Source organism: Gopherus evgoodei, unplaced genomic scaffold (assembly GCF_007399415.2).
Source record: "Gopherus evgoodei ecotype Sinaloan lineage unplaced genomic scaffold, rGopEvg1_v1.p scaffold_66_arrow_ctg1, whole genome shotgun sequence".
Taxonomy (NCBI): domain Eukaryota; kingdom Metazoa; phylum Chordata; order Testudines; family Testudinidae; genus Gopherus; species Gopherus evgoodei.
In genome coordinates this window covers 252,202-534,672 of record NW_022060087.1, presented here as the reverse complement: position 1 = coordinate 534,672, position 282,471 = coordinate 252,202, and the positions used below count along the sequence as shown (strand labels likewise).

At 49.4% G+C, this 282,471-nt stretch overlaps 9 protein-coding genes across 21 annotated transcripts; 3 read left to right on the top strand and 6 right to left on the bottom strand.

Moving 5' to 3' along the window:
• Positions 1-47,849: 47,849 nt before the first annotated feature.
• PIN1 (peptidylprolyl cis/trans isomerase, NIMA-interacting 1) lies at positions 47,850-70,033 on the bottom strand. The gene is made up of 4 exons (XM_030547669.1): positions 69,924-70,033; positions 66,798-66,998; positions 57,148-57,258; positions 47,850-49,091 (listed from the first exon to the last, which is right to left on the bottom strand). The coding sequence occupies exons 1-4, from the start codon at positions 69,979-69,981 to the stop codon at positions 48,982-48,984; spliced, it is 480 nt and encodes a 159-aa protein (XP_030403529.1). The 5' UTR covers positions 69,982-70,033; the 3' UTR covers positions 47,850-48,981.
• Positions 70,034-74,990: 4,957 nt separating this feature from the next.
• Positions 74,991-78,782, bottom strand: UBL5 (ubiquitin like 5). Of its 2 annotated transcripts, none has more exons than XM_030547666.1 (5): positions 78,701-78,782; positions 78,201-78,261; positions 77,297-77,380; positions 75,803-75,840; positions 74,991-75,214 (listed from the first exon to the last, which is right to left on the bottom strand). In XM_030547666.1, exons 2-5 carry the CDS (start codon positions 78,254-78,256, stop codon positions 75,171-75,173), a joined length of 222 nt encoding a protein of 73 aa, XP_030403526.1. In that variant the 5' UTR covers positions 78,257-78,261; positions 78,701-78,782; the 3' UTR covers positions 74,991-75,170. The 2 variants fall into 2 exon arrangements, with proteins under 2 accessions (XP_030403526.1, XP_030403525.1); XM_030547665.1 differs by having other exon boundaries at positions 78,201-78,265; positions 78,701-78,775.
• A 17-nt stretch (positions 78,783-78,799) lies between these two features.
• Positions 78,800-99,478, top strand: FBXL12 (F-box and leucine rich repeat protein 12). 6 transcript variants are annotated; one of them, XM_030547661.1, is made up of 9 exons: positions 79,733-79,797; positions 87,793-87,933; positions 90,045-90,152; positions 92,060-92,184; positions 94,115-94,222; positions 95,633-95,707; positions 98,036-98,187; positions 98,699-98,811; positions 99,184-99,478. In XM_030547661.1, the coding sequence occupies exons 4-9, from the start codon at positions 92,142-92,144 to the stop codon at positions 99,320-99,322; spliced, it is 630 nt and encodes a 209-aa protein (XP_030403521.1). In that variant the 5' UTR covers positions 79,733-79,797; positions 87,793-87,933; positions 90,045-90,152; positions 92,060-92,141; the 3' UTR covers positions 99,323-99,478. The 6 variants fall into 6 exon arrangements, 5 of the variants coding, with proteins under 5 accessions (XP_030403524.1, XP_030403519.1, XP_030403521.1 ...); XM_030547660.1 differs by lacking the exon at positions 79,733-79,797 and adding an exon at positions 85,210-85,761; XM_030547664.1 differs by lacking the exons at positions 90,045-90,152; positions 92,060-92,184 and adding an exon at positions 78,800-78,933 and having other exon boundaries at positions 79,720-79,797.
• Positions 99,479-108,103: 8,625 nt separating this feature from the next.
• LOC115643676 (LIM homeobox transcription factor 1-alpha-like) lies at positions 108,104-165,730 on the top strand. The gene is made up of 8 exons (XM_030547690.1): positions 108,104-108,161; positions 117,389-117,575; positions 158,159-158,391; positions 158,981-159,138; positions 160,149-160,226; positions 160,622-160,751; positions 161,948-162,106; positions 165,521-165,730. The coding sequence occupies exons 1-8, from the start codon at positions 108,104-108,106 to the stop codon at positions 165,673-165,675; spliced, it is 1,158 nt and encodes a 385-aa protein (XP_030403550.1). The 3' UTR covers positions 165,676-165,730.
• Positions 165,731-175,285: 9,555 nt separating this feature from the next.
• On the bottom strand, positions 175,286-177,323 carry CHCHD5 (coiled-coil-helix-coiled-coil-helix domain containing 5). 2 transcript variants are annotated; one of them, XM_030547667.1, is made up of 4 exons: positions 177,220-177,323; positions 176,810-176,946; positions 176,363-176,514; positions 175,286-175,706 (listed from the first exon to the last, which is right to left on the bottom strand). In XM_030547667.1, exons 1-3 carry the CDS (start codon positions 177,301-177,303, stop codon positions 176,364-176,366), a joined length of 372 nt encoding a protein of 123 aa, XP_030403527.1. In that variant the 5' UTR covers positions 177,304-177,323; the 3' UTR covers positions 175,286-175,706; position 176,363. The 2 variants fall into 2 exon arrangements, with proteins under 2 accessions (XP_030403527.1, XP_030403528.1); XM_030547668.1 differs by having other exon boundaries at positions 176,810-176,950; positions 177,220-177,318.
• Positions 177,324-177,427: 104 nt separating this feature from the next.
• On the top strand, positions 177,428-202,585 carry ATP13A1 (ATPase 13A1). 5 transcript variants are annotated; one of them, XM_030547694.1, is made up of 26 exons: positions 177,428-177,710; positions 183,805-183,894; positions 184,242-184,432; positions 184,832-184,904; positions 185,512-185,667; positions 186,483-186,552; positions 187,247-187,353; positions 188,013-188,142; positions 188,432-188,487; positions 189,086-189,212; positions 189,468-189,605; positions 190,213-190,333; positions 191,788-191,945; positions 192,696-192,871; positions 193,355-193,465; positions 194,124-194,249; positions 194,737-194,845; positions 195,489-195,685; positions 196,184-196,280; positions 197,440-197,621; positions 198,263-198,377; positions 198,826-199,022; positions 199,526-199,668; positions 200,451-200,562; positions 200,991-201,134; positions 202,161-202,585. In XM_030547694.1, the coding sequence occupies exons 1-26, from the start codon at positions 177,429-177,431 to the stop codon at positions 202,269-202,271; spliced, it is 3,519 nt and encodes a 1,172-aa protein (XP_030403554.1). In that variant the 5' UTR covers position 177,428; the 3' UTR covers positions 202,272-202,585. The 5 variants fall into 5 exon arrangements, with proteins under 5 accessions (XP_030403554.1, XP_030403553.1, XP_030403552.1 ...); XM_030547693.1 differs by having other exon boundaries at positions 197,440-197,633; XM_030547692.1 differs by having other exon boundaries at positions 194,737-194,896.
• A 307-nt stretch (positions 202,586-202,892) lies between these two features.
• MVB12A (multivesicular body subunit 12A) lies at positions 202,893-208,911 on the bottom strand. 2 transcript variants are annotated; one of them, XM_030547697.1, is made up of 9 exons: positions 208,559-208,911; positions 207,640-207,738; positions 207,222-207,318; positions 206,543-206,669; positions 206,313-206,444; positions 204,737-204,843; positions 204,165-204,229; positions 203,867-203,923; positions 202,893-203,712 (listed from the first exon to the last, which is right to left on the bottom strand). In XM_030547697.1, the coding sequence occupies exons 1-9, from the start codon at positions 208,640-208,642 to the stop codon at positions 203,650-203,652; spliced, it is 831 nt and encodes a 276-aa protein (XP_030403557.1). In that variant the 5' UTR covers positions 208,643-208,911; the 3' UTR covers positions 202,893-203,649. The 2 variants fall into 2 exon arrangements, with proteins under 2 accessions (XP_030403557.1, XP_030403558.1); XM_030547698.1 differs by lacking the exon at positions 207,640-207,738.
• Positions 208,912-208,998: 87 nt separating this feature from the next.
• DSN1 (DSN1 component of MIS12 kinetochore complex) lies at positions 208,999-225,156 on the bottom strand. The gene is made up of 12 exons (XM_030547696.1): positions 225,017-225,156; positions 218,122-218,158; positions 217,478-217,538; positions 216,599-216,961; positions 215,261-215,334; positions 214,263-214,335; positions 213,691-213,778; positions 213,029-213,088; positions 212,314-212,385; positions 211,536-211,683; positions 210,990-211,077; positions 208,999-209,357 (listed from the first exon to the last, which is right to left on the bottom strand). Exons 1-12 carry the CDS (start codon positions 225,049-225,051, stop codon positions 209,251-209,253), a joined length of 1,206 nt encoding a protein of 401 aa, XP_030403556.1. The 5' UTR covers positions 225,052-225,156; the 3' UTR covers positions 208,999-209,250.
• A 3,112-nt stretch (positions 225,157-228,268) lies between these two features.
• On the bottom strand, positions 228,269-256,191 carry PBX4 (PBX homeobox 4). The gene is made up of 9 exons (XM_030547670.1): positions 255,950-256,191; positions 249,177-249,250; positions 238,810-239,051; positions 238,249-238,439; positions 237,781-237,916; positions 237,320-237,476; positions 233,469-233,575; positions 231,413-231,499; positions 228,269-229,092 (listed from the first exon to the last, which is right to left on the bottom strand). Exons 1-9 carry the CDS (start codon positions 256,174-256,176, stop codon positions 229,000-229,002), a joined length of 1,314 nt encoding a protein of 437 aa, XP_030403530.1. The 5' UTR covers positions 256,177-256,191; the 3' UTR covers positions 228,269-228,999.
• Between the last annotated feature and the right edge of the window lie 26,280 nt (positions 256,192-282,471).

Genomic DNA, 282,471 nt, shown 5'->3' with positions numbered 1-282,471 from the left:
ATATAGGCTCCTATTACCCCGCCCCACCCCCCGTCCCGATTTTTCACATTCACTGTCTGGTCAGCCCAGCAGGAAACACGCTTCCAAGCAGGAACCTACACACTTTGCACTGTGTAAATAGCTGCAGGGTGGAGGAGCAGAGGGAATCAGGGCTCTTGAGCAGCAGGTTCAAAGTTGGCCTTGGCTTGTGATGTGTCGTGGTGCCAGTGCCCTAGCGTCCCTTTTCTGTTCCAGCAGGCGCTGCGGTTTCTAAATGTTGCCACGTGGCTGCAGAGTTGCCTGGGAAGCAGGAAGTGCCGGAATCACCAGCCTTTGGTAACCCACCATGCAGAGTCGTTTAGCACCTGGTTTGCAGGTTGTAGCCACAGGAATGTCACGTCTACACTCAGGAACTCACCTGGACTGGTTCTGTGGCACCAGGGCAGCTCCCCAGCACACTGCCCAGAGGACAGCACATGGCAAGGCGCCATCGTCCACTATCACACAGAGGCATAATCGCCTCTGTCAATATTTGCCGCGCTCAGCCAGGAAGTGGAGTAGCGTCTGTATTCTCTTACTTATGGCAAACCACCAATTTATACGAAGTGCTGGCAGGTCAGTCCTTCCTGGGAACATGTCCAGGGTCTCGTGTTGGCTGGATTTCATTTCCTTCTTGCAAAGTGCACTAGTCTCCCCAGGGAGCACCTGAGGCCACCAGCACCAAACACTTCCTGTCACCATTCCAGAAGATTGTCAATCCCAGTAGATGAGAGTCAATGTGGTTAGAACAGATGGACAAGAAGCAGCTCTGGTAGGGCAGAGCAGGCTACTGGGTTAGAGGTGGGGGCTGGGAACCAGGATTCCTGGGTTCTTGCCCCAGCTCTGGGAGAGGAGAGTGCCTGGAGCCAGGGCTCCTGGATTCTGCTCCATGTTCTCTCACTGACTTTTTGCATGACCTTGGGCAAGGCGCGTCACTTCTCGGCACCTCAGTTTACCCACTCATGTTATCTTTAATTGATGACAGTTTATTATGTGTTTTGAAGTATTTATTATTATTATTATATTATGGTAGCACCTAGAGGCCCCTGTTGGATCAGGGGCCTGTTGTGCTGAGTGACAGACAGTCCCTGCCAGAAAAAGCTTTCAGGGCGTGTCACTAGTTAAGCACCGAAGACCTTTGCTAATCCCGCTGGAATTCCTGCCCAGGGCAGGTGTGCAGTGGCCTTAGGAACCTGTGATGCCTCAGAGGGGAAGGGACCCGTGTGCCCTCAGGTACTGATTATACAGGCAGCCAGAACGGGCCTTGACAGCTCATGATTGTTTGGAGTCGTGCCGCCCTTCCAGAGGGGGAGGGAATGGAGTAAAGTGCTGGTACACAGGCTGCATGACAAGAGAGTGACTGACTACACGTATAATGGCCCCACTTCATTAGGGGAAGCACCAGGCTCCTGGAAATGTCACCTCATAAAATGCAGCTGTTTGTGGAAACATAGTTAATTGTGGGGGGTTTTATATGCCCCCTCCCCACGAAAAATGATGCTCTAAGACCGCCACCCCCTCCTCGGAGCACCCGCAGCCCCCCACCCAAGTTTTAGTCACGGTGGGTATTTTTACAAGTACAGAGGCAAGTGAACTTTTCTAACCATGACTTACTAAAAATACCCATGACTAAAACATAGCCTTAGCCAGAGCCCCATCGGCGTCATGGGGCCAGATCCCCGGTTGGTGTCAGTGGGGCCGGATCCCCAGCTGGTGTCAATGGACGTCGCTCTGTCAGAGCCATGGGGCCAGATCCCTGGCTGGTGTCAATGGGTGTCACTCTGTCAGAGCCATGGGGCCAGATCCCTGGCTGATGTCAATGGGGCCAGATCCCTGACTGGTGTCAACGGGGCCAGATCCCCAGCTGGTGTGAATGGGGCCAGATCCACGGCTGGTGTCAACAGGGCCAGATCCCCGGTTGGTGTCAGTGGGGCCGGATCCCCAGCTGGTGTCAATGGATGTCGCTCTGTCAGAGCCATGGGGCCAGATCCCTGGCTGGTGTCAATGGGTGTCACTCTGTCAGAGCCATGGGGCCAGATCCCTGACTGGTGTCAATGGGGCCAGATCCCCAGCTGGTGTCAATGGATGTCGCTCTGTCAGAGCCATGGGGCCAGATCCCTGGCTGGTGTCAATGGGTGTCACTCTGTCAGAGCCATGGGGCCAGATCCCTGGCTGGTGTCAATGGGGCCAGATCCCTGACTGGTGTCAACGGGGCCAGATCCCCAGCTGGTGTGAATGGGGCCAGATCCACGGCTGGTGTCAACAGGGCCAGATCCCCGGCTGGTGTCAATGGGCATCACTCCATGGAGTCATGGGGCCAGATTCCCGGCTGGTGTCAATGGGGCCAGATCCCTGGCTGGTGTCAATAGGGCCAGATCCCCAGCTGGTGTCAACGGGGCCAGATCCCTGGCTGGTGTCAATAGGGCCAGATCCCCAGCTGGTGTCAACGGGGCCAGATCCCTGGCTGATGTCAATGGGGCCAGATCCCTGACTGGTGTCAACGGGGCCAGATCCCCAGCTGGTGTGAATGGGGCCAGATCCACGGCTGGTGTCAACAGGGCCAGATCCCCGGCTGGTGTCAATGGGCATCACTCCATGGAGTCATGGGGCCAGATTCCCGGCTGGTGTCAATGGGGCCAGATCCCTGGCTGGTGTCAATAGGGCCAGATCCCCAGCTGGTGTCAACGGGGCCAGATCCCTGGCTGGTGTCAATAGGGCCAGATCCCCAGCTGGTGTCAACGGGGCCAGATCCCTGGCTGATGTCAATGGGGCCAGATCCCTGACTGGTGTCAACGGGGCCAGATCCCCAGCTGGTGTGAATGGGGCCAGATCCACGGCTGGTGTCAACAGGGCCAGATCCCCGGCTGGTGTCAATGGGCATCACTCCATGGAGTCATGGGGCCAGATTCCCGGCTGGTGTCAATGGGGCCAGATCCCTGGCTGGTGTCAATAGGGCCAGATCCCCAGCTAGTGTCAACGGGGCCAGATCCCTGGCTGGTGTCAATAGGGCCAGATCCCCAGCTGGTGTCAACGGGGCCAGATCCCTGGCTGATGTCAATGGGGCCAGATCCCTGACTGGTGTCAACGGGGCCAGATCCCCAGCTGGTGTGAATGGGGCCAGATCCACGGCTGGTGTCAACAGGGCCAGATCCCCGGCTGGTGTCAATGGGGCCAGATCCCTGGCTGGTGTCAATAGGGCCAGATCCCCAGCTGGTGTCAACGGGGCCAGATCCCCAGCTGGTGTGAATGGGGCCAGATCCCTGGCTGGTGTCAACGGGTGTTGCTCTGTCAGAGTCACAGGGCCAGATCCTCAGCTGGTGTGAATGAGCACTGAAGTCAATGGAGCAGCAACAATTTACACCACTTGGCTCCATTGACTCCAGTGTCATTCTGGCCAGTTGACACCAACTGGGGATTCAGCCCACCAAATCCAACAGAGCTACGGTGGATTCCCAGCAGGCAGGGATCTGGACCCCCTAGCTCCAACACACCAACACTGTGTCAGACCATCTGGGGATCCTGGCTTTTCATTGTGGATTACAGGTCTCACAGCACCATCAACCCCACACGTTCCAGGCTGGGTCCCCTCCTGCCACAGTGCAGCCTAGTGTCCCAGCTTTGATTCAGGAGGGAGGGATGGGGCTGGATGGGAGCAGCATGAATGTGCTTAGCTTGCAAAGAGAAGCTCGTTAACCGGAGTTTATGGCCCCATTAGGCCTGCTGTCCTTGGTTCTGGAAACAGATGGACAGTTTGGATGGAACCAGATGGGAGAGACGTTTCATCTCTAAATGAAAGGACATTTTAACAATGGAAACCGCCTGAAATCACAGCTCCCTTCCCTAGACTAATCCCAGACTCCGTGCCTTCCACCAGCCCCATCTTCATTCTCCTGTGTGCCCAGGATCCAGCCTGTAAGGCCTCCGGATTCGTTATTCCATTTGTGTTCCTGACCTCGACCTGTGCTGACATCTCTGTTATAAACTTGCTGATGGTTTAATTCTCTGCACAGCCTCCAGTGGCCTCATGCAATTCAGTGCAGCTCCCTGCTCGGGTGGGAAGGAGGTTCCAGCTTCGGGTGAGGGGAGAGGATGGTCCCCCTGCCCTGCCTGCCTCACTCTTTCTGATCCACAGCAAGCTCAGCGTGAAATGCAGGGCAGGAGGCAGCTTGCTGCAGGCAGCTAACATTGTCCGGGCTGCCTGCTTTCCTGTCGAGAGGGATAGTCGGATGCAAAGCAGAGGATGCTGATGGAACTGAGAGAATCCAGGAAGCTGGATTTAAAGGGTCCCCACCGGCGCATCACCCTTTCAGCAGGAGGGTGCATTGGAGATGCCACAAGTGTTTCCAGATGCTACATGGACCCAAGCAGCAGTGCAGATACTGAGCCAAACCACCCCAGGGTTCGGGGCTTGGCTACCTGCCGGTTCCCTTTCCCTATGCAGAGAGCTCTGCCTGGAATCAGGCCTGGGATGGGGAGGCATCTTCTCTGGGGCCCAATCACCGTTCCAGTACTTCAGAGGCTGACTGACGTCAGGCCCATCCGGTACAGTCAAGTCATCGGAAGAACCAAGAGGATGAGGAGAAGCCGGCAGGGGAGGAGGAAGCAGGGGGGCCGGAGAGCACAGCCCTGCATGATTAGAAAGACAGATCAGACCTTGGTCAAATCAGGGTCATTAATGCTCCCAGATGAAGTTCAGGGACATAAGAGGATGTTATGAAAGTGGACATGCATTGTTATTAATTACATTAATGGTCCCTCCAAACCGAGATCAGGATCCTGTTGTGTCAGGTGCTACACACACAGAAACACCCCAAAGACCTCACCATGTAAACAGACGAGAGAGACACGGGAAGGCTGGTTAGTCCCATTTTACAGACAGGGACCTGAGGCCCAGAGGAATTAAGGCACGATGGACAGTCATATGCCCAATTCCCATCTCAGAAAATTCTCCTCTAAATGACTTGCCTACCGCCACTCAGACATAGCAAATGAGGTTATGTCTGCTGAGTCCCAGCCTGCTGCCTGAGCCATTGGGCCATCCCACCTCACCCACCTGGGATCTTTCACTGTTTATAAAATATCTCTTAAAAAGCAAAAGTGTTCTGATTTTCCTCTCAATCTAAATAGGAGAGGAAGTTCACAAAGTACCAGCTACTTCTCAGGAGTTACTTCTCACAGCATCATCAAAGCAGGATTAAGGAAAGGTTATTGTTTATCATGTAGATATATGCAAGATCCCAAGGAGGGATAGAACAAGCTTAGGGAATATGAAAAACAAACACCGGCACTTATTAAAAATACAAATCCTTGTGGGAAGATGGCTGGGGAGATTCTCCCTCCCACAAAGCAAAGTTTTCCAGGGGGAGGGTTTGATTTGGTCCTTAATCACTAGACGTGCTAGATTCCGATGCAGCATGTTTGCAGAGGAGAAGGGAGGCTGATTGATGGATTTTCTGCTGCCCGCAATGGGTGTTGTCGATGCCTGGGCGTGCACCCAGTCTGGTTTAGGAGCGTTTGGCACACACTTTCCACTGATACAAGTGGCTGCAAGAGGTGTCAGGTGATGAAGACCGGAGGACCTAGGCAGAACTGAGCTGCTGCAAGCCACAGAGAGAAATGATGTGGAACCGGAATTCTTCTGCAGACATACTTGGAGGGTGTTTTCCCAGGTGTGGGTGACCTCTACTGGTCAAAAACATTTTTCCAAGTGAATCGAGATGGGTTGATGCAGATTCCCTGACACCCTCTGTGATCTCGTTCTTTAACGCAGAGAGGCAGCTAGGTGGGACTGCTCCTGTGAGTGTTTCCACAACTGAGGCCGTACATTGCACACGGACAAGGGCCGGGCCTCATCCTTCCCAGTGCTGGCTCTAAAGCTGACCTTTGGTTGGGGGACAAAATAATAACACGTGATACTACTCCTGTAGCCACCAGCCTGAGAGGCAGGCTGGGCATGTGGGCAAGGCCCTGCCTGGGGAAAATTCTCAGTTCAGTTCCTGGCTGTGCCACATACTCCCTCTGTGACCTTGGGTAAGTCACTGCCTCTTCCTGGGCCTCAGCTCATGCATCTGTAAAATGGGAATAGCAGTTCTGCCCTGGTTTAGGCAGTAAGCTCTTTGAGGCACTGTTGTGCTGGGAGTGGTAACACCCACATAGTGAGAGGCAGGCTGCCTTAATCCTAACCCTAATGAACCACAGGAATCGGCTTTGTGTGAGTTCATTCTGAGCTGTTACTTGAACCCAGGAACAATCCTACTGCGAGCATTGACTTGCTGCACCAGTGTCCCCCACCTGGATTTAGACGGTATCTTGTCATGTGCTGGAAACATACAACGCGTTGAAAAACTCTGCACAGCCCACTCACAATCTCCCTAGATGCAGCGCCACGGAGGCTTGAAGAATGTATCCACATGTTTTATTTAATCTGGTAAATTAATACAAACTGTCAGCGGACAGGAAGCGGGGCTGTTTATGGACTTTTTGCTGCTTCATTTATTTTGCTAAATGGCATTTGTAGATGCGAACCACCTGTATTAGTGCAAATATAATTACAAATTTATTGCCAATATAATTCTGAGTTAATTATAAGGCAACTCATTTTCTCAGCGGGGGCCCACAATATTTTCATTAGTGCCAGCTCTAATTTCGGGCTCTCTTTTATCCCATTAATTTAATGTATCGAATTGTCCTATTACTTTATTTCCTAAAACTGCGTGAGATGAAACATGGGCTCACCCCCACTCTGGTGCAGAGGAGGCAGCACAAATCTTTGGCATTCTGGTCTTAAGTGGGGTCAAGATCTCACGCCGTATCCCATCTCTTACAGCCAGCCCAGGGAAGGGTCTCACAGCGTATGAGAATTTGTAACGTATGGGGGGGGTGTAAAATTAAAAAATAACCCCACATATTTTTCTACATTTTCTGTGACATTTTCTGTTTTTTTTTCAACAAAAAAACTAAACCAGAAGTTGAATTTTTTATCCCAGTGCAGCAAACGTCCCCGAAGGGTTAGCAAGGAAGTCTCAGCCTAGATAAGAGTCAGACCCTGGTCTCTGGGGAGATGCGAACCTCGTTCTTTGTAATGCTGCTGCTGACATTTTGCTGTATGTTTCCCCACTTATTTACTGTTGGCTCAGTGGCAAGTCTGCCTTTCCCTTACTGGGAAGGGGAGAAGGAATCCGTGACTGATCCAGGGCAGCTGGGAGGCAGAGTCGTAGCACAGGCAGCAAGTCTTGGAAATCAAAGGGCGACAACTGACTCCAAAGTGAAGGGAAAGATGAGATATTTCATGCTCAGGCTCTTCGCCAAGGGAAGTTGGCTGCATGTGGCAGGAATGTTGTGACGAACTGGGAAAGTTCTTAATGTTTTCTCTGAATACGGTCTTGGTGCCTCAGTGTCCCCATGGCAGTTCTTAAGTATCTGGCAGAGCAAAGGGCCAGTGCACCTGGGTGCCTGACACTCTATCTCCTAGCAACTGATGGCCTGGGCCCCTCCTCTGCAAAGGTGCCAGCTGAAGGTGTTGGAGACAAAGGGATCAGGTGACCTCCTGGCCCGGGAAAGGAACTGAGCAGAGAGGAGGGGCTGGGAGGGGTTGTTAGTCTGGAGCTGGCTGGGGTCAAGGGTGGAGGGCAGACCTGGGGGTCTGGCTCACTGCCCCCCAGAATGGACCTGGCCGAGGGGTCCGGTTCTCTGTACCTACAAGCTCTGTTTTAGACCCTGTTCCTATCATCGAATAAACCTCTGTTTTACTGGCTGGCTAAGAGTCACGTCTGACTGCAAAGTGGGGGTGCAGGACCCGGTGGCCCCCCCAGGACCCCGCTGGGGCAGGCTCACTGTGGGAAGCACACGGAGGGGCAGAGGATGCTGAATGCTCCAAGGAGAGACCCAGGAGGTGAAGCCGTGTGAGCTTCTTGCCCTGAACAAGTCTGCTCCAAGGGAGAGGAGGCTCCCCAGAGTCCTGCCTGGCTTGGTGGGGAGCAGTTCCGGAGCATCGCCCGGTGACTCCGTGACAAATGTAAAGCTGTAAAGTGGGATTGATCGTGGGTCTGAGCCACGGCCTTTGGCACATGAGTGCTGAGAGAGGGGCTCTGTCTGGGACATGCTAGGATTCTGGGAAGAGCATGCAGGAGAGCAGGCAAGGAGAGAGAGGGAAGTTAGCCTTGTGGCTAGCAGCTGGGCGGGGACACAGCAGAGTAGGGGTCTGTTCCCACCTCTGCCAGAAACTCCCTGTGTGACCTTGGGTGAGACACTTTGGATCCCCGTCTGTTAAGGAGGCTACGTCCTGTGTTTCTCTGCTTAGACTGTAAACTCTGCTGTGGCCGGAGTCAGGACTGTGTCTGTGAGGCACCCTGCTCACAAGAGAGGCCCTGGCCCTGGTCTTACCCTCCAGTTAATGACTCTTCCTGCACCTTATTTCCAATCTGAACTCGTCTCACGTTAGCTGCCGGCCCCTGGATCTCAGTCTGCCTGTGTCAGCTGGTTCCAGTGCTCTCCCTGCTCCCCCACAGATACTCATTGACCATCTCACTTCTGTAGCCCCCAACACTTCGGGTGTGAGCACCCGTTACCCTGTTCCAGCTCCGGTCCCGGTCCCGGCTGCCTCTGAGTGCCCTCGCCAGCTCGGAGGATGTTGTGCAGCCAGGAGGGAAAGGGGCAGCAGGGGACTGCAAGGGCAGGAGCTGCCAGGAGCCCAAGGTCAGCTGGACCCAGGTAGCACAGCTCCTGTACAGTGGTGCCCCCAGTATGGAGCAGGAAGGAACAGCTGATGCCAGCTGGCCAAGTGGAAGGCCCTTGCTGGTAACTTTGGCTCCTGTGTTCCCTTGCCAAGCAGCCCCTTTCCCTTCTCTGCAGAGCATCCTCCAACCTGGCAGGTCTCTGTGCTGGGCCTAGGCAGGGGATGCTGCAGCCTGGGACGGGACAGGGGAGTGAAGGAGCTGGAGCAGCAGGGAGCCTAGGGCAGACCCAGAGCTAAATAGAAAGGCCACTCGGACAGCAGAACCCCTAGCCGGGAGCAGGAACCAGGTACGGGCAGAGGGAACACAGGCTCTGGGGGGAGTCACTTTCTGCTTCCCTGGGCCTGTCCCTGCTTCCCCATTGCCCCGACTTCCAGTCCCAGGTAGGGGCCCCAGAATTGAGCAAACACCCCCACTGTTTCAGTCACTGCATGTGGGGTCAGTGTTGACTATGGTTAAGCCAGAAAGGGAACGTGTCACAGAACTGCCAACCCTCAATGCTCAAAACGCTAGACTCAGACCTCCCCAAAATCGTGAGTTTTTAAAAAACTGTATGACACTGAGCTGTTCTGGTCTAGTTTTTGGTTTCTGACGTCCCCCTGCCAGCAGCTCCCGCCCAGCGTGTGCGTGATCCTTTCCCACAGTTATTGAGCGAGGTGGCTTTGACCCCAGAGTTCAGCCAAAATCCCCAGCCCTGACATTCGTGCTGCCTCCCGCTCCAGCAGACAACGCTCACTAGATGTTTTTCAGTCTATGGACAAGCACAAATGGGTCCATCCCGTCCTGGATTGTGAACAGAGGTACAAAGGTGTCAGCTCCCTTCAGTGGCCGTCGCTGGCTGCGTTCGGCACCATGAGCTGGTGGCTGGATTTCACTTTTCCTCCTCATTCCGATGCGCGTCGCAGCTGTTTTGTGTCTCCATTAGAGGGTAAAGAGCTGTCGTTTGGGCTCTTACGGGAGGGAAGAATGGACGTATCTGTGTTTTGTAAATTGTTCTTTCATCTTGGAAGAGGTTGTTTGGATCTGAATACTGCACAGCACACTGGCTCCTGATTCTATTCAGTTCTTTTTGTCTAGCCCTTGAATAGCTGCTTTCTGTGAGAGCCACAATAATGAATCCTTCTCCAGATTGAGGTGATTAATCCCCTCACTTAATCTCCCTCCCCTGGCTGCTTTCCCCCCATTGAATAGCCTGAGGCTTGTCATGTGAAGTGTCCTTCTTTGATTTTATTTCCTTTTGCTCCTGCCACAAGAATGCTGCACCTGGAGACTTTATAATTATCACTTGAATCTTACGTGATTAAGCAGGTAGCTAAACGGTTTCCATTCTCTGCTCCACTGTGTCAGGTCCTGCATGAAAGGCTCTTAAACTGACAGCTTCCTGGTAAACCTTCCTCTGCAAAGTTGTCTATTTTTCTGCATCTGGTTCTTATCACGGAGCTAGGATAGGATGGTTCTGTCTGAGGTACCCAAGGGTTCCCAAGGGACCAATTCAAGGCAGCTATTGACCATGCTTCTGGAAAGGTGCTGGCCAGACAACAGAGCTTCCTTCGTTACTGTTCTTGTTCAGTGGCACCTGCCGGTCCTCACTGCACCGGGTGCTGCCTGCTGAGCTCAACAGTCCAAAGAGACAAGGGCACAGAGGGAGGAAGTGACTTGCTGCAGGTCACAAAGCTGCTCAGTGACCACACTGCGCTCAGGACTCTGGAGGCCCGAGGGCCAGGCCGATGCCCAGCAGAGGGCCACGCCGCCTTCGTAAACCTGGGGAGGTTCAGACCACTGCCGTGTGACGAGTCCGAGACCTGACTACAAAGTGACCCAGCTTTCAGATACAGGCCCAACTGCAGCTTCACCTCTCTGCTTTTCCCTCGTAACTTTGCTCCATCTCCACTGCACCTATTACCGGGGCGGCTCTAGGCATTTTGCTGCCCCAAGCACGGTAGGCAGGCTGCCTTCGGCGGCTTGCCCGCAGAGGGTCCGCTGGCCCTGCAGATTTGGCGGACCTCCCGCAGGTGTGCCTGCAGGAGGTCCTCCGAAGCCGCGGGACCAGCAGATCCTCCGCAGGCAAGCCTGCTGGAGGTCCACCAAAGCTACAGGACCAGCGGACCCTCTGCATGCAAGCTGCCAAAGGCAGCCTGCCTGCCGCCCTCGCAGCATCGGTACAGCACCCCCCCTGGCTTGCCGCCCCAAGCACGCACTTGGCGTGCTGGGCCCTGGAGCCACCTCTGCCTATTATCCATAGAAGCTACTGCCCTGATGTAGGTGCAACCCCCTAGTGCAGAAGCGCTGCTCCGGCCAGACCCCCAAGCCTAGAAGCGCTGCTCCAGCCCGACCCCCTAGCGCGGATGCACTGTTCCAGCCCGACCCCCAAGGACAGATGCGCTGCTCCGGCCCAACCCCTTAGCATAGATGCGTTGCTCCGGCACAATGCCCTAGCACAGACCCGGTGCTCCAGCCCAACCCCCTACGGCGGACACGCTGCTCCAGCCCGACCCCCAAGGACAGACGCGCTGCTCCGGCACAACGCCCTACAGCGGACGCGCTGCTCCAGCCCGACCCCCAAGGACAGACGTGCTGCTCCGGCACAACGCCCTAGCACAGACGCGGTGCTCTGGCCCAATCCCCTACAGCGGACGCGCTGCTCCGGCCCAACCCCCTACGGCGGACGCGCTGCTCCGGCCCAACCCCCTAGCATGGACACGCTGCTCCGGCCAAACCCTAGTGCACCAGCGTAAACCTCTCCTGCAGAGATGCTGCACCAGTACAAACTACGACTTGCACCAGTGATGCTACCCCAGCAGCTAGAAACACAACAGTGTTGCCCACCTCTCCACTTCAGTTACGAGTCTGTTCCCTCTATTCCTTCCCCCTCCCAACGAGGTTCATGATCAAAGCACACGCTCCTTATCCCCACACCTTCACTCGTGTCTCTGCTCCCCTGTATCCCCGTCTCACTGCTCAGGCATGTGCGCGTCACTGGCCGCATGCCCTTAGCCAGCCCTTTGTGACCCTCACTTCCATCCTGCCAGCATGCTCGGCGCTCCCGTGACCTGCCTCTTAGGTTAGTGACCACCTTGTTTTCAAGGTCAGTTCGGAGGCAGGGCTCTCAGCTGGGACCTGCTCAAGGGCCTTGGTTTTACTGATAGACAGACAGACCGACCTGGACTGGCGCTAGGGTGCTGAGCCCACAGCTAACCTGGACCTTGGTCTGTGGGGCCTCTATTCACTTCCTTTTAGACTGGAATTCCCCAGGGCTATTTCATTTCAGAGCTGAAACCCAGTGGATCCAGCAGTGCTAGCTCTTGGCTTCCATTCCTCCTCTTCTCACTGTTCTATATTACAAGTGATGGCACTCCGCTCACTTCTCGCACTATTTATAACCCACAAAAGGGTTATTTTATGGAACAGCAGGTGCCTTGGCAGGGCTCAGAGCCTGTTATACTGCATTTGGCCATCCCTCTCCCAAAGTGACAGTATTTAGTGGAGCAGCTAGCTCTGGCTGACAGATCCAGAGCATGTGCCGGAGCCATTACAGAGCAGATCTGGAGAAACTTGCTGGCTGGTATCAACAGGGAATGTCCCAGCTGCCACAGCAGGAATGGGATCCAATCTGAGGTAAGCATCATGCGAAAGTGGCATGATGGGGGACTCCCGGGGCACCCAGGTCCCTGACGTCTGTGTTTAGTTAACTACGGCAGAAGCTCATTCAGTGAAAAGTTGGGAAATTCAAAACCGATAAAAGGAAACACTTCCTACAAGCCATGATTGGACTATGGAACTCGGCCACAGGAAGTGACTGAGGCCAAGAAATTAACAAGGTTCTAAAAGGGACTAGGCATTTACATGGCCTTCCAGAATAGCCAGAACTAGAATATTCAATGACAACAAACAGGATTGGAAGGAATATTAGCACTCATATTTCAGAGCTCAAGCCATTCTCTAGCTATTAGAGACCAGGATGTGACCTATGTGGGGGGCAGATTATTTCACCTCTGCTACTGCAGGGTTCTGACACCTTTCTCTGAAGCACCTGGTGCCAGCCACCTCTGCAGACAGGTCTGACTCAGTCTAGCAATCCTTGTGTTCCTCACCGAAGAGACAGTTTTATTGATTGACCAAACTCTGCAAGGTCCAGGCCTGGATGTTACCATAATTAATGAGAACATAAGAGCTGCCAGATCAGATCCAGACCTGTGAGCCAACGTCTCTGCTAGCACATGTGTGTATACACGTACACACCAATGCCCTCTACTGGGTGGAATCAGACTTGCTCATCTGTGTGTCATATGCCCTGCACTTCTGACTACTAATGGAAATTCTCCTCTTGCTCAGGGGGTAAGGGCCTGAACTTTTGGAGCAGGCAGGTCTGAGCTGCATCCTCACCTTTGCTATGAGTGGCCATGGAGCCCGCAGCAGAGGTGTCTGAAGCAGCCACAGAGCTTACAATCATTCGATGTATAAAGTCTGCATCTCCGCCCTGACTCCCTGGGCTGTGGCACATCTCCAGCATAACAACACACACAGTTCAGACCAGAAACCCAGGGGCAAGTGACCCGGCTGGAGCAGACGACGGCTCCTGCTCAGCCCCTGGAGAGAGCATCAGGGAAGAAAGACATTCTGGCTGGGCTTCTGAAATCCTATTAAAATCCAGCAGGTGTCGAGTACCTCACGCCCAGGGCCGGCTCTAGCCATTTCGCCGCCCCAAGCACGGCAGCACACCGCGGGGGGGCACTCTGCCGCTCGCCGGTCCCGCGGCTCTGGTGGACCTCCCGCAGGCTTGCCTGTGGTTGCTCCACCAGAGCAGCGAGACGAGCAGACCCTCCGCAGGGACGCCTGCGGGAGGTCCACCGGAGCTGCCTGCCGCCCTCCCAGCAACCGGTAGAACGCCCCCTGCGGCATGCTGCCCCAAGTACGCGCTTGGCGCACTGGGGTCTGGAGCCGGCCCTGCTCACTCCCTTAGTGTGTGTGTGTGTGTGTGTGTGTGTGTGTGTGTGTGTGTGTGTGTGTGTGTGTGTGTGTGTGTGTGTGTGTGTGTGTGTGTGTGAGAGAGAGAGAGAGAATTTGGTGTGGGAACACGAGTGTGCATTCGCACATGCACATACACACACACTATGCAGTCATTTACCGCCTTGACCGCCAATACACTAATTCCTCCTTATCTCCTGGGCCTGTGCCCCCGTAAATCCACCCTGATCCCTGAAAGCACAGACATCTCATCCTTGCTCAGAACCTGTTTCCCTGGTCGAATGAGTAATAAACAGCCTGGAATGACTCATCTTCCTTCCCATCAGGCAATTAATGCTGGATCTGCAGATAATGAGCTACTGGGGTTGTCACTCTTTCAGGAGCAGCAGAGGCAAGATGCAAATGAAGAATGCTCCATACCTTCACCTTAAAACTCAGACACTCCCCAAGTCCCAGAGGATTTATTAAAATGGGGTTTAATTAAATGATGGCGGGGGAACAGGAGGAACGAATGGACAGATGCAGGCAGAGAGACTGTAGGGGTGAACACTGCTTGTCAGCATGGAGCTTGCCTTCCCTATGCAACTGGATATTTCACTGCTCCCATCACACTCCTGTCTCAGCACCTTGGAAACAGTCACGTATTTATCCTGGCAACACCCTGGCCAGCAGACCCACAGCACAGAAGTTTTCTTAAAAGTCATATGTGAGGATGACTAGAGCTCTGTAGGAATTCTGGGGAAGGGAGTGGTGTCTAGTGGCTAGAGCAAGGAGGCTGGGAGTCAGGACTTCTGAGTTCTATCCCAAGCTGTGAGAGGGGTCTAGTAAGGGCAGGCTCCTGGGTTCTATTGCCAGGTAGGGAAAGATTCATCTAGGGGTGAAGACCCCACAGAGACCAGAACCTTGAAAAAGGTGACAGCATTGTCCAGTCCCGTGGAGATGGTCCTGAGCTTGATTCCACAATCCTCTTGTCCCCCTCCTGCCCAGCCTGGGTGTTTTCTCATCTCTTTATTTCTGCAGGAGGCTCTGCTGGTGTCCCAATGACAGCAACTACACCAGTTTGAGACCTGCCTTTCCAGCAAGCTGAGCCCCTTGTCTGAAGGGAGTCCAAGAACTGCTTGTGCAATGTGTTAGGCTTTCATCAAAGGTAACATGGTGAACTATTCTAATAGATGCTCATTATTAATAGAAGCCTTCTAGGAACGTGAGATCATCTCTGACTGATGAATTATTATGAATGATTAATGATAGGCTGTCTTTCAGCATAAAGGCTTTGGATGAGAGAGAGAAAGAGAGAGAGAGAGACGTATTTTATTCATTGTATTTTGCGGCTGCTGTTAGTATTGACTGAGGAATAAGATGACTGACATGGGAAAAAGTCACTAGGGAAAGAAAAGAGACAGACAGACAGACAGGGCGGGAAGGCTGCAACGCAGACAAGAGCTATACGTCAGAAGAGTTCTCTCTCTCTCTCTCTCTCCCACACTCCAGCCCCTCTGCTAATGATGCTGCTAATTCTAGTTTTGCAGGTTTTCAGGTGTTAGCAGACGGCTTTTGCAGTTTATACCTCCAGGAGACTCTGGGAGCTTAGATGCAATCCCCACATGTGAGAAAACCCACTGTCCAAAACACCTGCCCTGACCGAACAGGCAACTTGCTCACCACAGATGTAACAGCTGTAAATATTTAAGATGAAATGATTAGCACTGGCCCTGGCGGGTGTGACGAACTGAGAATGTTCTTAATGTTTGCTCTGAATAGTGTGTTGGTACTTCAGTGTCCCCTATGTAGTCCTTAAGGGATCAGGGTGTGTGGTTGCTGCAGAGCAAAGGGCCAGTGCACCTAAATGCCTGGCACTCTGTCTCCTAGCAACTGATGGTCTGGGCCCCGCCCCTGCAAAGGTGCCAACTGAAGGTGTTGGAGACAAAGGGATCAGGTGACCTCCTGGCCCGGGAAAGGAGCTGAGCAGAGCGGAGGGGCTGGAGGGGGTTGTTAGTCTGGAGCTGGCTGGGGACGAGGAGTGAAGTGCAGACGTGGGGGTCTGGCTCACTGCCCCCAGAATGGACCTGGCCGAGGGGTCCGGTTTGCTGTATCTACAAGTTCTGTTTTAGACCCTGTTCCTGTCATCGAATAAACCTCTGTTTTACTGGCTGGCTGAGAGTCATGTCTGACTGCACAGTGGGGGTGCAGGACCCTGTGGCCCCCTCAGGACCCCGCTGGGGCAGGCTCACTGTGGGAAGTGCACGGAGGGGCAGAGGATGCTGAATGCTCCAAGGAGAGACCCAGGAGGTGAAGCCGTGTGAGCTTCTTGCCCTGAACAAGTCTGCTCCAACGGAGAGAAGGCTCCCCAAAGTCCTGCCTGGCTTTGTGGGGAGCATTCCAGAGCATCGCCCGGTGACTCCGTAACAGCGGGGCCCTGCACCTGACGGGGGGACTCATCTCAGTACCAATTATCTCCGGATTATTGCCTTCCTATGTCCACCCTTCACATCAGGAGGGAGGCAAGTATTAGAGCTCAGGAACAGGTGTGCCAGCTCCTGAACGTGAAGCTGAGAGAAATCCCAGATGAGAGATGACTGATTGCAACAGGGACTGCAATCTGCCAACATGCACAGCCTCACCTTACAACCTGAACCCTGGCCAGGATACCTGGGGCACCGAAATTTTCTTTTAACATCACACGTACAGATGACTAGTGGAGGGTACTGGGGTCTGGTGGGCTAGAGCAGGAAGGGCTGGGAGTCAGGACTCCTGGGTTCTATCCCCAGCTAGGGGGAGGGGTTAATGGGAAATTCCCAGCTCTTGAAGGAGAGTGGAGTCTCATGGTTAGCGCAGGAGGGGGCTAAGAGTCAGGATCCTGGATTCTATTTCCAGCTCTACTAGCGATTCACTGTGTGACTTTCGGTGAATTTCTCTGCTCTAGTTTTCCTGTCTGTAAAATGGAGACAACATTGGCCTCGTTCACAGTAGTGAAATGCTAATACTCATGCACCAGTGCAGGGCTTTGAGGCTTGCAGGGCTCGCCCATTGCTTGGTTTATTCCACAGCCTGGGGTCACTCTGAGGCCTATGGAAATCTGACCCAAAATATTTATGTTGGGGAGGGTTGCTTGAACATTCTCAGTGGAGGTGGGTTTGGGTTGGTTTTTTTTTTTTTTTTTTTTTGCTTCTCCAAATTGGCTGCTGGAATCAGAGCAGAGTTTACAATTTCTGTTACAACTCATTTAGAAGCAACAACAGTCAAAAATAACATTCTATTTCACTCCCGAGTCCTAGGCAATGAACCAGGGTGGATGAATGAGGAGTCAGAGAGTGCCAAAGATCAAGTCATCATAATAACATCAAATCTGGGCTACTCCAGAGGGATCCACATCCAAAGACAGAGGCACAGAGCAAACGTGACGAAGGCCGGCTCAGAAGGGATAAGAAGCAAGCCGCAGAAAATGGACTGGAATCAACGATTGTCAAGCACAATTACCCTGGAGAAGGGCAGATGGGACTGCACAGACCAGTAAGAGCTAGATATGAATGACGAGGGACTACAGTGGGTCACTGAGGATTAGAAGACAAAAGATGGTAATAAAACCTAGAAAGGGAAGGAAGAAAGAAAATGTATTAAAGGGAGAAGGAGGAGGAATTAGAAATATGTCTGGCTGGTGAGTCTTGCTTGGGGTCTCCAGATCTGGGGTCTGTAAGGAATTCTGTGCCAGGTCAGACTGGCAGGAACCTTGGCAGGGAGGTGCCTTCCTCTGCAGCATGGGGTTTGCCGAACTACTGCTCTCATCTGGGCGTTTCTCACCTGACCTAATCAATTCCTTGCCAGTGGAAGAGGCTCGGGCACTGGGGTCACCTTGGTCCCTCCTGTTCTCTACCTGTGGCTCACAACTGTTTAGTCTCCTGAGGACTGAAATATTGTGATTTAACTCCAGTCAGTGGGCTGAATCTAGGGCCTGTGTCAAAGCCTGTGATATGCAGGAGGTCAGGCGATAGAACAGTCTTAAACTCTGCAAAACCTACAAAACTTGGAAGGAAGAAGCTGAGCTAAAGCCCAGAGAAAGAGGCACTGTGAGACACAAGTCTGCCTGTCCAGCCATGCCACGGTAGCTGAGAGATCATCGGAGGTATCCCTTACAGACGCTGCCTTCACTCCTCTGGGACTTCGGGGGCTGCCTCACTGCACCACATGGGTGAGTTTCACCCACTGGGAGAGAGCACAGTTCCCTGCTTGTAACAGTCTCTCTTCTGCTCTCTGCAACTCAGTTCTCCATTGGTGAATTGGGGACAATAATCCTTTCTGTGTCTGTCTTGTTGATTTATACTGTAAGCAGGGACCCTCCTACTCTCTGTCCCTGCAGTGCCCAGCACAACTGGGTCCTGATCTCAGTCAGCAACCGTGCAGCACCTGGACCAAGGCAGGTCCAAGCCTGGTGCTTCTGGGGGCTACTGTGATGCAGATGATAATGCTCGGAATGGAGACTAGCATCCAGCCAGGCCAGGATGCTGCAAAGAAGAAAAATCCGAGAGAGGCCAGTGTAATGGGGCTGGTTTCAGCACTTCAGCCTGCTAGGAGAGAGAGAGCAAGTGCTGCTCTTATCTCTCAGTTCCCCAAAAGGATGTAAATTGGAGGCCATTGTGCTCCTTTCAGCCACAACTGAGGGTAAAAGAATGTTCTAAAAGGGACACAAAAGGAAAGAGACTGCATTGAAGTGACTCCTGCGCCTCGATTAAGATTTTGAAGCAGGCTCTGGAGCTGACAAGGATCTTTGCAGAGGCCAAATGGGATCATTTGAAGAAGTGAGAAATTGGAAATAAGCTGATGATTCTGTTATATGACATTAGCGCAGATGCAACTGTACAGACAGCAAAGCAACTAGAGACCTTATCAATCCCCCACAACTCCCTCCGTGCCTGGCAAAGTAAACCACTTGCTGTATTCCAAAGGGAAAACATCCAAAACAGACCTTGCAGCCTCCAGATGCTGGAAAATAATTTGGGGGGAAAGTGTTGTACAGACTCCTTGAGACGGAGCTGTATAAAGAATGAATGACACAGACAGCACCATGTATACTGCATGAGAGATGAGACTGCAGAGTTGTTTGGGTGAAGAATAAATGCGTAGGAGGGCAGGAGTGTGTGATACTGAGGATGTGCTGCCAGAGAGTGAGATTTCACATGCTGGCTGATCAAACCCTGCCAGCAGAGATGCAGGGGTCTGGAGTAATACAGATCAGGGCTCTCCTTTCAGATCTGTTCGGAAAACTCTAAGGCAGAGTGATAACTAGCCAAAGCTTGGGAGAATCCCTGTGGAGCTTGCTCACAGCTGGATTTGTCTCTGTCTCCAAGCTCTGGTCTTTCTTTAAGTTCAGCAATTCCATGGCTAGTGTTAGGTTGAGCGCATGGCTCTGTAAGGCTGGGTGATGGTGCAGCACAGTCCTCGGAAATATGTCACAGTAGCACATCCGGGCCCCAGCTGAGAGAAAGGCCCCTGGGTGCTGCACAGACAGGGAGAGCATCCTGGCTCCAAAGAGCTGAGAGTCGACATAGCCAACGGAAGGATCATTACCCCCATTTTACAGATGGGGAAGTGAAGGCTGGTGAGAGGAAGTGACTCCCCCAAGGCTACACATGAAGTTGGAGTCAGGGACTGAACACAGAGTCTTCTCCCCCTGCTTTAGCCACAAGGCCACCCTTCCTCTCCATGCCGCTAACTAGCTAGCGCAGGCTGGCGCAGCTCTTCAGTGATGCCCGTTAAAGAGTTCATTGGTCTCAGTTCCACTGCGAGGGAAGGGGCATCCCAGCACAAACCAGCCCCTGCTATGCAGCCCCAGCAGAGAGGCCCAGGGCTGCCTGGGCAGTCCAGACTGACTCCCCTGTCACTCCAAGTGGGGTGGGATGCTGTGCGTGTCTGCTGCTCTCTATGCTGACAGAGCCGGCTCCAGGCACCAGCGAAGGAAACAGGTACTGGAGCGGCCCATAGAAAAGAGCGGCACGTCCATCTGTGATTGGGGCGGCACATCCAGATCTTCAGCGGCAATTCGGCGGCGGGTCCTTCACTCCCCTTCTTCTTCGGCAGCACTTCGGTGGCAGCTCAATTGGGTTTTTCTTTTTCTTTTCTTTTTTTTTCTTCGCTGCTTGGGGTGGCAAAAAAGCTGGAGCCAGCCCTGATGCTGAGACTAACTCCAGGCTTGTGTTTTCTAGTGCTGCTGGCATGGGACCTTTCACCAATATTAAAACCCATCCTGAATTACTGGGAGCCTCTCCTTCCACTTTAATAGCCTCTTCCTCAGTCAGGCCCTGATCTCCACAAGGGAGTGGGTGGGAGAAAGGGGGAAACATGCATCTACTGTATTTTGCTGAAAGAGATTCCTGGTCTCTTGCAAGGTTTGCAAAAGGGCTCGCAAATGAGACCAGATGGTTTTGTAAGCATGAAAGGGAATGAGAGCAGGCAGCAGGAGTCCCAGAAAACACCTTTCAGTGCCAGGAAGATGCTCAAGAGCTGGGGAGGAGAGGAATAAAAGGAAACTCATTAATTCTATGCAGCTAAATTATAGCAAACCTGATCTGCTCCGCTACATTGTCTGTCATTATCCCTTGTTTAATATGTTCTATGGAGGAGGTGAACATTGCCTGGCCCTAGAGTTCAGGTAATTCATAAATTTCCCCCCAAAATACCTGAGCTGTTTTCTTCAAATTAAGGTTTCCCCTAAGGAGCACAACATGGCTCTAGCTTTGCTGATTTACAGCTGCTGGAGATGGATAAAAATGCTTCTTTGATGCCAAGTACTCCCGCTAGGAATCCTTGTAATTGGGGTAATTTTGTTCTCTGTGCACCAAGGGCTCTCTCTCTTGGCTGGGAGCTTGCTTATTTCCTGACTGCTGTATTTCGCCCCTTCGCTCTGAATGGATGCTCGCAACGCACTGGAATGGTGCAAAGGCAACAGGCAATGCCCCATTCTTCTCACTGGTACAGTGGCACCAAACCGAGAGAGAGTCTCTCAGTGCTGCTCAGACCTGTCCCTGCTCAAAGAGTTCACAAGCTAGACAGACACAGGGTGGGGGAAAGGGATCTTTATTCTCTAATTAGGGGTGTTCCGGTAGCGACTGGGAGCCACACCCATGGACCAGGAATTCGCTGGGCCAGGCACTGTACAGATCAAAGTGACAGCCCCTGCCCTGAAGAGCTCACATTTAGGGAGGTGAAGTGCCCACGGTCACCTGCAGCAAAGGCTGGACTAGAGCGTGGGTCTTCTGCCATGCAGCCCGTTGCCCTATTCACTGGGCCACATTTCCTCTGCTAATGGTAGGATGGCCTCTGAAGGTGAGCTATTCAGCAGGCCTCTTTGCACATTCGTATTTGCACACCTGCTACACTGCACATCCGAAAGGCTGTCACATGCCTGAGCACTCAGAGGTGTGTGGTAGGCACACAAGCAGCTGCCAAGAGCCCACCACCCCCAGTGCTCGGCTCTCTAAATGCACAGTTTAGCTCCTCACCCTCAAAGCTTTCCATGCATTTCTCTCTAGCAGCAGCCAGAGGAACTGGCTTACTCTGCACAACCAGCGGCTACGTCCCACCAGGGCAACGGAACCATCAGCCACCAGAGCGAGACTCCTGTGAGCAGCACTTTTGCCCAGCTGGAATGCACTCCCAGGTGAAACAAGACTGGCCCCGAAGCTCAGGGACTTTTCACATCAAAATGTGAAACCTCTTTTTGTGGGCCAGGTTTCCTGCCATTCAAATATATAGGTAAGAAAAACCCACCTGGACCATGGTGAGTGGAGGGTAAGACAGAGCATGTCAGTGAGTTTGTCTTACCACGTATATGGAGCTGAACACGCAATATAAATGGTAGCTAGACAGTCACAAACCACCCCAATTCTTGCTCCAAGTGGCAGGCACAAGACTTCTTCACACTTGCCTTCTCCAGCATAAACACAGAGCAGTGTGGACTTATCTAAAAAAAAATCCCCCAGCACAAAACCCTTCCAAAACAAAGGCTCCACTAAACATCTTAGGGGGAGGATAAGAGATAGAACAAACCTCATGTGACAGATGTTACGATGCTGAATGCACAACTGGAAGGCACTCAGAGTCATTACAGTGATTAGGATAACGTAAGAATCTATACACAATAGAATAGTACTGGGCAGACTCAGTTCAGCAGGTAGATAAATAGATTGATTAGATGATGAATGCGTATGGAGTCAGTAGATCGACAGTGACAGTACTGTAGAAGCTGGATTCTGTAGATAGACGTGTGACAGATATTGCAACCCCATGCAGTACCTCTGGGGGCCATTGTAGTCAATTTACGAATGGTTGATGCATGATTATGTTCTACTCCTTGGGGGAGGTTTATCACAGCTCATATAAGACCTAAAAACAGTAAGGGGCGATTAAGGTGAATCACGGAGACTGCGAGCTCGGGAGTGGTACCAGGGCCTGGAGTGGTTTGCGTAAACTGGTTTAAGTGGGTTTTCCAGGGACAAAGAAAGGGCTTGTGGTATCAAAGAATGAGCTGGAATTGATGCAGAGGCTTCTTTCTGATCCAGCAAACAGACAGGCCCTTCTGTCCAAGGGGGCCCCCCATACTTGCAGAAGGGTTGAAAAGGCTTTGGTCTACCTGGGCCCCGTAAGACAGATGGGCGACTGCTGGTGTGTTTAGTGTGTGTTTGAATCTGTTTATTGTTTTTATATGTTTCCTCTGTGATGCTTTTGCCTTAAGAATAAAGGTGCTTGTTTAGAAGGAGCAGGGTGGATACTGGTAACTGCTGACAATGCATTGTTCATAGTCCTGCGAGAGAAGGCAAAGCACTGGCCTGCAAGCAGACTGGCTTGCTGGGGATATCACAGTGTAAGGCAGGGAGCTGTGCAGACTTTAAAACCCCCAAGTCAGAAGGGAGTGAGACAAGGGTCCCTGCCCAGAGACAGGTGACAGCTGGAGACCTGATTGGGATCTCCAGAGGGGACTACGAAGGGATGGTGGATACAGGTGCATTTATCCTGAAGCCGTGACGAGATAGGTATGACTTTTTGCACATGCGAAGTGTCTGTGCCTCTGTGTTTGCTGACACAATTAGATTGTTCAATAATCCCATTCCTGAGGCTGAAAATTTGCCCCGTGACTTTGCCTAAAAGGCACAAAATCACAGCCTTTCCCTTTGAGAAGTGAGAGGGGCCAAGTGGAGTAACAAAAGAAAACACAATCCCGAGTTCACAGGGATGCTGCTTTGGCCTGCACAGCCCTGAATCCAGAGCCCACATCCTGCCTTTATCTAGAACTCTCATTCTGCATGGACAGCACACTCCCTGGAAGGGATAATAGCCCCACCGGTCATTAATATGGAAATGTATTTCTGCTCCATGGCAGCGAGATGCTCGTGCAGATTGGAAGCAGCTTGCTGAGATTTGCCTCTGAATGTGTGGACATTAAAGGCTCCCATTACAATGTGGATGATTTCTTCCCTTTTGATGAATAGCCTGCCATAAATAGACTCTGATTAATTACGGCTGCACGTGTTGGGCTGGAAATGCATCACATCATTTGCAGCTCAGATTGGGATAATGGTCGTCATTTGCCTTTGAGTGCCGCTCAGCAGGAAGGGGGCTCAGACTCTGCACCGGAAGCCAGGTGGCTGCTTCAAAGTTTTTGCTGCCAACTCCTCATTCCCTCACAGCTTCGTGACAAAGGACATGGCCTCCTTGTTGCAGACTCTCTCTCTCTGAGCTAATTGCCTGCTATTTCCTCTGGCTGGTCGTTCCAGATCATCTATCGTCTGGAACAGCCAGTGTGAACCAGAGAGGGACCATGCATCCTAATGGGAATAGAGAGGATTCTGAGAATGAAACTTGGAGAGGTTTGGGGAGTGGGGAAAATCTGGAATTATCACCTCCTACAATACACATCCCTGGGGCAGATCCTTGCCTGGTGTAAATGGGACCAGCTCCTCTACCCTCACTGGGGCTCAAAGTTGGTCTAGTGGTTAGGGCCCTAACCAAAGATGCAAGAAACCAATGTTCTGTTCCCTGCTCTACCATAAATTCCTAGGCCAAGTCATTTGGCCTCTCTATGCCTCACTTCCCCATCTGGGGGTCAATACTCCAACCCTGCCTTGCAGGGAAGTTATGAGGCTAACTCCATTAAAGACTGTGATGTGCTTAGATACTGCAGTGAGAAAAGCTGTGTAGGTACAACAGACAGACACTGCAGTGGACTTAATTCATCAAGAGAGCTGAACCGTGGCTAGAGCAGGTTGGGAAATGACTTTTTCCCCCCTTCTATAAAATTTCAATAAAAACATTTTGTTTTATTGTAATTTTCCTTTGAACATTTTTGGGTTTTTATAAAAAAACCAAAAAGTTTCCATTTTTGGGTAGCATTCAACAATCATCTACAAAAGTGGACATTTTTCAAAACATGTTGTTATGTCAAAATAAAGAAAAATCATTTGCATGGAAATTTTCTGAGCAGGTCTCATTATAAGCCCTCCTGGGAAGTCTCCCATCCAAGTATGCACCAAAGTGACTGCGCTTAGTTTGGGAGAACTAGCCAGAGCACAGCATTAGGTTACACCTGTAGACTACCCCCAAGACTCCTCATCCCTGGGGACGCAGGAAATGTCGATGTTCGCTGCAGGCCAGGGCAGTGTCTGGACCGAGGGTGAACCCTTGTCCCCGCTGCCATCTCTGCTCCCCCACCCCCATCCTTGTCGCAGAGAATGGCGGCCAAATGCGGTGGTGAGGCACAATACCGCATCTGCCCTTTGGTTGACAAGCTTCATCTGCAGCCACTCAAGATCCCTCATGCTCTTCCTCAAAATTAGGAGCCTCCCACCTTGGAGGGATAAAAGGTGCCACGGATGGTGCAAGCGACTAGAGCAAATTGGTGACTTGCAGTGAAAAGACTCCTTGCCAATTCCTCCCCTGCTCTCCACTTCCCCCTTGAACTCGAGGGCAGGGTCTGGGTGTGAGGGGGGAGCCTTTTGTGCAGAACCCCCCCCGCCCCCCCGCTTTTCTAACAGCAGGAAGGAGTCAGGGCCATTGACACCATGGAAGTTCCTATAGAAACCACTGGGCCTGTCAGGACTTTGGGGAAGGATGAAGCCTTGGGCTGGGCAGAGTAATATCAGTCTATGTAGCAGCTGGAGGTGTCTCCCAGGCAGCACAGATAGACAGACACCCACTAGCTCTGCTCCAGCTGGCGTGTTAAAAACAGCCGTGTGGCCAGCTAGCCAAGCACGAACTCGCCCGGGTGCATCCCTGCGTGGCCAGCCCGAGCGGCTGCCCGTACTGCTGTGGGCCACACAGCTGTTTTTCACACGCTAACTCGAGCGGCGCTAGTTCATGTCCATCTACCCACCCTGGGAAGCCCTTCCAAGCGTCTGCGTAGGCATAGCCTGAGCGTGGCTGGAACTGGGTTATGTGGCTCTTGTGACAAAGTTCCTCCTCTACCGTGGTGGGTCCTGCGCTTACTGGCGGATTTGCTCACCTCACACATTCACTCTGCGGGTCGGGAAACAGCCCAGAGACCTTCCTCTCTGGTAGAAGCCACAGTCCAGGTCAATTCCTCCTGTGTCTGACCAGGAGTTGGGAGGTTTGGGGGGAACCCGGGCCCACCCTCTACTCCGGGTTCCAGCCCAGGGCCCTGTGGACTGCAGCTGTCTAGAGTGCCTCCGGGAAAATTACGCAACAGCTACAACTCCCTGGGCTACTTCCCCGTGGCCTCCTCCCAACACCTTCTTTGTCCTCACCACAGGACCTTCCTCCTGATGTCTGATAATGCTCGTACTCCGTAGTCCTCCAGCCATACGCCTACTCACTCTCAGCTTCTTGCACGCCTCTTGGTCCCAGTTCCTCGCTCGCTCGCTTGCTCGCTCGCACCCACGCACGTCCTCTCCTCTGGCTCCCCCTGGCCTGACTGGAGTGAGCCCTTTTATAGCATCAGAGGGGCCTTAATTAGAGTCAGGTGCTTAACAGCCTCACCTGACTCTTAGCAGGTTAACTGGAGACAGGTGTTCTCATTAGCCTGGAGCAGCCCTTGCTCTGGTCACTCAGGGAACAGACATCTGCTTATCCAGTGACCAGTATATCTTCCTTCTACTATTCTGCTGTTCCCAACTGGCCTGGGTCTATCACACTCTCCATGAGGGTTTACACTGGCGCGTAACCGAATCAATTCAGTTTCGCACATGCGCTGGCCAGCCCCAGTGCTAGCCCCCAGCTCTCTGCTGCCCTGACCCACACGCAAGCTGCCAGAAGGGGAGAGCTGGGCCCCTTTCCTGCTGATCAGATCGTTCGAAGGTGCTTGCCATCTGTGTAGCCTCTGCCTTGTGCTCAGGCTGGGATGGCAGCTTCCTCACCTGCTGGGTTTATTTATTCATTGTTTCTTTCCTCAGCTGAAATGCTCATTGGCTGATTCCACAGGGTTTGCATTTAGTGTATTAATAGCCGCCTGTGCTCCTGGGTGACTGCTGAGATGCTAGTACAGGAAACTGCTGATGGTACCAGACCAGGTTCACTTCCCAGCAGGTCAGCTGTGGGCAGGGCACCTGTCCCTGGGTGTTTGGGGAGGAGAGGGAATATATGCAGGGATATGATAGGTATAAAACCCTTTAATGACTTGGTGGGGGAATGCAGTGTTTCGATGATTAATCTACGAGGCGAGGCTAAGGCAGGAAGGTGATGCGGGTTGGGGCTGAGAGGCGTCAGCTGAACTGGCAGGGAAGTTCTAGCATTGGGTTAGTAGAGGGGCTGCAGGTCGGGACTGAGGGGCACTGGGGCAGGGAGCCCAGGCTGTGAGCCAGACCGAGGGAAATCAGCTGGGAGGGGACACCAAGGCTGGACCAGCAAGATGTATTGAATGGCAGACCACATGGTGCGTGTAAAGTGTATCCAGTACCGGCCTTCGGTATACCAGGCTCAAGCTGGTGTTGCTAACTGAGTTCCACACTTTCACAAGCACTAAAATTCACTTTGACTTTTTTTCAAGAATGTAAGAACAGCGATACTGGAGCAGACCAATGGTCCATCTAGCCCAGCATCCTGTCTTCTGACAATGGCCAGTGCCAGGGGCTTCAGAGGGAATGAACAGAACAGGGCAATTACTGAGTGACCCATCCCCTGTCACCCATCCCCAGCTTCTGGCAAACAGAGGCTAGGGACACTCTATCTGCCCATCCTCGCTAATAGCCACTGATGGACCATGGACTTACCTAGTTCTGTTTTGAACCCTGTTATAGTCTTGGCCTTCACAACATCCTCGGGCAACGAGTTCCACAGGCTGACTGTACATTGGGTGAAAAAACACTTCCTTTTGTTTGTTTTAAAACCTGCTGCCCATTAATTTCATTGGGTGACCCCAAGTTCTTGTGTTGTATGAAGGAGTAAATAACATTTCCTCATTCGCTTTCTCCACAACAGTCAAGATTTTATATACTTCTATCATATCCCCTCTTAATCATCTCTTTTCCAAGCTGAAAAGTCCCAGTCTTTTTAATCTCTCCTAATATGGAAGCTGTTCCAGACCCTAATAATTTTTCTTGCCCTTCTCTGTACCTTTTGCAATTCTATTATCTCTTTTTTTGAGATGGGGCGACCAGATGTACGCAGTATTCAAGATGTGGGCATCCCATGGATTTATATAGAGGCAATATGATATTTTCTGTCTTATTATCTATCCTTTTGCTAATGGTTCCCAACATCCTGTTACCTTTTTTTGACTGCTGCTGCATTTTTAAAGGGGACTGAGGAAGTGAAAAGGCGAATGAACAGGACAAAGGCATGTATCAGAGACACCAGGAGGGCACGTGAGCAGAGGGCCTTGTACAGAAGCAGGCTCATTTATCTTCCAGGAATTGCTGACCTGAGAGAATGCAACGTCGTGTTGTTTTCTGGGGCCTCACATTTCTATAAAGCATCTCACAGAAACTTCCTGCTCTTTGTCTCATGCACACATAGGGTAGCCACTGACATCCCCAAAATCCTGGATGAGAACGGTGTGGGCCCGCCCCATCTGCATGACTCACTCACATAGTCACGCTGGCAAGGGCAGAGTGGCATGCTCTTCAAAATGGCATCCTCCCTCCCAGGTGTTGTGATACCGGACATACCACATCCTGTTTTATCATCTGCACCGGACAGGGGATGAACCTGGAAGAAACAGACCAGACAAATGGCCTGCCTATGCACAGAACCTGCAGCCCACAGTATACATATGCAGAGGGACCAGTGCAAAGGCCAGGGCTGTTGCAGAACTTCATTATGTCTAGGCCTCGGGCTGGGACTCTGTACAGGGTCACAGCCTCCAAACCCTAGCACGCAACTCAACAAGCCGTGGATGTCTCGCAGAACCACAGACTTTAAGGCCAGAAGGGACGCTTCACCCAATGATTTCTGCATCAGGACCTGACTTTCTGGCTTAGCTAGAGCATACCTCTCAGAAAGAGACAACCACTCTCCATCCACAGGCACCAAGTGATGGAGAATCCACCACTACCCTTGGTAAGTTGCGCCCATGGGTAGTGACCCTCCTGTAACAAAAATGCCCCTTATTTACAGTCTAGATTCAGCTTCTAACCATTGAATCTTGTTCTGCCTTTGTCTTCTAGAGCAGTGTTTCCCACGGGGGTCATGGAAGGCAAACAGGGGTGTCACGGGGGTGCTATACGCACCGCTTGTGAGCCTCCTTGGAGCCCCCTCGGGGATTAGTTCTGCCAATCTGATGTCCCTTCCTGCGGGTACTTACTCCATCACTCTCTTGGGACTCAGCGGCTCCCTCTTCGTGGCTTGGCCCCTCGCCTAGGTCACTGTAGTTTTCCCCTTCTGGGATGGGGGTGAGGGGCTATGTACCAAAGTCTCACTGCACCAACAGTATCAGGCAGTCTTCCAATTCACTGCCCCTTAATGATGCCATTTCCCCAGGGGCTGGTAGGGGAACCCAGACCCACCCTTTCCTCCAGGTTCCAGTCCAGGGACCCTACAACTAGCAGCTAAGATCTGCACAGTCCTACACCTTGCTGCTGGTTTCCCTGGTCTGCTTCCTACCTTGCTTCTGTCTGGCTCCTTCTCCACCCTTCTCTGGGTATGCCGTGCCCTGCCCTCCGGGCCAAGCTGCCTTCTCTCTCTAGCCTCAGGGAGAAAGACTGTGGCCTCCTCCCTGCAGCTCCTTTCTGCCTTCAGCTGCCTGGCTCTGTACAAGCCCCACATGTTCCTGTCCAGGTGAACATCATCTTTTAATTAGTCCTCATTGCTCCTCCTCTAGCTGCAGCCTCGGGGGCTAACTGGCCCATCTGTCCACCTTTACTCGTTTAGAGGCCGGTGTGGGGTGAACGCCCAACGCAGAGGTTGCAAGGCATTGAACATGTATTACAGTCTAAAGCAAAGATCCCTTGCCCTCCACACACCTTCCCCTTCAAGTACCCTCTGTCAGCCACTCACAACACACACACAAATAAATGATATTGGCTTATCATTGCTATCAGCATCACATTTCTTACTCTGACTTTTATAGCCAATCTAAGGGGATCCTGATCCGAAAAAGTAGAGAAACGCTGAGCTGGAGCATATCTTTTAGAAAGAGACAGGACGTGATTTGGAATCCACCAAATCCCTTGGTAAATTGTTCCAGTGAATAACAGCCTCACTGGGTAAAAAACCCTGCTTCTTATTTGCTGTTTATCTTGCTTCTGTCTCCAGCCATTGGCTCCCGTTCCACCTGTGCCAGATTCAAAGATCTCATAGGAGAATGGCCAGGCTTGGAGCTTATACACAACTGCCAGAACAGATCTGTGTCTAAAATCCTGTTTCCCTTTACATTCATTACCCAGCAGAACTCTTCATTAGCTACAAGGCAGGCAAGGCCTCTCATGCCAGCCTAGAGTGCTTCCCCCATTCCTGAGTTCTGCCAGGTCTCCATGAGGATGCAGCGGTACAAAGCACAGATTCCCGTCTCCCACAGGCAAGCAAAGCTGCAATCCATTCTGAAGGGAAGGATCCTTCTGTCACGGAGTGTGCGGGAGTCCGGCCCTGCACCCCTCTTCCTGGGACCCACAGTGACTCTCAGCCAGCCAGTAAAACAGAAGGTTTATTGGACAACAGGAACACCGGTTATAGCAGAGCTTGCAGGCACAGTCAGGACCCCTCCACCGAGTCCTTCTGGGCTTTCAGGGTGCTTGGATCCTAGCTAGGATCCCCTGAATTCCGCCCACACAGCCCCAAGCCCAAACTCAAACTGCTTCCCTCCTGCCGCTCCCTTCCTTTGTCCCCTTCCCGGGCAAAGGTGTTGACCTTTCCCCTCCCTTACCTAGCTCAGGTTACAGGCCCTGGCATCGTCCATCCCCTAAAGTCCTCTCCTGCTCTCCCACTCCCCACGCAGACAGTCCCTACTGCATCACATCTCTCCCCCCTTCGAGACTGAACTGAGCAGGGTCACTCTGCCCAGTGACCTGGGGAAGTTCAGGGTCCCCTCTCCGGGACAACGCGTCCGCTGTCAGGTTGGCACTTCCCTTCACATGGACCACGTCCATGTCATAGTCCTGCAGGAGCAGGCTCCACCTCAGGAGCTTGGCGTTGGCTCCTTTCATCTGGTGCAGCCAGGTCAGGGGAGAGTGGTCGGTGTACACGGTGAAGTGTCGCCCAAAGAGATATGGCTCTAGCTTCTTAAGGGCCCACACCATGGCCAGGCATTCCTTCTCGATGGCCGCGTAGCTTTGTTCCCGGGGTAGCAGCTTCTTACTCAGGTACACGATGGGGTGTCTCTCCCCCTTTTCATCCTCCTGCATTAACACTGCCCCCAGTCCCGTGTCTGAGGCATCAGTGAACACCATAAAGGGTTTGTCAAAATCTGGATTTGCCAGAACTGGGCCACTAACCAGAGCCTACTTCAGCGCCCGGAAAGCCTCCTGGCACTGCTCAGTCCAGATCACCTTGTCTGGCTTCCCCTTCTTGCACAGTTCAGTGATGGGGCCGGCTATGGCACTAAAGTGGGGCACGAACCTTCGATAGTACCCCGCCATCCCAATAAAGGCCTGGACCTGCTTTTTGGTTTGGGGAGCAGGCCAGTCTCTGATCACCTCCACCTTGGCTGGTTCCGGCTTCAGGCAGCCGCTCCCCACCCGATGGCCCAGGTAAGATACTTCAGCCATCCCCACCTTGCACTTCTCAGCCTTTACTGTTAACCCAGCCTTTCGGAGTCGGTCTAGGACTTGTTTAACCTGGGACATGTGGTCCTCCCAGGTATGGCTGAAGACGCAGATGTCGTCAATATACGCCACGGCAAAACTCTCCATCCCCCTCAGTAGCTGATCCACCAGGCGCTGGAAGGTGGCCGGCGCTCCCTTGAGGCCGAAGGGCAGGGTCAGAAACTCATAGAGCCCCAGAGGGGTGATAAAGGCCGATTTCAGCCTGGCATCTGCATCCAGCGGCACCTGCCAGTAGCCTTTGGTAAGATCCATAGTGGTAAGGAACCGAGCACCTCCCAGCTTGTCTAGGAGCTCGTCAGGCCTGGGCATAGGGTTGGCATCAGATACGGTGATGGCATTGAGCTTTCGATAGTCCACACAGAACCGGATTGACCCATCCTTCTTGGGGACTAGCACCACTGGTGAGGCCCAAGGGCTGGAAGACGGCTGGATCACCCCCAAAGCCAGCATGTCCCTGACCTCTCTTTCAAGATCCTGGGCAGTTTTACCAGTGACCCGAAAAGGGGAGCATCTTATAGGGGGATGTGACCCGGTCTCCACCCGGTGGACAGTCAAATTAGTGCGTCCAGGCTGGTTGGAAAACAGCTGTCGGTATAGATGCAGCACCCCTCTGACCTCAGCGTGCTGGCCTGGGGTCAGTTGCTCAGAGAGGGGAATCGCCTCCAGGGGGGAACCAGCTTTTGTCCCAGGGAATAGATCCACTAAGGGGTCATCTCCCTGCCCCTCCCAGTGTCCACACACGGCCAACACCACATTCCCCCTGTCATAGTATGGTTTCATCATGTTCACATGGTACACCCGACGGTGATGTGCCCGGTTTGACAGCTCCACCACATAGTTTACCTCATTCAGTTGCTTGATAACCTTGAAGGGCCCTTCCCAGGCGGCCTGGAGTTTGTTTCTCCTCACGGGGATGAGAACCATCACCTGATCCCCGGTGGCGAAGGCACGGGCCCGTGCCATGCGGTCATACCAGACCTTCTGCCTCCTCTGGGCTCGGGCCAGATTCTCCCTGGCCAGGCCCATGAGCTCGGCCAGTCTTTCCCGGAAGGTCAGGACATACTCCACCACTGACTCTCCCTCAGGAGCGGCCTTCCCCTCCCATTCGTCCCTCATCGGGTCTAGGGGCCCCCTCACCCGCCTTCCATATAACAGTTCGAAAGGTGAAAACCCGGTAGACTCCTGGGGTACCTCCCTGTACGCAAACAGCAGGTGAGGTAAGTACTTATCCCAATCTTGCGGGTGCTGGTTCATAAATGTTTTTAGCATCATCTTCAGCGTCCCGTTGAACCTTTCTACCAGCCCGTTGGACTGGGGGTGATACGCTGAGGCCCAGTTGTGCTGGACCCCACATTTCTGCCATAAGGACCGGAGCAGAGCCGACATAAAGTTGGACCCCTGGTCCGTTAAGACCTCATTGGGGAACCCCACCCGGCTGAAAATTGTCAGCAGCGCATCTGCCACTGTGTCTGCTTCAATAGAGGACAAGGCCACCGCCTCGGGGTAGCGAGTGGCAAAATCCACCACCACCAGGATGTATTTCTTCCCTGACCGGGTCGTCTTGCTGAGGGGTCCCACTATGTCCATGGCCACCTTCTGGAAAGGTTCTTCTATGATGGGTAAAGGCCTCAAAGCTGCTTTCCCCTTGTCCCGGGCCTTCCCCACCCTCTGGCAGGGGTCACAGGATTGGCAGTACTGTCGGACATGGGTAAAGACCCCAGGCCAGTAAAAGTTCTGTAGCAGCCTCTGCCTGGTGCGCCGGATTCCCTGGTGCCCTGCGAGAGGGATGTCATGGGCCAGGTACAGCAGCTTGTGACGGAACTTCTGGGGAACCACCAGCTGCCTCCTGATCCCCCATGACTCTACTTCCCCTGGGGGAGCCCATTCTCGGTACAGGAACCCCTTCTCCCACAGGAACCTCTCCTTGCAACCTCTCCTCATGGTCTGTACCGCACTAAGGTCAGCCCGGTCCCTGGGCTTCCGCAAGGAGGGATCTTTCTGCGACTCGGCCTGGAACTCAGCAGCTGGGACAGGGATGGGGACCGGCTCTCTCTTGCTGGCTGGGTCTGAGGCCGCAGCCTCTTTGAACCGTGCCCCTGGGCGTTCCCCGCTCCCTGGGTTAGGGCCCTGCAGCTCGGGTCGAGTACCTTCCCCGTTGTCGGGGAGCAGTGCCCTTTGCCGACTCTGACTACGAGTCACGACCAGGGCACTCTGGGTGTTACTAGGCCAGTCCTCAAGGTCCCCTCCCATTAACACGTCAGTGGGCAAATATTGGTGTACCCCCACATCCTTGGGGCCCTCCTTGGCCCCCCATTTCAGGTGTACCCTTGCCACGGGTACCTTGAATGGGGTCCCACCCACGCCCATCAGGGTCAGGTAGGTGTCGGGCACCATCCGATCTGAGGCCACCACCTCGGGCCGGGCCAGCGTCACCTCTGCGCCCGTGTCCCAGTACCCAGTGACCTTCCTCCCATCCACTTCCAGGGAAACAATGCACTCTTTCCGGAGGGGCAGCCCCGCGCCCACCCGGTAAACCAAAAACCCGGAACCTGGAGCATCCACCGGTGGTATGTTGCCAGCCCCCCTTTCCTGGGAATGTAGCCCCTCCTCCGATTGGGTTTTTACCCAGTCCACCCTCTGCGGGTTGGGTCTGCTTGGTCTGTCCCTGAGCTTGGGGCACTGGGCCCTTATGTGACCTCGTTGGCCACAGCGATAACAGCCCATATCTCGTGGGTCCCCTTGAGGGGGTCGGAGGGACCTGCCACTGGATGTTCCCCTTTTGGGGGGGTTCTCTATAGGCCCCCTTTGGGAGGTCCCATGATGACTCTCTCTCTGCGTTGAGGCAGGCCTGCTCCTTCGAGACTCCTCCCGGCCATCCCCTGCCCGACTGTCCACAAATTGGTCGGCCAGCTGGCCTGCCTGCTGCGGGTTCTCCGGCTTCTGGTCCATCAACCACAGCCTCAGGTCGGACGGGCACTGCTCGTACAGGTGCTCCAGTATGAATAGGTCAAGCAGGTCCTCTTTAGTTTGGGCCCCAGCCGTCCTCTTGCGGGCATACCCCTGCGCCCGGTTGACCAGTTGTAGGTATGTGACCTCACGGGTTTTACGCTGGCTCCGGAACTTTTTCCGGTACATCTCAGGAGTCAGCCCAAACTCGCGGAGCAGGGCCTGTTTGAACAGTTCGTAGTCCCCTGCCTCCGCCCCTTTCAGTCGGCTGTACACCTCCACGGCTGTGGAGTCCAGTAAGGGGGTGAGAACTGCGATCCTGTCTGCAGGGTCAACCCTGTGCAGCTCGCAGGCATTCTCAAAGGCCGTCAGGAAGGTATCTATGTCCTCCCCCTCCTTACGCCGGGGCAGCAAGTGCTTGTCAAAGCTCTTTGTAGGCTTGGGTCCCTCCTCACTCACCACAGCCGGGGCCCCACTGTTTGCCAGCCGGGCCAGCTCCAGCTCATGTTTACGCTGTTTCTCCTTCTCCTCCAGCTCATGTTCACGCTGTTTCGCCTTCTCCTTCAGCTTTTGCCTCTTTAACTCGAGCTTCTCCCTTTCATATTCCAGCCGCGTCCGCTCCACGGATGCCGAGTGTTGCCGGGAGGATCCCCTGCTGGGGGGTGAGCTTCGCTGGGCAGATCCCCTGCTGGCCGGGGGTGTCACGGTGCCCTCGGTATACACTGGGCTCCTCCCCGCCCTTCCCCTACGCCTGGGGGGGGGGTCTCGGGAAGCCCTCGTCCGCTGGCTGACCACTCCCAGCGGGGACAGACACTGGTGCCTGCGCTGCATCTGCTCGGCTGCTTCCCTCAGAGACAGGGCTCCGTTCATTCATGCGGTCTCCCTGCTCCAGCTGGGCAATCAGCTGGTCCTTGGTGCATCTCCCCGGGCGCAACCCCCTCTGCTTGCATAGCTCCAGCAGGTCGCACTTGCGCCGCTTGGCATACATCTTCCTGCTGGCCACTCACAGGCCGGGGTGCTCGCCGCTCCCCAAGGTTTCCAGGGGGACCCCTAGTGCACCAGCCCTTCGTGAGGTCACCACCTCTCTGCCAGGGTCGAGCTGCAGACTCCTCGCCCCTGGGACCGCTCACTGCAATCCCCCGGGGGACCCTGTTACTGCAAAGTCCTTCTCACTGGGCACACACTCCCAGGGGTTAGTCACCCCTTCGTTTTACTGCTCCCCAGTCACTTACTGCAGGAAGCGCCGTCCACGGGGTGCAGTACGTCCCGCCGCTGCCACCAGTTGTCACGGAGTGTGGGGGAGTCCGGCCCTGCACCCCTCTTCCTGGGACCCACAGTGACTCTTAGCCAGCCAGTAAAACAGAAGGTTTATTGGACAACAGGAACACAGGTTACAGCAGAGCTTGCAGGCACAGTCAGGACCCCTCCCCCGAGTCCTTCTGGGCTTTCAGGGTGCTTGGATCCTAGCTAGGATACCCTGAATTCCGCCCACACAGCCCCAAGCCCAAACTCAAACTGCTTCCCTCCTGCCACTCCCTTCCTTTGTCCCCTTCCCGGGCAAAGGTGTTGACCTTTCCCCTCCCTTACCTAGCTCAGGTTACAGGCCCTGGCATCGTCCATCCCCTAAAGTCCTCCCCTGCTCTCCCACTCCCCACACAGACAGTCCCTACTGCATCACACCTTCCCAGTACGCTTTCATCGCCAGAGACTTTGAATTATTTGTTTGAAGGCAGCAGGTTTAATGGGCCAATTGAAAACCATAAAAACAGGCACTAATTGGCGGAGTGAAAGGTAAAACAGCCAGAGTTCTGATGATGGAGGTTCCACATCACCCATCACTCTTATCAATTGACAGGGGCTGACAGTCAGGTATAATATGCAGAGTGAGCGGTGATTAACTACTAGAATCAGTACTTTGGAAATGATAAATAAATAAAAAACAGCTCGCCAGGCAAATCTGCTGGAAGCTGAAAAACTTTATGACTTATTTATCTGCAATGAACCAGGCACGACTCGTTCTCTGCCTCCTGGCATGTGGGGAGGAAGGGAACTCACACAGCGCTCTGCCTGGCTGCCATTATGAATCGGCTGCTGCTGGGTAACCCGCATAGATCAAAGCTTGGGAGTCCCAGGCATTATACCACAGCATCTCAGCCAGTCAGCAGCAGAGCCAGGAGGAGAGCCCAGGAAGCCTGACTCTTAGGCCAGTGTCTTAAGCACAAAAATCCCCCACTTCGTCACAAGCACAAGACAACCCTCCTTGCAAGGAGCATGTCGTGTTTTAACAGCAAGGCAATGGTTTTAATATTAGTTTCTAATCCAGTGCTTTGTTCTGTCACGAAAAGAACGTTGCTCCTGGAGCCTGGCCTGGATCTCAGCCACTTACGGAACTGGCACAGCAGCCAAGCAGCACTAATCTAAAGTAACTTTTCTATAATTAGCCAACACAAGTTGCAATCCAGACCTCAGTCCTTCTCAGCACCTGCCTTGCTCCATGCTGCTGAGAGCCCGGAGAAATCCTTCTTGGCAGAATGCCGTTTGGATGCGGGGCTGCATTTGTAAACGTGCTTTGGGCAATGTCATGGCAAGAGTCTGCATCTGCCCACTCACTGGTGGGGATCACAGCTCCAGCTTCAGGGGCAGGAGGGAATTGCCCAACTGGCCAGGTGCATTATGGGGTTTTTTTGGCTTTCCTCTGCAGCATCAGGTGGGATACTGGGCTGGACTAACGCATAACTGCCAGCTCCCTTCTTTCTAACCCACATGGGGCAACGCTCCAGCCCCTAAAATCTCCTCCTCTGTAAGTTACACAGGGAGGGCTCTGTAAGAAACCTGGGTCACACTGAGCACTTTTTGGCTCTCTCTTTGCTGCAAACAGGGTCTATTCAGACCTTCACAGCAACAGAAGGGCCAAAGCCCAGATACTTCTGCTCCAATAGCACTATCCCCACCACATGCACTAAAGCAGAATCTCCACTGGCTATCAGCACTACAGAGCCTATGTCACACAGCAAAGAAGTTCCTATCCCATCCAGCAGAGGACACTGGTGACACACATAAATCAGCGAGCTCCTTACTGTGTTAAGGAAATTAAATGGAACAGAACTGCAGTTAAATGCCAACTCTATCACCTTCCATCCTCTCACTTTTCCTGTGGCCTGGAGACACCTGGCCAGTGGGCCAGGCACTGGAGACAGCACGAGCATTAAAGATGTGAGTATCCGGCTGTTCTGCTTCCTTGCCTGCATCCCTGGAGCATGGACGGGGAAGCGGACACAAGACAAATCCTCGTGCCTGGAAGCAGAAATACACGAGGGGCAAATGGCTGAGACTCAAACTCCTGTGTCAGGGAGCGAAAAGCTGCTACTCAAAATCCATCTAAAAGCTAAATTGGCAGGTCCAATGGCCTCGTCTACCTAAAGCAACGGTCCCCAAGTGCAGGCTCTTGAAGCTGCCCCAGAGCTCTTTATTAGGCCTGACAACCGGCTCTGCCTGCCCCCCATCTCTGGATGATGACAATGGGACAGAGACCCTGGTGGAGCGGAGAGGGCCCATACTCAGGTGGAGAGAAATTCAGCAGAATCCCTGGCACCGCATCTTGTTTAAACATTCTCCAAGCCTGAGACCTTTCACAGCAATGGTGACCTAAATACCAGCCTGCCCCGGCAACATGAATAAAGCATGTTCACCCATCTATTATAGAGGAACCGACAGGCATGGATGGCTGAGCCTCCCCTGCTCAGGTGGTCTCCCCTAGCGCTGCCGCACAGCCCGTTCCGGACCACTGGCTGGGCTCGGAACCAGGGGACATCCGTGGGAATGATCCTTCAACAGCGTTTTTAGACCAAGTCTATTTCCCTGCTCAGGCATCCTGACATGTGAGAGCTCGCCCTGCAGTTCCCTCCAACGTACCTGTGCACTAATACTTTGCTACTGCAGCCATGAGGCTAGAGACTGCAGAAGGAGGGCAGCCCATGCGGGGGCCTGGGGAAGTCATAATCACTTAGCATTTACTGTGACACGGAAACCTGCCTCTCCACCTTTACATCAAGCAGAGGAAAAGCTTAACTCCCTTGGTACCGGGCTTCCAGCACACTTGCTGACTGCCAGAGCCCCAGCAATGTCTCAGGGAACGACAATGGGACACTGGGCACCAGAACCGCAGGTGCTACCTATCTGGGCATCCCTGGGACACGGGGCAGCACAATGGGCATGTTTTACACAGAGGCAGCAGGGAACCTCAGGCTGCTGTTTGTATACATGGACGACACTGTCAGGCTGAGAACAAGAGGGGGTTCACTTATGGGTGGGGCAGGCTCGAGGGGCAACGACTCCTGAGCCCTACTCCTGGCTCTGACACTGCTTTGCAGCGTGTGACCTTGGGTGAGTCACTTCAACATTCCTTATCTTTGCTTCTCCATCTGTAAAATGAGAATAATAAATGTTGCCTGTTTCCTGGGAGGGAGGGGGGATCTGTAAGGCTCGGTGAAGTCTGAGACACTCAGACGTAAGAGTCTCCAAAAGGACAATGATGATGATTACAGGTGTCTCCGTAAATGAGCAGATCAAATCATCTCCCACTTGACATTACCTGCCCTGGAGCAGCCAGTGAACGTTGCTGGTTAGGAGCTTCCTCTGAGGGTTAGTCCTTTTAAAATACTGGACATTTGCATTTCCCCAGGTAATTCTGTGATCACAACCATTGCAACATCCAGACAGCACAGTCCTGTGGTATTAACAGGAGGGTAATTTGTGTTCTGGTTCTTGTTCCATACCTGGCCATCTCCAGACGTTGTCTTTATTATTATTATGAATGTCACGGTCGAGATCAGGGCCCCATTGTGATGGTGCTGCACAGACACATGGTGAGAGACTGTCCCTGCCCCAGATTAGACAGGACAGACAAAGAGTGGGAGGGGAAACAGAGGCATAGAGAGAGAAAGTTGTGGTGTGTTAAAACTATGTTAAAATTGTAAGCTGTCACTTTAAATTTCAGGGGGTTTCCTGCTTGCAGGCTAGTGGCTCTGCAGAGACGCATGCGAGCTGGGCCTAGCAGCAGCGAGTTTGCAGGCAGCCCACCTAAAGTAAGGCAGGTGAATTATGCCTCGTTGTTGTAGGGAGCAACCTGTTTTGTGTCTGTTTTTTTTTTTATTTTGTGTCATTGTTCTGCATTCTAAGCTATAGTGTTAGGTTGCAACCTTCCGGCAAGAGTATTTATGTTTTTACCCAACTTTTCTGTGTGTACACCATGACCATAAGGGAGATGACTTTACAGCGGGACACAGGCAGAGCTGGGAATAGCACCACAATCTCCTGAGTCCCGGCTCACTGCCCTACCCACTGGACCATGCTGTCTTGAAGAGCGATAAGAGTGAAGTGCATAGGGACAGCAAATGATGGAGCTAATTACTTCCAGACTCAGCCCTGTAGAGGGGAAATGGTGCCAGAAATGACGCACTGCCTTGTACAAAAAATAAACTCTGTGTCTAGAGTAGCCTGACAGCAAAGACCTTTCAGAAACAGCACAGTAGCAGCTCATTTATCCCCATTACTGCTTGCCGGACAGGGCCTCTGCCAGGATCGATAGGACAGACACTGGGAGCTGCCACTCTCCTTCATTCTTCATACTGAGTGAAAAGGAGCCCAGAGTGGAGCGGCATGTTGGGAGTTCGTTTGCCACAGTGACCTTGACTTAGGGTTTGTCTATGCTGAAGGCCTGATTCTCCGTCCCCGGGCACCGTGCACAGTTCTTGATGTCAGTGCCGAGTGGGTGTAAATGCTGCTGTTCTGATTTTCACCTGCTTTGCTTTGGTGCAACAACTGCACGAGGACTACAAGGCTACACCTTGCAGTGTCCAAGGAGAATCAAACCACTCGTCTAGACACGCTGCACTGGGGTAAGAAGGGAATTGCACCAGTGCAGTTTCCCCAGTTTCTAACAGTGTCAATGCAAGAAGTTCGCACTGATGCAGTGATACCTCTGCAGCAGGCAGGGCTGTAGATTCCCCAGCTGAGGCCTGCCAAAGAAATTTGCATATCCAGTTTCCATTAGTTTTATCCCCATTTCCCTATGAAAACCTCAGCCTCCAGCATTTCCACACTCCGGTGACTGGGTGCTACGGAAACCCTGGCCTAAGGCAAAGAGAGCACCAGGCAGCCTGGGAATAATTCTGTGATTTTCTTACATTTCTGTCCCTGCAGAGGAAGGCTGAGTTCCCCATTTCCTACCACCACCGGCAGCAGAAACACCCCTGCTGCTCCGCCTGCCTGGATGTGGTGGCCATCTATACGGCAGAGAAACCAGGCTCAGAGGAATGAGGCATGAACCTTCTTAATGGGTCCTTTTGTACACCATCTTCCCGTCCCCTAAACCCTCTTTCTGATCCAAAGGGGCCAGGACTGGGCACAAAGGGGCAATTTCATCCAGGGTCCAGCACCAGTCCTAGGCCTCATCCAACCTCGTACCCCTGGGCAGGGCCCAGCAGGAGGCCTAGCCCCGACCCAGCCCCTCACGCAGGACCCCAGCACAGAATGCAGCTCCGTGGCATCTCCCAGCCAGACTGACTGACAGTGCGAGATGGCTCTCATTAAACCCATCCGTGCACACGAACAATTAGCGGCAAAGTTCAGTATGGCAGAGTCCTCCAAAGCAGCTAGCCGCTCTTTCATAGCTGGCAGTGCCATGCCTGGTGCATAGCTGCCCAAACCATAATGAGGCATGGAGGGAGACACACGCTTGGTGAATTAGATCCAGTTGATGATCCAATTAAGGCTATGTTTGCAGAACTATTGGAAGCAATAGGTAGTCCCTGGGCAGGGGCAGCTATTCACCAAATGGCCCTGCAGTGAACAAGTGGCAAGATACTTATTATTATTGATCATTTGCATGGCGGCAGCGCCTAGAGGCCAGGGCCCCACTGAGCTAAGCTTTGTACAAATGTGTCACAGAGACTGTCCCTTTCCCAGAGGTTTTACGAACGAAGAGCCATGCTCAGCCATCCCACACAGCTATGCCTCCCACACCCCCAACACTACAGGGCTCCGATCCTGGCACGGTGTGTCTGGGCAGCACCTGCCACAGAGGAGCTCCCATCTCATGGGGAACCGCTGAGGTGCTGCCATAACACAAATAAGAATAACAACTGACTCTGGGAGCAGATGGGAAAGGGTTTGCTGGGCGCATGGGTGGGCATGTGGAACCCCAGTGAAAGGGCTTTTTGTACCATGTCTCTAGAACATCCCCTCTTCCTCCAGTGTACATCACCCAGGTAGTGACAGAGTACTAGAGGTGCAAGGAGAGAACAACCCATCAACTATTACATACAAGAGAGCAGTCCAGCCAAGTCAGCTCAGGGTAAGTGCCATTTGAATTCCCATAGCTATTAGGCAGTGAGATAAAGTGAAGGGAGCAGGGCTTCTGCAGATGTGGAGTGAGTGCCATTGTGAACGGACTTGCTGGGACCATGTTATTTTATGACACATCCTGAGTTTAAACGTGATCTAAACGTACAAGAGGTTGTAGAGGCCGCATGCTCTGAAACACGAGTGCAACAAGAATGAGAGAAAACTATATTCACCCTTCCCCTCCCATAATAAAACCTTGAAGTCCATGTTCCGCACCATGGCAGTTTCCAGCAGCATTCCCCCCCCCCCCCCGATTCCAATTCAGGTAATTCCACTTGCCCTCCCCAGAATGCCCCCCATTAGCAATAGGCTGAAAAGCTTTTCCCTTCACTTCCTTCCCTGGACTGTTTTATAGCTTTGCTGCGCCCTGTTAAACACCTGCCACCTTCACCGGAGACACAGCTGCCTTGCTGGGTGAAGTATTAGTTGTTATAATTATTGCAATGCAGGACCAGGGCTGGGCTGAGACATGGACCCTGACCCGGAGAGAGGTTACATTGATATTGTGCCAAAACCTCCTTGCTTTGCCAGTGGGACGGCTCACTCTGCCCAGCATCTTGACTGAAGGACAGCCAGCCAGGCCTGTTATGTTTGCACATCCAGGGGCTGGATTGTGCCTCACAAATAGGACCCACAAGCCCCTGCCCCAATCATCAAATGTCTCTGCAAATAGCAGTGTGTTGCTTGAGAACACCTCACTGGATATCTGCCCCCTCCCCGCAAACAGCTCTGAAACCCCAACAATGCTTTTGTGGGTGGAGAAGATGCAGGGCAAGCGTGTCCCCAGCCTGGCAACTGAGGCAGAAGTCAGATGCTCAGGGGCTGCTGGCAGGGCTATCAAAGACGCTTGCCGCGTTACTGGGTGCGGCCTATGGAGCCCACAAAGGTAGCAGGGCTGCATTTGCAACCTAATGGCTTATTTGCGTTTACCACTCAGCTTATCCCAGAGAAAGGAACCCACCAGCACTCTGGGGTTATAGGTGTCTATGGGGTCCTCACTACAGGATCTAGAACACATAAGCACTAGTGAATTTACAACACCCCCTGGGGGAGAGAAGTATCAATATTCCCATTTGTACTGAGAGGGGAGAGGAAGGGATGTTTCACAAGGCCGTGGCAGAGAGGGAACAAAACCCAAGAGTCCTGACTTCCCAACCCCGTTCTAATCCACTAGGCCCCAATTCCCTCCCAGAGCTGGCTCCATCTCCCGGTGTGAGCATGATAGAACTGGATTTTAGTGGGAATTGACAAGAATGTATTTCCCCACCTCCCTGTGCGGGCTGTGGGCTGGGCAGCTGCAGTGTTGCAGACCTGAGCCTCACAGCCCCAGCTTAATAACGGCACTGACAGAGATGGATGTGATCGCATGTAGCACAGCAGCATCCAGTCAGAGCATGCTGCACCCTCAGTGGGTTTGCATAATGCAGAGCAGATTCACTAGGCATATAAAACGGAAAGGGCCAAACCCAGCCCTGGGGTAGCTCCACGTCCTGGGAAGAGCTTGGCCCAGCGAGCATGAGTGGTGTATGTAGGGAAACGTGTGTGTACATCCATAATGTGCATGCACATTTGTCTATAGCAAGCAGGGGATGCAGCATGACTCTGGGGATAAGGGTGCTAAGCGGCTTCACTCCTCCACCTCGTAAATCTTGCTCAGACAACGGGGGCTGAGATTTGTCCAGGTGTGGCCATTTAATCAGAAGCACCTATCCCCAGTGACCAGGGATACTTCAGTGCTTCAGGTGATAAAGAAGAGAACAGAATTATTGCCATGAAACCTAAAGGGGAGGAAGCAAAGAGGGATTCATGGGATTAACCCTTCCTGTTCAGAGCCCCTGTTGCACCAGGGACCTCCAGAGCAAAAAAAGCACAAGCAGTTATAGCTTGAACTAAAGGGCTGGAACTTCGTTTGGGGGGACTAGAACCAATTGGCACAGAGGGAGCCTGTCATGCACCTTCATCTGTGGTTTACATATGCAAAGTGGCCCTCTTTACACAGCTAAGCAGCTCACAGGCAAGGGAGGATGGTCTTGTGGTTAAAGAACTGGGCTACAGGAAACACCTAGATTCTAGTCCTAGCTCTAGAAGAGGAAACAGACACAGAGAGGGTAAAGTCACTGGGACAGCCTGAGAGTGGAGCGCAGGTGTCCTCCGGTGCAGTCCAGCGACCCATCCACGGGCCAATACTGCCTCTCAGCGAACTGCTGTTAACAGAGCTTTTCTGGCCACACACAAGCTTCAGGATTCCAAAGTCTGTGTTATTTGTGTGTGTTTCTCCCCCTAAAAGAGAGTCTCCCTTAGAGGCCTGTGTGTTCCTGCCCTGAGCCCTATTCCCCTTTCCCTGGAGAGTGCCCATTTCATAGGTCTACGGCTGGGCATGTGAGCCCAAGCACCTCCTGCAGCTGTGAGGGCTGGGCCCATCCTTACTCCCAGGAGGAGGCAGTTTGCTTTCTTGATAGCCTGGGATCAGCCCTGACACTGGCCTTTGATCAGACACCTGAGCTTCCCTGATGTGACAGCCACCTCCTCCAGCCCGGAGAGAAACCAGAAGAAATCCCTCAAATGATTGGTCTGTAGAATTGAAGGCTGCAGACATGATATGGTCAGAAGTAGTTACTGTCACAGTCATCACTTCAGCCACACAGAATCCAGGGCCTTATACAGCCCTTGAATAAAAACCCAGGGTGCCCTGCAGGTCCAGCGCTGTGCTACAAACCCACACTCACCTAGGGATGGCACCTGGAAAGACAAAAGGCGCAGCTAGCAGGATGCACCAAATCCCGATACCATGCCTCAGATGCTCCCTGCTCAGAGGGTGTTTTGCAGCAGTGAGCATGTTTACCAGGTGCTAGGACAGGATACCTAACCCGGTTCTGAGCAAGGGGGGGGGGAGATTAAGAGAGATGGGGCTGGGATCCGCACCCACTCAGAAGCACCGAGTGGCACATGGTGCCAGGTGCATCACAGAAGAGAGCCCATCGCTAGAGAGGAAGGGTGGTGGTCTGGTGCGGCTAAGGCCCTAGGCGAAGCCTCAGATCTAGATTCAATGTCAGGCTGTCTGTGACACTAGACAAGTCATTAGCCCTCCCTGGGCGTCACTTCCCTGTACGATATAACCCTTCGAGCAGACTGGTCAATGCAGCTCTCAGAGGACTGTCATTCAGTGCAACATGCAGTGCCCTGTGCGCAGAGAGGTGCTATTACTGTCACTCCTACTCACGTGAGGGGGGCTCTCTGGCTTCCCTCGTTGTGCTCAGCTCTTTTCACAGGAGAGGAGAGCTCCCAAACATACCAAGAGCCAGCTGCTCTGGCTCTAGATTTCACTCTCAGGAGCCCAACGCTCCACCTGGGAACAGGAGTGTAGCGGTGTGGCTGCGGAGGACAGCCGAGCCATGCTGAGGGCAGACCCACTGTTGTCGTCAGGCAGGTTTGTACTGGGCCACTTGAGCTACCATGAGCGGATACAAATAGGCTATTTACAGTATGAAGCAGGGGTATGATTCACCTAAGTGAGCACCAGCTCCAGCGTTGCCCCTGGCACAGCTCAACCTGAGCTAATGCTCCATGTGCATCACCGTGCAAGGGCAGGGTTATGGTGAGGGGCTCTGGCTCTGGCAAATGCTCCGCCCTGGAGAGGGAGGAAAGGGCAGGGAGGGGAGCGCTGATCAAACCCCTGGATCCTGCTCGCATGACACTAGCTGAAGATCACTCCTTGAGCACGTGAGCTGCTGTGGTGTGTAGGCCTTGCCCCAGTAGGTGCTGTTCCCCTCTGTAAAATCCTTATGAAAATGGAGCTGTTTGAATTCGGTGCAGCAGCTCTCAGACTCCTAAATGGCATGGAAAGGAACAGTGATTCTGGATTGACAGCGGAGAGGGGCCTGGTTTTGAGACAGCAGGCAGCCCGGCATGTTTTAAAAACCTGGTCCTACATGAGGCTTCCACTGGGACTAGACACTGTACAAATTTAGGCCCATACTCCTCAGCCAGCCCCCGACCAGTAGCTAGCCAGGGCACCGAGGGTATGGTTTCCAGTCCCAGGGAGCCCAGAGCCATGCTGCCCATTGGGAGGCAGATGCAGAGAACTGAGGAGACTCCAGTGGAATAGGTACACTATGCTAGGCTATGGCAAAGGACAGGAGCAACATCAAATCTCTTTCCCTGCCAACAGAGATAGCAGATCCTTCAGCAGAGGGGCACTGCCCTTGCTCAATGAGCATCTCCAAGCCAGCTGTGCATCCTACACACACACTACCAAGTAAAAGCTAGTGCGAGCAGGAACTGAGGAGACATGAAAATTTACTACAGCTGAAGGACCAGCGAGCTGAAATGCTGTGCCTGTATGCAGAGGACTCCGGATTGCAGCCCAGCACCAGGGCAGCAATTCGGCGAGCACTGGCTATTTGAGATGGAGATTGTACTTTGTGTTTTCAGAGCCAAGATTTTCAGAGCACACTGCCATGAGAATGAGCAGGGAAGGGATGTTACCAATGGCGTACCTACCTCACCTGCACTAAAACCGCTTCAGCATGTAACTGCAAAGCAGGGCATATTTACCCCAAAATAAAATCCTTTCAGCAGAGCTCCACTGCATGTTAATGGAGGAGTCCCAGGTCCTTAAGTCATTGCTGCAGCTAGGGTAATGTCAGCGTGCACGCTAACAGGGCTCCCTGTGGTTGAGCACAGGCTTGAGTCCCCTCAGCTCTGTCCACAAAAACAAACCAGGCAAGGAGACTTTCACATTCGCTCTGGCCATCACCACATACTACAGCAAGGTTTCTAAGGACAGACAGACTCAAAGTCCGAGATAACAGGCAGAACAGGCCCCCAGGCAGAATCCCACCACCACTGCCAGGGAAGAAAGTTCTGTTTTCAGACACTTCAGAGCACTTGTTTTTGCTGCTAATGCCACAGCAGGGTCCCAGTGGCAGGAAAGGGGAAGGGCTGGGTCAGATGGTATTTCTGGCTATAGCACCAGGCAATTCAATGCTTCTCCTCTCAGAATGCCCTTCTCCACATACAGCTGAGATCCAGATCAGCAAGACATGAGGGTCCAGCCGGATGAACTCAGAGGAACAGCCAGAGCAGTTCAGACCAGCACATCATTTAGCCCCGTCTCCAACATGGCCATTACCAACTGCACGAAACTCTATAATGGACAAGTAGGGAATAATGTGCCCGGGGGGAGGCTTCCCCCCCAACACCCACGCAGTTAGTAGCTGGTTTGGATAGCTGCCCTGAAGCACCCACGTTCCTTATCCCTTCCCCTGTATGGCCGGGAAGCTCTTTGTGGCAGGCCCTATGCATACAGTATTCCGAGCACTAGGGGGGCAGATACCCAATCAAAACAAACAACATCCCACCTACTTTACCTGTGGGTGTTCTCATTATCTATATAAACCTCAAACGCTTTTTGGAACCCCACTAAACTCAGTATCTTGTGGCAGAGTTCCACAGGTCAATACTATGTCTCAAATTCTTTTCAGCTTGCAATCCAGCACCTGTGTTTCATTAACTGTCCCCTCACTCCAATATTACCAAAAAGGGTGGTGGTTTTTTTTAAACAAAGAGCACCTGATTTGGCCTGCCCTCCTGCCCCTTCTTTTTGGGGCATTTTCTAAAACTGTCCTGATCTTTTCAGCCTCTCCCACCTCCAGAGTGCTTCTTTTGCTGCTCTGTCTTTTGAAAGGGAGAGGACAGACTTGAACTGAGTATTGAGACCATGTAATTCAGGCTTAAACCTATTACAATTTGGAAACAAAGTCATGATCAAGTACAGCTTGCAAAAGCATTCAGCTGCCAATACTTCGCTAGTTCACCACATTTTAACCACTTCTCATTTATGTTTAATCCAGTTTTCATGATACTGCAGAGTGATTTGGGGTAATTTTCCTTTTCTAAGTTCTCACCTGATTGTCACCCCACAACAGGGAGGGTATTTTTTTAAATATGTTGCTATGGAGACTGTCATTGATACACAAGAGCCTTCTGCTTCCCCAGAATGACTAGCAAGGGACAGAGCAGAGGCTGAAATGCAAGAAATATTCATTTTCAAATGCCTCTTGGTTTAGGTGATCATCTTAACTGGCTGGAGCTTTTGGGAGATGTCGCCTTTCGTCATTTTAAAACAAGATCGGAATCTTTAAATCGCACCAAGGAGTCACTGTCTGTAATGGCTGGTTTGATATAAAGGAAACCTCTGTAGATTTGCAGAACTGAGAGAATTTGGGAAACAGTTACTGAATTAGACACTACAGAGCCTGACGTAGCACTCTTACTCACACGGAGTCACACATGACTCCATGATTCCAACAGAACTATGCCCTGGGCAAAGCCCTACTCAACACAGCCACAAGTGGCAGAATCGGGCCCCCTGTTATTTGGCAGCTGTTTGAGTCTTTCAAAGCCTAGAAAGAACAGGTAAGAACAGCTTTGTTTAATATCACTGGAGTTATATTTCCATTTTAAGATCAAACTGGCCAAAGCTGCCTTTACACACACTGCACAGGGATTTAAAAAAAAAAAATGACCAAAGAGATCTGTACAATCCAGGGAGGAAGGGGAGAAATAATCAATGCCAGAGCTTTGGAAATGTTCAACTGGAGAGGGCTTTATTTTCTGCTTGAGAGAACTGGAACTATACAGCATCTTTGCACTGGACCGAAGCTGGGAACTTTATCTGGTTTAGTTTTGTCTAAACATAAGCAACGCAGTGTAACTGGAAACAGTGACATACAATGATTAAACCACAAGTGGATAAACACATGCTCTGAGAAAACAGCACTCTCTCCACACTGCAGTCCTTCCTACCGAATGGCACTGGCATTTCTTAATGGAGCGACCTCATGCTGGAATGGTTAACACACAGTATTCTACAGACCTCGACACAGCTTAATTGGCTACTGATCTTTCTGTACTGGGAACTACTGCCCATTAACGCCCCCTTGTTTATACTCATCACAAACCAAAAGGCACCTTCAAGTTTTCAGTCCATGCAAGGGCAGAGGTGGAAGCTCCAGTTACCATTGTCTGGCAGGACCAAGAACCTGCATTGAGCCAGCTAACATGAAGGACACTAGTATCAGAGGGGTAGCTGCTCTTATGAAGGACACTTGCACACAGGCACCACTGACAGGCCTTATCAGCATGGCTCGTTGTGCCGTATCTTATCAATCTAGAAATGGCTGTGACAGATCGGTTCTAAAAACAAAAAATGGGGTGCAGACCGAATGCTGCTTAGTCTAGAGAAAACCTTTTCTTTTTTTAAAGCAGTGCAGGATGGGACAGAGATTCATTCCATCTTAAACACCAGAGCTCACGAGTCATTTTCACCACCATCAGTGCAGTTCTGTAATAAATACTCTATCATTAATAAGGTGGATGTGGGAAGCATTGAAGTGTGACCTTTAGCATCGACACGTCTCCTAAACGGAGGAATTGTCAACATAAAACTCAAGCGGCTGTGGCATGCCTGAGAATTTTAACATTCTCTCTGCTTATGAAAGACGCTACCGTCTGTTTGTTTGATCCTTGGCTAACCATGCATCTCTACAGGTGGAAAACGTGTCAGGTGCCACGGAAGGTAGTGAAACATGAAATGAGGTTTTTTTTAAACTAGATCTATGAAGTTCATTTGGGAGAGTGCAGGGCTGGAGTAGGGTTTTTTTTTTTCTCCTCCTTTCTTCCCCTCGCCCTTTCCTTTCTACAGATCACCAGGCACTTCACTCTGTACGTAGAATGATGTGGATCCCTGACTCTGTGAAAACGGGTCCGCTCATCTCACCAGCCCGCAGCGCAAATGAGGCATCTTCAAAAGGTTTCTGCATCTGACCTGCAGGAAGCAGCAAGGAGAAAAAGTTCAATTAAGTCAGCAGAGAGTGGAAGACCTTTCTGAGCATGCCAGCCTCAAAGGACGGCAGCCTCCAGGCAACCAACCAAGTCACCAATTAACAGCTTGCAGGGGGTGTTTGTTTTCATCTGTTCCCAGCAGACACTCCACCAACACAGGACTCAGATTCAGAGCTTTCACTCAGACCCCATAAACATCACTGCTGTCAGGAACAGTGTTCCAGCGAGCTGGGGATTCAAAGGGCAGAGGATCTCCTCAGCAGACTCACTGGCACAGGAGGGTGTTAGTCTTTCTGTCTCAGATGCCCGTAAGGCACAGAGAAGGGAGAGATGCGGTGTGCATTACAAGCTGCACTAAATAATTTACAGGACGCATCTGGGTAATGTCATGACCTAGACAGACAGCATGCTTAATGCTCTGGTCTCCATGTTACCAAGATCCTAACGGTTTATCAATGGAGAGCCAGGAAAGTCAGAGGTGAGCTGGGATGGCCCCTGCCTAAGAGAGAATTAGTGGGCGGCCTAGGGCAGTTCAGCAGTGGCCTACAAAGGTTCAGTTAGAAGGATTTCAACCATGAGGGGAGTTACCGGTTCAAGAGGGAACAGGATTTTTGCCCAATTTCCTGTGACAGTTTGGAAGTTATAGCAGAGAAACTGCATCTCCCAGCTGAAATAACGAGGCTTCACTCTGCCAGCACTGTGGCACTTGCACACCAGATGCCTGCAAAAGGGCAGAGAGCCTCCTGGCATGTAAGGAAGCTTCACTCTCTGCACTTAGCACTTTGCAGTGTTTGCTTTGAGATGCCCGAAGAGGGATAGATCATCTGCTTGCCAGGAACACAACATAAATCTCCTGTAAGTTTATGACCCTTGTCTCAGAGTTTCAAGACAGTGCAGTAGCTTTGGACTCCTCAGCACATTAGGAGATGGCTGCAGAAAGCATTAGACAGCATGACAGATGGATCATCAGCAGGCTCTTTTTTCCCCTAAAGAGACATTTCAGTGATATACTAATCTCTTTGGGAGCTAAAGCTTTCCAGCCCCACACAGGCCATACATTCTAGATGCATCACATGTAGCTGAGGAGCTGCTACAGAATTCATATATTTCACTTTCGGGTCTAAATCCATCCATAGTCATTCCTCTAGCGAGGCAGCAAGATGCCATGAAGGCTAGATTCCTCCTTTCTGGATTAGTCATAATAGCTTCAGCCTGATGTCTTACCCTTCAAAAGAACACTGGTTTTATTACTGAAGTAACTTGATACATAGGACTTCTCAGAGTTCTGCTTCTCTCCTCCAGTTAGTGTTTAGAATTTAGATTAATTGGTAGGAGAGGCAAACTGTTTGCCCTTCTCACTAATTCTTATTCTAACGACACATTCACACATGATTCAAACAGCATTATCTCGCCTAGAACTGCGTACTGAAAACCCTTCATCTCAGAATTTAGTTAATTGTGCTACTAGCACAGGATCTTTAGTTCAGACAAAAGAGAACCCTTGTGTGTCACACTAGAATCATTTTCCTAAAGCAAAAAGCATCAATTATTTGAAGTTTTTCAAGAAGATAAATTGGAATGTTTTAGCAGTTTCACCTCTGAAGTAACCAGTATTCACAGTTCTAATAAATTATGTTTGCAGCCCAAATGACAGCTGGAGGCAAAGATGGAAACTAAGTGTGACATCGAGAGTGCAGTTCTAGTGTCATCTAGAGGAGACAGAGTCTTGCAACATTTCTTTACTTTGATTAAACCAGGAGAAACCTTTTCCTGTAAGTCACCAAGAACAACAGTGAACTGACGGCCTGAGCCAGAACTATCAGTCACAGCATCCCAAGATTCATGGGTATTTCACTGAATCCATAAAATGCCAGTGTTATGCACTGGCAAAAAGGAAATATTTGTCTGAGGAAGGAGGGAAAAAGTTTCCCACCATGTGCAGTATCTGGAATTCTTTGAGATGCGTGCCCTTGTGGGTGCTCCACTTTAGTGGTGCATGAGCCCTGCCCCTTTGATCAGAGATTTTTGGTAACAGGACCTGTTCTGCCTGCGCCCTACACACTTCCTGCCCTGTACCAAGGCTATATAAGTAGGGGCCTACCAAATTCACAGCCATGAAAAACGCATCGGACCATGAAATCTGGTCTCCCCCTGTGAAATCAGGTCTTCCGTGTGCTTTTACCCTATACTATAGGGACTTCATGGGGAAAATGAATATTTCTCAAATTGGGGGTCTTGACTCAAGAGGGAATTGCGGGTGGGGGGTCACAAGATTATTTTGGGCAGGGTGGCCGTATTGCCACCCTTACTTCTGCGCTGCCTTCAGAGCTGGGTGGTTGGAGAACAGTGGCTGCTGACCTGGCAGCCAGCTCTGAAGGCAGCACCCCGCCAACGCAGGGCAGAAGTAAGGGTAGCAGCACGGTATGATGCTATCCTTATTTCCGGACGGCTGATTTCAGAGCTGGGCGGCCGGACAGCGGCGGCTGCTGAGCCCAGCTGTACAAGCAGCACCACAGAAGTAGGGGTGGCAATACCATACCCTGCCATCCTGACTTCTGCACTGCTGCTCGTGGTGGCTCTGCCTTCAGAGCTGGGCTCCCGGCCTGCAGCCGCAGCTCTCAGGCCACCCAGCTCCAGCCACTGCCAGCCGCAGCCCAGAAGGGTGACAGTCCCACCCCTGCCATCCTTCCTTCTGCGCTGCTGCTGGCGGTGGCTCTGTGCTGGGATCCTGGTCAGCAGCTGCCGCTCTCCGGCCACCCAGCTCCAGCCACTGCCAGCCGCAGCCCAGAAGGGCGACAGTCCCATCCCTGCCATCCTTACTTCTGTGCTGCTGCTCGTGGCGGCTCTGCCTTCAGAGCTGGGCTCCCGGCCTGCAGCCGCAGCTCTCCAGCCACCCAGCGCTGCCGCCAGCGCCAGCAGCGCAAAAGTAAAGGTAGCAGCACCCCCCCCACACACACACAATAACCTTGCAACTCCCACACAACTCTTTTTAGGGTCATGACCCCTACAATTACAACAGCATGAAATTTCAGATCTAAGCTGAAGTCATGCAATTTACGTTTTAAAATCCTGTGACTGTAAAATTGACTAAAATGGACCATGAATTTGGTAGGGTCCTATATATAAGGCTGTGTGGGTGAACTATCCTCGGTTCCTTCTCTACTGGAAAGACCACAGAGGTAGCTCCGATGCAGAGGGGAGAAGGGAGGGTAGCGATGCACCCACAGGGCACACATCTCAAAGAACTCCAGTTACTGCTCAAGGTGAGTAACTTCTTCTTCGAGTGGCATCCCTGTGGGTGGCTCCACTTCAGGTGAGCCCCTAGCAGTAACACTTCAAGGAGATGGGAGTTTTGGAAAAGAGTCCATCACTAAAGAAAACTGCACTGCCTCCTGTGGCATCAATTAGGGAAAGGTGGTTGGAAAATGTGTGCACTGAGGACCATATTGCCACCCCGCAGATTTCAGCAACCGGAATGTCTTTGAGTAGAGCTACGGATGTAGAATATAGTACAGTAAGCAGTCACTCTTAGAAGAGGTATAACCTCAGCAAAACCATAACAGGCAATAATACATCCAGAGATTCATTTAGAAAGTCAGATACTCCCTTAGACCTGGCTGCAATAGAAATGAAGAGTCTAGGGAATCTTCCTGAATAGTTTCCTCTTAATACTTAACGTATGAAAAGCCGACTCCTCTGTAGACTGATGCAGCTTAGAAAACAAATGAAAAGTGAGTAGTCTGGTTGATATAAAATTCAGGAAACCTTAAAAACTTTGGATGAGGTCCTAAAGATACCTTGTTTTCCAAGGAGAAGGTAAAGCCCGTCTCCCCAACCCTTCAAGCAGAAGTGTTGACCACTAAGGGAGCCATCTTCAGACAGATGTCGCAACAAGCACATAGCTAATGGCACAAAGGATTGTTTCATGAGACAGTTAAGAATCAATCAGGCTGAGATCCCAAAGCAGTGTAGGGCCTCTAATCTGCAGAAAAAGATCGATAAATCCTTTCAGGAATCTCACTGCGCTCAGATGTGCAAATACCAAGAAACTACCTATTTGCACACAGAAAGCTGTTACTGCCGCTAAATGAACCTTGATGGAACTCATAGAAAGGCCAGAATTTTTCAATTTCAGCAAGTAACCCAAGATTGAGGAAAGAGGCGACTGGATGGAGAAAGATGGCACTGGTTACATCAAAGGTTGTAATCTTCTGGGAATGGGCAATCATCACTTGACAGTTTCTGAAGGGAAGTATGTTGAGTAGATTCCTTTTGGCTATTTAAGGGATCTTTTGTACTTCCAATGAACATGGGGTCTCTTGTCCAGAGAATCACTGAGGAGCCAGCCTTGTCGTTGCGGAATGTTCCGATTGGGGTGAAGCATCTGACCTGCATCCTGACACAATGGTCGAGGTTTGATTGGGAGCCGCCGCCGCGGAGGATAAGAGAGGAGTTTGATGAGGTAAGGAAACCAAACTTGTCTGGCCAAGTTGGTGCAAAACAACTTCGGCTTGGTCCTTTCTGGTCTTGATAAGGACCTTTAACAGCAATGAAGTTGAAAGATGTACATAAAAAAGACCCCCAAGCTAGGAATATTTTGTTGAGGATTTGAGAGTCCAGCTCCCATTCATAATTTATGGAGAAATATCTACTCAGGTCATCCACCACAGTGTTCTGTATACACGGGAGGTAAGCCACCAAGATGACTATCCGATCGGGAACACATGAGTTCGCAAGCTTTATCACTGCTACAGACTGAGGGGGAAAGCACTCCACCCTGACAATTGATAGAATATATGCGTGCTACGCTGTCCATCATGATCTTGATAGGAGTTGTTTTTGAGTAGGGGAAGAAAGTGAAAGCAAGCGTTTCTGACCCCTTTAATGCCAACACATTGACGCGCAAATGCTGTTCCTGTTGTGACCATTTTCCTTGGACTATGTGAGGACCCAAATATGCTCGCCATCCCAAGAGGGAAGCATCCAATGTTAACATGACTGTAGGGAGACCAGGTAAGTGACTGTAGGACCTGACTGAATACAGATACCTGCTTATTGAGACTGCATTTATGGGATACCTAAACAGTCCTGAGCCATCCCTAGAGACACTGAAGATGCAACCTGACATTGTGTGTCACAAACACACAAACTGCCATGTGCTCCAGCAGTTGTAGACATGGCTGTGCTACAGCTTGCGGGCTGAGGTGCACTCTTTGCATAAGGTTTTGGGGTTTTTTTGAACACAGCAAGGAACCTGTTGAGAGAGAGAGAGATCCTCTGCCTGTTATCGAATCCAGACGCGCTCCTATAAAAATCAATTTACTGAGATGTGTCAGTGACCCAACCGACCGCAGTACCAAGTGACATCCAGAGGCTGCAAGGAGCAGAGACCTTGGCTCATTCAGTCCCAGAATTCCTGCAGTACAGGAAGCCCAGCAGAACTCAGTAACATCACCAATGATGTTGAAGAGGCTGTTGTGCAAGGCACTGTTGATACCGAGTGGTCTCTCAGTGGTAGCAGTCTTTGTTACCAAGCCCTGTATCCCTGAGGTATTGGACTTTAGTTTGGAAAAGAGAAGACAGAGGGGACCTGATAGCAGTTTTCAGGTATCTAAAAGGGTGTCCTCAGGAGGAGGGAGAAAACTTGTTCACCTTAGCCTCCAATGACAGAACAAGAAGCAATGGGCTTAAACTGCAGCAAGGGAGATTTAGGTTGGACATTAGGAAAAAGTTCCTAACTGTCAGGGTAGTTAAACACTGGAATAGATAGCCTAGGGAAGTTGTGGAATCTCCATCTCTGGAGATATTTAAGAGTAGGTTAGATAAATGTCTATCAGGGATGGTCTAGACAGTATTTGGTCCTGCCATGAGGGCAGGGGACTGGACTCTATGACCTCTCGAGGTCCCTTCCAGTCCTAGAGTCTATGAGACTTAGTTGAAGCCTTCATGTGCTTCATGGTATCTGAAGTACTTGGAGCCTCACTAGCTCTCTTCCTTGGGCCTGACGTTTCCAGTGACTGGGTCTTCTTTGATGAGGAACTCTGTTGGTCTACTCCTCTTATCTCCTCCCTTATACTTTGAACAGGAAGCTCTTGGTACCAGCAGTGCAGTTATAGGTACCTCAGCCAACGAGAATGCCAGAAACTGGCGTTTTGGTGCCATCTTCCTTTGGAAAATGCTCTGTGACACTGCTCTCGATGATGAGGAGGCACTGACAGATGCGGAGGGTACCTGTACAGCAGAGTTCTCTGTACCCAGTTCTCTGAAGCCAGTCATAAGGCTTTCTCCATCATTAACTGTCTATGCTTAACTTCCCTGTTCTCACAGGAATTTCCCTTAAAAGAAGAACATATTTCACAGGTGCTGGAAACAGGAGAGTCTCCGAGGCAACGAATACAATGGGAGTGCCCAACAGGTCTCAACAAGAGGATCACCTTTTAAATCTTAGGAAGACTGGCATCCCCGACAAAAGGAAAAGTTGTTTAGACCCCTCACTGGGGGGAAAAGATTTCTCTTAAATAAAAAAAAGGAGGGGTGGGGGGAGACAGAAGTTCCAACTATAAGGTGCTAAACCTACTACTACAAAGCACTAATTATGTAGCTAAAAGACTAACAAGGGGGGTAAACGGACAGTGAACAGGCACATGCTAGACTCCATCTCTGGCCGAAGGCAGTGGAGAAGAAACTGAGGGCGGTTCACCCATACAGCCCTTTATAGCCTTGGTACAAGGATGCGTATGACCCATGCACAGACAGAATAGGCACTGCTACCAAAATCTCCACTCAAGGGCGCAGTGACATGTGTGCCTGGAGTGGAGCACTCACAGGGACAATACTTGAAGAATCTCCTATTTAACTGCAATATAAATTAGCTCCATACGTGGATATAAAACAGTACTTTTTGATATAGCTATGCAGACCACCCTGCGCACTGTCTGCTCACCAATATACCCTTGCAGCACCGTGCATCAGCATAGATTTCTGCTGCAAAATTTGTATATTTGCAGCAGGGCAAAAATTCAAAATGTTCAGGAATTTGCCTTAAGAACACTCACTCCTCATCCTGCTAGCCTCAACAATGAGCTTAGGAAAAATGTGGGGTTTCCCCTGATGGTGACACATGATTCCACCTCACTGTTTCAGCTGTGGACAGTTCTCAGTAGACCTCTTCCTTTTGGGTTTGTTCAAGTTTCTGTGACTTTGGAAAACGTGTTTTAAAGACAAAGACAGAAAATTGCTGCATTTGCCAGCACTAGTTTCCTGATTTACTCCAGCTACAATATGCAACATGGGCACAAATTTTATGTGCTCCTAGCATTCAGGTGATGTTTTGTTTTTTAAATACATCTTTTATAGGATCTCATTGTTTTGTACTTTGTTCTACTCAGTGGAAACTGGATACATGAGGAACTCCAAAGAATTAAAACTTAAGTGATCATAGATAGGACAGTGAATCTCAGATGGTTCAGTTTCACTTCTAAATTTCAAAAGGAACTTCCTTATTAATGGGATTTATTGGGACACTTGAAGTGATCGGAGAGCAGCTTCCTGTATTTACTCCCTCACCACACAGATCAATATTTCTGAAATGAATTCCCTCACCAGCAGCATTATTTTTAGTTGGCTGAAAATCGCACCCATTTGGCCAATTTGCTATTACCCCCCCACACACACACACCCTGAGATTAGTGCTTAATTACCTGCCTGGCTTGTCACTTGTTCCATGTGCTCATTTCCTCCTTGTTCACAGTTTGTTACGCTAAACAACTGTATTCCCATTCAGTGTGGCTGAAAAAACTCTCTCTAGGCAAAAGCCAATTTCAGAAGGAGCGTTTGTGTAACATCCTCTCCTCCTAGAATAATGTCATAGCTTATTCCTAACTGGTTTAACATCTAAGCAGCAAACTACAGTTCATGTGCTGCAAGGTCTCCTAGCACACCAATCCTCTGGGCAGTGGGAGGGATTATTAATTCTCACCCCCTGCTGAGGAATTTCAACGTCAATTATGTAATCTCCGTATTGAATTCATGTCACCTACCTCTCCCAAAAGCACCCAGGTCTCCTCCCGCCTTGGCCGAGCTGCAGTCACTAAACTGGGAAGCGAGGGATTCGAAATCTTCTTCTCCAGATTTAATCTTCTGGATGTATCCTGTTGACACACATGATAATTCATAGTCAGAGGCAAGAGCCAAGTCAGAGAGCATGCTGGGGAGTGGGGGGAGGGAAATATTCATAATGAAAAACGGTAGATAAATCTGAGCTTTTGTTAGTTACTGGGAGCATTTCAAGGAACCTGTTTTTCCCCTGTGCCATTTCAAAAAGGTGCTTAAGTTTTAGCATCCCCTAATGGTAAGTGTGAGCCATTGCAGAAGGTCCGTAACTCCCAAGAAACTAGCGCAGCACCTCAGGACTTGGCTTTGTGTTCTTTGTGCCAAACATCAACGGCCTTTTGCTGCACTGAATCCCAGAAGTTCAGGTTGCACTTGCAAGCATGACTGCCACTTTGGCCATGTCTACACTACTGGCATTTACTGAGGCACTCCTATGTCACAATAGCACCATAGGGTCAAAGTTTCCTACAATGACAGGAGGCCTTTTCCATCACTGTAGAAATTCTGCCTTCCTGAGCAACAGTGGCATTCTGCCATTCACCTTCATGTGTTTGTATTACAATGTATTTGATCACATAAATAACATTTCATGCTTTTCTACAACCTCAGATGCTCCCGTAGGATCTTTTACTACTGTGTGCTGTTCTGTGTATACTAGAAAAGAATCCATGACAATGACTTACACAAGATGTGCAACAAATGGGGAAGCAGCTCCTGTGAAGCCCTAACCTCACTCACTATTCAATCAATCAATCAGTCTATAAAACTAAAAGTACTAGGTTCCTGCAGAACCTGTCTCAGCAATTCACACCTCAGATGCCTTTTCACCACCCAGCTAAGACAGACAGCGTATTTTCCAAAGTGCTCTGCATGCAAGAAGTGAGGTTTGCAAACCCTCTTAAATGTAAAATCAAGTTAAAACTATAAACTTTCCCCACAATACTCAGAAGCACTTTTTACTGAAGGCTATTTCCAAGCACCTTTCAATCTTCCTTGTGCATCGTAAGCCTTTTCATCTCTAGTTGCTAAAAAGGGTGATGGGGAGAGGGGTTGAAATGCAGAGACTCACCACCAACCAATCAAGACAAGAACTTTGTACTTAAATCTGCAAAAGTGTACCTTTGGTAAAAAGGCCAAACATGGAAAATTTCAGCCAAATAGGTGGATGATTTGGAAAGTTATGGGTGTCCGAAAATGGAGTTATAATGGAAATACTCAGAGCCTTAACTGGTAGCTGTGTCTTACAACTCCAGCACATGTACTACCCTGCCCTCATATCTGTGTAACAAGAAATAACAGAATGTAACTTACCTTTTAGACTGTTCCTTCACATCAGCAACTCAACATTTGACTTGTATTTTGGAGAGTGGAAGGGGGTATCTAACTACTCAGGCATTGAAAACATTTAATCAGAGACAAGCAAAACCATGTCACACGCAGGTATCTGAATTATGCCACGACAGACAATTCTTGATGGTTCATTGAGATCCATTAGTCTCTTGAGCAAAGGGCTATGCAGGATTTTGGGTTCAAAATAGAGAAGTTCATAAAGAATACATCCATCAACTACTATTAGCCAAGATGGGCAGAGATGCAACCCTCATGTTCCAGGTGTCCCTAGCCTGTGACAGCCAAAAGTTGGGAGTGGACAACATGGGACAGACCACTCGATAACTGCCTGTTCTGTTCATTCCCTTTAAGCACTTACCGTTGGCCACTGTCAGAAAACAGGATTCTGGGCTTGATGGACCATTGGCTATACTGGGTCAAACCACTCTATCTTAATGCAACTGAATGGGTCATTTTGAAGAGCATCTCTGGCATACAGAGTACTACATCACTGCTAAATCAATCAGCACCGACTTTACTTTTTAATTAGAAGCCAATAGCATTAAGATTGACAAAGGCATCCATTGCCCACCAGCAATTTTGGGAGAGGCACTCCACAAAAACCATGAATGGTATAGAAATTTGTTTCACTGTTTATTTCATTTCACTAAATGAAGGAGAAATTCCCTCCCAGGCCCAGTCAAGAATTTCCCCCCACACAGAGCAGAGACCATTCCCTGCACTGCATTCTCCCAGGCTCTGCACAAGTTCCAGTGGCTCAAGGAAACGGGCTGCCACCATTTCCACTACTGCACAAGCTGACAGAAGGTCTGGGGTTAGGGTGCTAGCCCAGAAGACCTAGGTTCAACTGTCTGTTCCACCCCAGGCTCCTTGCATGACCCTGGATAAGTCACTCAGGCCCAATCTTCAAAGGTATTTAGATATGCAACTACCACTAAAGTCAATGGCTGTTAGGTGCCTAACTACTAGTCTATGCCTCAGTTTCCATCTGTGAAATGGGACAACAGCACTGCCCTGCCTCTCAGAGGGCTTGCAAGGATAAGTACTGTAAAGCTTGTCAGGTGCTCGAACACAATGGGACTGCGAGTCCATACCAGTACCACAGAATAGGTACATCTCAGCAATTAGGAAATGTCACCTCTCTTCCTCCTTTGTCTCCTAGTTAGCTTTTATACCCTGGGTTTCATCCTCACGCTCCTGCACCTCCCTAGTCAGTTTCGGTCTCCCCTTGACAGTTATACCCTTCACAGAAATGTTGCAGCCACCCCATTTGTGACTTGGTGACTGATGATGAAATAAGCATGTTTTTTTGTTTTTTTTTTAAAACAATAATGGCCTAAGCTTAATAGCAATACTATTAACAGTCAAGGAGTACTGGGTTATTAATGTTACAACAGCATCTAGAACCCAAAATTAGCACACCCACCCACCCCCCGAGCTACAAACTGTGCCATGTAGTGAGAGGGGCCCTGCTGCAAAACACTTACAGCTTAAATAGACAAAAGAGTGGGAGGGGAAGTCACAGAGGGTAAGTAACTTCCCCAAGGTCTCACAGGTCAGCGGCAGAGCTCGGAGTAGAGGACCAATCTCCAAAGTCCCAATCCAGTGCTTTTCCCTCTGGACCACAGGATGTTAAGTCACGTTAACAGCATCATACCTGTGTGTGCTTTAAAGAAAGAGAAACCATGGCACACCCCTAAAGAGGGGGAAGTTGAAGGAGGATTAATCAACAGAAGCGTGCCCACTTCACAGGTCTCCTGGGATGAGATCATGGCAGGAAGACAAGCACTACCAGCAGGGGACTGGAACAAGTCACTCTTCAGATTATTTATAATTAGGGAAGGCAAGGTCCTAATGCTCTTTCAGATAATACAGGAGAACATAGATGTTAAAGGGAGAGATTCAGATCTCATGTGCATGTTTCTCCACTTTTGTTTTCTCCGCATGCCTCTCCTGAGGCACCCTGCAGGTGCACATGCCTCAAAGGTGGTGTCGCTACCTACTTAACTTCAAGGGTTCATGTCTGGGGAGAACGTCAGCACCCCAAACAAAGATGAGGGAGAGCTTCTTACTTCTTTCAAAGTAAGTCAAGCTTTGCTGCCTTCTGGACACCCAGTCTTCCATCTCCAATGAGAAATGCTGGACATAGCAATTGCTATGAAAGGGGAAAGACTGTGCTTGGTCCAGTCATTATCAGCATGAGCATCCTACCAGTGAAACCCTGCAAGATCTTGGGACCATAAGGTAGGGTAGGTGTGGTACAGCAATGAGTGCTGGATCTCCTGAAGCATTCAAGGAGAAGCACACAAGAAAAGGAAGTTGTTTAGCCTGAAGTCAATAAATCTCCTGGTTTCAGAAGATGAAGCGCTTAATTGAAGTAACTTACCATTTGGGCACTGTAAGCCAGGTGAGAGCACTCGTGCTCTAAAAAATGGGCATCTGGACACTAGATTTCAAGCCGTAGTTCACTGCTGTAGGAGGGTCAGTGGAAGAGCCTTCCTTCAGAGTGTGTGTATATGAATGAGAGCGCTAAATTCATTTTAATAGTTTGGGGGAATGCTCAGGGACAGAAGAGGGCAACATCAGATGCAAAAGTTTGAGGGGATAAAAAGTTTTGCTACCACAGCAAATACAGCTCCAGAAATGCTCCCTCATTAGCAAATATTTTATAGATGAACTGCATCTGCACAGGAAGCAAATGCCACTCTAGCATTATACAGGTGCAAATGGTGCTTTAAACCCTTTTTCTCTCTGTGTGCACTATAAAGAGCAACTCAGTCAAGCCACAGGTACAGCAATTCAGGTGCAAGAAGCCATGGAGACTCTCAGAGATCAGCACAGGTAGCTCATGGAAGAAGTGGGCCCTGAAGTTAGGAAAGTAAAGCCACTTAGCAGAGAGCCATGTGTGGCAAGAAAACGAGCAAGAGTGGGAGAGGGCAAAGCAACTACAGGGGAAATAGAGACGCGAACAGCAGCAGCTCCTGCAGCACCAAGAGCTAAGAAGTTAGCAGCAATGGAGACCTGTAGAGCCATGTTGACAGCACCACACATGAAGAAAGACCATGAAGCGAAATGCAGAACGCCAAGTGTCATCAGAAGGAGTGAGCTTGTGGAAAGAGACACCACATTCCTATTGGAGTCGTGGTGATTCCCGCCTTACACTGATGGTCCAGTGGAGTTTAGCAAGGTCTCAGTGCTTGCTGGAATTTTAAGGGTTAGCCATTACATGCAACATTCACATCTCATAGCAAGGAGACAGGAGCCTGTCAATAGTCAGAGAGGGGAAGGAAATGAGCTTCCTCCTCAAGACCCCAGAACTACCCACAAAAGCTTGTGGGAGCCCTTGCCTTGGATGAGACACTGCAGTAAGCTGCCAGGTCATGAAGACACTAGAGGAAAAAACCTCACTGACAGCAAGCTAACCAGCCACTGCCAAACAGCTACACCTCAGTGATTCTCCAAAAGACTGTTTGGTTTTGGTGAGCCAACCGTGACAAAGATATATGGTTGATTTTTGTCTTAAGCCAGTATGACTCAGTCTTCTGCTTGGCTAAGTTTTGTCTATTTTTAGGGACTGAAAGAGGATAGCTTGGTTTTTAAGGAAAAGAAATCTGTCAAACTACATCAGATTTCATGTAAGCAGTTCCCAGTACAATAGTCTTCCACTGACTGAAACCGAGCATAAAACACTATTCCTTATTGCGTCAAGTCCTGTGATTTCCCCAACAATGGCGCATCCCCCCCCCACCCCAAAGTTCAATCAGTTGGATCCCTTCGGCTGAAGTAATTGCCAGTACCCTACACATCTGTATAATTATGCAAGGAATTTAACTGAGTAGAGAATTGTTTCTGTATCTTTAGCTGGACTAGTGCTAACCTCAGAACCAGGCCTGTAGGAAAGCTGCCAGAGAGTGGCAGAGAGGAAGAATGGGGGACTGACTTCGGACTATAGCCCTGTGACTATATTTTGAGAGCCAGGGTAGTTTATATTCCTTCTGAGTAATTAATGTGATGATGTGCTTTAACGCAAAGATGCTAGCAGTAATGGGAGTGGTATTGCTAAATTAAAGGGGTATGCATATTTATCCGACCTTCTACTTTAATATGTATTCCTTAGAGGTGGAGTGGGAGAAGCAAAAGAGAGCACACAAAGGGAGCTGAGTATCAGTTCAGAATCAGTTCTGTATTTTATTTAAGGAAGATTAATGCAAGATTAGGAGTAAGCCATTTACCCCAAAGAGGCTTGTTGTGTTTCTTGTGCCTCTGGGCAGAAGACCATTTGTTTTCATAGCATTTATGTATGCACACTGCAGTGGGAAAAGTGAATATTGTTTATCTAATTAAACTAAGCTGCTCCAGCCTATTATAAACAGTATATTTGCACAATACATTTGCTATCAAAATACAGCATTCTTCCAAAATACATATTTGCATCACCCCGAGTGCATGTTTACTTCCAAGCAGCATACTAATTATGCTGGTAAAAGTGTCATATTACCTCCCGTTGCACCAACACACACAAGAAGGTTCAGCCCTAATTTGCACACTCATGCTAAAAAAAAAGTAAAGGCACTTGAGTTAAGAAAGGATCATAAGCTTTAACATTGAAGTCCCTGAGTAGTCAGTTTGCACCACGACCTTCATGCTGTAAAAAGCTTCTGGAGAATGAAATTGTTACAGTGAATTTCACAAGCCTGCAAAGTGAAACTAAATAATTTGGTTATCACAGCTCTGCTAAATGTATGACAGTTTATTAGTCCAAACACAAAACGTTCTTGCCAACTGGTTAGATGATCTTGTGGTTAAAGCACTAAACTGGGGGTCAACCTGTCCTGCCATGGACACCCTGTGCAGCTCTGGTGAAGACACTCCTGGTGCCTCAGCTCCCATCTCCAATGGGATTAATAGTCCTTCCTCTCACCAACTCTGCCTTGTCTATTTCAACCAGAAGCTCTTCAAGACAGATACTGTCTCTCACTATGTATTTGTGCTGAGCCTGGCACAAAGGGGCCCTCTAAGCATTACTATAATACAAATCAAATTAGGATTACAGTGAAAACTAATTTAACCTACACATTTTATTCACCCATTTTAACTTTCGTAATGGTATAAGATTTTGCAATGCTGGTTTATTCACAAATAATGCATCACCTCTAGCTGTCTTCAATCTACTCTCCTTATTACTCGAAAGAGAATCACAAGCAAGTAAAACATCCAAAACTAACTAAAGTTCATCTATCTAAAACGCTAACTTTTAGCAGGTTCCTTGAGGGCAGGAGACTATAACGAAGCATTTTCTTTAAACAAATTCCAATCACAGGTTTATATTGCATAAAACTAATTCCAGAGTTAAAGATTGTAAAGGAAAGAGAGACTTAACTGCTCTCTAAACAAAACTTAAGACTGTGGTGTGCTATGTCTGTCGAACAAATGCCTCCCAGGAGATCTACTTAAACAATTCTGTGCTATAATTACGTTCATCAGGTACAGTACATCTGCACAAAGAAATTCAATGATGCCTGACTATTTGTCAGAAATTGTAGTGGAGTTAAGCTGTGCATTCATGCAATACATTCTCTAGTGGGTTTTTTTGGTTTGTTTTTTTTTAAACTTTATAATTTTCTGTCATTTTCAGGGGGATAATACCAGATTGGCTCTTTCCAGGTCAACAGTATCAATGTGTCATCTCACCTTCCTGGAGCAAGGAAAATGCAGAAACGAACCTACATAAAATAATTATGAGTGGATGTTCCCTATGACCTTTGCAGGGAATAGCGTTTATCAAGCACAGATGGGAGTGTCAACAGAAATAGATGTTTTGATAATTCCATTTCATTCTCAGGAGGCAAAAATACAATGATAATAAACATGATGAATGAAAGAATCCCTAATGGCCTTTATCAAGAACACAGCAGGACATTTACATCAAATAAGTTTTAATCACATCTCTCTCGTCCTCAGGCGTCACACAGGGATAAAGATTGCTAAACATAAAAATTATCTGATAGTGAGGGGACTTCAGTCTCCAGGGCTGTCAATCCTGCACTTTAATCTAGCACTAAAAATCACTTTAAAATAAAAATTACATCTGGATCTCATACAGAACAAGATTAAAAAAAAGTCTCTCTCCATAACCTTATCAGATGTTGAAGACCTGCTGTGTCTGAGATAAAGGAGGGCACCCAGACAAAGTTATAAAGAGGACTGATTCATTTATTCAGAATAATGTTATCTGGGCTTCTAAGGGGGCAATAACTTGTGTGCAGATCTTCTAACAGCAGAAAGTCTAACTGGCTATAAGGTTCTGAAATACCACTTAGTTAACATAGCTCAAGAGAACTTTTCGCTCTAAAATTCACTCTCTCTCACTGGGCCCTAAATTTATGAACACTTGCTCTGTACCATGACAAAAGCACTCTTGCTTCTAGTACAATAAAACCCCATTTATCTGACCCTCCATTATCCAGCTCTCCACATGAGCCAGCGCACACGTCCAGAAACGGGCACTCTCTCCTGTGGCCACTAGATGGTGCTGCAGGCCCGCATTTTCCCATTCTCCGGATTATCTCAATTTTTGATTATCCAATCAGGTCCCAATCCCAGTTAGATCAAATAAATGGGGCACCGCTGTATCAGTACAGAACAGCAAACTGCTGTACTACAAAGTGTTAATTGCCAGTTATTTGGTGTGGTGTGAAATTCCCCCCATGCAAAGAGCAAACAAAACCTAGGCCCCACCTAAAACCTCACCTCTATCTTGGGGGGGGGAGGGGGGGAAAGGAGAGAGAGCAGGGGGGCAGCATGAGGCCTAGGTACTACTGCAGTCTTGTGCTTGCTCTTTGCACAGAGGAGAGAGTTTCACCCTAAGATATAAGGGAATATATCCAGGATTAATTACTGTTTATGGCAGCCAGGCTGCAAATATTTCAAATTATTTTTATTTATAAAATTCTCAACTCCATACACACAGTGCTAATAAACTTTGCTGTAGCACTCCTCACACCCTGCAGTACACAACAACTTGTTTATTATGCCAGTTATAACTAATTAACTAACTTAACTCACAAAGGAGATTTTCCTAAAAAGCTGCTAGCATTCTTGGCAGTTACTTCCGCATCTCTTTCAAAACACACTGGGCAATGGGTTAGGCTTCAGGGCTACACAGGGTTTGCTGGGGGCGATTTTCTTCTCCCCCAGATGCTGTCAAATTGTTGGTTTTTTTAATTGAAGCAGGATCAAGGCTGTTGCGAGTAAAACATCGTTGCTGAGTCTTCCAAAAGCAACAAGAAACTTTACAGTAACGTAACAGCATGCAGCAATAACCGTGCTTTACAGGTTCAAAGCACTTTACAAAAGGTCAGTCCTCACAACACCCCTGTGAGGTAGGTAGGTCAGACTATTTCGCAAATGGAAAACAGGTTAAGGAGCTGATCCAAAGTCAGTAGAAAGATTCCCACTGGCTTCACCCCAGACCCTGACTAACTTAGCTCCAAAGCAATAGGAGAGTCAATGCAGAAGCTGGGATGAGAATCCAGTCTCTAAATGCCAATCCCATGCTCAGTTCGCAAGTCCAAACCTCACCGCCTAAGCAGCATCCCAATTAAAAGCTACTGCCAGCATTGTAAGGGATGTGACTTGTCACAACACGCATTAGGAAAGACACAGGATTCCATCCCTCCTGGACCAGTTTAAGGCTACTGCACACTGGGAAACGTACTGTGTACATTTTGTGGATCATCTAAGCAGGATATTTGACTATCCCTGTGCAAATGTTTATGCACATCTCAGGCACAGATTCATCAGAATGTATAGAAACTGCATTAGGGCAAATGAAATCTTAAATATAGAAAAAGGAAGATGTTAAAGGAACATTTGTTTTAGCTTCAAATAATTATTTTATTTTTAATATAAAAATATACACATTTACAAAGAAAATACAAACACCTGTCTGACATCACATTACAAAAACATAAAGAGGGGACAGGGAAGGGATGAATCCTGTTTTTAGGTCATTTAATCAGGGTCAGTGAATCACACAGCAAAATTGATTCCCCAAGTGGCTGTGCTACACGAAAGTCCATGTTCAAGCCACTTGGCTCAAAAACTTTGCCTTAGAGGGTTCATGCCCCTAATAAGCCATTTCTCTGTGTGTGTGTGTGTGTATATGTTTTAGGCCCTAACAGGACTTTCCCCTTTTCTACCATCAACCTCTCCTGCTTTTACTTGCCATTTATAAGCTCCAGTGCCTCATCTTTGCTCCGCGTGATCTTTTCCTGCCTCCATGATGAGGGCCTTCTGGATTGGTTGTGCTTCACCAAGAGGTGTGAACAGCGCACTTTGGCGGGCTCTCCTTGGCCGTTCTTCCCACCACCGCTGGGGCGCTCCCACTGGCTAGCATTTGTAATGTGGTTGAAGTAGTACACACGGCCTACAAATACAAGGGAGTAGAGGATTAGATTTTAGAAGTTCCTTTCAGACTCATGGCACTAGCTTCTTGCTTATCTCATCAGAAATACAAGACTGAATTTCTGCAAGTGGGTGAGAATGTGTGGACATTGGCTCAAATAAGGAACTGGAAACACTCAATATCCCATAATAATGGAATGCTGCAGCATTGCAGATGGCAATCCCATCTGTTAAGATTCTAGTCTCTAACAAAACACTTCTAATAAGAAATAAAGGAAGAGGGTGAGAGCACAACAGCTCATCCAGCCTCTTTCCAGCTCTGGCAAATCACTTCAGTCCTGATCCAGTTCTCATTGAAGTCCATGTCAAAACTCCCACTGATTTCTATACAAGAAGGTCCTTAAACCTTCCCAGGATAACCTTCACCACATGTAAACTGGATAGTTCATATTTGTAAAGTACTAATTATTCTTATGAAATCAGAAAGCGTGTCTGCAGCCTTCAGGCATCACACAACAGCAACACACCTTCTGAAGAAGTGCACTCACACAGCAGAACTCTGCCTGTATTATCCCTGAAGAGAAAATGAAAGGTTCTGGGTTTCTGGCAAAGAACAAGGAGATTATGTTTCGCTTTACCCAAGCATATATGTGAAGACAAAGCATGGTGAAATCTCTACATAGGAAGGATGAAAGGCCTAGATATCAGTGACTCATACCTTACAAACACATCATAATTTACAGATTTCAGGAAAGATGTGGACAAACTGGAGAAAGTCTAGAAAAGCACAACAAAAATGATCAACGGTCTAAAAACTATGACCTATGACGGAAGATTGAGTTTGGGTTTGTCTGGGGACATAACAGTTTTCGAGTATATAAAAGGTTGTTACAAGATGGAAGGAGAAAAACTGTTCTCCTTAACTTCTGAGGATAAGACAAGAACCAATGGGTGGTTTAGGTTGGACATGAGGAAAAACTTCCTGTCAGAGTGATTAAGCACTGGAACAAATTGCCTAGAGAATCTCCATCATTGGATTTTTAAGAGCAGGTTAGACTGTCAGGGATGGTCTAGATAATACTTGGTCCTGCCAGGAGTGCAGGGAACTGAAATAGAGAATCTTGCAGGGTCCCTTCCAGTCCTGTGATCTTGCAGTTAGAAGACTAAGCAAGAAATCATGTCTGTGTGTGCTGGGCACTGCACAAACAATGAGGCCTTGATCCTGGATGTGTCTTTGGGTGCTACCACTAACAAAAAACACTCCCCAACCAAAATCAACTGCTCTTTAGAATAAGCAGCAAAATTCTCCAGAAGCAAGACATCAAGAGGATAGGGGACACTCGGCTGTGAAGCCAAGCCAACCAATATTGTAACTTGGAGATGCTGCAAGCTCCTGCCCTCCAAGCTGGCAGCAGCTCATTCCTGCACGAGCAGGAATTCACATGGGCCAGGCTGATTTTCTCCACCATTAACATCCCTCTCTATAACCCCTTTCAGCCCAAAGGATTTTGAACCAGCAAACCAAGCACTCAAAGCTCTTAAGGAGTGTGACAGTCCCGCACAGAGCACTGCATATAAGGCAACAAAGGGGAGAGGGAAAGGGAAATTCCAGCCCAAAGATACAGGGACCAAACCTCCAATTATAAAACTACCACCGTGGGCTTGTCAGCATCCTAGCAAAACTGTAACACATGATTCATGTCATGACCCTGTGCAGGTGCTTTGCCTCTAACTTGCACATGGAACATGTCATGGCATTGCTCCAGACTTGACCCTACCCCATAGCAGAACAAGCCCCAATATCCACTCCATCCACACTAGGACCAGAATCCAAGAAAGGCACTTTTCCAGCTTTCACTTCCTCCCCTCACATAGGGACACTCCACAGCTTCATTCCAGACTTGCCCATCCATCCCAAGGAGAAAAACATGAGACCTCCAGAGCTTGCTCTCTGGTCTCACATCATGGGGAAAACTTATCCCCAAGCAAAGACATGGTGAGATTCCCAGCCTGCCACAATAGAGCCTCCCCCACCACAGAGAATCACTGAAAGTCACTTCAACTGCTGTACTCAGTGTATGCAGCAGGGCACCCACTAAATAAAACCCATCCCCCATCCCTAACCTTTCCCCAGCAACGCCCTCCCCATGGGAACCAATCACCCTCCCCAAAGACACACCCCATAAGGAACCACCAACCCCCCCCGGACATCTCCATGCAACAAAACAACCCCCTCACAGACCAGCCCATGGGGACCAAGCAACTGCCCCCCACATACCTGTGGGACCAGCCCTTCACAGCTCTCACCTCCAGGCCCAAACCCTCTGCACCCCAACCCCTGTGGAGCCAGTTCACCTCCCTCCCCACCCACCCAGGCCCGGCCAAGCCCCCCCACTCCCCATACCCAGGCTTGGCCAGGCTCAGCCACCCCTCCCAGGCCAGTCCCCACCCAGCCAGGCTCCCCTACCCCCCAGGCCCGGCCAAGCCAGACCAGACCCCCCTCATTCCCCAGCTAGCTAGCCCCGGCCACCCCAGGCCCAGGCCCAGGCCCAGACCTCCCAACCCCCCCCAGAGCCAGTCGGCTCAGCCTCCCCCACCCCCCAGGCCCAGGCCCAGGCCCAGACCTCCCAACCCCCCCCAGAGCCAGTCGGCTCAGCCTCCCCACCCCCCAGGCCTCCCAACCCCCCCCAGAGCCAGTCAGCTCAGCCTCCCCCACCCCCCAGGCCCAGGCCCAGGCCCAGGCCTCCCAACGGCCCCCCAGAGCCAGTCGGCTCAGCCTCCCCCAGGCCCAGGCCTCCCAACCCCCCCCAGAGCCAGTCGGCTCAGCCTCCCCCACCCCCCAGGCCCAGGCCCAGGCCCAGGCCCAGGCCCAGGCCTCCCAACCCCCCCCAGAGCCAGTCGGCCCCACCCCGCAGCCCAGGCCCGACTCCCGCCCGGCCCGCGGTACCTGAGCTGCGGCTCATGCGCTTCTCCCAGCCCGAGGGCAGCTTCTCCTCCTCCGCCATCTTCCCTCCGCCGCGCCGGCCACGCCCCGCCCGCCTGGCGCCACTGCCTCCCGTTGGCGCAGCGGAGACCGGGGCCCCGCCCCCGCACGCGCCCATTGGTTCAAAGAGCTGAGGTCCCGCCCCCTCGCTAGACACTGTCTCATTGGCGCAGAAGATCAGTGATTGGCTACGGGCGAAAGGCCGCAATGATTCCGGAAGCGATTCCGGAGTCTCCGGACCACGTGACGGGGATGGAAGCCGGGGAGGGACAAGGAGGAGTGCCACGGCCAGCTGCACTCCGGCGTTCCTATACCGAGCCACGTGGGGAGGTAGCATTAGAAGGGGTATCAAGTTACTGTTAGCAAGCACGTGTTTCCCCGGCTGTACACCAGAAAACCTTTGACAAGGTCCCTCACCAAAGGCTGTTACCTAAATTAAGCTGTCATGGGATAAAAGGGAAGGTCCTTTCATGGATTGAGACCTGGTTAAAAGACAGGGAGCAAAGGGCAGGAATTAATGGTAAATTCTCAGAATGGAGAGGGGTAACTAGTGGTGTTCCCCAGGGGTCAGTCCTAGCACCAATCCTATTCAATTTATTCATAAATGATCTGGAGAAAGGGGTCAACAGTGAGCTGGCAAAGTTTGCTGATGATACTAAACTACTCAAAGATAGTTAAGACCAAAGCAGATTGTGAAGAACTTCAAAAAGATCTCACAAAACTAAGTGATTGGGCAACAAATTCAGAGATGGTCAAAAAAGTGAACAGGATGTTAGGAATCATTAAAAAGGGGATAGAGAATAAGACTGAGAATATATTATTGCCCTTATATAAATCCATGGTACGCCCACATCTCGAATACCGTGTACAGATGTGGTCTCCTCACCTCAAGAAAGATACTACACTTGAAAGGTTCAGAAAAGGGCAACTAAAATGATTAGGGGTTTGGAGAGGGTCCCATACGAGGAAAGATTAAAGAGGCTAGGACTCTTCAGCTTGTAAAAGAGGAGACTAAGGGGGGATATGATAGAGGTATACAAAATCATGAGTGATGTGGAGAAAGTGGATAAGGAAAAGTTATTTACTTATTCCCATAATACAAGAACTAGGGGTCACCAAATGAAATTAATAGGTAGCAGGTTTAAAACAAATAAAAGGAAGTTCTTCTTCACACAGCGCACAGTCAACTTGTGGAACTCCTTGCCTGAGGAGGTTGTGAAGGCTGGGACTATAACAATGTTTAAAAGGGAACTGGGTAAATTCATCGTGGCTAAGTCTAAGAATGGCTATTAGCCAGGAAGGGTAAAGAATGGTGTCCCTAGCCTCTGTTCATCAGAGGATGGAGATGGATGGCAGGACAGCGATCACTTGATCATTGCCTGTTAGCTTCACTCCCTCTGGAGCACCTGGTATTGGCCACTGTCGGTAGACAGATACTGGGCTAGATGGACCTTTGGTCTGACCTGGTACCCCAGAGGGAGTGAAGCTAACAGGCAATGATCAAGTGATCGCTCTCCTGCCCATCCATCTCTATCCCCTTTTTAATGATTCCTAACATCCTGTTTGCTTTTTTGACCGCCTCTGCGCACTGCGTGGACATCTTCAGAGAACTGTCCACAATGACGCCAAGATCTTTTTCCTGACTCGTTGTAGCTAAATTAGCCCCCATCATATTGTATGTATAGTTGGGGTTATTTTTTCCAATGCGCATTACTTTACATTTATCCACATTAAATTTCATTTGCCATTTTGTTGCCCAATCACTTAAGTTTTGTGAGATCTTTTTGAAGTTCTTCAAAATCTGCTTTGGTCTTAACTATCTTGAGTAGTTTAGTATCATCAGCAAACTTTGCCACCTCACTGTTTATCCCTTTCTCCAGATCATTTATGAATAAATTGAATAGGATTGGTGCTAGGACTGACCCCTGGGGAACACCACTAGTTACCCCTCTCCATTCTGAGAATTTACCATTAATTCCTACCCTTTGTTCCCTGTCTTTTAACCAGGTCTCAATCCATGAAAGGACCTTCCCTTTTATCCCACGACAGCTTAATTTAAGTAACAGCCTTTGGTGAGGGACCTTGTCAAAGGCTTTCTGGAAATCTAAACACACTATGTCCACTGGATCCCCCTTGTCCACATGTTTGTTGACCCCCTCAAAGAACTCTAATAGATTAGTAAGACACAATTTCCCTTTACAGAAACCATGTTGACTATTGCTCAACAGTTTATGTTTTTCTCTGTGTCTGACAATTTTATTCTTAACTATTGTTTCGACTAATTTGCCCGGTACTGACGTTAGACTTACTGGTCTGTAATTGCCAGGATCACCTCTAGAGCCCTTTTTAAATATTGGTGTTACATTAGCTAACTTCCAGTCATTGGGTACCGAAGCCGATTTAAAGGACAGGTTACAAACCTTAGTTAACAGTTCCACAACTTCACATTTGAGTTCTTTTAGAACTCTTGGGTGAATGCCGTCTGGTCCCGGTGACTTGTTCATGTTGAGTTTACCAATTAATTCCAAAACCTCCTCTAGTGACACTTCAATCTGTGACAATTCCTCAGATTTGTCACCTACAAAAGCCAGCTCAGGTTTGGGAATCTCCCTAACATCCTCAGCTGTGAAGACTGAAGCAAAAAATCCATTTAGTTTCTCCACAGTGACTTTATCGTCTTTAAGCGCTCCTTTTGTATTTCGATCGTCAGGGGGCCCCACTGGTTGTTTAGCCGGCTTCCTGCTTCTGATGTACTTAAAACACATTTTATTACCACCTTTGGAGTTTTTGGCTAGCCGTTCTTCAAACTCCTCTCTGGCTTTTCTTATTACACTCTGGCACTTAAGCTGGCAGTGTTTGTGCTCCTTTCTATTTGCCTCACTAGGATTTGACTTCTACTTTTTAAAGGAAGTCTTTTTATCTCTCACTGCTTCTTTTACATGGTTGTTAAGCCACGGTGGTTCTTTTTTGGTTCTTTTACTGTGTTTCTTAATTTGGGGTATACATTGAAGTTGGGCCTCTATTATGGTGTCTTTAAAAAGGGCCCAGGCAACTTGCAGGGATTTCACTTTAGTCACTATATCTTTTAACTTTTGTTTAACTAACCCCTTCATTTTTGTATAGTTCCCTCTTTTGAAATTAAATGTCACAGTGTTGGGCTGTTGAGGTGTTCTTCCCCACACAGGGATGTTGAATGCTATTGTATTATGGTCACTATTTCCAAGCGGTCCTGCTATAGTTACCTCTTGGACCAGCTCCTGCGCTCCACTCAGGATTAAATCTAGAGTTGCCTCTCCCCTTGTGGGTTCCCGTACCAGCTGCTCCATGAAACAGTCATTTAAAGTATCGAGAAATTTTATCTCTGCATTTTGTCCTGAAGTGAAATGTTCCCAGTCAATATGGGGATAACTGAAATCCCCCGTTATTATTGGGTTCTTAATTTTGACAGCATTTCTAATTTCCCTTAGCATTTCATCATCACTATTACTGTCCTGGTCAGGTGGTCGATAATAGATCCCTAATGTTATATTTTTATTAGAGCATGAAATTTCTATCCATAGCAATTCTATGAAACATGTGGATACGCTTAAGATTTTTACTTCATTTGAATCTACATTTTCTTCCACGTATAGTGCCACTCCTCCCCCTGCACGACCTGTTCTGTCCTTCTGATATCTTTTGTACCCCGGAATGATTGTGTCCCATTGATTGCTCTCAGTCCACCAGGTTTCTGTGATGCCTATTATATCAATATCCTCCTCTAACACGAGGCACTCTAGTTCACCCATCTTATTATTTAGACTTCTAGCATTTGTGTACAAGCACTTTAAAAACTTGTCCCTGTTTTAAAACATCTTGAAGTCTTAAAAACATTTTGGATTCAGGATGAAAAGCAACATGGGACAAGGGTTACATGTTTGTTTGGTCATTAACTTGGTTTCTGTTTTTATTTTGTGAACTGCTGGGTGATCTTTGATTGTTTCATATTTTCAGGGTTTCTCACACAGAGCAGCAGGAAGGAACTCCATTGATGCATGATTAAAAATAGCTCAAAGGGATGAATAACCAACATTTAGAAGACAAGGGGAGAAGTCACTACAGGTAAAATAGAGGAAAGTGAAGCACAGGTGTCTGAGAAAGTAAGTCACCAAAAGTCCAGCAGCTGGAGCAGCTACAAGCAAAGAGATAGGAATTCAAGAAGATATTTCAGTTTGTTCGGCTGAGAATGAAACTGGTTCCTTATTCCAGTAGAGGTACAAGGATGCACAGGGTAGGTCTAGTTAAAAATTATGTTAAAGGAGCCAGGAAAAGGGTTTCAAGGGGATAAATATAACAGCTGAGAGAGAAGTCTTACCAGACTTTACCATGGAAACCAGGAGACGGCCTGGGTTAAGAATGAAGGTATTCAGAAGTCTATTATTACTATTGCTGTTATTTGTTAAAGTGCTTTTTAATCAATTGCTCTCCTCTCAGTCTTGCTGCCAATTATGTCTCATTGATCTAAATTCTCAGGATCCTAGCCAATCATTTACGTTTATAGAGCTGACTGAACAGTTCAGAGAGATTTTTTGGGGGTGAGGAGAAGTTGTTTGAACGTTCAGTGAGAATGACAGGGCAGAGCATGTACAAGGTTATAGTACCTACCAACACAGGATGCCTGTAGCTTGGGCAGAGGCTGTTACAGAAAGAAACATGATGGGAGTTGCTGTTCACATGTTCCTGCCTGGATCATAGCTTAACCACAGAACTTTTGCAAAGTTTCTTTTAAAAATGAGAAAAATCTAAATTTAAAAGGACAGATACATTTGCTTGGGTTTGGGCTGCTTAAGCTAACTAGAACAGAGTCCCTCTCAGCAGATGGATTCATCTTATTCCAGAAAGTTAAATGGCCTAGAACACCACTGCTTCAAACAGCTTTATTAATTAGGGCTCCAGTGGCAGTTACTGAGGAAGACAGATTTCTTCTGACTTAAGAAGCCAGGAGCAGGACACTGAAGTTGTCAGGAGACTTTTAAAAGAAAATCAACCTTCTTACAAGTTTGCAGCTAGTTTTATTGCCATCAAAGCTAAAGACATCTGATAAAACTACATGCACAACTTGAGCTTTTAATTTCTACCTTACATGAAATAAAGTTTATAGACAAGTTTTATATTAGGAAAAAAAAATAGAAAAGTGATGCCCGCCATGTGCAACTGCAGCGAGAGTCAAGGCTACTGATAATATAACTCCAAGTTCATGCCATCGTGGATTTCATCTGGAAGGAATGAGTTAAGGGGAATTCCACAGGAAATGCTCAAACTCAAATGGAAGAAGGCATTAAGTTTCTACCAGCTCAATAATTCAAAATAAACTACCGCAGCAAATGTATCCTTTGATACATTGTACAAATTCTCAACAACAGAATTCTCCTTCACTCTTTACTACTGGTGTGTGTTTCTGTCCCAAATGGACAAACAAAACTGCTAAGTGTTATGGAAGGGAACATGGGTCATATGAGCTGCAAGCATCAACGTTAGAAGCAGCAGCATCTTAACTTAGCAAATTAGTCCCCGTCATATGCCACCCCACTCAATTTAGTAAGGGACTTTTCCCTAAAGATTCACCAGTTATCTTATGATGGCCTACCAATACCATCAGTCACCAGTACCCAAGAAGATAAGCAAGACCCCTCTTTTGTGACAAGCAACTATGTCAGATTAGAAAAGGTCTCTGTCTAGCTATGTATTTATAGTGTGCCTGTCACTCCACTACTTAGGTTGTGGATCTTGTAAGAGACAGTTATTTTAACTAGACAAAGGGTTTCCCCAGAAGCTGTAGTTTACTCAGACTATTTCAAAGATACAGTCTCCCAGTGATACATGGTCCTTGAAGATTGTGTACCTGCACAAACGTTTTAAAAAGGAAGTTAGTCAAGAACAGAAGTGTAATACAAGAATTAACAAAAGGAAGTATAGTCAATAAGAACTGAACAATTGTGATAGTGCCCAGAGGTTTGCTGGTATCAGTTACTACATTAGAAAATCACTGAAATGTTAAAACAGGTTTCTGAAACAGTGTTTTTTAACAAATGCCAATCATGAATTCTGTGGGGAACTGGAAGAGACTGCCTATGTGCAGTTACAGAATTAAATATATAACTTCAGATTTAGACGTTAGAATGGCTATACAGGGTCAGACCAAAGGTCCATCTAGCCCAGTATACTGTCTTCTGACAGTGACCAATGCCATGTGCCCCAGGGGGAATGAACAGAACAGGGAATCATCAAGTTAGCCATCCCCTATTAAGGGAACAGCAGGAAATTCTGAAAAAAAGATAGAGAACCAAGTAAAAATCTTGAGTTGAACGTCACTGCAGGTGAGAATATGAAGGAAAACTCACTCAGTAGCATTCATCCACAATAATTTAGTTATTTACACTTTTGTTTTACGAAGTTTAGAGCCATTGGCCTGCCTCTGAGACTTTGTTAAGTGAGAGGTTGGTCAGTGGAGCCCCCAGGAACATTGAACAATGGCGAAGGTACAGAACGTGAACATCTGAGAATTAACAAATTCAGAACCTAAAAAGAAATCTTAAATGAACACTCACTGGAAGTCTACACCTCATGCCTCCTCCCCCTAGGATCACCCTTTTCATTGCATTCATATACAGCTTTCCATCCCAGAGTGCATCACAAACTATTGAGACACACTACCTCAAATACAGCCATCTCTGGGTATGTGTGGTGGGAGGGGTGTGGATTGTAGCTGAAGACTGCACCACACACACACACATACAGGGAAGTGCACAGAATTCAGTCTACTTGTCTTGGGAGGACGAAGAGCTAAAATGACCCTGTTTGGGATTGAAATCTGTAGCTCCAGGGAGTTCCAGTGCATCAAGCCTGCTAAGGTGGGGGTGGCCAACATGGGTCTCTTCAGAAGTTAATACGTGGCTCCTTGTATAGGCACCAACTCCAGGGCTGGAGCTACAGGTGCCAACTTTCCAATGTGCCCAGGGGTTCTCACTGCTCAACCCCTGGCTCTGCCACAGGCCCTGCCCCCACTGCATGCCTTCCTGGGCCTGTTGTACTCTCACTCCTCCCCCTGTAGAGCATCCTGCACACCACGAAACAGTTGATTGGGAGGTGCGGGGAGGGAGGAGGAGGCGCTGATCAGTGGGGCTGCCAGTGGGTGGGAGGTGCTAGGAGTGGGGTGGGGGAGCTGATGGAGGGCTGCTGACATGTTACTGTGTTTCTTTAGCAACGTACATTGGTGAATTCTGGCTCCTTCTCAGGCTGGCCACTCCTGTGCTAAGGTGTTTCCTTCCCTTGCCCCTGCGTTTAATTCACTCACTTACCATTTCTTCAGCACAATTTTGTCCCAGCGGGTCCCAGTCTGAGCCGCAATGAGTTTCTTCAGGTCACCGATCGTGTCCTCAGTGCTGAGCAACAGGGTTAAGGAAACTACATTCGCACCCATGAATCGAGCACCTGGACAACGCAACATTGACCAAGGCCAGAATCCCCCTCCCCTGCAAGGGGCTACACATTTATAGTTGCCTTCCTCATGTCATGTTACAGACACCCACCACTGCGGCGTTGTGACGAAGGGGGACTGTGGGACTGTTCTTAATGTTTCCTTTGAATAATGGGGGAATCCTCAGTTTCCCCTATGCCTTTCTCAAATCTCTAGGTGGTGGGATAAGGGGGTGTAATTGCTGCAGAGCAAAGGGCCGACACTCTATATCCTGGCAACTAATGGCAGGAGCCTTTCCCCTCTGCAAGGTGATAGCTAAAGGTGCTGGAGAACAAAGGAATCAGGCAATCTCCTGGCCTGGGAAAGGAACAAAGCCCACATGAGGAGGGGCTGGAGGGGGTTGTTAGTCTGGAGCACGTCTGACTGCGAAGTGGGGGTGCAAGACCCTCTGGCTTCCCCAGGATCCTGCCAGGGCGGACTCGCTGTGGGAAGCGCACGGAGGGGCAGAGGATGCTAAATGCTCCAAGGTCAGACCCAGGAAGGTGAAGCCGTGTGAGCTTCTTGCCCTGGAGCGAGTCTGCTCTGAGGGAGAGGAGGCTCCCCAAAGTCCTGCCTAGCTTTGTGGGGAGCAGTTCCAAAGCATTGCCCGGGGACTCCGTGACAGGCGTCTCCCACGGGCTAGGGTGCTCTCGCTAGGAGAGGAAAGGGCACTGATGGAAGCTCCCCTTCCCAAACGCCCCAAGGCTCCCGCAGGCTGTACCCCCAGCATCCCCTCCAGAGGATACTTGCATTTGACTCGCACTTTCTTGCCCAGCCGGTCGTTGCAGACAACTTCGATCATCCTGCCTGCCTGGGGGGAAGCGAGAGGCATTAGGGGTGGGGAAAGGGGTGACCCCCAGAGCTGGGGAGAATTGGGGCTGAGAGCGGGGCCGGTGACCCCCAGGCGGCCGGGGGGCGGGCCTGGCTGGGAGGCAGAGCAGGGGGGGCCTCGGGCCCTCTCTGGGGGGAGGCGGTAGGAGTGGGGGGGAGGGAGAGGTTGGGGGGGTGGGGTGAGCCCCGGAGTTGGGGAGAATTGGGGCTGAGAGCGGGGACGGTGACCCCCAGGCGGCCGGGGGGCGGGCCTGGCTAGAGGGCAGAGGGGGGGGCCTCGGGCCCTGGCTGGGGGGGTGGGGTGAGCCCCGGAGTTGGGGGGAATGGGGGCTGAGAGCGGGGACGGTGACCCCCAGGCGGCCGGGGGGCCCCCACCGACCCCGCTCCCGGGCACGGAGCCGCCCCCGACACCCACCGCCGCTGCCCCGCCCGCGCCTCGCAGCTCCCGAAAGGGCCGAGGAGATGCTGGGGCTGACCCGGAAGCGGAAGTGCGCTGCTAGCGGCAGGAAGTCGGTGTGGCCGGGGCCGGGCTGAACCGGAAGCGGAAGTGTGTGGCGATGTCGGCGGCAGCGGGTCTTGGTGCGCTGCCCGACTCCCTCCTGCTGGAGATTCTGGGGCTGCTGCCGCTGCACGAGCGGCTGCGCGGGGCCAGGTGCGGGCGCGGCCCCCCCGCGGCTCGGAGCAGGCCGCCCTCCCCCCCCGCCCAGCAGCTCAGTCTAGCCCCGCCCCAGGGTGGCTCGGTCCAGGCCCCTGGCAAGGCGGCTCCTCCCCCCCCCCCGCCGCCCATCTCCTCCTCCTCAGGGTGGCTCGGTCCGGGCCCCTGGCAAGGCGGCTCCTCCTCCCCCCCCGCCCATCTCCTCCTCCTCAGGGTGGTTCGGTCCAGGCCCCTGGCAAGGGGGCTCCTCCCCCCCCCGCCCATCTCCTCCTCCCCAGGGTGGCTCGGTCCGGGCCCCTGGCAAGGGGGCTCTTCCCCCCCCGCCCATCTCCTCAGCGTGGTTCAGTCCAGGCCCCTGGCAAGGGGGCTCCTCCCCCCCCCCGCCGCCCATCTCCTCCTCCTCAGGGTGGCTCGGTCCGGGCCCCTGGCAAGGCGGCTCCTCCTCCCCCCCCGCCCATCTCCTCCCCAGGGTGGTTCGGTCCAGGCCCCTGGCAAGGGGGCTCCTCCCCCCCCGCCCATCTCCTCCTCCCCAGGGTGGCTCGGTCCGGGCCCCTGGCAAGGGGGCTCTTCCCCCCCCGCCCATCTCCTCCTCAGCGTGGTTCAGTCCAGGCCCCTGGCAAGGCGGCTCCTCCCCCCCCCCGCCCATCTCCTCCCCAGGGTGGCTCGGTCCAGGCCCCTGGCAAGGGGGCTCCTCCTTCCCCCCCGGTGGACGCGCTCGTTCCCTGCCCCCCGAGCATGGCTGCTGCTGCTGGGATTGTAACTTGCCCCGCTGCTGTTCCCACAGGGTCTGCCGACGCTGGTGCAGGCTGGTACAGGACAAGATGCTCTGGAGATTTGTGGATTTAATACCCTACAAGGTACCAGCCCAGCTGTGTCCCTGCAGCATGTCTCCCACTCGAGACCGCTCCAAGGGGCTGATAAATGCTGTCCCAGGGGAAGGGACACGGGGCCTACATCTGTTATTCAACATGAGATGGCGAATGAGAGAAGAGAAGGAAGAGGAGAGGAACAGTGAGGATATCCCAGGGGCAGATCTTGCAGATATGGGGCACTGTGGGAGGGGGCTGTGTATAGGAGGCTAATGTTAGATGGGCAGAGGGGCCATGAGATCAGCTGGACCAGTTTCTGAAGATCATTTAAAACCAGGAGGGTTGTTTTAAGCAGCTCCCTGGAGTCAGGGATGGTGTCTGAGGACAGAGACTGTGTATGTGGAGGAGAAGACAGCCACACCTGGAGTGTGGAGAGTAGGGACTGAGGTTGCAGCAGTCAGGGTAAGAGGAGCTACACTGCAGGGTCGTGCCTGTGGCTTACCCTACGGGGGTGGAGTATCTTCCTTTAAGATGAATGGGAAAGAGGTATACGAAGAAGAGCAGGGATGGGCCTTTCCTTGCTCATTTACTGCTTCTGTTGAGTTTGTTACGTGTCTTGTCAAGGTGCTAAGTGCTGTGTTGCTTGCTCTCTTGTGCTCAGCTCAGCTCCAGGATCCTGTGGCACCTGCTAAGGCAGTACCTGCGCAATAGCCTGAGGGTACTGAAAGTGAGAGGAGCTCTCTACTCAATGAGAAAGCATGAGTTCCTTTCCCCAGCATTGCTGCAGGCACTCGGAAAACAGTGTCCCAGCCTCTATCACCTTTGCTTGACCCAGGCTGACCTCCGTCGGCTCCCATATGACTGTATACCATCTTCTCTAAAGAGCATGAAGCTGAGCCAGTGTGAGATCCCTGCTGTGTGGTTCCAAAGATCTGCATCTCCAGAGACTCCCAGAGTCCTGCCACAACTGCAGCATCTCATGATCCATAACGTGTCTGCCTTTTCTGATCAGCATCTGCTTAACGTATCATCTCAGACCAGCCTAAGGACGCTGACCCTCTCTGGAACCTACCGGCTGACGGATGCTGGAATTCAGAGAGCAGCCCCATATCTGGAGGACCTGGAATGCCTGGTCCTGCGCAATTGTGTCATTACAGATGCTGCTGTTCACTTCATCGGGCGTCACATGAAACAGCTCCGCTCTTTGGAATTCAGCAATACTTGTTCCTTAACAGATGCAGGCCTGGCTTGTTTAGCAGCCTTGAAGTGCTTGGAAACCCTCCATCTCGAGTCCAGGGTTAAGCTTTCCCCTGATGCCATTGTTGCTGTGTGCCAGGCACTCCCCCAGTTAAGGAATCTCAATTTAGATGGGATTGACTTTGAAGACCAGACAGTACATAAAATTCAGGCAAGTTTGCCCAACTGCCGTTTCTAATGTGCTTCCTGACACACTTTCTGAGACGAAATGTTAACAATGGGGGGAATTGTATGGAACACATGAGGGTGAGATGTGGGGTGTTCACCCCCCTGAAATAACTCCCAGAATTGCTTCTTCTGGGCAGGGTTGTACTCCTAGTGGCAGTTGCATTTATCTGTCTGGAGGCAGAATTTTCTCTGGCTAAAACAATGAGGTGAGCAGTGTAGGACGAGGACCATCCTGACAGCTTGTATCACCTGAACACAGGCCAGCAGAAATTCAGTTCTGCAATTTGCTTGGCTGGGCTCCTGAAGTGATCTCTCACCATCTCCTACTAAGAAAATAACAAGGCCCGATGGAAAGATGACATATGAGGACCAGTGGCCCTATGAGCTTATTTAAATTAGATGCAGTTTGGCAGCTGGGGGTTCTCTCACGTTTAACCTCGTCTCACATTAAACATCAGGCAACAGGTGAATTATCCCCAAGCACAAGGGAGCAGGTCAGCTGTCATCTTGATGCACAGAAGTGTTTGGCTGCCCAGATCTTGGACTCTAGATAAAATTTAACTCAGGTCAAAAGGCATTAACCACATTGCTGTGCTGTGAGCATACTCCAAAACATCCATAGTAGGAAGTGGACAAAGGATTGTGCAAACACACATTTTAAATGCAGGGAACAGAACCTTTAAGGGGAAAGAACCCATCATGTCCATTTCACAAACACAGACACCAACCATGTGCCACACAGGTCAGTGAATATGCGACTGTGATTGTGTCCTGTCCTGCAGGATGGAGTGGTGGGGGTTCTGCTGCAACCCAAGGATACGTGGAATGTGGGGGGAGGGGGAAGTATAAGGAAGTCCTGGAATGCATTTGTCTGTGTGCTGCACGGGGAGGCAAACACACATCTGTTCAGCCTGAAGTTCAGTCAGAGATCGCAGCATGTGTGTTTGCTCCTTGAGCAGCACCATCATCTCTACCTGTCCGTTTTTCCTGTCCTTGCTATCGCTCTGCATTCTGTCCCTGAACGTTACCCTCCAAGCCTGGAATCTGACACAGCAGAACCTTACAGGACCTCCTGCAACATGTCTTCCCTTGTCCTCTTCTTTCTCCTGCTTATCTGGGCCAGCCGCTCTTTCAGGGTGGATGGAGAGACCGTCAAGGCCACGTTTGCAGTTGCAAAAGAAACAGTGGATGGAGGTACTATTGTGATTGCATTCACGGCCCCACAAGTTGCAAGTACAACATTCTCCCATCTTCTTGGGATCCATAGAGCTGGGCAGCAGTCCCAGGTGTGATGAGTACGTCCGGGGGTCGGAGTGAGTTGGGACAATAACTTGGGGTAGCTCACGGGCTCCAGTATAAGCAGATGGGGCAGTTGAGCTGAATACTGTCACCGTTTCCCACAGGCAGTTGAGACTTTAGCATATATCTTGCTCCTGAGGGTAACGGAGGCAGAAAGGAAACGGCTCCTGCACGCATCCGGCTGCTGTTAATCCGTGTGCTGCAATGATGCCTGCCAAATCAATTGCTGAGTGTTGTAGGAAAGTGTCCTAGTAAGGCAGCCCTTCCCAGAAACCTTCAGCAGAGGATTGCAACCTACCTCCAGAAAAGTTTCCTTGAGATCTCTGGAAAATGCACGGGACATCCCGGTGCACATAAACAAACTGTTCCGCAGGGTCCCCTCTGTCTAACTGTATAGGGGAATGAGAAGCAGATAGCAACTCTACCTCTATTGGTTATTTCATTATCTCTTCTAACCTGATTAAAAACTTGAACAGATGTGCGCCTGCAATACTGAAGCAAATGTCCTACTTACCAGAGGTTCCTTTCCCTGAATCAGGCTTGCCAGTGCTGGATGATAGGGACTGGCTCAACTGCTTCTGTATCAGGAAGACACCACTGGATCCCCCAATCACCTGTCCCCCAAACCCCTCCTCCTGTTCCTCGTCCAACACTTTGTATTCAGGGTTCATGCCAGTGGTGCATGACTCTCACTCCTCCGAAGTATCCACAGGGCCCTTGGGGGGGTGGTGGGGTTGCCACCAAGGATGCCATGCAGCTCCTTTAGAAGCAGCATATCTGCGGCTCTGCACCAGAGCAACTGTTTGCGTAACTTGCCTTCTGGTGTGCTGCCGCAGCTCCTTGATTTTCATGTGGCCCTGCTGCGGTTCCCTCTTGTAGCCTTTCTCCACCTTGTCCCAAGCCATCTGTCTGTAGATATCTACATTTCTATGGCTGGATTGGAGCTGTGCCAGCACAGCTGCTTCTCCCCAGAGACCCAGGAGATCCACCACCTCCTGTGTACTCAAGGCAGGAATGTGTTTGCTGTGTGGAACCAGCATGGTCAATTGGGCAGACACTAAGTGAGCTCTCCAAACAGGAAATGAATTGAAAAGGTATGTGACGAGTACCTGGCCACCGGACAGTGGAGTTCAAAACAGTGACTAGAGTGGTAGTATTGTGGGACACCTCCTGGAGGCCATTAAAGTTGATGTAATTAACACAGTACACTGACACTGTATTGGTAACTATGTCGACTTATGTGCTACGTCTCTTGTGGAGGTGGCATTATTAAGTTGACGTAGCGGGTGATTTACTTTGTCAGGAACATCATCATGGGGTAGATGCTGACCGAATAAGATCGACGTAAGGCACCTTGCATTGAGCTAACTGTAGCATAGACCAGACCCAAATGTATGCTAATAACTAGAGCGTAGATCTCAGGTATTATAATTGAGTAATATTAGCAGACCACCAGCAGCCAGATCCTGCACCTGGTTTGTTGGGTTACATTGCTGTGCATGGCTGCTTGTGTCTTCCATTGTTTAAATACTCCGTCATCTTCACCCGCTGTTACAAAGCCCTGAGTTTGTGTTAGCAAGTTTTCGCTGACATTAAAACGGTGGCTGTTATGAAGTTTCCATTCTGGGACACGCTGAGGTTTTGAATCTGCTGAGTTGTTTTCTGTAATCAAATGTAAAATTTATTTATAAAATAAAAATGCCTTTAGATCTATAAAGTCATCTCATGCTGTCAGGTTTTGACTGAAATGTGGCAATAGTAGACTTGTGGTTTTTAACAGATTAGTGATACTGCTTGTGTTGTATGGAGAGACCCACCTCTTCCTCCTTTGCCTGGGGTCCCACTCCTGTTCTACCTAGTGTTCCCCCATTCCACTCTCCCCCCCCAGTGCAGCCCCACAACCCGTTTGCTACTTTCTGCATGCCCCCCCATGGCCCCAAGACCAGAAAAGCTCTGTCTCTTGTCATCCCCCCCGCCACCAGGACCCCAGGCCACAGCAGGGAATGAGAGCTCCCTGAGGCTGCAGCAGGTGGCAAGAGCTCCTCCCTCTCTGGGGCCACAGCGGGGGTCTCAGTGCAAGGGGTTCCCCTGCCCCCCCTCCCTCCAGCTTCCCCTGCCGTGTCCACCCTGCCCACCCAGTGCTGCTGCCAGGGAGCGGGGTTGAGGCGTAGGGTCTCTAGGGACCCCCAGTTGGCCAGGGCCCCATAGGCCCAGTGGCTAATCCGCCACTGCCCCATTTCTAGACTGAAAGCATCTTGTCTATTGGGCATTATCCAGGTGTAACTACATTTGAAATACAGCTACATAGTCAATATTCATAATTTCAGATACAAAATCACATCTCATCAACACCCACCACAGGCCTTCCCGATGCTTTGTTTTAATTAAACTGTCGGATTCTTCTGGTCCGCACCAGTTCTAAGTCAGCTGCTAGGCGCTGGCCAAGGCAGAATGCCTCCCCCCCATCTCCACGGAGGGGGAGAGGCAAGTGACGTCCACTGCAGCTGGGACAATTCACAGGAAGGGCCCAGCTTGCATCCAGAGTCGCACCCAGCCCCACTTTGTGCCCCAGCCCTTATGGCCAATCCGTATCCCGAAGTTACGGATCCAGCTTGCTGACTTCCCTTACCTACATTGTTCTAACATGCCAGAGGCTATTCATCTTGAGTCCTGCTGCAGATACGGGTACGGCCAGAGTGAGATTTACACCATCTCCCCTGGATTTTCAAGGGCCAGTGAGAGCTGACCGTACACCGCTGGAACCGTGATGCTTTCCAAGGCTCGGGCCCCTCTCTCATGGTGAAACCATTCTGGGGTACCCTGCCCTTCACAAAGAAAAAAGAACTCTCCCTGGGGCTCCCGCTGGCTTATCCGGGATTGATTGCATTACCACACTGGACACCTTGTGGCACCAATCTCCGCCACTCCGGATTCAGGGATCTGAACCCGACTCCCTTTTGATCGGCTGAGGGCAACAGAGGCCAATGCCCGTCCCTTCGGAACGGCGCTCATCTATCTCTTAGGACCGACTGACCCATGTTCAACCGCTGTTCACATGGAACCCTGCTCCACTTTGGCCTTCAAATTTCTTGTCTGAATATTTGCTACTACCACCAAGATCTGCACCTGCGGCTGCTCCACCCAGGCCCGCGCCCTAGGCTTCAAGGCGCACCACAGCGTCCCTCCTTCTTGTCGCAGCATAGCCCCTGCGGCTCTCATTGCCGGCGACGGCTGGTTATGGGCCCGACGATCCAGCACCATAAGATCCAGGGCTGGTTGATTTGGCAGGTGAGTTGTTACACACTCCTTAGCGGATTCTAACTTCCATGGCACCATCCTGCTGTCTATATCAACCAACACCTTTTCTGGGGTCTGAGAGCACTAAGTTGTCATGGGATAAGAGGAAAGAGCCTTTCATGGATTGAGAACTGGTTAAAAGACAGAGAACAAAGGGTAGGAATAAATGGTAAATTTTCAGAATGGAGAGGAATGACTAATGGTGTTCCCCAAGGGTCAGTCGTAGGACCAATCCTATTTAACTTATTCATAAATGCTCTGGAGAAAGGGGTAAAAAGTGTGGCAAAGTTTGCAGATGATACAAACTGCTCAAGATAGTAAGACTGGAACAGACTGTGAAGAACTTCAGAAAGATCTCACAAAACTAAGTGATTGGGCAACAAAATGGCAAATGAAATTTTATGTGGATAAATGTAAAGTATGCACATTGGAAAAAATAACCCCAGCTATACATACAATATGATGGGGGCTAATTTAGCTACAACTAATCAGGAAAGAGATCTTGGAGTCATCGTGGATAGTTCTCTGAAGACATCCACACAGTGTGCAGCGGCAGTCAAGCAAACAGGATGTTAGGAATCATTCAAAAAGGATAACGAATAAGACGGAGAATATCTTATTGCCCTTATATAAATCCATGGTATGCCCACATCTTGAATACTGTTTACATATGTGGTCTCCTCATCTCAAAAAAGATATATTGGCATTAGAAAAGGTTCAGAGAAGGGCAACTAAAATGATTAGGGGTTTGGAGAGGGTCCCATATGAGGAGAGATTAAAGAGGCTAGGACTCTTCAGCTTGGAAAAGAGACCAAGGAGGGATATGATAGAGGTATATAAAATCATGAGTGGTGTTGAGAAAGAGACTAAGGAAAAGTTATTTACTTGTTCCCATAATATAAGAACTAGGGGCCCCCAAATGAAATTAATAGGCAGCAGGTTTAAAACAAATAAAAGGAAGTTCTGCTTCACGCAGCGCACAGTCAACTTGTGGAACTCCTTACCTGAGGAGGTTGTGAAGGCTCGGACTATAACAGGGTTTAAAAGAGAACTAGATAAATTCATGGAGGTTAAGTCTTTTAATGGCTATTAGCCAGGCTGGGTAAGGAATAGTGTCCTTAGCCTCTGTTTGTCAGAAGGTGGAGATGGATGGCAGGAGAGAGATCACTTGATCATTACCTGCTAGGTTCACCCTCTCTGGGGTACCTGGCTTTGGTCACTATCAGTAGACAGGATACTGGGCTGGAAGGACCTTTGGTCTGACCCAGTATGGCCATTCTTATGTTCTCTTAAAAATGATACATGCACACAAATCATCACTTTTCAAATGACCCCTCGCATGACTTGCACAAGCACATCATAATTATGTCATAATCATGTCATCATATCACTGTGAAGAATATGGGGTGCAGTGGCACACCCAGGAAGCGTCCTAAATGTATTTTAAAAATGGACTCCAGAGGAGAGGATTGTGACAAATGTGAGCTCCGTAGTGAGACGTCTCTTAACAACAACTAGTTTTTGGATTTATAGATAGGGGCTGTACATACCTATACAATATCTTCCTGGGTCAATTAATCTTTAACAGCTGGGCAGCCTCTTCCACTGGACGGAAGAGCCAGCCGGGCCTGCTTAGAATACAGAAGTGCATGTGATGAGTTTATGACTAACATGTTAAATCACAGTGAATAGATGCCATGATGTAGGCCCAGTGAAAGGTCTCGCATTCGCAGTATCACCAGATCCAGCTTGCTCCCTCTCAATGCCCCTCCAACTCACTGGCCTGTGATTTTGATTCAAATTGCCATTTCTTTCCTGACAAGACTGTCTGCTTGTCAGGCAGGTGCATGAGAAGAGGGTGATACACAGTTGCTGAATTGGTGAATTCCCTAGCGTATTCATTGACTTGTGGTCTGGAAAATACATCAGATGGGCTAACTTCTCAGTTAAGCCTCCAAATGCAGGCCTGTGTTTTTATATAAACAACAAACTTGTCTAATCGGCCGTTTTCCTCCTTTCCAGGTATAGGTTGTGCAAGAAGCTTTCAGATCAAACAACAGACCTGGAAGGCACTGAACCCGTGTGGTGAAATCTACTGTGCATCTTGGCAACAACGGCCCTGTGTGCCTTGGGCTGACATCATGTCTTTGTGGTCATACAAAAGTAAGACCAGTGCAAAATTTAGGGAAATAAACAGTGGCGAGGGCCCCAGCCTTGCATTAGGAATGGTTCCAGCCTGTTTGTTTAATACCTACTGTGACCCGATGGTGCCAACTGGCAGAGGGCACAATGGGGGTGCACAGGGTTTCAAGGATTCCCTGGATCAGGCATATGCATAGTTATTCACCAAAGGGTGGCATGTGAGGTTTCCCCTGAAAGCTCACTGGTAATAATGATGGTGAAATGTATGTAAGCATATTATATACCAAGTTATATATTTATACTGAAATGTGTTCTTCAGGTGTGTAAGATAAGACAGATCACTAGAAGGTGATAAGTTCTGCTCAGGCAGGGGATAGTAGATATTTATGTCCCTAAGTGGTCATTGAATATTGCATATCTTACAATATAAGTCCGTTTGTATACGGAGCTACCAGCTAATCAAGATTTCAGAGTCTACAGGAAATCACAAAATCTACAAGAGGGAACACAGCAAAATGTGTCCTGTTTATGACTAAAATAAAAGAATTAGTCTGGTATATCAGGAGAATGCAAGGAAACACAAGATATTATTCACAGAGTAGACAAGCTGAGTGTGTGGCTTATTTAATTGAAAAGTGATTACAGCCTACAGGCTGAAAAATGCTGGTAAGCAATACTAGAAGACATGAAAGTAACTAGCTAAGTAAGTCATCTAGGTTCTAGAATGTGTGTTATAATATTATTTTACTTGTCACCATTTCTTTCTTATATCTCTGCTTGTGATCATTGAAATCTCTGCTCTTTATTTCATAAACTTTTACCTATTGTCACTATTAACATACTTCTGTGCTGAATGTTAAGCAGAGTGTGATCTGAAGGGAAATGGGTAAGCTGGTGTTGGTAGCATCGGATCTGTGAATTCTGCAGGTGTCCAGTGGACCAGGGGCTGGTCACTCCAGAGTGACACACAGTGTTAAAGTGTCTCTATCACTAAACTGGAGAAAGAGCAGGGCCTGCGTAGGCCTACAGGGGAGTGCCTCCGTTGCCCATGGCCGGGGACTTTGTGGAGCTCGTTCTGAGCTGGCACAGACAAGGCTTCCTCATGCTAAGCAGAGGTGGGAGCAAGGGACCTCACAACCTGGGCACCCTGGGAAGTGTCACGCCTACTGATACCTGTTTATTGCAAACATAAAGGTTTAAGATAGAGTAAAGGCTGCAAGGAACTATGTTACCTTCCGTAGCATCTGCCACTGAGGCATCTGGTCCCTTTTTAACTACAGATGTGAAAACAAATTGGCAAAAATGAAAATCAAAAGCACAGCAAAATCAGTCAGTCCAGCTCTGACCACAGTTCGATGAGGCCAGGCTGGGATTCTGGAATCTGTAAGTGCTGTAACTACAGGTGCTGCCACTCCCCTGTCTTGGAGTGGTTTCCATTATACTCAGGGTTTATAGTTTGGTTCAAGCCTCTCAGTACCCCCACTATAAACATTGTTCCAGCCCCCCTGCCGGAATTAAAATGTTCTCTACAGTTGTTAGCGCTGGGACGTTTGCAGTCTGCCAGCACCGTGTGCTGAACAGTGTCATTTAATATTTATAAGTCCCAACTTGCCAGTTTCAGAACTGAGATTTTCTATCCCAGGGCACCTGCGGAACATGCACGTACTAAGCATGGAGTGGCAAGGGAACAGCAATTCTACCTTTCATGTACTATCAGACCGTTCAGCTGCATTAATGTATGGAGTCTGGGTATCACAGGCATCCTAGGGCTGTGCTGGCAACTTGCTGAGACTAGATACCACTGTTTAGTCTATGTGAACTTCCTATGACTTCGGGCAAGTCAGTTCTCCTTCTCTCTGTCTCTGTTTCCCTCCCACCCATTGTGTGCCTTGTCTGTTTAGAACGAAAGCTATGAGGGCAAGGACTGTCTGTTACTGTGCGTGTCTGTACGTCGCCTGGCATAGAAAGGTTCCTGTTTCAGACTGGATCGTTGGGTGCTATCACAGTACAAATAATGGCTAATATACACAGCACAAATATAGCCATATGTTAATGAGCATTACATCAATAATTGCATTTGGACAGTGACATTCAATGAATATAAAACATTCACTAGATGAATTGTGTCTTAGCTGGAAGCAGTTAAATTTTACTGTGAGATACAGCACAGAAAAAAATGGAAGAATTCAAACAAACCTCCCAAGATTTTTCCAGGGGCGAGATTATTAAAGGCACAAATGGTGAGTAGACAAATAACTCCTCCTGTTGCAGGGGTTCTCAAACTAGGGGTCGGAACCCCTCAGGAGGTCACAAGGTTATTACATGGGGGGTCGTGAGCTGTCAGCCTCCATCCCAAGCTCCACTTTGCCTCCAGCATTTATAATGGTGTTAAATATATTTTAAAGTGTTTTTAATTTATATGAGGGGTCACACTCGGAGGCTTGCTATGTGAAAGGGGTCACCAGTACAGAAGTTTGAGAACCACTGTCCTATTGCCTGTGCAAGGCATTTTGGCACCTAAATGCCATTTGTGCCTTAGTTATATCAGTAAAGATGTTTTCAAAAATTACTCCTGGAAGATGACCTGAGGCCCATGTGTGTTTGTACTGGACACTGAGGGGTGAAATAAACCCAACGTCCTTGCAGCAAGATGTCTTGGAGTTAGGAGGCAAGTGACAGTTGAGACCTCGCAGTGAAAAGCTACAGTGAAACCCTGCTATAACATGATGTTTGGGTCCAAAAAATTCCATTGCGATAAAAGCAGGGTCACGGAAAAAAAGCCAATCAGTTTAAGTCAGTGGTCCCCAACGCAGTGCATTGATGTGCCCCTAGTGCTTAGTGCCCAGCAGGGGAGAGAAGCCGTGGCCCTGCGGCTGCTGAGGATAGAACTCTGAGGCTGTGGGCGCCAGTGCTCTCTGTCCCCGGCAGGCGCAGGGCTGCGGCTTCTCTCCGGCTTCAAGAGGAGCCACGGCCCTGCACCTGCCTGGTACAGAGAGCACCCGTGCCCGCAGCCCTGGAGTTCTCTGTCCCCGGCAGGCTCGGGGCCGCAGCTTCTTTCCAAGCCAGAGAGAAGCCGCAGCCCCGCGCCTGCCGGGGACAGTGAGCACCAGTGCCCGCAGCCTCAGAGTTCTCTGTCCCTGGCAAGCGCGGGGCCGCAGCTTCTCTCCCCTGCTGGGCACTAGGCGGGGGCACATCAATGTCCTGGTGGGCGCCATGGCGTTGGGGACCACTGGTAATAGGCCTTAAAAGGGAGCCAACTTATGATCATGTTTATATGCGATTTCACGTTATGGCGGGGCGCGTTATTGCGAGGTTTGACTGTACAAGTTCCATCATTCAAAAACATTGCATGACCTCAAACATTACAAATTACCATGAGAATCTTACTAAGCACGTGAGATTTTGGGCTCAAACAAAGCTTTTTTGAGAGTTGGAAAAGGAGTTGAAAGAGCACTTAGGATTTGATCCTCCTTTATCCTCCCCCTTTGTGCAGACATTTATACCAGTGCAAAGGGAGTGCAAAACACTACCGTTCTGATCTGATTGCATCTTGCACCAAATTAAATGACTGCACAAGGGGCAAGGGAATTGGGTACCTAGAACTGAAAACGCTTTAATTACAAAGTAAGGACTATAGCTCCATAATACATATATTTGTAGGACAATGATCAGCCTGGGATCCATTTTATCTTCTTGTGTAAGCATGTCCACTGGGACGCTGCCGGTTCTGTGTGGAACAACTCTGCGAGTGCTTAGCAACTGCTGTCCAAAGTCGAGTGCTGTGATTTTCTTCCAGAAACAAGGTTCTGAGCTGTTGCTTTCCAAACCCTGCTTTTGTGACCAAGCTCGATTTTTTTCTTACCTGCATGAGGGAAGCAGGTTCAGGAACCAGACATCTTGTATTATTGCTCTTGCACAACTTAAAATTGACCAAGAGAGTATTGAATAGAAAGAATGAGCTGATTGGCCAGCCGAAACCTTTTAATCTGTTTGAGCAGAGGAGTTATCAGGACCCCGTTTGAAATGGAAGCAGTCCAAATGGCCAGGGCTAGAGGGCAAGTTGCTGGGACGTGGTGTGGGCACTGCAGGTTATACATTAACCTCTGGATTTAACATTCCTAATAGAATTGTGAATTCTCTATTCTAGATACTCCCGTGGGCAGGCTTCCACTTTGCCATGTTCTAATGCCATTTAAAGTCACCTCTGCCTCCCAGGAATCATTTACAGCATGGACAAGGAAAGGCTTCAAGATGAGCTGCGCATTTTTAGAGGTAAGCCCTCTTCTTTCCCTTCCATCCAATAGCTCAGGAACGGGAGGAAAGAGAGAAATGGGTCTCTAGACTAGATGAATGGCCAGTCATGGGATAAGAGGGAAGGTCGTCTCACGGATCAGTAGCCAGTTAAAAGATAGGAAACAAAGAGAGGAATAAATGGTCAATTTTCAAAGTGAAAAGCAGTAAATAACAGGGTCCCCCAGGGATCTGTACTGGGCCCAGTGCTGTGCAACATATCCATAAATGCTCTGGAAAAGGAGGTAAACAGTGAGGTGGCAAAGTTTGCAGAAGATACAGAATTACTCAAGATAGGGCAAAAATTGGGAAGAGAGACAAAGGGATCTCACAAAACTGGCTGACTGGGCAGGAAAATGGCAGATGAAATTGAATGTTGATAAGTACAAAGTCAGGGGCCGCTCCAGGCACCAGCACACCAAGTGCGTGCTTGGGGTGGCAAGCCACTGGGGGCGCTCTGCCGGTCACCGAGAACGGCAGGCAGGCTGCCTTCGGTGGTTCCTGCAGACCCTCTGCAGGCAAACCACCGAAGGCAGCCTGCCTGCCGTGCTTGGGGCAGCAAAATGCCTAGAGCTGCCCCTGTACAAAGTAATGCATGTTGCAGAACAGAATCCCAACTATCCATACAAAATGATGAGGTCTAAATTAGCTCTCACTATTCAGGAATGAGATCTTGGAGTCACTGTGGGGAGTTCTCTGAAAACATCTGCTCAGTGTACAGCAGCAGTCAAAAAAGAGAACAGGATGTTAGGAACCATTAGCAAAGGGATAGATAATAAGGCAGAAAATATCATAATGCTACTCTATAAATCCATAGTATGTCCAGACCTTGAATACTGCAGGCGGTTCTGGTTGCCCCATCTCAAAAAGGATATATTAGAGTTCTTAAAAGTACAGAGAAGAGCAACAAAAATGATTAGGAGTATGGAATAGCTTTCATAGGCAGGACACTAAGCTAGGTGGACCATTGGTCTGACTCAGTGTGGCCGTTCTTTGGAGTCTGCTCTCTCTGCTGAACAGATGCAGCAGAGAAGTCTTTCCTTACCCTCACCTGCGAGAAGGCTAATTAGTGCTAATCGTGCAGGACTGTTTGGGACAAGGATCCTGGCCCTGCTGGGAGCTGTATTTTATGCTTTTCAATGAAAGGGAAATAGTTTGTTGGCAGGTGAGAGAAGGAAGTGGCCTTTCTCCCACTGTAGATATGTTACTGCTTTGAATTAAGACTCGTGGGCCCTGGTATTCTGAAAGGATTGCGAGTGTCTGACTGGAGACACCTCAGAGGAGCTGGGTTGTTTAGGCACTCAGCATTGTCTGAAAACCGGAGTCCTCCTTAAGTTGTCTTAAACCGGACACAACATCCAGAATGTGCAGCCACTCTCCAAAGGCTGAGTCACAGGCCTAATTTCTCTGGGATGAATTTGGAATGTTTGTTAAACATCAATTAATGATAGGGAAAAGATAATCCTCTGGAGGGCACGTGCTAAACAAAACTGTAACCTTAGATACTTGGTCACAGTCTGAATGGAAGCTTAAACCCTTCCATTGCTCGTGATTATTACCAGCCATTATAAGCATGTTACAGTCATGAGAGGAGTGTCTCGTGGATGGTGAGAAGCTTGTAAGCTCTTTGGGGCAGGGCCCATCTCTGTTCTGGGTTTGTTCAGTGCCCAGCACACTGGGGTCCTGATCCAGGATCGGGGCTCCCAGACACTACTGCAGTGTGGCTAAGAAGAAAAACCTGATAGATAGCTATAAGCTGCAGTTATAAACGCCCTATTGACCTCTATACCAAGCAATTAACCATCTAATTTAAGGTTAATACGATAAATGGGACCTTCCTGCAAAGCGGCACCAAAGCCGCTGCCAAACCTATCAATCTGTGACCCTTCGCAATCTTTATTCTGTTCTAAAGACAGGAACTTCCTCCGGCAGAAGCTGAGATCCTCCCTCACAGTCTACGTGCTGCTGGCGCTTTCTTACCTGCTGATCCTCATCCTGTTTGCGGTGTCACTCTCCAGAGGTACCGTGCATGGGGCCCTCGGGAGATGAAACGTTTCACGTCATTAATGAGGAAGGAAGTTGGGGCGACTCAGAGAGATGTGGAGTCTGTGTGCTCAGAAGCCCTGGGGTCAAACCCTGATACTGACTCCTCCTGGGTCCTTGTTCTTCTTTGTCTTGCTAGCAGCAAAGAGCTCATCCAAGATTCCCACTGCGCTGAGTGCTGCATGGATGCACAGGGAGCCAGCCCCTGCCATTCAGAGCTCACAGTCTAGACCGACACAGGATGGGAGGGGAAGCAGCTGCCCAGGCTCCCCCAGCAGGCCAGTGGTAGAGCCGGGAATAGAATCCAGTCTCCTGAGGACCAACCCTGTCCCCTGCCTGGCCACCTCGGTAGCAGGGCCCTCACCCTCTCTGTGTGTCCCTTTCTCTCCAGCTGCAAAGTGGGGGTGGTATTGCATGTTGTTCTCTACTTGGCGAGGGGAGGCAGGGGAAGTGACTCTGAAGGTGTGATGCTCTAGCATTGTTATCTTCATCAATAAGGTACATTAAAGCCTTGCTCAAAGGGAGCCTGCTGGGCTGAGAGGGGGCGGAGGGTGATCAATTAGGTCAAACTTGTTTAACCCTTCCACCGTCTCACACTGAGGTCTTGTCGCGGATGCTGGGGATGTTCTGCTGGACATAGCCGGCATGTTGAGCACTAGCAAGGGGGTTACTCCATCAGCACTCTCTAGCCAAAGGGAGCCACATCCTAGCCTCCTTGGTCATACGGAACGTGGCCATAACCCCAGGGCCAGGCGGTTTCTCAGAGCTTCATGTTAGGACTTTTCTGTGATTGGATTTTTGCACTGATGTTGTGCAAATCTCTAGTCACCTTTCACGCCAGCACCGCTATGACAGCATAGCTACCCTAGTGCACCAACGCTTACTCAGGGGGACAAACCCTTGGAAACACCCCCCACAGCCTTTGCAAAGCCGCCTGCCCCTTTCTCCCCTGGTGCCTTTGGTTCAGGTCACAGTTGCTTGGAATTTCTTGTGCCCAGTGGGGATTGTCTAATGGCAGTTTTTCCCTTTGTATATCCCAAGGTGTTTTTGTTTCCCACCAAACCTGTTAAATCCTGCTTCCTATTCCAGGCTGAACTAGGTTGTAAACCTGGGAGAATTAGTGCATTAAGGTGCCCAGATCACCTTGCCCTGCGATTGGCTGTAAGAGCATGGTTCTGGCTTTCCCCATGGATTAAATAAGCCTCTTTGGAAGGCGTTTCTAGCACACGCAAGTGCTGGTGAGCTTACTGGGTAAAGGGTGTTGAAACCCAAAGATGACTCAATGCCACTCAGACATACCAGGGTGACAGCAGGGTCAGATAACCTGGTATGTGTTCTCTCTCTCCCCCTCCCCCTCCCTCTCTTTCCTTCCACCCCCCGATTTTAGTTTCAGTGCTCTCTTCACAACTTACTAAAATGCACAATGAGCTGAAACGGAATCATTCAAGCAACGATTTCAAACGTAAGTACAGGGCACTGCCCTATGCCCCCCTCCCCCCTGGCTCCCCCTCAGCTCCTGGCTCCTGCTGCCTCTGCTGTGCCCTCCCCATTATACACTGCCCCTGCCGAAGCCTCTTCCTTCCCAGTTCCTCTTCCCTCCTCTGTCCTCTGCTCTGCCCACCTCCCTGGGTTGCCCTCGCTCCTTCTGGCCACAGCTGCTGCTCCCTGCTGTGATCGTTACATTGCAGGGTGTCTGTTCAGTCTCTAGCACCAGGGATCCTAGCAGCAGTTTTGGGGCATTACCTCTTCTGATTATCCTTGGCTCACTTCACACTGCACGCAGGGGATCCCGGCTTCTGAACTATTTATTTGCTTTGGAGCCTGGGCCCCAGCTTTCTTCTGTTTGTTAGCCAGAAGCAAACCCCTGTAGTATTGTGACTGGACAGTTCCAGCAATAACCGCTGCCTTGGAAGTCAGGTCCTTGCAGAGCTGGGGTTGTGTTGTCATTTCCACATGGGACAGGGTAGACCTGCCTCAGTTGGTGTCTGTGGCCATGTCTACATCTAAAATTTTGCAGCGCTGGTTGTTACAGCTGTATTAGTACAGCTGTATAGGGCCAGCGCTGCAGAGTGGCCACACTTACAGCAACCAGCGCTGCAAGTGGTGTTAGATGTGGCCACACTGCAGCGCTGTTGGGCGGCTTCAAGGGGGGTTCCGGGACGAGAGAGCAAACCGGGAAAGGAAACCAGCTTCCCCGCGGTTTGCTCTCTCGGTCCCGGAGCCACCCAGCAAACCGCAGGGAAGGAGACCTGCTTGCTCGGGGTTCCGGGACCGAGAGAGCAAACCGGGAACGCCGCGGTTTGCTCTCTCGGTCCCGGAGCCAGCCAGCAAACCGCAGGGAAGGAGACCTGCTTGCTCGGGGTTCCGGGACCGAGAGAGCAAACCGGGAACGCCGCGGTTTGCTCTCTCGGTCCCGGAGCCAGCCAGCAAACCGCAGGGAAGGAGACCTGCTTGCTCGGGGTTCCGGGACCGAGAGAGCAAACCGGGAACGCCGCGGTTTGCTCTCTCGGTCCCGGAGCCAGCCAGCAAACCGCAGGGAAGGAGACCTGCTTGCTCGGGATTCCGGGACCGAGAGAGCAAACCGGGAACGCCGCGGTTTGCTCTCGCGTTCCCGGAGCCACCCCGCAAACCGCAGGGAAGGAGACCTGCTTGCTCGGGGTTCCGGGACCGAGAGAGCAAACCGGGAACGCCGCGGTTTGCTCTCTCGGTCCCGGAGCCAGCCAGCAAACCGCAGGGAAGGAGACCTGCTTGCTCGGGGTTCCGGGACCGAGAGAGCAAACCGGGAACGCCGCGGTTTGCTCTCTCGGTCCCGGAGCCAGCCAGCAAACCGCAGGGAAGGAGACCTGCTTGCTCGGGGTTCCGGGACCGAGAGAGCAAACCGGGAACGCCGCGGTTTGCTCTCTCGGTCCCGGAGCCAGCCAGCAAACCGCAGGGAAGGAGACCTGCTTGCTCAGGGTTCCGGGACCGAGAGAGCAAACCGGGAACGCCGCGGTTTGCTCTCGCGTTCCCGGAGCCAGCCAGCAAACCGCAGGGAAGGAGACCTGCTTGCTCGGGGTTCCGGGACCGAGAGAGCAAACCGCGGCGAAGCTGGTTTCCTTCCCCGGTTTGCTCTCTCGTTACCGGAACCCCGAGCAAGCAGGTCTCCTTCCCTGCGGTTTGCTGGGTGGCTCCGGGACCGAGAGAGCAAACCGCGGCGTTCCCGGTTTGCTCTCTCGGTCCCGGAACCCCGAGCAAGCAGGTCTCCTTCCCTGCGGTTTGCTGGGTGGCTCCGGGACCGAGAGAGCAAACAGCGCCGTTCCCGGTTTGCTCTCTCGGTCCCGGAACCCCGAGCAAGCAGGTCTCCTTCCCTGCGGTTTGCTGGGTGGCTCCGGGAACGCGAGAGCAAACCGCGGCGAAGCTGGTCTCCTTTCCCGGTTTGCTCTCTCGGTCCCGGAACCCCGAGCAAGCAGGTCTCCTTCCCTGCGGTTTGCTGGGTGGCTCCGGGACCGAGAGAGCAAACCGGGAAAGGAAACCAGCTTGATTACCAGAGGCTTCCTCCTTCCACGGAGGTCAAGAAAAGCGCTGGTAACTGTCTACATTGGATTACCAGCGCTGGATCACCAGCGCTGGATCCTCTACACCCGAGACAAAACGGGAGTACGGCCAGCGCTGCAAACAGGGAGTTGCAGCGCTGGTGATGCCCTGCAGATGTGTACACCTTCAAAGTTGCAGCGCTGTAACTCCCTCACCAGCGCTGCAACTTTCTGATGTAGACAAGCCCTGTGACTCAGCTGGTCTCTCCCTTTTCCAGTGTTCCCGTGCGGACCTGAGGCCCGGGAATGGGAATACTTCAGCGGGAAATGTTACTACTTCTCCTTGCGTGAGACATCTTGGCAGAGGGCGAAGGTGCTGTGCGAGGAGGTGCATTCGCGCCTGGCCATCATTAACAGCCACGCCCAGCAGGTAAAGACTAGAGAGTCTGGATGGAAAACCCCTGAACTCCTTTCTCATGGCTTGCTTTCTCTCAAGGCCTCTGTCATTCCCGCATTGTTAGCACCCACAGTAACTAGCCGCTTCCCCCGGTTAACTCTGCATCACCCTTCTGTGGGTTCCCAACGTGTAACACCTCTCTGTTGTGGGTGGCCAGTGGGAATTGAACATGGCATCACCTCTGACAGGACAGGCTTCTACCACTTGAGCTGAAGGAGCAACTCCATTACCAGTCCTAGGCTTTTATGCTCTTTGTGCCAGCCACACAAAGGGGTCATGAGACCCTGGCCCTGTGTGGTACGTGGTCTGTTATGGGTCCCTGGATGTATGTAGTGGCAGAGCCCTGTGGGATGTGTTACACATCGAATGGACACGGCTCCATCAGACCCGCTTCTGCTGTGATGGAAATGAAGAGTAAAATTGTGCTGATCCTGGTAAAGGAGATGACTCTGTGCTTCCTCTCCTACCCCACTTCCGGCTGCAGAATTTTATCATGTACAGGACACGCAACCAGCGCTTCTGGATTGGTCTCTCAGACGAGAACTCAGAAGGGGAGTGGAAATGGATCGATGGGAGTGACTCCACAACCGGTTTCACGTGAGTGCGGGCCCAACCCTTGCTGGCTGTCACTCTCCCTCTTCCTTAATGCCTCAGGCTTCCTTCTGCAGAAACAGCCTCTGTGTCTGTTAGAGAGCCCGAAGGCATGGGGCCGGGCCACATCAGGGTAAGATCAGCTCATGGGAAACCACATGGGACATTGATGTCCAACTTTCCATGGTGTGTAAGGCTGATGGTTTTCACCAGCAATGGGCCTACACTTCAGTCTCTGAGCCAAGCGTCCCCCTAACTCCAGGACACGCCGGCTTCAAATCCCCGTTGTGTATGGCTCTGATCCACCTCCAGCTTTGACCCCGCTCTGTCCCCTGCACCCCATTCCTGCCACTCCAACTGTAGTCCCGCTGTGTTTAGGTACTGGAAGGAGGGGGAGCCCAACAACAGTGGCCAGAATGAGGACTGTGCGCACGTCTGGACCTATGGGGAGTGGAACGACGTGCGTTGCACATACGAGTGCTACTACATCTGTGAAAAGCCTGCACCTCCTCTGTGAACAGAGACCGGACCAAAGCCATCTCCCAGCCACACTGCCTGGACCTGCAGGTCAATGCAGAGAGCCAGCGCTGCCTCCTGGTGGTGACAGAGATATAAGCCAAGGTCCGGTACTTTGAGGCTGTAAAAATCATACTAATCTTTTTATACCTCACCACTTCTGTTCTTAATTTATATTCCCTTTATCTGTGTGTCCATCTCCTGTCAGCTCCTCCATGGGTCTCTCTCAGCCGTTGGGTCAGTGTCCTGGCGAGGACCCAGAATGAACTTCCCATGCTAAAAGTCTGCATCTCCACAGCCTGAGCCTAGGGCCGATTCAAAAAATGTTTTCAGACAAAGACATTGTTGAAAAGTTGCCTTCTTGAAACCAAATTTTAAAAATTAGTTTTCAAAATGGTCTGGGGTTTTCACTCCCCATCTCCATGCCACTAAATGAAAAAGGGAGGGGGAAAGAGTGAAAATAGAAAAAATTTGAAACCAAAAAATTGGGGTAAAAAATTATTTTTTTTGGAAAAAAATGAAAACAAGTTGTGAAGTTTTCAAAAATAACCAAATTTTCAAAATCCATCCCACCCCCCCACCCCCAAATTGCATCTGTTTTCATTTTTCAATCCACTCTGGCTGTAACAGACTCGCGTCCTCGATGGGTTGGGCACCTCGGTGACATCCGCAGACTTGTGGGTCGTGTGTGGATGCACTTGGAAAGTTACAGGAAAACAATCTGCAGAGTCTGCGGAAAACCACAAGAGGCCGCAGTGGGATCTGTGCCCTCCCTCTTTTTAGCAGGTGGCGTAATGAGAGCACAGGGCAAAGTTTGATGCAATCGGGGAAAGTAGCCAGTTTAGGATCGATAAGGGCAAACACAGATTTATCCAGTGTGCAATTCCCTGCCCTCAGGCACAGTCCCTAGGTACAGGGTGTGCCCGTTACTAGCATTTATAGCCATCCCTGCAAGCTCTGATCGTGAGGTTAGAGGAATCCTCGTGGGGATTAGGAAGAAATTCTTTCCCTCTGTAGCGCTAGTTATATTGGCGGAGGGGAGGGTCTGTTTTTCCTCTGAAGCAATGAGCAGCGGCCGCTAATGGAATAGATGGACCCTTGGTATGAGATGGGGGTGATCCCAGACTAGCTCAGGCAGTGGCCCTCTCGGATGTGAATCCTCTAATGCTCCTTTGTAAATTCCGAGTTAACGGCCGCATCTGCAGCTCTGTTAGCTTCTGTGGATTTGTTTACTCCACAACTCCATAGGTGCTGGGATTAGGGGTGCTCCCACACCCCCTGGCTTGCAGCGGTTTCCATTATATGCAGGGTTTGCAGTTTGGTTCAATGGCTCTAAACACCCCACCATACACATTGTTCCAGCCCCTTTGCACAACTCTGAGGTCTCTTCCCCCACCCTACAGACCCTGGTGCTGTTTCCTCCAGGAATTCTCTCTCTGTGGCATGCGACTCTCATATTCCCTACAAAGGGAAAGCTCTGGGGTCAGATAATTCTGGTGGCTGGAAAAGTCTCCAGCGAGGGATAGTGACAGATGATACATCTCTCTGCATCAGACATGGTTTGGTTCAGCTGCAGCTGGTCTGGAAAATAGTTCCCTGTGAAAAACTTCATTTTTGTCAACATGTGACTTTGAAAAATATGGGGGAAATTATTGAAACCACTCCCCCACCCCAGTAATTGTTTTTCAGCCAACAAAAAACAAACATTTTCCATTTATAACCAAACAATTTCACCTGCACATCCCTCCCCCCAAAAAATATTGAAAAAGATATCTTGAAAGATAATGTCCATTTTGTCAACTCTTGATGGAAAATTTACAACTAGCTGTAGTTATAATCTGTGTGCAGCAGATGGTGCCCTTCAGCCCACAGCAGAGCGCTCTACATGGAAAGTTGTACTCAGCATAAAGAACAGCTTCCTTTGCTGTTTCCTGCGCTTTCTCTTCTTTCTTCATTGTATACTAGAAAAAGAAATTGAACAGGCTGCAAATTGCAGGCCTAACAGTAAAACTATTTGGCTGGGGGGCTGTTGCTGCCCTGCCACCCCGAGCACTGTGGTGATAATAAATAATTAATACTGCCTAGCTGTTCTCATCAATCAGTCTACAAAGGAGGTGACTTATTATTCCCATTTTACAGACCTGCATTGTACATCCCCTTAGTTCTCAGCACTCACAGCAGCTTACATGGGGTTATTACGTTCCTAATAAAAAAAGCCAAGTTGGAAGTGAAATGGGTGATGTTGAATTCGGAGCCCCTGGCGCTCTGAGCACCCACCAGACCCATTGACCTTGCACATCAGACATCCCCTGTCTGGATTAGGAGGACGCACATGAGGTAGGAGTGACGCTAACACGGTTTATGAGGTGTGTTACGGGAGCGCCTTGGAACGCCATGCATGGAGCAGGACACCCGTGTGCTGGGGGCTATACAAAAGATTCTTGTATACAAAACACATTAATAACCTCTGATGTACAGACACCTAGGGCCCAAGCCTGTATTCCTGGTGAAGGCCTGGGGCTGGATTCTCCAGTCATGTGCCCTGGCATAAATCTGAGCTGCTAAGGCAGGGCCTGCCCCTTGCAGCAGCCCCTAGAGATCCATTGTGCTAGGCACGGGACAAGCACAGAGCGAGAGAGAGCTCCAGAGGCAGGCTGGGGTGATGTCCCGCTCTTCTGTGTACCATGGTAGCAGGGCCCCATCGCACTGCGCCTGACGCAGTCCCTACTCTGCAGAGCTTGACGTATAAAGAGGCAAGACAGAAACCAAGGCCCAGAGAGAGGCTGCAACGTCACGCAGGAGGTCAGAGGCAGAGCTGGGAATTGAACCCAGGTGTCCTGGCTCTGCCCAGCGCTACAGCCATTAAACACAGCCTCCCTCTGAGGCCCCTGGAGTGGAGCTAGGTTCTAATCCTGGCTGGGGCACGGGCAGCAGTTCTCAAGGCTCCAGTGCCAGCATGAAGGATTTGAGTCGGATCCTTCTCCTGGAGCAAGAATATCTTGCAGACAAGTCTGTTACCTTTGTTCCCGTTGGAGTTTGAGGATAAAAGCGACCAGTGGGGCTGTGCCTTGCCATGCCCTGACTTGAGAGCATAGAGAACCACCCCATCAAAGGGACATTTAGCATATGCAATAGCTGGGATGGATATGAAGGTGACAGCCACTTTCTACATCCCTTAGCTTGGTTAGGGGTGGAGAGGATGCACACTTGGGGGGCTCTGTGCGCACGTTAAATAGCCAGGCAGCTGCTCTAGCCTAGGGGGCCGACATGCTCTTCCTCTGCGTTTCATTAGTGGACAGCATTTGCCAGAGAGTTTGTACGGGTGTGTCCCCAGAAGGCTGGGGATTGGGAGTGGTTGGCAGGTGCCATTGTCGGAGTCACCAAGCAGCATAGTCCATTGCCCTGCCTGTACACAGGTGGGACCTTGCTGTGGGGTCTCCAACCCCTAATGTGCTGCAGCCTTCAGAGGTTCAATCTGCCTCTGTCTCTTCAAGGTAGAGTGAGGCCGTCTGGGAAGCCGGGGCCTGTTGTTACTCTGGCAGGGGCTAGCATGAGTAGGTGGGACTGGATGGTGAATGCTGAGATTTCCCCACACACTTCATCACTCACAGGGCAGAGAGGGTCCTGCTCAGGAAGGGGAAGTGTGCTGCGCTTCCCTAGAATCTCCTCCGGCAGCACGGCCTTCCACGGTGCCACCATTACATGAGATTGATCACATGTTAGAAACCTCAGCTCCATCTGTAGCGGCTGCCTGGGGAGAGATTTTGCCAAGAAGCTGCTGCACTCCAAGGCCTGGCACCAGCATGCATTGCAACTGCCAGGGGATGCGTACTAGAAAAGGCCATGGCTGGAACGGAGAGCTCTAGCCAGGGGGACTAGAAAAGTACCTGGGGGGGCTAGAGTGGGTCAGAGAATGGGCAGGATCAGCTGTGGCAAGTTAGAAAAGAAACTGCAAATTTCATCCAAACCTTTTGGGAAAATTTTCAACAGAGCAAAACTCCAAACAATTCTGGTTTGATGATTTTGGTCCTCCTCCACCCTGCCTCCCTTCTTCCCCCTTCAAAACAGGAGGGAGAGAATGAAAACAAACACACACACACGTTTGCTGCCAAAACATCAAAACTTTTAGTTAAATCAAACACATTTGTTTTTAGATTTAATTTAAAAATGGGGTGAAAATGGCTGATGAGGGCAGCAGAGGCCTCCCAGCACTAGCTTTGGCTGAGCACAGGTGTGGGGGGGCCGGAAATGGTGGGCCGGGGTCGCTGCTGCACCCTGGACAATGCTGCCCAGGCTGCGCAGCCTAAGGGATATTTCAGCGCCTTGGTCCTAGCGAGAGTCACACACCTGCAGCATGTGGGCAGGTCAGGCCCCCCAGTGCCCCCTGCTGGCCAGGTGCAGGCCTTCGCCCAGCCCACAGGCTGGGGCAGGGACCCAGGGCTGCTGGTTACTTCTCTACCAGAAATAAGGGCTCCAGTAAGGGGGCCTTGTGCACCCTGGGGCATCTGACACCGCCCAGGCCAGCTTCAGCCCCTGCCCCAACCTGTCTGCTCCCCTGAGAGGGTCCCAGGGCCCCCAATTATATCCCAGGTAAAACCCCAATCCATGAAACAGGGCAAAGGGTCTCTGGGGAGTGTGTGTATGCGGGGGAGGGGAATCTGAGGGGCCACGATGAGGCAAGGTCCAGGGGGCATAACGAGGGTTCCAAGGGAGCTGGGGGGGGGGGGGTGTGTGTGGCGGTTCTGGGCTTTCTTGCTGTTGAGAATTTTCTTCAGTTTTTTTTGTGCGTGAAAATGTTGGCAAGAAAAACCCTGGAGCCACCAGCCACTTCTTGGCACCTCCCTTCTTCCCCCTGAACTCCCCACCCCCCTTCATGCCCCTGCAGCCCCCCACGCCCAGCCCCACCACCCCAACCCGCTTTTATTCCCTGCAGCCCCCATGCCCAGCCCCACACCCGCCTCCATCCCACTACTCACCTTTCATCCCCCCGAACTCCCCACCCCCCTTCATGCCCCTGCAGCCCCTACACCCAGCCCCACACCCTCCTTCACCCCCCACCTCACCCCCTTCATCCCCCTGCAGCCCCTATGCCCAGCCCCGCACCCGCCTCCATCCCACTACTCACCTCTTTCATCCCCCGAACTCCCCACCCCCCTTCATGCCCCTGCAGCCCCTACACCCAGCCCCACACCCTCCTTCACCCCCCACCTCACCCCCTTCATCCCCCTGCAGCTCCTATGTCCAGCCCCTGCCTCACTTCACCCCCCCACTGCTTTTATGCCCTGGCACCCTCCACCCCTCTTCATCACCCTGCAGCCCCCATACCCAGCCCCACCCCTCCACGCCTTTCATCCCCTCACCCCCTGTGCCCAGCCCTCACCCCGTTCATCCCCTACACCCCATCGCCCCCGCCTTCATTGCTCAGCCCCCCAGCCCAGGCACCAGGGAGGGGCGGTGCCCCCTGCAGCCCCAAGGGGTCCGCAGCCCCCCACCCTCCTCCAGTTCGGGCCTGCGGCTGCTAATTGCGGTGAACGGACCGTGGGGATTAATGTGGCTGCGCCTTAAACACCCCGAAGCCAAGACGAGGGAACGCGTCCCCGGGCGCCCCTGACTCCCCTTGCGGGGCTGCCCCGGTCCCTTCACCCTGACCCTCCCCCACGGGAGAGGGGACCCTGGACCCGCTGCGGGGTCGGTTCGGGTCTCTGCCCTGTGAAGAATAGATCCGGTTTGGGGCAGTTAATGGAGGGGGAGGGGTGAGTTTAGATCCCGTGTAGGGCAGTTAATGCGGGGAGAGGGGGGTGTAGATTCGGTTTGGGGCACTCCTCACACGCTTTACCCAGCTTCGGTTTGTTACACAAATCGGATTAACCCGGGCCCAGCCGATCCCGCCTGTAACAACCATCGCAAATGCTGTGCTCTGGCCTATCCATTCATGTGGGGATCCTGCCCTTTGCCCCGCCAGCAGGTGCGGTGAGAGCCAGCCACGGAGCAGGGCTGTCTGTGGCCTGAGCAGCCCCCGGGGCGCGGTCACGCGTGGGGTCTGTCACAGCCACTCAGACCCCTCGCCCAGGCTGGCCTGTCTCTCCACAGGTGCCAGTGGGCTCAGCCCCAGGCCCTGGCCCGCTCCACTGCCTGCTCGCTGCGGGTGACTCCCCAGGCCAGGATTTGGCCCTGTCGCATTATAACGCCTGGGAGGAACTGGTGCATTGGCATCGCAGCCGTGACCCCACAATCCGACGGAGACGGCAGCGCGGCGCCTGGCCCGGGACTCCCCGCACCTTCCCCCCGGGACTCACAACCAAACGCCTGGTCTGGGCCTGCCCCGGTCTCTATAGACTGACTACCGGTCGATATAACCCGACCCCAGGCTTCTCCCGCCGGGCCTGGCCAGAGCCCCACTTCCACTGCGGACCCTTCACGCTCTTGCCCGCCCCTGAGCGGATCTGCGCTCAGGTCTCCAGCCGAGAACTCTGCTGGCTCCGGCTTGGAGACACCGGAGCTGGCTTCACTTCGAATTGATGCGTGTGATCGACCCCCTCGGGCCGATAGGAAACGCCCCGCCCCGGAACAGCCCTTTAAAAACTCCTCGAATTCGGGTCTCCCTATTGCCCCCTGCGGAGCCCGGGCCCCGGGGGCTGCAGAGGCGAGTGGGCGAGGCTCGCCGGGGACCCAGGCGCTGGCCTCTGCAGCTCGCTCGCTCCGGGGGTGGGGGCGAGGTGGACGGGGGACTGGGGACGCCCCGCTAGCCGGGCACGGACTCGTTGTGTCTGGGAGCAGCAGCGCTACTTTCTCCCCTGGATCCTCCCGGCCTCAGACAATAGGACCCCCCGACCCCCGTTAGCAGCGGGAGCGGCCGGGGAAGTCTCCGGCTCTGGCATCGCAACCGGCGCTGCCCAGCCTCCAAGCCTGGTAGGTGCAGAGATTTTTGTCTGTTCTCCTCCCCGCGTCGCTGCGCCGGGGGGTGGGTGCATGGGCCGGGGGGGGGCACCCATGGGGTGGGGGTCTCAGCTTAGAGGTACCAATTTATCCCTGGTGTATGGAGACCCTGGGACTCAGCTGCCCTCCTGGCCGGGCTCATCCCCCCAATTTCCCGGGCGCTGCGTGGGCGTCCCTGGCACTTCATGGGGATTGAAAATCCCCCAAGGCTGCAGCCCCCGCCCCGCCCCAGCGGTGTGGGGCGCGCCAGCTCCGTGCTCTGGCCGTCCAGCCCAGGCAAGTTCGGGGTTCTCTGCGGAGTCGGGGGAGGCATCTCTGCTGGGGGGCGGGGGTGCTGCCCTGCGGGAGAACCGCGTGTAAATCTGCACGCGCGGGCGGAGCAGCCCCGAACTCCCAGTTCGGGATCCGGACCCGCCGCGCAGCCACAGCCACAGCCACAGCCCCCGCCAGCAGGCAGCGACCCGCCCTAGTCTGCGGGCAAGTCCCAGAGAAACGAACGCAGCCGAGCCGGGACCGAACCAGGGGGTTCGGCGGCTGAAACCGGGCAGGCTTGTTAGCGCGGGGAGCCCGGCGCTCGCCCCGAAATTACTGCGGCGAAACGCAAACCCTGCGGGCCCGGGAAAGCTCCGCACGAAAGACACCAAAGCGCCGGGGACTGGGGCAACGAACCCGAGGAACGAACGAAATTTCGTTGGTTCCGATTCCGCGGCGCCGGCCCGGCCCCGTTGTCAGGCGAGCGGCTGCTGCAAGACCGAAGGGAAGGACGCGCTGCAGGTGAATGCGGGTCGCGGGAGCGGGGCTGGGGGTCGGGAGGCGGCCGGGGGGCTGCGGGGACTTTACCCGGCCGGGGCCGGCCGGGGTGAGCGGGCTCCGGGGGGCAGGGGCGGAGAATTCGTTGTGGTTCCATCAAAGCGGCTCCGCGGGGCTCGCCGGACCCAGCGGCGCCGGGCGGGTCGCGAACCAGAACCTGGAGCATCGAGCGGAACCCAGCGAGACCCGGCCCGGGAAGGAGGCGCCTGCGGGGCGCTACCCGCCCAGGAGCGGGGTGGGTAAAAACCCACCTCGGCTCCGGGGATTAAAGCAACAGGAGGAAACGGGGGGTGAGATTCTCCCCGCCCCGGGGCTGGGGGCCGAGAACCCCACGTTCGAGCCTGTTATCCGCCCCACGTCCGACCCGGTATCCGCCCCATTACCCACCCCACGTTTATCCCATCTTCTCCCCCATCCTGCCCCATAACTTGCCCCTGTAACCTACCCCACCAGCCACCCCAGTCTGCCCCATCCCTGCCCCATAACCCACTCCAGTTAGGAGCCATAGCTCATGGGGGGAAGGAGGGCTGAGCCCCCACACGGCTCAGGAAGCTTGGAGGTCGATAATGGTGGCGAGGGAGGTTCCTTATTGCCCCGACTAGACTAACGTAAAGAGACCAGTGGATTAATTTGCGCAGCGGAGACGGGGCGGAGGGACAGGGGGACATGCTGAGCTGTGGGGGACAGACAAGAAGATTAGTGGCCAGACAGATGGGGGACAGGAGGAGCTGTGGGGATGGGGGCCATGGGGGGCGGGGACAGACCTGCACAGGCTGGAGTGGGAAGAGTTGCTCTGTTGCAAAGGTTGGGGTGGCCCAGGACTCCGGGGCTAAGCTCCGCGGTCTCCTCTCCTGGGGTGTCTCCCCCTCCAGCTCAGCTCCTACCCGGGGAGGTTCAGCTGAGAAACCTCCTCCCCTACAGCTCAGAGGATCTTTCTTCCCCACCCCAGGCCCAGGGCAACTCCTCTGGGTCCCCATCCCCTGCCCGTGCTAACCCATTCCCTCCCCCACCAGGTTTCCCCCAGCCCGGCTGGAGCATGAAGACAGAGGAGGCGCCATCCTGCCTGCAGCAGGCCACCCCAGTGCTGGGCTTCGGTGAGTGTCTGTCTGTCCTGGGGCAGCAGAGAGACAGACCCTCCTCCCCCGGTAGGGAGTGGGCTGGCTGGGTCACACCCCATCTCTGCTGACTGTCCAGAGCCCCCCTCTCAACCAGAGCTGGAAAACAGAGCTGGAGCTTGTCTACATGGGGACTGCTGATGGATTCGGTGTTTGCTACTGCTCCAAGCCTGGGGATGCAGCAGCCCTCTAGTTCCAGTGCCGCTGCTTGTCTACACACAGATTGGGGCTGAGAGAACAATGTGGCTGTGAGTTCACACAGCCGGGTAGTTTGGTGTGAGCCTGGGTGTGGGGCCTGAGCATGAATTGATGGATGCTGCTAAATGGGAGAGGGCCCGCAGGAGAATGAGTTAAGGGTTAGAAAATCTGCCGGTGACAGATCTGTGATGGCAGCAGCGTGGGGCTGACTAACCTAAGAGGTGTCTGGCCCCGGACTGAGTATTACCCCCAAATACAGCTCGTTATTTATGTGGAGTGTTTTACAAATGTCCATGTCTTGTGCTGGTGGATTTTGTGGTTTGTGGAAATAATGCAATTCATATTTGTTATGGTGTGGGGGAAGGGCAAGGGGCACCCCAAAATATTCCTGAAGTGGGCCCCAAAGGAGCTAATTCTGCCTCTGGATAGACTCCTCTGTGTAGCTAACAAAGAGAAGGTTAAGGGGTGACTTGATCCAAGTCCACAAGTGTGTATTGAAGGGCAGAAATTGGCTAATAGGAAGCTCTTCATTCTGGTCCTAACCAGATCTAATGGCTGAAAGTTGGGGCTAGACAAATTCAGGTGGAACCAGGTGCATAGTGAGGGTAATTAACCATTGGAGCAACTTGCCAAGGATTGTGGGGGACTTCCCGTCACTGGCCATCTCTAAATTGAGATGGGATTTTTCTAAAAGATGTACTCTGTCAAGCCCAGTTACTGGACCTTAAGCGGGAAATAATGCAGGAAACTCCTGTGGCCTGTTACACAGAGAGTGACACCAGATGACCACATCCCTTCTGGCCTTAGAATCTATGAATGCAATGTAAGTGTGTTGATTTCTTACCAAATTCAGTGGGACTCTTGAAAGCAGTTTGCCCTTTAAATGAATGCTGCACATTTTTCTGATTGGGACTCAGTAGCCATTTCGCCAGTGCCCCCCTCGGAACAGGAACATGGTTTTTAAACTCACGTTTTTAAATTCAAACTGTTGCATTTTCTACCCATTAATTTTTAAGCCTTGCAGTCCGTAGGATCCAAAATGTCAGAGGCTTGTTTACTTCCCGTTTCAAGTCCAGCCCCTTCTGAGGAGGTTGTGACTCTACCAGGGATTAGATATTATACAGACAAGCAGCATTCCCACTTATACCCTTCGTATCGTTGGATTGTTCTCTTTATGTTTTCTTAAGTTATTGCTGGATGCTTGGCCTTGCGCCTAACAAAACTCCAGGTGTGAATTACTGACCGTGCCTTCAGCCCTCCTGCTCACACGGCCGGTGTTGGTGAATCACAATACAGGCTGGCCCTGGGCAGGGCTCTATGGCATTCCACATGGCGTAATCCTTGGCAACAGGCTCACTTGGTCATTTAATAATATAACATAAAGTGTGTTTTGAACAAGGAGGGGGAACCTCGCAGCATCTGAAGTTTTGTGCCTCTAGTTCTCAGAGCTAGCTCAAGTTCACATACCTTTGTTCTCCATTTTAATTTGTTCCTACTTCCTCCCCCCAAAAGCTACTTAAGTATTAAAGAATCCCCCCAAACCCCTAATGGGGAAGCTTATGCTTTTTGTAAGGGGTTGCAGTCACCGCAAAACCCAGCCACAGAAAGTTGCACACCAGTGGTTCTCGAACTTCTGTACTGGGGACCCCTTTCACATAGCAAGCCTCTGACTGCGACCCCCTCCCTTATACATTAAAAACATTATAAATGCTGGATGCAAAGTGGGGTTTGGGGTGGAAGCTGATATCTTGTGACCCCCTGAGAGGTACTGACCCCCAGGCTGAGAACCTCTGTTACACACTGTACAGTCAATGGGATGAAAACAGAGCTGGTTTGAAATCTTTCATTGAAACCATTATTGGACAGAAAACTGGGTTTTTTACTAAATGAAAACGTATGGGGACAGCATCTCCTTTCCACAGAAAACTTTTGGTCAAACAAAAACACCAACAGTTTTTGGAGTTTTTGATGAAAAGTCAAATATTTGCATGGAAACAAAAAAATCAGTTCTAGATAAAGACCTTGGGCCACATTTTCTGAGGAACCCAGCCTGAGGACTTCAGGAGCTGGGCACTGTAGAAAATCTGATCTTTATTTAGGTGCCTTGGTGGGAAATGAGCTCTCTTGAAAATTTGTCCCCAGCTGTGGGTACTGAGCCCTTGGGAATCTAACCCTGGCAGTTTTTTTTTTATGAAAACTTTTCTTTCTCCCACCCCCTCCTAAGTGGGGCATGAACCCTTGGATACATCTTCACTTTAGATTTCTCTAAACCTGAGTTAATTCTGCTCCTAGCGTAGCATGAGTGAGAGCAGTCACACAGCAACCTGACACTGGAACAGTGTGATTGTTAGCAGGTGAGGAGCTGACAGGCCAGCCAATTTGAATTGCAAGTCCTGCCACCCACGAGTTAGGGGGGTTTTGTGTGTGGACAGGACTCAAGCAAGGGGCAACTCTTGAGCTAATTCTGCAGTGAAGACAAGCCCCTACTGTCCCCTGTGTCTGAGTCAAGCTTTCAAATCCACACTGTTTGTCAGTTCCAAGTTAGGCAAAACAAGTTCCCCCAGCCCTAGTGACAGGTGATTGTCGCCAACGGGCTGACACATGCCTCTCCACAAAACAAGAGGAATCTCCCCTGACACCCCATCCTGACTCCGGCTGCGCAACCACCAAAACTAGCACCACAGCCTCACCTTTTCTGCTTTAAATGGACCTTCCTTGTTTGTGTGGGTTTAGACCTGAGCCTGACCCGCTCCTGCAGTGTTGTCTATGCTATTCCCATTCCCTTAGGTGTCTCTTTTGAATATTTAGGGATAAGCAGCATTGGGCCCTGATTCAACAAAGCATGTAAGCATGAACTTACTTTTAGGCACCTGCATAAATCCATCCCTATTCAGCCATATAGTTATGCACATGCTCAGGTCTCACAGAAGTCAAATGGAACTTGAGCATATGCCTATGTTAAGCAGGTGCTTTAGAGCTCTGCTGAATTAAAGCCTTAATGCTTCTCGTTGTGCATGGTGCAGTTTCTCTGCGCTCTTGCAGTTGGTCTGGTACTGAAGTGCTGCAGCTCCATCCTACATGACTAGCAGTAGCAGATCCAGCAGCTCACAGGAAAGGGTAACTGAACAGAGAGCTTTGTGGCTGCATTTCATGTGTTTTTCTTCTAAAGGGGCATCAGGTCCTCTCTTCTGAGCTGGTGGAGTGTTTTGAATAAGAAAATGGTGTCTTCAAGTTAGACAAACACAAAACAAACAATTTTAAAGATTTAAAAAAAAAAAACTTATTTGATCATTTAAAAAAAATGAGCTCCTCTCCCCAGATCATAGCTTCCCCCCGCCACACACACATTCTTTCCAGCTGCTTGGGCTCAGCCAATGCAACCCGGAGTGAATGTGTCCTGACTGAACTTACTCACATGTGATGACGGTGCTGGCAGGCCCCATGCAGTTCAGGGGAGTGCTAGCAACAATGAACTGGAGGGGGAGGGACCATTATTAATTAACTGGATTACAGCAGCAGCCCCCACTGTGTTCTAGACTCCTTCCATGGGCCCTGGCTCTGAAAGTTTATACTCTCAAGTCCCAGTCATGTAATGCCAGGATGCCAGTGCTTAATCTGTGCCAGGGCTGAGCCCCGGCACCTCTAGGCTTGGCAGTTCATAGCCCCGGCAGTTCTGGGTTTGCTGTGTCCGTGATGAATGTAAAAAGCTGTTTGAGCCCCAGCACATCTTTCATTACAAATTAAGCATTGCAGGGGTCTGCTTGCTTAGTGCAGCATCAGAGACCGGGAGTTCAGGCAACAAAGGTCATGGGACAAACCATGCAATCATTCTGCACTGCCGTGCACTAGAGCCATTATTAAGTGGCTAAGTTCTTACAGGCTTTACTGTAGAACTGGATGACCTTTATAGAGAATCATTTTCACGATGGGTATTACGGTAATGCTGAAAGGTCCCAGCTGAGATTGGGACTCCACGTGCTGGGGGTGGCACAGGCAGGTAAGCCCCATCTATACACAAAAGTGCTGCTTTATCTATCCTGGATTAGCTGAAGCAGCACAACCCCCCTACTGGATGCACTTATAACAATATAAATGTGCATACACAGGTGTAGCCAGGTATCGGTTCTTACACCTGTCTCATCACTGTGATATCTGATCGCTTTCCCATAGTGGGTTAAGCAATGCGACTAACAACTGTCACTTCTTTGGACTTTTATCCTCTTCCCTGGCAAAATGAGCACACTGACACATATTATTTTGGGAGCATAGGTGCTGGAACTAGGGGTGTGGGGGGGTCCTGTAGTACCTCCTCACATGAAAAGGTTTCCTTTATATACAAGGTTTACAGTTTGGTTCAATGGCTCTCAGCACCCCCACTATAAAATTGTTTCAGCCCCCGTGTTCGGGAGGGTGTGTTTACACCCCACATGCACCTGTATTGCTATGTTTTTATTAGACAACCGCCTTGCACTGTTCCTCTAAGGGGAGGGGAGGAAGCTATCTTGGTACAATTGTGTTCAGACAAGGAGTTGCATTGGTATAACTCTATCAGTAAGAAGTCACACCCCTAACGGGCACAAATAGTGTGTGTGGAGCAGACCTTGGTAAGAAAGTCCTATCTTCAAAGCGCCTACGGGCTGAATAGACAAAACCAAAACCAGGTGAGAGGGGAAATAGCTTGCCACTGATCACTGCAGGGAATAGAACCTAGCTCGCACAAGTCCTAGTCTAGTGCTCACCTTACTAAGCCACACTGGCTCATTACTCCATGGGCAAGATGTTTCCCTTTAGATGCTGAAGGGGTAGGGGGAGGGTTAATAGGTTCTGTTCCCTCCAGCTGGCCCCATTCTCTGACTTGAAAGCCCCCGCCCCCTCAGTGCTTAGTTCAGAATATGTTTGAATCTGAAAGCTGTCTATGGCTTGGCGTGGTTCTGAATGTCCATAGCTGCTGGCAGAGCAGCACTCGTGCAGCCCTGTTCAGGAATGGATCATACAGGCAGCTTGTTTGCAGGAGCAGAGGCAGCAGTTCAGCTAGGGGAGCTGGCTCAGGTCCTAGTGAGTCTGAATGGAAAATCTAGCAAGGGCTGGAAAGTGAGGGGAGTAGCCACCTTCACTCATGATGCTCAGTCTCCCAAGGTGCCAACTATGGTAACAAGCCCCGATGAACCCAATTAATGTTACTTACTGCAAATGATTTGTCCTGCTTTTATGCACCAATGATAAGGTGCCCTTACAGACTAGTGATGGGCCAGTAGCTTAGCACTAAAGAGGATCCTAGCAGCTGCCTTTTCTGAGCTTGCTCAGAACAGGGCTGGGCTGAGCTCAGGCAAGTGCCTCTGACTATTTTGCTGTTGTATGTGGGTTTGGGACTCATGAAAGACTAGCTCCTGCTACAACTAGACATAGAGAAGGCAGGCACTTCGCAAATTACCCCTCCACAGATTCCAAATGGCTCCACTTTGCTCCACTATTCCAGTCCTGTGCTTTCCACACACAGATGTTCCACTGCCCCTGAAGCGTGACCTACAGTCCCTGTTATTCCAGCCTTGGGCTCCTCCCTCAGCTCTTCAGATGCCCCTCACTCCTGACCCACAGCTCTCCTGCTATTCCAGCCCTGGACTCTCCACAGGTGCACAGAGCTCTGTAGGGTTGTGCTGCTGAAATGCAATGAACGCTTATCTGTAATCAGTTCTAGGCTCCCCTCATGGGGAGTTTGGTGAAAGGAAAGGGAGGAAGGATGAAGGAAAAAGCAGAGGCAGTGGGAGGGGCAAGACATTGGGGTAAGAAGAGCTGGAGGCAGAAGAGAGGGAAATGTAAGAGAAAACATAAAGATTAAAGCGAGCGAGAGAACAGAGACCAAACCTAAGCAGAGCAAGCCTGAGTGAGTAACACTTCAGGAGAAACCTGAGGCTGGAGGTATCGCTTCCTAGAACCCTGATTCATGTTGCCTGCAGCGGCAGCAGCATTGGGGCAGTGTTTAAAGTGTATGTGGGAGGAATTCTCCAGGGGGCACAGACTTGGCAAAAATAAATACATACAAATAAATCAAGCCAGGTCACTTAGTGGGAAATTGTTGCAAATTAACTAAAAGTGTTAAACTGAAGTGGATTAGCAAAAAAAAATGATGAGTCCTTGTGGCACTTTAGAGACTAACAAATGTATTTGGGCATAAGCTTTCATGGGCTAGAACCCACTTCATCAGATGTTTGAAGTAAAAAATACAATTAAATCCCTGTGTGGATGCTGGTATTCAGAGTTAAAGTGATCTAAACTCAATTCACTTCACTAACCCAAATTAAGGCCAGTTTAATTCTGAATAACAGCATCCACGCAGGGATTCACTGTGGTTTAACTAAGCCACTTCAAATTCACACCATTAGTTAATTTAGATTAATTCCCTGGATGTCTGTGTAGACAAGCCCTCATCAAAGCTGCTGCTCCCAGGCTATGGTTAGACTTCCCACGCACCCTTTTCCCACACTACGTTAGGCACTGATCACGGCAGATCCCAAACTGCTGGACTCCAACATACTGGCAGTAAAAGAGCTCAGGAGGCCAGGGAGAGGAACAGGGCTGCGTTTCTGTGAGCTGCCACTTTCCCAAACCATCCCAGCACTAATATTCTTCCATCAAATTCAGCGGCTTCCTCTGCTCTCGCTTCCCTCTCCCAGGCCACAAGAATATCTGCTGATCTTCTTCCATATTGGCAAGTACGTGGTTTGGTGAGAGCCTGGTGAGGAGGCAGCTCCTGCTGGCAGAGGTTGTTGCTGCTGAATCCTGCTTAAGTAGGGAGATGCAGCAGGAAGTGATTGTCTAATGGCAGAGGCTGGGACAGAGCCAAGGCAGGCCATGAAGGGTTAGGGCTCTCCTGGTACCTGCATTTGAATCACAACTACGGTTTGCAGTAACACCTAAGGGCCCCATTGTACAAACAAATAACACAGACCAGGCTGGGCTCCAGAGACTTCGCAGTCTAAGATATGATGTAAAATCTGAAAAGCACAGAGCCTGATTCTCCTTTATCCTGTGCTGGATACTGTGATTTACCCCTGTGCAAGGACATGAATGTAGACAGCTACCATGCTGGGAGAGTAACTTTTTACACTCACTCTACACTGCGGAAAGTGAATGCATGAGGTGCGAGGGGCCAAGGAATCAGGCCTCTGGATTCTAGTCTGGCTCATACGTCAACAGAATTGTTGGTTAGTCTGTTGCTTGGGCAGGCTCTGTCCTCTAGCACACCTGTTGCAGATAACTGAACTGTGACACTCTGCTCTGTGCGAGGCACCTGCATAGGTGTTGCTGACGGGCTCACAGAACCTTTATTATTGGAGGGTGCGTGACCAGGGCTGCCTACTGCCCCCGCTTGCCTCTCAGATCTCCTAGGTAGTGAGTTTTGCAAGGCTGGAAAATCAGCGCTTCCCTTCTGTCTTTGCAGACTGTCTAGAAATCACACAGCCCACTTCCCACCACGCTGTGCCCACAGCGCCCCTTTCCAAAGCAGGGCTGCTTTGTGTCCCCAGGTGAGAGGGGCACAGAGCATCTCTGAGGAGGGAATTTTATGGCCTTTCTTTGTTGGAGACTCCAGTTCTCTCATGACTGCAACATCCCTAGTGCTCACATGGAGTAAAACTCATCCTGACCAGGCTCAGCGGGAGGCCTAGAGACCTGCATTCCCCACCCCCCCACGCCACACAGGCCCCAACAGACCCCTTGCCTTTGGACAGGGCCCACCACCAGGCCTGTCTCACCCCGGCAGGCCCCAGCACAAGGCCCTAACCCCACCCCTTCCCCTGGGCAGGGCTCAGCATGAGGCCTAGGCCCCACTTAAGCCCTTACAAAAGGGGTAAATGTCACCTCTGTGACTAGCTGGCACCTCTCGCACCCCCGCAACAGGCTCTGGGTGAGCTCTGCCCAAAGGAAGATAAAAGAACAAGGGGCTGGTGAAGGGAGAGGACAAATGAAGAGTTTAAGAAACCTGAGCAGCTCAGCATGATGGGTGCAGAGACAGTGCATTCGGCTAAGGTACCTAGTACCCGCCTGGCTCGGCCTAGTGCCCAGATCCAATACTCCAGATAGCGTATTTATTACCCACGTGCACTCCTGTACCTTGGAGTTACTGCGGTGAAGCCTTTGAAGGGCAGCCATAGATTTATGTGATGATAACGTCCAGGGAAAAAATCCCAAGTCTCTGGAGCTCTTGCTATTTTGACTGGTTTAGCACCAGGATCTGGCATACACCCGGGAGGCACAGGCTGGCCATTCAGACCCAAATCTGACCTCCTTCCAAACTCTTATTGTAGATTGTCAAAAGTACTCAGCATCGAACAGCTCCTCTTGAGAGCAGCAGAGCACATCCACACACACATCCCTGAGAACAACAGAGAGTGCATGTCCTGCACCATTGAGAACTGTGAAGAACAGAGATATATACACACACACACATCCATCGCTATTGAAAACAGTGGGAGCTGCTGGGAGCAGATCACTTTGGAAAACCTTGCTGATGGTGCAAGTGACACCCGGGGCATGTTTTCAGCCCCCAGTGTGCTGATATCATGTGAATACCAAGTCCTGAGTGTAGGTGCTGGGCACTCTTCAAGATCTAGCTATAAGAGTCCAGAGGGGATGGTCTCCTGCATTCTGTAGTTTTCTTTAGTGATGGATTTGGAGGGAGTGGGGGGAGAGGATTTTTTAAAATGTGCTACCTGAAAATTAGAAACCAATCCTGAAGATGTCATATATTTTTGTGGGACAAACATTTTTATTTATTTATAAGATTGTAAAAATATGTGGCCAATACAATGTTTCTCTCTCTCTCTCTGGGTGCATGTACAGCAATTAACATTAGTAACACATGGCTTTACAAACCGATTTAGCACAAACATGAGGCCTAGCCCTTGTGCCGGGTCTCCTCCCCGGGCTGAATTCCACCTTAGCAGCGCACATCCCCATTTGGAAACCAGCCCTCGTTCGTGAGGCTCATTTGCCTTTTTCTCTGTTGGCAGGGTCGGACTCCAAAATGCGGGAGATTTGTGCTGGCTGCGACATGCCCATCTCTGACCGGTTCCTCCTGCAAGTCAATGAGCGCTCTTGGCACGAAGGCTGCGTGAAGTGTGCCGCCTGCCTGCAGCCGCTGTCGGGAACCTGCTACTGTCGCAACCGGCAGCTATACTGCAAGCACGACTACGAGAAGTAAGTGCCTCTGGCTTTGAGTTTTGGTTCCCTCCACGTCGCAAGCGCTGGCTATTGTGATTGAAGCTGCCATTAAGGGGGAAGCCAAGCAGAGAGAACAGGTGTGAGATGGATTCCTGGAGATGGACTGTGAAGAAGAGATGACTGGAATGATATGCACCAGGGGATAGAAAGTATAGGGTCAGGTTATGTCTGTTGCAGTCATATCTAGAGGCCCATTGTTCGGGTGCTGCACGGATCCAAACAACAGAACCCCTGTTTATTATCTCCAAGTAACTGGAGATAATAAAATCGAATGTATCATTACAGCAGGTTCAGTGCATGAGCTGCAGTATGGAGCACTGCATCACTTTCTGCTTCCCATCAAACCACTGCAAAGCATTTTCCAATGCACTGAAGGTGTCAGACTGTGAGGGATGTCGACTTTTCACCATGACTTTCACTATGTCATTTATTTGTTTTCCACAAGGGAAGAATGGTTGGTGTAACTTACTGTTCGTAAGATTGGGGGGCATAAAATCGAGGTTCTGTTGTAATGAGAGACCGTCCCTTCCCTAAATAGAGTAGAGCTTGTCAAAAAAATTTCCAGTGGGACAATTTTCCATTGGAAAATGCATATTCAACAAAATTGAAACACTCCAAGGCAACATACAGTATCAACTTTGTCAAAATGTTTACAGAAAAACCATCAGAGCACTTCATTTTGATTTGATTGTTTCTAAAATAGAATGGCTGAAATGAAGCATTTTGATAAGGTCATTTGGATCTTTCTAAAATGTTTCCAAAATGGAAATTTTTCTCCAGTAAATTTTGAAATCTTGATGTTTTGTTCCAATTTAGGATGAAAGGCAATTTTAAAATGTCAGAATTTCCTGAGGAATGGAACTTCTGAGTTTTGACCAGCCCTAAGATAGACAAGGTAGGAGGGGAAGAGAGACAGGTAGTGATTTGACCAAGATCGTGGAGCTGGGACTAGATCCCAGGAGTCCCATCTCCCTACGAACTGGACTGATATGCATGGGTTTACACTGGTGCAATGCCCTGCAATCAGTGGCCATGCACCAATGCAAATGATGGCAGAACTTGGTCAGTGCAGCTATGCTGTAGGCCCGTTGCTGAGTTGAAATGCAGAGAGAGAGATGCGACTGCGTACTAGAGCATATCCTGCACGGTGAGCGGCTGGCTCCCCATGGCTCTCTGTCTGGTTCCAGACTGGAAGAGGAGCAGTTTGCATAGAAGTGATAGCATGAAGTGTCCCTGCCTGCAAGTATATGGGATCTTGGGGAGCAATTACCACACAGGTGGGGGGCCAATTAATTTCTTTATTAAAGGAAAAAGGAAGTGGTGGGAATTTAACAATGAAATACGATGGGATGGGGTGTATAGGGTGTTTACAATAGACAATGATGGGGGGTTCTTCTTATTGAACAGTGCAGGGAGTTCTAACCGTAGGGTACAGTAAGTGGGGTTCAGCACAATGGGATACAGTACAGTCAATAAGCGTATCAAAAGAAATGCAAAATAAAATGGTAGCTTCTATATAAAATGGTCAACAATCTTAGATAGAATGTATTAAGTGGTTAGTGGCCTTATACACAATGTAACACAATGGTATCAATGCAAATACAAAGTATATCAGAAAAGTGGAAGCAACCAATGGAGTGTTATAATTACAAGTAAAATGTGAATCACAGTGCAATAATACAATATGGGTGATAGGTGAAATTATGCAATGTAACGGTATAAAAGAAAAGTAATGACTTAATTTGTGAGGCTAGGATAGCAGCTAATCTGTCAAGGAACAGGAGGGGGAGGGGAGTGAATGATTAGTGGCAACTGATGAGAGGAGAGTGCGGCTGGAAGCAGCAGAGAGACTCTGCAGCCCTGCAGGGTAAGGACAATGGAGCAGTGTGATGGTGATCTTCGGTAGGGGAGGGGCAGCGGAGAAGGGCTGGAGAGAGGTTTAAGCAAGAAGCAGACACCAAAAACAAAGGAAAAAAGCGGCAAAGGGTTTGGGAAGTTTCACAGGGGCAGAAGCAGCAAGGGGTTTGGGAAGTTCGGAGGGTGATGCAGATGCGGGGGGGAGAAGCAGCAAGGGGTTTGGGAAGTTCGGAGAGAGTGCAGATGCGGGGGAAAAAGCAGCAAAGGGTTATAACAGGGAGATGGAGAAGCACACAGAGGGGGAGATTGGAGCGGGGGAAAAACAGACACGGGAAAGTTCAGGGAGAGATCGGGACAGCGGGAAGACGAATTTAAGCAGCAAAAACCTTATCTATAGACACGAAGAAGTACACAGAGGGGGAGATTGGAGCGGGGGAAAAACAGCAAAACCCTTATCTATAGACACGGGAAAGTTCAGGGAGAGATCGGGACAGCGGGAAGACGAATTTAAGCAGCAAAAACCTTATCTATCTTAACCAACGACTAGGCAAAACAACAAATATCACAATTCTATATGATATAGAATATAGAATCAAAAGTATAACAAGCAACTATACGGAGCAACAAAACAATAAACTATAACAAGGCAGGTGAACTTACAAGCTCTACAATCTTAACAAACTATGACTTATTAAACTAAAAAAACAAAACCTGTGGTGCACCTTATGCTATGGGGAAGTCACAGAGGGCAGAGTGGTATGTGCCCAGGATACAGCTCCCAAGGCAGCCCCCAAGGAAGCCAAGGGATGGTGGCTGCAGCAATGGATACAGCTGAAAGCAGGGAGCCCCGAGGCAAAGCCCACAGGAGCAGAGCTTAGCAGCGGCACAAACTTATTTTTAGTGGCAAAGTGCCGCGGAGTTTGAGAGGTTTTAAGACACAGACCAAGGTTTAGCTTGAGTCTGTGTGCTGGGGAAACAGAGCCAGCAGCTAAAGTAATAAAATAAAAGTAGGGAAAGTTTTACAGAGGGATTCTTACCAATCCCCAAGGCAGCAGCAAAGGCAGAAGCAGCAGCAACATCAGAAGAAGCAAGGAGGGCTCGGTACAGTCTCAAAAATCAGGAGATCTCTCAGGTAGCAATTCGTTCTTCGTGGGGGAAGGGGTTAAAAACTGGGGGTATGCTCAAAAATAAAATGAGAGCAGAGAAAGGACCCCCCAAAACCCCTGGCTGATCAGACCAGGCAGCAATGCAGGAACCTTTCTGATGTTTATTTCAAAAATGTCTGTTTTTAAAGGCAAACTCAGGCAGTTTCCCGCCAGTAATCCTGATAGGCTCCCTCTGTCACAGGGGAGGAGGCACAGGGAAAAACTGCAGGTGAGCAGAGAAACATGTCTGGGCAGAGTCCTGTGCAATAGGTGACTCAAAAGCACATGAGGCCTATGACTCATGCCCAGGATCTTAAAAACACAATAGGTCTTGCAGCTCTGGACATTGCCTGCCCTACACCGAGCCCAGGTTCAACGAGGTGATAACAGGACTAACCCTTTGAACAGGGCAGTGGTCCCATTTAGCACGCAGCACAAGTGGCCATCCCTTTGAGAAGGGCAATGGCTCTTGATAAACAACTTAAGGGGCCCTCCCTTTGAGAAGGGCAATGGCTCTTGTTAAACAACTTAAGGGGCCCTCCCTTTGAGAAGGGCAGTGGCCCTGGTAAACAACTTAACAGCGAGGGAAGGGCGGCCACAGGAGGAGAACAAAAACAAAATGGAGTATGGGGACAGCTGTAAGAAACAAAATGGAATAGGGGGATAGCTGTAACAGACATGAGGCTCCAGGGCAACAGAGATCCAGGCCCTGCCTAGCTGAGCAGAGACAGCTACTAACAAAGACCTGGAACGTTCTGCAGCTAAGGGGAAAGTTAGGCCTTCCAAAGCGCCAGGAGGGACCTGGGTGCGTGCAGCTGTGCCATCCTGCTGGAGCTGAAGTGTATGGAGTTCCCTCGGTTTAGAAGGGAGGGAGCTGCCACGGGGGAGAGCATGTTCTGGTTTGGAATTTACCCCCCCCCCGCCCCCTTTGTGGTGCAAAATGGCACAGTTCTATTGACATTTCAGGTGGGCTACTAGATCTCTGTCTGCACAGGCTCCTGGTGAGTGCAGTGGAGCTTGGAGAGATCACCGAGCTGTGTCTGTGCTTGGCTTGGCTGGTGGTAGTTGGTTTGTCTCCCCCACTATGGGGGTGAGGGGGTAGAGTCAGCTGGACGGTTACTCATAGACTCTATTTTGAGTGGCTGGCAAGGGCTCCGGGAGCACAGAATGGGGCTTCTCTGCTAGGCTGGTTATGTTTTTTTTAAATTTTGTGGATTAAAGTACCAGAGCAGGAACCAATTCGGGCAGGAGCTGTATTGTGTGTAGCTGGAAGCAAAGATGGTGTTTCTGCCAAACAAAAGCGCATTTGTTGTTGTCACAAATGTGGAGTTAAAATGTTACAGGTTCCCTCAAGGAAACACAGGTAGCTGGTGGAACAGCCTTCCCGTCTGTCTGCGGGGTACTGCTCATGCTGTGTGTTGCGGTCCCAAACTGCCACTTCTGCATGTTACATCCCCAAACAAATCTGGGGTGAGAGAGAGGGTGTGTGTTTGATTGAATTTGTACATTTGTAATGGAGGCAGAAACCCAAACATGGCAATAAGAGATTTGCACTTTGGCCTATCTGTGAACTCCCATATTTTTTGTAGCTCCTTCCCCCAGAGCTCCTGCTCCCACCATTCAGCCCAGAGACACTAGGGGTAGAAGCTGAGCTCCATTTAATAGAGACGTTGAAATATTTTACTCTCCTAATATTAACTAAACCTGGAAACTGAAAAGAGGAAAATGGAGACAAAAAAGTGAATACATTTGGCAATTGGCACCAAGAGGAATCCAGCTATTAGATGGCTCAGAAATGTCTGTAGGAGAGTATTTACCTCTGATCGACCTTTGTCAGCAAGACCCAAACTCTAGAGTTGTTGACAGCCTCTAGAGCAGTGATTCCTAACCTTTACTGCAGCCTGCACCCCTTTGGTTCTCAAAATATGTTCTCGCACCCTGTATCAAAAATCAAAATATGTTTTCACATCCTGTATCAAAAATCGTTGAAGGAGGTCAGTTCTTTAACCTAGATATCTATTTTGTGTACTACAGTAATCGTTTAAAAATGTATAATGTTAATAAATACAGAGGTTTGATGAAACAAAGTACTGATACTTATGGGCCTGTGCTTAATTTGTGGTTTTCGATGATTTACCTTCTAAAAAAATCTATCATGTCTTGCACCCCCAGACAGGGCATCTTGCACCCCCAGGGGATACGTGCACCCCAGGTTAAAAACCACTGCTCTAGAGATACAGTTGTCCTGTATTTGTACAGTGCCTACCACAGTGATGTCATGGTCCATGGCTGGAGCTCCTAGGCACTACTGTAATGCACCTAATAAATAATGTACAGCCCCTAGCACATTGGGGTCATGGTCCGTGGCTGGAGTGCCTGGGCACTACCGTAATACACCTAATAAATAATGTACACCCTTAGCATTGTGGGGTCACGGTCCATGGCTGGGGCTACTAGAAGCTACTGCTGTATAAATGAACATTACCAATACCTGAATGGCAAAGCTCTTCTTCCTTGTCTTTTAAAAATAGTAACTCAATAATACATTGAAGCCATCCAGAGGCTTCTGGTGACTTTCCTAACAGAGAAGAAAGATAGTGTTGTGTGTAAGCACAGGACTGGGAGTCAGGACTCTGGGTCCAGTTCTCAGCTCTGCCACTGACTTGCTGTGTGACCCCCACCCTGTGCCTCAGTTTACCCATTTGTAAAATGGAAAGGAGGATCCTGATGTCTTGCCTGGCTCCATTCAGATGGACTGAATTCCTCTATAGCAGGGGTGGTTGGAAAGCAAGGTGGCACCTGCTCTCTCTTCCCTCAAGGAGACCCCTGGATCCCTGATGGTCTCTGATGTGAGGGTTTCAGGCTGAGCTCCAGATTATTAGCAATTTGTGCATTTAAATTTCTTGAAGTCTGGAAGAACTTTGGGGCTGGGCAGGCTGAGGTGTTGGGAGCTGGCTGGAAAGGAATAGGGTGTGTGAGCATGTGGGGGCACAGCGCGGGGTTATTCCTGAATTGCCAACCAAGAGCAGCACAGAGGTAGGAAGGGAATGCAAGGGACTCTGCTCTTTGCCCTTACACACCGGTCCAGCTGGGACGCAGCCTCTGTAGCCATGTCCACTCTGCAGAAAGACAAGTCCTGAGGTTTTGGGCCCTGTGGACATTGGTAGGGCCCCCACCTTCCTCAGACTAGGGCTCCGCTCCAGGGGCTGCCAGCCCTGCACGGTACAAATAGTGTGCTGAGCTCCTGCGCAGGGAGTGCCCCCCCATACATACCAACCCCACCCCAGAATGCCCCTCTCTCCCCATCCCCACATGGGCCCCCAAATGGCTCTCCACCCTCACATATACCCCAACAACCCTCCACCAGCCCCTACCTATCCTGGCAGCCTCCCACACACCAACCCCGCGGTGCTGACGTACATCCCACTCACCTCATCCCCTGATGTCTCATTCCCCGATCCCAACATCCCCCTCTTGCTCCCAATCCCTCAACCCCACAGCCCCCCAACACTCGTCACTCATCTCATAACCCCCCTACAACTCCCTCCCCCAACCCATCACTTCTGGGACATTCCTGGCCACTCATTAGCACGCTTCTCTCCTGTCCAAGCCTAGGGCAGCTCCCCCGAAACCAGGCTGCCCAGCACAGTGCGGTCCCATTGCCTGCCCCTGCAGTTGCATAGCTCCACGCCACTCAGGCCAGGCTGCTCTCTCTCGTGATGGGGGGCAGGGGAGGCAGCCAGCCCAAATCTGAGTGAGTGGCTGTTGCGACCTGGTGCATGGGGTTGCACTGCTGCGTGGCTGATTTTTTCCCTTAGAGGTCGCCCCCCCCCAAGATGGGGTCCCTGTGAAAGTGCACTAAGGGCACAGGGGTTACTCTGGGCCTACAATGAGGCGTGCTGTTGCATTACTTTAGCAAGCTCCATGTTAAATCCTAGAGGAGACGGGGCACAGGCAGTTCTAATCCTGATGCTGCTAGTCGAGGCCAGTCCATTACCCACCACCTGGCAGACACCGTACATGCAGCTTGCAAAATGTATTCTTCTTTTGGGGAAGGGGGAGTGAAAGGCCATTGGTTCTGTTAGGTCCTGGCTCTGGCTCTTGAAGGAGGATGACTTTGGGGAGCTGGTGCATGGGATGATCCCAGTCTGGCTGCCCCTGAAGTCCTCTTTCAACACGTCTGAAACAGCGATAAGCTGGAAGAGCCTGATGGGAGGAGAGGGGCTGCTCATCCCGAACGGGGCTTTGAATGATTAACCAAAGCTGCAGCCTTATGACTCCCCATGCTGGCCAAGTGGCAAAGCTCCATGGAGCGGGTCAGGGGAGATCCTGCAGGAGGTTATCTCCCTGCGCGGAGCACTTTGATCACGGCCATAAGCATCACAGCTGCTTTGGGCAGACATTTGGCTCTCCCCTCCCTTGCAGCATGGGGGATAATTCAGAGCTTACGTAGGGTCCTTATTTCCTGAGGCCAGAGTTAAAATAACCATGGTGCCATTCGGGCAAACTTTAAGAACCCAACCAGTGACCAAAATGCCTTTGAACTCTCCCTTTCCTCGGCCACACTGTCAAGACTTGGGGTATCTGTGTAAACCGCAGCGTCTCCTTTGGAATTAGCCTGAACGTACCAGCTGAACCAGGCACCTGTGACATCAGCTACCTCGCAGCTCAGCCTGGAATTTGTGACATAAAATATCAGGGTTGGAAGGGACCTCAGGAGGTATCTAGTCCAACCCCCTGCTCAAAGCAGGGCCAATCCCCAGACAGATTTTCACCCCAGATCTCTCAATGGCCCCCTCAAGGCTTGAACTCACAACCCTGGGGTTAGCAAGCTAATGCTCAAACCACTGAGCTATCCATCAGCAAGGGTCACCATGGCAGCTAGTGATATCATGAAGACCGGCCTGCAACACCACTGAATGAATCAGCAGGAGAAACAGGCCAAATGCAAGGTGGAGAAGTAGTGGGGTCTGGTGATTAGAGCAGGGACACAGCTGGGAGTCAGGACTCCTGGGTTCTCTTCCTGGCTCTCGTTAGGTTCTAGTGGTTAGAGTAGAGGGTGGGATGGGAGTCAGGACTCCTGGGTTTCTCTTTCCAAACAGAGGCCTCCTGTGTGGCTTTGTGCAAATCACATCCCCTCTCTCTGACTGGTTTCCTGGCTGTGCTCTGGGGATAAGAAGAGTCACCTCCTGCACAATGGCAGGGTGTGCTTAGTCTTGGGGCATTTGCGATCCACAGCCAGGGGGAGCATGGTGCTGTTGTGAAAGATGAGAGCCTCTATCTCTGCACAGATAGGTCTCTGGCAGCCAGCGTTGCTGGGAAAAGAAATACAGAGACGGCACATGAGGGTTTGGGGAGGCTGCTGGGAAGGAGACATCATGCTTTGTAAAGTTTCCTGGAGTTTGGCAGCCGCCTTTAAAGATTTTTCTTAACGGTCCAATCTTATCTCCTCCGTGCTTCAGAAGAGAGAACACAGCCGCCTCCCTGCCGGTGATGCAGACACTTGGCAGCAAGCAGGGACAGTAATAAAAATACCAGGGCTTGCCCACTTCCCAGGGTTGGTTAGTCATCAGACACAAGCCAGAAACTGCTGCAGCTGGCCACTCCTCAGTGTAAGGGGACTCTGTTAACATCAGCTTCTCACAGTCTGTGCCACCCATTCTCCATCACCTCCTCTGCTTTATTTCACAGTTCCCCAGCTCTGCTGAATGCTTCACAGGCTGGTCCTGGCTCGAAAGAGCTTGCTGTCTGTGACCCTGAACTTGCACTGGAATCCAGGGAGGGACTTCAGAGGTATTTAGGCCTGATGTTGCCCCTCTGCACTGGGGTGATATTCACCTGGAGGCCAAGATAGGCTCACAGAGGTGCCTGGACACAGAGGTTGACTTTCCAAAGGGCTGAGCTCCTTGGAAGTTGCTGAGCGCAGTTGTTGTGTTTAGGGCTTTTGAAACCAGGTGACAGGGGTCCAGTGTAAATTAAGAAAAATGGTGCTTGCTTAAACCACATTGGCTCAGGGCTTATCTGCACGCACAAGTTGTGCATTTTTAACTGTAGTGGTACAGTTACACTGGAACAACCCGTTCACCCAGTGTGGATGCCATTATACTGGTAAAGTTGCTTCTACTGGTGTAGCTTATTCTTATACCAGAAAGGAAGTAAGCTATACAGGTGTGACTGTGAGGTACCTTTATCACTAGGCTACACCAGGGCCAGCACTTTCAAGGTGTTAATACACTTTTTTCATCCTCTAGACAGAGCCTGAGTTAGGTGCCTAAATCCGGGGTGTTTTCAAATGCGTGTTTGGGGCACCAAAAAGTCATAGATGCCTTTGAAAATCCCATCTGGAAATTGTTATTTAGGCAGTGAAATAAGCCTTTAAGGGTAACATTTTCAAAAGCTCCCAACTTCCTTTTCGAGAGATTTAGGCTCTTAGGAGCATTGGCTTTCAAGGAAACACAGACTCTTTGAAAATGGGATTTAGGTGCTTTTGAAATATTCACCCTTAGAGGCTTATTTTGGTGACTAAATAATGGTTCACGTATGGGATTTTCAAAGGCATCTATGGGAGTTTGGTGACCTAAGTCACTTCTGAAAATGAGACGTAGGCTTCTCAGTCACTAAGTGTTTTTGAAACTCTTTGTCACTCTTGAAGATTTTACCCTAATACCCCTAGGCTCCGAAGCTGCTATTTTCAAAGGAGTCTATAACTTCCAACCCTCTTTTTTTTTTTTAAATCTTGTCCTCCCGTGTTTGCATTCTCAGCCTTCTTAAACGTACACACACGCACAACCCCAACCCCAGCGTTTTGGCCAGAGACTGATCTGGATTTGCAGACTCCAGCATCACCATAGGCAGCGGTTTAGACCATGGCTGTAGTGTGTTGACCCAGAGGGGAGACCCGTCTGGCACGTATCCCTCCTCATGTGAACTGTGCAATAAGAGGAAAATGCTTTAATGGAAAGATAAGCCAACAGCTGCAGCTGAATGTGGGGGAAGGAACAGGCTGTTGATCTAGAGATGAAATGTTAAGCCTGAAGATGGATGTTGCTCTCCGGTCGCTATCATATAAAACCACAGTCTGAAGGCTTTTGTAAAACTCTCTCTTCCCCTTTTGCTTGGGGCCCCGCCAGCTAGCCCGGCGCTTCGTTTGGGCACCTGCCCTGTAAATCCCGCTCTGTGCAGCTCATGTAAATGGTATCAAACAGCAACAGTTCGGGGGGGTGGGGGAATACTCTCCACTGATGATAAAGTGGCTGCAACGGCCTGGTCCCGGGCGCCTTGTTTACTTTGAAGTTTGTTTTGTGGGATGACAGGCGATGCGGGGGCTGCTGGGGAGCTGTCAGGAGGGATCTGAACCGCAGCCTCACTCTGGCAGGCATCCTTCTCTCCTCCGCGCTCTCCCGCTGCCCATGTGGAGATGATTTGCTTGTCCTCTTCAGAGATACCGGCTGAACTCGGCTCGAACCTGCTTTGCCAGGCACTCTATCGCCGGGCTGCTCTCACGTGACCGGTGCAGCTGAGCACAGAGACAGAACTCCTGAAACGCCGCCTTGGCCCCTGGTCTTGGCTCTGGCCTCTGGGTCCAGAGAAGTCTATTTGGAGTTTCTCTGATGTCGGCTCTGAAGGCAGAGCGCCAGGGACAGCCGACCAGCCAGCATGTCCCAGCGGGTGCCTTTGTCCAAGTCCCCTCTTGGTGCCTAGATTCCTCCCTTTGCATTTTCTCAGAGTTGCAGAGTATCACATGACTGGCCTGGTGCAGTTCTTGGGGCTGAGGTTACCCACCTCTGAGGCATCCAGGGCCGAGCCCCAGCCAGAGGTAGGATGCTGGGCTTGATGGGCCAGTGGACTCTTGAAGGAGAGCAGTGAATCCTTCATGTTGTCACTTTACAAACCTCCTGAAGGTCACCATAGAGTTCCTCTCATTTCCTAGCGGGCTGTGTAGGCAGAGCTGGGGCTGGGATAGCAGGGGGCCTGCGGGTCGGGATTGGGGGGCATTGGCAGAGCTGGGGTGGGAGCCCAGCTTCCTTTGCCTTTCCTCATGATGGATTCTTTGGTCCTGCACCTCCCCTCCCTGGGGAGGTCCCAGGTCTTGGTTAGCTCTTGCACAGGGACACTTTGTGCTGAGCTGGCCCAGCACCTGTAAAGGGAGTGGGTGGGAACAACCTGACACAGAGACTAGCAGGGATCTTTCTAAGCTCAGAATGAAAGGGAACAGCAAACTTATTTTTCTTGTTGAACCCTGGCTGAAAAATACTGAGAATCCCCAGGAGCCTTGGGAAGATGCAGGATTAGCACCCAGATGCCTGGCATTCATCATCTGCAGTGGTACAGTTTGGTTCAGTGGCTTTCAGCACCCCTGGACGGGAACTTCTCATACTCCAGTATGGTGCAGTGAGGTGGGCAGACTAGGCAGGGGGAGGAGGGACACTCTGGGGCTCTGCGGTAATGCCCCACGCTGCATTCGTGCTGCAGCCATGTGGGTCTGTGCTGTACCATTGTGCAATAGTTTTAATGGGGGGAACTAGGAGGCCCAGATGCCAGCTGGGGAAAAGGGAACTGGAGGCTGTGATGTGTGTGAACAGGGAATGAAAGTGCAAGTGAGCCAATCCCCATTCATCAGGCAGGCTAACCGGGTCACTGGCATCTTCAGTCTCCTGCACTTGGGAGGGTGCTGGCATGCATGGGCCTGGGAGCCAGGGCCACGTAGGCGAGGGGTGAGCCAGCAGCACACACCCTTCCAACCACTCCTCTCTGCAGAACAGGCTCCGAGCAACACAATGACCCTCCCCACTTGCCTCTAGGTGCCTGATCCAGGTTCACACGCCTTGGCAACCACTCCATGAGGGCAAGTTAATGTTTAAAGACCGTGTGGGAAGGCTTGGTTTAAAGGTTTAAAGACCATGTGCACCCCTTGGAACAGAGGAGAGAAGATCGCCAGGATAGGAGAAGCCACTGGCTCTCGGATTGGGAGGATGGAGATTCAGCAGTTAACCTGCTAAAGGAGACCAAAGATTGTTTTAATAAGAATATCCCATGACCAAGGTCCAGGCCTGGTTACGCCAGGCCCTGCAAACACACACTGTGCGAGGCAGTCCCTATAAAGAACAAAGGCACAGCAAAAGGAAGTAACTTTCCCAAGGTCAACACAGGGACTCTGTGGCAGAGCCAGGAATAGAACCCAGGTCTCCTGATTCCTATCCCTGTGCCCTACCCAAGGGGCAGTAGGCATAGGGTCAGAGTCTATTACCCTGCATCCTGTGTCACTGTTTAGGCCAGTGCACAGCAGATGCAAAATGCCACCCAGTTGAGTGGCATAAAATCCAGCAGAGAGAGAGGAGAGGTTCTTTATTCGCATGCGGTGGGGAGACAGGCAGAGCTCTGGAACTGACACTTCAAGATAAGTTTGTGACATAAACATTAAAAACAATCCTCATTTGATACAAGAAGAGCAGGGCTGAGAGAGGCGGGGAGGCTGCAGCCTGAGGGGCTCTGAGATCTGTGATGGAGGGTGGAGCCCAGAGCTGGAGGAGCAGAGGGGGCTACAGGTCAGGATTGAGGGGGAATACGGTGGGTGAGGTAATATCTTTTATTGGGCCAGCGTCTGTTGGTGAGAGACACACGCATTCAAGTTTACACAGAGCTTTTCCTTGGGTCTTCTTTGGATTGACAGGGACTGGGGAGGGCAGGGGATAGCAGGAGATCTGCAGGTTGGGGCTGGGTGGCACTAGCAGACCTGGAGGTGGGACTGGAAGCTGAAGGCTGCGGATCAGGACTGAGGAGCATCAGCGGAGCTGTGTGTTGGGGGTGGGGTACAGGAGGGGGATAGCTGTGGGTCAGGATTAACTTGGTTCACCCACGACGTACTACCTGTTGCTTACCCAGCCTTGCTTCGTGAATAGGGTCACTGCTGCTCACATGTGAGTCCCACGCTGTGGCTGCTTGTATGGTTATTAATGGTTTATTACTCCCTGCAGGCTGCACAGACACAGCAGGAGGCATGGTCCCTGCCCTGGGGAGCTGCGTCCCCACCCCGCTACCCTGGCAGCCTTCGCGGCCAAGTGTTGATTGTTGTTCTGCAGCACAGGAGGGTCCCTTCTCCCCACCCCTTCGGTGCTGGAAGGAGGTAGTGAGAAGTGACTGTGTGCTGAGGAGCAAGCAGACAAATGACATAATGAGCGGCCTGGATGAGGCAGTGATGAATGGAGCCCCATCCCCTGCCTCTCAGAGCCCCTGCGGGTGCTGCACCAAGCCCAAAGGCAGAGCCAGGTGGCTGGGGATGCAGGGAAAAGATAAGGAAGTGCACTGCACCTCCCGACCCCGCCAGTCAAATCTGGGAGAAGGAGTGGGAGCGATCTCTATCTGCAGTAATAATTTATATCTACTGAGCACCTGAGGCTTGAAAAGAAGTTGCCAAACTCTAAGTCTTATTCCCCTTCCCCATCCCATGCCTTCAGAGGCCAGGGTTGCTGTCTCCATTTAGCAGGTGGGAAAACTGCACCACCGAGAGAAGGGACTTTGGTCACGCAGCAAGTCAGTGGCAATGACCAGCAGTGAACCCAGGAGTCCTGGCTCCCCCTTCTCTAACCCACTAGACCCCCCTCCCCTTCCAGAACCAGGACTTGAACCCAGGAGTTCTGGCTCCCAGGTCCCATGTGAAAACACAGGATGGCACTATGTGCTTATGATCCTGTGATCACATTCTGCATCGGTCTTTGCCTTTGCTGTTAATAAGAGTTGAGTTCCTCATGGCAAGTGAGGATTCCCCCATTCAGGTTTCTGTCCGTAGTAGAGACCCAAACTCTGACTGGTTTCTCCCCTTGTCCCGAGCATTTTGCTTTCCCCAGCGATGTAAGGGTGGGGAAGATGGGCCCTATCTCCTGCTGAGACTGAAGTACGCACTGTGATTAATGATGATAATTACACAAAGCTATTCCTCTCCCTGTTCACACTGTTCCCTGCACTGGTGGATTCACAGAGCCCAGGAAATTAAACAGTAACTTCATAATCGCTGCAAAATGAAAGAAATATGCAGATGTGCCTTGAACGTGATTAAGAAACACGACACCATACGCTGTCCATTCCCAACTGCGGTTGGATTGTTTTCTTCTAACAGAGAGATGGGAGGGGGCATGCTTGTCATGGCAAATTATCTTTTTAGTTTAATTAAATGTAATTGATAGCTCTCTCCCTCTTTTGGGCTGTTTTTTTCCCACCTCACATTGTGTCCTCTTGGTCTGAGATTTTCTGGATAAGGTTGTGTCCCTTCAGGGCCAGTGGCCTTTTCCATCTGTCCATCTGCTTGTCTCCTCTGTCAGAGCACACCAGTCTCTGCAAATGGCCCCAGCCTTGCAGTTACTTTGTTGGGATTGCTCTGTGGGGACTGGGGTCAGATGGACAAGGAGGAATCCGAGAGAAACCAGTGTTGCCAACTCTCACAATATTATTTGGCATCCTTCTTAAAGCTCTAACCCCATGGAGTCCTGCAATGAAGGGAGAATCCCAGGGAAACCAGGACCCAGTCCTTTGGGTTTTCTATGTGCTTCAGCAATGCTGGCCTCTGGCAAGTCCTGAGGAGTGGGGCTGGGGTGGGTAATTATAGTGAGATGCTACAGGTGAAGTCAGTCCTAGCAGAGGAGGGGTTCTACCGCCGTATGTGCCAGACACAAGCATTTGTCCCAATCAGGTAGGGATGTTTTCCATAGCCAGCTGGCATTCTCTGTGGGTAAAATTCAGCCCTGTGCAGAGGGACCAGGACAAGACCCAGGCCCTGCTTTGACTCCTCCCTATCTCCCGCTTAGACCTCCTGGAGGCCTAGATCTCAGGCTGAAGGAGCGCCTAGGTCTCGTGCGGAAGCTCCGCACGGGGGTGACTTTCGCCCTGTTTGAAGATCTCACTGTGTCCTCTCTCGTGTCTCAGACAGTATTGGGTCCCTGCTGATTGGAGTAGCTCTTCTTGTCTGAGTGCCTGTAAACGCTCACCTACTCCTAGGGCAATTTATTGGAACCGTTCACCAAGGGTCATGGTGGATTCTCCATCCTTGGCAGTTTTTAAATCAAACTTGGATGTTTTTCTAAAATATCCTGTCCAGGAATAAATGGGGGAACTTCTCTGGCCTGTGTTATCCAGGAGATCAGATGAGATCATCACGCTGGTACCTTCTGGCCTTTGAATCTATGCATCTACACCCTGGCTGGCTCAGTTCTGTTCAACTATCTCCACCTGCCCACACATTCTGCACTTCCCTTAGAAAAAGCAAACGGGTGCCTGCTTTCAGTTCAGTCACTAGTCAGTATCTTTGTAGGCAAATAGGCTTTAAGGCCAGAAAGGGACCAGGATGGTTGTTATCTGACCTCCTGCATAGCACAGAACCTCACTCAGTAATTTCTGCCGTGAGCCTGTAACTCCTCTTTGAGCTACAGCAGATTGGTTAGAAAGACGTCCACGCTTGACTTAGAGATTTCCACTGAGGGAGAATCCACCCCGTGGTAAGGAGATCTTCACTGTGCGGTGATTTAACTAGCTTATAAAGAGGGGGTGGGAGAGACTGGGATGACTATAACCTTTGGCCTTCTTGACCTACACAAGTGACACCCTTTTATCCAGAATAGTTAAGATGGCACAGACCCCCGTAATAGGATGGCCGGCCCATTCCAAGGCCCAGAGCCAGCCGGCCCTGTTCTCTGATCAGATGCAGGTGAGAAGGGGACAAGTGTTCCTTATAAAGAACTGCAGGACACTGGTGCATGCGGGGGTTGTAGAGAGGAGCTTCTGGAAGGGACAGGTTCCTGCAGGAGTCCCTGGAGGAGGGGGATTCCTAGTGGTAGAAACACCCAGCTGGAAATTTTGTTTTCATTTTGCAAGTTTGTTGGTTGTTCGAATCATAAATGGAGCCTGGAGACAAGGGCTAAAGATTGACTTTGGGTGTGGCTGGTAATTCCACAGGTCCCCGTCCCCCTCCCCAGTGTGGATGCAGTTATATCAGTAAATGCAGTGAAGAATCCTGTGGCACCTTATAGACTAACAGACGTATTGGAGCAGGAGCTTTCGTGGGTGAATATCCACTTCCTCAGATGCATGCTCCAATACGGAAGGCTCATGCTCCAGTACATCTGTTAGTCTATAAGGTGCCACTGGACTCTCTGCTGCTTTTACAGATCCAGACTAACACGGCTACCCCTCTGATACTTAACAGTTATAGCAGTGTAGCTAATCCTGTCTGGGAAGGGGAATAGTCTATACCAGTGCAAGGTACCTTTGTACCAATTTGACTTCATCCACACTGGATTGGGTTGTATTGGAATAAATATTTTGATTACAAAAAAAAGCACACCTTTAATTGACATAATTGTACTGGTACAAACACCATATGCAGAGCAGGCCTCAGAGAGGAGACAAGTAAGAACGATGTGAAAAAGGTATCCAGATTAACGAAGAGGAGAGGAGGTAGCTCAGAAACTTCTGTTTACCCTGCCTCTGAGAAAACGAAGAAAGGGGCAATCAATGAAACAGAAAGGTGTCAGAGTCCAAACTGGTAAAAGGAAATGCTTTTCCAAACAGCCCATGATTAGCCAGGGGAACTCACTATCACAAGATGTCAATGTGGCCAAGTGCTCTGCAGGGTCCTAGAAGGCACTGAGGGCTTGTCTACACAGAGAAATTAATGAGCAGTTCTGTTCTAGAATAAGAATGCCCATACAAGGAGCTAGTCTAGAATAGCTACATTGCTTTACATTCACATCCTGCCTTATTTCAGACTAATTTTCCCCCATGTAGACAAGCCCTAATTTGGATAACAGGAATATCCACAGTTAGAATAGTGAGGATTGAAACTAGGCATACTGGAATGGCTAGAACCCTGCCTGCCTCAGCATGCCAGCCCCGACCTCTGACTACCAGGGGTCAGGAGGGAACTTGCCCTAGGGCAGGTTATCTCATTGCTGCCTCCTGCAGGATTTCTGGCTCCTTCCTTAGGAGCAGCTGGTGCTGAGTGCCTGTTAGAGATGGGATGCCAGGCCAGATGGGCCCCTTGTGTGATCCAGACGATAAATCCTGTGTTCCAGATCGATGGAGACTCCTTTACAGCTGCAAGAGAGATCTGGTTATTTAGAGCCTGACCCAAAGCCCATTGACTGCAGTGGGTTTGGATCAAACCCCACAGTCCTGTGAGCAGGTTGGTTTGGTGGCTTCCCTCCAGTAACAACATAGTGAGCTTTTCTGCAGATGGATGGGAGGGGCTGTTTGGACCAGCAGGATGCTCTGCTTCACACGCCCAGCATGGGTGGCGTAGTCCCTCCAGGAACTCTCCCCAGCAGTTCCAAAGGTGTAGGAATTGCTCTGCTCGGATGGACGAGGCATCTGTTCCCCGTGGAGGGAGGCTCTGGGTGGACCTGGCAGCTGTGTGTTTGGGAACTGCCCCGGTCCAGCAGGGAAGTAGCTTAGCAGCTCGGGGTGCTATTGAGGCTGCATCCTGCTGATGGCCGCTCGGTGTCCCACTCCTGCTGCACTCGGGTTCTGGCGGCGAGCTCCCAACAGCCAGTTCCAGGGCTGGTGCAAGAGGAAAGGCCAGGGAGATGTTACACTAGGGGTGTTTCACCCAGCTCCAAGGGGTTTTATGTCAGTGTCCCCAGGACAGCGTTTCGTGAGCTGCAGGGGGAAGAATTTCCCTTTATACACAGGTTTGCCCAGCTGTGTTTGAAAAACCCCACTGGTAGCATTTCCCTACAATAGCTGGGTTTAGGATTTTATACAGGCCTGATCCTGCCAACCTGGCTTGCAGGGAGGGCTCAGCGGGATCGGGGCACAGCCCCTGTCCTGGGCACCATGCTGAGGCCTAGATCTCTCTCTCTCACACGCACACACACTCACACTATCTCTTTCTCTCCGTTATAGTCCATGCCCTCCTTGTTCCATCCCTTCCTTGCTCGTCAGCGGAGTCCATCGCAGGCAGTATGAGCTCTTTGGCACAGGGGCCCATCTCTGAGGTCTTTTCTGAGCACAGCCCCGTGCACTCAGAGATACTGTGAAATAATAATAACGTTCAATGAGAAGGTGATGCCGGCTGCTGAGTCACCTCCCTTTGCAGAGACTGCAGGGGCACTCCTGCCTCATGGATAGTCAGATTAGGAACATAGTTCAAACCCCGGTGCTGATCTGAAGCAGAATCTCTCATGGCTCCACCCTCTCAGGCAGTTCTTTCCTTGCAGCGTTCTGCTTTTCGGGCTGTGTTTTTGCTGTTTGGTGTGGAGGCTGCTTAGCAATAGTGGGGGCTTCAGACTTGCCAGAGGCATGAGCCCCTATGCCATGGATGGTACGTTACCGGCACTGGCCGCTCATAGTGCAGTGTAATCAATCCAAACAGGAGTCCAAGACGGAATCCGTGCACAGACAGACACGCTGTGGTTCCTGGCCCCTGCGGACGACCAGCTGAAGCCCTGGAGCATGGGAGTTGATCATAGTTAGTTATTGGCTGCTGAGGACAATGTGGAGCTTCCTGTTCTTCTCATGGCCCATAAGGGAAGGGGATGATTCATAGATTCCAAGGCCAGAAGAGGCCACTATGAGCATCAGGAGTAAGAGCTCCCCCCCGTGCACCTCCCCCCCCCAGCACACACAGGCCACAGAATTTCTCCAGCAGCTGGTTTAAATCTTATATTTGAAAAAGACATCTGACTCCGCTTCTCCGCGTTGCCTGTTCAGACTGTGAGCTTGTTGGGACTGTGGATACAGTGTGTGTGAACAGCATCATGGAGTCAGGAGCTCGGGGAGGGCCGCTAGGTGTCATATTACTACCTCCCCCCTTCCCAAGGCAGCTCCTCAGGAACCACACGCTGCTTTCCAGCTCTGCTGCGTGAGGCTGCTGGCCAGGCAGAATGGAGGGCAATGGGAGTCTGTCGCGGGGCATCAGTGTCGTCCCATTGCCAGAGGCTGACTCTCTCAATCAGACATGTATCAGCAACCACCAGAGGGCACCAGCGAGGGCAAAGGTGCTGGAGAAACAAAGGTCCAAGGTGCCTGGGGTGAGAGCTGGTGTTCAGGGGCTTGGAGAATGATGCAGCTGAAAGGCGCTGTAGAAATTCCATGGTGCACACAGCCAGGAACTGCTCCAAACAGGGTGAAATCCGCACACACATCCCAACGTACAAAGAGTTATTCTGCGATAACAGCGCATTCGCCAGTGCTTTGTTTGTAATGAAAGAGGTGCCGGGGATTAAGCAGTTTTCTTACTTTCATAACTGACGTGGTAAGCCCAGCGGTGCCGGGGCTATGAACTGCCAAGCCCAGCGGTGCCGGGGCTCAGCTCTGGCAAGCCCCGGCACAAATTAAGCACTGGCTTCCTCCTTTTGAGAAACCAGATTCCTGTGAGACCTGAAAATGCCTCAGCTGCAGCTGAATTCACCAAGGAGAGGCTACCGCAGTCCCTGCTGTTCTCTGTTGCACCATATCCTGCTCTATTAGCGTCGGCGGTGACTAGAAAAGGATCCATTAGAACAGTGGTTCTCAAACTTTTGTGGTGGTGACCCCTTTCACACAGTAAGCCTCGTAGGGCCACCCCCCTTATAGATTAAAAACACTTTTTAAAGTATTTAACACTATTATCAATGCTGGAGGTGAAGCAGGGTTTTGGGTGGGGGCTGACAGCTTGCGAGCCCCCCAGGTAATAATCTCACGACCCTCCGAGGGGTCACGACCCCCAGTTTGAGAACCCCTGCATCAGAAGATAGTTAGCAGAGGTACTGTGACAGATTTGCATTAACCTTTCACCTCAGAAGAGTAAATCCTGTCTTAGTTTTTAAGTGACTTTGATGAGTCTTGTACCAGTTTCCTTTTGTGCCTGTTACAGAATCACAGTTCTGCACGTGGATTGAGGGGCATCCGAGCAGTGGGTAGGGGGAGCTCAGGGCTGGGATAACAGGGGGCTGCAGGTCAGCACTGAGTGACATCAGCAGATCAGTGTGTGTGCAGAGCCCATGGCTGGGATAGCAGGAGGCTGGAGGTGAGGATTGAGGGGCATCCTCACAGCTGGAGGGGGACCTCAGGGCTGGCATAGCAGCAGGGTTTAGGTTAGGACCGAGGGATACTGGCAGCAGCGGGGAGCCCAAGGCTGGGATAGCAGGAAAGCTAAAGGTGGGACTGAGTTGCAGAGCTCAAGGGAAGCAGGTTTACAAAGGTTGAGATGCTACAATCGTTGCATTATAACTCTCTGAAAATCCTGCTGTTCATAAACTTGGTTGTAATTACAGAAAACAAACAAAATGAAACAAAACCAAAAGATCTCAAAGTGTAACGCTTGAAATGTGCAGGGGCCTCGTCATCAAGTATTTCCTTCACTTAGAAACCAGTCTAAAGCCTCAAATGCTATTAAGAAATATGAATGATTAATTTAGTATTTTAAAACAAAACCTGCTTCCTCATGTGTTTGTCGGAGGGGAGATGGATAATAATCAATATTCCCCTTACTGAAGTGTCCTGGGACATGAGCCTCTTTGCCTTCTCAGTGCTCCTTGCTGTCTAGGAAACAGCCTGTCCTGTGTTTCCCGGGTGGGTTTTGCTCCAGGAGTAGAATCTGTGGCTCCCTTTTGGGAACACGCATTACGGTTAAATTGGAACAGGAAGAAAATGAAAACAGGGAATGTAACACATAAGGAAAGTCTGCTAGGTCTAATGCCAGCCTCCCTGCTGGGTCACTAGAGCTCGCTCGGCCAGGCTGCTTCAGAAATGCATTACGCTCCCTTGCCTATTTTTATCTTTGCTCTGCTCTCCTTCCCTGGTACCTTATACCCTGTTTTTATTACCCTTCGAAGATGAGAGCTCCCCGCTTGGTTTCCTTGTTTCAGCTTCATTTCCTGGATTTAATTTTTCCTATGGGGCTTAATGCTTATTCATAGCATCAGAAGCCAAACAGCTGATAGCAGTTCGTGGCTCCAGTAATCCCTAAAGGTGTGAGTGCAGCCAGATCACTCAGAATTATGCCATGAAGCCCAAAATAATGGTCCCATGCCAGCAAGGTGAGGACCAGCCAGGGCAGTTAAGTCTCCCAGGTAGCAGTGAGAGGTGGTCTCTGCCCTGAAGAAGTTACAATCTAAACAGACAAAGACAAAATTATTATCTGAGGACCAGAGAGATTAAGGGCCTCATCCTACAGAGTGGAACCCCGGACCCCCACAGAACAACCCGCAGGGTCAAGGTTGCACAGGGAACCTCTGAAAGAGCCAGAAACTGAAAGCAGGTCTCCTGAGTCACGACCCCATTCCTCAACCCTTCAGCCTGCCTTTCTGTGGCCTCCCGGACTCTCTCCTCTCACACATGTTTTGAGAATAGCCAGTTCAGGTTTGGCTGAGGTGGAAGCAAGAGGCTGCATCCCTCCTGCCTGAGTGATCTCTGCCCAGAGTCTCAGGGAGTTTTCTCTCAAGCACAGATTCCTAGTTGCAGACATCCAGCCTCAACATGCCTGTTTCTGCTGGTCGCTGAGGCTCCTCCCCTCTCATCCTGGCCTCTCCCCCACAACTTGTTGGATCCAAGTCCCACACAGCGAAGCATCAGTCTGGAGGAGGCGCTATTACCAACCCTAGCCATTTGAAAATGATGAGTCAGCCCCCCGTTATGATTTTAAAAAACAGTAAGTTAGGGGTTCTTTGGATTTGCCATGTGGTTTCTCAGCCATTAGGTGGCTCATTCTCCAGCTTTTCTCCATAATGGAGGGGGCCAGAAACTGATGGCTTTTTAAAAAAATGGAAGCTGAGATTGTCACGTAAGCACCTGAGTCCAGGAGCTGGGACTTTAAGAAAACTATTGTGAGACTCATGATAAAATGGTGAGAGTTGGCAGCACTGAACAAGTTTTCCTGTTACTCACCAGGAGCAAACCACCACCCACTTTCCTGGGTGGCTGCTGATTAGCTGAGCACGGCAGTAGCTCCCACTGGATGCTAAGCATCTTGGGAAATCAGACCCCCAATCTCTTCTCCTCAAGGTTCACAGCCATCTTTCTCCTCGCTGTCCAGCTCCTCAACTGTGCCACTGCACTAGAGACTGAACCAGGCACCTCCAGAGCTCAAAGCACCAGTGGTGACAGCTTCAGCCAAAGCTCCCTAGCTAGGGCTGTAACAGACTCTTGTCCTATGTAGATGGTGCACAGGGGGGGACCTGTAGCACCCACTCATTGGGGGTTATACTCAACTCTGCTGGCTCCAAATGGCATCCACCTGATGGCCGTTCTCCTGTGCATTTCTTTCTCCTCTCCTCTCTGGCTTTTATCCCAGTCTCTCTCTTTGCTGGGCTCCCCAAACGTTTGGGCATCCACAACGATTGGGTTGTTAACATGCTTTGGTGGTGGCAGAACAGGGGCCTTTCCTTCTAGCTGATGCACAAATTGAATTATAAACCAGATCCATAAAGCGCTTCCAGCTTTCACTCCCCCCTTGTAATGTAATTAACCCTAAGTGTGGTTAATGAAAGTTTCCCCTACCTAGCTAGGTGGCAGGCAGCGTCATGTGTCTTTGGCTATTATACAGCTTTCCCTTTATCAGGGTGTTTCGGATACAGCTGGAAGAACATCCCAGTCACCTAGGGCCACTCCCAATGGCTCCATCTAAGATTCTTTCCTCAATTTCCTCCATAATGTCCCCTCCCTCCGCCCTTTTAGCATGACCACTTTCTTCCCTAGCCTGCACAGAGCTCACTCTTGCTTCTGTGTGCACCAGCCTGTTGCTTCTGGGGAGTGTCTCCCTTTCTCCAGAATCCCGTATCACACTCCAGGATGTACATACTCAGTATTTTGTTGCTCCAAAGCACACAGTTCTTCATCTCCCATTATTTCTGTGCTAGAAGGAGACTTAAACTTCATGCCGTAAAGCATCCCCTTATCTCATAAACCCATCAATAAATCCAGGTTCTATGTCTGGGAATTGTTTCCTCGCCAGTAATACTTGCTTTAAAAAATCCTAAAATTTAAATAAAAGTTTCATTAGGTCACATCGAATCCCTAGGCAGAGCAAGGAACCACTCACCTAGGGAGAGGGTGGATTCTCCCTCACGTGCAGTCATTAATTCAAGACGGGACTATCTTTTTAAAAGAGATGCTCTAGCTCAGTGGTTCTCAACCAGGGCTACACATACCCCTTGGGGTATGCAGAGGTCTTCCAGGGGATACATCAACTCATCTAGATATTTGGCTAGTTTTACAACAGGCTACATAAAAGCACTAACAAACTAGAATTTCATACAGACAATGACTCGTTTATACTGCTCTGTGTACTATACACTGAAATGTAAGTACAATATTTATATTCCAGTTGATTTATTTTATAATTATATGGTAAAAATGAGAAGGGGGCAATTTTTCAGTAATAGTGGGCTGTGACACTTTTGAATTTTTATGTCTGATTTTGTAAGCAAGTAGTTTCTAAGTGAGGTGAAACTCGGGGGCACAGTAGTTTGGAAAGGTGGAGAGCCACTGCTCAAGCTCATTGAGGAGTGATGGGCTTGATGCAGAAATACTGGGTGATGTTCTTCAGCCTGTGCGATGCAGGAGATCAGACTAGATGAGCATAACGGTCCCTTCTGGCTGTACTGTGAATTTCCACCCATGCCTATGTGTAATGAATAGAGTTAATGTCTGGAAAGTCACTTCAGGCAGGTGTTTTCATTGGGACCTTTACAAAATGTAAGGATCATGTGTGGGTAAAATAATGGAACAGCTGATACAGGACACATTTAATAAAGGAGAGTAACATAATGACAATCAACATGGGTTTATGGAAAATAGAGTCTTGTCAAACTAACTTGATATCACTTTTGACGCAGTTACAAGTTTGGTTGATAAAGGAAACAGTGTTGATACACTTAAACTTCTGTAAGGCATTTTATTTGGTATTGCATGGAAGCTTGATTAATAGAGTAGAACGATACAGAATCAACACGACACACATGAAATAGATTAAAAATTGGTTAAATGAGCTCCCACTGCAACACTGTGGCCAAAGGGCTAATGTGATCCTTGGGTGTACAAACGGGGGAATATCAAGTAGGAGTGAGAGGTTGTATTACCTCTGTATTTGGCACTGGCGTAACCACTACTGGAATACTGTGTGCAGTTCTGTTGTCCACAATTCAAGAAGGATGTTGATAATTGGAGAAGGTTCAGAGAAGAGCCGCAGGAATGATTAAAGGATTGGAAAACATGCCTTATAGTGAAAGACTCAAGGAGCTCGATCTGTTTAGCTTATCAAAGAGAAGGTTAAGGGGTGACTTGGTCACACTGTAAAAGTACCTACACAGGGAACAGAATTTTGATAATAGAGTGAATTTGATAATTGAGAGAAGTTGAAGTCAGAGAAATTCAGCCTAGAAATAAGGCACAAATTTTGAGCAGTGAGGCCATTTAACCATGGGAACAATTGACTAAGGGTTGTGATAGATTCTTCGTCACTGGAAATGTGTAAATCAAGAGGGGGTGTTTTGCTCAAAGGTCTGCTCTGGAATTTTGTGGTCTGCATTATACAGGAGGTCAGACTAGGTCATGCTAATGGTCTCTTCTGGCCTCATGAGAAGAGAGGTACAAATAAACAGGGGCCTGATACAAACACAAAGCTGCACCCATTTGGTGTGATTTAAAATTAATTTAATGTGACCAGTGAAAACTCCTGTGTGAACGCTCTTAATTCAGTTTAGACCTGGGATTTAGAAACTGTTTGAGTTTAAATCAAGATGAGTTCTGGCCTAGAGCCATCCTTACAGCAGCTTTAAGTTAAAAACCTCATCTAGCTAATATGGCCATCTCTAGTTACCACACTGTCTGCGCACCTCACAAGCTGCAATGTATTCAGCCTCGCACGCACCCATAAGTAGGATCACCACCTCTGAGGTAAAAACAAAAAATGGGGATTCATCAAGGGTGGCCCTGGGCCCACAGAACGGGACAGCTGGCAGTGTGTACCAAGTGCCATTACTGATTTCCTGGGGCAACTACCTCAAAAACGAGACAATCCTGGGAAAATTAGATAGATGACAGCCTGCCTGTGAGGTAGGGCAGTGCGATGACTCCTCTTGTGCTGATGGAAACTGAGACACAGAGAGGCTAAGACCAGACCCTCAAAGGTATTTAGGCTGAAATCACTGGGAGTTAGGAGTCTAGATACCCCATTGAGGTAAGCTGAGGCCACACAAAGAGTCTGTGGTAGACCTGGGAATTGAATCAGGTCTCCCAAGTCCCAGGCTAGGAGCCCTAACCACTGCACCTTCCTTCCTCTCTAGCTTATCCCCTTAGCTTATCCTGGGCACCAGGTATAGGCCCTTAAACCATCAAGAACTGGTTGTGGCATTTCCCCAGGAAAGATGGTTCATTGGTTAGATTTAGGGTGACCAAAGGTCCCGATTTTATAGGGACAGTCCAATTTTTCAGTCTTTTTCTTATCTAGGCTCCTATTACCCTCCACCTCCATCCTGATTTTTCACACTTGCTGTCTGGTCACCCTAGTTACAGTTGTCATGTTAGGCTGAAATGTAGCCAAATGGTTTCACAGGTGACTGGAAAAGGCTCCAGCTCCGGGAAGCTGCCGGTCAGATGTGGGGAGGGACGGTGCCTGTTACCATTGGTCAGTACTGACTCTTCCTTTGCGGCTGCTCTACCCACTTCCCAGCGCCTCACTGCTTTAAGAGAAAGAGAGAGAGAGCCCAGAGTTTAATTTAAATCACATCTCCCAAGCTTGTTCTTTTCTCAATCAATATTGCTTTTTGCATCATATCTAATCTCTTTTTTCTCCAAAGTAAAATTTAATTAAATAATTCTAATGAATGTTTAATGATGTTCTTTTGTCATTATTAAATCTGTAATAAAAAAGAGTCTGCAGCCCCTCTGCCTTTCTCCCCCTTGTATCCATCCCCCTTCGCGTCCCCCCTTTCTGTCTCCCCTCCACTCTGACATACGCCGTCCTGCTCACGCGCTCGCGCTACCCCCACACTCTGACAGGGCTGGCATTCAGACCTGCAAACAGGAAATGAGAAAGGGAGAAACAGGATATTGAGTTTGGATACTATCTGGATCAGTAATATCACCCCTAGCTACTGTGGGAGGGGAGGAACGCTTCCCCACACTGAGAATACTAATCTAACCCACCAAGGCTTTACAGAGGCGGCCAACGAGGCACCACAAAATCAATATGAATTGATAACTCCAGCTCGAAATTCAAATACCTGGAGCAAGTGGCTTGGCTGGCTTGTGCTTTGCGGACTGGAAAGTGAGCAGGCGGGCGGAAGGAGAGCAGAATGCCGGCGGGGAATTCGTCTCAAGGGATGAGAGAGGGTCTGGGATATAAGATTGGGACCAAGGCTCCCAAGGCCCTTTCCAGAGAGAATTGGCTTCTTTGTATCAGAAGTGCTCGTCTCAGTTTTTAATCAGAATCTGGAGTTTTCTAGGTGAACTGGGATGGGGTAAATAGGAGCCATAACAAGTAAAAGCCCAAACGTCAAGATTCTCAAAAGTAGGTGGGGATTTTGGGTGCCCAACCTGACACCATAAAGTGGCTTGATTTTCAGAGAGTGCTGAGCTCCCATCCTTTAACGTGCCTCCCATTGGGCGCCCTAAATCACTAGTCACTGGAAATTGCTAGCTAAGGTGCCCAGATCTCTACTCGCGGTGACAGGGTGCACAAATCTGTTGTTTCTACAGACAATGCCTTCTCCCTGGGAACTTCCCCATAAACTGAGATCTAGAGATGTTCGCAAAAATGTCCTGACAGAAATTGTGGTTTCTTCAAAATAGACATTTCCCATGGTTGAAAATGTCTATTTTGACAACAGTTTACATTTTCCAATCAGGGAAATATAATGTCAAATCCAAATTTTGAAATGAAACCACATTTATTTCCTTTATAAATCATATCATTTTGACATGTTAAATTGTTTTGTTTAGATTGAACATACTGAAATTTTCCATTTTGACATTTACAATAAGAAACTTTTGGGGATTTCTTTGCTTCCTGAAAATTTCCAGTATTTCAGCTTTATGTTCTGATTGAGAATGTAAAGTAACTTCAAAGTGGGTGAGATTTCCTGTAAAAAGACAAATCCATTTTTCAAAGAGCTCTTCTAAGATTAGTGTGGACAGACAGGTCTCATCTCTGCTCCTCCACAATTCTCTGGTGATCGATGCGAGCTCTGCTCTTTCTTGTGCCTCAATCCTACAGCTCTATTGGCTGGCCTCACTCATCACTGGCCTGTTTGAGAACCAAATGCAGGGCCAACAACTGTAAGTGGAGAGAACAATGCGTCCCAACTGTGACGCTGCTGCCACGGCCCCAACTGCCCTGTCCTAGGGCACGTCAGAGCTTTGCTCCTCTCACAATTTCCCCTGCTGGAAAGTAGTTTTTTAAAAAACCTTGAAGAACTTACACTGAGCTGCATGCTGGTGGGAATCCATGCCAGGCCAGCAGAGATGCAGGACCTGAATCTCCCATCGCCATGCTCCCTGGGCAATCATGTGCCCTAATGTAAAGCGAACATGAAGTGGTATTGAATCAGAGCTGCAGCATTTTTGCACCCTCTGTGCACTGGCATGAATGATGGTCAGTCTCAGTGGACAGATGAAACCACCGGTGCCATTGACTGGATTCTCAGTGCTGAGCGTGTTTGAAAATCTGAACCTCTTTATTGGCAGCCTCAGCAAAGAGGCCAAGAGATGAATGAGCTTTGGAGACTCACTTCCTCTCTGTGCCTCAGAGAGGGTCTCTCTTAGGTGGTGCAGGGGGGGATGTATGGGACACCTGCCCATGCTGCACTGCTCTGAAGGGAGGGCAGCGCATTTCACCAGCCCTAGACTCGCTTAGTGACTAAGAATTAAATATGCCCGTTTGCTCTGACCCGTGAGGGCCTTGTAGCCCAAGCACTTGCCTTGACCGTTCTCCTCCAGAGCATGGAACGAAACCCCCCTTGTGTCTTTACACTGGGTCCTCTGTAAACAGCATGTGTGATAACTCCATTTTCTGCCTTTACAATACTTGGCAAAAGTCATAGCTCAAGTGTGGAAGAAAACACGTCCATGGGAGATTCCTGGGTAATTTTCACTTCTCCATCAAAAACATTGATTTCGGCGAATACAATAATCCTACTGTGCGCTTACCGTCTTGGAACATAAACTGTCCATTCTGCTGATGTTCGGTATTTCTGCGGCACTGCGGCTGTAGCATTGCAGAGCAGTTTTAATTGAATCGTCTCGTCACCTCCATGTGAAAGAGGCAAATGGTTATTATCAGCATCCCCCATTCACTGAGGGGGAGATTGAGGCAAAGGGAGGGACCATGACTTGCCCAGAGCCCTAGGGTGCTCGGTATCAGAACATAACAGTTCCTGCTTTGTTCCTACTTCTTTGCTCAGAGCACTCGATGGGGACCTGAAGTTCTGTGGCCATGCAGTCATGCCAAGTGGGTATCAGATAAGTGCACACGAGGCAGGGTCCCTGGCCGCTCTCTTTCTCCTGCACCAACAGTGAGGTTAGCTCCATGTTGCACGGAGCGAGAGTCCCTGCCCTGAAGAGCTTGCGGTATAGATCAGAATGATTTCTCCCTGACTGGGAATGGAACCCACTCAGCTGCAGCAAGAACACTATCTCCTGGCCACCAGGGAGGGAGAAGGGGAACAAGCTGGTTTGCCAGTATAGCTTTTCCTACAATATATTGATGGTTTAAACTCTGCACCCACAAATATGTCTCCTTGTATCAGGGGGTGTTGCATTCAGCAGGACAGGGGAGACCAGGAAGACTGGCAGGAGCAGACAGGCAGAAGGGCTCTGTCCTGCCTGAGTGGAGAGTTTGTATGAAAGGGGCTGTATTGCAGCCACTAGTCATTTGTACTAGTTAAAAATAAATATGTAAGAAATTCCAGTAGTTCCCTTTGGTAGAGCCCAGCACCCCTTGCTGTCTGAGATGCTGGTTTGAAAGAAGCAGTGGACTGCTCATCTCCAACCAAGATGATAGTTTGGGAAGGGCTATAAATCCACCTGCTTCAGGGCAAGAACCCTAAACCCTAATTAATGAGGATCAGGAGGGAACTTCCCCTGGGACCTGGTTATCCCATTTCTGCCTTCTGTAGGGTTTTCTTTGGAGCAACAGGTGCTGGCCACTCTTGGAGATGGGAGACTGAGCTAGACAGGACCCTTGTCTGATCCTGCCTGGCAATGCCTCTGTGCCTATGGCTGAAGATCCAAGTGAAGACAAGTGATAGTGAAGACAAGATGCCGTGAGCATGCTGTGAGGGCATTATTACCATCTGCATCACAATGATATCTGACATCCCATGCACTAGCATCCTTCAGTCATCATGTTACCATTGTGGGCCTCTTTCTGCCCATACAATTCCAGTGAAACCTCTCAGGGCCACCAGTGGGATTGGAAAGATTCATCCCCCTGAGCCTCTTTTCTCCATCCCTGGTCTGTGTCCAGAATGCCTGCCTCTGGGATGGGGAGAGAAGAGGAGGTGTTGATGCTTATCCACAGGGAAAGGCATCTTTCCCATTTTTCCCACTGCACCTTTTCTGGCAGCATCCCTCCCTCCCCTGCGTCTGACAGAGACACTCACTGAAATACAGCCTCTCACTGGCAGTACCTAGAGAAAAAAAAAAATTTTTGTTAGCATTCTACAGCGATATGACAGGCACCCTATGAATTCTGGGATATTTTAATAAAGAAGACAGGACTGTGAAATTTAATAAAAGAGTTCATCAGATTATATGGTGATGGCTCAGTGCCACAGAACTGGCAGTAATATCCTCACAGTAGGGGGCTTAACCCCTTGAGGCACAGAGCAGAAGCAGTGTATTAAATCTTTCAGTAGCGCTTCACTCGTGTCACTTTAATATTTATGAATCTCCGTGGCTTTGGGAACTAGTCGGGTGTTTTGTTTGTTGTTCGTTTTTTTATTTAAGGACTAATTTTCATCCCCGGCATTAACAGACTCAAGCCCAGACACTAACTATAAGGGTTATAACAACTATTCTCTTCAGAACTGATATCAAGGGTAGTGCAGGGCCCAGCCAGTCAGACCTGCTCTTGAGAGGTTCAGAATTTGGTGCTTTAATAACCAAGTGGCAATCATAGTAAATGTTGTAGGCGATCGATTTAGGGGTCTTCTCAAACCCTCTCCAGAATCCCCCATGCCAGGCCTAAAGTTCCCTCTGTTCAACGCAAATTTGGAGTCTCCTTCATTTTAACAATGCAAATTTTTACATTGCGTAAAAAGAATCATCAACCTGCAGTTATTTTTTTCCATTAACGAAATGAGTTCTGTGTCACTATAAGTTCCCTGCTGGAATAATTTTAAGGTGGGTCCTACTCTATTGTAGTCTATACAGGTTCTTTTACCACCATCATCATCTTAATAACTTGGGCACCTTTTAACCTTTTCGTTAAGCCATATAACTAACACCTGTCATGTGAGAGTCGTTCTGTCATCCTTCCCCAAGGAGAGAATTGTCTGTGTTGTTTTGGTAGGGTTTTGTTTCTGAGGATTTTATTGTTTGTTTTTTAGTGTACATTGTGCTTTGTGTTTATGTTAGAGAAAGCGAGACTGAAGAAGTGTGTCTGGCCCTGGGAACAGAAGGTGGGAAGGTTTGTGACAGTCCTTAGTCCCTGGGTTAGTTTGTTCTCTGACCAAGGCTCTGTCTCCTGCATAGACGAGCCTTGATAGAAAGTTCCATGGCTCCTGAGGAGAAGAGTTGTAGCCACAGTCTTCATCCCAGAGCTTTAGGGCCTTTTAGTCCTGGGCCCAGCCATTGGGTACCATGAAGATAAGTGCCAATGCCTTTGAACTTGACTTGATTTTCTATGGGAAGCCAATGCAGAGAGCAGAGGACAAGCACGACGTGATGGCAGGAGCCCAGTGGGGGCACCTGTCCAGGAAGCATATTGCGTGATGTTCTTTTCTGAGCAAAGCTGTAAAGGGTTCTCTGTCATAACGCAGCTGCTTGCTAAGTGCTTGGAGAGCCCTGGATGGAAGGTGCTCAAGATGGGGCACAGGGCGATGGTCACTGAGTGCTGTGTGGGTTTATGGTGCTATATCAATCCAGTATGTGATTCGTGTCACAGAGTCAGTGCTTAACTAGCAGCACTTAGTAGGCAGAAGGATAACTCTGCATTCTCTCACTCACACAGGCCTCAGTCCCACCAGTCCTTGCACCCTCATGATGCTCAAGGATAGGGTTAACCTGGCAGGCGTTCAGCAGCCTCAGGGTCCCCTGCACTTCCCCATCCTGCCTATCACCCTTGCCCCAGCCCCTGTGCAGAGTCTTCAGCATGTCCAGCCATTGTTGCAATCTAGCCCCTGAGCAGCTCCTTCAGGAAAGCCCATTCCCTCCCCATTCAGCCCATATGGTTTCCCCACAGGCTGCTCCTTGAAGTATGCCAAACTCAATCCTGGGAGCTCACTGAGGTCCACTGCTTTGGGCTTCAGTTGCCTCCCGAGGAACGATCCATTTCAGAGAGAAGGACAGATGGTTTGGGCCTCCAGGGACTGGCTGTTTAAGCAGAAAGTTTCCCGTCACCAGAGAGTAGACATCTCCCATCCTGCTGGTGACTGTGCATGGAGAACGGTGGAGCATGCTGTGCTCCTGAGATTGTGCAACCAGGGGTTTCCCCTGAAACAGGGAGTGTTTGCTGCACAGATCCTGGCAGGAGGAAGGGCTGTATGGGGCCTGCTATGCTGAAATTCTCACCAGTGAGAGAATTGGCTTAATTAACTGTGGCTTGAGTGTGAACAGGACCCGAGGGCCCTTTTCTAGAGGAGAACCCCTGCGTGTCCCTTCCAGAGAGGCTGACAAATGCCTCGGGGGGAAAGATCCACGAGGAAGTGAGAGTCTCCCCCAAACTGCTCCTTCACTCTGGCCTAGGTGTTGCTAACATGTCATGGAAATGAAACAGAGGGGAATTTTGCCCCTTATCTCCTCCCCACCACCCCATATCATTGAGGGAAGACCCTGCTATTGTAGTGTGAGTGAAATAAACTCCTTAGAATGAAAGAGCGTATTGTATTTCCAGCGCCGCCTTATTCCACCTCATGTGTCCCACCCCCCTGCTCCTAGCCAGGCATGAAATCTGGAAAGGGGCTTTACAAGTTCCACTTCAATATTTCAGACGGCTACGATGGATTTTGCAGCTCAGCATTAAGTAAACAGACCTTGCTTAAGCCAGGACTGCTTCATTTTGACTAAACCCTAACTAAATAAGCCGGCTTCATGAAGCACAGGCCTTGTGGCTTTCAAGGCCGCCTTAGCCCTTGCTTCATTAACACCTTTTAATCCCACTGGTACAATCTTATACGCTCCAAATTACCTTCCCAGGCCTGGGTCAGGGCCCTCCGTGCTGCCACACAAGAGGTCAGAGAACTGCTCAATAACTTGCTGCTCAGCTCAGCCCCATCTGGAGTCGCTCTGAGGGGCAGAGCCCTCGCTCTGACTGTCATTCCTTCTCCAAAGCGGTCTGCAAGAACGGTACCCCCAAGAGCGACAGGTCTGGCTCTGTAGGGATTCATGGGCTGCTTAGGAAGTTGCTATATTTTACTAGCATTTGAATCCAATAGATGATGGAGTCTATTAAATATCTGAAAACAGTTGGTCTCTGTAAACCCTTCTCAAATATTCTGTTGAAGAGGCAAACCCTATCAATGACCTGCTGTAGAAGGAAATAGAAACAAAATATCAGACTTTTCTGGGACTTATGCAGTTCAAAAGAGATGAATAGAGGGAACTCTGACCAATACCCAAACAAAAGTACCCCTGAACTCTAGGGTGTGTGAAATCTGGCTCTGAATTTTGCATTGGGTGTGGGGGGGTAGGTGTCTCTCTCTCTCTCCAACTTCCATGCTTTTTTGCAACAGTCACCTCTCTCCCCTGCCATGGCATGGTTAGAAATTTTTGCTAAATTTCTTAGGGAAAATTAGTTAAACTCGAAGTCTCTTTCAGCTGTTTTAGTGACTGAGCAGTTTGCCTGTCATTCAAAAGCAAATTGTAAAGAGTGGGGATAGGAGCAGCCCTGCTCTGCAGAAGAGGATGTTGGTTGATTGTTTGAAGGAAAATGTGAATGTAGAATGCAGCCAGATCTGCAGCTTATGGTGAGCAAAATTCATCGCTGTACACCAGTTAAATGCCACTTAAGTCCAGTGCATAGGCCCTCTGTAAAGGAGTGTACTGCACCCAGTGTGAGGGTAGGTGACAGCCGCAGGCAGGGGATGTTGGGTCTCAGGCTTCTAATTTCTTGTAAATGACACACAGCATAGTTCCATGGAGGATTTTACTTTGGGAACAAAGGCAGAAAGATAACTGCATGTGGGGAAGATGATGCCCCTCCAAAGAGGTCTTTGGAGTTCCACCCAGTGATTATATACACTGCGCACTTTGGTAACTGAAGCATGAGCCATGGTTGGCCAATCCACAACTGATGAAAGGAAATCGTTTGTCAGACAGTAGGTAGTTAGGCTGCGGAACTCATTGTCACAAGATGTAGTTGAGGCCAAGAACTGAGCAGTAGGCATTTCTAAGGATAACAAGAATATCAAGATTTACAATAATTAATGCTAACAGGTATTTTCCTAGGGATACAAAACCTCAGGCAGGAAATCTTAGGCCAATCTCTAACGATTAGTGGTCAGGATGAGACCTTAATGGGGAGCAGATTACCCACACTGTAGTTCCTGAAGGGTTTCCTGCACCTTCCTCTGAAGCAACTGGTGCTGGCCTTACTGGAGACAGGCCTCTGGGCTAGATAGGTCTGATCCCATCTAGCAATTCCGATGGTCCTGCAGCGGGACTCAGCGCTGCATTGCAGTATGTTAATAGGTGACTCTGCCACATATGCTTTCCCAGGGGCTGCTCTCTCAGTGGTAGCTCTCAGCTACAGAGTGACAGCCTGCTCAGCCGCTGATGTCTGCCCAGACTGCAAAGTGGAGGGTCAAGCTGTCGGACAGCAGCCTTCCAGTGTGGGCCTGACGTGTCTTTGTCCTTGTCTGGATGGTACAGCTGCTGCCTATGAGCAAATGCCTTGGTACAGGTGTACCTTCTAAGAGGCAATTTACCAGCCTCCTGTTCTGTCAGCAGCACTGGCCCCTGTCTGTGCTGCTGCTCCCCGGAGAGCGTTGCAGCGTAGGTGTGAAGAAAGGGCTGAGAAGGGTCAGGCCTTCCATCCCAGGTCTGCCTTTCTTCCTGCTAAACTGGGAGAAGACACTGCCTGTCTCTCAGGTGCTTGTTCCATGTAGCTCTTCAGAGCAGATTTTCCAAAGTGTGAGCCAGCTTCCCTGCCCATCATCCGCAGACACTCGTTCCGCAGAGCAGAGTCTCTCCTCCATGTCCCTTTAACACGGCTCCTTTTCCAGCAAGAAACACAAATTCCACCATTTGTAGAATGAATTAATTTGGTGCAGGCTGAGCAGGTGTGAAAAAGGTGATAGATATCTGTATTAACTTTACAAATGTTATGTGCCTCTGTCTACTTGATTACTACCATTCTGTCTGCTACGTGGCTGCAGAGTTAATTCAGTCCCAGGTGGCTTTTGCACACTGTAGATAGCCTAGATGCTGGTGCTTAATGGACAAGACAGGTGTCAAGGTCTTTCATCTCCAGGTGGGAAAGGGATGGGCCCTTCAAGCAGGAAACCTTAAATGCAGAACTTGGGAACTCTTAAGACAACAACCCTGATGCACAGAGGCAAGGTCTGCAGTGATGCTGATGGTAACCCGGTCCCCAGAAGAGCTAGGGTATCAGAGCTAATTCAAGCCCATCGCAGCCCGTAGCGCGTTTGTTGTTTTAATCCGTTTCTCTCTGGTTGCTATATTCCTATGGATAAAATAAATCATGCTTTGTTGTGGGTGTCCTTGCACTTACCTCCTGGACACAGCTTCCAAAGGGGAGTCTATAGAAGCGGCTAAACTCAGTGGGACCTGCCAAGGAAACATGGTTGGTAAACAAGGGTGTTGTGCCCTGGAAACCCAGCCTAAAAGTGGAGTGAATCACTGAGAGAAATGCAGGCACTGGGCCTGCCACTGGAAAGGGAGCCTGTGAGGAGACTGAAGGGTACGTCTACACTGCAATCAGGAGATGTGATTGTAGCATGTATAGACATACCCAAAGCTAGGTAAGTATGTCAAAACATGCTGCAGTCACACTTATAACTGCTGTGTAGACATACTCGGACTGAGGGATCAAAGGTTCAGCTCACTCTGAACTGTGACAGCTGATGAATGGATACACCTGCTCAAACTACCTTATCAGTTAGCAGTGACTGCCTCTGTCCCTGTCTCGCGCTTTCCCACACAGGCCCATCACTCAAAGGAGAGGGGTCTTTATGCAGTTTAGAGAGGAAAGTTGAGGTTTGGGTCTAAATTTGAAGACATCATGTTTTTCTTCTCAAACTATTGGCCTCTGATTCCAGCAGAGACCTAAGCTGCAGTGAAATGTTTGACCTGAAAAACTTCTGTTCCCTGCTAGTGACCAAATGCAGCAGGAACAAGGCTTTTGTCTGCTAAGCAACCTGCAAACATAATCCAACGTTTAGTTCCTTTCTGCGTTTTCAACAAGTGCAGCAAAGCGTGAGGTTTATGTAGCTGCTTGATCCTGTCATGGGGGTTTCACACAAACACACAACCTCATGCCAATTGTCAGTTCAATTAATTATTGTTGTTATTTATTTGTATTGTTGTAGCACAGAACAGGACCCCATTGTGCCCAGGGGCTGTACAACCATAGAACAAAAAGACAGTTCCTGCCCCAAGGAACTTACAATATAAGATAAGAAACAACGGGTGAATACAGGCAGGGAGTGCAAAGAAACAGTGAGGCAATATTGGTCAGCATGATGGGCAGTGATCTCTGCACACCAGCTACCTACCCGGCATCACAGTTATACTTCTTCAATGAGACTTTCTGGTATGACTAGCTGCATGAGCATTGCCAAAGTGTGAGAAAAAGACCACCTCTTGGGTAGCTCTCAAGGAAGGGTAGGGCACAGCTAATCCATCGGCCTTCTTTCTGGGAGTTTGATAGCTAATGCACCTGTCCCTGCAGTTTGTGAGTGCCAGAAAATGTGGGGGACTGGATGGCTAAGAGGATTGGAAATGGGACATTGAGCCTTTGGCCTGTAGGTGACTAATCCAAATGTGGTTGCAGATCAGCAGTGGATGAAAGCTGTTATGATCTGAATGCCGGGTTGTGCCCTGGGGCATGTGAAACAATTTGGTTCTTGAACAAATGGGCACTGCCACAATTAGCATCACACTGCTTCCTCATTGGCTGCCGCAGCAGAGAGCCCAAGGACTGACTGGACCACGGGGTCTAAACTCACTCCTGGCACTGGGTGCGTCCTTCCAAAGGAGGGGAGAGATGTTCCTAGTGGATGGGAAGCTCTCCCTGCAGTTGCCTGGGCTGTCCCCTCTCTGTGGACACACCCAGAGCTGTCAATCCAGCACCTTTGCTGGCGCTAAATCCACTTCAAGTAATGAACCTGGAAGCCCAATTAGTATCTGCAACATCCCCCTATGTGGCTTCCCAGGGAAGCTGCATTCAGACACCATGCAGCCATGTTCCCACTGCAGCCGCCTTTCCCTCCTCTTGGAATACTGGCTGCAACGGAGATGTATTCTGTTCCTATGACAACCCAAACAATATTACCTTGACTTAAATGGATTCAGGCGATATTAAAACCGGCCTCTTTAGGAATTCCTAGTGTTGGAGGGGCTGAGAATTTTAATTTTGTGTAATGCGAGCTGACACCGTGTTTATGAGCTGCTTGCTGAATGTTTTCTTCAATTAGTACAAAGCAGAGCAGATTTGTTTTCAGGGCTTAGCTTAGGAGAGGGAGGGTGTGGGGCTCATAGTGCCTATGTGAGATTGAGTTATGTTACAGCAGCTGTGCATCCCTCAACTGATCACAGCTGGGAAGCCCATCCTATGCAATCCAGGTGAGATGGCCAGCACCTGAAAGGGTCTTTAGACAAGACTCGCTAACTGCCTCATTCTAATAGGAGTAGAGTAAAGGAGCTAATTAGGGATGGGCAGGCCTCTTCTCCCAGCTCTGACATCTGTTTCCAGGTATTTTTGCTCCACCTAGTATCTCTCACAGCTTTCACATTTCAAACCAGTGCATGCACACAAACACATGCATTTGCACACTCAGGACATTCAACTGACCTTGTGCGTATCTCTACCACACCCTGTCCTGTGCAGGATCAAGCCCAAAGCAAGTTTTATGACGGGAAATTTCTCTTTCCCTGCCCCTCCCAAGCAATACTGAACCGTTAGCCTGCAGAACTCATTGCCATGGCATATCATTGATGTCAAAGGCATGGATGGAATAAGGATTAAAAAACAGCTTAGATATTTTTCTGGATAATGGAAATTTCCATAGCTGTCATGGTAAGTATTTAAGGATTTGTACAAGAACTAAACCCTCTTTCAGGGCAGGATTCCCACTCGGACTAACAGGAGTCAGGAGGGATCGTTATCCTGCAGAGTGGCTTGTATTCCTAATAATTCCTGAATTCCTAATATTTCAGCTGTTATGTCTGTAGTTCTAACCACATGCTGGACTCATCCCCTCACCTTCTAAAAGCCTGCCTGTATGGATGCACAAGAATGGTAGGGTTGGGGTATGTTACAGAAGTGTGACTGGACCTGCTGCTCCTGAGAAGAACTAGCTGAGACTAAACATGATCTGTGGGACCAGTCTCTCTAAAGACCCAAGAATCTTCGTGGCATAGAGATTTGTTTCCACGTCCAGGAGGGAAATTCTGCAAACCAAGGAGACAGTGGAGAGCCTTTGCATTTAATAGTTAGGGTAGTTTGGACTGAGATCTAATTCCAGACGAGAGGGCGGGAACGTTCAATGACGCATGCTCTGCCTTCTTACAGTTACCACAGCCAATACTAGAGCGCTCTTCAGCAGACAAAGGCATAACAAGATCCAGTGGCTGGGCTCTGCCACTAGACAAATGCAAAGTGGAAATAAGTAATTTGCTGGTAATTAGCCATTGGAACAGTGTCCAAGGGGATGTGGTGGATTCTCTATCACTTGGAGTCTATAAATGGAGACTGGGTGTCTTTCTACGAGAGGTGCTCTAACCTAACCACAGACCATTGCAGGATGCCCTGGGTGAAATAGTCTGGCCCGGGCTATGCAGGACGTCCGACTAAATCACCAATAAGATCCCTTCTGGGCTTAAATTCTAGGAACATAAATAACTTGTTATTTGGTAAGAAGTCACATGCTTGTAACTGATCACAGATCACAGTTAACACGGAAGGGTTTACTTTGTCTTTTCACCTCCGCTGGTGTCAGAGAGGAACAGATTTGTATGCAGGCCACCTCTGGGACTGTGCATGGAGCACTCATCCCACCTGCTCCTTGGAGGCAGTGTGTGGGTGCGGGTTTGGTTTTTAGTACGTGACTTAGTGGCAGCTTTTTTTTTATACTGAACTTCTATTTAGGATGACCAGACAGCAAGTGTGAAAAATTGGGACGGAGGTGGGGGGTAATAGGAACCCATATTAAAAAAAAGCCCAAATATCAGGACTGTCCCTATAAAATCGGGACATCTGGTCACCCTACTTCTATTTCAAACTCAATTTTTTAAAGTAAAACATGAATCGCAAAAAGACGGGAGGGGGGAATGCAGAGAGAGATGGAGAGGAATAGACAGACAGACAGATAAAGAAGGAGAGAGCAAGAAATCCCACGTGGCTCCAGTTGGAATGTCCCAGCCACTTCAGGTGAAGGCCATCGCGCAGCACAGCTCCATGGTGGTATTTGGAAGGGATGAGCTCTCCCCTGTAATCCTCTCCATCCCGCTCCGCAGAGTTTGCCAGGAGGATTAACCCAGTCTTGTTCTCAATCCCAGTTTATGAGTTCCCTGCTGGTGGGGAAGATCCTGTATGTTTAAACAACAGCCTAATTAATCCCCATTTTATTACTTTCTCTTGTCAAGTGGCTAAATAGAAGCTGTCAGCCGGCAGCCACCGTGCTCACATTTGTTTAGATCCCAAATTACTTCATCAGAACCATCTGCTCTGAATGCCGGGCACTCAGCGATTGTTTATTTCTCTCTCAGGATACCACAAGAGGCACAAACAGCCTCCTCCAGGGCTCCCCGTGCCGGATCCGTACAGTCCCAAGGGACTGCATTATTAAAATGAGTTTAGAGGTCTGAAAGGAAGCCCTTCCTGCTGAGACCACACTAACAGACTGAGCCGGGCAGCATGGTCCCTGGGGGCTTCTCAGGCTGCATTCACTGACTCCACTGGCCTGAATGCAGTGAGATGTATCAGCCCTGATTAAGCCTCCAGCAAAGTTCATTCAAGAGCAGAAGAGGCACTTGGGACAGCCCACGCCCAGGAGGGCAGCATGGGCGCTGACTAGGCCGTGTTCCTTGCAGAGCTGGCTGGGGAAGTCAGGGGCAGCATGGGCCAGGAGCAGTGGACCTAGCCCAGAGAAACCAGTACCCATCGAGGGGTTATTTATGATACCCGTAGGGCTGGATCCTTAGTGAAGGTCAGTGGCTCCTTTGACTCCACCAATGGCCTATTATACCAGCGGATGACCTGGCTCTTGGTTTCCATATTCCACTTTGTGGTGCTTCCCTGGGCCCTTTCCAACGCCCCCACCTCCATTCCTCTCCTCACCAGGTCATTGCACTGGTGACCCGAACTCACTTGCTCTCTGTCATCCTGTTCAGAACAGCCAGACTTGCTTGGGAGCGCCTGGCGGGCCCAGCCCGAGCCTGCCTCAGTGGCCTTGGGCCTGTGTCAGCCCCCACAGCACCCAGTGCTGCTGTTTTTCTGTCCTCCCCACCGTGTGGGAGAACTGGAGCCTTTCCCAGCTGCTGTGAAGCCCCTGACTGGTGGGACTCCTGACCCCTCGTACACCTGCTCTACCCGCTCCAGTTATCAATGCAGGCATTTACACCATGGCGTCGCAACGCCTGTCCTATCTAGCGGAGAACAACCCTCACCCTGAGACGTTGCTCTGACTAATGAAGCCCCAGTCATAACCGGGACCCTCTTAAACCACTGCAGTATCTAGGTGTTAGGCCTATCAACCCAATACTTCCCATAGCTCCAGTACCCCCCTGAGTCCTTCCTAGTCCCACTGCCCCCTTAGCCATAACCCCTAGGCCCCAGGACCGGCACTAGGGTTTCTCGCGCCCTAGGCGCATGGCCATTTAGCTGCCCCCCGCGCTGATCCCGCGGCTCCGGTGGAGCTGCTGCAGTCATTCCTGCGGAGGGTCCGTTGGTCCATGGCTCCGGTGGAGCTGCCGCAATGATGCCTGCGGGTGGTCCACCGGAGCCGCATGAGCAGCCGACCGTCTGCAGGCATGACTGCAGCAGCTCCACCGGAGCCGCGGACCAACAGACCCTCCGCAGGCACGACTGCGGCAGCTCCACCAGAGCTGCCTGCCGCCCCCTCACCCCCCGGCAAAATGCCACACCCTGAATAATCCTGGCACCCTAGGCGATTGCCTAGGCTGCCTAAATGGTAGCGCCAGCCCTGCTAGGCCCTGTCCGACTGCTTCGTTCCCTCCCTGGCCGCACAGGCTCTTCCAGACCAAGTGCAGCAGCTGCCTGAAAGCAATCGCCCCGTCTGAATTCATCATGCGGGTGCTGGAGAACGTCTACCATGTCCACTGCTTCTTCTGTTGCGAGTGCGAGCGACGTCTGCAGCGTGGGGATGAGTTTGTGCTCAAAGAAGGGCAGCTACTGTGCCGCAGCGACTATGAGAAGGAGAAGGAGATGCTGAGTGCCATCAGCCCTGCGCCCACTGATTCTGGTGAGACCCACAGGGGACCTACATCTTTGGGACCAACAGGGAGGGAGGAGATGGGATGCATGGACCCCCCTCATGGGGCTGGGAATGAGGGGCTCAACCCTGGGATTCATGGCATGGCTAACGTAGAGTGTTGCAGGGATACTGCCTGGTCCCCAGGGGACAGGGCTGTGAGATTGGGAGGTGTGGGATGCCCATGGGGGGGGCGCCAGTCTGTGTCCTCTGAAGCGTCTGTCCCCCAACCACTGTCTGAGCCAATGGCCCCTTGGTCTGATCCAGAGCGGCAGGGAAGGAGTGAATGGTGGGGACACTAGTGGTCTGATCTGAAGGGTCGGGGTGGATGGATGCTGGGCTAGAAAGGCCCATTAGTCTGTTCTGGGGTAGCCAGTGGGGAGCAATATTGGGCTAGATGGGCCTCTCTGGTCCTAGGCACCGTATCTCAGGACAGGAGCCCTTGTCTGGCCCTTGCCGAGGATGTAAGGGACCAAAGCCCTGAAAGGGGAGGAAATTTCCTGGCTTTGCTACTACAGCACCTGAGCCAGAGAGGCCCAGGCCTGCCAGGGGCAGTAACAGCTAACGGTTCCCCTTCCAGTGAAAAGTGAGGATGAGGATGGCAGCCACTCCCACGGCAGAGGCAGTGAAGAAGGCAAGGACCACAAGCGCTCCAAGCGCCCACGCACCATCCTCACCACTCAGCAGCGACGGGCTTTCAAGGCCTCCTTTGAGGTTTCTTCCAAACCCTGCAGAAAGGTAGCGTGCAGGAGGGAGCTTCCTCACTGCCTGGTCCAGAGTCCCCGTCCAGCTTTTATGCCCGTTAAACCCCCCAGTAGTCCTATGGCCTCAGAGCCCAGAGTCCTGCCTCCACGCTCCCAGCTGGGCTGCAAAGCAAGCGCTTCCAGAACACACCACAGCGGAGCCTGACCCTGGAAGGGAGCGACCAGGTTCCCTTCTGACAGTGCGTCCGGCCCAGCAGCAGCGTGGCGCACATCCCGTGGCTATATGCTGACTGTCTTTCTGTGCACTGCAGCTTTAAGTCTCAGCACAGCTTGGCAGTCAGCTTGGTTTCATTTCAGTGCAGATGGTTAGAGAGGAGATGCACAAACTGGGCCAGATGTTCCACTGCCCTGCATCTTGTGCTGTCATTTACGCCAGTGCGAAGTAGGTGCCTTCTGATCCAGGAGCATTTCACACCCACTTTCCAGTGGTGTGAATGATGGCACGAGGTGAATGAGGCCCACTCTGAGCCATTTCAGTTGTTCTTTCTCCTCTAGATAGTGTCAGGTGTTTATAGTACTGTGCAGAGGAATAGAAAGACAAGTTGCCTACTTTGGGGGGTTCACAGTGTAAATTCAGAGTAATGACAGGACAGAAGTGGTAAATAGGAGCTAGGGGACCCTGCCCTTTGGGGGCACAGTTTCCTGCAGGGAGTGAGAGATTCCGCCTTTTAGATACTTTTCTGTGCCAGTCATTTTCTAAACTCTTGAGAAGGGACAGCTTCTCGGAGGAACTTACGATCCTAGGACAGACAAAAACACAGAAGTTAGGAGTAGGCACTTTATGTACAAGTCAGCATGACTCATTGCAGGTAGCAGGATAGATCTGCAGCCAGTGTGAGTTTCTAGGAAGGATCTGGAAAGGGCAGGGGACCGTCGGGTGCACAAGCTTAGGGGCACTGTTCTAAACATCAGCTGGGTTGATCATTTTCCAATGTAACAAAGCTCTAACTCACCTTTTCTGACTCCTCTCCCCTCTATGGGTAGGTGAGAGAGACCCTCGCAGCTGAGACAGGCCTGACGGTCCGAGTGGTGCAGGTCTGGTTCCAGAATCAAAGAGCCAAGGTGAGTGACTGCTTCTCTCGTCGAAACGAAGCTCAGTGGCCCAGATTCTCAATTGCACTGAGGCCCTTTTCACCATTCTGGCAGTGTAATGGGGCAGAAACAGCTCTCTGAGAATCCCACCTACACAGGGGGCCTCTCCAACCTGTGTGGAGCTGGTCGTAAGACCCTGCTCCCAGACTGCGGCACGTAGGGGTGGATTGAGGCCATGGCTGGTATGCACTTTGCTCTGATATTCTGTGCTTCCCAGGGCCTGTTGTGGCAACATGAAACCCTAGTGAGGCTCACTCTGCTTCAGGACGAGTGTCTGTGTAATATCTGCACTGTGTTAACTGCAGCACATTTCCCCAGCCAGACCCTTAATGCAAAGTTAGGGCCTTGCTTGCTTCTCCTGGCAGATGAAGAAGATCGCTCGCAGGCAGCAGCAGCAGCAGCAACAGCAGGAGCAGGAGCAGCTGGGCAACCCGCGTTTAGGGTCCGGCCGTGGGACAGGCTGCAGCAGCAGACAGAGCAATGATGATAGTGAAGGTGAGGCGTGGCAGAGCTTGGGATCAGCTCCCTGCAACAGCCCAGTGGGGAGGCAATCTGGGACTGAGGGGGCTCGGCAGAGCTGTGCTGAAAGAGCAGAGGCACTGCAAGGCAGGACTGAGATGCACTGGCACAGCTGAGGGGAGAGGAAGTAAAGGGAAAAGTCTAGATGAGCTCCTGGCAGACTGTCCGGGGAAAAACTGGTGTAATGTATAAAGCACAGGACTGGGACTTGGAATTCCAAAGTTTCAGTCCCTTTGAGACCTGGGGCAAGTCACTTCCCCTCTCTCGGCCTCATAATCTGTACAATTATGATAAACCTACTTCATAGGGTGTCACAAGAATTTATAAATCTCTTTCAGTCCTCGGATGTAAGGAAGGAGCTGTAGGAGAGTGAAACTTATCTTAAGTTTCATTTATTAAGTGTGACTTTTGAATGCTTCAGTACATCTGATGTCAGTTCTTTCTGAGTACGCAACAAGAGCTCAGTTCTTGTACCAACTGGTGAATTGGGATTCTCTTCAGTTTAGCTTTTACATGACATAACCAGTTTTTAGTTCATGGCCATTTGACCTTTTACTCCAGGATTAAGGGTCCCATCTTCCCATGCTAACAGCCCCTTCTCTTCACAGCACCTTAATGACAGTGAAAAGAATCCAACAGAGGTAGACTCAATCACTTGACAATATGGACCTGTCATAAAAATCTTGTCACAAGCAGTTTAGCCATACTCTGACAGCAGGACAAGATTTCCAGAAGTGACTTGTGATTTTGGATGCTCAACTTGAGATGCCTAAAAAGGACCCAATTTCCAGAGGGCAGGAACTCAGCCCTTTCTGGGTCTCTTTCACGTGTCTCAAGTTGGGCACCCAGAATTCACTAGTCACTTCTGAAAATCTTTGGCTTTGGTTCCACAGGTGTATATCCAGAATAAATCCATGGATTTCAGTGGAGTCACTCTCAATTTACGCCAAATTAACTGAACACAGAATCTGGCCCAAAGTAACCATCTTTTATTGGATGTTTGTGCAGAGCCCCATGTAATATGCAGGGCCCATTACAATGGAGCCTGATCCTGATGGAGGCCTGTGGGCACTACTGCAGTATAATACATCATAACATATTATCAGGATCGATTTTACTCTGTTCATACCCTGTACCCACTGCTTCCACCTGTCCCACTGATTTCACATTAGATGGAGCAAGTGTTCACGGACTAGATGGGCTCATGGTCCCATATCCCAGGATTCCCCAGCAGCAGCTGCTGCCACTGGATCAGAACAGCTACAGCACAGACTTGTACAGACAAGGACTCACGCCGCCCCAGCTGCCGGGAGACCATCTGCATCCCTACGGTAAGCGGGTGGCGAGGAGGCTGGTTTGACTCACCGCCAGAGCTGAGCTCAAACCGCAGTCTGGAGTGGTCGGACCCAGTCCCACTGTTATTACTGTCTGACACATGCCCACCACAACCAGCACAGAAAGAGACACCAGGCAGGACGTGGCAGCTGTACAGATGGCGGAGGATTTAAGGAGTAATTTGTATCTCGTGCCTCTTTGATTCAAAGCTTCCCTGAGAAGGTGCCCATGAAGGAGGGAACCCCGCCCCCCCCACAACTCCATTCTTCACCTACCAGATGTGGGTGAGCTCAGGACTTCAGCCCTGCGGCGGGGTGGTGGGGCTAGGGCCTTCTGCCAGAGATGGCTGGTGCCTGCTGGGGGAGAGACGGGGGCACAATTTAAAGGTTCGCAAATCCTGGAAAAAATCACAGGGGGGAGGAAGGAGTGATCCCATATGTCCCCCTCATGCATCACCTCTGGCTTCTGCCCAGCGGGGAGGGGGCGTCTCAGGGCTTCAGCCCCACAGGAGGCATCTGCTGGGCCTTCAGCCCTGCCGGGCACATGTGCCAGGGCTCAGGGCTTCAGCAGCAGTGGGGCTTGAAACCGCAAGCCCAGTCAGGAGCCTCCCATGGGGCTCAAACCCCACGATCCCTCCATCCCCGCAGAGGTGAAGCCTTGAGCCCAGTCCAGCACCTCTGCAGGGTTGAAGCCCTGACCCCTGGCAGACATGCCCCGTAGGATTGCCCCAGGTGTCAGGTTTAATGGGACCCTGGTGGCTCCCGTCAGCACCACTGACTGGGCTGTTAAAAATCCGGTTGATGGGGCTGGCAGGCTCCATACCTGGGTCCACACAGCTCCCGGAAGCAGCCAGTATGTGCCTCTGGCTCCAGCCAGGGAGGGTCCGCTCACTGCCCTGCCCCATGCACCAGCTCCACAGCTCCAATTGGCCGGGAACCACCTCCAATAGGAGCTGCGGGGGGCAGTGCCTGCACACAGAGGCAGCACAGAGCCGCCTGGCCGCCCCTATGCCTAGGAGCCGAGGGACATGCTGGCTGCATCCCGGGAGCCACCTGAGCTAGCACTGCCCGCTCCCCACACCCTCTCCCGCATCCCAACCCCCAGCCCTGAGCCCCAGCCACACCCAAACACCCTCCCAGATCCCACACCCCCTCCCACACCGCAACCCCCTACCCCAGTCCTGAGCCCCCTCCCACACCCAAACTCCCTCCCAGAGTCTGCACCCCACACCTCCTTCTGCACCCCAGCCCTGAGCCCCCATCACACCCAAACTCCCTCCCAGAGCCCATACCCCCTCCCACACCCCAACCCCCTGCCCCAGGCCTCAGTTCCCTTCCCACACCCAAATTCCCTCCCAGAGCCCACCCTCCCACACACAGCCCAGAGCCCCCCTCCCTCACCCTGAACCCCTCATTTCTGGCCCCACTCTGGAGCCCACAACCCCAGGCAGGACCCTCACCCCCGCCTGCACCCCATCCCCCTGCCCCAGCCCGGTAAAAATGAGTGAGTGAGGGTGGGGGGAGAGTGAGTGACAGAGGGAGGGGGGATGGAGTGAGCGGGGGGGGCGAGGCCTCAGAGAAGGGACAGGTCACGGTGGAGGCGGGGCCTTGGAGGAGGGGCGGGGCTTTGGAGGAGGGGCGGGGCAGGAGTGGGGCACAGGTGTTCGGTTTTGTGCGATTAGAAAGTTGGCCACCCCAGTGCCCCAGCCCTTGAACTTCTGGAAACTGTCATATGTGGCTCGGAGGGTCAGTAATTTTGGCCACCCTGAGACATAGGGTGAAATTCAGGGCCAGCACAAGGCCTAGCTCGCTGCCCGCCAACCCCTCTCCGTGGGCAGGGCACAGCACAGGGCTTAGGCACCATTCAAGTGCCACTTACGTCCTAATCTGAAGATTTAAGCAGGACTTAAAGAATGTGTTGGTCTGGTGCCAGGCCCTGCCCAGGGGTGAGGGGCTGGGGGCGGCTAGGACTTGTGCTGGGCCCTACTCAGGATTGAGGGCTGGAGGGGGCGGCTAGGACTTGTGCTGACCCTGCCTAGGAATGAGGAGCTGGGCAGGGGGCAGCTAGGACTTGTTCTGGCCCTGCCCAGGGATGAGAGGCTGGGGGGGCGGCTAGGACTTGTGCTGGGCCCTACTCAGGATTGAGGGCTGGAGGGGGCAGCTAGGACTTGTTCTGGCCCTGCCCAGGGATGAGAGGCTGGGGGAGCGGCTAGGACTTGTGCTGGGCCTGCCTAGGAGTGAGGGATTGGGGGTGGGGGAGGCTGGGCCTTGTGCTGGGCCCTGCCCAAGGGTGGTGGTGGGCGGGGGCGACTAGGACTTGTGCTGGACCTGCCCGGGGTGAGGGGCGGGGGTGGGGGCAGCTAGGACCTATGCTGGGCCTGCCTAGGGATGAGGGGCTGTGGGGGACGGCTAGGACTTGTGCTGGGCCCTGCCTAGGGGTGAGGGGCTGTGGGGGGTGGCTGAGACTTGTGCTGGGCCCTGCCTAGGGGTGAGGGGCTGTGGGGGGCGGCTAGGACTTGTGCTGAACCCTGCCTAGGGGTGAGTGGCTGGGGTAGTGGGGGCTCAGGCGAGGCCTTGCCCAGAGGTGGGGAGTCACAGGGGGCCTAGACTTCATGTTGGACTCTGCCCAGGGGTAAATTTCACCCAATGTGAAGAATTTCCCTGTTTCTATCGTCCCATTTTTTCTGTGCTGAGTCAGGCAGAGGTGATACAGGAGCCCCTGGTGGGACGTGCTCTTGTCTTTCTCCAGTGGTGCAAGTAGATTCTAACTTTTACCAGTATGGTACCGACCTCCCGACCCTGCCCACCTTCACAAAAAATGTTCCGTAACTAGAGCCCTGTGTGGATACAAATTTATACCTGCGGATGCAGCTATTCGTGGATAGAAATCGGTATCCGCTGAACCACAGAGCTCTCCTGGGAACTGCAGAGACGGAAGGAACAGAATGTGGGGCTGCCGCTCGCAGGAGCCAGCGCCCCACGCTGGCAGCTCCTCCAGCCCAGCTGTATCACCCCTAGTCCCACTCTCAGCCCTTTCACGCAACTGCGTCTCCCGTCTGGGGTCTGTACAGCCCCGCCGAAGGACAGGACTGGGGCCAGTACAGCTGCACTGGAGGAGCTGCTGGTGTGGGCCACTGGCTCCAGGCCGCGGCGGCCCTACATTCTGCTCCTTTTGCCACTGCGGTTCCCAGGAAAGCCCTGCAGTTCAGTGGATACCAATTTCTGTCCACGGATTGCCACATCCGCGGATAGATATTGTATCCGCACAGGGATCTACAATTCATTCTCGAAAAATGTGTCTTTCCGGTACGGTGTACCGGCAATAAATGTCTTAAGGCTACAGCGTACCTGACCATACCGGCTTACTTGCACCATTGTCTTTCTCTCACTTTCCTTTTCTTCCTCCCCTAGACTCTGAAGGCGTTTTCCATGACATGGACAGCGACAGCATCAGCCACTTGGGAGACTGCCTGCTGTCAACAGCCGAAGCCAACCTCCTCCAAGCCCGAGTGGGTAACCCCATTGACCGACTCTACTCTATGCAGAGCTCCTACTTTACCTCCTGACCGTGGAAAGGGTCCTGGCCCTTTTGTGAGTGTCTTGGACAGACATTCTGAATTCAGAATGAGGAGTGGGGAGGAGAAACAGCTCTTCAGAAAAACTCTTTGAACCCTGCACAGTGGAAGAGGCATCTGGGTTTGCCAAGCACATAAGCACTAATTCATGAGGACCTTCCACAGCCCAGAGGATTCAACTGTGTTGCCTTTCCCCTCCTTTTCTCTAGCCACAAGTAGATGGGTGACATGATGTTGTTTAGCTGTAACTGTAGCAGTTTGTCCAGTGTTTACTCTTGAGAGCATGACATTCCTCAAACGAGACTGGCCAAGTTACCCAGAGTCAGGCTTGGAAGCAGCATCTCCTCTGTCAGCTGCATTTATTTAAACCTTGGTGCAGGTGATCCATTTGTGGAGCCATTGTGCCCCGCTGCGAGGGATTTCACCAGCCTGCCCCCTTCTGGGCCTGCGTCATGGGACAACATTAATTTTCCTTGGGGAAGGCCAGTGACTCAGGATGCCTCTCTTTGATACCACTGCCATTTTGGAGGCTGCCTTCAAGAGGGGTGATTCAGGCTTTTTAATGGCTTACACCATGGAGAAATGCAAGACAGGTTGGGCCCTGAGGGGAACGGCTTTGCTTGGGGACAGTATTCAGCTTCTGGAACAAAAGATTATTTGGTCTCTGTTATGATGCAAGGAAGCCAAGGGACATGAGAGTAACACATCTAGAGAGGCTCACTCCATCCATTCCAAGTAGAACGAAGACCTCATTCTCACAGCTGTAACACTGCAGATGCTGTCTGCACTGGCTGCTGTTTGTTTCTTTTAAAACTAGTGGTGTGAACAGATCTTATTTAAAAATGTTCTTACCAGAAACCCCTCCCTACATGTTTCCATCTCAAGTGGGATTTCTCCCCCTAACTATTTACCCAGTTCACTGGGACCATCCCAGCATTTTGCTTCCCTCAAATACATGAGAAGAGGAAAGGGTTGAATTGTGTTATCTTGGAATGTGCCCTGTGCCAAGTCACTTCCACTCCAACAGACTGAGTTTGTTCTTGGCTTTGAAGGCCACAGGTAGGATGCCCAGTGTCCGCTGAGAGACTGCACTGTTTCTTTGGATGGGGAGGTGCAACACTTCTTCTCCAAGCATGAAGCTCTTACAAACTCTCAGTGTGGGGCAATTTAGGATTAGAGATTAGCAGGCAGGTTTGGGGTTATGGCACAGAAGGTTTATAAAAGATGCACCAGACAGCAGCAGGAGAGAGTGAGTGGAAGTTTAAATCAAATATTTAAGAAGAAAATTCTTTACTCACTCACCCAGTATTTTATGTTTCAGATACTGTATGGACAATTGGCACCCCCAGAAATGGCAAATGGTTCCCTGTGAGCCCCCTTTTGCGCAGGCTGGTGGAAGGAGTAAGAACCTTCAGAATTTGCCTTCCCTCGGTTATTCAAACACTCACTGAGGAGAGGACATCTCCAATGGAAAATAATAACTTGGCATGAGCAGGATGTTTAAACCCTGATCCCTAGAGTTGCAAATCCAGCAATTAGGTTTGTGTTGCAGCTATCAGAGAACCTGGCTCACTGATGTTTCTGTACAGTGTTAATTTTGGTTCTAAGCTCCCCCACCTTATCAATCTGGTTTCAAAGTTATGCAAACCCTTCTCAAATGGAGAGGAAGAAAAGGCTAATAGTGATCATTGCTGTATTTCTGTGGGAGCCATTTGTGAACATTAACAATCATGAGCTTTAGGAGCACAGGAGACCCATTCCCAATATGGTTGCCGTCTGTCAGGAGTTCCCCATCTAATCAAGGGAGCTCAGATTGTGGTGCATAACTGAACCACAGTCTTCATAAAATTCATAGCATCATTGCTTCCCCCATTACTACAGTTGTGTAAATGTGCCATTCGCCCACGGGCAGTCCCTTGCCTCTTTGTTTACAAAACGATACTTTTTATGCGGATTCTCCTACAGTCGTCAGTATTGGATGATTTTTGCCTTCCAGGCAGTTGTGTAAATAGTTTACAGATATTTTGATGTTTCGTTTAAGGGAAGTGTCCTCTCCTGGGAAACTGGCAATTTGTGAGTTACCTCTATGCCCACAGACAAGTTCTGTGGAAGGAGGTTTTCCCTGCTCCTTCCAGCCTGAGTTACTGCACTCAGTCCGTTCCCACCTCTGTTGTGTGTCTGTCCGCCCATAAGAAATGAGACTGAAAACTCCCAGCCCTGTTTCTTTCTTTCTTTCTTTCGGTGCCTTTTGCACTAGAAATGGTCTCAGTTTAGATTAAATTTGAAGAAAATGTTTCAGTGAACCATGTGCAAATTGATATGTTTCCTCCAAGCACTGGAGGTAGCTTCACCCCTGAAATCCTACCCCTGCTCCCGTTGTGATCCAGTGCTGTAATGTGCCAGTGTTTTTGCATGTATATTTGGAAATAAAAACAGACTTAAAGCTGAAGTCTAAAGTTTGCCTAAGCACAGAAAAACTCTCTGTACCTTCACTCCGCTTAAATTAGATCTCAGTAGGCCTGTCCATCTAGCTACTTGCTATGCAGTCCCATGGGGATTTGGCCTGTGGTCTTTAGGGGGACATTTAATCAGAACCTCATCTTTCCCTGGGGTCAGACATTCTGGAGCAAGAGTGCAGCACTAGTGCTAACAGCTGTTCTTACTTTGATAAACAACCAGCAAATACAACACCTAGAGTCAATTACAGTTAGCTGCAAGAGAAACTGAATTCCCCATACGGACAAATAAGACACTGTTAAATGATGTGAAGAACCATCCTAGGTGCTGGTGCAAGGGAGTGACAGTGACTTGAGCTTCAGAACCAATGTTGAGATTCACTTGCAAGAACTGAAGGAGGAGATCACGGCCAGACTGACCCACCACCCCTGTTAGGAGAACTAGCAGGACTTCACCCTGACCTAGTCTGAACTTGTGCTGAATCAAGAAGTGGCTAGTTAGCTCATAGGCACCAAACCAACAGCTGAAGTCTTTATAGTCTGAAAAACTAGCACATTTGCCAAGCAAAGTTCTGTTGCTTCTCTGATCTCAGCACCATTCTGAGGGACAGAGATGCTTTTAGTATCATCAGCATTGCCAGGTAGTTTCTGCAGCTCCTAAGGGCTGCAGTTCGTCCCAGTGTGTTTTGCAACAGCAACTCTCAGCTCTTGCCACCAAGGAATGACAAGGGGCTTGGAGCAGAGACAAAGGGCCAGTTGACATCGGTGCCAGTGGGAAGCAGCTGTTGTAAATGTGAAGGGGCAGGAGGAGTAACTGTGTATGTGAGAAGATCCCAGGATATCCCGAGTGTGGGCTCTCGCTCCCTCTGCTGACCAATGTCAGTGATCACTTTGTGCCCTCCGAGCTGGCCCTGAATCACCCGGATTGGTAAACGGTGGCTTTTCCTGGTGCATGACTCCCACCTAATGGACAATCGAGTGCTAGCTGGGTTTCAGTTCTGTCCCTCCAGACTGCGTGTTTCTGAGTTGTCCAAAAGTTTCTGACTGGATCACAACTGCTGGGTTCTCTTATTGATATGTCCCAGGCCTCTGCTTTCTTGGTTTGTTTGCTGTCATCTTCCTAGGCTGTTCCTTCCTGTCCATCTGCTCTGGTATTTGTGACACAGGTGGCTAGTGTGGCTCCACATGTGTGGCATTGCTGAGTACCAGTAAGTTGACGGTTCATTTTGTGGCATAGAGTGTCACTGATAGGTGCCCAATGCCATGCTGCTTCTCTATGAAGCAGTAACACTTTGCTTCTCAAAGCCTTTCATAGACATTAAAGAACTAAGGCTCAGAACAATCATGGGAAGTAGGGAAGTGTTACCCCATCGTACATGTGGGGAGACAGGGCCACAGAGAGGGTAAGGGGCATTCCTCAGGCCATAGCACAGTCCACTGCAGAGCTTGGATGAGAAACCAGAGAATCCTAACACCACATGCAGTAACCATTACCCTGCACTGCCTCCTTTTCCCTTTTCTGTAAGGGATGCAGGCTAGAAACCACCATTCAGTCTGATGGCCCTTCACTTCTAGATGTCAGAAGACAGGAATGTGTTTTTTTTTTCAGGGAGGGAGGCTGTCAGCCTTGCCAAAGGCTCCAACGTACCAATCTCTTTGCTGGGAGTAAGACCTTGGAGTTCCTGACTCCCAGTCTTGTGCTCAGACGTGTTTGTTTTCTGTGTATCTAGCTACACTTTAAAGATGACAGTTGACCAGAAGACAAGGGTGCTCCCCTCTGCCCATGCAGCCTCTCTCATGCCTTCGAGTGACTTGATGTCAGCTGGATGAAAGCCAAGTAAAGCAACCCTGTGTGTGAATGGAATGTGGTTCTGCACAGCTCCCTACGCTCTGCCACTGCCCATGTCAGCCCTGGACCTGCCAGCAGTACTTAATCTTCCCCTATGACTGCCGACAGCAAAGGAACATGCTGATTTATGGCTCTTTTAAATAAGAGAAGCCGAGTGTAAAATTAGAGCATTTTCTGGATGAAAAATTAAAGGGATGTTTTTGTTAGTTTCTCATTCTAGGTTCATGTGTAATTCACCTTGTTGGTTTTAAAGTTCCACTTGAAAGGAAACTTGACTTCAACAGACGTTAAAGTACCAGGCTGCAAGACTCCCAGCACACTTAATTTCATATTCAGAGGGTTCTAAATCAAAAGGAAACAGAGGAAAAACAGCAAAGAATTAACTGAACTAATGATCTTTGGCTTTGTCTCTCTTGTGGACCTCAAAGCCCTTTACATGCATTAATTAGCTAACCCTCATTACTCCCTGGCAAAACAAGTGTTACGTGTTCCAGAGATGAGGAAACAGAGGCAAAGAAAGGTGCAGGGGCTAGTCCCAAGGTCACACAGCAAATCATTGGTTGAGCTAGAAACAGAACCCAGGAGTCCTGATGCCCAGGCCCCTGTTATACCTGCCAGCCAACACAGCCTCTTGGCTGGAAACTAGAATCCGGAACAAGTGAAAGGGGAGCAAAGCAAAGTGCAGAAAGATAGCTGAGAGCTCATTATTAGGCAGAGGAAAGGAATGTCCATGCTGGAAGGTGAAATGATTTGAAATAAAGCTTCCTCTTCCATTTCTGCCCTCTGTGGTGTGGCCTCCAATGCAGCCTGTTATTGCAGTGGCACAGATCGGCTGTGTGTGAATTAAAGGGAGAACACCCCTATAGAGTTAACCCCCAGGGTGAGAATGTGTCAAATGTCTGTGACAGCCAGATATGTTCTAGAGGTTCTGAAGTAACTTAGAACTTGGGGCTTTTTAGGCTCCTATCTGTGGATTCTGCAGGGTTTGAGTATTTATTTCTGGTCTGTTCTAAGTTTCTGAGAACAATAAGATTGCCAGTCCACTAGAAGATGGCTCTAAATCCATTTTTATGAGGCCCCCACCATGGAAAACACACTTACTCACTTATTGACTTGGGCTCTTTGGGATTAATTTCGCTGAACCTCTCAGCAGCCTTTGGCAATGGAGCAGAATGTATGGCGTTGATTGACAGCCCACCGACTTTTCCACTGCTCAGCCCAATGCTGGTGCACTTCTAACAGCTTCCTCGATTTGTTTGTATGGGTCTGTTCTCTCTTGACTTGGGATGCAGTTTGTACCAGAGTCCAGCCAGTCTTTGGCTGTAAGCATCCTAATGCAGTAGATTCTCCATGTCCTAAGACACAAGAAATGAGGATGGACATTTCCTGGATTTCTAATGTTTGTGTTTTGTTGCATGTGTTTTCTGGTTCTCAGTAGTTTCAGTTTTCACCATTGTGGAAGGTATCAAGCATTGCTAAACAACCTGAACAGCCCAAAACAGCAGTGGGATGTAAGAGTATAGAATTTGCATTGCCAGATCAGACCACTAGCCTGTGTAACCCTGACTCTTGCAGGAGCCAAACCTTATGTTTCAGAGCACTTGCAGGTCCCAGGGTGCTGGCTCCTTCTTATTTCCAACTGCTGCACTGCATTAAAGCAAATCAAATGCCCACTGGTACTTCCCTACTGTTACAGCCCCATCCCAGCAACTGCTGTAGCTGGCACCATGATCTTATTCCATCACAGGTCAGAGGAGATGGCCCACATGTTTGCAAAGGGAAGAGGAGGTGGCCATGAAAAACAAAAACAAACCCTCTATAAAACTATACTTCACCCTATGAAAAGATTTGAGACCCCACTGCTGCAGAGCCAGATGATGAAGATTACAACTGATCAGCTGTGCAATACTGTACAGAGCTAAAAAATCCTTCAGGGCAAAGGAGTGAAAAAATGCCACATGCTCCCTGCAACCAGTCCCTGTGCATGTGCAACTTGAAAGGAGACAGACTGCGGGTGATGGTCTTCATTTATAAGACCATTTGCCCCTGCCTTTCCACAGAGAATTTGCCAAATGTGACGAGGCCATTGGTTCATTTAGTTAGGAATCTGCGTCCAGCAGTTCTTGATAACTTGGGGGAAGGTAACGCTTTTAAAAGCGGGCCTCCTATGCAGTTCTGCCCCACGAAGGCAGGTTCCTTCCCCAGTCCTGCAACCCAGGGCTTTATGATCCTAGTCTATGCAAAGATGCATGACATACATTCTGCATTCCGAACAAAACCTACCACCGCCTTGTTACGATGTCCTCAGAAGACGTGGTTCTCCTTGATTGTCAGAGCCTGAACACGCAGGGCGCAAGGGGCGGCAACACCTGCATTTTATCCTCCCTGTTCCTCAGTAACTGGTTGACTTTGTGACCAGTTGTCAGGGTTCAGCTGATCAGATGCAAGCTGACATGGACAAATGCCTGGCAGTGTGGTGGTTAAAGCAAGACTGAATAAGTAATAATAGAGTGGCTCAGACTGCTGAGCAGCAGGAGATGTAGCTGGGCTTAAAAGGGGGCCCAATGCACCCTAAGCATAATGAAAAATGGCTTTTCTGCTGACAGCCTGACATTTCAATACAATTTCAACAATATGTAAAGCACCTTCGTTCCTGCATAACAGCGGCCTTAATAAAGCTCTTCCCACTACAGATATTTATGACTAAAGGGACCCTAGCTGCTATAAATAATCCCCAGGGATCCGCTAAAAATAGATTTTTCTATCTCTACAGGCAGTTGCAGCCTCTCTCTAAATTCACTCCAAAGTTGAGTGGCCATCACCTCCTTTTCCAACTTTCCTACCACTTTGCCATTATGCAACCTGGATTCCCTTTGAGCAGCTCACAGTGTGTTAAAGGGATGAAAGCAGAAAAATGCTCCCTGCCTAGTTTATTTACAAAATACCCTTAGTTATAAGTGATCCCCCACACACAAATCACATCACTACTGAAATGCAGCCACCTCTGGGGTAGAGGACAGCAGATAAAAGGGTTACAGCAAGCAGCACAACAGCATATGCTTAATATGAGCACAAGCTTAATATGAGTCAACAGTGTGATACTGTTGCAAAAAAAGCAAACGTGATTCTGGGATGCATTAACAGGTGTGTTGTAAACAAGACACGAGAAGTCATTCTTCTGCTTTACTCTGCGCTGGTTAGGCCTCAACTGGAGTATTGTGTCCAGTTCTGGGCACCGCATTTCAAGAAAGATGTGGAGAAATTGGAGAGGGTCCAGAGAAGAGCAACAAGAATGATTAAAGGTCTTGAGAACATGACCTATGAAGGAAGGCTGAAGGAATTGGGTTTGTTTAGTTTGGAAAAGAGAAGACTGAGAGGGGACATGATAGCAGTTTTCAGGTATCTAAAAGGGTGTCATCAGGAGGAGGGAGAAAACTTGTTCACCTTAACCTCCAATGATAGAACAAGAAGCAATGGGCTTAAACTGCAGCAAGGGAGATTTAAGTTGGACATTAGGAAAAAGTTCCTAACTGTCAGGGTAAAACACTGGAATAGATTGCCTAGGGAAGTTGTGGAATCTCCATCTCTGGAGATATTTAAGAGTAGGTTAGATAAATGTCTATTAGGGATGGTCTAGACAGTATTTGGTCCTGCCATGAGGGCAGGGGACTGGACTCAATGACCTCTCGAGGTCCCTTCCAGTCCTAGAGTCTATGAGTCTATGAGCATTGTCAGCCAGCTGGAACAGACAACCTTCAATCTGCCACCACCTCCCTGGAGAGGGGAATCTCTGCCAAGATGGGCTATTGGAAGATGGCGAATTATGTTCACCAAACACCACATGCTCAAAGGCAGGAACCTGGCACCTTCCTCGGCTGAAAGGTGGGCAAGGAATAATGTGTCCTGGCCAGGAAGAATTAAATAGTTGGGAACCAAGTCAGAGGTAAACCTATCTTGGTGCTTGCTGAGCCCATGTGAAAGGTGGTTGCCTCAAATTAAAGCATGCTACAGAATTACAGTGGGATTTAGAATATTGGACTCAAGTAATATGCGATCTGACATCCTTGTGTCTATACAAGGCATAGAGATCACTTCCCTGAGCAGGGCTGCATTGCCTCGGTTCCTGGCCCCTTACCCATCTCACTTCTTGGGCGGCCCCAGCAGCCTGGCAAGCTAAGTTCTCACGTTTCTAGTGCTCACAGCCATGAAGCTGTTGTTAGGAAGCCAAATGGCTGGAGTGCAGAATCTGTAAAAGCATATCAGAGGGAACAGTGCTGTCCTTCTCTAGGGCCTCTGAGTATCTCAAAGAACTTTAGAGCCCAAATTAAGCTTTACACTTCCAGTGGGAGGCAGGACTTAACCCTGTTTCAAAGACAGCACATTACACAACACCCCAGAGACTCATCCAAGGATGGAAATCAAAACAGCAGAAGCGCTGGGAAATGAAGGCAGGTGTCCTAACTCCCCATACTCTGCCCTAACCAGCAGACATGATATTTCTTGCACATCCATCCTCTGCTTTAGGCATGCTCAAGATGGCTCTCTTTGCTGAGTGAGGAACTCAAAGGATTCACAAGGCCAAATCTCCTGTTCTTAATTCACTCCTCTCACAAGAACAATCCACTGTGTTTTGTGTGATTTTAATTCCCCTAGATGGTTTGCAATCTTGAAATAACCTCTCTTTCCCTGTCACCTGTTTCCCCTCCTCCATATGGTGAACATCAAGTTCCCCCAGCATTTAGGAATTTGTTTGTCGTCTTGTTTCTACAATGGTCAGGTTTTGTAAAGCATTTCAAACGTGCAGTGCTAGTTATTAGATATCCCTACAGCTCTGCTGCTGACAAGGCTCCCTCTGCTGGCTCCAAAGCAGAGCATAAGACATGCTAGTCCAGTGGGTCTCAAACTTCTGTACCGGTGACCCCTTTCAAATAGCAAGCCTCTGAGTGTGAACCCTCCCTTATAAATTCAAAACACTTTAAAATATATTTAACACCATTATAAATACTGGATGCAATGCGCGGTTCGAGGTGGAGGCTGACAGCTCACGACCCCCCCACGTAATAACCTTGCGACTCCCTGAGGGGTCCTGACCCTCAGTTTGAGAACCCCTGTACTAGTCTATAGCCCTTCCGGAACATTTGGCAGCAATGGGAGTGAGAGAGAGTTCTGAGGCTGTTCAAACTTGGGACCGAAACAGATTGATGTTCTCTCTTCAGTAATCACCTGGATTTCAGTGCTGTCAGCCAGACCCTCACAGTAGCTCCCCATATCAACTGGAGGAAGCCAGAGCCAGTCCTTTAGTCTTTAAGAATTATTTTATTAGGGCGCAGAAATACTGTGCCTAAATATTGCAGGGAGTAGGAAAGAATACATGCTACAGTAAACAGGACAAGTTAAGGGCTAATTTCAGCCTTCGGTCTTAATTTCAGTGCAGAGTCGAGCCTTTACTGTCATTTTAATACAGTTTCTGTAGCTTATTAATTAATGGTGCTGTTCAGGGCTGTGCGACCAGCAGAGGCGGCACAACATACTGACAAATGCCGACATTCTGATGTCCTGCTGGGAATCCACCTGTACAGGTGCATGTGACCAGAAACTGATGGAAGCCAGAGTGCAGGGACTCCTATCATTCTATGTTTTCTGCCAGGAACCATTAGAATGAGGCTCCACAGCTGGGAAAGCCTGTTTCATTCCTGAAGGTGAAGGTTCTGCGTCCCCTGTGGAAAGACAGCAGGAATGAAAGCCAGTGGTTGTGCACATATGTGAAACTCTAGTCCTGAAGATACAGCGTTTACACAGACAGTTGATGAGAAGTGATTTTGTAGCTTTCTAGGGGTTTCCACAAACTTAAGATTTTATTTTAATACTGCTCCATCAAAGCACAAACCCTTTGAAAGAAAGTGCTCAGCGTAGTAATGTAAGCTGACTCTACTGAGAAAGCTTGATGTACATTACCACATAAACTCACTGCTCCAGATTGGTTCATACAGTTAGACTGAACTCATGGCAGTAACCAAGATGGCTCAAGGGATTGGCAACAGTGTCAGGGTTTTTCATCACATGGCTGTCAGCTCAAAGTCATTACCTTCTGATAGCTCATTTCACATAGATCTCCAAATGGGTAACTGGTCAGTATGGCTTCTAGTGGTCAAGCGTCACTACCACAAGAACCACCATTACAAGTGGCACTTCTTGTCAGCCTCAGGGGAGAGGCCAAGAGAAGAATGAACACTGATCTCCAGTCTCCCCTGGAAGGAATCTCTAGGGCAGGGGAGGCACTTTTGGCAGGGTGGCAGATGGGGAGGCTAACAGGGAGACTGCTGTGCTGGAGATGAATAGGGAATTTCAAGTTTCCAGCTGAGCCTTCGCTCACCTTACGTCATTAGCTTCACCTGCTCAGCACACAGCAGGAACTGGTTGACGTGTTCCTTGCAGTTCATCACAGAGGCCTGGTTCTGTTTCAAGCACTGTTCAAATGCAGTGAAGGGCTCAGCGCAGTCCTGGCGGATCTTCTGCACAATCGGGCTGCAACAAAGCAAAGAGGCAGACACTGAGCTCCTCACTGGGCACTAAACGGACATTTCAAACTCTCTAGACAAAGCAGCCGTAGGGATGTCAGGAGCGGGCCCAGCAGCAGCTGTGAACCCCCGTGATGAGATACACAAGGGCTGGAGCCGGCTGGCCCTGCGGTGACAGCACAGAACGGGGTTCAGGACCCCACCCGGGCAGGTCAGCTGGGTGCCCCGGGGGCGGCCCAGACCCCGCGGGGATGGGCTGGGCTGGGGGCCGGGCCGGGCCGGGCCAGGCCCCCCGCACTCACTGGGAGGAGGCGCAGCGGGCCGTGCGCAGTCTCAGCTGCTGACAGTCCTGCTGCCAGGTGGCGGGGCTGGCGGCCACGCAGCGCCCGTACTGCTCCAGCTCGCTGCGGCAGTGCCGCGCCGTCACCTCCAGGGCGGCCTGCCTGGGGAGAGAGCGGACAGTCAGCGCGGAGCGGACCGCGCCCCCGCCCGCACCCGGCCCCGCCCGCACCCCCACCTGCCTGGGGAGAGAGCGGACAGTCAGCGCGGAGCGGAGCGGAGCGGAGCGGAGCGGACCGCGCCCCCGCCCCCGCTCCCACCCCCACCGCCCCCTGCCTGGGGAGAGAGCGCACAGTCAGCGCGGACCGGACCGGACCGGACCGGAGCGGACCGCGCCCCCGCTCCCACCCCGCCCGGCCCCGCGCTCACTCACATGCTGCCGCGCGGAGCTCACCCGCAACACGCCGCGCCCGAGGCCCGACCCACTCCGCATGCGCGAAAGCCCAGCCGTGGCCATGACACTAGAGGCGCTCGGGCTCGGGCCAGTCGCCGCGCATGCGCGCCCCGTCGGCGCGGTTTGGACGTCAGGGCGCCGTGTCCCCGGAAGCGGAAGCGGCGCGTTGCTAGGAGGGCTCCCGGAAGATGGCGGTGGCCGGTCCGGCTCCGGGCCCCGCGGACGAGCTGGTCTCTGCGGTCACCCTGTACCGGCGGCGGCCCCGGGTCCTCCACGGCACCGTCCTGCCGTTCGTGGCCGGGCTGTACCCGGCCTGGCTGTGGCTGTGGGGGCCCCGGGTCTGGGCCGCCTGGGGGGAGGGGGAGGAGGCCGCGCTGCTGGCGCTCGCCGCCATCGGGGTCGCGCAGCTGCTCACCGCGCTCTCGGGGCTGTGGTCCGTCCACGCGCACTGCGCGCTCACCTGCGTCAGGGTGAGTCACGGGGGCGCGAGGGGTCAAAGGTCGCCACGTGCGAGGGTCTCCATTGGGCCCAGGGCAGCGGCGGTTCTCAGCCAAGGGCCTGGGGAGCCCTGGGGCCGCGAGCAGGGCCAGTGTTGGACTAGCTGAGCCCGGGGCTCTGAGCTCTGCCGCCTGGGCCCAAAGCCTGAACAACTTAGCTTTGGGGGGCCGCTGTGGCGTGGGGCCCTGGGCAGTCCCCATGCTTGCTACCCTCCAGTGCAGGCCCTGGAACGGCCATACTGGGTCAGATCTAGCCCAGGGTGACCAGATGTTAAGGGGAAAATATCGGGACCGCTGCAGGGTTTTTGTTTGTTTTTTATAGTCACTCGTCCAGGAGTTCAGCAGCAATTCGGCAGAGAGTTCTTTAGTGGCAGATGGTCTTCTGCCGCCGAAATAGCACTGGTAATAAACCTTGCTGCCAAAGGCATAAGCCCCCACCACCGAAATACCGTCAAGGACCGTCCGCCACTGAAGGACTCGCTGCCGAAGACCAGGAAACAAAATATCGAGACAAATGGCTCCCGACTGTACTCTGGTCGGGACGCAGGAGAAACTCCTCAAAATTGGGACAGTCCCGATTTTATTGGGACAGTCCCGATTTTATTGGGACGTCTGGTCACCCTAAAGTAGTCCAATGTCGGGTGCCTCAGAGGGAATGAACAGAACAGATAATCATCAAGTGATCCATCCCGTTTTAAAAGAGGAAAAACAGTTGTTGGGGCACTGGTGGGCTGTGGAGTTTTTATAGCATGTTGCAGGGGCCTCAGACCCCGCGGGGATGGGAAAAGAAAAAGGTTGAGAACCTGTAACCCAGGGGATGCCGTGAAAGCCAAAAGTATAACTGAGTTAAAAAACGACTTAGATAAATTAATGAAAGGGTTGGTCCATCAATCACTGTTAGCCAACCCATGCTCTCCATGTCCCTAAACCGCTGACAGCCAGAAGATGGGATTAGATGGCAGCGGGTGGCTCACTTGATAACTGCCCTGTTCGGTTCATTTCCTCTGAAATATCTGTTGGAAAAGAGGATACTGAGCTAGATGGATCATTGGCCTGACCCAGTATGACTTCTTATGTTCTGACATAGGGTTACCTCCCTCCCCACTTGCCTTTAGTTTTCTTACTCTGGAATGGATCTGCCCATTGTCTGGGGGGCTCTGAGTGAGATCCTGCCCTGCTTGGTCTCATCTGTCCTGTGTGGACATTGGAATGTTCATTAGGCTCTCTACATAATAGTGGGAGGCTGCTCTAATGTCTTGAGCTTGGATTCTTCCCCTGCTGACCATGAGCTGTCTGCCACTTCCAATCTCCAGGTGCTGTGTGTGAAGAATTTCTGGATGGAAGAGGCTGTAGAGGTGTAGAGTAACAGTAATGAGTGATATCACTTCTGAAGGGACACCATGGATATCAGTAACTATCCAGCAGGGTTGCTTCCCATACTGTGGAAATGCAGCCACTTCTTAGGCAGGAGGTGGCAGTTGAGTATACAGGGATGACTCATTTGCTGTGACATGGCAGTGGTTTAATAGCTATTTAGCAACACTGTGCACTTTGAGACAGAAAGTGAAACAGAATGGGAGGGTGATTATGGGTGGGGGTTAGTAAACATTTTCTTGTACAGAAATATCTCTCCATTGAAACTGGTCTGCTTTTACTTGGGACAAGTAGGGGAGATGTGTGTGTGGCCGAGCTGGCCCTGCTTGCAGGTGTGATAACTATTTTAGCACAAAAAAAGTTGCTTTATAAAGCTGACCTGCTCTGGGTGCAGCTTAGCTTTCTTTGCCAATATTTGTTGTTCCTCCTGCTGCTGGGAAGTGAGAGGCACTGTGGTAACTGGGCTGGCTGGTTGGCCTCACTTCATAGCAATTCCTGTAACTGTCTGTATAGCTTCCTCTTAGGAGTAGTTGCATGTCTAACTGCAAATCATCTCGGCAAACAACATCTGGTACAGCGAGTCTCCAGAGTAGCTGGCCTGGGTCTGCAGCTGTATCTTGGGCATTTATTCAGACAATAAAGGAGCTCTCAAAGCAAGTGAGCCCTGGGAGCTGGTTGCCAACACTGGGGGCTGTATCCTAGTTATCCCAGTGCTCTGGTAGTGTTACTGATTAGGCAACTTGTTACTGCTTTAGATTGCAGGCAGCGGTTACTACTGTTGCCAACCCTCCAGGATTGTCCTGGAGTCTCCACGAATTAAAGATCAATCTTTAATGAAAGATTATGTCATGGGCTGCAATCTCCAGGAATTTGTCTAACCAAAGTTGGCATCCCCAGTGGTTATTCAAAGGCCTTGGTAGCTGTATATGTTACAAATATAGTTCTCTTTATCACCGTGAGCTACAGGAATTAACAATGTCAATAGCAAGGAAACAGGGTGGCTGAAGGGGTCCTGCATGCAGGTAATTGCATGAAAATGAGCAAAGGAAAAACTAGGCAGATTATTTGGCAAAATGCTCTGAGATCTGTTAGACTGTGGGTTAGTTTCTTCAGGACTGGGGTGGAAGTTACATCGTGTGGAAAACTTAAACTGACAAAGCCTTGGAGAACAGTGTTGGGAACATTCCTGCTGTGACCGCCAGGGTAGGGGCAAGATTTGACCAACGAAGGTGCATACACCTTTGACTAGTTACTAAAGTCCTCCACCCAGCCATGCTGCAGCAGTACCCCTCAATGAGCTTGAAGATTTCTCTGCCCTTTGTGCTTTCCCTTTTGTATTGTTTTGGATGTTGTTTTTAGATGTTGGGATAATGTCAGATTAAATTGACAAAAGTCTGGGTCAAACTGTGCAGCTGGATCCAGAGGAAAATGTGAAGAATAAAAGGGTTAAAATGTTGCTTCCCTTGATTCCTTTTATTAAGGAAATCCCCTTTTGACAGAGAATCTGCTAGCTGGGGTTGAGCTGCAAGAATGAAACTAAAAGTAGAGCGTGCTCTGATGGTTTCCTTGTGATGTGAGTGGGCTGTCACAATCATCCATTCAGGGTATTAATCTGGTAACCTTTGGTCAACATGAGTTTGAGATGTGACATGGCAGAGTTTTATAAGATTTTCCTTATGCCAGGGGACAATGTTCTTATTTCCGATGTGTTCATAACTAAAATCTGAAACTTGCTGTAATGTGGAAAGTAGCATCTCAGAGCTTTTCTTGTTAGTCAGTTACCTTTTATTATTAGATGCTTTTATTGCACTTGTAAGTCTTTTTTCTAAGCAATGGATCCTCCTTTTTTCATAAGAACAGCTGTACCAGGTCAGGCCAAAGGTCCGTCTAGCCCAGTATCTGTCTGCCGACAGTGGCCATGCCAGGTGCCCCAGAGGGAGTGAACCTAACAGGCAATGATCAAGTGATCTCTCTCCTGCCATCCATCTCCACCCTCTGACAAACAGAGGCTAGGACAGCATTCCTTACCCATCCTGGATAATAGCCATTGATGGACTTTACCAGCATGAATTTATCCAGTTCTCTCTTAAACACTGTTATAGTCCCAGCCTTCACAACCTCCTCAGGTAAGGAGTTCCACAAGTTGACTGTGCGCTGCTTGAAGAAGTATATGAGTATATAGTAAAAGGTGTTGTCTATTCACATGCCCTCCCAATATTGCTAAATGTCAATTGAGACAATTACAGACTTCATTATAAAGGCAGCTGGAAAAGCTCTGTTGGATTCCATCTATTCCACTTTCCTGATCCTGGAGGCTAGGGCAGGATTGTTCTCTGGTCCTTTGCCTAGTTTGCCCAACAGGGCTTCCATCACTCCCATTAGGAGATTCTGCAGGCTAATACATCTCACTGTCAGAAAGTTTCTCTCCTAATACTTAGCTGTTTGTTGCCCATCAGGAACTGAAGGGACCATTGGATTACATCTTCCCCACCACACAAGCTGTAGTCAGCCTTTTCTCTCCTTTATGTCTGAAAACAAAACTCAAATATTGGTGACAAAACTGGGAAACTGTTAACAAGGGAATCATTTAAAATAGTCTAGTATGATGAAGGGTCTGAATTTAACTGTCTCCCCTCTCTGTCCCTCACCAAGAAACTTCAGAGCTCGTTATAACAACCCTCAGCTCCCTATGTTCCTCCATGCTAGAGTCCCCAAGCTGTTGAGTGAATCCAGTGAGGTTTGCACTAATCTAGCTCAGGAGCCTTGAGTAGAAGGGAGAGCATTTGACATTGTTTGAATATGGCTTATGATTTTTGTTAGAATGGCAGGGGTAGATTTCTGGGAACAGGCTCTTGATTTTTGTTTAAAGCAGCACCAAAGGTTTTCTGATATTGCAGGGATGTAGATGTATCCATCCCAGTCACAGAGAACTATGTAATAACATCTCTCTGCAAAGCCAAGTCTTCTCTGTCCTGTGAGGTGCCCAGCTCCCTAAGGATGGGGGGGAGGGGCACATCAACAGGGTGGTCCAGGTGCACCCTGACCTTCCCCAGACAGACGATAGCAACTCCAGGCATGAAGGGAAGGGTTGAGATTGCTCTGATGATACTTGTGTTTTTTACTGGGCATCGTTAGAGCACTCAGAAGTGGAGGCCCGGGTTTGAGGAGCAACTGTGTTGATCATGTCAAAGTTAATGGGACATTGAGTTTGTTGATCAAATCTGAGACTTGAACAAATTTATGGGAAACTTTCTTTCCAGCAAGATGTGACCTGACCGTCAACAATTGCTAGGCTGAGAAGAGTTCTGACTAATTGTTTTTGCATTCAGAATCTCAGGGCTTGTCTACATCACAAAGTTGCAGCGCTGGTGAGGGGGTTACAGCGCTGCAACTTAGGAGGTGTACACATCTGCAGGGCATCACCAGTGCTGCAACTCCCTGTTTGCAGCGCTGGCCGTACTCCCGTTTTGTCTCGGGTGTAGAGGATCCAGCGCTGGTGATCCAGCGCTGGAAATCAAGTGTAGACACTTACCAGCGCTTTTCTTGACCTCCGTGGAATAAGCAGGTATCCCAGCATACTGAGGATACCTCTCTGGTAATCAAGCAGGTCTCCTTCCCCGCGGTTTGCTCCGGTGTTCTCCGAATCCCCCCCCCAGCGGGTCTCCTTCCCCGCGGTTTGCAGGGGGGTTCGGGGAACGCGAGAGCAAACCGCGGGGAAGCAGGTCTCCTTCCCCGCGGTGTGCTCTCGCGTTCCCCGAACCCCCGTGCAAGCAGGTCTCCTTCCCCGCGGTTTGCTCTCGCGTTCCCCGAACCCCCGTGCAAGCAGGTCTCCTTCCCCGCAGTGTGCTCTCGCGTTCCCCGAACCCCCGTGCAAGCAGGTCTCCTTCCCTGCGGTGTGCTCTCGCGTTCCCCGAACCCCCGTGCAAGCAGGTCTCCTTCCCTGCGGTTTGCTCTCGCGTTCCCCGAACCCCCGTGCAAGCAGGTCTCCTTCCCCGCGGTGTGCTCTCATGTTCCCCGAACCCCCGTGCAAGCAGGTCTCCTTCCCCGCGGTTTGCAGGGGGGTTCGGGGAACGCGATAGCAAACCACGGGGAAGGAGATCTGCTTGCAGGGGGGTTCGGGGAACACTGGAGCAACCCGGGGAAGGAGACCTGCTTCCCCGCGGTTTGCTCTCGCGTTCCCCGAACCCCCCTTGAAGCCGCCCAACAGCGCTGCAGTGTGGCCACATCTAACACCACTTGCAGCGCTGGTTGCTGTAAGTGTGGCCACTCGGCAGCGCTGGCCCTATACAGCTGTACTAATACAGCTGTAACAACCAGCGCTGCAAAATTGTAGATGTAGACATACCCTCAAACTGTGCAGTTATTCCCATTCACTTTTCTATCCTCTGCAGCATGTTGGCAGGACGAAATTCATCTCATTCCTCTGTTTCACTTTCCCCCCTCCCCTCTAGGAACTCATTCTTTCCCTGGGGGGGTCAGGATGCAGGGTAATTTTCATTGCAAGTGTTGTTCTTTCCTGGATGGTTTTAAAATATCAATGAAAAGTCCAGCTAAGCCAGTAAAAATAGAGGAATGTTTTCTGTGTTTGAGTGTTGCTCACAGTGTCTCATAATGACTGTATATGGATCCCTCCTGGCTTCCACTGACCTTGTGACCTGCTTTACAGAGTGCATGTTTGCTTTGTGTTTTTCAGGAACCCAGTCCTAGGAAAGCCACATTAGCTAAAATTGTGCCAACCCCAAATAATGGATCTGCAGAGCTTGTGCCACTCCATCGAGACCAGGTACAGACTTAGACTCCAGCTCTTTATAATAGCTGACAGCTGCCTGGGAACTGCTGTTTCTTTGCAAACGTATATGCCTTTCCAAAGCCACTAATTTAAATTAAAACCTTAGAGCTTGGCTGAAAGCCAGCTGATATCCCTCACAGGCAGGGACTAAGAGGTTTTAGAAAGTGCAACATTTGTAACTAACACCTGTAGTCTCACAGACAATGTTGTTTAGGAACAAAAGTTGTAAATGTCCGGTTGGTCCCATCTAACCCAGCCAGTGCAGTTCCCTGTAGTATATGTGAAGTGCTGTGATCCTGCTGTAAGTCTAAATGCTCTTCCCTTCTGCATAATCCCTGCAGGGGGAGGATGGGCAAGAAGCTCTTTCCTTTGAGTTTCAGAAAATTAAGTACTCTTATGAGGTCGATGATAGGAAACAGTTTCTCCCTGTGGCTTTCCCTGTGGAGCACCCCCTCTCCTATTACCAGAGTGCCCGAGGCTACCAGGAGGACAGAGAGATCCGAGTGGCTGAGAAGAAATATGGCACGAACAAGTGAGTGTGTGGGGGTGGAGCTGGGCTACCAGAAGCTGTAGGCATCAAACTGTCCATGTATAATGTTCAGTAACAAGGATTTCAGGGACTGGGGGTTCCAGGCACTGGGTTTTGAATGTCCTTGCTCCAGATTATCAGGTTTTTGGGAGCTTAATCCCCCAGAGGAAGGAGATAGCTACTTCCTACAGCAGCATCAAGTCTGGAGTTTACCCCTGAAAGAGCTCTGGTTACAGATTCAAATCCCTTACAGCTAAGAGTAATGAAGAGAAGGGGAAGATGTTCTGGTACAAAGGGGAACAAAACCTCCCATTCATACTCCAGAGGCTGCAAAAGCTTTTGGGTTGGGATGGTGCCGTGGGGTCTGAACACCGAGATTAAGAAGATTTTATCCTTTCCCAGGGCAGAAATGGTGGTGCCAGAGTTCTTGGAACTCTTTAAAGAGAGAGCCACGGCCCCTTTCTTCGTCTTTCAGGTAAACAAAAGCTGTAACTGTTGTCCCCAGGGTGCAAAGAAGGGAATTCCCTCCAATCTGCAATGATAGTTTGGGAATCTGAAATGGCTGTCTGTTTCCAAAAGCCAAAAATGCACCGTTCATACACTGCAATGTCTACTAGGGAGAGACTTTATTATTCTGGGGAGAAGGGCTGACATATCTTTGGTCAGTCATAACTGACCGTCCAGTGTGTGATCCAGAGCCCATCATAGCTGGCATAAGCCGTCCCCTTAGGTAGCCTCAGCAGAAAGGCCAAAGACCGAGGCTAGAGAATGCCCTTCTGACCCTCTGAGTCAGGGCAGAAGAGCATTAGCGAAGCAGCACGTAGAGGTGGTGTTTGCCTTGTCAGTGCACAGACTGTATCTGTTCTGTCGAGAACGAAGCAGTACAATCCCCAGCAAGCCAACACTCCTCACTGGCTCTAAAATAACATTGCCTGTTTCCTCTTGCTGGGCTGTTACAGTGACATTCTAGTGTCCAAGCATGTGAACAGTACAGGATGTGCTGATGAACCTGAGTTCTCAGGGACATGTTAGTTTCTTTCTGGGGTGAGTGCTGGAATGGCCTCCACATCTGTTTCCTCCAGGTGTTCTGTGTGGGTCTCTGGTGCCTGGATGAATATTGGTACTACAGCGTCTTCACTCTCTCCATGTTGGTGGCATTTGAAGCTTCTCTGGTCCAACAGCAAATGAGAAATATGTCAGAGATTCGAAAAATGGGTAACAAGCCATACATGATTCAGGTAAATGAGTGCAGAGGGATGATGATCAGAAACTGGGGAATTTAATATAGAGCCCAAGAACATGCAAGGCCCTTTAGACATGGCCTGTAAGAAAGAGCAGAGTTTACACTCTAAATAGACACACCTTGCTGAGGGAGCAACAAGACATTCCTGTGTTTCCTCTTTTCTTATGTCCAGTTTGCCTTTTGACATCTGTTGCCTTTGCATGCACTTGTTTAACTCTTGCCTAGTTATTCTGAGTCTTCGGCCTTTTCCTTTGAACAGTTTTAGCTTTTTTTTTTAAAGTTCAGATTTATTATAAAACAGCAGGATTATGTCATGCATCTGTGGGTGCTCAGCTGGGGGAAAGACGATTGATTGGGAACAATTCCAAAAGAGCCCAACTCAGCTCAAGGTCCCAAAATTTGGTCCCCTCCTCCTTTGGTACTTTCTTTTTCTTGTATCTGTTTGGAAAATGCATGTGATTCTTGTGTGTTACACACACAAAATGATATTTTATATATAAATATACAGACAGAAACACACACAGAATGAGCACCTACAGCAACAAAACACTCTGTGCCCAAGGAAGAGCAAGAGACTTCAACTCTGCACTTCCAAGGAGGAGTAATGGGAAATTTCAAACTGCAGACGCAGGGATGGTTTGTGGATAGCTGGGCTGAGAAGACCGTCTATGCAGATTCCCTAGTTATGTGCAGAGCTGGGCTTTTGCTGTAGCTGTTTTGTCATCTGTGCCTCTCTCCTGTCATACGTTTCTCTAGTACCCGTCCTCACAGTATCCCAGTGCCCTTTCTCACATTGCTTTTCTTCTGCAGGGTTACCGAAACCGGAAGTGGCGTCCCATTTCCAGTGATGAGATCATCCCAGGGGATATTGTTTCCATTGGTAACAGCCTGCATGCTTGACACAATCAAAAGCCCTTATGAAATTGCATCACTTCTACATGCATGTATTGACTGAGATCAATTACATTTACAATTCAGCCCAGTCAAAATGTCCATCAAAATTCCAACAAAGAATCTTTAAATGCCCGTGAATGGCTGAAAACTCACAGGCCTGAGAGAGAGTCCATCAAGTTCCAATACCACAGATCTCTGACTTTATTCTCCAAGATTGGAGTCTAAATATTAGGACTAAAATCAGCCACAGCTGCCCTACTTCAGATCAGAGGTTCTAAGAATGGAAAGTTCCATCCAAAAGCTGAGGATGGGGATGGAGGATGAGGGGGAACAGGATGCTGTCCCCACCCCTGTACTGTGACTCTTTTTGAGATTGCATTGCCCCAGGGCTGTTGTCCCCAGTCTAAAGCTTGAATGGCAGTAAGAACTGTGCTCCTTTAGTTTTAAATCCCTCTAGTTTCAGGCTGTCTCAGGTTTTATGACACTTCTGGTTCACATCAAAGCTGGTGTTTTGGTGAAGGTCATGGGACAGATTTGAGAACTAGCAAGTGCGACTTGCCCTTAGAAATCCTTCACAACTCAGCCAAAGCAAAGGGGAATTGCATCTTGCCAGACAAACGGGCTAACAATGGCCAGTTCTCACAACGGGCCACTTCTAAGCTTTGCTCTCGTCATTTCAGGCCGATCTCCTCATGAGAACCTAGTGCCATGCGATGTGCTCTTGCTACGTGGAAAGTGCATTGTGGATGAAGCCATGCTGACTGGAGAGTCCGTGCCTCAGATGAAGGTGAGAGACAGGTCCTCAGTAATGCTTGTTACGTCTCCATTGCTTATGCACCAAGTTTCATTCCAGCCACCGCAGCATCTAAGCAGCGCAGGGTTTATGGATGCAGATCAATCTTTGTGTAAACTCTAGCCCAGAAAATCGAGGTCTGTTGAGCGTCATCCATGACTGATGATCTAGTAAATAAAAAACAGACTGTCTGTTTCGTCTGGCTGTGGCTGCGGCCTCTGGGACTGGATTGCAGTGTGTGGGCACAGCCACCACTCCCCCACATTCCCAGTCTGGGCTGCTTTGACTGGGCAGACAGAGGAGGGATGAGCACAGAGAGCTTCAAACCCAGTGAATCTCCCTTGTTTTTATGCCAGTGCATGATTTAAACATGATAAAATCACATAGTGAATAGCCTCCCTGCTGAGGCTGGTGATCCAAGTGTGAGTAAATCCTCTGACCTCAGGATTCTCATGGTACCAGGCATCGGAGCTAGGACAAAGGCAGGAGCTACGTATCCTGCTCAAGTCCAGAGTCAGCTCCTGCAGACTGCTCACAGAGGAGCTGATCGTGCCTCATGGAGATGGGACCGTAGAGGAATGTTATGAATCCAGTTGTTGGCAGTTAACTGGAAATAAGTCCTGCTTCTCTGAGTCCTGAATTCTCTCATTCAGGAGCCTATTGAGGATCTCAATCCAGAGCATGTCCTGGACATGCAGACAGACGGCAAACTGCACATCATATTTGGAGGAACAAAGGTTGTGCAGCACATTCCACCCCAGAAAGCCAGCACGGGACTGAAACGTATGTACTTGCCAAGCAGGCAGCTTTGGTCAGATGGAACGCCATGGCCTGGCCCACTCCTTTTAAACAATGTAGCTTCTGGGTGCTAGTGCTGAGTTTGTCACCCTGCCCCGTCCTTTTAGATGGCAGCTTAAACTGAGTGTTAAAATGAAATAATCTTTTGCTGAAGGCCACCGTGTTCTCCTGGAGGGTGAGAGGAACATGGAGCCCTAATTTTGTTCTAGCTATAATGTGTGTATAAAAATGATCTCTGCTAAGATTAATGCTGCTGTTACTGCTCCTGTTCCAGCTGTCGATAACGGGTGTGTGGCATACGTTCTGAGGACTGGATTCAACACATCTCAGGTAAGAAATGCATGAGAGAACGCCCATTTAAGGGAGGTAGTTCTGATAATTGCTGGAGAGAAATTCAAATCAGGGTGACACAATTACTCACCTGTTCGGAACAGTTAGGTTGGTTCTTGGAATTCCTTTGTTGTGGGTGGGCGGATGGAATGGTCGAGAGGATAGAACACAGGGCTCCGAGTCAGGATTCCAGGGCTTTAATCCTGAGTGCCACTGAGTCACTAGGACTTTGAACAAATTGCTGTGTAATAGCAGTTACTGGCCATGGGTGTTGAGGTGTGTTCTGTAAACACCAGACAAGTGCAAGGTAATACACTTTTTAAAAATCTGATGGATGGAAAGTCAAGGACACTTAAATAAAAAGCAGTGAGAAACACACTTAACTGACCTACAACTGATTAGCATGCTAAAATCCTGCCCGTGGATGGTGCTGCACTGGCTATCGCTGGCAGCGGCCCAGTGAACGGAATGCATCACGTGCAGCAGAAAATCAGAATGCAGGGTATCTTGAGTTTATACGTTTGTCATATATTTTACAAGAAACTGTACTGCATGCTGCAGAACTAGCTTCTTGCATTGAAGGCAGTTCTCCTTTCAGGGAAAGCTGCTGCGAACAATCCTCTTTGGGGTAAAGAGAGTGACAGCCAACAACTTGGAGACCTTTATTTTCATCCTGTTCCTTCTGGTCTTTGCCATTGCTGCTGCAGCATACGTGTGGATTGAAGGTGAGCTCTCCTTGCACCTCGTCCTGGGAGCCAGCTTTTGCCAGGAGTGTAGGAGTAGCTATTGGTGTATTGGCGGGGAAGGGAGGGGATGGTAGCTGAAGACGCTGGGCTGTTTCCATGTGTGGGCTTGAGCAATGGCTCATTCCATTTTTCTCCCATATTCCTCAGTAGTTTGTGCCCTGACGCATCCATTTGTCGTTGTGTGGCACCTTGTCCGGAGCTGAGAGGCAGCATTTCTCTGGTTGTATTTTGTAGGCACCAAGGACTCCAGCAGGAATCGATACAAACTCTTCCTGGAGTGCACTTTAATACTGACGTCAGTAGTTCCACCTGAGCTCCCCATAGAACTTTCTCTGGCTGTCAACACCTCCCTCATTGCCCTGGCCAAGCTCTGTAAGTACTGAGCCCCAAGCAGGAACAGAAACGCTGTGCGCTCTGGTGTCCCGTATCCCCAGGGCTGCAGCACATGGCCACGTGCAGTGTGTGAAATTGCTGGCTTTTATACGCCATGGCAGTCTCCTCTCTCCAAATAGCAATAACTGGGTTGGCTCCCATGCCCGCCTGTTCGCCGTGTGTGCTGTGTGAGTGTCTGCAAGATTCCTGTGTCATTCAAAGCAGGGAAGTGACTCTCAGGGTCGGGTGGAGGTGGGTCACACTGTTTTGAAACTTGGAAATAGCTCCTAAGTAGAGTGCATGGGGGAAACTGGCTTCCACTCAAAAATCCAGGTTCGGTTGCTTTTTCAACAAGTGTTCCGACCCGTAGCGATGGGTAAATGGTCTCCAAAACTATCACTGCTCTTCCACACCCCTTTGTCGTTAAATCTGACTGTAACTTCACAAGCTACAGAGCAGAAGTTTTGAGGTTGTTAGATAAATTGTGGCTGAGCACCAGGGTTTTTGGCTTGTATGTTGTGGAAAAGATTCTAGATGGCTGCAGACCCCAACGTGCCCCTGCTGTGTCTCTGTGATTCATTGCAGGGTTCCATCTCTTCTCTTTCAGATGTGTACTGTACAGAACCTTTCCGAATCCCCTTTGCTGGGAAAGTTCAGGTTTGCTGCTTTGACAAAACTGGCACCCTCACCAGTGACCACCTGGTGGTAAGAGGTGTGGCTGGGCTCAGGTAAGCCATGGGATGGGTTCCCATGGGTAACGTTAACCATATTTTACAGTCGTCTCAGGGTGTGATGGGGGGTTCAGTGCCTTTTTAGCGTCTGGTAGTGGGCCCTGTCAGAGCCAGGATGCACAGGGTGGGCCAGTGATCCAAAGTACCAAATCCTGTGTAGCCAAGTAATCAAATGTGGGTGAATTTGAACAATGGAGGCCTAGGCTCCAGCCGCAGTGAGAGCTTCCCTCAGCTGGAGGCGAAGTACCAGTCCAGTGGGGAAGACAGGATGAATTAGGGGAAGTGAAGGAGATGAGCCAGAAGTGGGTTCTAGGCTAGGGGAAGGGGAATCCTGCAGGTTCTCTGGCTATGGCACTCGTGCAGCAATTTGCCACATCAGAGCCCTTAAATTTGGTTCTTCTGGGATTTCATAAATATGTTCTTAATTGCTAAAACCCTCTGTGCCTTTCTGCACCAACCTGCAGCGCCCGCCCTGAAGCCCTGCCTCAATGGCAGATTCCCTCATAGAGAACCCCCTCTGGTTTATGTCATTTTAAATCTTACCTCTCGGATTATGGGAATGTTGTGACTTGTGCACCGAGGAGTCAGAAGTCCTCACGCTGTGGAACATGTGGAAAATAAATGTGTAAAATCACCGTAACCAAAATATTTCAGGGGTCGGAGCAGTTACTTATAGAATGAACAAGACCCTGGTGAGTGAGGCTGAGTGATACCCATGCACTCTAGTCAGAGGGTCACCATGAATGTTGAGCCGGTGCAGCTGTTGTAAACCACAAACACTTGTGATTTCGTGCCCACTTGTTCTCAGGCTTCTGAGAAATGGTTTAAAGCCTCTCTTGTCCTGGGAGTCTGTTAATTGGCTACAGTGAGGATGAGACATTGCCCAGGTGACATAACCAACCTGGCATGTGTGTATCCCTCACTCTCCCCCCATCTGTTCTGCCTGTTGCCTCGCATGCAGGGGGCTGTGTGGAGAGAGCAGTTCAGAATGACTTCTTGCATTAGAAAAACCCCTTTGGAGGCTGCACATGAATGTAATCTAAGTACGATACACATCTGTGTGAGCAGATCCAGCTAGACAGGGTGGTGTTTTACACGCAGACCCAGCTAGACAGGCCAGTGTGTTGCATGTCTGCCTGTGCAGACCCAGCTAGACTGGGTCATGTGTTACACGTGCATTCAGTTGCCTTGAGCAGCACTTCTTGGGTGCTCCAATTAAGGCCTCTTTTTTGAGGAATCTGCTCAATTGGGATTGCTCAGGGGCAGTGGCTGTAGTTGCAGCATCGAGAACTGAGTCACTGGGCCAGCTTTCCCACAGCTTTGCTGTTGGCGTGAGAAGCTCTAACAGTTTAGGACACTGGGACACTAATTATTTGCTTGGAGAAATTGTAGAACACGTATGGCTTTGACAGCCTGTCCAAGCCTATTAACATAGTCTCTCCCCACTGTAGGGATGGGAAGGAGGTGACGCCAGTGTCTGACATTCCTGTAGAAACCCACCGAGTGATCGCAACTTGCCATTCGTTGGTCCAGTTGGATGACGGGACGTTGGTGGGAGATCCGCTAGAGAAAGCAATGCTGACGGCTGTGGATTGGACTCTGACCAAAGGTAGAGACAATGGCCAATTCCTGTGTGTGTCTAGTTGCACAAACTGGTACCACGTGTGTGTGTGTGTGTGGATATTAGTGATGATAAAGCTGCTCCTTCCAATTTCATTCCTGTGCGGGAAATTCACCCCTCTTTGTACGCTTTTGTGGGCTTTGTAGTCCTCTGCGTGGGGTGAGCTTTGCCCTACATAAGCGCTGGTGAGTGTTTTGGCACTGCTGTGGAAGGGCTGCAAGAGACCCTGTACAGGATCTCCGCAGGGACGATATGTGCACGCAGCTGTTAAAGTACACTTCCACTAGCTCAGTAAGAAATAGGATAGCTGCAGAAGCACTGGCAGCAAGCGAGTATGTACGTGGGGATCAGGCGGGTTGCACTTGGCATGGCTAAGATGTGCTGCCGCTGCCCGTGCTATAGCAGCTACCCCTATCTAGACCTGAGCCAGCATGTGTATGCAAGCTGGATATCACACCCCAGCTCCTCGTGTAGGTGTAGCCTAAATCTAGAAATCCACCTCGTGCTGCAGATGTGGCATGTTCAGAAGCAGCTCTCTGTTCTGATCCACAGAAATCATCCCAGCAATTCCATCCCTCAGTCACTGGGGCCAGAACTTCCATCATCACCATGCTGCAAGCCTTGGGTGGGGAGACTTGTTTGTTCTTAGTGAATGATTCACTCCTGGGAGCTGAGGGAAGTGATGCTGCTTGCAATGCTGAGAAACCTTTCAGGATTTCCCGATCTGTTTGTTTACAGATGAGAAGGTTTTCCCCAGAAGTATTAAAACTCAGGGACTGAAAATTCACCAGCGCTTTCATTTTGCCAGTGCCCTGAAAAGAATGTCCGTCTTGGCTTCATATGAGAAGATTGGCTCGACTGATCTCTGTTACGTTGCAGCTGTGAAAGGGGCCCCAGAGACCCTGCATGCAATGGTGAGCACAGCACACGCAAGGAATGGGCTTTAAGCCAGTGAGGAGTGTCCTAAAATGGGAATCAGTTCATGGGGCGTCCACCAGCTTGCCTGGGTTTGTGTGACTCCATCCTCAAATCCAGAACCTGAATTATGTCCTGAAAATGGGCCCAGACGCCCCCTCTTCCCATGTAAAAACAGTCTCCACTGCAGAGGCTTAACATTAATCCCTGTTAAATCAAGGGTGGCTCAGTGTGTGATGTTCTTGGCCATGCTGTGCTGTTCTCAGGCCTGCAAATACGAATGGCAACAGAAGGGTGAATATCCAATAAAGTCACTCTCCTGCCCTCGGTGGGGATATTTGCTGCTGCTTTGAGCTCCCCATTTGCCTCACCCCTGCTCAGGCATGGAGGTGCCTCTGCTTCATAGTGTATTTGATATGAAGCATTGTAACCTGCGTATAGTGTTTTACACGCTGGTTTCCCCCCACCCACTTTTTCTGCAGTTCTCTCAGTGCCCAAGCAGCTACCGCACCATGCACACAGAAATCTCACGTGAGGGGGCAAGGGTTCTCGCACTTGGCTACAAAGAGCTGGGGCATCTCACTCATCAGCAGGTACGCTCGGCTTCATATAGTGGTGCTGGAAATACGGTGCTGCCGCACTCCCTGGCTTGAAGTGTTAGTAATAATCCAAATACGTGGTTTCCATCAGCAGCACCCCCACTATAAAAATTGTTCCTGCTCCCTTGGCTCTGTGCCTGGCCCCCTAAAGTCAGAGCACCCACCCAAAGGAAGGTGCCCACGAGAGGGGGTGGCACAGACACCTCATGGGGAGACGATTGTCATCAGTCACAGATGAACCTGTAAGTGCTTTGGGTTTTTATACCTGAATCCTGTTGATTTTATTTTATTTATTTGCTTGTTAGATCCAAGGGACTGTGGCTCAGGTCTCCTGGTTTCTGTTTTCAGTTCTAGCACTGACTTCTTGTGTAACCTTGGGCAACTTGCTCTGCCTGTCTGTGCCTCAGTTTCCCCACTTGTAAAACAGAGATCACTTGCCAGTGGGAGGAGAGTTGGGAGGCTCAGAAAGTGGGGAGGTGACTGTATTACCAAGGGGGATGCTGTCTCTAGACAGCAGAGGGAGAATCTGGAATCATTCCATGCACCTCCAGCTGCCCCTGGCGTTCCCAGTCGGGACGGTCTCCAGTGGATGGGGGTCTCATTGCTCGTGAGATGGCGTGTAACACTCCAGGGTGGTTCTCTTCCGTGGAAGGTGCGAGAGTTCAAACGCGAGGCTCTGGAATGTGACCTGAGATTTGTCGGCTTCATCGTGGTCTCCTGTCCTCTCAAAGCTGATTCCAAGCCCGTCATCCGGGAGATCCAGAATGCATCGCACCATGTGAGTGTCTGCAGGAGGGAACGAGCTCCTGCAAACTGCTTCTCTTGTGACTGAGCTCTTGGGGCTGTGCAGACGCCTGAGCTACTGGGCTGGTACAAGCCTCTTCCAGGATTGCGGGGCGTGGGAGGGGCAGCCCCTGCCCTGAGCTGTGGGTCACTTGTGGAGTCCAAAGCCAGAAGGGACCTCTGTGATCATCTAGTCTGACCCCCTGCAGGGCACAGGCCAGAGACCTGCCCCAATGTAATTCCCAGAGCAGCCATCTTAGCAAAACACCCAGTCTTGATATAAATATTACGATGGGTCGGGGCTCTGCCTTGCCCCTGGTGGTTGGATTTCTGGACAAGGTGCTGTACAAAGCTTCTGTGATCATTAGTGTCTCAGATGGGACCTGGTCAGCATCCAGGAACGTCTCTCTGTTCTCTGTAACTAGGGCCATGTGCATTGTGTGCGACCTCGGTAAGTGACCCCACCTCTTTCCCTCTCTCAGGTAGTGATGATCACAGGGGACAATCCGCTCACTGCCTGCCATGTGGCCCAAGAACTCCATTTCATCCAGAAGGATCACACCCTCATCCTGCAGCCCCCCCACAGTAAAGGTGATGGATCCCAGGCCGACCACGGGCCTGCTCTGATGGCTGCCTGCACAGGTCACTGGGGCGTAACACTGACCTCTGGTGGCAGAAAGCGTAATGACTTTGCTGCCGAGAGTCCCAGATAATCCACTGCCCCTCCGCAGGGCCTTCCTCCACATCTCCGAGCAGGTCACAAACAGAGCTGGCAGGAGCAGTGTGCGTATGGGCTACCAGGGGGTCTGAGCACCTAAGTCACAGCAGCTGGCAGGCTGGGGCGCAGTGGTGGTGAGGGACTTGGTTTGGTTTCCAGCTCTGCTGCAGACTCCTGCATAACCTTCGACAAGTCAGCTTCTTACACCTCCTCCCCTGTCTGTAGCACTGCCCTGCCTCCCTGGGGACTGTGAGGATAAAGTCACTGAGGCACTCAGGTTCCGTCTGACAGAGGGGCCATATAAGTCCCATTGATATCATGGGGGAAAGCAGGCGGTCCCCCAGTGCACACTGACCCTGCTCTCTGGCAATGTGCCAGCTTTCACTAGGGGAGCTAGTCCATAGTGATGAGGTGCTGCAGACACCTGGCTCTGCAACCCCCACACCCCCCCACACTCCTGAGTCCCGTGTGGCAGTGTCCATGCTGACTCCCAACCCTGCCTGCACTCTGTTTCAGACTCCTGCTGGCAGTGGCAGTCCATTGATGGTACCACCACACTCCCCATCTTTCCACATTCCCTGCAAGAGCTGACACGTCACAACCTGTGTGTTACGGGGGAAGGGCTCTGTTACCTGCAGACTGCGAGCAGACAGCAATTGTTGAAGCTCATACCCCATGTTCAGGTGTTTGCCAGAGTGGAGCCAAAACAAAAGGTGAGATGCTCCAGTCCTTTGTAAAATCTCAGTGCTGTAGGACTGGGGTCTCCCCTGTCTCGGTGCGTCCTACCTACTAGCAGTAACAGCACAAACCTTACCTGCGTTCCCAAATCCAGAATGACTCCAGCACACTAGGGGAGTCCAAGAGTCTGGGGGGTTCAGCACCTGCCACTCGCATTCATTTTAACTGGAGCTCAGCCCTTGGTCCTCTGCTGAATTACTTAGTTCAGCAGATGCAGGGGGGTGAATATTGAGAGCTCTAGGTGGCACGTCAGCTGCATGATTTCCTGTCTTGTTTACTGTAAAAGAGCCCTCTGATCTGAGTCCTTAGCACCAGTAGTAAAAATCCGGTGAGGCATAAGACGGGGGATGCTCAAAAAGGGTATTTAACAAGGTGCTTTTCAGCGTGTGCCCCAGCCCATTTTGGTACCAGGCACACAGAGTCCCAGTAGCTTGGGCAGGCGTTTGTTCCTGACTGGGCACTTCTCACTGCAGGAGTTTGTCATCACAACATTAAAGGGGCTTGGCTTTGTCACGCTGATGTGTGGGGATGGAACTAATGACGTTGGAGCCCTGAAGCATGCAGATGTGGGTGAGTCTAAGCATACAATGAGGAGGAAGGTGTGTGTGGCTTCCTGGGTTTGGCTTGTATCTCTGGGTGCCAAATTCAGCATTTGGACCCAGCCGCAGGCATCTCTAGGGACTTACTTATTTACTTGGGATTTTCTCAGCTGGGATTGGTCAGTAATTAATCTGGCAGACTCCATTAGGAGCGGCATCGTCTCTCCCCAGGGGGTGAAATGAGCAGTAGGCTGGCGAAATACATACACAGTTTCTGCTTCTACATAGCGTGAGCCTTACCTAGAGGGGAAAAACTGGCTACAAAGCAGTTACCCTGGGAGCACTTTATGGAGCCACTTCTTCCCCCACTCCTCTGCTGCTGCGTCAGCCCCTGAGGGTAACATGCCTGATGGGCACCCCAGTCTGGGACCTCCCTGGGATACCAGACTGTGTATCAATCCTGCATTCTGAATTGGAGACATCCCTAAATCCGGATTAATCTAAACTTTCCAGATTCTTGTTTCAGTTGGTTCAGAAAATGCCTTCTGTGAAATCATTTGGTGAGAATGCTCCAATTGTTGCCCCCTCCCCCCCACCTTTTTTTATTCTGTTCTGTCTCCCTTAGCAAAATAAGGCTGAGCTGAGTAATGTGGTGTATTTCTACCTAGGAGAGTGGCCAGCTACGGTCCCTTGGATATAGGCCGTGGCTTTAGTGCCTTCAGTACTGACTCCTAGATAATACTGAAAACCTTCCTTCAGAGGTGACAAGAGCTTTACTGAGGCCGGGGTTATTACTGCATTCCCATTTACAGATGTGGAAATGTCTGTTACGGTAGCCCTGGTGGTCCCAGGATATGACACACAAGGCAGGGGAGGGGATATCTTTTATTGGACCAACTTCTTTTGGTGAGAGAGAGAGAGACGAGCTCTCACGCTGACACAAAGTTTTTCAGGTCAGCTCACCCACCTTGTCTAAGGTCGCACAGAGATAGGACTGGAGCCCAGAAGTCCCAGTCCCCTGTAGTAACAAGTGCTGCCTTCCCCTTCGTATGTTTGCTCTGCACCGCTCTAAGGTGGACTGTGAAGGGCAACTGCCGTTGGGAGCTAAGGGTTCCCGCTTGGCGAAGTCATTTTGCCAGTTGGGTATTTTTCACCTTTCTTTTCCTGCAGCTGACATTTTGGTCTTACAGGGGTGGCGCTGCTGGCAAATGCTCCCGAGAGACTCCCTGAGCGGAAAAAGAGACCTCGCGATGGACCCACCGATGGGAGACCCGCCTTGCCTGCCATGGGGAGCAGTGCCGTGAAGCCCACCTCCCGCGCCGCCAAGCACAGGGTCATGTCCCAAAGAGAAGAGCAACTGGCCATCCAACGGGTTGGTAACCAGGTCTGCCTGGATCCCAGCCCCTCCCCACTTCCAGGTTCAGTGGCTCACTCTGTCCACTTCCCTGGCGTGTACACACACCTCACCCCCACCCAGCTCGCTGGGGCTTTTATTTTTAATTCTTGAATAGGAAGTGGCAGGACACCCTAGGAATGTAATTCTGATTGCAGCGAAGGCCCTCCGTGCCCTCCGTTCGGTACATCTGGAAGGCTTCTCAGGCCAGAAAGGAAGTCAAAGCTAGAGGGAGTTGTCCTGTTCTTGAGCCCCCACCAGTGCAGGCTCATTCTGGTCAGACTTGCAGCAGCTGCCCATGACAATATTGTCTTTTCATGGATCCATAAACCAGCCTTCACATTTCCAGTTCTGCCCAGGGGAGTCCACACATCCAGCCTTTCTCCTCCCTGCCCCGAAAATTACACTGGTGGGTGTCGGCTGACAGGCCTCCAGGAGGTGGTTCAGTCACAAGATGTCTGCAGCCGGCTCATGGGTGTATGCGGAGGGGCTGTCTAAGGGCCTGGCAGTGTGGAGAGCTGCTCAGAGCAAGGATCAGGGCTGGGTCGAGATGATGCAAGTCTCCCTGTTATCCCAGTCTGTGATAATGAAATGTCGTCTCCTCTCTCACTGCAAACCAGGAGCGGATCAGCCAGGTCCTGAAGGATTTGGAAGAGGACCACGTGCCTGTTGTGAAACTGGGCGATGCCAGCATCGCTGCTCCCTTTACATCGAAGCTCTCCTCCATTCAGTGCAGTAAGTAGCAACGGGAGCAGGTCTGCGCTGTAGCATTGCTCCTCAGCTGGTTGACCCATCCTACTCAGATGAAGAGAGCAGCATGGATGCATCTCCAGGATGAATCAGAACAGGCCCTCGGCAAAGGCAGGGGGGCTTTGGGTGAGGTGGGGAAAAGGATGATTCAAACACTGACTCTTGCTGGGAAGAAACGCCTAAAATAGTGAGGCCAAGAGGGGGCTTCCCATATTCCTAGCTTTCATTTCCCCGTGTGGATTTTCCAGCTTGGAGATGGAAACTGACTGCAGTGAGTGACCATGACCCATGGGGGTTAAGGGAAAGGTGAGCTGCTTGCCCTCATAGCAGCTCCCTCGTGCTGGGTCCCAGTGAGTGGAGGGGGCTGTGCCGATGGAGCCACAGAACTTGCTTGCATCCTGAGGACAAACTGCTGTTTCCTCTTGCTCTTCAGTCTGCCACGTGATCAAGCAAGGTCGCTGCACGTTAGTGACCACACTCCAAATGTTTAAGATCCTGGCCTTGAATGCCTTGATCCTCGCATACAGCCAGAGCGTCCTTTACCTGGAAGGAGTGAAGTTCAGTGACTTCCAGGCAACACTTCAGGGTTTGTTATTGGCTGGCTGCTTCCTCTTCATCTCCAGGTCAAAGGTATGTTGCATGGTGGCCTGCTGGACCTGGGAGTGCTTCCGAAGGAGGGAATGGGAAGGGTTGTGGTTCTCTTGTGAGGAATGTGGTAGGGAAAGCAGCTCTTCCGTTCTTACAGTGAGTGCTGCCCAGCCAGTTCCCTGCCTGCCCCGAATGTGCAGTGAGTCACTTTGTTCTTCCCCAGATCCTGGCTATGGGAGGCCTTTCTGAGGCCAACACGTAGCACTTTAGGGAATGTCTAAGAATGAGCTCAGACAGACGGTGCATTTCTGTTCAGTGTGCCAGAGCACATGGTGAGATGCAGGCATTAATCACCTGGGATACATTGTTGCCTGCAGTATGCAGTTGAAGGTCTCACTGTGTGAAGTGGAAGAGTTGGGCATTTCCTGGGCACAGTTGACACAGGTGGGATCTTGCTGGTAGCTTGGCCAGTGGCGCCAGCTTCATCGTCTTTGTACAATATTTCCATCTGTTAAATCCTGGTGTCTTTCCCCTTTGGTTTCCAGCCTCTGAAGACACTTTCCAGGGAGCGTCCGTTACCCAATATCTTTAATCTCTACACTGTTCTGACGGTGCTGCTGCAGTTCCTCGTCCATTTCCTTAGCCTAGTGTATCTGTACCATGGTGCACAGGCTCGCAGCTCTGCCAAGTGAGTGCTGCTTGTTTCTGAAGTACAGAATGTTCGCGCCTATCTTCAGGCTGTGGCTGAGCACCAAGGGAAGGAAGGCGTAGGGAAAATCTGCTGCCTTCATGGTGTTTTTCCTTCTTATTTTCCCTTAGAAGCCCCTGCCTGCTTAATCTGAAATTTGGTAGGAAGGAGGGAAATATGCAAAAAGGTGGATTTGATTTGCAAATCTAAAGGTCACCAGACAATTTAGCAGAGTTGTGTTCAGAACTCTTTATAGTAAGACCGGGGATCAGCCTGAGAGATGCTATACTCAAAGTTAGGGGCTTGGTGCAGAAATTACTAAATGTCAGGCTAGGGCCCTATGTTATGCAGGTCAAATTAAATCGGGAGTCTCCAAACTGTTGGGCATGGAGGAACATTTGGGGGGGCGCAGTGGGGTCTGGGCCAGCCCCCATGGGAGTGGGAAAGGACCGCCACCCAGCCCCCTTCTGCCCCCTGCTCTGTTCCAGCGGTGGCGTCGGTCTCCCATCGTGGCTCCCAGCTGCAGCCCTGGCCTTGGCCTTTGGCTTCTGGCCCATGGTTCCAATCCCGGTTGCGGCTTCAGCACCTGACCCCCAGCCACAGCCAGGTAAGAGGAGAGGCTACAGAAAACATTTGGGACCTCTGGACTAGAGTATCACAGTGGTTCCCCTTCAAGTCTTCAAAAATTTCAGCTGATGAATTGGCCCTAGTTCCAGTTATTCTGAAATCCCAGAACTGGGCTCCATTGATCAGAAAGGGCTTTGTCTGGGGTTTTTTTTAAGGAAAGAAGAGTTTGTGGATTTGTACAAGGAGTTTGAGCCCAGCCTGGTGAATAGCACAGTTTACATCATGTCAATGGCAATGCAGATGGCCACCTTCACCATTAATTACAAGGTAAGATGGGAAGGAACAAAACTGTAATGTTACAGCAAAGCAAATGCACTTGTAGGAACTGAGCTGTTTGCAAATCTGAACTTTTTTTTAAACCCATGTGGGCTTAGCGCTGTGGCTGTGAGATACAAAGATTTGGTCTAAATTATTAACTGCAGTGTCACAGACCTAAATCCTTCAGTAGAGACATCCGCTGAGAGTTTGGAAAAAGTGTGCTTATGTACAAAGAGCTGTTCTGAGTGCATCAAGGCGAGACCCAAATTGTACATATGGTATCCCAGGCAGGGAACTGATGCTCTGAATTCCTGTCCTGTTTTCAAACAAGCTTGTGAATTTGGCATTGAAAACTGCCTCCCACTGAACCTTGTGAAGATGAGCTGCAGCAGCTCTTCTGCTCTGATGGTGTCTCAATGCTGCATTTGCCATTTCAGGGCCACCCTTTTATGGAGAGTCTGCGGGAGAACAAACCTCTACTGTGGAGTATTATCCTTTCAGGACTGGCCATTGTGGGCCTTTTGACAGGCTCCTCACCAGAGTTCAGTGAAAAGTTTGGGCTGGTGGAAATCCCCATGGAGGTGAGCAGGGACAGGAGGGAGTGTTCCATGCTGGCAGACTCTTCTGGAGTAACTACTATAGAAACCAATGCTATGGAACTACTACAGCCAGGACTTTCAAAGGGGCCTGAAGAAGTTAGGTGCCCACTGATTTCAATGGGATTCAGACACCTAACTCAGTTTAGGCACCTGTGAAATTCCCAGCTGCATGCTTCACTTACAGCTCCTCAAGGCTCATTGGAAAGTAGCCCCTTGTACTGAAGACTAGACCTTCAGGCATTCTCTTGGACAGGAATCAGTTTGGGTTCTGAATTCCCCTGTGTTCAAACCAAACTCAGCTGGCATCTAAGGGGTTACACTGGATGACCCTTGCGGTCCCTTCTAACCCTATGGTTCTATGATTCTAAGGGGTGTTTCTTTTTAAAGATAAAACTTGATTTAAAACTTCCAGAAACTTTTCCATAATGTAGCTTGTGTGGTCAGTGTTTGAGAACGATAAGCAATTGTTTTCAGACAGCTACAGCTACTTGTTCTAAATACTCTTAACCTAAGAACACCTGGGTTACTCTCCCCAACTTGCCTCTGTGGCTGGGTCTCACACTGAGGTTCTGAAGATCTGCATCCTCCCTGAGGCACAGCAGCAGCAGCCTCTCAGAACTTTCTGTACAGATTTACTTAGCTTTAGACAGGTTTAAATTCCTGAGTAGTGCAGGACTGCAGTTACTGAGCTTTTCATGTCCCCCTGCTCTTCTCTCTTAACCCCACTGAGCTGTTCCTCTTCTGGGTCTGGTCACGAGACAAGAATTCACTTTGCATCCCTGCTTCCTTTATGGCAGTGCAGAGCTGAGAGGGACTGGACTGTCCAGTTCTGTATAAGTGCTTACTTGCCACCATTCACCATCTTGGTTCATTTATTTTGCTGAAGCCCCACTTGGCCCTTAATAATCTCCCATTAAAAGTGTTAGTTCTATTGAAACTTCCAGCAGTTAAAACCTGTTGTAATGTTCTTAAGTTATTTTTGGCTAATCTGAGCTGCTTCCCTTTCAGTTTAAGATTGTGATTGCTCAGGTCTTGCTGGCTGACTTCTTCCTTGCCTTGGTGGTGGACCGAATTCTTCAGTTTCTGCTGGGGAGTGCAAAACTTAAAGTGCCTTCCTGAAACAGATTCCAAGCCTCCAACATCCCAGCAGTGCTGAGTATATGAGTGTGAAGGACAACACCATGGGGACACGCTTCCAGATTGCAAGAAGAATCTTTATTCTTTTGACAGTGACTTAACTCTGGTCTGGAGCAGGCCTGGGAAAGCCACCTGATGTGCTCACTTGGAGACCACTTGGTGTAACAATCAAGGCTGCATGGGGCAATACACTTTGAAATACTATTTCCAGGACCTGTGACATAGTGGGAGTTTGTATTGCCCTGTGCTTGAGGAAGTGTTTACAGAATTTGGTAATTAAATTGGAATCAATGTATTTTAAAACACATTTGGCATTTCATTTTGGTGGCTATTAGTTACTCAAAAGGTCAAGCATTTACACTATCAGCTGTTCCCCCTACATGAGGTTCAGACCCTTAAATTAGAGTCCCTTAATTATGAAAGAAACAGCAGGAATAGTAGCTAGGTTCACTTAGTCATAAATATGCAAAGAGGGCTTGAACAAAGGCTGGTTTTAATTAGTATGACACTATCAGCAACAGCCTCTTTAAGCCCTTAATTTGCTTAGTATTTCTGCTGTATAAAAAGTTGTTGCCCCTGGTAAGGTAACTTTGAAAATAAAAACAAGGACACATCCAGAATAAAAGAGTTAGTAACAAGAGTTAAGAAATGTTCACTACCCAATGTTCATTAATCAGACTGAACAAAATATTAGTGTCTTGCTGACTGCTACACAGGGGGTATACCATAGGTTTTACTTTTAAGACTTGTTCAAGATGACTGGTTAAGAGACATGTTCACCATATAACATCAGTATGCCCCCACCCCAAAATAAATCTTAGCTTCCATGGAGAGCTCAATGCTGGTGACAGTGGAATACTGGACACCGCAGTAAAATATAAACAGCAGCAACTTTTGGACCCAGGGTCAGCTGACTGGCTGCAGGTTTAAAAATTGGAGTGATGATGTCTGGGTTTGGACTGGAGCCCTGGCTCTGCAACCTCATGACTTGGGGGTGGAAGGTCTCAGAGCCCAAGGTCCAGTCCACCAACCCAAGCCAGCTGTGGCCATGCCTGGGGTCTTTTACTGCAGTGTAGACATAACCCTCAGCTGCAAGCACAAATGCACTTTTGGACTTTGCTTGTGAATATAATCTATCAAAAATTGATAGCACCGAGTGGATTACAGATTTAAATATTACAAAATTAGAAGGCAGAAGCAGAGTTCATTCAGTCCTTTTGAGTCCATCACATGTGGTTGTGCCATTTATGCACCTGTGGCAACAGACAGCCTCAATGGAATGATCTAGCAGATAGTTACAGTCTGCCTACTAAAAGGGACATGTGCCCCGTGCTTTAGTAGCACTCTGTGCTGCTCGGTGCTAACAGATGCTGGGTGGGAGCCTGGCAGCCGCAGTCCTTTCAACTACAAAGGCATAGTCATACTGAAACAAAAAACAAGGGTTATAGATAGAAAATGCTACTTCACTCTCATAGCTGTTAGAACTCATGTTCAGCCATTCTAAAGCCTCCATCCTTTTGTACTCCAACTTGGTATTACCAGTGAGAACAGAGGACAGGCTGCAGTGAATTACTTACCTCCTTCTCAATGTCAGCAAGACACTTAATGTTCAAGTCCGTGAAGATGGAAAAAGCCTACAAAATAGAGGTAACTACAATAGGTAATATAGTCATCGTGTCCTAGCAGCTTCCTCTCCCACTAGTTGTTTATCCTGTAGAACTGTTTACAACACCCAGAAAACTGAAGACTTTTGCCACATGACATATACAGAATCATCAATGCATGGGACTACATGACCACCTTACTCACCCCTGAAATAGCAATTGCATTGAAAGGAATTGGTATAATGGCCCTGTAACTTACAGCGATACTCACATTAGTCCCACTAGTGATGCTGCTTTCAAATTTGGGGTGTAGTGCGAAAGGTACCCCGTCCATGGCTGAAAAAAGAGAACTGCTCGTCAGAGAGCTGCAGGTGAACAATACTATGAAAGCATAGTGTGGCAGTGCACTGGCAGGCCTGTAGGGAAAACCTGGTGCCTGGGGCAGTCCCTCAACTGGTGAATGCTAACCTGTGAATGGCCAGAGGGCTTGAAGAGCGAGTGAGAGGACGGCCCAGCTGCACTACCTTATCCTGTTCTTGTAATATCATGTTATGCCACTCCACTTATGAGAAGGAATGTGATAGATAGAAAACCCAGCTCTCTGGGAAGGAACATGCAACAGAGAACCCAAACTGTCTGCATAACCCTGTCCAAGTGGAAGAGGTTAGAAATTCCAACCCACAACCTTTCTGATTACATAATAGCTTTGACTGGATCTGTTTTTTTGTTTTTTAACTAGACGGAAGAAAAAGAGCAATATGACATTAAGCAATTAATGTGATGTGGAGTGTCTCTCCTAAGCTAGCTGTCAGATATTGTACTTAGAAGGAGGGATTCATTTACCTGAAATGCCATAGAGGTTAGATGTATCATAAATGGAATCATCTCGTTTGAGAGATACATGTTTTGAGCCAATTCTAGTCAAAGACTTTTCTGATGCAAATTCTGTCCTGCAAGGGATTAGACAATTTACAAATGGAGGCCCTGGAGTTTTACATTTGCAAAACAGCACCAAAAAGGTTTTTTTTCTGAAATGAAAAACCTCCCCCTGCAGCAGCAGCTCCTGCCCATGGGGCTCATTAGGCTGAGCTCCCCATTTCAGACATTGCCAGCCAGGATACTGGCACACGGGGGCAGAACAGTTCAGAACTGGTCTAGTCCCCACCATCAATCACAACAGAGGAGCAGATGGGTCAACACTGAGTGCTGCAGTGATCCCTGTACTCAAGGGGCCAGTCACAACCCCAGGAGCCAGACAACTGAGCCCAGCCAGGAAGAGCGCTGTGCAGCTTCAAAACTTGTCCCGCTCACCAAAAGTGTCCACACACCCCTCTTCCCCCTACCCCTTGTCTCTCTAATACCCTGGGAGCAACAATACTGCAAAATACTCTTAAGATTTATGAGTACCTTAAACCAGAGCTGTGCCCTTAAAGCTATGCAAACCTGAGGCACACAGTATCCTCCTTCCATACAGTCCCAGTCCCACCAGGAATGATGCCTTTCCTGTGTGTGAAAAGGGGGTTGGGGCAGTGCTCTTCACTATTTTTGAAATGGGAGCTACTTTGGCAAAAAACCTTCAATGTGAGAGCCACATCAACCTGACACAGACAGCTGACCACTCCAAGCTTTGTTGGTTGATATGGTAATAGCACCATTATTGGTAATATTGCTTGCGGTGTGGGCTCTGGGAGGGAGTTCAGAGCTGGGGCAGGGGCTTGGGGGTGCAGCAGGGGTGTGGGGTGCTGGCTCGTGGAGCAGGGGCTTGGGGTGCAGAAGGCAGCATGGAGTGCTGGGCTCTGTGAGGAGGCTCAGGGCTGTGGCTTGGGATGCAGGTATGGGGGGGCGCGGCTATGGCCTGGGACAGGGGCTTGGGGTGCAGGAGGGGGTTTGGGGGGCTGGCTCCAGGAGGCTGCAGATTGGGTGGTGGAAGACCTATTCAAAAACCGCCCATTAAAGGGGATGGCACTTCGGGTGGTCCCAACCCCACGCTGCTCCCGCAAGAGGCCAACGCACCCCTGCAGCCCCTGGGGGTGGGGGCATGTGGCCCCTCTCTGCAGGCATCACTCCAGCAACTCCTGTTGGCCATAGTTCCTGTTCAATGGGAGCTGTGGGGGCAGTGCTTGCAGCGCAGAGCAGCATGGGGCAAGGGAAGGCAGGGAGCCTGCCTTTGCTGCAGCCCCACTGCCACCGGAGAATGTGATCGACAGGGACCCACACTTAGGGTCTATGGGAGCCGCCACTGTCTCATGCAGTGCAGAACACTGGGCTAAGGAATTTTCCACAACCCTTGGTGGTAGCACAAGGAGAGAGCCATGTGACAAAACATCAGAAGCCAAATGGTCACACAGTAACAAATTGGGACATACTCCTAATGCAAGACCGGCACCAATAAAACCAAAGGTAATGACTGGTTACTTACTTTTTGTTATCCTGATCTGTTGGCTCCAGTGAAAGCCCCTTCATTGCTGGACTGATGTTCCTCGGTTTTGGAAGGGGTTTAGGTTTGAGAAGGTGCCCCTTTTTACACCAAACCGCAAAGCTGCTAATTTCCCTGGGGGAGTAAGGGGAGGAGAAAAACAGATTATACTGAGAACTAAAGCCCCAGAAAGCTGGACCTGCAGCCAGAGTGAAAGGATGGCAGCATCTTACCCTATTTTCATATAGCATGGAACCACTTTACTCTTGCCACTCAGCATAATGTCAAAAACAACTAGTTCTGCCACACCTAATGGGACAAGCTTCACACAAATTCGCTTCTTCTTAGAAATGGATGTTTCTAATGGGGAAGCAGAGATCATAACATCACAAGAAATTCCTGCAGTTGTTAACAATAAACCTCATGGTCTATAACATCAGTCTCTGATGTTTGCCTTAACTGAACAGTGAATGCTGGCTCAGAAAAAGCCAAGGTTAACATTGCGGTTGGCAAGACGTTCTGAAGAGCTGGACTAGGCTAAAATCCTAATCACCAAGCTTTAGATAATGAAGGCCCAGCATTACTGAATCAGAAAACCTTGTGCAACACTGTTCCCTAAATGGGGCCTATGCATGTTCAGCTCTGTCTGTACAAAGACAGGTGCTGTGACAGGTCTGTGACCTACTCTCCCTATTACACAGGAATACAACTCCCCAACATAGAACATGGAACAGGCACCAGAGCCAGGAATGCCTGCGTTCTACTGCCCATGGCACATTGTGCGCTGTTGCCTCATTTTTAATACCATAGAAAAATGCTATAGCTGAGCTAAATTGGGTGGTTTGAGGTGGGGCGTTGGGGAGTGGAAGGGGAGAGCACATATGCATTTTTCATGGGGGCACCAGGACTCACTCGGTTCTAAGAACTCCTTAATGTAAACGTATCCTGTAGGCAGAGGCATTTTCTCACTCAGGATCTGTACATCGGCTACTACGTCACCTGGGGAGGTCTGAAAGTGAGACACTCAGGTCAGTCTGTCCCATTGGGTGGCCAGTGGGAGGTTGTGCGTGTGCAGGTTACAGTACTGGGGGAGAGGGTGTGTGGCTAGGTTAGGGTTAGTGCTATGCACTGAAATAAGGGGTTGTGGTTAGGGTGAAGGTCTGGCCCAAACACATTGGCGAGTAGCACTGGGTCAAGGCCCTCTGAATTAGGGCCATGACCGCATGGGTGGGTAATCACAAGGTAGGGGCAGGGGCAGGGCCATGCCCTGGTGGGGGGCAGGACGGGGGAAGATGCAGATGCAGATGCAGCAGCGCTGGGTGCCTCCTACTTCACTGGCTGCAGTGGAGGTGATGCACAAGACGTAGCCTGATTTCTGCCCAAATCCTTTCCCGAAGTTGGCTGTTGCTCCTTCCAGGGTCGAGGTGATCTGGGGGGGGGAGTACAGACAGGCTGTGACCTTGAGGCTGGGCCTAGGCAAAGGGAGCATGGAGGGGTGGGAGGCAGGCCATGGCCACTGCTACCTCCTGTGCAGTGGGCTGGAAGTGGGGCAGAGGGAAGAGGATGGGGGAGTGGGGGCTGTTCCTGTGGGGGAGAAGCAGCAGGGGGGTTGCAAAGGCTGGGAGGGGGTTGTTCCTGGGAGAAGGGGGCAGCAGGGGGGTTGCAAAGGCCGGGGGGGCTGTTCCTGTGAGGGAGGGGCAGCGGGGGGGGGTTGCAAAGGCCAGGGTGGGCTGTTCCGGGGGGGGGGGGTCAGGGCTAGTCATGGCCTGGGGACTGGTGCAAAAGGCAGGCGATGGAAACCTGTTCACGGGGGGGGGGGGGGAGGGAGCAAAGGGCGTTGCCTTTTCCCGGGGCCGAGGCCTGTTGGCAACGCGCGGGGGGGGGGCACCAGGGGGCGGGGCCCGTGTCCCGACGCGCGGGGGGGGGGCACCAGGGGGCGGGGCCCGTGTGCCGACGCGCCGGGGGGGGCACCAGGGGGCGGGGCCCGTGTCCCGACGCGCCGGGGGGGCACCAGGGGGCGGGGCCTGTTCGAGTCGAGGGAGGGGCACCAGGGGGCGGGGCCTGTTCGAGTCCCGGGGGGGCCACCAGGGGGCGGGGCCCGTGTCCCGACGCGCCGGGGGGGGCACCAGGGGGCGGGGCCCGTGTCCCGACGCGCGGGGGGGCACCAGGGGGCGGGGCCCGTGTCCCGACGCGCGGGGGGGGCACCAGGGGGCGGGGATTTCCGCCCGCCCGGGCGGCCCCGCTCTCACCGGTGTCCAGCCGAAGGGCGCCGCGCCGGGGCTGGAGGCCCAGGCCACCCCGGTGAGCGGGGCCTGCTCCGGCTGCGCCGCCATCTCCCGTCGCCCGGCGGCTTCGCTCCCCGAGTCCGGGCCCCTCCTCGCCTCACAGCGGGAGGCGGGGACACCTTCTACCTCTTTCTCCTCCTATTGGTCGTCTCAGCGAACACGCTCCTCTGATTGGTCTCTCCGCTGAGTGACACATTCCCACACCAGGCAGAGCCGCCCTTCCGGCCAAGGCGCACGCGTCATTTGAACGCGGAAGCGGGAAATCAGTCGGGTAGGGCTGGTACGCATGCGTCATACACTTGCACAGTGCGCAGGCGCCAGTGTTCTCTTCGCTCCCCCCGGTTGGTTCGCTCCCGCCCCGCCCCCAGCAGCAGCAGCAGCAGCAGCAGCAGAGGCCAGACGGATCCGCGCAGGGGCCACGCCCCGCAGCTTTATTGTCAGCACAGACCCCAGTGACACAGCAAGGCGCCCCCCCCCCCCCCCCCGCTCAGTCCTAGAGCCCCAGGCCCTGGGACAAGAGTGTCCCCCCCCCCACGTGCACTGAGTGAGGCAAGGGGGGGGGCTAAGCCCCCCCCCGGCCTCCTGGACCCACAACCACCTGGACAAGGCAGGGAGTAAAGGCAAAGGAGGCAATGACCGTCCCATGCGAGTCCTGTTTAGCCCTCAGGGGGCTGCTGGCCTAGGGTGACTGGTGGCTTCTTTGGGGGAACTTTGAGTAGTTTCCGAATTGGTGAGTTTTCCAGGTGCTGAAAAGTCCTTGATGCTGAAAGAGAAGCAACAAAATCCCCTGTTATCTCCACACCATCTAGGGAAAGGCTCTGGCTAATCTGAACCAGTTACAACGGAGCAGAGACCTGGCTGCCAGGATCAAATTCTGGTTGTGCCCTGGCTTGGCTGAGGTCTTGAACAGGGCCCTGGGCTTTTCTGTGCATCAGTTTCCCCACCCCTGGATTGTATAGTCTGCATTTAAGGATGTGACCTAAACATGTCTCCACAAACCCATCATTGTGAGTCAGACTGTAGAGCAAGGGGTCTAAACATTTACATTTCCTCTTGCGCCTAAAGGCAGAGTTCAGCATCCACAGATTTAGGGCTGATTTTATGAATCCTCAGACCGGTGAAGAACATAAGAACAGCCCTACTGGGTTAGACCAAAGATCCATCTAGCCCAATAGCCTGTCTTCTAAAAAGCCCACAAAAGCTTATGCTGAAATAAATTTGTTAGTCTCTAAGGTGCCACAAGTACTCCTGTTCTTTTTGTCTTCCAACACTGGACAATGCCAGGTGCCCCACAGGAAATGAACAGAACAGGGAATCATCAAATGATCCACCCCTTTGTTGCCCAATTCCCAGCTTCTGGAAAAGAGGCTAGGGCTACCACCCTTGCCCATTCTGGCTAATAGCTATTCATGGACTTATCCTCCATGAATTTATTTATTTATTAAAGCCCTTTATAGTCTTGGCTTTTACAACATCCTCTGGCAAAGAGTTTCACAGGTTGTGCGTTGTGTGAAAAAAAATACTTCCTTTTGTTTGCTTTTAAACTGCTGCCTTTTAATTTCATTTGATGACGCCTAGTTCTTGTGTTATGAGGAGTAAATAACACTTCCCTATTTACGTTCTCCACACCAGTCATGATTTTGTAGACCTCAATCATATCCCCCCTTGTCTCTTTTCCAAGCTGAACAGTCTGTTTTTTTTTTAATATCTCCTCATATGGAAGCTTTTCCATACCCCTGATCATTTTTGTTGCCCTTTTCTGAACCTTTTCTGATTCCAATATCTCTTTTTTGAAATGGGGTAACCACATCTGCATGCAGTATTCAAGATGTGGGCGTTCCATGGATTCAGAGAGGCAATATATGTACATACATAAGAGACCTGATATGGGAACAGCCTTAAATAGGCAATTGTGAGAGGTGCCATTTGTTATTTTCACTAACATGGCCATATACTATGGTCTCTCTCAATACAATATTCAGTAAAATGTCCTCAACAGCTATAGAAATCCAGGATTTCCTTGTGTAATACACTAGAACGAACTGCATACATAGGCAGAATGTCAGCAATGAAGGAGGGTGGAGTAAGAGCTTAAAGTATAAAATAAACAATAAACCCTTTTTAAGGTAACTTGCACTCAATGTCATTTTCCCCTCACTAGGTTTTTAATAGTATAACAAGTACTGTGTGAAGCAAACAGTATCACTTTAAAAAAACAAAAACAAAAAACAACTCTTCTAATGACAGCTTGTCAAGGTACTGCCAAAACAATTTAGGGGTGAGAGGAAGAGAACAAAAATTAATCCATCTCCCTCTATAGCCTTCTGGGTTTTATTGGTTAACAAAGGTTCGGATAGGAAGCATTTACTGTCTGATGGCTGGAACGTCTGCTTACCAAGTTGCTCTGACAGATTCCGGAGGTACCGTGTACTGTCTTCTGTGAATGCCTGCAACAATTTCACTGCCTGCTGCAGTTCATCCAGCTGCAAAATAAAACAAAAAAAGTTTTCAGGGAAACTCAGAAGATGAGAGAGAAAACTCTTTGGAAATTTAGTGAACTGGGTGAATACAGCAAATGCCAAACCAAAGCATTTGGTGATGATTTCATTAGAAATTTCCACTTATTTCCCTTTCATAACCTGTAATGCAGATTTGGACTGTAGAATGATATTGAAATACGACAGCAGATTCCTTGTGTACATTGCGGGAAAACATTTATTAAACAATGTACTATGTTCAGTGACCTCACTGTGTCAATTCCTTATTGGCATAGAGAAGAGAATGACTTCTCTAAGGTAAACAAGCTAATTAGTGGGTCTTGTATAGTCTGACATCTTCTAAAGCTGAATGATTCAGACATGACAGGCCAGCTGACACTTCTGTGTTTGCACCATTATAGACTTTTAAAACTCTTTAATGTATTTCAGACCCTATAACTCACCACAAGCTCCATGCAGTCAAAGACCTCACCCTGGCTATCTAGTATTTTCCCATAGTTAGGCTTGCTACTGAGAACTTTGGCCTGTGATGCTCCGAGATAACTAGCAGGCTCCACTTGCACATCATTCGTCTTGCACCGCTCCAGTTGTCTTGAAAAGAAAAAGCATGGTACACATAATAACCACTGCACATGGGGAGTATCCACTTTCCAATGGTGCCCAGCATAGATGTGTCTAGAAGCAGATTTATTTGCCTTTCTGACATCTGCCACAAGATCTTCAACGTGTCCCATTAAAAGAAATTTTAAAACTTATCACAAATACTGTCAGAAAATCAGTTCCTAGCTACACATTCTAATTAAACAAGTTTCCATAATTTGCCACATCTCCAATGACAGGACCTGAGTGTACTTTTCATTTCAGAGTCCTATGCTGAGTATTTTTAAACAAGACTTAATTCCTTTAACATATTCTCTTCCATGTGTTCTTCAGGACTGACAGCATGATTAACAACCAGAATTTCTTGTATAACCTTTGCTGCTGGTTCATTATGCAACTGTGGGCTGATGATATTTAAATTAAACTATGCATGGAAAAAACACCTGATTGACAACTGATCACAAAATGCTGAAGTCTTTTAACAAACAATTTGGGTTCTAGAGGACTGGAATTAAATACAACAGAGGATCACATTAACCAGTGACTAGCACTATTAGATTCTGAATATTAAATCTAATTTTTGGCTGAAAAGGACAGACAGAAAAAGGATAATAATCTAACCTGGACATTTCTTCTGCACTTTTCTGGAAACTCAGTAAAAGCTGATCCCAAGTTTGAGACTCTGTAGTAAACCTTTAGAATGAATGAATAGATGAAAGAACGTTACTACATACTGTGGGAGAGGAATTACCTCCCTTGGGCTTCACTAATGTAAGAGGCCTAAAGAAATTACACCAGAACCCTAGCTTTTACTCTAGGCCAGAATTTTGCCTTCTGATTTACAATAGACAGATACACAGATGCACATGGGGACAGATTCAGCCATGAAATAAACCAGTGCTGACTTAAGTGGAGTTAGGACTGCTTATATCACAGCACAGCCAGTCTCTCAGATTTCTATCTCATGTGAATGCTAATGATTACCTCCAGACCACAAGCTGCTTGCAATTCATGCACTGCTTGTGGTCCAATTCTAGGACTTACAAAGGCAGGCTTAGAGGTTGCCCAATGTCTCGAAAAACTAAAACAATAAACTCAGTGACCTGGAGCACCAAGATGATTGAGGGTGGAAGAATGTCCAGAAAAATCTCAGAGTGAGTTTCTCTGTTTAATAGAACCTAACTGAGTTGCTTCTGTGTTAGGCTTCTCTTCACATAGTGTACTGTCCCCATTTCAGATGCTTGAATCATTGCTGATAACACCAAGAACTATGAGAAAAGGCCCATCTCTGTCCATTCAGCCATACAAAACCAGGCCTAGGCTCAGTTATTCTTACCTGTTTATATAGTCCTTCATCTGGGTCAATGACGCATTTAGTGCAGGGTCTGATAAAATACTACAACAGAGAAGTACAAGTTCAGAGAGATTTTAAGGAGGTGTTTATGGGCAATATCTATGCAGGGTTATGATGATTGTTTAGTGTTTGTGCAGCACCTCTGTGTAAATGCAGTGTACCATACTTCATTCAAATTTGTGGTTATTCTAGGATATAAATGTAAACATGAAAACTCCTGCTGATTGCCAAGCACTAAAGTAGACACTTTGGTGCCATGACTATTAAGATGAACATTCTCCTTTAGAGTCATTAGCATTAAATACACTTTCCAAATTTTTCACAGCTATAGCTGACACAGCCCTGTATAGCCCATTTGTCTAATATGTGGACTCTTAACACTCACAATCGCCAAGTTCCAATGTAAGTTTTGCAAGCAAGAATTGTGGCATTTTAGCCTGCCGACCCTCATTATAAATTGTACCTAATATCAGAAACTAAGAGCCTGCAATAAGTCATTGCTGTCTCCAGTGTCTGCAATATGAATCTTGACAAGTTTCATGAATTGCAGTGTAAGATAATCAGTCAAGCACTGGGACAGGAATAACAAACTCCAGCTCCATGACATGTTGCAACAACACTGTGTGACCACAGGGAGTCATTACCCTTTCAGCTCTTCTGTACATTTCTTTAGCGTTCCATCTAGTTTCAGTCTCTCTGCACAACGCATCAGCTCTTCTGAAACTGAATTCACTGGAGGTGGGGACAAGACAACAATAAAACAAAGTGAAGTAGTTAAACAGCAGACAATACCTGCTCTCTGCAGAACTAACTCACACTGAAGTAAAATACATGGAACAGTAGTACTCAGGCTCACATGCCAAGATGTTACGTAACCCACGAACCCCACTTTTACAGCATAACCAGTTCAGTTCCCTAACAGAAGGCATTCCAGATACCAGTCACGCTAGCTTTGGCAGAGAGAGAATATACGTGATGAAAGCTTACTCTGGGCATTCTCTTGGCACCACTGATGATGCACAGGCTGTTATTAGAAGCACCAATTTCAAGGGATTTTTTTGTCTGCTCAAGCTCCTTCTTCCCAAGACATTTGGTTCCCTCTGGAGTGGAAATTGAGTGACCCTTCCCCTGTGCAAGTTCAGAGCTAGAGATGGATTATTACTCTCCTCAATGTATAGCATTACCCTTTCATTAAATATATCACACGAAGACCCACCATTTGCTTTAAAAGCCTCAGGGCTGAAGCCATCAGTCTGCTTCAAGAAGTGCTGAAGCTTCTGGGCAGAGAACTGCGAGAACAGAGAAGAGAGTGAGGTATTTGTTTTGTTTTTCCTTTTTTAGACTATTCAAAATATCCCATCTGACAGTGGGCTGCTTTTCATTAGACCATCCAGTGGGGAAAAGGGCGGAATAAACTCCATAAAGCAGTTATCAAAGTTTTGCCAAGTGCAACAGGATGATGGTTATAGAATCTCAGCAGGTTCTCTCTTTCAGGCTTATTACAAACAATGGAAAGCATGACAAAAGTGTCTTTTTTGCACTCGCTCTGTTTTAAAGACTGAACACTGGGCACTGATGTCAGTGTGCAGCCAAAACTAGAGAAAAGCTTTTAGCATTGCGTCAGTCAAATGCCTGTGGTATTATGCAGCAGGAAACAGTATCTTGCTAGGAGTGAAATTATAAAATCCTACAACCCAAAAGTCACAAAGCTTACTGCATCTGAACATTTTCTGGCAATTTGTCTTTTGATAGAAACATTTTATTTTCCATAGGACTCCAATATGTATAAAAACCAATCCAAAGTTAATACCTCTTAGTTGGTATGACAAAGTAAAATGTGCCACAGCCTAAGTTCTACAAACTATTTAATCTCTCTCACTCATTTCACAGTTACATCAGTTTATAAACTGTAAAGTTTAGCTTTTGTATCATTTTCAAAGTGTCTGCAGTCAGTTAACCTTCACAACACTTTTACGGCATTTATTCCCCCATTTTACAGAAAAGGAAACCAAGGGATAGGGAAGTGGAGTGACCTCTCCTTACTCACAGAGGGATTCATTTGGGACTAGAACTCAAGAGTCCTGCCTCTTGCTAGACCACCTCACCTCACCACACTTCATTTACAGATTAAAACTCATCAAGAAAAATGAAGTATAAGAAGCAGAGTAATACACAAATAATTTGTTTTTAGCAAAATGGTTCTTTCAACCTTACCTGGAAACTAGACAGCAGGAGCCTGGAAAGCCTGTCAGTCTCAGGCAAATCAAGGCTGATTGATTTGCTCAGCTCTAAAAAAGTTAAACACAAACACATTTAAAAAGACAAGTTTACCTCAAAAGGTGAGCAGTTGAAATGTCCCTGAGCTGGACACTGTAAATACTGATGCACATACACACAAAAGCAGGGACAGTCTATCCAGTAACTTCATTGCCAGAAGAGCCAATCTCAAATGCTAAACAGAGGGAGGCAACAAAGCAGATGCTTAATGTTGCATCTCAGAAGGGTAATGAAAACTTTAACATATAAGTTCCTTTTTAACTCAAGCAGCCATTAAGAGAGCTGTTAACTCCCTAATGCCGAGTCCTGCATTTACTCCTGCACTGGAGGAGGGTCCATCAATCTGGGACTGGGAAGTTCCTTTCTATGCATGCTCTAGTGCAGGGGTAGACAACCTATGGCACACATGACAAAGGCAGCACGCAAGCTGATTTTCAGTGGCACTCATACTGCCCGGCTCCTGGCCACCGGTCTGGGGGGCTCTGCATTTTGATTTAATTTTAAATGAAGCGTCTTAAACATTTTAAAAACCTTATTTACTTTACATACAACAATAGTTTAGTTATATATTCTAGACTTATAGAGAGAGACCGTCTAAAAATGTTAAAATGTTTTACCAGCACTCAAAACCTTAAATTAGAGTGAATAAATGAAGACTCAGCACACCAATTCTGAAAGGTTGCCGACCCCTGCTCTAGTGGATGAATCTCACACACTACAGAAGGAACTGCTTTGAAAAATAAAAGAAAAAGAAAAGGGTTATGGAGAATCAAACATATAACTCAGTCTCCGGGCTGCCTGCATGGAACATGCTCCTGGATAGAAGCTTCCAACTTCTACACTGAAAGGTCTGATGAGGTACTCCAGGTTTTTATTAAGCAGAAGTAGTGCATTGCACTCAGCCAGACACTACTCCTCACCCTTAGAACCTTTGTATTCAGTGTATGGTGCACGCACACACACACACTTCTGAGCTGTTCATGTCTTCTTTTGGGCAAGGACACCTGACAGAACTATAGATAGCCCTTTAGCTCAAAGTGGACCACTGTGGCACTCATGGGCTAAACATCCATTTAAAGTCAAAACTGAAAGGTCTCATTTAGTGCTGTACTCAGAGGAAGTTGCCAAACATAGCCCTAACTGCAGCAAAGTCTGGGCCCAATCACGGCATTGGTGCCTTACACATTGCACCCATGAAGTCAGAGTTCCACTTGTCAGAATTCTCACACAAGGATCTCAGCATAGTTTAATCACAAGTAGGTACATGACACCTACCAGTGACATCCTGATGGAAAGGAGGCAGCGACTTCCGGTGGTTGGTTCCCTTCAGACTGGAGCGAGACCAGGAGCGACGTGTGATTTGTGGGCTAATGGCAAGTGCCCTTGGGGACAAGTTAAATGAACTTGAAGCGAGGCCTTTCCTGGGACTGCCTCTCCAGGGAGATATCCTCTTGGGACTGGGACTCCGGGCAGCTTTCTTGGGGCTAGGACTAGGACAAGACCTTTTCCTGGTAGCCGCTCTGACTTTGTCATTGGGACTTGCTCTCACATTAGCCTTGTTTCCAGGCCCAAGACTAATAACTTTGTTTGGCTCTGAAAAGTGTTCAGGCTCCACTTTCTCCTCACTGGGGTCACATTCTAGAAAAAATGGACATATCAGATAAAATCCACTGAAACACTAAAGCAGAGGGAATGACCTCTCATGGAATTTGAAATGGGAATATAGGGCGTTTCACCTATGCATCACTGTTTCAAACCCAGCCCAGGGTGGCAGTGACTGAAAGATATTACAATCTGATGGCTGTGTTACCTTTTTCATGGAACTGCCACAGAGTAAAAGTGTGGACCATTTGAGCCCCCTGTTCCCACCCGCTCCTTCAATTCATCTTTAGATCCAGCCTCTGCAGAGTCTAGGAAGGGCGGAAGAACAGGGCTATAGAGATGAAAGAAGATTGTGCTTTCCCAATCTGGCTCTGTAAGCAATCTAATACTGCAAATCCCCTCACACTCCGTTCACAGTGAACGTGAATGCTGTGATTATCCCTGTGTGTGAAGCAGCTCTAAAAACCAAACTAACTTGACTGCTGAAAATGTGTCACATCACTATAATTTACCCAGGGAACTAATAATTAGTTCTTTGAAATAATGCCTCACCTTGTGTCCCACCACTGTTCTTTCCATCTTCAACACGGGGGAGGTCCTGTTGGGGGGGATTCTGAGAAATAAACATTTTCCATGATATATTTTAGTTCTACAAAATAGAAATCCATATGGACACAAGGAGTGGGAAGAATAGGCAGGATGCCTGCGTGGCTAATCCTCTAAAGCTTAAAAAAATGCATAATCAAATTCTTTCTTTTCCCAACGATCAATCTCAAAGGTCATTGATACTGGCTAGGCAGCTGGTATGCTGCAACTGCTGCTTATTATGAGCAACATGATCAGTTCAGTGCCAATTTGTCCTTTTCCACATCCCCCAACTGTTGACATCTCGTCTCATTTGCTTAGACCAGTGACGTTCCACCGTTCCCACCTAGCAATATATGAAGCACAGGAAGACTGTGACTCCTTCATACCCTGTTTGCAATGCCTTCATGGGTCGTGACTTCCAGACCAAGAGCCCATGGCTTAAGCTGCAAGCTCTTTGGGACAGAGATCGTTTTTATTACATGGTTCCATGCAGAACTTAGCACATAGAGGCCCTAATCCCAGACAGGGGCTTCTAGGCACTACTGCTATACAAATATATAACAAAAATCCATTTTAAAGCTGGGGCAGGGCACACTCCGACTCCTCACCTGCAGCTGCGTTTCCTGTAGCCAAGCTTCTTGGGTCCTGCAACACCAAACACACACGGGATAATAACCTGGCCAAAGCTGCTGACTTATGCGACCACACAAGGCATCCCTTGAGCCCACCGGGCCCTGATTCCAGGACACGGTTCGTGTCAGAGCCAGGGCGGGAAGGCCAGGCACGGGGACAGTCACCCCCTCCCGCTGGGCAGCTCGCGGACGTGAGGCCTGTCGCCTATAGGGCGCAGCTAGACCCGGGCTGGCAAGGGGCAGCTGCAAAGAGAGAGGGCGGGTGAGGGGCAGCACCCCAGGGAGGAGTGACCCCAGGGCAGAGATAGGCGGCCAGCTATCGGGGCAAATGGGTGAGGCCAAGGGGCAAGCACCCCAGGAAGGGGAGGGAAGGGTAATCCCAGGGCAGGGATAGGCACCCAGCTCTCGGGGGTATGGGTGAGGGGCAGCACCCTGTGAGGGAGGGGTGATCCCAGGGCAGGGACAGGCGCTGAGCTCTCAAGGGAAATGGGCGAGGCCAAGGGGCAGCACCCCTCAGAGGGGAGGGAGGGGTGATCCCAAGCCATGGATAACTGGCCAGCTCTCAGGGGGATGGGTGAGGGGCAGCAACCCCAGGAGGGGAGAGAAGATCCCAGGGCAGGGATAGGCGCCCAGCCCTCGGGGGGATGGGTGAGAGGCAGCACCCCGGGAAGGAGGGGTGACCCCAGGACAGGGATAGGTGGCCAGCTCTTGGGGTGAACAGGCAAGGAGCAGCACCCCTGGGAGAAAGGGAGGACCCACCCCAGTGCACCGAGCTCTGGGAGGGATAGACGAGGGACAGCACCCCGAGAGGGGAGGGAGGAGTGACCCCAGGACAGGGACAGGCGTCCAGCTCTCGGGGGGAACGGGTGAGGGGCAGTACCCCGAGAGGAGAGGGAGGAGTGACCCCAGGGCAGGGATAGGCGCACAGCTCTGGGGGGAACGGGTGGGGGGCAAAACCCCGGGGGGAGAGGGAGGAGTGACTCCAGCACAGAGATAGGCGCACAGCTCGGGGGGGAACGGGCGGGGGGCAGCACCCCGGAAAGGGGGGTGACTCCAGGGCAGGGATAGGTGCACAGCTCTAGGGGGAACAGGCGGGGGGCAGCACCCCGGCGAGGGGGGGGTGACCCCAGGGCAGGGATAGGCGCACACTCCGGGGGAAACGGGCGGGGGCAGCACCCCGGGAAGGGGGGTGACCCCAGCACAGAGATAGGCACAGAGCTCTGGGGGGAATGGGCGGGGGGGCAGCACCCCGGGGGGAGAGGGAGGAGTGACCCCAAGGCAGGGATAGGCGCACAGCTCTGGGAAGGGAATGGGCAGGGGGCAGCTCCCCGGCAAGGGGGAGTGACCCCAGGGCAGGGATAGGCGCACAGCTCTGGGGGGAACGGGCGGGGGGCAGCACCCCGGGGGGAGAGGGAGGAGTTACCCCAGGAAAGGGAGAGGCGCACAGCTCGGGGGGGAACGGGCGGGGGGCAGCACCCTGGGGGGAGAGGGAAGAGTGACCCCAGGGCAGAGATAGGCGCACAGCTCTGAGGGGAGGAACGGGCACGGGGCAGCACCCTGGGGGGAGAGGGAGGAGTGACCCCAGGGCAGGGATAGGCGCACAGCTCTGGGGGGAACGGGCAGGGGGCAGCACCCCGGGGGGAGAGGGAAGAGTGACCCCAGGGCAGAGATAGGCGCACAGCTCGGGGGGGAACGGGCGGGGGGCAGCACCCCAGGGGGAGAGGGAGGAGTGACCCCAGGGCAGGGATAGGCGCACAGCTCTGGGGGGAACGGGCGGGGGACAGCACCCCGGGGGGAGAGGGAAGAGTGACCCCAGGAAAGGGAGAGGCGCACAGCTCGGGGGGGGCACTGGCGGGGGGCAGAGCCCCGGAGAGGGGGGGTGACCCCAGGACAGGGATAGGCGCACAGCTCTGGGAGGAACGGGCAGGGGGCAGCACCCCGGGGGGAGAGGGAGGAGTGACCCCAGGGCAGGGATAGGTGCACAGCTCTGGGGGGAACGGGCGGGGGGGCAGCACCCCGAGAGGAGAGAAAGGAGTGACCTCAGGACAGGGATAGGCACACAGCTCTGGGGGGAACGGGCAGGGGGCAGCACCCCGGGGGGAGAGAGAGGAGTGACCCCAGGGCAGGGATAGGCGCCCAGCTCTGGGGGGGGAACGGGCGGGGGGCAGCACCCCGGGAAGGGGGTTGACCCCAGGACAGGGCTAGGCGCACAGCTCGGGGGGGGAATGGGCGGGGGGCAGCACCCCGGGGGGAGAGGGAGGAGTGATCCCAGGGCAGGGATAGGCGCACAGCTCTGGGGGGGAACAGGCGGAGGCAGCACCCCGGCGAGGGGGGTGACCCCAGGACAGGGATAGGCACAGAGCTCTGGGGGGGAATGGGCGGGGGGCAGCCCCCCGGGAGGAGAGAGAGGAGTGACCCCAGAACAGGGATAGGTACAGAGCTCTGGGGGGGAACCGGGAAGAGAGTGAGGACTGACCCCAGGACAGGGATAGGCGCCCAGTTCGGGGGGGGAACGGGCAGGGGGCAGCACCCCGGGAAGGGGGGTGACCCCAGGGCCGGGGTAGGCGCACAGCTCGGGGGGGAACGGGCAGGGCGCAGCACCTCAGGAAGGGGGGTGACCCCAGGACAGGGATAGGCGCACAGCTCTGGGGGGGGGAAAGGCGGGGGGCAGCACCCTGGGGGGAGAGGGAGGAGTGACCCCAGGGCAGGGATAGGCGCAGAGCTTGGGGGGGGGGAACGGGCAGGGGGCAGCACCCCGGGAGGGGGGGTGACCCCAGGACAGGGATAGGCGCACAGCTCGGGGGGGGAATGGGTGAGGGGCAGCACCCCGGGGGGAGACGGAGGAGTGACCCCAGGACAGGGATAGGCGCACAGCTCTGGGGGGAACGGGCGGGGGGCAGCACACCGGTGAAGGAGGATTGACCCCAGGACAGGGATAGGCGCACAACTCTGAGGGGGGAATGGGCAGGGGGCAGCACCCCGGGGGGAGAGGGAGGAGTGACCCCAGGACAGGGATAGGTACAGAGCTCTGGGGGGGAACGGGCGGGGGGCAGCCCCCCGGGAAGAGAGTGAGGACTGACCCCAGGACAGGGATAGGCGCCCAGCTCGGGGGGGGAACGGGCAGGGGGCAGCACCCCGGGAAGGGGGGTGACCCCAGGGCAGGGGTAGGCGCACAGCTCGGGGGGGAACGGGCGGGGCGCAGCACCTCAGGAAGGGGGGTGACCCCAGGACAGGGATAGGCGCACAGCTCTGGGGGGGGAACAGGCGGGGGGCAGCACCCTGGGGGAGAGGGAGGAGTGGGATGACTATGAGTCGCCAATGTGATACGGCTGTTAAAAAAGCAAATGCGATTTTGGGATGCATCAGGCGGGGTATTTCCTGCAAGGATAAGGAGGTGTTAGTACCGTTATACAAGGCGTTGGTGAGACCACATCTGGAATACTGTGTGCAGCTCTGGTGTCCCATGTTCAAGAAGGATGAATTCAAACTGGGACAGGTTCAGAGATGGGCTACAAGGATGATCCGAGGAATGGAAAAACTGCCTTATGAAAGGAGACTCAAAGAGCTTGGCTTGTTTAGCCTGGCCAAAAGAAGGCTGCGGGGGGATATGCTTGCTCTATATAAATATATCAGGGGGGTTAACGTTAGGGAGGGAGAGGAATTATTTAAGTTTAGTACTAATGTAGGCACGAGGACGAATGGGTATAAACTGGATATTAGGAAGTTTAGACTTGAAATTAGACGAAGGTTTCTAACCATTAGAGGAGTGAAGTTCTGGAACAGCCTTCCGAGGGAAGTAGTGGGGGCAAAAGACTTTTCTGGCTTTAAGACAAAGCTTGATAAGTATATGGAGGGGATGTTATGATAGGATCATTAATTTGGGCAATTGATCTTGGATTACCACCAGATAGGTCTGCTCAATGGTCTGCGGGGAGATGTTGGATGGAATGGGAACTGAGTTACTGCAGAGAATTCCTTCTTGGGTGCTGGCTGGTGAGTCTTGCCCACATGCTCAGGGTTTAGCTGATCGCCATATTTGGGGTCGGGAAGGAATTTTCCTCCAGGGCGGATTGGCTGGGACCCTGGAGGTTTTTCGCCTTCCCCTGCAGCGTGGGGCACGGGTCGCTTGCTGGTGATTTCTCTGCAGCTTGAGGTCTTCAAACCAATTTTGAGGATTTCAATAACTCGGTCCTGGGATAGGGGTTGTTATAAAATTGGATGGGTGGGGTTCTGTGGCCTGCCTTGTGCAGGAGGTCAGACTAGATGATCAGATTGGTCCCTTCTGACCTATGAGTCTATGAGTGACCCCAGGACAGGTATAGGCGCACAGCTCGGGGGGGGAATGGGTGGGGGGCAGCACCCCGGGGGGAGACGGAGGAGTGACCCCAGGACAGGGATAGGCGCCCAGTTCTGGGGGGGGAACGGGCGGGGGGCAACACCCCGGGAATGGGGGTGACCCCAGGACAGGGAGAGGCGCACAGCTCTGGGTGGGAATGGGCGGGAGGCAGCACCCCGGGGGGAGAGGGAGGAGTGACCACAGGGCAGGGATAGGCGCACAGCTCTGGGGGGGAACTGGAGGGGGGCAGCACCCCGGGAAGGGGGGTGTTCCCAGAGCAGGGATAGGCGCACAGCTCTGGGGGGAACGGGCGGGGGGCAGCACCCCAAGGGGAGAGGGAGGAGTGACCTCAGGACAGGGATAGGCGCACAGCTCTGGGGGGAACAGGCGGGGGGCAGCCCCCCGGGAGGAGAGGGGGGAGTGACCCCAGGACAGGGATAGGCGCACAGCTCTGGGGGGAACGGGCGGGGGGCAGCACACCGGCGAAGGAGGATTGACCCCAGGACAGGGATAGGCGCACAACTCTGAGGGGGGAACGGGCAGGGGGCAGCACCCCGGGGGGAGAGGGAGGAGTGACCGCAGGGCAGGGATAGGCGCAGAGCTCTGGGGGAAACGGGCGAGGGGCAGGACCCCGGGAAGGGGGGTGACTCCAGGGCAGGGATAGGCGCACAGCTCTGGGGGGAACGGGCGGGGGCAGCACCCTGGAAAGGAGGGTGACCCCAGGACAGGGATAGGCGCACAGCTCTGGGGGGAACGGGCGGGGGGCAGCACCCCGGGGGGAGAGGGAAGAGTGACCCCAGGACAGGGATGGACGCACAACTCTGGGGGGAACGGGCAGGGGGCAGCACCCCAGGAAGGGGAGTGACTCCAGGGCAGGGATAGGTGCACAGCTCTGGGGGGAACGGGTGGGGGGCAGCACCCCAGGGGGGAGAGGGAGGTGTGACCCCAGGGCAGGGATAGGTGCCCAGCTCTGGGGGGGGAACGGGCAGGGGGCAGCTCCCCGGCGAGGGGGGGTGACCCCAGGACAGGGATAGGCGCATAGCTCTGGCGGGGAATGGGCGGGGGGCAGCTCCCCGGCGAGGGGGGGTTTCCCCAGGACAGGGATAGGCGCACAGCTCTGGGGGGAACGGGCAGGGGGCAGCACCCCGGCGAAGGAGGGTGACCCCAGGGCAGGGATAGGCGCAGGGCTCGGGGGGGGGGGGAACGGGCGGGGGCAGCACCCCAGGAAGGTGGATGACCCCAGGGCAGGGATAGCCGCGCCCAGCTCTAGGGGGGGAACGGGCGGGGGGCAGCACCCCGGGAAGGGGGGTGACCCCAGAACAGGGATAGGTGCAGAGCTCGGGGGGGGGGAGGGGGCAGGGGGCAGCACCCCGGGAAGGGGGGTGTCCCCAGAACAGGGATAGGCACACAGCTCTAGGGGGGGAACGGGCGGGGGGGCAGCACCCCGGGAAGGGGGGTGACCCCAGGACAGGGATAGGCGCAGAGCTCGGGGGGGAGCGGGCGGGGGGCAGCACCCCGGGAAGGGGGGTGACCCCAGGACAGGGATAGGCGCCCAGCTCTGGGGGGGAACGGGCGGGGGGCAGCACCCCGGGAAGGGGGGTGACCCCAGGACAGGGATAGGCGCACAGCTCGGGAGGGAACGGGCGGGGGCAGCACCCCAGGAAGGTGGGTGACCCCAGGGCAGGGATAGGTGCACAGCTCTAGGGGGGGAACGGGCGGGGGGCAGCACCCCGGGAAGGGGGGTGACCCCAGGACAGAGATAGGCGCACAGCTCGGGGGGGAGCGGGCGGGGGGCAGCACCCCGGGAAGGGGGATGTCCCCAGAACAGGGATAGGCGCACAGCTCTAGGGGCGGAATGGGCGGGGGGGCAGCACCCCGGGAAGGGGGGTGACCCCAGGACAGGGATAGGCGCAGAGCTCGGGGGGGAGCGGGCGGGGGGCAGCACCCCGGGAAGGGGGTGACCCCAGGACAGGGATAGGTGCCCAGCTCTGGGGGGGGGGGGAACGGGCGGGGGGCAGCACCCCGGGAAGGGGGGTGACCCCAGGACAGGGATAGGCGCAGAGCTCGGGGGGGGGGGAGTGGGCGGGGGGCAGCACCCCGGGAAGGGGGTGACCCCAGGACAGGGATAGGTGCCCAGCTCGGGGGGGGGGAACGGGCGGGGGGCAGCACCCCGGGAAGGGGGGTGACCCCAGGGCCGGGGTAGGCGCACAGCTCTGGGGGGGAACGGGCGGGGGGCAGCACCCCAGGAAGGGGGGTGACCCCAGGGCCGGGGTAGGCGCACAGCTCGGGGGGGGGAACGGGCGGGGGGCAGCACCCCAGGAAGGGGGGTGTCCCCAGAACAGGGATAGGCGCACAGCTCGGGGGGGAACGGGCGGGGGGCAGCACCCCGGGGGGAGGGGGGGTGACCCCAGGGCGCGCACGGCGGGGGCGGGGCCCCGCTCCCGGAGCCCGCGGAAGGGAAGACGGGTTAGCGCGGCCGCCACCCCCCGGGAGACCCAGCGCGCAGGGCGGGGGGGGGCGCCGCCCCCCACTCACCGGCCCCTCCCGAATCTCTCCGGCCTTGTCTCCATCCCTGCCGCCTTCCGCGCTCACTCAAACAGCCCGGCCGCCGCCCCGCCAACCGCAAGGCCTGTCGGGACCTGTAGTTCTGGGCGGGAGTCGGCGCATGCGCAGCACCCTCCTGTATGCACCGGTGGAAAGAATAATTTATGCGCGGGGCTAGGACGCCGCCAACGTTCGCCCGCTGCAAGGGCTTCTGGGAGATACGCTAGGCAGGGCTAGAGCTGACAGCGCGGGGGGGTTTGACGGAGGCAGGGTTCTGCGGCTAGCAGACAGGCACACAGCAGAGGTTGCAAAGGCCAGTCTGTAGTGAGGATTTACCTGGAAATCTGTAAAAGCAGCTAAGAATCCTGTGCCACCTTATAGACTAACAGACGTTTTGGAGCATGAGTTTTCGTGGGTGAGTGCCCACTTCCGCTGATGCATGTAGTGGAAATTTCCAGGGGCAGGTATATATGTGCTAGCAAGCAAGCTAGAGATAACAAGGTCACTTCAATCAGGGAGGATGAAGCCCTGTTCTAGCAGATGAGGTGTGAAAATCAAGAGAGGAGAAACTGGTTCTGGAGTTGGCAAGCCATTCACAGACTTCTATACAAACGGACTTCACCAGCCCAGTGCCGCCTCTGCTGCCCACTCGGGTATCAGCTGCTCCCCCAAGCTAACAGGCCTCTGTGTGGGAGGAGGTCGCTCAGAACCTGAGCCGGCCAGGCTAGAGCTCCCTTCAGCAGGCTGCAGGCATACTGTTAGCAGAGCCCCACCTCAGCAGTTCCCCCACCCCTCCTAAAGATCAAGGGATTCTTGCTTTGCACGATACAAGCCTCCATCTGTTCTAACCAGCAAAGGGAGTCCTCTAAACGTGCCTACGGTATTTTGGAGTCCAGTAGACGTGAGCATAGGACCTAAGGCTCTCTCATCATGCTACATATAACAAAACAGCCAAACATGGACTGATTAGACACACTGTTTATGAACATGTAGACCCAAAGACAGGCATGCAGGATTTGATAACCTTTTATATCCCATTTAGAGCGCAGTTGTACTGATTATCCTATCCTAAGAGTCCCTACTGTGTTACTTTGATAAGTCACTTCATCTTTTGGCCTCAGTTTCTCTCTAGGGGGATAATGATACTTTCTCTTTAAAAAGGCAATTTACGTTTTGTAAAGTTTAAGCACAATATAAGACAGCAATGCAGTCATTTTTGGAGGGCTAAGTCAAATGTTTTAAATGGTATTTAACATGTATACACAAATACGATTGCCAATTTTGGTTAGACATTCCTGGAGGTTTCATATCATGCCAGTTTTTAATTCCTGCAGATTCTAGGACAATGCTGTAGGGTTGGCAACCCTTTTAAGTTATATAACCCCAAAACAGCAAAGAGCTCCAATACAACGGGAGATAGGGTGCAGAATGGCAGTGAAAAATATATTAGCTTTTTCCTTAACAGGACAGGCTCTGTGTCACATGATTTATCCAATTTGTCCATGTATAAGTTTCCAAATTAAAAAACTAGGTACTATAATAAGATATGTTCATTATCCAGATGTATGTATCTCCTAAAAGAAACACTGATAAATTTATTAATTTGATTTTCCCAACTGATTTTTAGAAGCCTTCATTAGTCCCCTACACATTCTTTGCTATTTTTCATATTACCTTCTGTAAATTGGCAGCCTTATTTATACACACTTTTTAAGCCCACAGATCTGGGGCAATATTGCTCACAGAAAGTTAAATATTCGTACTGTATGATATATATTAATTAGAAACCACCCCTTATTAGCAGAAGCAACTCTCTGAAACATCATACAATCACCTATTATCCAAATTCACAGTGGACTAAACCTGTTTAGCTTTTAGGAGTCAGTAAGAGAGGCAAGGGTCCTCTCAGCACCTGTTGTAGGATCACTTGGATTCTATACAATTCAAAAGAACACAGGGAGACAAACATGGCTTCCATTTACTCATGTGTATATAATGGCAGAACTGGACCAATTGTTTTGGTACTAAGAAAAGCTAGACAGTACCATGAACCCTTCCTCTCAGCATGTTGTTAGTGTCACACACTAACCTCTATATTCACCAATGTTATATGATTATTATATGTTTTGTATGAAGTATGCCATGTGAGGTATCATTTGAAAAGTCATAACCTGTTAAACATTACTGTCCTGTTAAAATGTGGGTATCATTGTATATGGAGTTCTGATTTTGCCACATGCTTGTTACTGAAACCTGTGGGTCTAGGAAAGACCCACAGACTAGCCCCTCAGATGTAACAAAAACAGTAAACAAAAGCCATACATGTGAAGCCTCAGGTGCACAAGAGCTGTGAGTAATACATTTGCAATCCACCTGACAGACACTATGAATTCATTGTCTGCACCGCAAAAGAGTGTATAAATAAGGGACAGTGACATCACCACAGGGCCTCTCCTTCCCCATTCTGTACTCAAGGAAGCAAGATTGTCTGGAAGGCAAAAAGATTCAGTGAACTATGAGGGAGGGGCATGGTCCCGACTGGAAGACTGTCCAGTTAGCATGGACGGCTGAAAGATTTGGGTAAGAAATCCTTTTGCTTTCAAAAGGAATTTAGCATGAAAAAGTGTATGAATAGGAATTAGCTTGCAATTTTGTCTTATTTCTTTTGTAATCAATTCTGTTTTTCTATGCCTCTATCACTGAAATCTATCTTTTTATAGTTAATACATTTGTTTTAATATTTTACCTAAAACAGTGTGGTTGATTGAAGTGATTGGGAAATCTCTTTCTAGGTTAAAATGACAAACTTTATGAGCTTGTATTGCTCAGTAACCAAATAGTATAAGATGGTACATTTCTGGGGTGCAAGGCTGTGACTTAGGGATATGCGGGTGTTGCCCATATATAATTCAAGAGTGGCTGGGCATAACACTCTGGTATAGGCCTGGGGGAGACTTGCATGCTAAAGGCTGTGGTGAGTGGGCAGAGTGGCAGCTCACACAGCAAAGCAAGGCATAGTATACATCAGACTGGAGAATTAAGGGGGCACCACTGTCCTATGATCCAGATCGTACCCTGGCAGATGTAACAGGTCATTTTAGCAAATGCTGTTTTGAGTAATGGTGCATGGGTTGTTTTTGCATTCATATACAGTGAGATTTCTGCAGTCAAAATGGCTGCACTAAGCTGCTACTAACCAGCAAGTCCATAAGGATAAGGGGAGGCTCATGAAAAGGCAGGAAGGAAAAAGGCTTTGGAAGTTTATTATCTTTGATAAAATTTCAACTGAAAATGAGGACTTTGTATTAACATTTTCATAAATGCACAAAATCTATTCACAGGGAAGTCTGAGTTTACACTAGACATTAAATTAGAACTACATGAAATGACACGAAAGATGGAAGTTCCTATTCAATAGCAAAGTCCAATGAAAAGTTTTGGTAAAGCAATGTTCTGTTCTGGTTAATTAGTTCAGAATGAATTTAAGTAAAGAAAAGAAAAGCTTGTCTTCCTATACAAAATTACAGTACAGAGAACGCGTACAATTACAATACAGGGGGTTTAATTGTTAATAACTATCAACTAGAACAGAAATTTCATAGTAAAAAAATCTTATGGAAATTAAAATAAGTCAACTTTAACTGGAAAATCTGAGACAAATGCCAAGTCTTAAAAGAGATACTTTCAGATTCTTACCATAAATTTAATATTTAAAAAATGAATTTGGTTAGGAAAATGAAGCAAGTTCTTTTAAAACAATTTCACATCCCAATGGGCAGAAGTAAAAAGAACTCAACTGTGTCATGCTGAGAGGTAGAGAGGTATCACTGTGATCACAATCTTCTATTGGTTCCAGGGTTTTTCTGAGGTAATTAGCTGTGTGTCAAGTTGTATAAACAATAGTATTGGCAAGAGAGCAACATTGACAAGTTACACTAATGACCTCTTTCCTCTCATCAATAGGTCCTAAAAACTTAATTAGATGCATCCGAATTAACACTTCCAGGGTCTCCAGCAGGTGAAGTAATTGATGAAGGGGTGGTAGCATCCTGCCAGCTGCCATTAGCCTGAACAGGGGAATAAATCGATTGTCATTAAATCCTTAAGATGTTACTTGCATCCAAAAGATAAAGCATTTTAGTTATCTTATTTCCACATTTCAATAGAACAGTTTTGTGCTTATGAAAGTGAGGAATTAAAAAATTAGAACAGGGCTCAGGGCAAACGTGCTACAAAAGCTCCTCCTACATATACCTCTTCTGTGCAAGTGTACCTCAATCACTTGCATCACACCAGCTGCTCTTCTATTCCAGATACAGACTGTAATATGCATGAATCTGAGACTAGGACATGACACCAAAATCTCACTGGTGACCTATGCCTAGATTTTAACTGCATCTCTATAAATGAAAGATGGGTCCATTAACCTCTTTGCCACATCAGGCCCCTTCACCCACCCCAGTAAAGAACATTCAAAGCATAATTTAAAACAAAAACAGGAGGATCTATAACATTTATAGGTCATTAGCTAACCTGAAACTGATATGAAGTTTGTTGTGCTTGTAAAGAAGTGTGTTTCAGACAGGAATTTCTCATAAGCCAAGCAAAATGCTAGTGCTAGGCTGAGTGGGGTATCAGCATGCTATTTCCTTTATAGCTAGGGTGACCACACAGCAACTGTGAAAAAACGCAACAGGGGATGAGGGGTAATAGATGCCTATATAAGTCCCAAAAACAGGACTGTCCCTTTAAAAATGGGACATCTGGTCAGCCTATTTATAGCCCACTGGGTATTTTTTAAAGCTTAGACCAGCGGTCCCCAAACTTTTGAGTGTGTCTCTCTCTCTCACACACACACCCCCCAGCGCTGGGAGCAAGATTGGGGGTGGGGTGGTGGAAGAGACAGAGGTAGAGGCAGAGGCCGGCGTCTGGGCCTGCGGCCAGGTATGGGTCCATCCCTAGCTCTGCCCCCAGCCTCATCCCCAGGCCAGGAACAGAGCCATAGGCTGGTACGGGCCCAGGATTGGAGCCACACTGAGGTTGGGGACAGAGCCAGGCACAGCACTGGGGGTCAGGGATGCAGCTGAGTACAGGACCAGGGAAGAGCTGGATGGCACTTCCTTCCTGCCCCCATGGAGACTGGCCAGGCCCTACCACACCCCACCCAGACATCTCTCTACACTCCCATAGGGGGGCATGCCCCACCCTTTGCAGACCTCTGAGACAAGAGCCTTTCCACTGAAGTAACTCAAAGAGGCTAGCTAGCCCCTTAGCTACACAGGCAATCATTTTGGGCATGGCTACACTTGTAGATATACAATGCTGTGAGTTAAACCCATCTCCGGAGAGCGCAGTAGGGAAAGTGCTGCAATCCGTCCACACTGACAGCTGCTTGCGCACTGGCGTGGCCAAGTTTGCAGCACTTGCAGTGGCATTGGGAGCGCTGCATTATGGGCAGCTATCCCAGCATGCAAGTGACTGCAACGTGCTTTTCAAATGGGGGGCTTGGGGTGCAGTGTGACAGGGAGTGTGTTGTGTGTATGTGGGGGGGGAAGAGTGGGTTTGTGGGAGGCTGAGAGCATGTCAGCATGCTGTCTTGTAAATTCAGCCAGCAGACCTCCCGCTCCCCACTGCCCCCCCCCACACTCTCTCTCTCACACACACACACACACTAATGGTTGTTTTGTCTTGGAACAGATAAGCAGCCAGCTGTCAGAAACGGAGCTTTCAAACAGCATATCCGCATTCTTACAGCAAGTTCAAAACAATGGCAAGAGTGGCCACTTGACTTAAAGGGATTACGGGATGTTTCCGGAGGCTGATCAGAGCACAATAATGCAACACTCATCCACACTGGCACCGTGGTGCTCCAGCGGGGGCACAGCAAAATGTTATTTGGGAGGGATAGCTCAGTGCTTTGAGCATTGGCCTACTAAACCCAGGGTTGTGAGTTCAATCCTTAAGGAGGCCATTTGGAGATTGGTCCTGCTTTGAGCAGGGGGTTGGACTAGATGATCTCTTGAGGTCCCTTCCAACCCTAATAATCTATGATTCTATGATTCCGCTTGCCAAGGTGGAGTACCAGCAGCATTGTAGCCACGGAGTTAGAGCGCTCTACATGCCTTGCCAGTGTGGATGAGTAGTGAGCTAGTGCGCCCGGGGCTGCTTTAAATGCACTTTAACTTGCAAATGTAGCTAAGCCCTTAGTGTCTGGGGATAGAGCAGGAATAGCAGAACACCACTAGGTTCTGGAAATCACCTTTTTATAAACGAACAGTAATTTACAACTATGTTAAGACACAGGATGCGTGTGTAACATAAGAAATGCATTCTCTAATTCACGCTAAAAATTCACTTATCTACTGGAAGTGAAGTCAAGCTCCTTACATCAATGCGCTGCGTCGTATACAAAGGATTCCCCACAATGGTGTCATATCTTCCTGTCTGGTGTATGACATGATGTAAGGAATCCATCTGTAACAAGAGCACATATGGAATGGGATTAACAAGGGACATGATCTGATAAGAAATGAAGCAGTGTGGTTGTAACACAGCATTCTGATGCCTAGAGCATGTGATAAGGAAAGATGTAGAGGGCCAAATAGTTTTAACTTGCACCTCTCAAGTGGTTTTCTTGTATGAAGGGAATTGCCTTCATGGTTCTCTTCTCTCTACAAAGGTGGGGATAACAGGTTTTTGTGTTTTTTTTTATTAAGGCAAAAATATTTCTTAACAAAATTAAATGAAAAGTCTAAACCTATGGAGGTTTAAGGTAGACTTCCTGACTGCTGCTCATATTATCAGTTGGATTATCCGAGTAGCTCATTTAAATTAAAAATTAAAAAGCTTAAATATTAAAATATTGTTAACAGGTCAAACTTTCCTTAAAAGTATGAAGCAAGACTCACTTTAAAATGATAAAATGTTGATATTTACAATGTAAATTAAGATGCAAAGCTTTTGATAGGGTCCCCCACAGTGTTGTTGCCAGCAAGTTAAAGTATGGATTGGATGAATGGACTACAAGGTGGATAGAAAGCTGGCTAGATTGTCGGGCTCAACGAGCAGTGATCAATGGCTCTATATCTCGTTGGCAGCCGGTATCAAGTGGAGCGCCCCAAGGGTCGGTACTGGGGTCAGTTTAGTTCAACATCTTCACTAATGATCTGGATGATGGGATGGATTGCTCCCTCAGCAAGTTTGCGGATGATACTAAAATGGGGGGAGATGTAAATATGCTGGAGGGTAAGGATAAGGTCCAGAGTGACCTATACAACTTGGAGCATTGGGCCAAAAGAAATCTGATGAGGTTCAACAAGGACAAGTGCAGAGTCCTGCACTTAGGACGGAAGAATCCCATGCACCACTACAGGCTGGGGACCGACTGGCTAAGCAGCAGTTCTGCAGCAAAGGACCTTGGGATTACAGTGGACGAGAAGCTGGATACGAATCAACAGTGTGCCCTTGTTGTCAAGAAGGCTAATGGAATATTGGGCTGCATTAGTAGGAGCATTACCAGCAGATTGAGGGAAGTGATTATTCTCCTCTATTTGGCACTGGTGAGACCATGTCTGGAGTACTGCATCCAGTTTTGGGCCCCCCCACTACAGAAAGGATGTGGACACATCGGAGAGAGTCCAGCAGAGGGCAACAAAAATTATTAGGAGTCTGGGGCAGATGACTTAAGAGGAGAGGCTGAGGGAACTGGACTTATTTTAGTCTGCAGAAAATTGAGGGGGGATTTGATAGCAGCCTTCAACTACCTGAAGGGGGAGGTTCCAAAGAAGATGGAGCTAAGCTGTTCTCAGTGGTGGCAGATGACAGAACAAGGAGTAATGGTCTCAAATTGCAGTGTGGGAGATCAAGGTTGGATATTAGGAAAAACTATTTCACTAGAAGAGTGATGAAGCACTGGAATGGGTTACCTAGGGAGGTGGTGGAATCTCCATCCTTAGACGTTTTTAAGGTCCGGCATGGGATGCTTTAATTGGTATTGGTCCTGCTTTGAGCAGGGGTTGGACCAGATGACCTCCTGAGGTCTCTTCCAACTCTAATATGTGATTCTATGATATATGGGATCACTGTTAGAACAATTTAGGCCTCAAGTTTAGAATTTATAAAGCCAAAGTTCAAGAAAAATAGGTCCTTGAAGGGTTCCCCGCAACCTCCAAATTCCACATTAAAAAACCCAGCTTTGTTCAGCTATAATCATTCCTTGAAATCTAACCAATAGAGCACTGTTCCAATACAGGAGAGCTAGGAAGTGGGGGGTGGGAATCATTACTCTATCTTTATTAAAGTATGAATACTGAATGTGCAAAACCAGTTATTTAATTTTACAAATTTGAATTTATTTCCATCCATTGGGTCCAGGAAAGAACAGTACCAAATGAGACATTTGCCTTGTTGACGAAGCTGTGTGCCAGTTCTCCCACACGCCTACCTGTGACTGCACATTGGCTCCCACTGGGGAGCTCTGATAAGAAGTCAGTGACTGCAAGTTTATAAAAGAATCTCCAGAATTTGTCATCTTAAAAGAGCCAGAGGAACCTGAAAAAAGCAAGAATAAAATTTAGCCAAATGCAGAGAACGGTTTGGCTCTTTCTTCAAAAAGAGAAATATTATGTTCTCAAGTTTGAAGAAAAACTACAAAAAAAATAGATACATACAAAAAAGGCAACTTTCACACACTGCCAAAAGATACCCAGGGCAAGTATACGCCTTCAGAAAGTGACTAAAGGTTAAATAAGAGAAACAAACTGATACAAGTACTGTCTTTATTGGCAAAAGACAAGCCATCTGGGTCCATGATACACACACTCCTGTTTGGTAAGTATTAAGGATACACCATTATAAAGAAGGCATGATACAGCGATTACTAAAACATAGGCTGCACTTAATTTTCAGAGGTACTTAGGCATCGAAAGATGTAGACAGGTGCCTGGCAGGATTTTCAGACGCATCCAGGTACCAAACTTGCCACTGAAATCAATGGGAGTTCAGCATCAGGATCCTTGTGAAAATCCCAATAGGCCACTTATCTGCATCTTTAGTTACCTAAATACCTTTCACAATCTGGCCCCTAGTCTATAACCTAGAACTCAAATTAAGTAATTAAGTTAATAGGTGTTCAAAACAAAACTCCAATTAACATGAACAGAGATTAAAAGGCCAATCCTTGGGTCTGGCTAAGCAGCGTGCAAGACCCAAGTGTGGATGTAAGAGGTAGAAAGATGGTTTTATGCATGTTTCTAAGACTGATCCTCAAATGCTTTCTGCACTCATCCCCAAAGCAGAGCAGCCATGCCAACAGCAGCATTCCCCTAAGAAACATTCTGCTAGCGAGGGATTGCTGGCATGCAAGCCACCATGTCCCCTCCCCCATGGCTTCATGTCCCCTGGGAATTCCCTGTGGGCAGCTTCCAATAGAAGAAGAAAAAAAAAAGAGCATGCCAAGGATCTGGTCCCAAAGGTATAACACATTGATGGGAAGAATGAGACACACACCTGGGTCTATGAGATATAATCAGTGTTTAATTTGTGCCAGGGCTGAGCCCTAGCATCTTAAGGCTTGGTAATTCATAGCTCTAGCACTTATGGCCTTGCCGCATCAGTTATGAATGTAAAAATAATTTTTACTTGAGCCCTGGCACCTCTTTCATTACATATTAGGCTCTGGATATAACCCTCCATAAAACAAACCTCTCAAGTCACATGATAGCATGACAGCCCTACAAAGGGCATATTTCCATGTAAAGAGGTTTATTTTTAAACCACCAAATTAAACCTGTAACATTACAAAATGGATCTAGTTTTTCCACTCCTCTAGTCACTGTCTAAAAGATGGTGGTAACTCCCTGATGTAAAACACTTCTTCAGGTTTTTCCTTTGACAATCGTCAGTAAAGCCAAACTAATGTGCACTGCTGATGGGAAGTCTCACTGGTTTACTGAAATTACTCAAGTAAGCAAACAGAATATCCAAGGATAACGGATCCCCATCTCACACATTTAACTTAGATTTGATTTATGAAATATTTTGTACTGTAATATCTTAGTAAGCCTTCTGAAGTAAGTAATAAATACTTAGTTCTTGGTTAATATCTGTTGGTAATATTACTCCTGGGGGATTCTGCACCACTGCACATGCGCAGAATTAATGTCCCCCACAGAAAAATGCTTTCTGATGGGGAAGCAAAGGGAAGCCACAAGAACGGTCATGTGACCCTTCCCAGCAGTATGTTTCAGGTGCCCAGGGCAGCCAGCAGAGAGGTAATTCACTGTTGGGCAAGGGGCAGGACTGGGAAAGACTCGGCTGGTGGCTCCTACTCTGTGCTGGGCTCAACTGCTAGTCCTGGCTGGGCTGGGAAGGGAAGAGGAAGTACTCCCCCTGCATGGCATTCAGGGCCACATCAGACCCACCCCCAGATTTCTCCCCCAGCTGTAGGAAGCTCTGCAAACTCTCCCCCACCACCACACTTCCTGCACCCATCGCTCCTCAGCTGCAGGGGGAGGGTATGACGAAGTGGGACTGTTCTTAATGTTTCCTCTAAATATTGTAGGGGTGCCTCAGTTTCCCCTATGCATTTCTTAAGTCTCTAGGTGGTGGGATAAAGGCCAGTGTGCATAAATGGCCGACACACTGTCTCCTGGCAACTAATGGCCATGGGCCTTCCCCCCTGCAAGGTGATAGCTAAAGGTGTTGGAGAACAAAGGAATCAGGTGACCTCCTGGCCCGGAAAAGGGACAAAGCCCAGAGGAGATGGGGCTGGAGGGGAAGTCAGTTTGGAGCTAACTGGGGACGAGGAGTGAAGTGCAGACGTGGGTGTCTGGCTCACTGCCTCCCAGAATGGACCTTGCTAAGGTGTCCTGTTCTCTGTACCTACAAGCTCTGTTTTAGAGCGTGTTCCTGTCATCTAATAAACCTCTGTTTTACTGGCTGGCTAAGAGTCATGTCTGACTGCGAAGTGGGGGTGCAGGACCCTCTGGCTTCCCCAGGACCCCACAAGGGCAGACTCGCTGTGGGAAGTGCATGAAGGGGCAGAGGATGCTGAATGCTCCAAGGTCAGACCCAGGAAGGTGAACCCGTGTGAGCTTCTTGCCCTGGAGACAGTCTGCTCACAGACAGGAGACTTCACCAGAGTCTTGACTGGCTTTGTAGGGCGCAGTTCCAGAGCATCACCCAGGGACTCCGTGACAGAGGGATTACTTTACAGGGAGCTGCTCCCACATCCGCCCAACCCCTGTGCATCCAGAGCCCCTCATATCCAGACACTCCCTCTGAGCCCCACTCCCCCTGCCTGTGAACCACCCCACATGAGCCACCCGCACCCAGATCCCCACCCTACCAAGCCCCAACCAGCTGCACCTGGATCCCCACCCCACTGAGCCCCACTCCCCCAGCATCTGGACCCCCCCACTAAGCTCTCCACACTCAGACCCCCCCTGCTGAGCTCTGGCCCCGCCCCCCACACCCAGATCGCCCCCCCCTTAGCCCCATCCACCTTCACCTGAACCCCCCTGCAAAGTCCCATCACCATTTCACCCAGAACTCTCCCACAACAAGCTCCTGTGCATCCAGATCCCCCCCAAACACCCAGATCCCCCATTGAGCTGCTCACATCCAGTGTCCCACACAGAACCCTCTCAACCCACACCTGGATCCTGCCTTCCCGCACCTGGTGCACCTGGCATGGAGGAGTAGGGCCCTGGGGTGTTTCTGGGGCAGGCCCAGTCCTTGCTCTGTGTCAGGGTTGGGTGCAACCTCACTGCTGAGTCTGTGTCCCTGGGGTAGGGTGCGGTGCACAGTGCTCTCCCACCTCTGTGCAGCCAGTGGCCTGTGCTACCCAATGCCATGCTTTAGCTTCCACATTTATTTAACAAATAAAATTTGCAGAATTTTAAAATACTGTGTGCAGAATTTAATTTTTTGGTGCATAATGGCCTCAGGAGTATAATATGAGGCTTCCCTATAAAACTCGCTACTAATTTTTTCTGAGACAGATAGATGTGGTCAGGGATGCACAAATTATGTGGGACAGATTAGGAAGGTGAGAATTAACAAGTTTCAATTGTATCTTTTAACATGTCCATATGATTAGTCAGAAGTATCAGTACACACACATACAGTCTCTCATCCTCTGTGGTGCTCTGACACTGTGTTAGAGAGATTAGGAGGGCCATTTGCAACAAGAATGAGAAGCCTCTGGCTCTGGACTAGAGAGGCTTCTCAAAGCAGGAACACAAGAAATACCCTTTTTAGAGGCCGCTTTTCCCTACTGGGGTTCTTACTTACCAGAATTTGGTGTTGATGGAGAGTTTGCCTGGTTACCCTGGGCCACCACATTTGTTGCATCCACTGCTGTTTTTGCTGCATAAATGTTAGCCTCTTCCTGGAACTTCCCCATATTTTTTTTGTACCGGATTCTCTTGTTACCAAACCAGTTGGAGACCTAGAAAAACATCCTTGTCAGTACTTGACCAAACTATCATTATCTCCTAGTAGTTACTGTGACTGCCACCAAAGGTAATTTTAAACTAAGGTTAGAGGGAAAAATTTGCCATACAGCTTCTAACAAAATCTAGGATGCATAAAAGCATCTTTCACCATAATAGTGGTAACAATGAGCCATGAGAGTTTAACTGCAAGTCTCCTAGTGACAGACATGCATTGATATTTTACCAAAAAAAAACCACATTATTAAAATAAAAAAGCATCTTTACAATGAGAGCAATTTCAAATAAAACACTGTTTACCTGCGAGACTGTGATGCCACCCTTCTTTGCTAGCTCTTCTTTGGCTTCTTCACTGGGGTAAGGATTACTCAGGTGGGAATAAAAATATTCATTCAGTACTTCTGTTGCCTGTTTGCTGAAGTTACGCCGTTTACGCCTAAAAATACATAATAGATATTCTTGCTTAAAAAAAAAATTAAAGAACATATCACAGGGATTTGTCTCAACTCCTCTGAAATCTACTCTATATTGTTTCAGCAAATATGCAAGACAGACTTAATAGCTACTAAAGATTGTAATATTAATGATAATTAAGCATACTTCGTAACCCACAACATGTGGTGTGTATTTAAAGATATTTATACTAGTTCTAGGTTGTAAATGCAGGCATTGTAACTCTTATAATTACTGGCATCAAGCAACATAAACACTTCAGAAAATGTGGTCAGAGCCAATAGCTGTTGCCATTGGGCTGTGCTTGTTTATTACCTTGCATCAAGAAATCGTGAGCGCAAGATCATCACTGCCTCACATGTGCTCTGTTTCAGCTGCATCTGGATAGTGCTGAATTTGCCATGGATTATGTTCACCATGCGCTCAATTTCTTTTGGCGAAATTGGCCTTGTTCTACTCTGTTCTCTGAGAAGATTCATAACATGGGTGGTGAACTCACTGCACGCCTGAAAATAAATTAAACAAAAACACAATAAAGTACCCCTAAAGTTCAGTTTAATTTCCCCAATAAGTGAATAAATCCAGAATATTTTAATTCATGTTTAGCTTTACTCCTCCATTTGCTCTTAAAAGTATTGCAACAAGTATAATCTTTCAGTTAGCTTAGACATCAGACTAGGTAAATTAACGAATGTCAAAAGTCCTTTCATTTTAGTCTAACATAGTAAGCTGAAAGATTTTTAATTGAATTTGCCATCCTTGCATTCATATGAATAGATTATACTCCCTGTTCTGCACTTACAACCAACAGCAAAGGAAAAATGGTTATTTTTTTTTAATTGAGAGGATAAAAACTCTTCCATGCAGAAAGATCACCTGTTCATATTTCTCTAGCTCAGAGTGGTATATCTGTCGGATCTGTGACAGCTTGGCCCTGTAGTCAGAGTGTTCAATGCTATTGTCATTTGGACAGCCACCTGATGTTGCTGCTACAGTCGTAGGTCCTCCTCTTCCTCTTTTCTCGGGCCCGGAAACACCCTCTGCCAGCAACATGTTATCTAGTCTCATTAGTTGAGCATCGGGGGGATCTTCCTCCTGAATACCGCGAATACTTAACACTAGATAAATATAAACAGGGATCAACAGGTTATTTCTGAAGTAGGAAAAAAGTCAGCTTTAACTCTGGCAATTTATATTCTCTTCACAGATTTTAATAGTCATGTCTTCATGTACAAGGAAAAAGGGGACAGTTAATGAAGCTGAAAGATGACAAATTCTAAATTCACAAGATGCTGCTAAGACCAAGAATTTATCAAAATTCAAAGAAAGATGGTATATTCTTGTTATACATATAAATGTACAAAGTTATAGTAATTAACATTAAAACAATGTTGGAGGGGACTTAAAACCTCATGCTTCAGGTCTTCGGCTAATCTCTAATCATTAGAGGTTAGGTTGAGAACTTCATGGAACAAATAACCCCCCATTTGCCCCTGCAGGGTTTCACCATCCTCAGAAGCATATGGTACTGGCTACTGTTGGAGACAAGATATTGGATTGGGTCTGATCCACCATGGCAATTGCTTTATTCCTATACATGTAACTGAAAAGAATGACACAAAAGTACAAACTTCTATGAAAGTCAGTACAACAGGGATGAATTTTGCCTAGTCTGTTTTATGTCACCAAGTCTGACACCTCTGAATTTTCATTAGAAATCAGACCTAGAGGTATTACTTTGTGAATAGTCTAAAACCACCAAAACAGTCCTATACTTAAGTCTGAATTGTTCATAAGTCTCTACTAACTGCAAGACAGCCAAGTTTTAGAGCTGTTTATGAACTTACATGTTTCTACATATGTAGATTGTTTAAACATGTTTATTTTAAAAAATGCTACTAATGATTTCCTTCTCCCAACTATGTTTTGTCTCAACCGCTGATTGAGGGCAATCTCAATTCTAAATAAGCGCTTGCAGAACAGCTAACCCAATTGAGCAATATACATATGCAATCACTTTTCAATTCTTTCTAATTCAAATTCTATTCTTTGCTTGTTAATTACAATTTTTAGTCTCAAGAGAACAGTAGGTGCTAGACAATTGTTAAATGACTGAAGGTTGCACAGATTTGATATCCTATAATATTCACACACCAAGGACACATTTTTTTAATACAAAGATTCAAGATGAAGGAGATGCCATAATTATGAAGCAATTGGGTAAAGGGACCATCTTTCACTGTAGGCAAGACCAGGATCCAGATTAACAAGTACATGGACACTTAGTATACACAGTTTACAAAATACAATATAAATAAAAATCAAGGTTACCTTACAATTAGAAATTCAAAAGCCAACATTCACAATACTGAAAACACACATACTACAATAAAAATTAACCTTTAACTTTTGTTGAGTCTCACAATATTTTACAAACCATATAGAAACTACAAGCCATGCAGACAGTGAAAAGACAGACAATATACAATCTTACTATAAACTGCCAATGTAGTCAAACTTCTCCAGAGTGCACCTCCCTGAACCCATTCTTTCTACCTCTGCCAGCAAAAATAAGTAGAGCAAGGGCACGCACATAGGACCAGGGTGTCAACATAAAACCTTAAAACCTTGCTCCATAAGCCTTGCTCCACATAACAGCATTGGCTTTAATCAAAAATAGTTCTTTGATGTCAACTAAACCTCAGTTGCTTAACTTTAAAAAAGTTACATAACTCCAGCAAAAGTTGGAAAAAGCTGAAGTACTCAGTGCTTTTTTTGCCTTGATCTTCACAGACAAGGTCAATTCCCAGACTGCTGCACTGGGCAGCATAGTATGTGGAGGAGGCGAGCAGCCCTCAGTGGTGAAAGAATAGGTTAAGGACTATTTAGAAAAGCTGAACATGCACAAAACCAAGAGGTCAGATACAATGCATCTGAGAGTGCTGTGGGAGTTGGCTGATATCATTGCAGAGCCATTGGCGATTAGCTTAGAAAACTCATGGTGATCAGGGGAGGTAGTAGACAATTGGAAAAAGGCAAATATAGTGCCCATCTTTAAAAAAGGGAAGGAGAATTCAGGGAACTACAGACCAGTCAGCCTCACCTCAGTCCCTGGAAAAATCATGGACCAGGTCCTTAAGGAATCCATTTTGAAGCACTTGGGTTGAGGAAGGTGATCAGGAACAGTCAACATGGATTTACCAAAGGTAAGTCATGCCTGACCACCTGATTGCCTTCTATGATGAGATAACTGGCTCTGTGGATATGGGGAAAGCAGTGGACATGACATATCTTGACTTTAGTAAAGCTTTTGATACATTCTCCCACAGTAATCTTGCCAGCAAGTTAAAGTAGTATGGATTGGATGAATGGACTATAAAGTGGATAGAAAGCTGGCTAGATTGTTGGCTTAATGGGCAGTGATCAACGACTCAATATCTAGTTGGCAGCCGGTATCAAGTGGAGCGCCCCAAGGGTCGGTACTGGGGTCAGTTTTGTTCAACATCTTCATTAATGATCTGGATGATGGGATGGATTGCACTCTCAGCAAGTTTGTGGATGACACTAAGATGGGGGGAAGAGGTAGATATGCTGGAAGGTAGGGATAGGGTCCAGAGTGACCTAGACAAATTGGAGGATTGGGCCAAAAGAAATCTAATGAGGTTCAACAAGGAGAAGTGCAGAGTCCTGCACTTAGGACGGAAGAATACCATGCACCGCTACAGGCTGGGGAGGGACTGACTGGTTTAGGCGGCAGTTCTGCAGAAAAGGACCGGGGGATTACAGTGGATGAGAAGCTGGATATGAATCAGTGTGCCCTTGTTGCCAAGGCGGCTAATGGAATACTGGGCTGCATTAGTAGGAGCACTGCCAGCAGATTGAGGGAAGTGATTATTCTCCTCTGTTTGGCACTGGTGAGGCCATGTCTGGAGTACTGCATCCTGTTTTGGGCCCCCTACTACAGAATGGATGTGGACAAATTGGAGAGAGTCCAGCAGAGGGCAACAAAAATTATTATTATAACTATTTTCATGACTCATGAGAATAGGCTGAGGTAACTGGACTTATTTTAGTCTGCAGAAGAGAAAAGTGAGGGGGGATTTGATAGCAGACTTCAACTACCTGAAGGGGGTTCTAAAGAGGATGGAGCTAGGCTGTTCTCAGTGGTGGCAGAAGACAGAACAAGGAGTAATGGTCTCAAATAGCAGTACGGGAGGTCTGGGTTGGATATTAGGAAAACTATTCCACTAGAAGAGTGGTGAAGCACTGGAATGGTTTACCTAGGGAGGTGGTAGAATCTCCATCCTTATAGGTTTTTAAGGTCTGGCTTGACAAAGCCTTGGCTGGGATGATTTACTTGGGGTTGGTCCTGCTTTGAGCAGGGGGTTGGACTAGATAACCTCCTGAGGTCTCTTCCAACCCTAATCATCTCTGATTCTATGAAAAGAAAAAAAAAACCAACCATCTTCCAACAGCAGGAAGTCGTCCTGAATTCCTTTCAGATCACCTACAGAAAACAGTTCTTAATTTTTGCATATTCTTTGCAAGAAAGCAACAGAGTATGTGTAACAGACTGATATGGATTACACCATTTCCTCTAGATACAATACTTCCCCTACTACATTCAATCTTAAAACAGTGTACCGTATTTATTGAAGAGTTTCAGACACAAAATCTTGGGCAACACAGACTGCATTAACTCCAGAGAATGAGCAAGGAGTTTTTTCCACTTTTAAATGGGTTTAAAATACATATATGTGCATAGTGAAACACCATTTATGTAGCAAACACAGCCTTGCCACCCATAGTTAGCAGTTCCATGGTCCTCAACTTTGTTTTACTCTCTCACTTTCAACCTAGTAAGTCTGTTCCTCTGACTTCTACAATTCACCATCCTTGGTGTAAATGGCCTCTCGTTCCAAGATTCAGGCACGGAAAATGGAACAAAACCAGGTCCACAGAAAAAAGAAAGTGAAAAGCAAACTGAAAAGATGCTCTCCATTAAAACATGAGTGGGAAATTCTGCTAAAAGGAGGGTAAGGAAGGGAAAATGTTGCATATTTTTTAATCAGCAGCCATTCAAATTCTTACCAGAAAGTAAAACAAATGAAAGCATATTTTTTACTGCAGACTATACACAAAAGTGTTCCTCTAACAGCACCATTACTGGATATTTTTGTAATATGGAAACAAGAGGGAAAAAAATCGTTGTTCTTTTAACTGCTAGTTCTATATTTTCAAATAGTTCTGAACCATGGGTTGGCCATTGGAACTGCAACCACAGGGACAAGTGAGCCAGAGTTCATTTGCCAACTAATCTTGGCTAAAATTCACACTAAAGTATTTTGATTGGTACATACGAATACAATTAACAGGAGCAGATATATTTGGGTCTCATTTGCTATTAGAAAACAATTCTGCCAAACCCTTTTCCATATGTACTATGCTGCATATCAGAATCTGCCTCAGTGCTAGAGTCAAGCTCCCAGCTCAATTTTCTGTCACTTGTTTAATTATGGTAATTAGATATTAGTTATCAATTACACATAGGCTCATCTCAAGCCAACTCTTGAAATGCATGTATGAAATGCTTATAAAGTCTCAAGGGAAGAATTTAGTTGGCTGATTTGAGTCAGTCACAAGTAACTAGAGAGGAGTTAAATAAAATTAACATTTTGTAGGCTACACTTCTATACCAGTAAGTCAAATGTTTATTTAATGGAACTCTGTCAAGATGATTAAACCTAGGCATTACAACTGAGCTCTCTTTTTTTTTAAACCTACTACACAACATATATTTTAAACTCCTCCTGGTTTATCTGAAATTCACTTAAATTATACATATAATTGCCCCAAAGATCAGATATTTTAATAGTTAAATAAAGCCATTAAAATTAAACTCCCCAAAGTCAGGACTTCACTGGGGCAGCTGTTATAGGTGGTCAATTTTTAGGCCTAATACTTTCAACATCCCTCTTCAACTAGTTTAACATTTGAGTTACTTTTGGTATTAATAAAAAATGCTTGATTCATTCAAAACTATCTATTTGAAGAATTCATAACCAAGAATTTGAAACATGTAGCAGACTGTTCAAATCAGTGAGAACAAAAGCTGTATTCATTTATGTAACAATCCTCTACAGCCAGTAATCATGGAAGAGGATGACTGGATGAACAAAACCATAACTAGCACAGCCACTGTACAGGGTGGTATTAAAACCAGCTTGTGGAAGGGTATTTAAATACCACAAGCTGTCTGTAAGTCATTTCAGTTGAAACCATCTGGATTTAGTACTGGTCTGCCTTCTACCAAAAAAGAAAGTGTTTGGAGCAGTAGAAAAGTGAGAAGCTATGGATTCTTTAAACAAATTCAAGCCTACGACAAGACACAAGAACAATGCCAGGATTTTAAAGTCTGTTAAGAAACAGGTGAATCTCCTCATACTTTTGATTTTTTTCAAATTCAGGCTAATTTGCCACACCCATCTGTCTGCCTACAACACAATCTGTCTCCTCAAGACAACATCAGCTTCAGGACCTGACAGAAGTAAAGTGGAAACATAAAAAAACAACAACAACAACAACAAACAAAAAACCACCAATCACTATGCTCCTTCCTCTGCTCCCTACCCACAAAAATCAGGGACATTTGTAGCACAAATGAACCTTTAAAGCCCCCTAAAAAAAAGACTTTCATTGGCATTAAACAATGATTAATTAAAAGCAATGACAATTGATGATGCACTATTTTCTCTGATATAGAAAAAATCAAAAGCGAAAAGTTTAGCTTGAGCTGCACAAGAAAGAAAGAAGAAGAAAGAAGAAAGAAGAAAGATCACTAATGTGATCATAAACTTCTAAACTAACATGGGTATCCCACATCATCTTCCCCATATGTTACTGTGTGGATTGGTTCGGTCACTTAAGTTTAGAGGTGGGCTAGAAATGTTTAGCCTTTTGGTAGCCCACTGGACCACAATGCTAATTAGATCAATTTGTTCATCACTGTATCAATACCTTAATAAGTGATCAACATATCAAACTGGACAAAAAGATCAACATGTTTAAGTTGCAGCTGCACTAGTGTGTACTGCATTTTAAAACACTAAGATGTACAATAAACAACATTAATATTATGGGGTTGTGTGTCAAGACTTTATTGAACAAAAGTGGGAGTAATTGGGTTTTTTCTAGCAGTTGTACTGTATTTTCAAAGGTTATTACCATGTACAGTACCAGAGGATGAGTGAATAAAAGAAAAAGAAAATATATAATTGATGGGTTCCTACTTTAGTTTTTGGTACAAACTTGGGACCAAATATAAATTAAGACATTTATTCATTTTGTTTTTTTTTATCTGTCCAGTAGAGAGACAATTCTAAGTAAATGTTCTGCCATTCTGCTTATGTAGTTACCTATCACATATTCAATGTTTTAAGCATGACTCAGACTTGTCCAGGCTTAGTAGTATGCCCAAATCTATCACTATCCATTCATCATATTTATGAATGCTTTTAACACCCTTCAGGATCATAAAGCCCTTTAAACTGGTGCTGTCATATACACTAATACAGTATTATACATTCCCCAACACAACACCCACTAGATATTCATCAAAATGTAAAATAATTATACCAAGCCAAATGAAATTCCCATCATTTCTAATTAATCCTTAATTAAAATACATCACAACCTAAGGTACTGAAACTTCACTCAATATGCAAATGCAATCATTACAATATATTTACATATCATTAATTAAAGATCTGCAGTTCTGTAATGAACTGTATGAGATCACTGATGCCAAAATAAAAATGATATGCAATTTGTTTAGGCTTGTTTTCCTCTCCAGATTTTCTTCCACGTGGCAACAGAGCAGAAAAGCTAGGGGTAAATACATCTATTGGCTGTACGGCACACAAAAACAGAACCTTGAATGTTAACCCCTCTGAATTTCAAGGCATTAGAAGAAGAGGGATAGGGTGAATTTGAAAATGCCGGTCTCACTGGCCCACTTTGTACAGGTGTAAAATAACTACACAAAGCGCAAGGCACTGGGACTCAGAGGGTTGTACAGGTGTTGACTGACTGGAATTTAATAAACAATTCTGATGAGACATGAGGGAATCTATGGAGTAAGAAGATTTCCTTTTAACAGTTATTTTTTAAAATAGAACTGCAGAATAATTAATTGGCTCTCAGCAGGAACTGGGACTAACTAATCAGCACTAAGCTGCATGTAGAAAATGTACACATTTTATTTATTTTAAGGCTTGGTGCCTATTGCAGTGGCATTTGGAAGCCATACAATTTTTTTTCTTAAATAATCTCCACACACATCACTTCCAACCATCCCTTACTGCTACCAAGAGAGAAACCCTCATAATCGCATCATTTAACAAATGGGCCTCCCATTGCACCCTGAAGGCTATCAAATCCAAGCTATCACTAGCCACAAGAGGAAGCAAATTCCACAGCCAATGACCCTCTGCTAAGAACAACAGCCCTCAACCCCCACCTCCACCCTGGAGAGCCCACTTTTCCTCTTCTGGTCTCAAGTGTTGTGACAGGACAGAACTTTCTTAAAAGTCAATATCTGAAGGTCTTGTAGATTCTCCACCACAGAAGAAGAAAACTAATTCAGAAGGAAGACAAGTATGATTCTGAGTGCTAAGGAACAAGACGACAATGTAGGAATTTCAACAAACCCAGCGACAAAGGGAAAACACCAGTTGAGCCCCACAGCACTTCCCAAGTTCTAACAGAATGAAAAAATACAAATTGCATTAACCTATTTGAACAACCAGCATGTTAGAGGAAGGACAGGGTATTGCAGTCAGTGGGAGGGGGAAAAAATGGTATGTTATAAATTGCTAAACAAAATACTTATTGATTCTTTGTACAGCAGTCATGCCCAGAAGTCTCAATCAAGATCAGAGGCCCATTTTGCTAGGCACTGTACAAACACATAAGGAGACAGTAGCCCTGCCCTAAAGAGCTTGAAACCCAACATAACTCAGGTGTTTGTTGCAATCAGTCAGAAAAAGGAAATCCTCAAGGATAATATTTGCTTTTATTTCCATTGATGTACACACCTGGACATTAAAGCTATGAACAGCTTTTATATTTGGACAAGCATAGCTTTCTGGAGTCAATTATCTGATGTCCATGGCAGCTGAACACCAAGAAAAGAGTCTGCTAGACAGATTTATTTACAACAGGTTTTTAAAATATTCTAAAGACAGAATAGTACTTTGCCAGTTCTCAAAAGAACTAAGTGGGTGTTATTGTGAAGGAGGTTAGTATGGACTTCAGTGTAGCACTGGGTTGTGCTCCTTGAGGGAGCACTGTCTGCCCCCTCATACATTGCTTGGGTTAGATGTACCTTCAATAAATGTGTGCGGAGTATGTGTATCTAGGACATACTTGAAAGTGAAATATCTATTTCAGTATATTTTTCCTGGTGAAGTATAGAAATAAAAATGTCATTCTACAAACTACAGTGACTGAATTATTTAATCCAAAAAAGAAAAATATAAAAAAAATCATATAATCCAGAGTTCAAACAGTAGTTTGAGAGAAGGCTAGATTTGGATAAATCAATTTTAACTGGCAAAGAAGAATAGTTACTTTTACAAGTATTTTTTTAAAAGCACTTTCTGGCCAAAATTTCTTTACATTTTCCGGCTGGCTGCTCAATGGAGGGGCACATGGCTTATCCTGAGCTATTGTGAGTGACACTGGCACACTAACAAAGGGAATGTGGGAGAGAGGTTTGGGGGGCCAAACATGTTTTAAACTGATTCAGAGCTAGAAAGGAAGCCTGTGCGCCTGGGTCACAAAGAAAGCCTAAACCTTATGCTACAGTATGTCCAGGCTTTTATTTGCTTGAAGCCATAACATCTGCTCTCCATAATTTAAATAAGGAACAGACAGGCCATCAGACATTCAAAAACCTATGAGACCAAAACAAATCCAGCGTAGCCAAGGTACTGGAGTCTCATGTTACAAATATGTTTAAGTCAAATAGAAGTTAAACTTCCAGGTTATAACACAGAGTAAGCAAATCCCAACATGGAAAAACAAATAAAAAAAAAGTGTGCTGTAGTGCTTGGATTAGTCTCCTTTTAGCTGTCCTAAGATTAGCTCCTGCTCAAAGGAAAAAAACCACATAGGATAAACAGACATAAGAGACTATAGCATAACAGTTCACAAATTTCTATTCCTTTAAAATTTTCTTAACAACAAAAGAAAACTGCTGCCATGAGAACTCAAAATATGTCAACTATAACATTCTCTTAACACAAAAGTGAGAGTGTGTTGCATTTCATTTAGTATCACATACTGTCTTTGATGCTAAGGACATCATTGAAGATAAAACTAGATGGCCTTAAGTTTGGAAATATGATATAAAATTGATATACAAGATAATTACAAGTTATTTTTTCAGTATAAGTTCAGTACCAAGGGCAGTATTAGGATATTAATGTTAAGCAACTTATATCATAAAGAATACATTTTCTACAATTAAACAGGTTCTATAAGTAATTATCCTTTAATATAGCATCCAAATTCAGTAAGCTCAAAAGTTTACACAACAAAGCACAATAAAACATCCCGACATCACTACCTGGGAGTTTATAGATGATGAACAACTGATACACTGGGTGGCGAAAATCAAAATCCACTCACTCCTAACCACCCCATTCCTGCTCACAAAGAAAATAAGTCACATAATCCACCTGTCAACTCAGTTTCCTGCTGCTTTTGTCTTCTTTCCCCATTTATCTGCTGCTTCTCCTCACAGCCTCTCGTTTCTGTGGTCTAGTTCGTTTTCCAGTGTTAATCCCCTAGTCCCTCCACAGTTTTGGGACCATCTTCTTTCAAGAAATAGCGTGATTTGGGCATTCTATTAAAGACATTCTGGTTGTCACCCCTTTGTGTCTACACATGTCTACTCAGAGATTATAATTGTAATGTTTACATTTTATTTTGTTTTTCATATCAAAAAGCAATGAGCAGTAATATTTCCTTCAAATCATGGCACAGCCTACATTGTAGGAAGCAAGCTACAACTAATCTCAACCTACAGAAGCACAATGGGCCAGGAAATCACCATTAAAACCTTAAGCTGTAAAAATCATTCACTCAGGAAAGACCTATTTCAATTGCACTTGACCCAGGAGATGTTCATTTCTGCTACCCAACTTTCCAAAAATCATTGAAAAATTCCAAAACCACACCTGTTTTTTCCTTGATCTCACACAGCACGCTGAAAAGAGCTGGTTTCATTCTGTGGCAATTCAAGGCATGTTTTCTGAAAAGGAGAGAAAGAGAAGATGAATGCTGAGTGGAAGGGGAAAGAGGCAGGAGTGCCAAGGTTTATAAAAAATAGATTCCATGTATTTATAAAAATGAGCAAACCAGAGCATAAGATTAATGTACATTTTGAAGTTCTAGTCACACAGTTCACTCAAGGTCGTCACCAGAAACTCTCTACCAGAATAATTTATAGCCTTGAAATACTCGATTGCTTATAGTTGGCAGAAGCAAAACAGAAGTTAAACTCTGCCAAAAGTATATTTTATATGATGTAGTCAACAAATGGCTGCTTTCTGAATTAGCATTCTTCCAATTGCTCTAACAAAGCAGTCCATCTAAAATATGAAAAAGATCCACATTTTTACATTATACAGATTCTGAACCTTAAAAACAAAACAGAACTTAATTACCATTGATCAAATCAAATATTGTTCCTTTTAGTTTAATCAAACTCAAAACAAGTATCAGTCTCCAAACAAAAGGAGACTGTTCTTCCCCTAGAACAGAAACGGAAGAAATTGCACCCAGAGGATTGTTGGGATCTCTGGGCAAAAGGGATGAAAGGCAGAGATACTTTTTAAGGAGGGGTAGGCCTTAATTGATCAAGAGCAGCCTGGTTGTCTAAGGGACACCTCTGTGCAAGCAGGAGGACCTAGTGCCAGAAGCCACATCATACATAACTAATTATACATTCATAATGTGGAATACCATACAGAGTGTCTGACTGTATCCTTAGTATGAAATCATAGCACACATTAACTGCTTCTTTGGGGCGGTTATGTTTGTTGTGAATATATTAAAAGCAGCATGTGCATATTATGAGCTACACCTCACCTTGATGCACCCATGTAATTCTATCAAAGAAAGGGATTTACAATAGAAATTCTGACACAGCTGTAGCTGGAGGGGCACTCAAGCCCCACTAGAATGTCCACCTACTTTTCCAAATAACCTAAAGTACATTCTGCTTTGACAGAAGCCACTTGATGCTTCCAGTGTTTGAGACAGATACCACCGCATACTTTTTTCCCTGTTTTTTCAAACAGAAATTATGGGAAGGGGAAAAAGATTAATAAGTATGTTACACTTGTTTGTGGAAAGAGAGAGTACATTAAATTACATCACTAGCCATGAGTAAACAATGTCCACTTTATTTCAATGTACCCTCTAAATAAATCTAAGTTATCACTCCAGAAATATTTCTTATTTTGTAGTTCAGTAATGCCCAACAGGCACTGTAGATGCAGTAGCTGCCTCAAATAGCTTACAATTGAATATGACAAAATAGATGAAGGGTAGGATAGACAGATATAAAATACAAACTAAGTAATCAGGGAGATGACACGCAAATGTCTTGTTAGTACAGTTTTTTGTTGGTAGGGTATTCTTTTAAATGGGAAAGTATTCTTTTTTTGTATGCAATGGAAATTGATTTATGCAAATCTCTATGTAAATAACTATTAGCAGCATTCTCTAAAACAAAGTTTAAGAGGACAAAGTCAACTTAAAAAAAACACTTCTGTCAAAAAAGTTTATAATCTACTACTCAAAGCAGCCACTACATTACTTGTAATTGACAGAGAGGAGAAACAAATAATTGTATTCCTGTTTGACAGAACCCACATAAACATTCATTGTTTCCTCTACATAGTCAGTTTTCCCAGTCTGTGTGGGTCATTCGAAAACAAAGGGAACATTTTAGAAAGCAGAACGTATGAATATAAATCCACAAAAATTGATAAGAAACGGAGTGGAAGTGTGGTATCCAAAACTCCACCCCACCCCCCATTTAAAACTACTACTTAAACAACAACAGTCATGGTATCCTGCAAAAGTTAACTATTTTCACAATGTTTTACTACATTTGGAACCAATCTTGTGTATGTCAACATTTATGTTAGCAAGTTTCACACTTTCAAATGATTACTATAAAGAGTGAAAAAATATGAAAGAACTTTGTAATCCTCTATTTTTACCTGTGCACACACTCTTTGTACCCCTATATATCATAAGAAGTTTGAGATAGAAACTACAAAAGGAGTTCTCAAACACCCTGATGAGATACACTCTGCATCAGTAAAAATACAGTTTCCCTAATACCAAAATATACAAGAATGCTGAAATTAATTCCTTTGCCCTTTTTTCCCATCCATAGCAAGTAATATCTGCTTTTCTCCCTATCAATGGTAAAGCTCTTTCCATTACAATCTCAGTTGGTCTCTCCTCTAGTAACAGAAGGCATTACATTTTATTTCAGTGTCATTCAGAAGTCTTAAAAATAAGCTTGGCCTAGTGTTCTCACAGGCTCTGGTACCTTCATATTTTCCCCCCAGACATTTGCTGAGGGATCTTCATACACAGCTGAATACTTAAGCTATTTAAAAAATCTTATAAACCATACTACTTCACTGAAGAGATACCAGAGCTGATGCCATTGCTGTATCTCTCACCCCAAAAAGTGATACCTACCATATTCTCAATTACAGCCAGACATGTAGCTGCAATTGCAAACTGTGAATCATCCTCACGAAGTTTGTTAGAATCTCTCTCTGGAAGAGGATACTAAAAAATTATTACATTTCTCTGGGGGAGATTTTTAAAGGCACAAATGGCAATTAGGCACCTGACTTCCACTGGAAGTTGGGAGTTCGGTACCTGCCATTTGTGCCTTTAAAAATTCCCTCTACCACCACCTCCTGTGATGACAACCCCTTTTGTAATTAAATAATTTAAAAATTAAAGTACATTCAGAGCTAGGAGTAACCCCTTTTCAGAAGTTTTCTTTATTAAATACAGATCATCCTGATATTCCTTACATAGCAGTACTCAGGCTATGGGTAAGGGCTTAAAAGGGTACTCGATTTCCTTACAATCCCCCATCAATAAGATTTACAACAGGTAGCTGTAAGCCTCCCATAAATATTCAAATACAATACAAGAATTGAGCAAAACAACACAAGTTGAAGTCCACTGACTAGTTTACTTCAATACATGGAACCAAGACAGGCATAATGCATATTATCAGATATCTAAGCAGATCAATATCTACCCACAGACAAGCAGCCTGAGAACAAAGGCAGCTGAAAAGAAAGCCAAGTGGATTCTATTGTCCTTGCTTGATGACAAACCATCAATTCCAGACCTTAAAACTCGGCTCTCATAAAAATAGAGCGAAAAAAGCTGGTTTTCACACTAAATAAGCTAGATGTGTTATAATTCTCAGAAACAGGCTCCCCAGAAATCATTACATAGCTAATAAGGCCAATATTTTCTCTTTTGTAGAATGATAAAGTTGATTAACATTGATATTAAGCAGGTTACTTATGTAATTTTTGGCAGATTATTTTAAATAAAAACAGCTTCTCTTCAGTTTTTAGCTTGCAGTCTAAAATTTAGAATATAAATAATAAAAGTTCTGAAACTCAAGAGGCCCCAGTGAAGTTATGAGGATTTGAAACCCAGTACAGTTCAATATGCAGTTTTTTTTTAAATACAGAGTAAAATTAAACTCTAGCAAATAAAACAGCTGGAGCTAAATCACGGCCAAGCCATCTTGCAGATAGATAGGTATTCCAGGACACTCTGCCTAACATCCCTGAAGCATCTGTGCTACTGGTTGCACTAGATTTGAGGAGGGTTGCTTCACTTTCTTTACAATGACATATAGGCCTTCTTACCAAGATTCTCCATCTGCAAGTAGACTGCACAGATGGACCCATTATTGTCTATAATGCAAGAACCTGTGTTGTGCATGCACAATCATCTCACATGCCAAGGGCACTTCTTATAAAAGTTTGAGCTTTCAAAAACTTTGTGCCTAAAATATCTAACAACATTTTTTTCTAGAGATTTCTGTTTTCTAAAAACACTGAAAATAGCTAAAACAATTTAGCCTACACAAAAAGCACTATGACCCCATAATTAAATTATTGTTTATAGGCAAAACAAAGGAACTTCCTAAGCATTCAACTTTTTCAGCTCTCTTGTAGATGAGTTTTGAAAAATCAAACAGAACTGCAGTGCCTTGTGTGACATACACATTAATCTGTGCATGCACTTAGTATGAAGTAACTATAAACAGCTTTAATTTTGTGTTGCAGTGACTGGTAAAAAGAGAGAGTATATTAGGGGATGCCTCATACTACCACCAGTAATGGAAAATATGTTAAGGAGCTTGAAATAGTAGCAGCATCCTCTTCAGTATTTTTTTTCATTTCAACATGCATTGTTCTGGCGTAAGAGGAACACAGAAGAGCACCTCTGAAGAGTCCCTCTGACTCAAACTAGTCCAGAATATTGTTTGAAAAACTATAAGGTAGAACAATATCTTTCCTCAGTAAATACAGTCTAGAAAACTCTAATTTTACCACAAACTCTCTCCTAGGAAGCCCCATCAACATTCTCTTTTTTTAAATCAATAACTATTTGGTTAGAACTTATCTTCGGATCATACCAAACATGTTTATGGGCCTGGGGTTTATTTTCAGTAGTTCTGCATACTTGCATAAATCACTTTCACATGGTTTCCAAAGGTGTAGTTAAAACCTGCTCTACAGTTTCTGAAACAGTACAGACCATGACTTGCCAGTGTCTACAGTTACAAGTTAAACCATTTTCAGCACCAGTTCAGCAGCTGACACCAACAGGTAGTTTACCTAGCATAGACAAGGCTTAAATGTCAGGCCAAAGAAACTTCTCAGAGTAAATAAACCTTGGTTTAGGTAATTTATAATAGAAAGTCAGCCAGACTGCTAACCAAAGTCACAAATCACTGTCTGGAATCTGATACATGAGTATTCATTTGCTAATTTTATAAGCCAGATCTGTTTTACTATCTATCCTCCACTTTCCAAACTACTTCCTCTAGTCTATATACTTTCTACAACCCGTACATACCAAGTAAGCAAAACATATAATTACAGAAAGCCAATCAGGGGCACAGATACCTCTAGGGTAGAGAAAAGAAACTATAAGATCTTGAATTATGCTGATATTTTTACATCAGGTTATGTTATTCATTTTATTATTTACATCCCCTCAAGAATCACAAGAGCATACAATATGCACAGAAGAGAATGTACTCCTCAGGTAGGCTTCTCTCTTTAAACACAAATACAGTTAGCTCTCACCCAAGTGAGGGGTGATACAGACAGAGTGCTGCCAGGTGCTGTGAAAACTGCTCACACATAGCTCTGCCAAAGCACCTTAGATCTGAAATGTAATACATCTGCCATTCAGTTCCTGTGTGCACGTGCCCCTCCCTATCTCAAACACACACCTCTCTGCCAGGGCACTTCAGTCCTGAGCTGCAATCATAACCTTGCATTTAGTCTACTCCTAGGCCAAATTATACAGTAGTTGTGCAACAGACAGAAAAAAAATCATTTTCACTTGTGACTGGAGCTATGATGTGAACCCCTATCTGCAATAGTGAAAGGACAATTCATTAATAAGAAAGGCTAGCTTTTAAAAAATAATTCTAAGCAGCGTTAAACAGTTCACAGTCTGTTATCAATGAGACAAAGGTACAAGATCCTCTCAGTCAATATACAAATCAACTGTTCATCTCCCATACTGAAAGTCTCCACGCTCTTATTCTTACTAGGATGGGAAAATAAAGTCTAGTTAAAAAATTCCCCTGAGCAGAACTGGCAAGTAAGAAATCCAAAATTTAGATCCACAGCCTCAAATTCTCCATGTTCTCAGGAACTCAGTAACGTAGAACTGTTCATCTCCAGGTCATTTGTGCCATTACAGCTAGTGAGTCAAAGACATTGCCATTAAGTGACTTCATTAAGTAACCTGTGCAAAATGAACTCATGGGTCTCAGCTCTATTCCTAGCAGATAAGTGTCTATACCATAAAAACCTCCGCCATCGAACTTTCCGTGCCCCAAAAGCAGTCTCAGCAGCAGCCGAAGAACGAGAGGTCAATAAAAAATGGACTGCTGTCATCCATGAGGTGGGGGTCTCTCCAGGGGAGGGATGAGACACACGAACTAAACAGTGCCTGAGGAAAGTTTGCTTTATTGCTGCCTGAACTGTTACCTGCCCTGAAGATGTATACGGAACTTCAGTCTCCAGGACTGTCTGGCAGACACCTTTTACCAGCACTAAAGTCCCTTAAATAAACTGTAACCCTATACTGAGGGTTTGCTCCTAAGACATTACCAGGTACCCATAAAACTCACTCTACCGTTTTAAGCGAAGTTCCTCTGTGAAACTAAATCAGGCTGCCTCAGGCCTTGCCCAGCGTACAAATTCACAAGCAATACGGGAGATGGAAACAGGCAGGGAAGTTAGTATCCAGGCACCACACCTAAAGCAGATGCCAGGCACTACCCCACTCTACACTTTAGTGCCATACACTGCCATCCCCTGGAACCAGGCTCTGGTTCCCAAAGACTCCAGGATTTGGAGACTCTGTCCATATCCTGGTACCCAGCTCCTAGGGACTGACCTACACAGCCCAGGCCCTGATGCCGAAAAGCCCCAGGACTCGAGACCCTTCCGCCCCCAGAGCCTCGAGCTTCAGAGACTCTATCCAGCTTCCAGGGCCCAGGTCCCCTAGTCAGACCCCCCCGACCCTGCGCCTGGCCGCGGCGCGAGCCGCCCACTCATGAAGCCTCCCTGCAGGCGCTTCTCGGACCCGGATCTCCTGCCCGAAGGGCCGCACGCCCCGTCCCCTGCGGTACCTGGCTTGCGCCTCGTCCAGGCTCTGGTCGGTGATGGCCATGATCTGCTGCAGGATGTCCCCAGTATCCTGGTGGCCGGGGGGCGGCGGCCCCGGCTGGAGCCGATGCGGGGGCGGCGGTGGGGGGGCGGCGGCCGGGTCTCCGGCGGAGGGAGGCGGCGGGATCCCCCCAGGCAGGGAGACCCCCGCACCGTGCGCCGCCGCCAGCAGCCGGGACGGGTCCTCCATGGTGGGGGGAGGGGAGGCGGCGGGGCTGGGACAGGGGCGGGGGCGGGGAGGGCGCCGGAGCAGCCACTAACGGGTTCCCGGCACGGGCCAAGCTCCTCACGCACAACAGGCCCCAGCCCAGCGCCGTGCGGGCCCCGCCCCTCTTGCGTGACCCCGCCCCGGCGTGACGGGACTCCGCCCCTTCCCTGGCGCGACGAGTAGTGACGCGTCCTTCCATCCTCAACCCAGGCCGTGCTCCGCCCCCTCCTCTTGACTGTGCCCCCGGGCCGGGGAGAGGCTGCACCTCGGGCCTGGACCAGGGCAAAGTGTCCCCGGGCTGCCCCCAAGCGTCACCTCGCGCCTGCCTCGCACCGACACCCACCCGCCCACCTGCCCCCAACGGCCATTCCTCAATGGCCAGTCTCCAACCGTCACCTCGTGCCTGCCTCGCACTGACTCCTTCCCACTGCCCCCAACGGCCATTCCTCAACGGCCATTCTCCAACCGTCACCTCGTGCCTGCCTCGCACTGACTCCTTCCCACTGCCCCCAACGGCCCGTCTCCAAGCGTCACCTCGCGCCTGCCTCGCACCGACACCCACCCGCCCACCTGCCCCCAACGGCCATTCCTCAACGGCCAGTCTCCAGCCGGCACCTCGTGCCTGCCTCGCACTGACTCCTTCCCACTGCCCCCAACGGCCATTCCCCAACTGTCACCTCGCGCCTGCCCCACACCGCCCCCACCCCACCCACCCCCAACGGCCATTCCTCAACGGCCAGTCTCCAAGCGTCACCTCACGCCTGCCTCACACTGACAGCCACCCCCCCCCACCTGCCCCCATGGCCATTCCTCAACCATCACCTCGCACCTGCCCCGCCCCGTCTCCTTCCCACTGCCCCCCACGGCCATTCCCCAACTGTCACCTCGCGCCTACCCCACACCGGCCCCTTCCCACTGCCCCCAACGGCCATTCCTCAACGGCCATTCTCCAACTGTCACCTCCCGACTGTCCCAGGGCAAAATGTGCCTGTGGGCTGCCCTGTGCGAACTGTCCAACTGTCACCTCATGCCTGCCTCGCACCGCCACCCCTCCCCACCTGCCCCCATGGCCATTCCTCAACCATCACCTCACGCCTGCCCCACACCACCCCCTTCCAACTGCCCCCAACGGCCATTCTCCAACCATGACCTCGTGCCTGCCCCCAATGGCCATTCTCCAAACATCACCTCGCACCTGCCCCACACCGCCCCCTTCCCACTGCCCCCAACGGCCATTCTCCAGCCATCACCTCGTGCCTGCCCCCAATGGCCATTCTCCAACCTTCATCTCGCACCTGCCCCACACCGCCCCCTTCCCACTGCCCCCCACGGCCATTCCCCAACTGTCACCTCGCACCTACCCCACACCAGCCCCTTCCCACTGCCCCCAACGGCCATTCTCCAGCCATCACCTCGTGCCTGCCCCCAATGGCCATTCTCCAACCTTCATCTCACACTTGCCCCACACCGCCCCCTTCCCACTGCCCCCAACGGCCATTCCTCAACCATCACCTCGCGCCTGACCTGCACCAACTTCTTCCCACTGCCCCCAGTGGCCATTCTCCAACCGTTGCCTTGCGCCTGCCCCACACCGCCCCCTTCCCACTGCTCCCAACAGCCATTCTCCAACTGTCACCTCGCGCCTGCCCTCAATGGCCATTCCCCAACCGTCACATCCCGACTGCCCCAGGGCAATGCCTGCCTCTGAGATCTGCAGTGCAGACTGTCCAGCTGTCACCTCCAAACTGCCCCCAACGGCCACTCTCCCAACTGTCACCTCCAAACTGCCCCCAATGGCCATTCTCCAATTGCCACCTCCAAATGGCCCCTTGCAGCCCCCTCCTGACTGCTCCCGCCACCATTCTCCCAACTGCCCCCAACAGCCATTCTCCAACTGCCACCACCCAACTGCCCCCTTCAAACTGCCCCTCACAGCCCCCTCCCACTGTCCCCAATAGCCATTCTCCAATTGCCACCTCCTGGCTATCCCCTTCACACTATCCCCTACTATCATCTCCTAACTGCCCCCACAGCCATTTTCCAATTGTCACCTCCCAACTGCCCTGAAACTGCCCCCATCTGTCACATTCCAACTGCCCCCATTGGCCATTCCCCAACTGTCACCTTCTGACTGCCCCCAATTAAATGCTTCCAACTGTCACCTCCCAAGTAACTGCTCCAAATCCAATTGCCAATGGCCAGGCTCACCAATCACATCTCAGCTGTTCCATTTCAAACTGCCCCCAACCAACCGTGCCCAATTGTTCTACTGGAAACTGCCCACCTGCCATGTCCAAATGCCACCATTCAAACTGCCCTAAGTGCCACAGAACCTCCTGATACCACATTTCATTTCCACTCCTGGGAAAGAGGCATCACCCTCCCACACTCTGGTCACACTCCAAATAGCCCCAGAGGGTGTCACTCCATGTCCCTCTGATCCTCATCATGGGAATTCAGCCATGTCAGCACAATCAGATTGGACTACCAGCAAGCCAGCATTTGCCTGCTCTAGAGGCCCAGGATCATCCCAGTCCCTGCTGCCACTCTTAACTGCTCCAGTGCAAATTACCCTTCCCATTGCCATCATTGGTTGGCAGTGTACCTGACCACCAGTGGATTAATCCATAAGATCAAGGGCGGCTCTAGGCATTTTGCCGCTCCAAGCATGGCAGGCAGGCTGCCTTCGGCTGCTGCCTGCGCCCTCACGGTGACCGTCAGAGCACCCCCAGTGGCTTACCACCTCAAGCATGCGCTTGGCGTGCTGGTGCCTGGAGCTGCCCCTGCATAAGGTGCTGAGCACCTTGATTCTCATTAACTTCACTCTGAAATGAGGCCACTCTGGACCTTGCAAGATCAGGCTCTGTGTCAGGCAGAGTAATGCTGGTGCTGTGGTTAACCATTCTTATATCTGTATTCATATTTATATGAGCAGACCTCCAGATGTGAGCTCCTTCTGGGAAGAGAACAGGTTCTCCAACTAGAAATGCTCTGATCTGATTAATTGCTCTAGGAAGACAATGAAAACAGGTGAATCATCAGCTATTTGAGAGGCATAGAGTCTACTCTCTGCTAAATGTACCACTATCATTCTCAGACAATTGGTGTAAAGCAGAATTCTGTACTGATTGACAACTTAATGATCCCAACTCTCCTCTCATTTACCTTGATGTAAAACAGGAATAATTCCATTAAAGAAAATGGAGTTTAATTAGTATAAAACCCATGTACATGAGATGCAGGCTATATATTTCTACTTCATTAATTAAAATCACTACTAGCTGCCCAGCTGCAATGATTCATTCTCTCCAACTCATGGAAGTCTTCACTTGAACTGATTTACTCCACCCAGCTGGAGCTCATCAAAGCAGCTAAATTGGGAGTTCTCTGAAACATTAACAATACTGATCCATCTCATAAGCATGGCTGGAAAGCTGCTTAATCATCAAACGTCATTGTAGCATCCCACCCAAAGGGGGGAAAAACAATGTGTCAATTTAATTATAAAGTAATAAGTAATAACAATAACTAACCATATTTAGCTCTTATAGTGCTCTTTTTATCCACAGAGCTCATTAGAGGTGCTTTCTTTAAGCCAAAGTACGGAAGCTAAGGTTATTGCTATCAGTGGCTACCAGAACAGATATGATCCTGGGTTACTCTGGTGGCAGCTCTGTCCAAAGGGGTAGGATGCTTTATTCAATCTGTACATGGTGAGAAGAGTGCGACTTTTCTCTCAAAGGTGGATCTTGCCTAGTTACCAATGCTTTTGTCACTTTGCAAATATGATCTAATGCTTTGTACATGAAATTAATAGGCAGTGGGTTTAAAACAAACAAAAGGAAGTGTTTTTTCACACAATGTACAGTCAACCTGTGGAACTTCTTGCCAGAGGATATTGTGAAGGCCAAGACTATAACAGGGTTCAAAAAATAACTAGAAAAGTTCATGGAGGGTAGGTCCATCAATGGTTATCAGCCAAGATGGACAGAGATGTGTCCCTAGCCTCTGTTTGCTAGAAGTTAGGAATGGGTGACAGGGGATGGGTCACTTGATGATTCCCTGTTCTGTTCATTCCCCCTGGGGCACCTGGCATTGGCCACTGTCAGAAGACAGTATACTGGGCTAGGTGGACCTTTGGTCTGACCCTGTTTGGCCACTCTTATGTTCTAAGTACATGATCTACACCTTAGACATATTGGAAACCAGAACTAATGCAGATTGCTGCTTTTTAAGCTGTGCATCTTGAAGAGGGTACCTCACACACATGCTCTGTAATCTAAACGGGAGGTGAAATTCACCTCTGTGCAGAAAACCAATCCAAGAATTATACACCACAATTCATGGCCATCTTGATAAATGCTTTGCAGATGTTTATTTTAAAACACCTAAAGCTAAGGATAGGTGCAAAATGTTTTCAGAACAACAGAACAATCCATATTTAAAGCACATGCCACATATTTAGAATTCATTAAAGTTGAATCCCAAGCACAAGTGTCAGTCATCTTCCCTGTAGCTTGATTCCTCACCTCTCAGGCAATGATAATTTAATGCTGCAATGTAATCATTTCATGGTGATTCCAAAGCTTTAAATAACATCTGTTTTACACATATTAAAACATGTATTCAGGTTCCAAAGCAGGGACTTAATGGTCATGGTCCTGCTCTATCATACGAGACCCAGGCTTGATGCCTCCCTCAAACTTCTGGTGCCCTGGTCTAGTCACCCTGTTCTGCAACATTTAGTAATGTCAGCATCTCTGGCTGTTCAGCAAAACATTTCCCATTTTGTTCCTAGACAATTATCATATTCAAGATGACAAACAGTGAATATGCTGAGAAATTATATGGGACTTCCTCTCTGGGGATTTTCTGTACAGAGTAAGTGCTGCATCTGGGCAATTGTTCAACTGATGGAATTGTGCTGTGTCAACATGAAATTGCATTTTCCCTTTCTGTAGCAACTCACAAGAGTCTACAAGAAAAACTTTATTAGAAATGACAAGCCCGGTAACTTGTAGACCCTTCCTGTCATCCTGTTGAAAGACCTGAGCTCAGTCCTGCCTGCTTGTTTGTAGCTTTAGCAGTTCAACAACAGTGACATTGTCTTAGTGTTGCACAAGCCTCCTAGTCCAGGACTTTTTATTGTCAAAGGGAAGTCTTGTTAACCAGGATGAAAATGGATTTTGTGCAATGAGTGCCTTGTTACCATTTATTTTTATGAGTGACTCTAGCTATTGATACTACATGAGGCTCAGCCTCTTTCACAAACTGTAACTGTAGAAAACCAAAATAATTTGTGATACCTGTTCTATCCAGACTGCACTAGCAGTGAGGTTCCCCCACGGAGAGCTCAGCTGAAATCACTGAGAGCTGAGTGGAACCTCAAGAGACCAACTTGCAGAGATCACAGTGGCAGCAGAAGATGACTGCGCAGGGCCATTGGCAACAGAGTGGTGGAGTGAACAGTGGCACAACAAACAACAGTGGCCAGAGTGAACAGTGAGCAGCTGGAGGAATGAGCAAGGTGCCTTTTTGCCCCCAACCTGGGAGGTGTACTCATGTGAAAGCACCTCTGAACTCTTGAGTTTCTGCTGACCAAGGACAACACTGGTGAGTGGGGTACAGTGGAGGGAAAAGTGAGGGGCATGTTAAATAAACATTTGTTTGTTGGACTATATTTAGTGACTTTGCTCCAGAATGCTAGATTTGTAACTGGGAATGGAAACTTATATAAATATGTTTCCTAGTAGGCCAAGATTTTTAAAATGCATTATTTTGCCAAGGTTGTTATCTCACATCATTGCTATCTCGAGAGGTCATTAGGTTGGGGATGCACTTGGTATAACCCAGGTAATTCGGGAGAATGGAAGGCCATGAGATCCGATGAAGTCCTCTTGTTCTGAACCATAGTGTACCAGCTCCTCCATTTTGAGTTTTACTCCTCCATATTTGACCTCAGGTTGCCCTTGTTGGGAGGGGCTACTCCTACTCCTGCAGTTGCTGGGCAGATTTAACCTTTAAGCGGGAAACTTGACTGTTACTAGGCAGACTTAGCCTTGCGTGGGGACTGTGTGAGTGACAGATCATGTTATAATGTGTATCAGTTTTGGTTCTAGTATAAATAGTTAGGTAAGCTGTTTGTTTCGGGCGCTTGATCTGAGTTCTGCGTGGCTCCAGGCGCCTTATTTGAGCTCAAATAAAGTTTGGTTACTTCTCCATCCTGGTGTGTTTAATTGGTTGTGAAGCACACTGGGCAATGGACCCAACTGTTGCCACCCTCGGCCACTCTGTGCCAGCAACAATTATGTTGGGGAGTTTCTGTACTAAACATTTTTATTATTATAATTATTTTTTACATAAGAATGGTCATACTGGGTCAGACCAATGGTCCATATAACCCAGTATCCTGTCTTCCGACAGTGGTCAACGCCAAGTGTTTCAAAGGGAATGAACAGAACAGGTAATCATCAAGTGATCCATTCCCTGTTGCCCATTCCCAGCTTCTGGCAAACAGGCTAGGGACACTCTGAGAATGGTGTTGCATCCCTCCCCATCCTGGCTAATAGCCACTGAGGGACCTATTCTCCAGGAATTTACCTAGTTCTTTTTTTAATCCTGTTATAGTTTTGGTCTTCACAGCATCCCCTGTCAAAGAGTTCCACAGTTTGACTTTATGTTGTGTGAAGAAGTGCTTCCTATTGTTTTTTTAAAACCTGCTGCCTATTAATTTCATTGGGTGACTGCTAGTTCTTGTGTTATGTGAAGGATTTAATAACATTTTCTTATTCACTTTCTTCACACCAGTCAAGATTTTATAGACCTCTATCATATCCCCCCCTTGGTCGTCTCTTTTCTAAGCTGAAAATTCCCAGTCATTTTATCTTTCCTCCTGTTTCATACCCCTAATCATTTTAGTTGCCCATCTCTGTACTTTTTCCAATTCCAATATATCTTTTTTGGGATGGGGTGACCAGATCTGCACACAGTATTCAAGTATCAGAGGGGTAGCCGTGTTAGTCTGGATCTGTAAAAAGCAACAAAGAGTCCTGTGGCACCCATAGAGTCCTGTGAATACCCACGAAAGCTTATGCTCCAATACATCTGTTAGTCTATAAGGTGCCACAGGACTCTTTGTCGCTTTACACAGTATATAAGGTGTGCACATACCATGGCTTTACATAGAGGCAATATGATATTTTCTGTCTTATTAACTATCCCTTTCCTAATGATTCCCAACATTCTGTTTGCTTTTTTCACTGCTGCTGCACATTGAATGGATGTTTTCAGAGAACTATCCACAATGACTCCAAGATCTCTTTCTTGAGTGTTAACAGCTAATTCAGACTCCATCATTTTGTATGTATAGTTGAGATTGTTTTCCAATATGCATTATTTTGCATTTATCAACATTGAATTTCATCTGCCATTTTGTTGCCGAGTCCCCCAGTTTTGTGAGATCCCTATGTAACTCTTCACAGTCTGCCTGGGACTTAACTATCTTGAATAGTTTTGTATCATCTGCAAATTTTGCCATCTCACTGTTTACCCATTTTTCCAGATCATTTATGAATATGTTGAACAGTAATGGTCCCAGTACTGACCCCTGAGGGATACCACTATTTATCTCTCTCCATTCTGAAAACTGATAATTTATTCCTACCCTTTGTTTCCCACCTTTTAACCAGTTACTGATCCATGAGAGGACTTCCCTCTTATCCTATGATGGCTTACTTTTCAACAGTCAATTTAAATTAAATACATTTTTTTAAATTTATATTTTGTAGACATCTAGACCTGTTATGTGTTTTGGTGTAATTTGCATTATCCTTATGTTAAATTTGCATTATCCTAACAAAACATTTACTTTATTCATATCTCTTTTATATGTTGCAGGTCAAAGTGAAAATGAAAAGACCAAAAAAAACCCAAACAAACAATTTTTCCACTCAAAGCCTCAAAAACTAACCAAGGTGAAGAACACATCAAGAACCAAGAATATATCAACATGTCATCTGAAGGTTCAAGTGGTATATCTACATCCGACCACCCCGAAGCACAAATATAGCTACCTACTGAAGAAACAGTGTCTCCAAAACCTAAAGGCAGTGCCTGATGTTTGTCAGTCAAAGTGTTTCCATTTATTGAAGTTACAAAAGATGGCTACTGGTGCACCTCTTGCAAAAAAGCTTACGAAGAAGGATAGCTTCCCAATGCTATAACTGGTAAAAGTGGAGGAGCTTGGTTTGTCAAACCGATCAGCAAAGCCAATGCTGACAAACTACGTGAAAAGGCTGCAAAACACCAAGCCTCTGGAGTGCATCAACATGCAGAAAGCCTTATAAGCCCACTTTCAATGCCAATTTTAGAAGTACTTAATGAGGCTGTTAAGAATGCTAGAGACACAACACAGTTCATGCGAACAAACATGGCTGTGGCATCCTACTTTCTATTTAAGCAAGAGATACCACACACTACAAACTAGAGGCCAATGTTAAGTGCATTGTCACTTGTTCATCCTCAAGTTGAACACTGGTTCTGAACAAGACCAGCAAATGCAACAGTGAACCACTCAACAGTTGAAAAAGTGAAGAACTCCCTCAACACATTTAAAAAATTTGCATATACACCTGATGAATACATCGATGCAGATGGGCATCAAGTATTAAGTCACTGTGTATGTTATCTTGATGTCAGGGGTAGGCCAGTAGATGCATTTCTAGATGTTCAAGTTATAGAAGACACATTGGCTGCATCTGTGACAACCCATATCTTAGAAGAGTTAAATGCTTGTCAATTGGACCCCCAAACAGATGGCTGCTTGTGCATCTAATAGAGCTGCAAACTTCTCTGGAAGACATGGTGGAGTACAAGCTTTTTTCAGAGAAAAGTGTAACCCTAATCTCTCCTATACACACTGCAGAGGCCATCTACTCCAACTAGCACTAGCACTGCAGAATCTTCAAAAGACATTACAAAAGCTATAAATTTAATGTCTTCATTATATTCTTTTTTCAGCAAGAGTGCAAAAACACTGAATATCTTGGAAAATATAGAAGATACACTGTGACTGAACTTCAAATTAGTCCAACTTGGGAAAACCCGCTGGCTTTCTCATGAGCGATCCTTGGCTGTTTCTTAAAATTACTCCAGCCATTATTACTGGCTTTGGAAAGTATCTACCTAGATGGGATGGATCTAAGCAGTGAGGCTGGTGGACTACTTTTGCTACTACGTTCAGAGAAGACTATTGCCATTCTCTCTCTCATAAGTCTACTGTTGAAATCACTTAGGTCTTTAAACAATGCCATCCAGGCATCTGCTACAACAGTAGTAGATCTTTGTCCAGCAAAAGAAGCTACATTTGGATCAATCAGAGAGCTATCCATTCATAGATTTATAAATTCAAAGACTCTAGGACTGGAAGGGACCTCGAGAGGTCATCGAGTCCAGTCCCCTGCCCTCATGGCAGGGCCAAATACTGTCTAGACCATCCCTGATAGACATTTATCTAACCTACTCTAAAATATCTCCAGAGATGGAGATTCCACAACCTCCCTAGGCAATTTATTCCAGTGTTTAACTACCCTGACAGTTAGGAATTTTTTCCTAATGTCCAACCTAAATCTCCCTTGCTGCAGTTTAAGCCCATTGCTTCTTGTTCTATCATTAGAGGCTAAGGTGAACAAGTTTTCTCCCTCCTCCTGATGACACCCTTTTAGATACCCGAAAACTGCTACCATGTCTCCTCTCAGTCTTCTCTTTTCCAAACTAAACAAACCCAGTTCTTTCAGCCTTCCTTCATAGGTCATGTTCTCAAGACCTTTAATCATTCTTGTTGCTCTTCTCTGGACCCTCTCCAATTTATCCACATCTTTCTTGGAATGCGGTGCCCAAAACTGGACACAATACTCCAGTTGAGGCCTAACCAGTGCAGAGTAGAGCGGAAGAATGACTTCTCGTGTCTTGTTTAAAACACACCTGTTAATGCATCCCAGAATCACGTTTGCTTTTTTTGCAACAGTATCACACTGTTGACTCATATTTAGCTTGTGGTCCACTATGACTCCTAGATCTCTTTCTGTCATACTCCTTCCTAGACAGTCTTTTCCCATTCTGTATGTGTGAAACTGATTGTTCCTTCCTAAGTGGAGCACTTTGCATTTGTCTTTATTGAACTTCATCCAGTTTACCTCAGACCATTTCTCCAATTTGTCCAGATCATTTTGAATTTTGACCCTGTCCTCCAAAGCAGTTGCAATCCCTCCCAGTTTGGTATTGTCTGCAAACTAAATAAGCGTACTTTCTATGCCAACATCTAAGTCGTTGATGAAGATATTGAACAGAGCCAGTCCCAAAACAGATCCCTGTGGAACCCCACTTGTTATAACTTTCCAGCAGGATTGGGAGCCATTAATAACTACTCTCTGAGTACGGTTATCCAGCCAGTTATGCACCCACTTTATAGTAGCCCCATCTAAATTGTATTTGCCTAGGTTATCGATAAGGATATCATGCGAGACCATATCAAATGCCTTACTAAAGTCTAGGTATACCACATCCACCGCTTCTCCCTTATCCACAAGACTCATTGTCCTATCAAAGAAAGGTATCAGATTGGTTTGACACTATTTGTTCTTTACAAATCCGTGCGGGCTATTCCCTGTCGCCTTACCTCCTTCCAAGTGTTTGCAGATGATTTCTTTAATTACTTGCTCCATTATCTTCCCTGGCACAGAAGTTAAACTAACTGGTCTGTAGTTTCCTGGGTTGTTTTTATTTCCCTTTTTATAGATGGGCACTATATTTGCCCTTTTCCAGTCTTCTGGAATCTCTCCCATCTCTCATGACTTTCCAAAGATAATAGCTAGAGGCTCAGATACCTCCTCTATTAACTCCTTGAGTATTCTAGGATGCATTTCATCAGGCCCTGGAGACTTGCAGGCATCTAACTTTTCTAAGTGATTTTTAACTTGCTCTTTTTTTATTTTATCTTCTAAACCCACCCCCTTCCCATAAGCATTCAGTATGTTAGACATTCCTTCAGACTTCTCAGTGAAGACCGAAACAAAGAGGTCATTAAGCATCTCTGCCATTTCCAAGTTTCCTGTTATTGTTTCTCCCTCCTCACTGAGCAGTGGGCCTACCCTGTCCTTGGTCTTCCTCTTGCTTCTAATGTATTGATAAAAAGTCTTCTTGTTTCCCTTTATTCCCATAGCTAGTTTGAGCTCATTTTGTGCCTTTGCCTCTCTAATCTTGCCCCTGCATTCCTGTGTTGTTTGCCTATATTCATCCTTTGTAATCTGACCTAGTTTCCATTTTTTATATTACTCCTTTTTATTTTGTAGGTCATGCAAGATCTTGTGGTTAAGCCAAGGTGGTCTTTTGCCACATTTTCTATCTTTCCTACCCATCGGAATAGCTTGCTTTTTGGCCCTTAATAGCGTCCCTTTGAAAAACTGCCAACTCTCCTGTGACGAACTGGGAAAGTTCTTAATGTTTTCTCTGAATACTGTATTCGTGCCTCAGTGTCCCCATGGCAGTTCTTAAGTATCTGGCAGAGCCAAGGGCCAGTGCACCTAAATGCCTGACACTCTGTCTCCTAGCAACTGGTGGCCTGGGCCCCTCCTCTGCAAAGGTGCCAGCTGAAGGTGTTGGAGACAAAGGGATCAGGTGACCTCCTGGCCCGGGAAAGGAGCTGAGCAGAGAGGAGGGGCTGGGAGGGGTTGTTGGTCTGGAGCTGGCTGGGGTCGAGAGTGGAGGGCAGACCTGGGGGTCTGGCTCACTGCCCCCAGAATGGACCCAGCCGAGGGGTCCGGTTCGCTGTATCTACAAGCTCTGTTTTAGACCCTGTTCCTGTCATCGAATAAACCTCTGTGTTACTGGCTGGCTGAGAGTCACGTCTGACTGCAAAGTGGGGGTGCAGGACCCTGTGGCTTCCCCAGGACCCCGCTGGGGTGGACTCGCTGTGGGAAGCGCACGGAGGGGCAGAGGATGCTGAATGCTCCAAGGAGAGCCAGGAGGTGAAGCTGTGTGAGCTTCTTGCCCTGAACAAGTCTGCTCCACGGGAGAGGAGGCTCCCCAAAGTCCTGACTGGCTTGGTGGGGAGCAGTTCCGGAGCATCGCCCGGGGACTCCGTGACAACTGGTGGCAGCGGTGGGACGTACTGCACCCCGTGAATGGCGCTGCTTGCAGTAAGTGACTGGGGAGCAGTAAAACAAAGGAGGGATAATGAGGACCAGGCGTGCTGAGGGCTCAGAGTGGGACGGTTTCAGGGGGCGGTTAACCTCTGGGAGTGTGTGACCAGCGAGAAGGACTGTTGGAGTAACGGGGTCCCCCTGAGGACTGCAGCGAGCAGTCTCAGGGGCGGAGGAGCTTGCCGCTCGACCCTGGGAGAGAGGATTTTTGCAGTAGCAGGGTTCCCCGGGGGATTGCAGGAGCAGTCCCAGGGGCGGAGGAGTCTGCAGCTCGACCCTGGCAAAGAGGTGGTGATCACGAGAAGGGCTGGCACACCCGGGGTTCTTCCTGGAAACCATGGGGGAGCCAAGAGCACACAGGCCTGAGAGTCCAGAGCCACTTGGGAACGGTGAAGTGATGGCCTATCACCATCTCCTTGAGAAGGACATTGTGATCCTGTGCACAAAGAGAGGGTTACGCATGGGGAAATTCACCAAGGCACAGTTAATCGTGCAGTTGGAGGAGAAGCACCGCTCTGAGGAGCAGATTCCTGGCCCAGATGGGGCTACAAGAGGATCTGAGAGCAGCTGGAGCATCAGCCAGGCATCCCCGGGAGTCTGGTCCCCAATCAGACGAGGGTCTTCACGATTGGGTTCCCCATCAGGAGCTTGGAGACGGATGGGATGGGAGCAGAGCCCGAGAGAGCGAGAGGACTGTGAGAGAAAGCCAGAGCCAGAGGAAAAGCTGCATAAGAAGCAGCAGCAGCGTGGACTGGTGATGGTGGAGCAGAGAAACATAGGGGGCTGCCCAGGGGTCAGTGGGGAAACACGCCTGCAGGGGCGAGACCCTGGGACAGAGAGAACTGTGGTGGTGCAGCCCCAGATGCTGAGGGACTGTGAAACCTGGGTGAAGTTCCCTGGGGTGAAGCCCCTCGCCCTGCCTATGGCCCAGATCCCGGTGCAGACCCAGAAGGGGTTGGGCTGGCTGGTAGTTGGGGTTCTCCAGGATATCGGCTGGGAGGCCCTGTTGGGGGGGTGACTGTCTCCCCATGGGACAGGATCCAGGCCCCGCTCCTGTAACGGCCGAGGGTTTGAATTCAAATCCAGGGAACCAATTGGCTAGGATGGAAATGGTCAGTGAAAATGCAAATAACCTGGCTGGCAGGGGGGAGGGGCTGCTGGGCTCAGGATACCTGCCTACCTGTAACCAGCCCCCAAGGGCTGAGTGGGAGGGAGAGATGCTCCCCGCCCCCCTGCACACCGGAGAGGGGGCTCACGCTGGCTCTGATGCTGTGACCAGAGCAGAGAGCTCGCTGCCTGCCCCCACTGGGACAGCAAGGGCAGCGCTGAGCACGGGGGGAGCTGAGATCCCAGCTGAGTGGGGGGACACCCGGGCAGAGCAGGTCAGCTGCCAAACAGGTTTGCCTGGTCCAGACGTGCTGCTGGGAAGTGATTACACAGCAGGGAGGGAGCTACCAGGGACAGGGCTCAAGGGGGCTGTGACCCCAGGCCCAGCCAGCGAGAGGGAGCAGGTCCCACTCCCTGCCCCAGCAGCTGGATCCCAGACCGAGCTGCAGAAGGATCCCTCCTTGGAGAAGCTGAGAGAACTTGCTGGCCACAGCGCTGCAAACCCCCTTGGGGAAGGCTGCAGGGACAGAGTCCTGCGGGAGAAGGGATTCCTGTACCGGAAATGGGCTCCCCAAGGGGAAGTAGAACTGGGGGGAATCGGGAGATAGCTGGTGGTGTCCCAGGAATCCACAGGGTTCTTCCCTTTCGAGCTGCTGGATGGGAGGAGAGTGAGGGAACCCCTGACCCTGAAGAGGGAGGATTGGATGAAGAAGGGGGAAGACCCCCAGGGGGATCTCTTCCCTGAGGTGGGAGCCAATCTCCCCATCAGGTGTTCCCCATTCAGAGTCACTGGGAAAGCAGCCCAAAACCTGGAGAGAGAGGTCAAGGACCTGCTGGCTTTAGATGGGATCCAGCCGTTTTACAGCCCATGGGCCTCACCTGTGGGGCTGATCCCCAAGGGAGACAGGATGATCTGGTTTTGTGGGGGCTATCGGAAGCTTAAAGCCATCACAGTGCCCGATGCCCACCCCATGCCTAGGCCTGGGGAGATTCTAAACAAGCAAAGGGCAATGGAGAACTTGGCCCTGGCAGACACTGATAACATGTGCATCTTTAGCCAGACCTGGGAGAAACAGGTGTCCCAGGTGAAGAGGGGGCTGGGCTGCCTCAAGAAGGTGGGACTGACGGTAAAAGCTGAAAAGTGCAAGGGGGGACGGCAGAGGTGTTGTGTCTGGGCCACAAAGTGGGAAGCGGCTGCCCAAGCCCAGAGCTGGCAAAGGCCAAGATGGGGGCTCTTAACCAAGGGAGCCCGAATCACAGACCAGAGTGCTGGAAAAAGACCCAATCCCAGCTTAAAGCCCAGGGGTACTGGGGTGGCAAAGGATGTGGGCTGCATAAACCTTCCCACATGCGGCCTGCAAGTGCCATCAAACACACCCGACCTAAGGGAGGGCGTAAGACTGGACTGTCCTGGTGTAACTCACACCAAGGGATGGGAGAGATGCTGGGGCATCCATGGGAACCTTGGTGGGTTCAAACTTCCCCAGGTCACTGGCTGGAGTGACCTCGCTCAGTTCGGTCTCGAAGGGGGGAGAGATGTGACGAACTGGGAAAGTTCTTAATGTTTTCTCTGAATACTGTATTCGTGCCTCAGTGTCCCCATGGCAGTTCTTAAGTATCTGGCAGAGCCAAGGGCCAGTGCACCTAAATGCCTGACACTCTGTCTCCTAGCAACTGGTGGCCTGGGCCCCTCCTCTGCAAAGGTGCCAGCTGAAGGTGTTGGAGACAAAGGGATCAGGTGACCTCCTGGCCCGGGAAAGGAGCTGAGCAGAGAGGAGGGGCTGGGAGGGGTTGTTGGTCTGGAGCTGGCTGGGGTCGAGAGTGGAGGGCAGACCTGGGGGTCTGGCTCACTGCCCCCAGAATGGACCCAGCCGAGGGGTCCGGTTCGCTGTATCTACAAGCTCTGTTTTAGACCCTGTTCCTGTCATCGAATAAACCTCTGTTTTACTGGCTGGCTGAGAGTCACGTCTGACTGCAAAGTGGGGGTGCAGAACCCGGTGGCTTCCCCAGGACCCCGCTGGGGTGGACTCGCTGTGGGAAGCGCACGGAGGGGCAGAGGATGCTGAATGCTCCAAGGAGAGACCCAGGAGGTGAAGCTGTGTGAGCTTCTTGCCCTGAACAAGTCTGCTCCAAGAGAGAGGAGGCTCCCCAAAGTCCTGCCTGGCTTGGTGGGGAGCAGTTCCAGAGCATCGCCCGGTGACTCCGTGACATCTCCTCAGTTGTTTTTCCCCTCAGTCTTGATTCCCATGGGACCTTACCTATCAGCTCTCTGAGCTTACCAAAATCCACCTTCCTGAAATCCATTGTCTCTATTTTGTTGTACTCCCTTCTACCCTTCCTTAGAATTGCAAACTCTGTGATTTCATGATCACTTTCACCCAAGCTTCCTTCTACTTTCAAATTCTCAATGAGTTCCTCCCTATTTGTTAAAATTAAGTCTAGAACAGCTTCCCCCCTAGTAGCTTTCTCAACCTTCTGAAATAAAAAGTTGTCTGCAATGCAGTCCAGGAACTTATTGGATAGTCTGTGCCCCACAGTGTTATTTTCCCAACATATATCTGGATAGTTGAAGTCCCCCATCACCACCAAATCTTGGGCTTTGGATGATTTTGTTAGTTGTTTAAAAAAAAGCCTCATCCATCTGGTTAAGTAGCCTGTAAAAGACTCCTAGCATGACATCACCCTTGTTTTTTACCCCTTTTATCCTAACCCAGAGACTCTCAACACTTCTGTCTCCTATGTCCCTTGAAAAAGTACTGGAAGAAGCAAAGACTTCAGTCCAGAAGTTGACTAATGAAGGCATTTATATTGAATCCTCAAGCGAAGAAGACAAGAAATGTTTGTTAAGACAACTGAAAAAGTACACAGAGTTGATTCTTAAAAATCTACAACAGTGACTTCTAGATTCTACTCAACCTCTATGTATGGCAATAGTCTTCTGTAAACGTAGTAGCAAAAGTAGTCCACCACCTCACTACTTAGATCCAGCCCATTCCCTAGGAAGAGATTCCCTGTAAGTTTAGCTGGATGAAACTAAGAGTAAGCTGGTGCATTAATTTATTATGAAGAACCCTGGCACCTGGGTGCAAGTTTCCCCTGACCAAGAAGGACATATGTAAACAAGACAATTTCTCTGGGGCAGGCACTCAAGCTTAATAGGCTTGTGGGAATTACTGCCCCTTTCATCGTGGGCTTCCATTTTGACATCGGAGTTACTCCCTCTTCAATGTCTATACTCATATTTAGGATGCTACTTAGTCCCAATTCTACAGAGTTTACATGTTTTTTGTCTGTGTTTTGTACAGTGATGTTTTTAGTGAGGAAATAACATCCTTACATCTTACCTATATATCTATCACCATATGACAGGCATGATCACCCAAGGAAGAAGACAGGGAATCACAATTGACCACGTTTTGTTATAGAAAGGAAGGATGTCTAGTGGTTAGGCTCTAGGCTGCATACCTGATGCAGAAAATAAAGCCTTCCACCTATAGAAAGTGGGGAAAACCCTTATCCCATCCCAAATACAGCATTGGCTCTTTCATTTAATCAGAGAGCATCTTATTCTCACTACCATTTACAGACACCCACACAGCCAGAATCAATATATATTGACCGTCAAAATAAGAGTAACACTGCAGTTACTTGGGATAATTATTGTGTCAAGCAAATAGGCTGAGAAGTTTTGTCTGTAGAAAACTTCAAGGAACTTGCTAGTATCAGCAAACACAAATATATAGCTGTGAGTTCCCAGAACTCTGCTGGCATCCATGAAATCGTGCTTCCAAGCAGAGCATTACCTTTCTATTAGTATTGGTGCATTTATTGATTGAAGTGACTGAAGCTTTAAATCTGCAGGGAACACAATAACCCCAGTAACACTCTCAATCGATCTGATCCTCATATTTACTGGTGTGTGTGTGTGTGTGTGTGTGTGTGTGTGTGTGTGTGTGTGTGTGTGTGTGTGTGTGTGTGTGTGTGTGTGTGTGTGTGTGTGTGTGTGTGTGTGTGTGTGTGTGTGTGTGTGTGTGTGTGTGTGTGTGTGTGTGTGTGTTGCCTGGACCAGAATCTGTATTGCCCAGAAACAGAAAAGCTTGTTGCTCTCCCTGCTCCTTTACACTGTCCTATTTATGGTTGATAGGACACTTAGGTGCTGATGTCTCTATCTCTAATGCTCTCTGGATCTGACACTGCCTAGTTGATGCCTGTGTTTCAAAAAAATACTTCTGCTTACCTGATAACTGTCTATCACTATAAGTACTTTATGGAAATTAGAAGGCAGAACTGCAGCACTCTGGCCAAAGTTTTCAAACCAGCATAACTAAAGTTAGACACTTAAATCTGCATTTAAACAATTTTGAAGACATATGTTTAGGTGTCCGAATATAAATTTACAAACCTCCTTTTAGGTATCCAGGTATGAAAACTTTGGCCTCTGGTCCTTCAATTTAATTAGTTTTATCAATAAAATCCCTAAAACTATTTTACAAAGCGTTACAGAAAAAACTCCCCCTCAATTGCCCTTCATAGTGCACATTCTGGACTCCTTTCCATAGAACCACTTCTCCCTGATCCCATAGCAGGTTATGCCATCCATGAAGAGGAAGGTAACTGTGTACAGGAAGCAAGGTGATTTTGTTAATAGCCCCACTCTCCAGTTCCCAGACAATGTCTGATTTTAATGCATAGCATGCTCCAGGTATCATTAAAAGATTGTAACATGCAGGTAAGATGTCAAAAGGTATAAATATACTCAGTCCTTCCTCATTGCAAGGGATGACCTCTTGAGATTAATTTCAGCCCTATACTTCTGTGATTCTCTCTCCTCTCCCAGATGGAATCTCTATTTCTACCATAGCCTAAGATGGTAATTTTGTTATCTAATTTTGGTCAGTTTTGTAAATAGTAACAGCTGATTACACTTTCAAAGTTTTGGGTACCAAAAAAGAGGCCAGTAATTAAAAGTATGGCCCATAAAGTCCACCTTTGAGGATTTCTATGGCCTTGTCACATGAAAGAAATACTGTTCTACTTAAGTATTAAAAATTGTGTTTGAGTTAGCTAACACAATGCTGGCCAGGGCTTTGCAGTCAGCGTAGACAGAGCGAAGTCACATTTAGCATTATGGTTGAAGCTTGATCCCAGAGGGTTTAACGATGACTAACTTAAAATGGTGAACATGATCCATCATTGTGTATACTAACTGCAAATTTGCAATGCCCAAGGTAACAGAAACACCCCTTTGAAGTACACCCTCATGGCATGTAGTAGCCCTGTGGAAAACCCAACCTCAGTGCCTCCTTGCATCTATCAGTAGCCATTCACCACCTAAAATATTTAAAACAAGAGTCCTCTTCTGGGGTCTAATTTACTGAATTTTTCCAAAAGCCAGCTAAGCTCAAACCCTTTTCCCTTAGCTAAGCAACTCCACAGCTCTCCTTCTGGGGCTTATGTTGTGGTTCTCCACGGTCCCTTTATAGTGCCTTCCACTGGGTCCACCAGACTGGCAACAAAGTCAAGAAACAGAACCCTGAACATAAACCTTCATAAGAGTCTTTCCTCCAAGGCTTAGCAGCAAGGATACACAGGCAGCCTTTCCTAGCTAGTTTCTCCTGAAATCAGGGACCCTTGCAGGCAGAAGCCCTCCCTCTTATTTAGCCCAGGGGACTGACTGGGTCACATGACCCAGCTGCCATATGACTCTTCATTTTCTCCACCTGGGGAGGTGAGTTAACTGTGCCACAGGTGGGTCTGGGTCTGAGATTCAACTCCCCTTAAAGGGCCAGCCACCTTGTGAGACCCAATATTTTAACTTACTCCACTCGCTGTAGTTGTAATTTAACACAATACAATTCTGTAGTGAGCACAAGGAACAGAAAAACCCCAGTGTTTCCTTAAGTGTTTGTAGGGTGGTACAATTGCAGAAATGTGTAGTTTTCCCAGTGCTGTTTTTAATGGCAAAAGAAGGTACCAAGAGGAATTCTGTCCATTTTGACAGGTTTCAGATGGGTAGCCATGTTAGTCTGTATCAGCAAAAACAATGAGTACTTGTGGCACCTTAGAGACTAACAAATTTATTTTAGGAAGATATATATACACTGTCTGTGTGTTTATATATATCTTCCTACTGTATTTTCCACTGCATGCATCCGATGCAGTGGGTTTTAGCCCACAAAAGCTTATGCCCAAATAAATTTGTTAGTCTCTAAGTTTAGACAAGAACTCCTCATTCTTTTTGTCCATTTTGAGTAGAGTAGGTTAGATTTTCCAGTGTCGCTAGCACATGAGCATAACTTGAACCTATGCAGATAAAAATAACTAAAATGGTTTTCCAACACCCTGACTAGCTCTTGCTTACTTCCATCGCATGAAAACTTCATGGAAAGCTGTCATTCCTGATGAACTCGTTTTAGCAACATTCTAATTTTATACATGATCTTTCCAGAGACAGAAAAAGCAACTGCTTAAAACACTTCCAGATGCAGATCCTAGGGACTACTTGTTTGGAAAAGCTTTGTGCTAGGAAAGAGTAGGGGAAACAAGATGATGAGGGCAGCAAGAATGAGGAGAATGGAAAAAGGAGAGAGGAAATAAACAGTGAGAGTCTCTGTCCCCATCTGACAAATAGAGGAAGCAAACCTTACACAGAGGGTTTATTCCTTGGCCTGGGCTCATTTCCCAGGCACAGGCAATTCCTCCTGAGGAGTCACACATACATGTTCCTCTAATGCAACATTTTAAAAATGTTCCCCTATGATCCTAGAAAATGGGAGATGTTCCATTGTGAACATCTAATATGGCAGAATTCCTGCGGAGCGGGCCAAGCTACCTCCTCCCTTCTGTGCCCTTTTACACACTCCAAACAAGCACTCCACAGCTAGATTTACAAAAGGACTTAGGCACTTGACTGCCATTTTAGAACCAGACTCCATTAGGATTCACAAAACCCTCGCTGCTCAGCTGCCGAGGCACCTAAAAAATCACTCAGCACCTATATTTTCCAGTAAAACCTCCCTCCATGCCTATGTTTCTGCCTCAGACCACCAAAGGCATCCGGATGCCTACACCCTAGAGCAATGCATGAACTGGGGGCAGATAGACATTCCTTTGCCTAGCTCGCTTGCAGGACTTGATCTTGTGGGCAATGTCTGACCTCCTCTACCGGATAGGGCCCCTGTAAGTGAGCTTACACAAAACCCTTGGCTGTGTGATGGCAAGCCCCTGTACACATACTCATGCCACCTCAACGGTAGTGAAGATGCAGTTTCACAAGCACCGGTGCCATGGCTTAGCCACAGGCCTGTGGACAGCAATTCCAGGCCCCAGGGCAGAACAGTCAATAGGTCCCTTGAAAGGGCCGTGCCCACCTGGCAACCTTCAAGCCAGGGCCGGATTAACCTTTTGTGGGCCCGGTGACAAACATATTTGTGGGCCCCCATGGGGGTAACGGAACATGGTGTGGGGAGGTCTGTACCTGGAGCAAGGGGCCGTCCAGGGGCAATGGGGCATGGCACGGAGGGGGCAGCCCCACTTTGCCCAGCCCAGTGCGAGGGCACTGTTTACAAACTGGCAGCTGCCAGACACACATTGGCCCTCCCAGTCCTGTGCTGCCGGCATGCCCATTCCCCTCTGGGACGGGCCCATGCCTTGTCAAACAGTCCTCTCCCCGCCCAATACTCCCCAACTCCCTATGCCCAGCCTCCCCCGGACCCGCTATACTGCGTCCCACCCATAGCCCCCCCACAACTGGCCAGCACCCCCACACACACAGATCTCCCCCACCCTGCACTACCCAATGTCCTTCCCCACAGCCTCACCACTACAACTACACAGCACTCCACACAGGCCACCTCCACTGCCCAGCACCGCCCCCCACACTGCCTATCACTCCAAAACACACAAACCTCCCCCACTGCCCAGAACTCCCTCCAGAGACCCACCCCGCCATGTCCTGCCCCCCTGCCGCACTCACCAGCCCTGCTGAGCCAGCGCAGAGCAGGGATCCACCCTCTGAGCACAGTCCTAGGAGGCAGAACAGCTAAAGCTTGGGAGCACAGCGCGGTCCCATCCCTGGGGCACCACCCAGCCCTACTGGCCTGGCACTGGCGCCCATGGTGGAAAGGAGGCAGTTCCATGCAGTGGCAGCGCAGGGCAGCCACCGACTTCCCCAGCCTGCCGCTTCTGCAGAGCGGGCCCTGAGGCCCGCCCAGGCCCTTTTAAATTGCCTGGGCCCCCTGGGCAATTGCCCCCCCTTTGCCCCTCACTGTTGGCAGGCCTGCTTAGCCATGCTGAGTACACATCCACAGTCTTCAACAGGTTTGTGCTCCATGCAGCTAAGCAGTGCCATTGCTGCTCGTGCTACTGCAGCCACACTGCTATTTATACTCCTGTTAGCCCTCACTGTGCTAGTGCAAGTATCAGTACAACGGCTGGGAATCACACCCCTGGCTCATAGCGTAGCCACAGCCGCGGTCTCTCCTGTCCAAGCTGTTCTACTGTGAATAAGTTATGCAGAATCATTGGTCCAGAGACAGAAAGAGAACAAGCATGAGAATGACTCTGCAATCTGATAGAGCCCTTACATGGGAGGTAGGAGATCCAGAATCCACTATCTCAGGCCGATGACTTTTTCTTAATTGTTTATCCACAGAGAACAGCTTCAACAGAAGGGATTGAGGGAACCCCACATTCCACTACCCCATAGCCCGTAGTTAGAGCACTCACCTAAGTAGTGCCAGAGGGCAGTGCAAATCCCTTAGGAGAGGGGGGACATGAATCACACCCTGGGCGAGTCCCCTAAGCACCAGGCTAAAAGTCATGGGAGGGTCCTCTGCAGTGCGTAATTTGTAATGAAAGAGATGTCAGGGTTCAAGCAATTCTTTTTTACATTCCTAACTGATGTAGCAAGCCCCGAGGTGGTAGGGCTATAAACTGCCAAGCCTAGAAGTGCCAGGCAAGCCCTGGCACAAATTAAGTACTGGTCCTCTGCCTCCTGGAGCCCACCAGCCCATCTGGTCCTGCGCCCCCAAAATGCATTCTGTGTTTGCATGGGATAGAGCTCCCCCACTACATTTCTATTGTGAGGGTGCTAGCCCACCCTTCCCGGTCACTGCTGAACTTTGGGCCTCAGCGCCCCACCTGAGCTTAGCACCTCCCATTGGCTACCTCAGGGGAGGCACTAATCCTCATGCTAACTTTTGTGAATCGCAGTCTGTGATGGGGTGGCACCCACCCCTTGTGAGCACCCACTGGCCAGGTGTGTCTGCACCTCTCTCAGTCTGTGGTGACTCATATCAGCAGCTTCTCAAGCGATTTCAGTGACTCAGCCCTCCAAACGAGTGACACACAGTCTGTAGATAATGCAAACAAAACAAACGCCTGCCAGGGTAGACAGTCCAACAGAAACCTCTCACAAGGCCTCTCAGTCTTTAAGCAGTCCCCTAGTCACGGCCTGACGCTTCTAGGCTTGACAGTATCAAACCATACCCCCAGGGCTTCCACCTTGGAGGCAATGGTTTCACCCTCTCTGGGCCCTTCTGGTCCCAGATACATGCTGCTGTGGCCCTTTAACTGCTCACTATGCTGCTACGATTCCATGGGCCACTTCCCCAGTGCTTCAGTAGGGCTGAAGTCTGGTACTCAGTCCCAGCAGCCAGCAGAGGAGCAGTCTAATCACTCCTATTCTGGATGGAGCTAGCAAGAGCTACTTGCCAATACACGTCAGTAGTATTTACTCTGCATCTTCAGGCAGGTTCTAGCAACTGACCCTACCCTGACTTAGCAGAGGATCCTGCATTCCTAGGCAGAGTCCCAGAAACTTCCATCTATTGCACCATTACAATACAACATTAGGCCCTGATCCTGCAAAGACTTATGCACATTTAGCTCTATACACTGGAAGGTGTCCCACTGAACTCAACAGGGCAACTACCTCCAGCGTGCAAAGTTAAGCACATATGTAACTCTTTTTAGGGGGCTGGGGGGTGTCCTTCTTTTCTATAGCATCTGTCCTACCAGCTGTGGATCGGATCCTGCTCTCAGATCATTTTAAATCCTGAGTAGTACGGTAAGTGAAGGCAGAATCTGGTTCATCAAGTTTACACTTGAAAGGATTCCACTAAGCTGGAGCTAAGTTTCCCATGTCAAAGGGCTGAGTGTTTACGACCCCATAGATGTCAATACTATTGAGTGAGCCCTGGGAATAGTGAGTGATGTGATATAGTGCAAACACCATGGAGGAAGCACCATATTTTTCCACCTTTTAGTAAAAAAGATTAATAAACCAGATTTTCTCATTCAAAAGATGCCTGTGGGGAAAAGGAGCAGGACTAAAAGATGACAAGAAATTAAATTGTATTGTGAACATTCTTGCTGATGCAGCCAAGGGAGAGCTGTCTGCAGCCCTCTGACAAATCGCCCCATGCATTTCGACAGGAAATGGACAGGGGTATAATTAGCAAGTGAATTCTCTCCTGTCAGCAAAAAAGAAAAAGGAAAAAGGAAAGGAAAGTTAATTTTAAAATTGACGCTAGAAGTTTAGAAACTGATTGGCAAGTGTTTTTGCGGAGAGAGAAGCCACGAAGCCATAAATCTGCACCGATTCATTCCCCACCTTCGAGTCATGCATTATCTCCAGGAATGGCAGTGGCAAGGGCTGCAGCTTCAATAAATGGTTGCACAGTGATGGGATTAGATCAACTGTCAGGCCAGTGATTGCAGCCTTTGCGATTCAGGGAGATAATATGCTGCACAAAAGTGAGGGGTTCCATTTGGAGAGAGAACTGCTCAGTCTCAGAAGGAAATGTAGATTCCCCCCAGCTGTTTCTCAGAGTGTTTTCATAGGGTGTGCCTGTGTGTGTGAGTGAGAGAGAGAGAGTGTGTTGGGGTGTGTGACCCACTCTCCCTGCTGGAAGGAATACTTGGAGCTGTTCAAGTGTCCGTGACTCTCCTATTACTACTACACAAGCTAGAATGTTTCATGGATAGCAGCTAGTTTTCTAAAAGAAGCCTGATTTTACTGATGTTGATGCACAGACCCAGGTCCAGTGTAATGCAGTTTTATGTAAAATGTGTACAAAACTGTCCTGATGTTACATCACAAAACTAAATCTTTGGGAACTGCAAGTGATTTTTAATGAATGTCTAATTTCTATTGTGTGCTGTGTGTGTTTGTGCGTACGCTATGCACATGCTCAGGTAGGAGTGGTGAGATCATTTGGTGGGTGAAATACAATTGTTTTTTGTGGTCGGAGGGTACTGGATTTTGTGTGTGTGAGGGCTTTTATGTGTGGTGGTTACCTCTCCTTTCCCTGCAACCCCAAGGAGCATTTTACACACACAAGCTCATGCACATTCCATATGTGTATATAAGCAATTCAACATACAGTTCCGTGCTAGGAATTACTAAACGGTTGCTGTGTGATTGAACCAGGCAGTAGCCATGAAATTAAGTCTCTAATAAGAGGTGACTCATATTAGCATAATGTTTGGGACCCTCTGCATTAGAATAACACACTGGCTACATGTACTGTGTCTCCCCCAGTGGCTGGGACATACAGAGGATAGCAGCCTACTATGGCTACCACTTAATGAAATGACTCCTTTAGCTCAAGTGACAAGGTCTGTTCTACAGTGTTGGAGAGCTCACAGTCAAGCCCTGCTCATGACCAATGTACTCCTGAGGGCATTCTGCACCAAAAAAAAAAAAAAATTCTGTACCAAAAATTATGCATACAATATTTCAAAATTCTGCAAGTTTTATTTGTCAATAACAAATGCAGAGGCTCCAGCATGGCAGTGGGGCACATAGGCCACAGGCTGCATGAAGGTGGGAGATCACCCTGGAGCCTCCCCAGCCCTGGAACATGAACTCAGTGAGGCTGCACCTGACCCTAACACAGCACAAGGCCTGGGCCTGCCCCAGAAACACCCTGGGGCCCTGCCCCGCTTCCCAGGCACACCAGGTGTGGGGGCAGCCAGGTTCAACCAGGCAGGATCCAAGTGTGGAGGGACTCAGTGTGGGGGGATCCAGGCGTGGGGTGAGAGGATTCTGTGTGGGACAATCGGGATGCAGGCAGCTCAGTGGCGAGCCTAGGTGTGTAGGGATCTGGATGCATAGAGGCTTGTTGTGGAGGTTCCAGGTGCAGGGGCAATGGGACTCTGCAGGGGCTTCCAGGTGAAAGTGGTTGGGGCTCAGCAGAGGGGTCTGGGTTTGGGGTGTCTCAACAGGGGGTCAGGGTTCTGGGGGCTCAGGCTTATCAGGGTGGGAGTTTGAGTGCAGGGAGCTTAGTGGGGGATATTCTGGTGCAGGGGTTGGAGACCAGAGACATGAGGTCTGGGTGCATGGGGGTTCTAGATGTAGGGGTTGAGATTCAATGGGATGGGGTTCAGGTAGGGATGGCTAGGGGGGTTCTGGGTGAGGGTCAGGCTTGGCAGGGGTGTCTGTGTATGAGAGGTCCAGATGCACGGGGATTGGGCAGATGGGGGAGCAGCTCCCAGTACAGTGACCCCTGCCCCCGCAGATGAGGAGGAATAGGGGCAGGAAGCAGGGGAGGATGCTGAGCTTCCTGCAGTTGGGGGAGGTTTCTGGGGGTGGGTCTGACAGCCCCAGCCACTCCTTACAGGGGAAGGGGAAGTTCTGTCCTCTCCTACTTCCAGTCCAGCTGGGACTAGCAGCTGATTCCGGCTCAGAGTAGGAGCCACTGGCTGGGTTCCCAAGCCCTGTGGTGATTTACCTCTCCTCCAGCTGCTCCAAGTGCCTGAAACAATGTACCTGTGCTGCTAGGGAGTGGTGTGTGACTGCTCTTGCAGTGGCCCTTTGCTTCCCTGTCAGAAAGTCATTTTTCTGCAGGAAAGCAAAGAAATCTGCAGAGAACATGAATTCTGCTCACCTGCAGTGGCACAGAATTCCCCCAGGAGTACCAATTATAGCTAATGTACACTAGTGTAATGCATGGTGCAGTTATATGTA

What these genes read in the sequence shown, in the direction of transcription:
- PIN1 (XM_030547669.1), bottom strand. Translation starts at nt 69,981, where the DNA reads ATGGCGGAGGAGGAGAAGCTGCCCTCGGGCTGGGAGAAGCGCATGAGC. An exon ending in GGCACTGGAGCTTATAAATG is followed by an intron (nt 57,259 to 66,797) that starts GCAAGTAAAAGC and finishes GTGTGTCAACAG; the next exon opens with GATACATCCAGAAGATTAAA. An exon ending in CCTGGGTGCTTTTGGGAGAG is followed by an intron (nt 49,092 to 57,147) that starts GTAGGTGACATG and finishes TGCTTCCTGCAG; the next exon opens with GTCAGATGCAGAAACCTTTT.
- UBL5 (XM_030547666.1), bottom strand. Translation starts at nt 78,256, where the DNA reads ATGATCGAAGTTGTCTGCAACGACCGGCTGGGCAAGAAAGTGCGAGTC. An exon ending in AAAGTGCGAGTCAAATGCAA is followed by an intron (nt 77,381 to 78,200) that starts GTATCCTCTGGA and finishes CCTGTTGCTCAG; the next exon opens with CACTGAGGACACGATCGGTG. An exon ending in CCATGTATCACTGGGAGACT is followed by an intron (nt 75,215 to 75,802) that starts GTATCTTTGAAA and finishes CATTCCTTCCAG; the next exon opens with ATGAAATCCACGATGGCATG.
- FBXL12 (XM_030547659.1), top strand. Translation starts at nt 78,843, where the DNA reads ATGTCGGCGGCAGCGGGTCTTGGTGCGCTGCCCGACTCCCTCCTGCTG. An exon ending in GAGCGGCTGCGCGGGGCCAG is followed by an intron (nt 78,938 to 79,724) that starts GTGCGGGCGCGG and finishes CTGTTCCCACAG; the next exon opens with GGTCTGCCGACGCTGGTGCA. An exon ending in TGGATTTAATACCCTACAAG is followed by an intron (nt 79,798 to 80,410) that starts GTACCAGCCCAG and finishes TCTTGTGCTCAG; the next exon opens with CTCAGCTCCAGGATCCTGTG.
- LOC115643676 (XM_030547690.1), top strand. Translation starts at nt 108,104, where the DNA reads ATGAAGACAGAGGAGGCGCCATCCTGCCTGCAGCAGGCCACCCCAGTG. An exon ending in CCCTGCGCCCACTGATTCTG is followed by an intron (nt 158,392 to 158,980) that starts GTGAGACCCACA and finishes TTCCCCTTCCAG; the next exon opens with TGAAAAGTGAGGATGAGGAT. An exon ending in CTTCCAAACCCTGCAGAAAG is followed by an intron (nt 159,139 to 160,148) that starts GTAGCGTGCAGG and finishes CTCTATGGGTAG; the next exon opens with GTGAGAGAGACCCTCGCAGC.
- CHCHD5 (XM_030547667.1), bottom strand. Translation starts at nt 177,303, where the DNA reads ATGGCCACGGCTGGGCTTTCGCGCATGCGGAGTGGGTCGGGCCTCGGG. An exon ending in TGAGCTCCGCGCGGCAGCAT is followed by an intron (nt 176,947 to 177,219) that starts GTGAGTGAGCGC and finishes CTCCCCAGGCAG; the next exon opens with GCCGCCCTGGAGGTGACGGC. An exon ending in GCCCGCTGCGCCTCCTCCCA is followed by an intron (nt 176,515 to 176,809) that starts GTGAGTGCGGGG and finishes GCTTTGTTGCAG; the next exon opens with CCCGATTGTGCAGAAGATCC.
- ATP13A1 (XM_030547691.1), top strand. Translation starts at nt 177,429, where the DNA reads ATGGCGGTGGCCGGTCCGGCTCCGGGCCCCGCGGACGAGCTGGTCTCT. An exon ending in GGCATCTCACTCATCAGCAG is followed by an intron (nt 193,466 to 194,123) that starts GTACGCTCGGCT and finishes CTTCCGTGGAAG; the next exon opens with GTGCGAGAGTTCAAACGCGA. An exon ending in TCTTCATCTCCAGGTCAAAG is followed by an intron (nt 199,023 to 199,525) that starts GTATGTTGCATG and finishes TTTGGTTTCCAG; the next exon opens with CCTCTGAAGACACTTTCCAG.
- MVB12A (XM_030547697.1), bottom strand. Translation starts at nt 208,642, where the DNA reads ATGGCGGCGCAGCCGGAGCAGGCCCCGCTCACCGGGGTGGCCTGGGCC. An exon ending in TAAGGAGTTCTTAGAACCGA is followed by an intron (nt 206,670 to 207,221) that starts GTGAGTCCTGGT and finishes CTTCCCCATTAG; the next exon opens with AAACATCCATTTCTAAGAAG. An exon ending in GCATCACTAGTGGGACTAAT is followed by an intron (nt 203,924 to 204,164) that starts GTGAGTATCGCT and finishes TCTATTTTGTAG; the next exon opens with GCTTTTTCCATCTTCACGGA.
- DSN1 (XM_030547696.1), bottom strand. Translation starts at nt 225,051, where the DNA reads ATGGAGACAAGGCCGGAGAGATTCGGGAGGGGCCG. An exon ending in GAGAGATTCGGGAGGGGCCG is followed by an intron (nt 218,159 to 225,016) that starts GTGAGTGGGGGG and finishes TTGGTGTTGCAG; the next exon opens with GACCCAAGAAGCTTGGCTAC. An exon ending in ATGAAGGACTATATAAACAG is followed by an intron (nt 212,386 to 213,028) that starts GTAAGAATAACT and finishes TTCATTCTAAAG; the next exon opens with GTTTACTACAGAGTCTCAAA.
- PBX4 (XM_030547670.1), bottom strand. Translation starts at nt 256,176, where the DNA reads ATGGAGGACCCGTCCCGGCTGCTGGCGGCGGCGCACGGTGCGGGGGTC. An exon ending in TGAGATCAAGGAAAAAACAG is followed by an intron (nt 239,052 to 249,176) that starts GTGTGGTTTTGG and finishes ATATTTATCTAG; the next exon opens with TGTTAAGTATTCGCGGTATT. An exon ending in TCCATCAACACCAAATTCTG is followed by an intron (nt 233,576 to 237,319) that starts GTAAGTAAGAAC and finishes TGCTTTTTTCAG; the next exon opens with GTTCCTCTGGCTCTTTTAAG.